Raw genomic sequence first — 288,358 nt, forward strand, 5'->3', positions numbered from 1 at the left:
GCAGTGGTTAAATGCAGCACTGCAGGCTACTGCTAGATCAGCAGGTCAGCGGTTCAAATCTCACCGGCTCAGGGTTGACTCAGCCTTCCATCCTTCCGAGGTGGGTAAAATGAGGACCCAGATTGTTGTTGGGGGCAATATGCTGACTCTCTGTAAACCGCTTAGAGAGGCCTGAAAGGCCTATGAAGCGGTATATAAGTCTACTGCTATTGCTATTGCTATTGCTATTGCCTCCTCCACTGCCAGGAGACGTAGTGCATTAATATGATGGTGGCCATTCATGTAGCTCCCTCTGTAAAGATGCTTTTGGCATAGGCAGAGTTTATGAAAAGCCCTCTCGTTCCTTTGGTTGGTTGCCTGTTCTGGATAATTCTGGGCATTATGGGAACAAAGCCAGCTAAATGATACAGAATAACAGAGTTGGAAGGGACCTTAGAGATCTTCTAGTCTAACCTCCTGCCAAGGTAGGAAACCCTTGTACCATTTTAGCTCAAATGATCGTCCAATTTCTTCTTGAAAACCTCCAGTGATGGAACATCCACAACCTCTGGAGCAGTGTTTCTCAACCTTGACAACTTGAAGTCCTGGGGACTTCAACTCCCAGAATCCCCAGCCAGCATAGCTGGCTGGGGAATTCTGGGAGTTGAAGTCCGCAGGACTTCAAGTTGCCAAGGTTGAGAAACACTGCTCTGGAGACAAGCCTTTCCACTGATTAATTGTCATCGCCATCCACTTCTCCTTAATTCTAAGGTTGCTTCTCACCTTGATTAGTTTCCATCTGTTGTTTCTTGTCCTGCCCTCAGGTGCTTTGGAGAGCAGGTTGACCCCCTCTTCTTTGGGGCAGCCCCTGAGATATTGGAAGACTGCTATCATGTCACCCCCTGGTCCTTCTTCCCATTACAATAGATTCGAGTGTCATGTCTAGTGACTGGACATACCCAATTCCAGCAACTGTTTTCCATATGTTTTAGCCTCCAGTCCCCTAACCATCCTTGTTGCTCTACTCTGCACTTTTTCTAGAGTCTCAACGTGTGTGTGTGTGTGTGTGTGTGTGTGTGTGTGTTATATTTGGATAGGAGACAACCAGAACTGTTAAAAGTTGTAGGATAAGCTGAGCAATTAAAAGAAGCTAACCCAAGAAGGCAACCATCCATCCTTGCTGCAGCCTTGGTGGGTGTGTTGGGTGAGGTCACCCAAAGTCAAGTATGACTAAGGAGAGAGTTTAACATGTTTATGTAAAGAAACACAACACAGTCCCTTCTTTACAGGCGGGCTGAGCAAAAGGTAGAATTTTCCCCAGGCTTTAGGAGAAAAAGCATCACTCTTTCTGGGTCTGAAATAGATGATAGTTTTATCACTGAGCTATAGGTCCATCCTGGCATCTTAGGGTCTGAGGGTCAGAAATCCTGTTTACTACATCACTGTTACTGTAAAAGAGTCACGGGAGAAGGAGTAAGAATCATCCAATACAGGAGTGTCTCCAACCTTGGTAAACTTTAAGGCTCGTGGACTTCAACTCCCAGAGTTCTAACCCAATTCTAACCCTAACCCAGAACTCTGGGAGTTGAAGTCCACGAGCCTTAAAGTTGCCAAGGTTGGAGGCCCTGATCCAATAGGAGTGATAAGTTCATCGTCAATACTTTTTGTTTTCTCTAAAGTGAAAAGGGAACTATTATATATTTGAGTGCCAAACGTATCAGCCATTTCCCTTCTCTTCCTCCTGGCTTAAAACAGGAATCAACATCTATTGGATTTTGCCTCCTATTCCTTTCCTTCCTCATCCCAATTCAAGGATTATTCACCCCACAGGATTCCTCCCCCCCCCTTATATCTGAGTTACCTTCACCTCCTGGAAACTTGCCAAACTGTCGCCTAAGGAGCCAAGGGCATTATTGCGTTGCATGATGAACAGTGAGCATCTATGCGGGGGAAATATTAAAAATATGCAATAATTATTTGCCAGGGCAACGTCCCTTTTATTGCTGATGAAGTTCAAATGAAGGAAAACAACACAGACAAATTCTTTCTGCCTTTTAAAAAAGTAACCAAGAATAAATCAGCCACATTGTGAGCAGCTGTTGATATATAAATTGGTCTGGATTCCAGGCAATGTTTGGGACAGGAGCAGCACCTCAAACGGGATCAGTGAAACTTAGAGCCAAATAATGTAATGCCAACTCTGGTGTAAATTCCATAGATTTCAGTGAGGCTCCTTCCTATTGTGGAGTCGCAGTGAACATAGTGACGGATCGAATCTGGTACCCAGAGCAAATGTAAAGTAGTGGATGGCTTCACTTGCTAATATTTATTTTATTTTTATTTATTTGCTTAAAAGATGTATATGACCAGATGTATATGGTCATCTTAAGCAACTCTGAATGGCTTAAGACAAACACAGATGTGGCGATATAAATGCCAGAAATAGGATTGGAATGCTATTGAGTACCCTCCTTGCTAGATTATTATTTTGCTGCCACCAGCAAAACTTTTCTACTTAAAAAGTCTTTATATATCTAAGATTATCAGAGAAGGAAGATTCAGGATGATTTTATTCGCTTAATTCTACCAAGGCTCTAAGTCCTAGATGGATCTCCTAGAGATCTGTCTGTCTGTCTGTCTGTCTGTCTGTCTGTCTGTCTGTCTGTCTGTCTGTCTATCTATCTATCTATCTATCTATCTATCTATCTATCTATCTATCTATCTATCTGTCAGCCTCTGCTTTGCTGCTGCTTCGGCTGCCATTGAAACGGGGAGGGGGGGCATGGTATTTGGGAAGGGAATCATTATGTGCTGAAGGAAGATTCTTGACCCTGGTCTGACCATCTCATTGTGCATGTGGAGGAAGGGAGTTTCCCGCCAAGGTTAACTGTCCAGCATTCCATCCTGGTGATGTTTTTTGAAGATATCTCCCACCTGATAGTTGGGTGAATTATAATTGGACTATGGACTGGGGTGCCAAGGGGAGGGGATTGAACTATACGTGATATTCTTTGCTTTTGCGCCTAATTAACCAGATTCAGCTTTGCTTCGCTACTTTTCATTTGTAATTAGTAAAAGTACACTTAATTTCAAGCAAATGGAGTTGAGTGGTTTCTTTCCTGATTATTAAATGAAGTAGTATCTGACTCTATCTATCTATCTATCTATCTATCTATCTATCTATCTATCTATCTATCTATCTATCTATTATCTGCCTGCCTGCCTGCCTGCCTGCCTGCCTGCCTGCCTGCCTGCCTGCCTACCTACCTACCTACCTACCTATCTACCTATCTATCTATCTATCTATCATCTGTCTGTCTCTTCAAACTTCTCTGGGTGTCTTTGGTGAATAATGTTTCCAACGCCTTCGGAAGGAGAGTCTGGTGGATTGGATTCCCATGGAGACCTTCTCTTGACTGCCTCTCAAAGAGAAGAAAGGGTTGAGATGAACATCAGCCAGCCATGGATGAAGCTCTTTGCCAGAGGTCCCAAAATGCTTTTACTGTTCCCTCACCCACCCACCCCCCACGTCTGTCATATAATATGGCTGACTTTTTCTCAGCGCTCCGGTTTGGGCAGCCCAGATGGTTTGTTAAATGCCTTTGGAAGGCACCATGAGTTTATGAAAACATGGAGGGAAAGGCTCTTGGCTTAAGAACTCTCTGGATATGTTTTTCCAACTGCTCAGGTTCAAGATAAAGAAGAGGAATGCAAGCAAGATTCAGTTGAGTGACTAATTTGGGGCCATGCAAAATATCCCACTTCACCTTATTCATTTGCATCTAGAGGCCTCCAAGAAAAGCAGAAAAGCAGGTATGAAGCAAAGTCATTTTCATGAATGGGGAAGAGAAAGTTAAAAGTCATTTTTTTGATCCAACTTTCATTTTAATGCTGCTGATTTTAGTTTTAATTTTAATTGCATTGATGTTTATAGTTTTATCTTACATTTGATGGTTTTTTTAAAAAAAATTATTGCAAGTGGCTTTAAGTGTTTATACAAAGAGAGAGATGTGATGTCTGCTTAGTAAGAAAAAGAAAGTAAAATGAAAAGTAAAACTTTTCAACAGACTGCTAAATATTTGCAGGAGCAAAAAGAAAGGGAGAAAATGAAGAAGAAGGAAGGAAGGAAGGAAGGGAGAAAGGAAGGGAGAAAGGAAAGAAGGGAGAAAGTTAAAGAGAAAGAGAGAGAAAGAGAAAAAAGGAAGAAAGAAAGAAAGAAAGAAAGAAAGGGAAGAAAAGAAAAGAAAGCTCCTGAGGTTTGGGGTATGACTTGTAAGCAAATAAAAAGAACTTCTCCCTCTTTTTTCTCTCTCTTTCCACCTCTTTAAATCCATTCAAAAACAATGAAAACTTTGACTTTAAAGGAGGGATTTCATTTCTAGGAAATTGTCAAAACAGTCGAGATAACCTTAGAAGTTTGATACTAAAATTGTGGTTTTAATCATGTATGTATGCATTTTATACAATCTTAAGCTCCTAACCACTTTCTTTGTTGTTTACATTAGATTTGCATACCTTTCCGGCTTCTAAGCTTCACTTCCATATCATCCAGACCCAATAAACTCCATTTTCCCTGTATCAGCGAAGAGGAATTCTGGGGATCGGCCCCAATTGGCTCAGGTTAGTAAGAAACCTGTCAAACGCTGCCTATAGTGTGAAGCCTGAGAAAACAGGGCCCTCCTTGTCTGAAAACGCCTTCAGTCAGGCTTTAGAATAATATTTATTCCTTTGGGTTATCTGATAAACATTCGGATTTGCTTTATTTGGTACATTTTTATTGGTACGATGGCATTAACAATCGCATTATGGATAGGTCTGGTTTTGAAGCCGGACTGAAAAAAAGACTTTACTAGTTATCAAGAAAGAAAGAAAAATTGAGCAGCAGAACCACTGCGGTTACTGATCCTGTAATCCAGTCCCTGGGTGGATCCGATTTTGCTGAATCACCTCATGGGATTCCAATAAAGAGCAGCAGGAGAGAGAGATCCTTTGGGCACAAATGCAAGATTGATGCTGGTGAGCATATTTTGGTGCATCCCCCCTGTCTTCAAGGTGAATGTACTCATCATTAGATTGACAGAGTTGGAAGGGACCTTGTAGGTCCTCCAGTCCAACCCCTCACCCAAGCAGGAGACCCTACACCATTTCTGACAGATGGCAGTCCAGTCTCTTCTTGAAAGCCTCCAGGGATGAAGCTCCCACAACTTCTGAAGGCAACTTTTGTTCCATGGGTTCTCACCGTCAGGAAATCCCTCCTTATTTCCAGGCTGAATCTCTCCTTGATCAGTTTCCATCCATTGTTCCTTGCTTGGTCTTCAGGTGCTTTGGAGAATAGCTTGACCCCCTCCTCTGTGGCAGCCCCTCAAATATTGGAACACTGTCATCTTGTCACCCCTGGTCCTCCTCTTCCCTAGACTAGCTATGCCCAGTTCCTGCAACCGTTCATTGTATGTTTGAGCCTCCAGTCCCCTCATCATCCTGGTTGCTCTTCTCTGCCCTCTTTCTAGAGTCTCAAAATCATTTGTATAGCGTGGTGACCAAAACTGGATGCCGTTTTCTATCTTCTGTGAATGTTTCAATTGATCTGTTTGGACATTTGAGAAAATGCTCTCTTCAGCATGAAAGTGAGCACACCTCTTAGATCCAGGTTTCTTAAACCAGAGGTAATTACCTCCAAGGGGGTTATTGGACATATCCTGGGGATAATGGAGCAATTTGTAATTGCTCTCTTGTGGGTGGAGCATCCAGCTCAGGACTTCCCCTGCTGAGACAGGGGAATGTTTTGCAGGGGATGTTTTGCGGGGTGGGGGGGGGAGTGATGACATTTTGCAAAACTGTGGAAAGGAATAGTTGGGTCAAAGAGTTTTAAGGCCCTCTCTCTTAGAGGAAGGTTGCACCAGTTTCATCAATGGGTGCTCTCAATTTCAATCACGTCTTATGGACAATAGAAGGAAAATAAATTGTATTTGCTACAGCAAAAAAGGACTTCCTCGAGTGAAGCCTGGTTCTTGGTGTGGTCATAGATGCCACCATGTAGGCGGCTGGGCAACCATGGAAGGGTTTTCTTTCATCGTTTACTTTTCAGCCAAGCCTACAACTAAATCTTCCTTTGGACATCCATCAAAGGCGCCCTGGGGAGAGTTAATCATTTCTCCCCAACCACGGTGACCAGAGAGCTTCTATTTGCCTTCAATGGAAAAGTTGGCTTGCCATTGATTGTCCTCCTTTTTCCCCCGCTTCCAGAAGGGTTGAATCACACATGGGCCTCCTGGAGAGGACCCGTTTCATTTGGGAGGTCCTGTCAGCAGTCAGCGTGACTTATGGAGGCTCAGAAGTGGCCCAGCTTTGTTTCACAATGTTTGCCCGCGTTGATTAGGGGCTCCCTGGTTCTTTTGTGTGTATTGTGTGGTGTTTCTCATCTGGTTGACAGAAGAAGAAGCCTCCGTTCCATTTGCAAGGGACGGGGGATCGTTCTCCATGTGTTTTGCTGTTGCTGCTGCTGCTGTTGTTGTTGTTGCTTTGCGTGGTTTGCTAATTAGGACCACTCCGTATAATCCGAAGAGAAACAGAGTGTTTTCCTCCTCTCCAAAGCTTTCTAAGCAAGCAGTCAGGGTGGCACAGCAAAACATCTGACACCACACACCAGGGTTCAGCCTGAAGACCCACAACTTCAGCCAAGAGGGTGTGTCTTGCTTCCAAATGAGCTGAATGGGAAAGAGGCAATTTGGTCAGCTGCCCCCAGGCTCCTGCCGGGGAAAAGACCATCCCTGAGGCATCTGGCAGTTGGCTGTGACTTCCTTGGAGGTCCAGACAAGTGTTTGCTTTCCCCCCTTTTCCCCCTTTCCACGAAAGGCCGAGAGGCAGCTTCCACCCTGCTCAAAAGTTCCAAAGTAGACAGCCAGAAAAAGGAGAGAGAGAGCCCTCCACTGTCCTGGGGCAAAGCGTTGGATCTCAGGGTTGGTCCCCCACATGCAAAGCTCCATGGAACGAGAAGGGCAGGAGGCCAGCCAGGAGGGGAGAAGGACCCCTCTACCCCTCGCAGGCTACTTTCCCACCAATCAGCATCTTAGAAAGGCTGGCAGGGAGGCAGCCACTGGCTTCACATTCTGTCTGTACAGGTTTTTTTATTTTAAAAAGGCGAAGCAAAAGACATTGAAAGAAAAAAAAGGAAAGGAAGGGAAGGGAAAGGAAAAGAGAATGGAAGGAAGGACGATAGGGAAAAAAAAGGGAGGGAAGGAAGGAAGGAAGGAAGAAGAAAGAGGGAGGAAGAAGAAGAAAGAGGAAGAAGGAAGGAGGGAAAAGGGGGAAGAAGGAAGGAAAAGAAGGAAGGATGGAAGGAGGGAAGGAAGGAGAAAGAATCCAAAGAAATATATTTCTCTTGGATACTAGCCATATTTGCATCCATATACCCACCACAATAAGCAGATAAATGAGAAGGTGAAAAGCTCCTGCTGGTGTGATTTTGAAGTCTGTGCCAGCTCTATGAGCCTCCGACTGCTGGACAATTGAAGCTGCCCTCTTGGGCCTTTGGACCTCCGTCCACGGACACCCCCGGGGCTTCTGCCAACTTCACATGGCCAAAGTGTGGCTTTCCTCATTTCAGGGCAACTGCAGAGGGCTTGAGTCCTATAGCAATAGCAGTTAGACTTATATACCGCTTCATAGGGCTTTCAGCCCTCTCTAAGCGGTTTACAGAGAGTCAGCATATCGCCCCCAACAATCCGGGTCCTCATTTTACCCACCTCGGAAGGATGGAAGGCTGAGTCAACCCTGAGCTGGTGAGATTTGAACAGCCGAACTGCAGATAACAGTCAGCTGAAGTGGCCTGCAGTGCTGCACCCTAACCACTGCGCCACCTCGGCTGCTTCCAAGATTCGACCTTTCTCTCCACTAGGATGCGAAACAATGAAACAGAGATTTTATTATTATTATTATTATTATAAAATACAATATATAAACACAGGTTCTTGCTGTCCCCGTACCTTCCGTAGGGAAGATAAATAAAGTGGAGGGAGAAAATTTGGATTGGGAAACGTGGTGGATTTTCTGTGCCTCTACTTGAAGCTCAGCAGACGGTAGTGGTGGACTCTGCAGGAGTTCAGCTCAGCCCCCCCCCCCCCCGGGGGATTTTTTAAAGAAACTTTAATGGTTCTATTTCAAATGGAGGAGGGGGTGCCCCCCGTCTTCCCTGCCTTTTCCTCTGGGACAGTTTTCTCTCTGGCAATTATTCCCCCGGGTTCTTGGAGACGGGACGAGACTAAAGCAGGGCTGGCAGGGCTTCTGAGTGGGTTGTCCTGGGGCTTTGGAGACCCTGATTCCTGGCTGGCTTGGATGGTCTGGGGTCTTCAATGCAATCAGCTGCAGGCCCCGAGGCAGGCGCTCAGCTGAGTCTTCCAGCCACCCACATCGACCCAAACCTTTGGGGAGGCTTCTTTGCCAGGAGTGGAGGAAACAGCCAATCCCATATCAGAGCTGCTTGACGGGAAGGAATAATTTAAGCCAACAGATGGTTTGCTCCAGGAAGTCAACCTGCAATAGGACAAAATGACACTTCACTAATGAATGGAGAGATAAGGCCCACGTTTCCCCCAACATCTTCTAACAAAGCCCCCTAATTTAGATTCAGACTCAGAGTTCAAAACGAATGTTCGTCATTTTAAGTCTTCAAGACCTAAAACTTAAGGCTCTTTTTAAACAAAGTTTTTAAACGTTTGGTTCCCTGGTGTTTCTAAGGTAGCGTCAAAGTCAATCTCAACTCTCAATGGCTTTGAGGAGAAATCAATGTGGGTTTTCTTGATGATCTCCTAGGGAAGCACTAAACACACCCGCTTAAGAGAATAACCAAAACTCAGAGCAAGAGAGTAGAAGGGTGAATAAAAATTAACGAAATAAATATAAGTCCCCCCCCGCCCCCGTTTGGAAGGCTGATAGAGAATGGCTCAGATGAAGACCACCTATGAAGTTTGGGATTTAAGTACCCCATGAATTGAAATCTTCCTTCCACACAACGGAACCACTATGCGCTTCGGTTATGGCCAACAGTTTTTACAAAACTTGACAACACATGGTGATCTCAGTTGGCATGCACGATACACGCTCCAATTTTTTTACAATGACTCAATTCACGATTCAGAGTGAATTTCCTAAAACAGGCATACTTTGGGAACAGTATATGTAACTTGTAAATGACTATTAAATCTCAATTCTGGACTTGGCGAAATCAAGGGAGAAAACAGTTGCCCTTTTTAAGGAATTAAATGCTGGGAAATGTTTTGTAGGGAATTGGAGCCCCTTGAATTACAATCTTGGGGGGGCAGAGGAAATCCCTACCTACAGCTTTGAGTAAATGTTCCCCGTGTTAAAATCACTTTGAGCAGTTAAGTCCTGTTCATTAATATTCCGAATAATGTAGAGCTAGGGATTTCCCAGTAACAGATGAAAGTGGGATCAGAGCTAATATATCAAAAGCCATCCTACTTTTCACATTCAGTCTTTGTCATCCTATAAAGGCAGCACATTTGGCAGTATTAATGGAGATCTTAATAAAAAAACTGCTTTGCACTGACAACTAATATTTCTTTGCTGAAATGCTACGTCTTGCAATGTATTAGGAGGGCGGGCCTCCAGCATTTCTCCTGGGCAGTTTTAGTTTCAAGATGAATTGCAGGTATCCTTACAAAGGATTACAGAGATACCGTTTCTGTACCATCCCTTTGATCAAAATTCATTTGAACGGGTTGAAATATTCGGTTATCTACAATTCTAGAAGGGAGGAAACCAACCCCCTTTACGTTATGCGGTCCTCTTGTAACTCTTCCCTGGAACACGTCTCATAAATGCCAACCTACAAGACGGATTCAAAGAGCCAAAAACCCGTTGATTGGGTCCTGTCTGTTGCCTCAACTTTCAGACTCGGGTATTCAACCGTGACTTGAATTAAGACCCAGTAAATCTCAATTGTCTAATCTGCCTCTCTATTTAATGAATGCCAACCGCAGAGCTCTGGCACACTCGTGCTTTTGAAAAGCTCTTTCTGCGTAATATCTGACAGAAATGCGAGAATAATTGGCCCGTTTGTTAGAAGCCTTCGCTCGCTTTGATCCAAGAGCTTCTTATTGCCAACCGCCTCCCCAGAAGCCTTCGCCAGTCCTGCCAGGCACCCTCTTGGGGGAAACGCAGCATTGTGTAAATGGGAGAAAAGGCCAGCTTGGCAAAGGCCAGCTTTTAATCATTATTCAGTGCCTGTGAACTTTTTCTGAACAAATGTTCTTCGTTTCCATTTGGGAAGTCAGGATTCTGATTGGAAAGATAGCTGTTGGCTCTTGGAAGGTTCAACCCTGGAAGGAGAACTTCATTAACCTGGGCATCCAAGAGAGCCCCCATGCAAGGAATGTAGTTTCACCCCAGGAAAGAAAAGAGAGAAATCCTGATGGCGTCTCCCTTTTCATCCCCCCCAGGCTGCCACAAACTCCCCCAGCTTCTTCTCCATCCTGTGGAGCCATTGTGGGAAGGGGAGCCACAAAGGGAGAGACGACTCCAGGAACATCGTGTATACAAAGTTAGTATACAAAGATGGTTTAGAAACGGAGCCATCCGGGTGATGAGAAGGGGGACCCCTAGGGAATGGTGGGGGGGGGGGTCCTAGCAATTTGGCGTTTGGCAATTGCAATAGGATTAACTCTTGGGCTGTCATTTTCCCCCTTTATTTCCCCAAGTTTTTCTAGCTTCCTAAGAGTGAGATGCTCCTGTCATCAGAGTGATGGGCCAGGAAGGACCAAAAATATAAATGCAGGATCCATAAATGTTGCGACTTTTTCAGATATGTCCACCAAGTAAGGTAATGTCACCTGGCTCTTACCGAATTATTATGTTTTTTAAAAAATGTTGCAGTTTGTTGGATCGTGATTCCCTTCTGTGTCAAAAATATGTACTTTGTTATCTGGCTCAGTTCAGTATTTCTTCTTTCGGTGGCTGCAATTACCATGCACCAGAAGTTTAATTTGACTCCTGTTTGGTCATGAAAAAAAAAAACTGTAATTCTGTAGCTCCCCAGGCTAAAAGAGAGTCAGTTTGCAATGGAATCTCAGAATGTTGTGCTTACTGGTAAATACGGGAGATAAGAAAACTCCTGGGAAGAAGAAGAATGAGAAATGTGGGGTTTGGTTTCCTTTCTCCCGAAGGCAACTTCACTTAAGCAGCTGCTAAAAGGCAACCAAACATGGAAAATAGGATGTTTGCAGGGGATTCCTGCAAAGGTGAATTAATTATGGCTTCTCAACCTGCTGCCAGGACTCTGTTCTCAAAACAGAAACAGAAAGCAGTTAGAGGATTCTGTAAGGCAAAGAACTAAGAGCTGATCAGGGTAAAGGAGTTTTCTTAATATGCCCTGAATCGTAAATTAGAGAAAGGTTGTCGTTTCTTTAAGAGGAAGGCCGTGGCTCACGTCTTTTGAGACTTTGCTAAAACCACCACCACCAACAACAACAACAACGACATGAGCTTGTTTACAAGTTATCAGTGATCAGGCTGGAGTCATTCTTAGAATAGGAAAGACCATTGCAAGAATCCAGGTTTTTTCTTAAAAACCCTCCCTAGCCAAAGAGAGACCAGAATTTCTCTGGGGCATTGGTCTGTTCTCCCAATTAAGAACTTTTCAGATGATATCTGGGTTCCGGTAACCTAAACCTCTTATTTTGTGCCTTGCCCTCTGCCGTGATAAGAGTGTGCAATTCTTCACTGTCACAGTGGCTCAAGTATTTAAGGAATGCCATCGTGCACCCAGCCAGCCAGCCTTTGATTAGCTGAACATTTCCGTCTCTTTCAACCTGCCTTGATAAGATGTTGATTCCTGGTCCTTCTCATTTCCCTTCCCTTAAGTGGTTGCCAGTTTGTCTAAATTCTTCTTAAAGCCCATGGACTCATGACTGAAACCAACAGTTGAGTTCTATCCCGTATTCTGTGTTGGCCAGGAATCCTTCCCTTTCTCCTTCCCTTCGCTTCCCTTCCCTTCTTTTCTCTTCCCTTCCTCTTTCCCTTTCCTTTCTCCTTCCCTTCCCTTTCTCCTTGCCTTCCCTTCCCTCTCCTCTCCTCTCCCTTCCCTTCCCTCCCCTCTTCTCTCCTTCCCTTCCCCTTTCCTTTCCTTCCCTTCCCTTCTTTTCTCTTCCATTCCTCCTTCCCTTCCCTTTCTCCTTCCCTTCCTTTCCCTTTCCTCTCCTCCTCTTTCCTTTCCTCCCCTTCCCTTCCTTTATCTTCCCTTCTTTTCTCTTCCCTTCCTTTTTCCCTTCCCTTTCTCTTTCCCTTCCCTTGGCTTCCCTTCCCTCTCCTCTCCTTTCCCTTCTCCTTCCCCTTCCTTCAGTGCTTCTCATCTTTTGCAAAAGCAGTTTTAATGGTTCTCACAGCAGCAGCAGCAGCATTTTATAGAATTTACAACAATATTTCTATTTTTAACTTAAAGCATGGATTTAATTTGAAATGCATGTGCTCAAGCCAAGAAATTGCCTGGCTTCCATTGTACAGATGCTTAATGAATTTCTCGAGTTTTCAACCCTGATTTTAATGAACGAGGGAGGGATTAGTTGGCCAAGTAAGGAACGGGATCAGGGTCACCCAAAGGCTAAAATAATCTGAGAAGCGGTGAAGTTTTGGAGATGCTGGTTTGCAGGACAATGGATGACATTTTTTTGCAATCTGTCTCTCAATATAAAAGGAAAATAATCCACCTGCCAACTCCCCAATATTAGCTCAGCTTATTCTGAGTAAACTGGAATAAACAAAGTTGTGCTTTACCAAGTTTATTAGCAGTCAACAGACTGAAAATTTATTCATTGTATATTGCACAGCAACAGGTGCAACTCCAGCACACACACACACAGCTCCTTGCAGAACAAAAACCCAAAGCCCTTATCAGCCTCCTCTGAGACTATAAATTAAAGGCTGAGCACATTCTTTGCATGTTGAAAGTCCAATATTTTATATAGCAGATATTCTGCCTCCCCTTTAGAACATGAAATATGGCTAAGCGAAATGAAGAATGCTTTCATTGCTTGCATTAGCACAAAAAGTTGGGAGCTATGATATTTGAAGGGATGCATCCTTCTGCATTGTCTGAACTGATCCAAGGAGTTTTTGCAAAGAGTTTGTATGCTCTTTTGCTGCTATACTGCAGAGTTTGGGATTGCATTTGACGGAGACCTTGATGAGCAAGACAGAATTGATTTTGATTTCCCTGAAGAAGACCCACTGGGGTATGAACCAAGCCCACCCCACTTCTGAGCCTCCACAAAGCTCATATCTGACTTGCTTTCTGGATCTTGGGTGGGCCACTCTGGGAAAGAAGGCAACAACTCAGGGAGAAAGTGGGTGAGAAGAAAAGAGACGAGGGATATGATATTCAATCAGCAACAGGTCTGCCTTAGCAATAGCAATAGCAATAGCAGTTAGACTTATATACCGCTTCATAGGGCTTTCAGCCCTCTCTAAGCGGTTTACAGAGTCAGCATATTGCCCCCAACAACAATCCGGGTCCTCATTTCACCCACCTCGGAAGGATGGAAGGCTGAGTCAACCTTGAGCCGGTGAGATTTGAACCACCGAACTGCAGATAGTAGTCAGCTGAAGTGGCCTGCAGTACTGCACCCTAACCACTGCGCCACCTCGGCTCTGCCTTAAAACTAAAAGGAACTTTGCCCTTGGACCAAAGTTGGCTTTTTAATTCCACTGGCTTATTGTGCATCTTCAGCCTTCCTAAGTTTGTTTTCTTTTTGTTAGGATTTATTAGTTAGCTTGTCAAGGAATTCATTTACTGTTTCAAAACCCATTTTTTATACATTGGATGCAACCTTAAGTGCACCACAATTGGGAAGGGTCCCTGTTATTATTTCTGAACACATTTCATTTTAGCATATCTTCTTTGTCTGGAATTATTCACAACCCCTGTTAAAATATCAAACATCACACTAAGGTTTCCAGTCAAATCTACGGGTACAAACCCGGTTTTAATTTAATGTAACTATTTGCCATGTTACATTTGTTGGAAATCTATCTTCTCTTCAATATCTCACCTGTCACAAAGTCCATTCTTTCTCTCTTTTTCTTCCTTAGTTATTGGAAAATATTTTGGATGTTGAGTGTAACAGGGCTGCTCATAAATCATCCATGTCAGGTTGGGTTATTTCTGGAATGATAAATTGGATATTCTCAGTACGTTTGATTTGGATAAGGGCAGTCAGGTCCAGCTCAAATTCTCCCAGTGTTTCTAGTCTACTTCTCTTGGCCAAAATGCAGATGTGGTTTGTCAATGGATTCTTCTGTTTTTTTTTTCAAATTCCCCATCTATTGAATGGCCCTAAAACATCCTCATGGCCTCCCATTCAAACAACAATCGTGTCCAATCCTGTTCAGCCTCTTCAGAGTTAGCCAAACTTGGAAGAGTTTAACACCTGTTGTTTCTAATTCAGTGTTTCTCAACCTTGGCAACTTGAAGATGTCCGGACTTCAACTCCCAGAATTCCCCAGCCAGCATTTGCTGGCTGGGGAATTCTGGGAGTTGAAGTCCGGACATCTTCAAGTTGCCAAAGTTGAAAAACACTGTTCTAATTGCTGTTACTGTTACAGAGAACTGGCACCTGTCGTGTTTTAGCTACGATTTTAGCTGAGGGATTCCACAGCAGTATCAGAAGATGGAGAGAATAATCCTCGCCTCTAAAGCACTTTGCAAGCAGGCCCATTAAAGCCTCTGGTTCATTTCTGCAAAGGGGAGGGGGATGTTCCAGGGGAATCAGAAGACTTGGGGGCACCTTGAAGGGGGGACCTGCAGCCGAGGGAAGCCAACCTGCCTTGAAGCTCCCTTGAAGGTCCTTGCAAGCTTTTCTCTGGAAGGAAGGCGGAGATGATAACATCCCAGTTCATTGGCTCGGCTTTCTTTTACCGTATTTTTCGGACTATAAGACTCACCAAGATTTCAAAGAGATAAGTAAGAAAAAAAAGGGTTTTGTCCTCTCCAGCCCCCAGGGACACTCTGCAGACTTCAGCAGGGCTGGGGGAAGGCAAAAATGCCCCTGTTTTTGTGAAAAGTGCATGGAAAACAGGCCATTTTTTGCAAAAACGGAGGCATTTTTGCCTCCCCCCAGCCCTGCTGAAGCCTGCAGAGTGCTGCTGGGGCATGGGGGAAGGCAAAAACACCTCCTTTTTTGCAAAAACCAGCCCATTTTTCACAAGAGTGGGATGTAGGGGCAGGGCTTCGGGAGGCCAGAAATGGCTGTATTCAGTGTATAAGACGCACCAACATTTCCATGCTCTTTTAGGGGGGGGAGGTGCGTCTTATACTCTGAAAAATGTGGTAAGTCTTGGAGTCTCACAGTATCACAAGACTCAAGACACAGACTGAAAAGGGATGCCTGAGCCCTGGCGTGTGGAAAGGCCCAATGCTCACACATCCGGCCACCTTCCCCGATTGCCTGATCCCTGGAATCCATGTGGTTCTTCTGGAGATGGAGCTCCCGTTTCTTCCAGACATTTGGCAGCTAAGTTAAGAATGGGAGGGGGGAACATTTCTCCCTTTTCCATCTGCCTGACTTTCATCGCATCACATTTATTCTCTCCGCCTTCCAGGTTGCTTTCAGGGCTGAAGGGTGGATGGATGGGGCCGATTTCAACATTTTGTAGGCTGCACTTCACCACGCATTTTGATGCTGTTGTGCAAGTATCACCTTGCACAAAAATCAAGAATTGTGTGTGAAGTCCATCTTGGAGATCTGCTGTAGTGAACCCTTCAATCCACCTGAGGCTGCTGCACTGTCCCGTTTTCTTTCCAAATCCATCAAGATCGAACTCCTGAGCCATCCCCACATAGAGACGGCTGGAGAACTAATCCAGCTTCGGGATTCTTTCCAATTTTTCCCTACAGCCAACAAGCTACCCAATACATCTCCATCCAACGCACCCAACTGTGCTTTGATTTCCCACCAATGTTTCGTCTACACAGGAACATCAGCAAAGGCGGTTTGGATTTCATTCACTCCAGAGCTAGGAAGCGTGAGGGCTCCTCGGGAAACATTCACTACTCTTACAGACAGGCTTCGAAAGTCTTTGAAACTGCTACCATACCTGAGCCAAGTTCTCCACATTCCTTGTAACTGCGGCTTTAGGCAATCAAGCAGCGACTGCAGTGAGGATGTGTGTGCCTGGTGCGATTGGCAATTGCCCCAAATGTGTGTAGGTATGTGCATGCCCACACATGTGTTTTCAGCTCACAGGAAAACAAGAATGCCAAAAACATAGCAACAGGAAGACCCCTCCTCAAAATTTCACCCAGCGTGCCAAGGCTGAGAGGGGCAGATGGTTGCATCCCAGGTCATAGGAAGATATGGATTTCCTTGGCAGGAGCATGGGATATTTTATTTGGCCAAGTGTAGACTTTTTTTAAAAAAAGCTTTTCTTTGCCTCAGTCTCCCAGGGCAGCCTCTCTTAGTATCCAGTCCAAAATCCTGACCTAAAGTGAGACAAGGTACATTAGCATCCATTCAAACACTCCAAAACAGATTATTTTTGCATTGTTCTTGTTGGTATTTCTACAATAAGAACATCTATTCCAAACTTCAGAATCCTTCAGGGGTAATAATCAAGTACAATGTAAAACAGAAAATGCACACGCATGAAACCTGCATGGGGGGAAGAGCTTAATAGGGAACAGGGAAGAGGTTTATGCCAAAGACTCTGCGCCTGGATCACTCGATTAAGATAGCAACAAATAGCAATAGCCTTTAGGCTTATATACGGCTTCATATTGCTTTTACAGCCCACTCTAAGGGGCTTACAGAGTCAGCCCCTTGCCCCCAACCATCTGGGCCCTCCTTTTACTGACCTCAGAGGGATGGAAGGCTGAGTCAGCGGGCAGAATTAGACTGCAATACCACATTCTAGCCACTGTGGCACCAGGCAGGAGAATGAGAAAGAGAGTAAGAGAGGCATTTCCTTCTGAGTAAGTGTGCATGGGACCACAGATACAAGCTGCAATGTTGTTCTGCAGAAGGGAAACTTAAGAGTTTGCAATATGTAACCACTACAAACTCTGGAAGTAATTGTCTAGAAACCATCTGGATACTTTCCAAACTTTTCGTTGTATTTTTTTCCTTTTTGTTAAAGGATGTGCTATTTGTTTGTTTGTTCTGAAAGCTGGACCATAAAAGGTCATCAGGCAAACATGGACCTTGTAATTTGCAACCAGAATATAGAGAATAGCATCATAACAGAGCTGGAAGAGACCTTGGAGGTCTTCTAGTCCAACCCCGGGCTCAAGCAGGAGAACCTATACCATTTCAGACAAGTGGCTATCCAGTCTCTTCTTGGAAACCTCCAGCGATGGAGCTTCAAGATTCATTGAGTTCTGAAGAGTGGTCCAAAACAATATGGAAGCAGATATAACTTTTATGAAAAAAAAAATCGGTGACTATCAGAAAAAGGAAGGAAGGAGCGAAAACATGGCATGGTATCCAGGTAGTTAGACTCATGTTTCAAAGTGTTTCCACATGTTGAATACTGCTGAATGGATGGACAATTGAACACCATCTCATAGCTCTTCTGAGGAGATCTCAGTAACCTTTTTCATCCTGTCTCTCCATCGTATTTATTGTCCTCTCATTCTACGTTCTCCAGTCTTCAGTTTTTCAAGTCCATACATCCAAGTATATGAACTTCTGTTTGTTGATAATCCCCTCAGCTGAACTGTCAGCCTCCATATGTCTCATAAGTGATTGGCTTGTTCTTCGTGCCTTCCATAACTCGACCAAGAGCCGAGGTGGCACAGTGATTAAATGCAGCACTGCAGGCCACTTCAGCTGACTGCAGTTCTGCAGTTCGGCTGTTCAAATCTCACCGGCTCAGGGTTGACTCAGCCTTCCATCCTTCTGAGGTGGGTAAAATGAGGATCCCGGATTGTTGTTGGGGGCGATATGCTGGCTCTGTAAACCGCTTAGAGAGGGTTGAAAGCCTTATGAAGTGGTATATAAGTCTAACTGCTATTGCTATAACTGTCTCCACAGCCATAATTCAAAGGCATCTATTCTCTTTTGTCTCTGATGAGAGAGGGAGGGAGGGTGGGAGGGAGAGGGAGAGGGAGAGGGAGGGAAGGAGAACCATGAAGAGGAGGGATATTTAATATTCCTATTTGATTTGCAAAGTCAGCAACCAGATGATTCCCTCGTGGGCCCTCTTCTGATCCATTCTTCAGCTAACCATCTCAACTTATTGCTCTTTGGAGGGAGAGATGAGATTACATTTCTTTATCTTCCTGATCACTCGCCATACCAAGCCACGAATCAGATGGGTTTTAGCTCAGTTGGACTAGAGGGCTGCGGCCTGGCTACTTTGCTGAAGCTAAATAACCTTCAGGGCCTTAAGACACAATGGCCTTTGTTTCCCTTTCCAGCAAGTCCTCGTTCTCAAGTAATACTATCCCTCGAGGTTTTTTTTTCCCCCCCCTAAGCAGCCAAGCTATCAATCGGCAGGCCTGTCAGCTCCGCTTGGCAAGGAGGAGCCATTTTATTGCCCGGGGTTTGCCAAAACGCAGAGAAATCAATATAATATTGCTTAGATAAGTGACATTGCACTACATCTAATAAAAGAATCACGGGGCATTTGACATTCTGTTACAATGAGCAGAGCTGTGTCTTCGCTAGAAAAAAAAGGGGAAAAAAAAGAATCCACAGTGGTGCGTTCGGATAGTTTTCAGCTGAATATTCTGCAACCGGATTGCCAGAATGGATGGACTGGACAAACTTTGCAGGCATCCAGGATAACTTCCTTTAATCAGTTTGGTGGGAGCCCACCTTGGTCATGTGGGGGGAGATCCGCGCCAGCTCTTTCGTTCTATAGAAGCCAGAATTACTCTTTTTATAAACAATTATATAGACCTGGATACTGTGCAGAGATAGATGGGAATCCATGATTCCATTGCTTGCATTTCAAATAAAAGCAAGGAAAAGAGAAGGATAACATGGTCACTGGCCTTTCTGGAAAGCTCTGTTATTATTATTCCTCTACAGCAGTGTTTCTCAACCTTGGCAACTTGAAGATGTCTGGACTTCAACTCCCAGAATTCCCCAGCCAGCATTCGCTGGCTGGGGAATTCTGGGAGTTGAAGTCCAGACATCTTCAAGTTGCTAAGGTTGAGAAACACTGATCTACAGCATCAAATCTAACCACAGCTACCACCACACCGGAAATGAGCCCAAGTCCTTTCCCCCTGGGGATGTCATCTCAAACATAAGCAAACACCTCCTTTAAATTTTGCTGAGAAGCTCGCCAAAGCTGAAGAGGGAACCAGGACAGACAATTCCTCCTTTAAAGGTGAACGTTTGCAGCTGAGGGTTGACCCGAGAGGACCTTGGTGCTCTCTGAGCTTGGAGGTTTTCTTGGAGACATTTCGTGACCCAAACTAGGTGACATCATCAGTGATAGTTCTCCTTTGTCTTGACTTGGGTCTCCACAAGAACTCACACGGATGACAAATCAAGTTGAAAGTTGAGATTTGTCCTTGCTGAAATGAAACGTTTCTAAAGGAAATGTAGGATACGACCAATGGCATCCTTGCACTCTCTATCACAGGGCCATCAAACTCCCCGCCCACGGGCAACATGCGTCACACACTGGCCACGCCCACGCCCAGTTTAGCGAAGGGGAAAAAGTGCCGAAATGTCATGTGACACCGGCATGATGATGTGAGTCTGACACTCCTGCTCTGTCGGATCAAACACGCTACATTTCAATCCTGAGATCAGGACCTACATTCTCACCCCTTCCTGAAGCTGTAGTCCCCAAAAATTAATCCTACTATATGAATCAGTAATACATCTGATCATAGGCAAATGCCAAGTATTATTTTTTTTATGTTCAGAGTTAAGGAAAACATTGTTCCAAAACATCCCAAGACTTATAAAGAGTTGCTCTTGTCAGGAGTTTGTGAGCAGTCAAAAAATGCAAGATGGCGGCTGCCATCACGTAGGTGAAGCTCCAAGCGGAATCATCATGGCCGCCATCTTGATGTTTTTGACCTCTGCGGGACTTGGAACTCACCAGCTGTGGACCTCAGGAGCCTTTCTTCCATGGGGGCCACGAAAGGAGCCCTCCCCGAAGAATGGGTGCCGTTCACCCATTCAGAGTCCCCTGGGCAAGAGCTTATGGCTGCTTGATCCCGTTAATGCAGAAGCATCTAAAGTGTGGTGTGGAGCTCACTTCCATCTCCAGGCGGCCAACGGGAAGGACGTTTAGACCCAGCGCAGGCTTTGGCTGAAAGTGGTGACCATCGGACTCCCGACGTGTGTGGGTAGTCTTTCTTACCTAGAACATGAAGGTGTGAAAGGAGGCTCAGATCCTCAGTTTTAGCTCGATGGATGGAATCTTCTTCCAAATTCTTCTCCCCATCTTCAGAATTAGCTTAATTTGTGTTATAATGGAATGTGGCCAGTAGGAAGACCTGACTTGTCTACGGATCAGGTTTGTGACTGGCTTATAGAAAGAAGTCCAGGGTTTCTCAAAAGATCATTAACTTCAAATGAGGGTAAATACAGGATAATCTCCCAGGATGATATTGCTAGAATTAATTCTCTTTGTCAATTTTGAAACCTGCAGGCATGCCAGGAAAATAAAATTCAGCACTTGGAGACCACAGTTGACGAGTCCAAAGGGCCTCGAGTAGACCAGATACCATTAACAGAGGTTGGAGAAAGGGAAACCCTGAAACTCACAGGTTTTCCAACAATATCTACTCTTCCCCATCGAAACGAAACACGGCTGGCTCATCTAATCCCATTATAACACAATGAGCAGCTATACTGATTTTGAATCAGTATCCAACCCTTCAGCTTGCCATGGATGGAGGATGCCAATGGATAGTTTAACAGGAATGCAGATGGTTTCCATGAAGCTGAACCCAATAAATTGTGCGTTTCCAAACCAGATTGCAAAAAGACTGAAAGGCAGCCAAGCGCTCGCTGGATTCTGGACATGTTGCTCAAGTAAATCACATTAAAGTGAGCAGACAACTACAAATAGCCTCGTGCTGCAAAAAGCAATTAAAAAACAACAACAGAATAACAGAGTCGGAAGGGACCTTCGAGGTCTTCTAGTCCAACCCCCTGCTCCAGCAGGAAACCCTACACCATTTCGGCCAAGGGGCTGTCCAAACAATCTCTCCTTAAAAGCCTCCAATGTTGGGGGCCCCCACAACTTCTGGAGGCAATTTTTGTTCTCAGCGGTTAATTGGTTAATTGTTCTCAGTGTTAAAAAGTTTCTCCTTAATTCCAGGTTGCTTCTCTCCTTGATTAGTTTCCACCCATTGCTTCTTGTCCTGCCTTCAGGGCCTTTGGAGAATAGCTTGACTGCCTCTTCTCTGGGGCAATCCCCTTAGGTATCGAAATGGTGCTATCTTGTCCCCACTAGTCTTTCTCTTCCTTAGACTGGACATCCCCAACTCCTGCAACTGTTCTTCATATGTTTTAGCTCCCAGGCTCCTAATCATCTCCGCTGCTCTTCTCTGCACTCTTTCTAGAGTTTTTCCTCTCCTTCTCCTCTCCTTTCCCCTCTCCTCTCCTTCCTCCTCTCCTCCCTCCTTCCTCTCCTATCTCCCTCCTCTCCTTCCCCCTCTCCTCTCCTCTCCTCTCCTCTCTTCTTGCCCTTCTCCTCTCCTTCCCCCTCTCCTCTCCTTCCCCCTCTCCTCTCTTCCCTCCTCTCCTCCCTCCCTCCTCTCCTATTCCTCTCCTTCCCCCTCTCCTCTCTTCTCCTCTCCTCTCCTCTTCTTGCCCTTCTCCTCTCCTTCCCCCTCTCCTCTCCTCCCTCCTCTCCTCCCTCCTTCCTCTCCTATCCCTCTCCTCTCCTTCCCTATCTCCTCTCCTCTCTCTTTTTTTCCTCATCTCCTCTCCCTTTCTCGTTTTTCCCCTCCCCTCTCCCCTCCCCTCTCCCCCTTTCCCTGCATTCTTTTCTCCTCCCCTCCTCTTCCCCCTTCCCCTTTTTTCCCCTTTCCCCTTTCTTCCAATCTTAACCAGCACCTGGGGTCCGTGCGTAACTCTGGATGAAACCTCCCCAAAACTGGATGGGATATTCCCAGTACAATGGGCACACAATCCTCTATACAGTAAGGGTGTTTGGCGTGCACTGAATTTACCGGACAATCTTTTGTGTGGCTCTTTTCTGCCTCCCCCCCCTCCACATCTTGTGAGAAAGGTTATTTAAACAAGAGGGATGGTCTATTTTTTTAAAACCACGTAGCAATTCGGGCAGTTTAAAAATTTCCAGCAGATATAAGCTGACTCTGCTATTTTAGGAAAGTTTGTTATTCTCAGCCTCATCCTTAGACCAATAAACCATGGCTGTCACTTTCTATTTTTAAACCAACCTTTTGGAATGCCCAGTGTGCCCCTTCAGGACTTCCCAAGAGATTGTTCACACGGGGAAGTTGTGGCGCAAAAGGCAGACGGATCGATCAGGGTAAAATGCAAATGGATATCCATAACTCTGTGGCACACTGTCATACGTGACTTTTTTTTATTTTCTTAGTCAGCATTGACTGAAAGGCACCAAAAATTACGAAATTAATTAATTCTTCAATGCACTTTAAGAAACAAAATAAGGTATTTCTTTTCATTCTTTAATAACCAGATATGCAGCAGGGAGAGAGGGAAGGAAGGAAGGAAGAAAGGAAGGAAGGAAGGACATGGATGGATGGTGGGATGGATAGAGGGAAGGAGACAGAAGGAAAAAAAGAAGGAAGGAAGAAGTAAGGGAAGAAGGGAAGAAAGAAGGAAGGAAGGAAGGACATGGATGGATGGCAGGATGGATAGAGGGAAGGAGAAATAAGGAAGGAAAGAAGGAAGGAAGGACATGGATGGATGGTGGGATGGATAGAGGGAAGGAGACAGAAGGAAAAAAAGAAGGAAGAAAGAAGTAAGGGAAGAAGGGAAGAAAGAAGGAAGAAAGGAAGGAAGGACATGGATGGATGGCGGGATGGATAGAGGGAAGGAGACAGAAGGAAAAAAGGAAGAAAGGAAAGAAGGAAGAAGGGAAGAAAGAAGGAAGGAAGGAAGAAGGAAGGATGTGGATGGATGGCGGGATGGATAGATGGAAGGAGAGAAGGAAAAAAGAAGGAAGGAAAGAAGGAAAGAAAGAAGGAAGGAAAGAAGGAAGGAAGGACATGGATGGATGGCGGGATGGATAGAGGGAAGGAGACAGAAGGAAGGGAGGGAGGGAGGGAGATTCAGAGAGGAGTAGAGTAAATTTTTCAGAGCTTCTCAACTGCTCTGAGCAGCTGAAATTGGCCTGCAGATGCTTTTGCGGAGACTCCGGTCCAGGCTGCCTTTGACTTCCCCCCATCCCTTCAGCCGCCAATCAAAGTGAGGAGTGCCCTGAAAAGAGCCACCTGCTTTTTTCTCCCCCTTACAACGCTGGCAGCCTCCGCACGGCCACCCGATCAGACTCCAGGCACCCGGCCACTGGCAGGGATTTGCTCAGTTGCAACCCCCCAGGGATACAGCAGCTCCATTTGCTGCCTCCCCAGCCGGCTTCTGACGAGCGAAGTCCAGAGGGGAGGCCGGTTTCATTTAACGCCTGCACGGTTCACTTAGCAACGGTTGTGTTTTGCTCAACCAAAAGGATCATAAAATCAAGCTCAGCTGACTTGGCAATGGGAATCCTTGCCCTGCTTGTATCTCTGCATCCCCAATGCCGCGTTTCCCATGGGGGCAGCCTGCAGTCTCATTCCTCAGATATTGAAAACAAATAGACATAAACTGTGAATGAAGACTGGAGGAAGTCAAGACAAGCTTTTCCCTCCAGTTGCTCAGGTGTTTGTTTGACTTAGCAATGTCTTCATATTTTTAATACGAAATAAGAGAGTTGTTTTTTTTAAAAAAAGAAAAGTTCTGCTTTACGACCGAAGGAAAACAATTTGTGTCTCTCTCTGCAGCCATTTCCTGTGGCCAATGTTTCTAATCCTTACGCTTCAACACTCTCTGTGGGAATCTTACTATATTTATGTTGCGTTGAACATCAACATTTGGATGATGGCGAAGTTTTCTCCCTTCTATTTGCCAACTTTTGAAGAGCTGCAGGAGACAAACCCTTCCGCTCCCTTGTTCTTTCCTTTCCCAGATCAAAACGCCTCTCCTTCCACTGGCCTTTTTTCTTCCACAAGGAAAATAGAAGCAGATGCCAGGCAGGTTGGATGGAGAGAATGGCCGAGGGCAGGAAGGTGAGATTCTCCGTCTCTTTCTCCCACTCTTCCCATCCAATTAACCATCTCCTCTCCCGCAGCCTTCCATGAGATGACAAACACCACAAACCAGGGAGACCAGCCTTCAATCAAATGTGCCACCATTGGCTCATGATCTGAATATCCCTGAGGACACATATCTAGCTTTGCTGGCATGCGTGTCTTTCTCCAAAGCAGGGAATAACCATGTGCCTTCTCAAATCCTTCTCTCACCTAACTTAATACCCTTCCCCCCAAAAAAATAAGCCCTCCCCGAAAATATTGCAACACAGCAGCAGCCATGAGGTGACCACGCTCGCCTCCTGCACCTCAAAAATAATAAGACCTCCCCAAAAATAAGGCCAAGTGTTTATTTCGGAGGGCGAAAAGAAAATAAGACCGTGTCTTATTTTCAGGGAAACCTGGTGCATGGAGGAATTTATGGCCTTCCTTGAATCTTTCCAAAAAATCTCTTTCGCTGAACCTTCTTCCTGACCACTCCTTGACTTCGTGGCCTCTTCTCCTCATCTTCCAAGCCCCCAATGTTGGCCAGGCTAGAAAAACCGAAGCCAACCCAGTTAGTGTGGGTGCCATGTTTAATGTCAGGCTTTCCTCCAGCAGGAAATTTTGACTCTCGTTTCAGGAATTGACTTGGCAGGAGGCTCACAGATACAGCTTGGCTAGATTAGATGTTTTATGGGGTAAATAATAAATATACTGTCTGCTGCAGCACACAGAAGTCAAGGCCCATGCTCTATATATGTTCCATATGTCCCAGGCTTTACGTCTCCTACCTTCCTTAAGACAACTGATCTCCGCTGCTGGGTTCAAGAACTGGGGAGGGGAGGGTGGGAAGGAGCTGCACCTGAGATCTGATGATGACGATGATGTCAGCTTAGTCCAAGAGCAACACAGAAGGATCTTGCCAGAATTCAGTTCTTTGTTTCTTACACACAATAGACAGAATCTTGCCAGGTTAAACCCTCACTACTCTCACCCTAATGTAGAATCCCTGGGAGATTTCTAGGCAGTGGCTGTGCTAAAACTCTCTTCCTCTGCCTCCTATTTAGCTCTGGTCTCTGCTGACTTCTTGTCTCATCCACCTTTCTGGAATTTATCCCTTCTTCCTGGGAAACTATTGCTTCACTGTAGCCCCCCCACCCTGGCTCCCTCCCTCACAGATAGCTCCTTCTAACAATCACCAGCTTCACTCTTAACAATGAAGGGGTTGAGTAAGCCTGAGAGTCCCAAACTGCCTTGTGCCGGCTGGGGAATTCTGGGAATTGAAGTCCTCGCATCTTAAAGTTGTCAAGGTTGAGAAACATTGATTACATGGCAGATTTCTTTCACCTCCTACCTAATACTCCATAAGCTACTATTCAGTGTAAACAAAAACCCCACAGCCAGCCACCAGGGGGCGTTTTTTTCAAGGATTTATTAGAATTACCTGGATTAATTTTAGCATCAACCCTGCTTTGGGGTTTATTCTATTTTGCTCAGCTATAATGAAGATGGAGAAATTCCTTCTTCTAGAACCTGTCAGATTCTGGCTGCATGGTTTGGCTTTGGGAGACTCTTCCGTTCTCTGCTATCTGAGCAGAGACAGAAATTGTTCTGCGGATATGAAATCTTCCTTCAGAACTTCAGAAATTGTTACCTAAAGCTTAAAAGAAGGGAAACTGGCAGATGAATAGTTGAATAGAGGAACTTAGTTATTTTTCTAAAATGGACTTTAAAAAAAATGAAAACAAAAATGGAACAAACAGAAGGAAACATCCAAAAGAAATTCAGATCCAGGGAAGGGGGGAAAAAGCCACTTTTTAAATATCTCAGATGTTGCCCCAAAGAAGAGGGGAGGGGAGGGTCAACTTATTTTCCAAAGCACCTGAAGGCAGGACGAGAAGCAATGGATGGAAACTAATCAAGGGGAGAAGCAACCTGGAATTAAGGAGAAACTTCCTGACAATTAGAACAATTAATCAGTGGAGCAACTGGCCTCCAGAGGATGTGGGTGCTCCAACACTGGAGGCTTTCAAGAGGAGACTGGACAACCATTTATCTGAAATGGAAGAGGCTCTCCTGCCTGAGCAGGGGGTTGGACTAGAAGGCCTCCGAGGTCCCTTGAACTCTTCTTCTGTGTGCCATGTGATTATCAAGGACTCTAATCTAGAAATGGAGACTCTCCAGCCCTTGGGAAGTGGAGTGCCAAGGCCAGAAGGGAGTCAAGTGGCTCTTGAACAATTCTATCCTAGCAATCAAAGGCGGAGGGTTACACCTGGGTAGGCCCTGTGACACACCTGCCCATTGAAGGCTGCTTCCCAGAGGAGATTCCTGGTTGGAGTAACATTGGCACCCATCTTATTCAGAAGACAATGCCAGAGAGGGATCCTGTGGGGATCGGGGGCAGAAATCCCGGTTCCCATTGACTTGAACCCAGCTGCCGCTTGGCCCTCTGCCACCCCCCTCCCGTTGCTGCCAAGGCGGCTTTGTGGCTCTGCAACCCAGCCTAATAGTAAGAACATTTGATTTATGGCCTCTTCCCTGCCAGAACCTTGTTGGTAGCTGGAAGAAGCTGTTTTGCAGCTGCACAACACACAAACACACACACACACCCAGAGACAACTCCCTTCCAGATGTTGAGCTTGTGGGGCTTTGAGTGACACAAAGATCATCCATGAGAAGAATGTCATGGTCTCTGTGGCATGAAGTCTTCCGCCCAGCCAGCAAAGGATAAATCACGGATGGTCGACTGAGAAGGAATGTTGTGGATGGAAATACTTCTGGACCATATTTGCAAGCTTCCTTCCCCACAACGTCTCCTCTGCTGAGACCCTGGTCGTCTTCAGCTTGGCCTCCTCCCCAAAGACAAAGGGTCCTTGTGTGGAGCCCCTTAATCAACTGCTGCTGTTAATACTTGGGGCCTTCTTCATAATATCGTTAGCAGCTCTTGCCAAGCGGTTCTCACAAGCGAGAAATGAGCCGGGAGTTACCGACACCTCTTTAATGTGCAATAAAGTGGATTTGCATGTGGGAGAAAGCGCAATTCAGCCTCCCCCCCCCCCCAATGGATACAGAACGACACAGAGGGAAGGAATTGGGCACCCAAGAAAAAGAAGTCCTCATTTTCCCCTCGATTTACAAAGGTTTTTCTTTCAAAAGGGGGAGCCTTGGTGGATTGTTGTGTTTGTGGAATGAGGGGTTGAATGAATAATGGAAGGAATTAAGAAATGTCCTACTTGTGAGAACAATCAATCTATGGAACAGCTTCCCTCCAGACGTTGTGGGCGCTCCAACACTGGAGGTTTTGAAGGAGAGAATGGACAGCCACTTGTCTGGAATGCTGCTCGTCTCCTGTTTGAGCAAGGGGTTGGACTAGAAGGCCTCCAAGGTCCCTTCTCTGTTATTCTAAATCTTAATTTGAGCTCGGTACGACCGAGGTGTTTTGGCCTCCAGCCTGCCTGGCCGTTCTTGACTGGCGTCTTCAGGCCAAGAACATCCGCAGCCTTCCTGCCCAGTGGAGGCCTTGATGACTCCTGGGGAAGGAGCACAAGTGCCCACCCACCCCTGGGGGGAGGGGGCTTTGGATCCATGAAAAGGATCTGGCTGTTTCCTCCCCTCTTCAGAGGGACACAAAGGAGGCACTTTTGTGGACGGCTCAGAGAGGGTGGCCCAACTCTGCATTGGCAGGAACTGTGGCACTCGGACAGATGTTCCCAGCTGCTTTGGGAAACCCAACCTAGTGACTCACTGAAGATGCCTAACAACAAGGACAGCTCTCTCTCTCTCTCTCTTGCTCTCCCAGTTTCTCTTCTCTCTCTCCTTTCTCTTTCCCCCTCCCCCTCTCTCCTTTCTCTTTCCCTCCCTCTCTCCTTCTTTCTCTCTCTTCTTCTTTCTCTGTCTCTCTCTCTCTTTTCTGTCTCTCTCTGTCTCCTTCTTTCAGTCTCTTTCTCTCTCTTTCTCTCCTTTCCCTTTCTCTCTCCCTCTCCCTCCCTTTTTTCCTCCTTCTCTCCTTCTTTCTTTCTGTTTCTCTGTCTCTCTCTGTCTGTCTCTCCTTCTTTCTGTCTCTCTCTGTCTCTCTCTTGCTCTCCTTTCTGTCTCACTCTCTCCTCTCTCTCTGTTTCTCTCTCTTTCTCCTCCTTTCTCTATCTCTTTCTTCTCCTTTCTCTGTCTTGCTGTCCTTTCTTTCTCTCCTTCTTTCTGTCTGTCTCTCTCTCCTTTCTCTTTCTCTCTCTGTCTCTCTTTCTCCTCCTGTCTCTGTCTCTCTCCCTCTCTCTATACAATCCCTAATCCGCAATCTGAAGGCCTCAGAGGCCCTGCGTGAATTGAGTGTTTCCTCTTTGGGCTCATGTCCATCCCAAGTGGAAGTACGAGGGGATTGTGAGGAGGCTTCCTACTGGCTTTCCCCCCCTGGACCTTCCATTCTGTAGGAGGACTCTGCTCACCGCCCCCATCTCCCCTCCTCCCCCGAAGGGTCAGAGAGAGGGTGGCAGGGCAGATTCACCTCCACTCCCAGACTGACCTCCCCGATTCCCAGATCCCTCCGGCTACTCAGGGGAGAGGAAGGGAGGAATCGGAGGCAGCCACTGGCCTCTTCCAGGCTTCGTCCTTTCTACTACTGCCAGTCCTCGACTTACAACCATCCACTCAGTGACCCTTTGAAGTTACCACAACACTGAAGCGTGACTTATGACGGGTTCTCACGCATATGACTGTTGCAGCATCCCCACGGCCACATGAAAAAATGAGGCACCTTGATTTTACGAGGGTTTCCCTGTCTCGGGGCGATGCCACCACTACTTGCAACCTTCCCAAGTGGCTCATGAGGGGCAAATGGGGGAAGCCAGGTTCACTTAACGACCATCAATCGTGGTTTCCCTGTTGGGGTGGGGTTTGTGCAACCTACAGAGCAACTTTGACCCCTTGACACAAAGTGCCCATTGATGGCATCCCTTGCTCTCCGTATCCCCACTGCCATCGCCATTCTGCCTCTTGTCTCTGGGCAGAAGGAGAGGGCACCTTTGGGAAAAACTCCTCCTTTCTTTCCCTCCCCTGAACAGAATTACCGGCCTCTCCCGAGAAAAGCTGCTGTGGCTGCCTCCTCCTCCTCCTCCTCTGCCGGCCAAGGTCTCCCTTCCATGGAATCTGAGTCTTCTTCCAAGTCAAGATTGGCAACCCTCTTTTTCTAAAGTTATAACCTGCCTGGACTTTTTATTCCTTAGCTTCGTTGTGGCAGAGAGCATCGTCTGGACTAGCTTATAGGGAAGGGCCGAGGTGGCGCAGTGGTTAGAGTGCAGTACTGCAGGCCACTTCAGCTGACTGCACTTCTGCAGTTCGGCTGTTCAAATCTCACCGGCTCAGGGTTGACTCAGCCTTCCATCCTTCCGAGGTGGGTGAAATGAGGACCCGGATTGTTGTTGGGGGCAATATGCTGACTCTCTGTAAACCGCTTAGAGAGGGCTGAAAGCCCTATGAAGCGGTATATAAGTCCCACTGCTATTGCTATTGCTATTGCTATAGAGCTGGTTGCATTAATGATAATGAAAACAGAAAATGCAGAGAGGGTATTTTAACTTATTGCATCCGTGTCTGGTTTGCCAATCGCACTGGGGCAGATAGGACAGCGCTCCAGAGGGTCATGGGCTGTCCCCCTCCCCTCCTTGGAAGAGCTTCCCAGCTCCCGCTGCCTTAAGAAAGTCCAGAACATTCTTAAAGAGCCCCTGGAGGGTGAATGGGGGGCCTTGGAGCCAGCCTTGATTCCTGGCATCCGTAGGAGCACGGGGTTCCCTCGGCAAGTTCTTCATAAACGGTCTGCCTTTGCCTTCTTCCTAGGGTTGAAAGAGAGGGGCTTCCCACGGCCACCCAGGTGGATTTCCACCTGGCAGGACTAGAACTCGGAGCCTGCTGGTATCTTCCCAGCACTTTTAATCACTACCCCAACCCAGCTTCTCTCTTATCCATTAATTATAAAGGGAGGCAAATACCTTCTTATTATTTCATTAGATCAAACAAAGGGGCATAGAACGGGCACGTCTCTTGTCTCTCCCCCACCTCCCTCTCTCTCTTTTCCCCTCTCTCCACCCTTCTCTCTCTCTCTGCTCTTCATTTCCATCACTTGTAAATCTTTTCCTGAGTTTCTAAGGTTTGGGGGGGGGGGAATGTAATCCTAACGGTGCCAAACCAAATGAATCAGCAACCCACTGGTGCGAATCCAAAATAGAGCCTGCCTTCCAGAGCTTGTAATAATTTGTTTTGACCCTTCCATGCATGAAAAGTCCCGGTGTTTAGATAGATGACCAAACCAAGGAAGGGAGCCTGGGCCTTCTTTTCATAGGAGTGACTAATCCCACCTTAGTAATCCTGTGCCAGTCCCAGACCGGGGGGGGGGGGGACTTAATATCCCAACTCCCCAATTTACTTATTTACTTAACTGTCTTTGTAGCCCTTTTCCCTGCCCCACAGGACGCTGGATGGCGCACCGCAGGACGGAAAGCTGCGAAGCGGAGTTTATTTTATTCATTCATTCAATTCCGGCAGCCGCCCAACTCAAACCAAGTGGCTCTTTTAATAATAAAAGCAACAAATGGAGTCACCTTACGGGAGTGACGACGAGCAGCCTCTAAAGTTAATAAATAAAAGAATCCATGGTCATAAAAATATTAATAATAACAGTCCTGCTCCCATTCTGCTGAACTGGGGCTGAAGGCTCAATTGGAGTCCAGGAGGGTTATTTTGGGGGGAAGGGAGGGGGCTTGTGGCATTTTAGGAGCCGGGTGAGTGTGGAGGCTCCTTCAGAGGAGGCTCTGTGGTCCTCAAGAGAAGACCAGCAGCCCCTCAGCCGGGAGGGGCTGGGAATTCCTGGCCTGGGCAGGGAGTTGGAAGAGGAGTCACCCAAGGTCTCTGGCCTCCTCATCTCTCTTTCATCCCAGGAGACGAATGGGGGGGGGGTCCTCTGGGGTGTTGGCAGGGGAGTCTCCCTCACTTCCACCTCTTTAGGCCCCTTAGCCATAGTTAACAGGGCTTCTTCCCTCCCACCACTGCAGCAGGCTGACTTGGCCCACTGGTACTCCAAAGCTGTGGTAAGCTCCAATGCCCAATCATTGCATGATGGGAGTTGTAGTCCAACCTCTTAGGGAGGCTCCAGGTTGACCACAAACGGTGTGATGGGCTTCTAAGGTGGGCCTTCCCAAAGACCCTTTCCCCAGCTGCAGCCCTCCTTCCGGGCCAGAAATGGGGCTCGTCAGCCACCCTCCTCCCGAGGCCGAGGACCTGAATCTTCTCCAGGGTGGCAGCAACGCCTAACAGACGCGAAGGCTGCCTTGGAGGTGGGAAGGGGGAAGAGGCAGGCTGGGGGGCCGTGTCTGTGGCACTGGGGGGGGGGGCAGGGGGAGACGGGGTCCCGGGCTCTTGGAGAGGAAGCCCAGGAGTTCAGCGCCTCCTCCTCCTCCTCCTCCTCCTCGCGAGGAATCCGCCTCCAGCCCTCCAGGAGGAGCCGTGGCGGCGGGGATCCCCCCGGGGCAGAGCGGAGACTTCCCGGGAAAAGCAGCAGCAGCGGCGGCGGAGACCCTCCCTCCCCTCCGGCTCCACCTTCGCAGCGGGCAGGTTGTAGGGGAAGCGGGCGGCGGGGGCTGCCGCTCTCCCTCCGGGCGCTTCTCCGCAGCCGCCTCCGACCCAGGCAGAGCCCGACAGGGAGCAGCTGCGCCCACCCGGCGGCCCCCGGCGGGCTGCCCGCGCCCAACTCTGCGCCCAGCCGCCTTGGGCAGCGCAGCTGGCAGCAGCCTCCGGGCCCCGCGGGGCGGCCGGGCGAGCGGAGCGGACGCTGCGCGGGGAACTTTTCTCCACTCCCGGACCCGCCCCGGCGGAGGAGCCGCCCGCCCCGCCCGGCCTCGGTCCTCCCCCCGCCGCCGCCGCCGGGCAGCGCAGCTCAGCGCAGGGCTCGCCCGCCGCCCAGAGGGAGATGCGCTCCGTGCCAGACGACGCCCGGCCCGGCCCTCGCCCGCTCCGAGGTGCGCCGGCTCTGCGTGTGCGCGTTGCCTTCTCCCTTCCTCCCTCTGCCCTCCCTCTCTCTGTGTCGCGGGGGCTTCTCCACCCTCGTCCCCGGCTCGCTCTCTCCGCTCCCGGCGGGCAGCGCCGGCCGAAGTCGACTCGGGTAAGAGTGGCGTGGGGATGCGCGGACGCGTGGAGTGGAGCCGCCCGCGACCTCGGGGAGGCTTTGGCTTCTCTGGCGAGGGTCGGAGCGCGGCTTTCTTGCGAAGGGGAAGCCGGGCTGCAACGGCCTCTCCGAGGGAAACTGAGGCAGCGCCAAGAGCGTGGGAATCAGGCGGGGCGGGGGGGGGAGACTCTTTTCTGCTCTTCTGCTTTGGCTCCTGCAGTTTTCTTTGGGGTGACTCTGACTGGGCGGGAAAAGCGCTCTGAATAATAATAATAATAACAGCAACAATAATCATAATATCCTCGTGTTGGTCGCCTTCAACGGGAGGGGTGAATAACGCACCGTTGGATGTAAGGAATCTGCCGGGGGAAACGTGTGAGTGCAGCCTAGAGCCTCAATTCTGCCCCCCTGGTTTGCTCCCATCCAACTGAAGCTTCCCAGCAGGTTCATTTCCTGCTAAGATCCAGCCCTGAGTTCTACTTCTGTATAAAGTGTGGGTGGATGCACTCACCCATGCCTGCCTGTGCCAGAGTTTCCCCCTCTCTGGGGATGCCAGAGGGTCTCCTTAAGGTTGGACTGATGGGCGAGGGCTGGTGCCCTCCTCCTTGATTATTGGGGATACCTGAGCTCCTGGTCCTCTCCTCCACAGTCACAGTGACATCACAATGTGGGGATGGCACTAAGTCAGTGTTTCTCAACCGTTGGCAACTTGAAGATGTCCGGACTTCAACTCCCAGAATTCCCCAGCCAGCAGATGCTGGCTGGGGAATTCTGGAGTTGAAGTCCGGACATCTTCAAGTTGCCAAGGTTGAGAAACACTGTCCTAGACACTGAATTGTTTATACGCGAATGCTGGCTGGGGAATTCTGGGAGTTGAAGTCCGGACATCTTCAAGTTGCCAACGGTTGAGAAACACTGCACTAAGTAGAGAGATGCAGGAAGGGAGACGGGAGCCCAGATGTGCCCTGGCAGGTCTTCAAGTCGTTGCCTTCACATCTGCAGAACGTTGCCTTGGCATCTTAAGTCAAGCTAAACTTCTTATCTGTATCAGCGTTACTGACCAGAAGGTTCTACCCTCTTTTGGCACGGCTCCAGAAGACCCACAAGAAGGCTGGCACAGAATTAGCTGGGAAGAACTTCAACTCTACCGTGGGGTGGGGGTGGGGAGGTCCTGATTCACACCCAACAGTGTTATTCCCACTTGTGTAGTAGGGCTGAGAGTGTTGGGCAGCTGCCATCAGCTCAGTGTGGAATTATTGGGCAGCAGTTCTGCCAATCTGACGCCCGGCTGAGCCGACTCTACGTAAAGCAAGGAAGGATGAAAAGGGGTTAGGATTCGGGTGGGCACAATTAGGGAAAAGGAATGGCATATTTGAGGAGGGGGACAAAGCAGCTCCATGCTGAAGATACTAAGAGATGGGGGAGCTTTTTTTTAAAAAAAAATGTTGTGTAAAGTTGTGGAAATAAGGTTGACTCAACCTTCCATCCTTCCGAGGTGGGTGAAATGAGGACCCGGATTGTTGTTGGGGGCAATGTGCTGACTCTGTAAACCGCTTAGAGAGGGCTGAAAGCCCTATGAAGCGGTATAGAAGTCTACCTGCTATGGCTATTGCTAAATAAACATCTTTGAAATTGGGATTGGACAGAAATACAGACTGATCACTAAGGTTTTCAAAAGCTTTTTTGGTAATATTTATTTTCAAATGGTGCTTGTTCAAGATTACCAGTGGAATGTGAGGGCTGTCGCAAAGATTATTTATTTGTTTGTTTGTTTATTTTTTGTTTGTTTATTTATGGAAAGGTTAGCTTGGCTACACCAGATTTTCCCCAATCTGAGCTCTCCTGCGTTTGTGAGCAAGAATGAGCCGCTCTTCTTCTTCCAGGAACTCCAGTTTCCCCATCAGGTTAAGCTTGGGTAAGAGTGAGTCAGTGGAGAAATCCTCCTTGGGCCAAAGCCACCCCGAGAGATCCCACCAGGGCTGCAAGAGATCTGGAGCTGGTCTTCTCCATCCAGGTCTCTAGCCCTCTTAACCACTAGGCCACGCTGCCTCTCCCTGGACAGCTGGATGGGAATTTGTGTCCATCCGGAGATGGTTTACACTGGAAAGGCTGTTGCAATGAACAGTTAATCTTCCCAGTCTTATTTTGCTTCTTTCCATTATAATAATATAATATAATTAATATAATATAATAAATATAATTAATATAATATAATATAATATAATTAATGTATATGTGTATGTGTATGTATGTATGTATGTGTGTATGTGTATGTGTATGTATATGTGTATGTATGTATGCATGCATGCATGCATACATACATACATACATATATATTATGTATGTATGTATGTATGTATGTATGTATGTATGTATGATAACGGATAAGAGCCTGTGGCCTAATGGCTAAGAAGTCTGCCTAGTATGTGATATAGCCCAGGTTCGAATCCCAGTAAGGGTATGGCTAGCTGATGAGAGCTAAATAGCTTGAAATAGATCTATACTAGTCTCCCTTTATTTATTTATCAGCACAAATACAACACACACACACACACACACACACACACACACACACACACACACACACACACATATATATATATATATATATATATATATATATATATATATATTCCCGTTCTCTCAAAATGAAAAGTGCAGCCACTTCTCAACCAAAGTTCAGTGGAGACAGAAAGAAAAATGGGGGCCCTAAAGCCAAGATGGTCCCTGTGACAATGAGATGAAAGGCCTGTCTTGTGCGCCTTGGTCCAGGCAGAGCATGGATCAGACCATGGCGCTCACCCTCTTGGCTTCTTGGGCCCTATTCTGTGGCCCAGGAGACACAGGTCAGAAAGCGAAGGCTTTGGGTACGTAGATTCGTTCACCTTTAAGTGAGATGCCCAAAGGACGCAGCACCTTTGCTTGAAAGGTGCCGTTATTGGCTCCACTTGGCGATTCTCATGAGGTTCTCCCACTCGAAAACCATTCTCAGCTGTGGGCATCTGAAGAGGGAGAGTCCTTGAAGTCTCTGGTGGAAGGGAGGACTTGGGCTGATTCACTGAGGCAATAAAGGTTGCATCAGGGCCAAGAGCCTCCACTGATGGGCAACTTAATGTCTTCTTTTCGTTGCATTTACGCCTCCTGCTTAATCTAGAACGGACGTCTTCAAACTTGGCAACTTTAAGACTTGTGGACTTCAACTCCCAGAATTCCCCAGCCAGCAGAAAGTATCACTGAGCTATAGGTTCACCCTGGCATCTCAGGGTCTGGGGGCTGGGAATCCTGTTTACCACTGTTACTGTAAAAGAGTCGTGTTTAACCCCAAGTTGGGACAAGGAGTGGGAATCATCCAATACAGGGGTCTCCAACCTTGGCAACTTTAAGACTTATGGACTTCAACTCCCAGAGTTCTAACCCAGTTCTGACTTTCAGAATTCTGGGAGTTTGAAGTCCACAAGTCTTAAAGTTGCCAAGGTTGGGGACTCCGATCTACAAATTGCAGCTCCAGAATCGGCTCTGTTTTATTAGCAAGCAGCCTTTAGTTCCGCTCTGCCTTGTGTCGCTTTCCTTTTTGAAATATGTGTGGCTCCCGTGTGTTGCGCAAACCCTGCTTCCGAGTCTGCTCCGTTTGTGGTTCAGTGCGTGGTGTGTAAAAAACATCCTGGAAGTCAACAAGGGCCGAAATGACTTCCAAAACTTGGTTGTGGTGCAGAGTAGAGCTTTACACGAGGAGTGCAAATCCAGAGCAGAGCGAGGGGGTCCCTGTGATTCTGTCATCAGGCTGAGGGTCTTTAATGCCTTGGCCAGTCTTTAGCACATGCCTCTTTCTTGGAGATGTTGGCTTAATCAACCCTCTCCCTGGCTTGTTTTTCTTCCGAGGTGGCTAGGGATATACCTGAGGGAGATTCATTCCAAGCAGCCTTTTAATAACAGTGATAAGCCAAACTTGAGTTCTGGCTTTGTGCAGGGAGGCAGATCAGTCCTGAAAATCCGCTCAGCCATCACATATGGCAGGAAAAAAAAAAACCTTTTTTATAGTGTTTGCAATTCTCTGATTAAAAGAATCTGAATATAGAACTAAACATACTCTGCATAGTGCAGGCACAATGTGGGGGGATTTATGTTTGAAAGTGTGTCTGCCAGGAAAATGTAGGCTAACCAACCAAGCATATGCCTCATAGACGTTTCCCCCCACTTAAAATAAAATTCAGAATGACAAAAAAAAGAATGCAGCATTTCCCAGGAGGCCAATCTGGTCTGTGTTTGCCTTTCAGCTTTCCAGGTATTAATCCAACATTTGAAAGTGATCTTAAACCTGTAAACCTCCGTCCAACCTCATTTTATTCTGATTTTGCCTGTCTGCTGTTCTGCTGCATTGCCAGTTGTACAGGGACAGGATTACGCCTCTTTCATTGAAATTTCCTGGGCTCTCTGATAAATTTTATTTGTGTTATTTGTTAAACAATCAAGATGAATGTGTTCCTCTAAAAGTGGCAACATTTTGCAGCATTATGTGTGAGCTTCGCCCAGTTCTCGTTGTTAGGGACAGTTTTGTGTTGTTTTTTTAATTGAATGGACTTTTATTTTATCAACAAAGTTTCTGTCGGTCTATTCGTCACATCTGCTTTGCACTGCAAGTTTAATCTGCAGCCTACGTCTTAGTTAATTGTTCCTGATTAAAGATGCTTTAGAAAGAAAGGCTAACTCATTGCTAGCTATTAAACACTTCTCCATGCTGCATTTATTTCCTACTTTATTCTTTGTCTGCCTCTCACTCCATCTGATCATCTATTTCTCTATCTCTCCATTTATCCATCTCTGCCTATCTCTCATCCATCTATCTACTGTAAATTATATGGATTAAAGTCTCTGTGGGCACAAAATGTTGGGGTTTCCTCCTCCCCTGGTTTTAGCAAAAATCTTGGACCGCCTTCTGTTCTTCAGAGATTTTTGTTTTGGTTGGAGATGACTGAAGAATTTAATCTTTACAAATGGCCTGATTTGCATCCCTTAGGACTCATATTCAGATTTGAACGCAACCATCCTCTGATTTCCCTGCTTTTCTGGATGTCACAATCCAGGTTTTTAATAATTGATGAGTGCATGTTAAGCCTCACGTTTTTAGGCAAAGAACCCATGGATTTGAAACATAGAATGGAAAAATATCAACTGGTATCGGAAAAACATGCAAAAAGTTACATGGATAAAAGATTTTGTTTCTACTAATAAAGAATATGTTCAAGGTCAATTAAAAATTAATTTTGATGATAAATTTGGTTTTAGGAAGAAATCCATTAACAGAATAATTGTTTTCCTCATCCTAGTATCTTGGCTTAAAAAAAAACATTCTGCTATGTTTTTTTTGGGGGGGGGGGTGTTTGTGTGTGCGTGCAAGTACCTTTTACATTCACTCTGAATTTCTGAGTGCAGGTGACATTTGGTAGCCCCTTTTATCACTGTTCTTCATAAGCAGGGAAACAGAGACACTATTGTGAAACCAGAGTTTGAACTCTCATCTAGGTTTACAGCTGTTTACAGTATGAAAGTAAGGATGCCCCTGTTCCCAGAACCTGATTTAGCTTGACAATGCTCAGATTTTCTTCCTGTCTGGTTGGCTGGATCAGGTGGATTTAGGGGGATTTAGTGGTGAAATCAAGACAGGTGTGGCTTTTCTTTTACCTTGCCTACCTGGAGAGCGAACGCATTGCGAAATAACAAAGCAAACCTTGAAATAGAAGCTGTCCATCTCTGAATACTCTGGCAAGAGGTTGAAGAAGACAATCATGGGGTTAGTTGGTTAGAAGGGACATTGGTGATCTAGTCCAAACCCTGCATAAGATCCACAGATCTCACCTCAGGCAAATGAATGTCTTGCCTTTTTTGCTGGAAAAACCCTCCCTTGATGGAGCACAAGTGACTTCAAGAGACAGGCTCTTCCACTGCTCAATGGGGCGTTTCTTAGCCTTGACCATGAGAAGATGAGTGGCCCTCAACTGCCAAAGGAAAGTTAGCTGGGGAATGCTGGGAGTTGAAGTCCACGCATCTTGAAACAGTCAAGGTTGAGAAAGACTGGCCAGTGGCTCTCGGAGAGGAAAATTTCAGCCTGGATCTCCCTGAGTAAATGCCTCCGCCCACTGCTTCCTCCCCTGCCCTGGGCAATATGGAGAAGGTATCCACTCTCCTCTTCCATGTGACAGGTCTTCAACATCAAAAGACTTCTGTCAGGGTTTTCCTCAGCCTCTTTTTCTTCTTTAGCCAAAGCATAGCTGGTTCCTTTAACCCAGAAGTCCCCAAACTTGTCAACTTTAAGACTTTTCCACAAATCTTAAAGTTGACAAGTTTGAAGACCCCTGATTTAACCCTTCTTCATAGGACCTAGCCTCTTGCCATCCTTGTCTTTCGAAGTGGCAACCCTCGTACAACTCCCAATGCATCTTCTGTTTCCAAAAATGGATCCATCTCCTCTTCAATTCCCAGTCTTCCCTCAACTTCCCCACCATTCTGGATGCTATTGTGGAGGCCCCAAGCCCTTCCATTCCACAGGATGGAATTTCTGGATCCAGAGCTATATGGTAATTGAGCCACACATTTCTGCTTTTTAGTGCTGCTAAAAAGAAACTTCTTTCTTCGTGGATTTGATGCTTTCCACCTGCAGGAAGTCTTTTTTTTTGCATTGACTAGAGTGCTGCTCTGAAAAATGCCTCTTTTCAAAATGCGTCTCTTCATTTTTTTTAAAAATAGTTTTTATTAAACATTTTAACCTTTAAAAACAACAACAAATACAGAAAAAACAAGACAAACGTAACACTATATATATAGTTTTACAACCTTCTGCATCGGCATACATGTTTAGCTTTTATAGTTCTCTATTCTAAAGGCCTCCCTATCGGGTTTAACGTCTGTAATAGTGTAATAACAGTTGTACTAACAATTGTAATAATATTAATTTGTTCATATCACCATTATAGTTACATTATGGTCAATACTTTAAGTTTGATAGTAATACTATTTCCTGTTTTGGCTTCTGTTTTCTAGCCACTTATAAATTCTGTTCCATGTTTTATAATAATCCGGTTCTTCTCTTTCTTTTAACTCCATGGTCATTTTGTCCATCTCTGCCCATTCAAGTACCTTTCTAATTTGCATCTGCAGGTGTATTGATTTGTTTCCAGTTTTGTGCAAAGGCAATCCTAGCTGCAGTGAGTATGTGTAGTGTTACGTATTGAGATTTATTGTCTGTTTTCGGGTCTAATATTCCTAATAAGAATGATTCCGGTTCTATCTTTTGCTCCGTCATTTCTTCCAATCATTTCTGAATTTTGCACCAGTACTTCCTTGTGATGTGGCACATCCACCACATATGGTAGAATGTTCCAGACTTGTGGCTACATCTCCAACATTTGGGGGATAGATTTGGATACATCAAAATGCGTCTCTTCAAGTGCACTAAGGATGCATCCTAAAATAATCCCAAAAAAACCCTTTGCAACAATCCATGCTGTGGGTGTTTGGTGGGCAAATTCCCCTTGAAGAAATCTGAATTTAAGTTTCAAATGCTGAATTCCACAGCTAAAGAAAGACTGTTTCTGTCCAAATGCTTGTATTTCCAGGGCTCAAAATCACCAGCAGTAGGATGGTTTCCAAGTCTCTTGGTAAATACAGGCACATGAGTTCAGGAAGCAGCTGCTTTGCCAAAACTGACCAGGATTTTAGAAGATTTATTTATCATCCGCTGAGGGTGGAGGAGAATGGAGGAGATGTGATTTATTCCGAAGAGGGGGAATTGTTGGATTTCCCCAGATATTTTAAGTCCGCTCTTCTGTTTTCTGTTTCAGACCGTGCAAACTGTATATTGGTTGCATCGAGTAAAGAAGAGGAAAGGGGGGAAGGAGGGGCTCTAGCTGAAAGGACATAAGCAATATGGTTTTACTCTGTCCCTGAATAACATTCCTCTGCCATGACCACAAACCCCGGCTGATAAATGTACATAAATGAATTGAGAAGAGGCCACTCTGTGGAACGGAAACGTTTCATGCTTTTCACTATTTTACACTCCCGTGTATCTGGCTTTTCATTTGAATCTGTCGATAACTGACAGCAAGAGGCGGTTTAAAAAAAAAGCAAAACCAAATTGGGCTGAGTGGGATTTCCCGGAATCTCCCGTGCAACTCTGGAGGGAGTGAAGGTGAAGAAATAGTGAATATTCCCTTGAAACTGAGCTCAAATTCTTGGTGGATTCAGGACTTGTGGATTTGTTTGAAGATTTTTTTTCTCCCTATTCTCCAGTGTGGCCTACAGCTCTGGGATTTCCTCTTGGTCTCCCATCCCAGGCTTTGCCAATAAGACCTTCTTTATCCTCCTGAGATCAGGTCAGGTCACGTTGGCCAACTTCTATGGGATAATCTGCTTGTTTGAAAGGCCAGGGGTGGGAAGATGGGGCTTTATCTGCTAGGAAGCACAAGCTGTCTTTGCGATGACATATTCACACATGGGAAGACCCTGCTGAGAGGTCTTCTTTTCCTCTTTCTTTTCCTCGCGTCCCGTCCTCTCCTGAACTCACCACCCAGCTCTCAAGCTGGACCTGTCCCGAGTCCAGGTTTCAAGGAAGCTGCATCTGGTGGAATAGCTCATGAGGTTGTCAGCCTCTTTGCTTGTTTTAATTCAGGGCTGGGTTTTTTTTTTAAGCACTCTTGAGTTTTAATTTTAGTTTTCCTGGCTTGTCTGGATTGGCTTTCAATGATGTTTGGGCAACCTTTTCCCCAAATGCAAAGAATCTGAACTCAGGACATTTTCTTCACTAAGCAAAATCGAGAGAGCGAGATGAGTTCTAAGTTAAGAAGATAAAGAGAAGATAGAGAGGATGATGATGATGATGATGATGATGATGATGATGATGATATTGATGTCATCATAAGCAGGTGTCCTTCTCATCTGGGCCGTGCAACTATACTAACGGAGAGCCTTGTTGGGTCTCTTTTGATTCAACTTAATCTCTCTCAGAAAACACCCCAAGAAAATCAGAACCACTTGTGCCTCGGGGGGGGGGGGGGACTTTCATCTCCCGGTGAATAACAGATGGGAGAGAAGGAATGGAGGACCAGGAAAAGGGAGGGAAGCAGGAGAGAAAAACTGCCAGAATAATCAGCTGCAATGCTGCCTGTGGCTTTGAGAGGGAACAAGGCATGGTCTGTGGGAGTTTTCTGGCACGTGAACAATGAACAATGGAAAGAGCTTTGTTAACACTCTTCCTAGGATTAATATGCCTGTTTTATGTTATCCCCGTCCCCTCTGCCAGGAAAGGTTCAGAAAACCTTTGCTGAAATCTTTATCTGCCGGGGCCTCCTGTTGCTTGGAGGCTGTCATCATCCCTGTTATTGCGACTATTGTAATAAAGTGAAATAAAGAATAATAAAGGTTCCCCTGGAAACCCAAAGGGGGTTGCTGAAAAGTTAATTTTAAACAGAACAGCGTTATTGTCTGTTCACGTTGATCGAATTTAAACAGCCATCCTAAATTTACCTCCTGCAAATTGGAATATGTGTGTGTGTGTCTATGTATTGCCTCACTTTTGAACAATTTTCTTGCACATTTCCCAAAGTTGGTCGTAGAACAATTCGCTCATTTATGGAGGACTTAGAATGTAGAACATTGTGTTCAGTTTGGGATGAACTGAATTTTCAGAAATTTTAAAGCCTACTCGTACAAATCCTCACCGTGATTCATGGCATGTAATGTGCACCTTCAACTGAATTGAAATGCATTGCGTTGTTTTTGAAATAACCATGAGTTCTGTGAAAAAGATAAACTTCTGAAGTTTTTTTTTTTTTCCTTACTGATTTCATTTATGTGGTTTCCCATCTTGTATAAGCAACTCTGGGCGGCTATTACAGTCCAAAACGTCAATATCATAGCATAACTTTTTTTAAAGAAATAGGAGTTTGATTTTTGATGTTTGCATCCATGCAGTTTTCCTAGTACCCGATTTTCCCGGAAATAAGACTTCCCTGGATAATAAGCCCAATCGGGCTTTTGAGTGCATGCGCTAAAATAAGTCCTTCCCGAAAATATTGCAATGCACATCAGCGGCCATGTGGTGACCACACTCGCCTCCTCCTGCACCTGAAAAATAATAAGCCCTCCCCGAAAATAAGACCAAGCACTGTCTTTTTTCTTGGGGGGGGGGAACATGGTAATACTCTGGAAATAGTTTCCTACTGTCTTCTAATGGGAGTGTATTTATCTTTTGCTTATTTCTTCCATTTTCTAATCAGCAGCCTTAAAATTCCCAGGTAGTTCTCTAGTACAATAGTAACCAGGACTGGTAGCGTTTAATTTCTAAGGTGTGCAAAACTTTATGAGGGCTGACTGTTCTGACCTTACAACACACACACACACACACACACACACACACACACACACACACACACACACACTCACTCAAAAGCCCCAGTTCAGTTTCACTCCAAATGTTCTGTGCTTGGAAGGGGCAGTTCTGATTTGATTGAATGGGGCCCCATTGAAAGAGGAGGTCGGGATGTTTCACTGGCAGGTTTGAGGCCTTTGGGAAGGACGCCGGAAGCTTTTGATGAAGCTGGGACGGCTTGTTCTCAGGTTGGGATGGTTTGGCCCCAAAATGCTTGGCTCGACTCGGCTGGCCAGAGAGACACGTCTGAAATAAGAGCAACGCATGGAAGCCATGGGCAGTGACAACGGCACTCAAGACAACTCAACAGGGCCTGTTGGGAAGAAGGAGCTGGCTGTCATGCAGCCATAGAAATTCTTGAATACACGTTGCACAGGATCCAGAGGCCGGCTGAACAAAGCGGGTGGCTTCTGCTCTTGGCAATTGTGGTGACCTGCGGACAACCACACACAAATGCACCTCCCCTTTTGTGTGAATCAGGGCATACTTGAAAACTTCCTGGCGGTGCGACAGAACACAATTAACGTTGCTAGTTTCTGGGCAAGGTCTGTTTAATTTGTCCATATTTTAATATTGCATTTTATATTTTAAATCGTATGTTGTATCGTATGCCTTACTTTTAATTGCGATGCTTTTGACACAATTAAATGGTTAACCCCCAGCTCTCTTATGCCACATCCTGGAACAGTTTCTGGAGAGGTTTTTTCTCAACCCTTTGCGTGTAATTAGTGTAGAGTCACTGCAGATGGCAAGAAGGATGGCATATATATTAAACAAATAAACTCGGGACTTGCTTCAATTTGACATTTTGAATGAATTAACCTGCACCTGTTTTCTAAACTCGGTTGCTCGTTTTGTAATGATAGGCCAGGTTACAACCCCAGCAGGACTTTGGAAGCACACACTTGCTCTCTTCCACAAGCTTAACCTGGTTAATGGAGCTTGGGGAGTTGTTTTTCAGACGGCTTTCTTGGGATGGTTAGAATAGATGGGAAGTTTCATTATAGGAAGGAAAGAAGGAAGGAAGGAAGGAAAACAGGAGGAGAAAGGGAACGAAGAAAGGAAGGAGAAAAATTGTGGATATTTAATATCTAAAATTATAAATATTAGAAAAAGATGAGGATTTAATATAATGAATCATGAGGATGGTTGGGATGAATAAGCAACTTGGATTTGGGAAAAGATCAGAGGAAAAGGAAAGATTAATAACCCATTTCAAAATATGCTCAAACTTGGAACTCAGGTTTTGCTGTTGGAGAAGAGAAGGTCCTGGATCGGTACGAAAGAGGTTGAGGGTTGATCATTTGGCCAAAGCTTCCTAAATCCCATTAGGTTGTCAGGACAAAGAAGCCTTAGGGATAAAATCTTTAAACTTCGATCCATCTTTTCTGAGATTTGGGGTTTTTCCCCCCTTGGTGGTGGGGGGGATTGTACATTTGAGTGCTTTGGTGTTTTCTAAGTATTTTGACCAAGTTCTTGGCTCAAGAGGGAGAAAAATAATGAATAAAAGTTGTTTTAAAATACATATTCCTTTGTGATGGATTCATACACAATGGCCCCCTCCCCCCCCCAGCCCCGCAGTTCTCTCTGCATTCAAGAACGTGGATGATGAAGATCTGGGTGGAATTGTGGGTGAAGACATCTGAAAGCAATCTAGAAATAGGCAGATTCTTTATAACCAGGATTTTGGGGGCCAAGAGGGATTAAGAAATGCGGGCTGGCCGGCCCTCCGCCTGTTACCCTGCCTGCATTCGAAAGATTTAAATCTCTTCCACGCTTCTGTTACCCTTCACTTTATTTAGCGCTACTGTTTCTGTGCTGCATGCAATCCTGTGGCTCTTTTATGCTTTCCCCATTTCTTTTGCTCCCTCCCTCCTCTCCCTCTCGGGCTGAAGGCCAGGTCAGGCGACAGATTCCCAGCATTACTAACTCCCAGGGCTAACTAGGTGGGGAAGCCTTTCTCCCTCTAGGATCCAGAGAGAGGGATTTGGGCTCTCTGCAAGGCAGATCCTGGGGTGGTTGGGTCTGATCTTGGAGGATCTGGTCTTCTTCCATCACCCTGCAGAGGCTCAGGAGGAAAGGAAATCACCCAATCAATCACCCAAAGCAGGTGATGGATACAAAGACCAACCTTTGTACATGGGAGGGCTTCAAAAAGGGTTTGAATTTTTTTTCCACCAAGGGCTTCTCTGCCAGGTTGCTCAGTGGGCGTGGGTGTGGCCTAGCCAGCCTCCTGACTAGGGGGCAGTTTTTGCCCTCCTGGGGCTCCGGAGGCCCTCTGGAGGCTGGAAACGGGCCCCTTTCTGGCCTTCCAAAACTTCCAGTAGGCTCGTTGTTTGCCCTCCCCGAACCTCTGCGTGCGCCCTGCACTTACTTGCATCCAAAGCGAGCCGTGTGGGGACTTCTGGGAGGTGCGGAGTGGGTGGTGTGGGGCCAGGCAGGAGTGGGATTTGTGGGATTCTCTGAACGGCACAGAATCTTAGCTACAGGTTCTCTGGAACCCCTGTGAGCCCCCAGCAGCCCAGCCCTGCCTCCAGGATGTGTCCGTAAGATTTTTAGTACTTGTTTTGTGCAACACACAAAGGCTACTGCTTGTAAAACTGGACACTCCCATCTATTTTTGGAGCGCAGTCCGTCCTGGCTACCTGGGTAGTCACTGCGCAGTTCTCGGTGTTCTGAAGGAGTAGAAATAGAAGGAGGAACCTGGGTTGAAAAATAGTTTTCCTAATGAGGGAATGCTCCACGAAGTTCATTCTCTGCGACGGTCCTTCTCTCTCCAAGTGTGGGAGAGCAGCTCCTTCCTCTGATGCCTCCGTCTTTGCAACTTTCCTTTTGCCTTTGACCTTGGCTCTTCCCCTTGCTGGCTTTCTGCTCATTAGCAACGTTGGGTTCCATGAAGGACACTGCTTGTCTCTCCCTTTTTCTAGGCTGCTGTTGACAAAATAAAAAAATAAATATGCGAATTGCCCCGTTTTCTCAATATCTGGGAGGTCCACGTGCATAGCAGCTGCAGGGCTCGGAGCCCTTTGAAGGTATGGGTAGTGAAGAAGAGGAAGAAGAGGAAGGCCTCATCCTCAAAGTGCAGAGGGCCAGGGGTGGCCTGGTAGAGAACCTTCTCTTGAAGTTCTCCCTTGGAGTCATTTAATGCCTCAAAAGGGATGGAAGCTGATTCTCATATCAATGGTTGGATAATGGAAATAATGTTCTTTTGTCATCTTTGGTATTTTTGCCCTGAAAACTATTTTTAGGTTGTCTTGGTTACAGTGGTAATCCCCAAACCATCTTCCAAAACCCCTCATTTCCCCAATAGGTCTTTATGCTACTAGGTCTTCTGCTCATATGGAGTTGCCATGATATATAAGAGCAGACTTTCTAACTCTTTCCTTCCTCCCTTCCTTCCCCATACTTTCTTTCTTGATGTATAGCACCTACATACAGCATTCTTCTTTCCAGTAATTAATTTTTTTTAATCATAACTAAGTTTTCGGAGGACATAAGTGAATCAACTTTATAGCATGAAGATTTCTTTAGGCTACTTAGAAGGATGGCATCAAGGAACTACCAACTAACCATATAACTATCTGACACAACACGTTCTCACAAGTCAGAGATAAATGTCTAATGATTGTGAGAGCCTGCATTCAGTAAAGATTCTCTGTTTGTAATGCTGAAGAAGGCATTTCCAGTAAAAATTGTGAAATTCATTTGTTGCTAAATTGGGCTGGCTTTGAGTGTTACACATTTTTGGATCTAGCTAAACACATAACATTGGGTAGTTTTGTGCTGATGTGTTCGGGTTTGTTGCTGGTTTGTTGACGCCGATCTTGTCGATCAGAAAGGTCAGCAGTTTGGCGGTTCGAATCCCTAGTGCTGCGTATTTGAGCTCCCATGACTTCTCCCAGCTTCTGCCAACCTAGCAGTTCGAAGAAAAAACAGGAAAAAATGCAAGTAGAAAAATAGGGACCGCCTTTGGTGGGAAGGTAGCAGCGCTCCATGCGCCTTCGGCATTGAGTCATGCTGGCCACATGACCCCGGAGACGTCTTCGGACAGCGCTGGCTCTTCGGCTTTGAAACAGAGATGAGCACTGCCCCCTAGAGTCGGGACTAGCACGCGTGCACATTTATGCACATTTTAAAACAGCTTTTATTCTAATATTTCAGAACTGAAAGTATTGTGAAATCTATGTCCCCCTTCGAGTTTATTAAAACAAACCCTAACCAACCCCCAAAGTCCTACAAAGAAATGAAACGCCATCCTTTCCTTCTTGTGCATGAGGTAGCCAACAATTGGTGGGACGTTGACTTCTTGGCCTTTGACGCTTCCGGTGTCCTTGCAAGGGCCCAAGTGTAGATTTGTCCATTCAGATCAACTCCCCTTAGTAGCAGATTGGAGGCGAGCGCAGCTTCTGCAGACCAGGGACAATATGTTTCTAATAAGCTGCCTCTGTTAGCCACACAAAAGAGACGAAGGCAAACATTAGTGTCCTAATTGCAAAGGCCGTCAAGATTTGGTTCTCCCCGCAGGCCTTGGGGCCAGGAGGTTAATCAAGCTCTGACGGATGGCCTTGTTTACTGTGAGCTGTTGGCAACCTCCGACATTTATTTTTTGGCTTGTTTTAATTATTTAAAAGTTGTATCCTATCCAGGAACACTGCTGTGAAAGAAGAGGCAATGTATACACACGGATATGCACATAACTGTCATGGAAGTTGGAGTTTATTAGCAATTGGACCATTTTGGCTGGACTTAAGGAACCAGTCAGAGCACAAACAATGCAACGTTTGCCATGGAAGCTGTTTGTGTCTCCACTGATGCTCCTAGAGCTTAAGCCATGCACCATCTCCTTCAAAGGGGGCGCATCTGCCTTCTTCTTCATCCAGTCTCCAACTACATCTGGAGACCCGATTTACAACTTGCATAACTTCCCCTGGCAAAAGGGATTAAAGCAAAAGAAAAATGGGTTGTTACTGGTTATATTTTATTCAGATCTCCTAATGATCGGGAGTTTCATCTACTGCAGGTAGTGAAGAGCTGGGATTCTCTAGAGGGCCACCTGTCCACGAATAAGAGGCTACCTCCAAAGTTGCCCTTGAACGGGAGATTTCAGGCGGGAACTCTTCCATTTAAGACCATTCCTGTAACTTCCTACTAGTAGAACTTTTCCAGAATTTGGAATTGCGAAGGGAAGGCTTCCATCTTGGTCACTCTTGAGTTCTCCAATTGCACTGCAGAAGTGTAGAAGACCGTCTCTTCAGTGCCACAGGAATTGGGCTGGCTGGTCCTTTTTTTCTCCATTGTTGGATTGAACTCTTGACGATATTGTCTGAAGAGGCGTTTTCATTTAGCCTGAAGGAAGGAATGGTTCTTTAATGCAGTGGTTCCCAAACTTGACAACTTTAAGACTTGTGGACTTCAACTCCCAGAATTCTCCAGCCAGCTCTGCTGGCTGGAGAATTCTGGGAGTTGAAGTCCACAAGTCTTAAAGTTGCTAAGTTTGGGAACCACTGCTTTAATGTATAGTATAGGGTAGCTGAGCCCTCGTAATTACTACTGGTTCGGCATGCAAAAAATGCTCTGCCTGCGCATTTGCACCTAAAAAGATTTGCACATGTGTGCAAAACATTAGAAAAGGGGGAAAATGCATTTTTTTCAATGAAGATTGTTCTGCGCATGTGCAGAAGAGAAAATCAAGATGGCGGCCCCGAGGACAGAACCGGTTCAGCCACGTGTCCAGCCGAGTTCCTAGCTACTCGGCTGAACCGGTGCGAACTGGTAGGAATCCACCTCTGGTTTGGATGTTTCAGTTGAAGATTATAGCAATAGCAGTAGCAATAGCAGTTAGACTTATATACCGCTTCATAGGGCTTTCAGCCCTCTCTAGGCGGTTTACAGAGTCAGCATATCGCCCCCACAGTCTGGGTCCTCATTTCACCCACCTCGGAAGGATGGAAGGCTGAGTCAACCTTGAGCTGGTGAGATTAGAACCGCCGAACTGCAGATAACAGTCAGCTGAAGTGGTCTGCAGTACTGCACTCTAACCACTGTGCCACCTCGGCTCTATTATCTGGTGACCATGGGAAGGAATGAGAAAGTTCCCAAAGTTAAGCAGGATTTAGATATATTATTATTGTTATTATTTAGATATTCTATTGAAAAACCCTTTTGCATGTTTTATGTTTGGGTGAGTGTGTGAACGTCCTTCCTCTCCTCCTCCCTACAATTTGTTCTCCATAGGGCTGGTCAATGAGAGCGGTTATCTTAGAATTGTCTTCTCTGACACAGGAAGACTGATATTCTTGGAAGGAAGCCTTTTGTTTTGTTTTTTAAAGAGAAGGGGTATACTACTTGACTATAAGTTCTGCAGTATGAACAGTGGATGCCACTAAACCAGACACCTATTTTTACGTATTAGTATTGATTGGAATGATCAAATTTTAACCTTTCCTTTATATTAACCTGGTATAAAAATACTACCTTGTGCGTGAATCTCTTGGAGTTTACGAAAATCTCTTGAATATTACGAGTGCTGATGAGAACGATCAGCTTTGAACTATTGTGGAATATCTCTTATTTATATTAATCTGGAATAAACGGATTAATCTGTGTGGCTCACTTGGTGTTTGCCAAATTAGTGTAAATCTCCTGCATGTTAACTCAACATCAGCAGTGCAATGGGGACAGTTTTTTGGGTTGTTTTTTTTTGCTGGCTGCTTGTATTCATGCGGGAGCCCAGTTCAGTTTGGTCAAAATGTGGATTGAGCAAAAATACTTGTGTGATTGATTTGCTCCAGCTGGGCTCAAGACCAGCACTGTATTTACTGTATTATTAAGAAGTGCCAAGATTGTGTAGACTTATTACCTGCGTTGACTATGCTTATAAACAACTTTGCCATTTGTCTTACACTTTGTTAATCTATTTAAGCCGTGCTCTCCAAATTCCAAGTTTGGGATATATGTTTTTTTTGAAGAGTTTGAAATGGCTATTTTTAAACAGCAATAAAACCAAATTTGCCATTAAGTGTTTGTTTAAATAGAAGGAAAGTGACACCTGCTTTTTCTGGTGGGTGCACACAAATGAAACTCAGTTATTGTAATTGCTCACTATAGGTTTCAGGTTTTATGTACACTTAATTTTTTTTAGCAATAGCGCTTAGATTTATATTCCACTTAATAGTGCTTCACAGCCCTCTCTAAGCAGTTTACAAGGCCAGCGTGTTGCCCCCAACCATCTACATCCTCATTTTACTGGCCTCAGAAGGCTGAGTCAACCTTGAGCCGGTCAGGATCGAACTCCTGGAAATGGGCAGAGTTAGCCTGCAATACTGCATTCTAACCACTGCGCCACACCGAGGCTCACACTTCCCTTATTATGTTTAAACCTATTGACAAAGGTATCCATGTCACAACGTTAACTATCAAGCAGATTCAAGACAGATTAAAATAAATGAAAAGAGGAGGAAGAACTGGAAAATTGCAATATAAACAAAACAGTTTCCCCAATTCCATTGTGTGTGTTAAACTGTGATGCGGGGAAGAGGCCCTCCCTCTTTCCCTCTTCAACCAGTGGAAATCATTCTGCACATATGCTGAACATACCATCTGTTGCCTGGCCCAGGCGCTCCAGATGGGCTCATCAATTCTTAATGTAGAAAGCTCACACGCGGAAGAGAATAAAGGCGCCTGCTTCCTTGGCTGACATCTTTGTCGCCGAGGTGAAGTCTGGAGCTGTGGAAAAGGCACAGGTTTCACTGAGGCCCTTTTCAGACACTGCCATTTAATTGCCAGAAATTGTTCCTATCAGCCATTAAAGATAATCTGGGTGCCAAAAGATACTCTAGGCTGCCCTGGAAGCAAATGTGAGGATGCAATTTTAAAATGGAGCAATTGGCAAAAGGGCCATCAGGATAAGCATCCAACTGTTATGGCCAAGGAATTCTTAGCAATTGTTCGCGCTGGAATAGAATTTGAGAATTCTGCTGCCCTGGTGGAAAAGGGAGGTTTTGCAAACTTGGGCGTGGTTGAAGGTTAAAGGAAGAATAAAGGAGAATATTCAGGGTTGACATGAGGGGTCCTTGGTGCTCTCTAAGCTTGGTGGTTTTCTCGCAGACATTTCATGACTCAACTAGGCAACATTGTCAGTGCTAGAAGGGAGTGAGTTTACAGGGAGGAGGAGGAGGAGGAGGAGGAGGAGGAGGAGGAAGAGGAGGAAGACAACAAATATGGGGTTCTTGGTGCTCTCTGAGCTTGGTGGTTTTCTTGCAGACATTTCGTGACCCAACTAGATAACATCATCAGTGCTAGTAAGGAGAGCTGTTTGCTGTCAGTTTATATCCTGGTGTCTTGCCTTTCTGTGTGGGTGAGTCAGTTTTGGTCTTAGAATTTCTGTTTATGGATGGTTCTTTGGCGGTTTCTTGCTTGCTTGACTGTTCGTCTGAAGTTAACCTTGGAGTTAATCTATGCTCACCTGGGTGCCGATTGCTGGTGTTGAGGAGCTGGAGTCCTTTTGTTCTCCTTTGGGCTGGTTGATTGTCTCTTTTGCATCATCTACAGGGGTTGTTGAAGTCTAGGTGTCTGTCAATGGCTCATTTGTCAGAGTGCCAGGCTTCTAAAAATTCCCTGGCATCTTGGGGCTTGGCCTGGTCTAGGAGGGTCACATTTCCCCAATTAAATCTGTCTATATGTTGTGAAATGAAAGAATTTCCGTCATGTCTTCTGACTGCCAGTTGGTGTTCAAGAATGTTTGTGGTCTTGAAATGGGTACGAGAGACTAAAGTGACAGAGGAACAGAGGAAGGTAAAGGCCACCTGTTGTCTCCACCACCACTGCTTCAGTAGGCAACATCTGGGCACTTGAAGTGGTCGTCTCAAAAGTAGCCCAAATCCTGGAGGATTGTGAATGATGACCTTCTGCTTTTATTGTATGAAGAGCTGATCAAAAGGTTTTAAGGAAACCTTTCTAGAGTCAGAGCCATCATGTATCCAGGTCCGCCATTGAAAAGCTGGCCAACTCATACCCTGAACGAAACTTCTGTTTCCCACAAACGTAATACTTAGCAATAGCAGTTAGCAGTTAGACTTATATACCGCTTCATGGGGCTTCCAGCCCTCTCTAAGCGGTTTACAGAGTCAGCATATCGCCCCCACAGTCTGGGTCCTCATTTCACCCACCTCGGAAGGATGGAAGGCTGAGTCAACCCTGAGCCGGTGAGATTTGAACCGCCGAACTGCAGATAGCAGTCAGCTGAAGTGGCCTGCAGTGCTGCACCCTAACCACTGCGCCACCTCGGCTGTGGTCTACAGCCCAATGTTGGGTTTTATTTTATACCTTGTGACTGAGCTATCTGTCTTGGAAAGACGGAGACGGACACTGAAGATGGCCCAAAGGTTTTGAAAAGGATAGTTGTCCGTGGTTAGCTGGATTGGCTGGTGGTTGAGATGATTGAGTGACCGAAGGACAAATGGGATTTTCACCCGCCCCAATAGTCCTGTAGCTACCTCTGAGATCTTTGTGGAAGTTCCTGAAGTGGAGAAGCTCCTCCTGGAGCACATGAGGTCCACCCCAAAGACTCTTTCCAGGCAGGTGGATCTATCCAGTTTTAAGTTAAATGCACATTTTCCATTTGACATGACCGAAGGAATGCTGAAGGGAGAAATGATTTTATTGGCAAACATTCATGCCATTTAATGCGTTACAAGGGGAGATTTGTTTCATATTAAGGCTATCGGCCAAATTGCATGCATTTTTACTGTGAACTCAGCCTAATAGAAGAAATCTTAATTCCTCTTTGCATTGTCCAGATGTTGGAGCATTACCTAGATAGTTTCCTTGGGGGTAGCTAGGCCAAGTTAGTAAGGCTTGAGCTAGTTGGAATCGGGGTGGAAATCCCTTTCTGAGAAGTGTGCTTAAATGGATGCACATTTTTGACTGAAATGGAAAGAAGATGCAGAGAGACTTGGTATATTAGTGGATCTTAAAGCAAATGTATGTATGGGAATAATTAAAGTACCGAGAGTCTACGCTGAATACTTGAACAAAGATATTTCCAGTTAAGCAAGAAGTATCTATATTGAAGCCTACTTGGATCATTTGCAGAGAAGTTACATTCCAATACCCTCAGAGATAATGCCATTAAGTCCAGTTTGACTTATTCCTACGTGCATAGAATTTCAGGTGTTTATGAGAAGAAGATAGCATGCCCAACGCTTGGAAAACACTATAAGAATTCATTTGGTGAAATATAATACAGTGAAGAATTATTCTGTTATAGGAGGGCCAGTTTTAGAAAAAGGCAGACAGGATTGTTAAATCATGTTGATACTATAGCTTTTTCTTTTTAAATTTTAAGCACAATTTATTGTAAAGTATAATTTTCTACTTGGCATTTTTGAACTTACAGCAATTGAGTGTTTAAAGAAACAGCATATCAAGGTATAAGGAAAGCCAAGCAGAATATAGCATGTACTGTTACACTTCTGATCCTTAAACTGCTGGATATGCTGGACTACAAATCTCATGGTTCCCAGATGCTGGTTAGAAATCATGGGATTCGCAGTCCAACGCCCCAAGTAAAGGATGGCTGTGTCAACTCTTTTTCATTCAGATAAAGACAAACACAGCTTTCAATGAACACTTATTGTGTCCCATAAGTAATATATTGTCAATGCTCCGTTATTTATATTTGCATTTGCCAAAACGCACGCAGGATAATGATAAAGGGCACAATTTAACCCCGGTTGACGGCCCACTTAAATAGGAAACCAAGAACTCTCGACAGGCGATTTCTGTGCTTGCTAGAAGAGAAAGTGCAGGGACGTCTTTGCCGAGGCCGGAATATCGAGAAGTGATCAGAAAAGTCAGGCCGTCCCCTTGGGCGGTGAGCTTCTGGCTGGAGGCAGATGGGAGAGGAGGACAGCTGGGGAGCATCTTCTGATTTTAAGCCGTTGTCTGAGATTCTGTGTTCTCACCAGCTCTTGAAACTGCAAAGTTGTAGCCGATGTCATTCTCTGCATATTTTGGAGCAAGTGTGAGGAGGAGGAGGAGGCAGGGAGAGGAATCCAAATGCCGAAGAGGAGGAAGTATTCCGGGGCTGGGCTGAAATCTGAGAGAGAGAACGCTTCTGTTTTGATACGATGACTGGGGTTTTATCGGCGTTTGCTTTGGAAGCGGTCCAGGATGGATGCTTAACAACAACAGCGAAGGGTTTTCCCAGGCAGCCAAATCGGAGGTAGCCATTTTTACGGCCTTTTTTGTTGTTACTGTTGAGTTTTGTTTTTCTTTTTTTGCAGGTTTTCCAGGCAGGTGGAATCTGAGAAAGACATTTAAGCTGCACTCCTGTATTTAGAGCTCCATTCAACGCAGTGGAGGCCTTTCCAAGCAGGCCTGCCAGATGTTTGCTAGCTGTGCAGTGGGATTATTCTCATCTGCACTGCAATGCACAGCATTAATGGTTGTTTATACTGGCGATAATAGCAAAAACAGCCTTCTGTACTATCATTTTAGCTTGTGCTTCATATCGCCTTTTTCTTTTAAAGAATTCACTCTTTGGTCCTGTAGTTCTATTTGTTCAGCTCTTGATTGATATAATCTTGGAGCTGAACTGTATAGCGTTAACCATCAATATTGTTCAATATAACTTTTCACTTGCTGGAGTAAATTGTGTAATTGTTAGCTCCCTTTTTCCAGTATGATTAACACGATTGGTCTGGTTTGGATAAATAACTCCGATTTTCTTTATGTCGAATTATATCTTATTTTCTAGGAAAGAAAATGTGTTATTGCTGACTTTCTGGTGGAGAATCTGTTGGTAGCAGTGGTTGGTTTATTTCTCATGTCTTTTTCATAATTGGTAGTCTTCACAGTGTTGATAATTTTTCCTATTCCATTTTGTTGGACATTCTTTCCAAGCCCTAAATCTGAGGAAATGTCTTACTGTAACAGACTATGTTTTCAGAGTTGAGCATTACAGAATCCCCATTCAACAAGTAATATTATCATGCCCACTTATTTTGGTTTTCTGCCAGAATGAGTCGGGGAGGATTAACCACGATTAGGTCAGTTATTTGGATTACTGGCAAAAGTATTTGTATGTTTAAGCATGCTGTGCGATCGTGATATTTGATGGTAGAAGAGGGAAGGAAAGGAAAGGAAAGGAAGGAAAGGAGAAGGGAAGGGAAGGAAGGAAAGGAAGGAGGAGGAGAAGAAGGAAAGGAGAGAAAGTAAAGGAGAAAGAAAGAAACTTTTTAAATTAGATATCTGAAGTATGTTTCTATTTCTTCTGGCTACGTTGTCTTAGTCTTTGTATTTGGTACACTGATGGTTAATGAACAACTGTTTATTGTTATATTTCAGAACTTGGATATTTACTTCTGAATTTTAGGTCGTATGTCTCTTTTTATTTATTTATTTCATCAGAATTTATTGGGTTTGACACACTGGAACAATTCTAGAGAATTGTGAGCAATATTCCCTTTTTAATCAAATCGTTTTATAAAATAGGGAAGGACAGTTGCCTATCTGTGATTGATCAGTTGTTGGAAAGAAAGTCACCAACAAAATGTGAGTTCAACAACGGAATCTCTTCAACAAGACGTTATTGCTGAATAATCTCTCCCGGCTTCTTTGTAAAACCCACAGTCGTAGGAAACCTTTTCCATGGACAGGGCATTGCCAGCCAGTCTTTGGAGTAGTTCACTTTCTCTGCATAAATTCCAAACTTAACAAAGTTGTGACAGCTGTTCGGCTGAAGGCTGTCAGATTCTTGTATCTATCATACTGCTGGTGTTACACCAAACACTCCCAAATACTTCTGATAAGGAAGACATTTCAGAAGGATATAAAAATCTTCCTTCTTCAGAGGAGTTCAGTCTGTCACTGAACCATCCAGACATGTTTTTTACATGCTCCATTGTGCAAACAAACAATACATAATAGGGAGCATTAATTTGTTTTCAAGAAAATTTGAAGAGAAAGCCAAGCAAATAGCGAGCCCTGTATCTGTGGGATACTTTATGTATCTCACTCTGCGTATTCCATCCTAGATAGAAAAGGGCTCTGGAGCACTGATGATGTTACCTAGTTGGGTCATGAAACATCTGCAAGAAAACAACCAAGCTCAGAGAGCACCAAGGACCCCACAATTCTCCTTCTCCTCCTCCCATCCTTCTCTCTTCTTTTTCTCCTCCTCCTCCTCCTCCTCCTCCTCCTCTTCCTCCTTGCAAATACCCCTCCCTTCTAAACTGATGATGTTACCTAGTTGGGTCATGAAACATCTGCAAGAAAACAACCAAGCTCAGAGAGCACCAAGGACCCCACAATTCTCCTTCTCCTCCTCCCATCCTTCTCTCTTCCTTTTTCTCCTCCTCCTCCTCCTCCTCCTCCTCCTCCTCTTCCTCCTCCTCCTCCTCCTCCCTGAAAACCCATTCCCTTCTAGCACTGATGATGTTACCTAGTTGGGTCATGAAACATCTGCAAGAAAACAACCAAGCTCTGAGAGCACCAAGGAACCCACAGTCGTCGTCCTCCTCCTCCTCCTCCTCCTCCTCCTCCTCCTCCTCCTCCTCCTCCTCCTCCTCCTCCTCCTCCTCCTCCCTTCTAGCACTGATGATGTTACCTAGTTGGGTAATGAAACATCTGCAAGAAAACAACCAAGCTCTGAGAGCACCAAGGACCCCTTGTTTCTACAATTATTCTCCTTTATCGCTAAAAGATACTGTTATATTCCCCAGTTATGGTGCCTCCCCAGAAGTTGAACTACTTGGAAACTTACAAAAAGTATGTAGATGGTGTATAGATTGTATTGAATTTCATAGGATGCAAAGGTTTAACACAGCAAGTGATAAAGAATATGAGAAGAATACAGATAAAGTCAGTTTGAAGTCAATTTTTATGCAGCGTGGCCCATGAAAATGGCTACCAACACATTTAAAAAAAAAAACATTTCAAAGGAAACCTAGGAGATCTTCCTCAAGATTATTAGTCAATAAGTGATCATTTCAGATTTAATTCCAGTTATAATTCATGCACCTTTGACAGTACGAAGTTTGTAGCAGAGGGAAGGCGGCCGTACATACGAGCGTTTTGAAAGGAGAGGAGAGGAGAAGAAAACGTGTCTCTCCCTGACCTTCTGTGCAGAGGGATTTCCTGGACAGGCCAAGGGAAGTGAGGACGGAGGCTTTTCCAGAGTGCAAGCGAGCGAGAGACATAACTCCAGCCCTCCTGATGCCATCATAAATAAAAGCTGGACAGTAACGGTGCTTCCCTGCACCAGCCTAAATTCCTCGAGGCCCTCTTTTAAAAACTTTTAAAGTTTAAAGGCATGATAAATGGGAGCCTAGGAGTGAAAGGTTAAAAAAATAATCAGTTTATCACATCTCAAGCCAGAGACAGATCAGCCAGTTTTCCTTCCTGGGCCCAACTGCAGCCGCCCACGAAGGAGTTGTATCTGCAACTGATGGGCTCCGTCTTGAGCAGTTGTTGCCTTGGTTGACGTAGACCCAACGTGGAGGTGAAAGGTCGGCCGAGGGGCCTTTGTTGGCAGGGGGCCACCTGCCAGTTGAGGTGGGTTTGAAGACCTGTCACCACATCCTGAGGTGGAATGATCGGGCGCAACAGAGTTTTTAGCCTCGGGGGTGACCTTTCCACACAAAACTGGAGATTTGGGAAGTTCTTTGGAGGCTTTATGAAGGGGTGCTTGAGACTGTCAATGATACCCCCCCCTTTTCCCCTAATTAGCATCTCTATTTCTATTTCTATTTATTAAATTTATAGGCCGCCCAATCTCGAAGGACTCCGGGCGGCTTACAGAAATAAAAATATTAAGAAAAGATTAAAAGTAAATAAAACAGACAGAAGAGAGGTTAAAAAACAGACAGAAGAGAGCAGATTAAAAGAAACACAACATGCACCCAATCTAAGCGGGGCTGGACCTCAATCCAGAGGTCAACAGCCCCAGGCCTGCCGGAAAAGCCAGGTTTTGATAGCCTTTCGGAAGGCCATGAGAGTGGGTAGGGTCCGGATCTCTGGGGGTAGCTCATTCCATAGGGCCGGAGCCGCAACAGAGAAGGCCCTCCTCCGAGGCATCGCCAGCCGACATTGTCCAGCCGACGGCACCCGGAGAAGGCCCACCCTGTGCGATCTTATCGGTCTTAGGGAGGTGTGCGGCAGAAGACGGTCTCGTAGATATCTCTTCAGTTTTATAGGGTTCTGCCAATACTACAGTTGTCATTCTTTCTCCCCCTTTGTGATGCCTAATCTCATTGTATTGATCATGAAAAGGTAAGGAGATTGCACCAGGATAGTATCTGGGTGGTAGGTTAAAGGCAAGATCAGGAAGTAGGCAAGAACAGAAAAAAACAAGGCAGAAGGACAGGGTTGGAAGGGACCTTAGAGGTCTTCTACTCCATCCCCCTCTTCAAGCAGGAAAGCCTGGGATGGCAAACCTGTGGCCCGTGTGCCAGGGGGTGGCATGCAGAGCCCTCTCTGTGGGCACGTGTGCTGTTGCCAGCTGCTCTTCTGGTTTACAGTGCACACACCCGTTTCCCAGGCTGTTTCAGAGCCAAAAATGGCCTGAAAGCAGCCTGAAAAACGGCCACAAAACAGGCATGCTCACCAGCCAACTGGTCTTGGGGTTTCCGCCACTCCAGCGCACGAGCGCATGCACACACGCACAGGTTTGGGCACTCGGTGTCGAAAAGGTTCACCATCCCTGCGCTAGACGATTGGAGGCAAAAGGCTGTCCAGCCTCTTCTTCAAAGCCTCCAGTGATGGAGCCCCCAGAACCACCGGAGGGGAAACCCTTTCACTGGTCAATTGTCCTCCCTGTCAGGAAATTCCTCCTTAGTTCCAGGTTCCTTCTCTCCTTGGTCAGTTTCCAGAAGGCCTCGGCACACAATCTACCTGTTGTTTACAATATGGAAGCTTCCACGGAAAATTAAAAAAGGTCCCTGGCTTCCTTGCCCTTCAAAGACAACTAGATTCTTCAAAGCTGGTCTATCTGTGATGGTCTCTCTCTTCTGCCTACATCATTTTGGGAGGGGAAGCAGCCGCCAATTACATTTCTGGGAAACAGCAGAGAGAAGAGGTTTCATGAGGATGATTCCTACCGTGCTACTCGGAGTAGAGCACACAGGCTTTTGGTTTGTTATAGCCCTGCTTTCACTGAATTTCAGTCATATCTGATCTGCTGCCATCAGCGGCTTCCTGATTCCATTGGGATTTATCCGTAAGTCGAGTTTTAATTTATCTAACACAGAAAAGTGGTTTTCCTCTATTTTGGGCTGATCTATGGTAGACAGATGAAGCAACAGGGATTCTTACGTTTCCTCTCCTGCTTCTCTTTTTGTCCTGCTGTCAGCTCAGACAAATGTTTTCTTAAGTTTCTACGAGGCTTCAGAGAATAGAAAGACAAACGAGAGACATACAAGGCTGAGTTGAGATACTCTCTCCTGTTGGAGCTGATTCTCTTCTGATTCGGTTTATTTTGCTTGCACTCCCAGGTGAAGGCCTGCATTTTTCCAAAATTCCCTCTGTAGAAAACACAGACCGAAAGGAAACGAGACCATCCCAGATGACAGAGAGCCAACTTTACTTTCCATCTCGATTTTTTTATTCTGCTTCATATCTAACAATACCGCAATCACAGCAGCTGCATGAGACTATTTGAGGAGCCTCTTGTGCCGCTTGGCGAGGTGGAATTCAGAGTGTGAATGTGTGATGGAAAAAGCCGGAGAGTGTGATTGCGACCCATTTAAATATACCTCGATCCGTGCAGCTTTCGGATCTGCGTTAGGGAAAGTGGGAAGTGAAATGCCGCATAGCTATTCCTGGAAGCCCATCTTTCGGAGTTCTTTGGTGCTTGGAGATGTTTAGATCTTCAGTGCTGGGCTGCCAATAATTTGATGGTTTCCCCTCCCAAAAAAATCCAATTGTGCCTCAGTTTTCTCTTCATGCAAGGTTTCTATTTTTTTTTTAAACCCACATGAATCATTTCTTTTACTGCCAACATTTTTAACCATCTGTTTGTCCTGCACTATGTTTAGGGATGCTTTGCAATGCAGAGGATTGTGGACACTGAAATGATTACATCATTTAAGTTCAAGTATTAACTGGAAAAATATGAACCCAGGTTTGTTTTGTTGCAGCAAAGCATGAACAAAAGAATGGAGTAACAGAACTGGAAGGGGCCTTGGAGGTCTTCTAGTCCAACCCCCTGCTCAAGCAGGAGACCCCCCATGCCATTTCAGACAAGTGTCTGTCTTGTCTCTTCTTGAAAACTTCCAGTGATGGAGAAGTTAGGAAGGAAGGAAGGAAGGAAGGAAGGAAGGAAGGAAGGAAGGAAGGAAGGAAGGAAGGGAAAAAGGAAGGAAGGAAGGAAGGAAGGAAGGAAGGAAGGGAAAAAGGAAGGAAGGAAGGAAGGGAAATAGCATAACAGAATTAGAAGGGACTTGGAGGTCTTCTAGTCCAACCCCTGCTCAAGCAGGAGACCCCCCCCATGCCATTTCAGACAAGTGTCTGTCCTGCCTCTTCTTGAAAACCTCCAGTGATGGAGCACCCACAATTTCTTTCTTTCTTTCAAGCCCTAAGACAAAAAGAGAGAAGGAGGGAAAAGGTCTGGGTGTTTCCTGAAGCGAAGAGGGCTGATGTGGGAATTATAACATCTTCCTCTCGGGACAAAAAGGGGCCCTTGAAAGAAAGGCTGTGAGGAGGAAGGCTTGTTACAAGCAGAAAGTATTTTTAAAAGCCAAGTTGGTCCCATTGGTGATGTTTCCAAAGCTTGGAGGCCTCTGGATCTCCCTCTGTCTCTCTCTCTCTCTGCCTCCCACGTGGCCTGCCTTTATTTTTGTGAGACTTGCCAATGCGCTTGTGTGTCTTCCCGGGGAGTTTTCTCGTGCGAAACACGTTTTGCATCTTCACAGCCTTAGCCAGGAAGAAGCTCCCCTCCCAAGAGCATGTCAGATAACAGGCACTTCCACCCAAGGAGAGTGTGCAGATAAGGGGAGATGTTTATGCAAAGGAGAAGGTGATTCTTCCTCCCTCCCTGCAGAGGCCTGGAAGGCAGGGACCCTTTTCCCCACGGCCCCTCGCCAAGTCGGGACGAAAACAAAGAAAGTTATCACGGGAGGAATTTGGTCAAGGCTCCAGGAAAACACAGATGGGCCTATAAGGTTCTTCCCAAGACTTTCAGAGATATCGAGGTTTATTTGCTGGGTGTTTGTTAATAACCTGAATAAAAACTCCGTGGAGGGAAAATGGCTTAATATTACATTTCTCTTCCAACATTGTTGTTGGTCTCTCCTCACAGTATTTTTTAAAATACTTTCTGAAATATCCCAGCCTAAAATGCACACAGTTTCTCCAAGCTGAACACGACAAAAGAGGGATTGCGGGTTCTCCTTGTTTAGTGACGACAATTGGGACAGGGAACTTGGTCACTAGGAAAAGCAGTCGCCAAGTGGAGAAGCTACGGCTGTCCTCATGATCTCACTTCAGCTTTCTTTTGCTCTGCAGTTCTGCAAAGGTTGTATATGTGAGGACTGGTCACCAAATTACTTCTTTGCCACCATTGAAACTGCAAGCGGGCGCTAAACGAAGCATTCACAGTCAAGATGTACGGCATGTGGATATCTGTCAATCTCCTTCCCTTATTAAAACCCCAGGCAAAAAACATGGGGTGGAGTTGCTGATAGGCCTCCATATCTGGCTGAGAGGCTCCGTTTGACTTCTGTTTGTTCCAAGGAAAAATCATATTCTTTGTTAATGCGTCCCGTGCACGATACTAAGGAACAAAGCGTCCTTCTCCATTCCAGATTTGGAAAATGTCCACAGCAACATGAAGTATGAAACTCTTGCCAAATGTATGAATGCCACCCTCCGAAGGCAGAGAGTAATTTCCCCATGCCTTGAAGTAAGAGCATTTATTTCCAGCCTCTGGAGATTCACATATCTACAGATAATGAAGCGATCAGCTTTGCTACGAAGTGGCTGTGAATAGGCGATTTATTTTTGAGATTTTGCTGGAGGAAATGTGCTTTGGATGATGAGAAACAAAATGGTTGGTCCTTGCTGCTCTCTTGGTGGTTTTTTTTGCAAACATTTCATTACCCAACTAGGTAACTCCATCAGTGCTACAAAAAGTGGGATGGGCACTCTTTTTAACTCTACTCCATTATATCACTGAAGATGTTATACCTAGTTGAGTTATAAAATGCCTGCAAGGAAACCACCAAGCTCAGAAAGCACTAAGGACCTCTCATTTCAACCCAGAGCTACAAATATTCTCTTCTATTGGACCATTTTGCCAAAAGAAATGCGGATCCATTATTATTAGAAGTTAATTATTCATCACCCCTCCTTAAGTGTCATTTCTGCTGACTATATTACAGTAGCTTTTCTAAGTCTCTACCAGAATGGATGCATTGCTCACTGGGAATGCTGGGAAATGGAATCCAAACTGGCAGGACACCAGTTTAAGAAGATGTCATTAATTCTAGTGTTCTAGAAGCCAAGAGGAAGTGGAGTCTATCAATTAAAAAGCCTCTATTTACCTCCGTAATAAGATCATTTATCTTTAACCAGATTATTTAAACTATAATCAGAAACTTTCCCCAACCGTTCTAATTGCTTTGCTGTCTCATTTCCAGAATTGCGGTCTTCTGTTTGGAAGATGGTAGCCAAGCCAAAATTAATAAGGAAAAATTGCCAAATCAGACCTGAACTTTCTATCCACTTTGTGAAATGATTATGTTGCACTGCTATTGAATCAATCACCACAAATAATAACAGCCACAAGGGAGCTGAATGTGACCATCAGTGCTCACCACAGAACATCATAAATGGAACATGAGAATCCTGCAGAAAAATAAATAGAGCATCTTTGAAGATAATTTTGATTGTGGAAAGGGCAAGTCTAACATGGAAATAAGATGTCATTTTACATCTAGATCTCTTAATACCAGTTTAGGCTTAGAGTAGGAGCTGGTTCCTTCAAAATGGAGCTTTAAAGAAGGTCCAAATCTAATGGAATTTCAGTATCATCCCTAACAAAACCCAAGAAAATCTTTCCCATTCCAATGATAATTCTCCCAATTAAGTTGGGAAATATTCCCCATGAGCACAGATGGATTCCACATTGGTCTCAATTCATGTAAAACCCGGCTGAACAAACCAATGATAGAAGATTGGAGAACGTCCCCCAACTCCTGAATTTTGGGGCCAGCCTGCCAAGAAGAAGAAGAAAACAGTATTAGCTTTTGTAATCAATCAGTTTTTGTAAGTGTGTTGTATTTCAAGACACCATGGAAGAAAGTCAACTTCTGGGGTTGTCACTTTTCCATAGTCTCGCTTCTTGTAGCTTCCAATCTAAGTGATTTTGAGAAAATACAGGATCTCAACACTGAAAAATGGCCTGTTTTGTGTTGTGAGCAATGTTGAAGTTTAGTTGGCCTCAACACGTAAGATAACAGAATAATTTCCATGCAGTCCCTGATAAAATGGAATGGTTCATTATTTGCTTATCAGCGACTACAATCTACTGGGTTAGGGAACCGTACAGAACTTTTTATACATTTTCTCATCAACATTGTGTAGTTACTCGAAGGAGTTTCTTGAAGGGGGAAAGTTCGAACATTTTGGGTAGCTCCTCTGTTTTCCAAACTTGTCATATTTGGATTTGCAACTGCGGTGAATGTTAATTTATATAACATGTCACAGTTTGCAAACATTGAAATAAACAATTTTCCATTTGACATAATATAACTTATTCGTGAATAAACTATACCAACTTCCAATATTGGTTCCTTTCCACCATTTTACATGAACATTTGGAAATCAAAGCGCATTAAAACTGACTGACGTAGAAGGCACTAACCTATGAATGAAACGCACCCTGTAGATTTACTCCCTTCTACACATTGTTTGGCTTGGTTACTTTGAAGTTTTCGAAGTATTTAATTTTCTGTCAACATTATTCAAAAGTTTTGCTTGGATAGAAGTTCTGCGGTGATATTTTATGGTGGTTTAGTTGTACATTATTTACACTAACAAAGCATTCGGTTCATTTGCTTGGAAGCTAGCTGCCTTTTGAAAATGGCATTCTTTGAATTTTGGGTGCTATTTCGACATGATTCCTCTCAAGCACCCTTTGTCCAGATCTGGATTTAGGAGTTTAATGAAGCTATTGTAGCAGGCTGTAAATTGTAATAGAAAGAAAGATCTATTCGATTCAGGTAAACGTAGGACCCAGGAAATGTGGAGGGCCAGTTTACTGTAAATCTGCGATCGGAAACAGACGTATCAGGGCGGAGGCCTTAGGGCTGAGTAATGCAGAGACATCTGGCTACTGTTAAATAAGCGCAGGGCTTCCTTTTCAGAAAGTTGTCAAGACAAATGCTCAAATTCCAGATATTTGCGAATTGAAGAGGGGAGGAGAAGGGCAGCCATCCCAAACTCTGAGAATTTGGATTGCAAGAAGTTTACCTTCCTGCAAGTTCCAGGGCTACTTCAAATATTTGGAGTTGAGGTCTCAGGTTAAAAGAGGCTCAAGAGCCACGCCCGGGAAACCATACATTCCATCCGAATGAGGGAGCAGGCCCCGAGGGGAAGGGCTCAGCGGGGGCCCTGGTGGAGTCAGAGTCCTGGCCGAACCCTCTGGAGGAAGCCTGGCTGCACACAGGCTGTCCGGGTGATGCCTTGCAGGGAAAACTAGAAAGGGCTTTTGGCTTTTGTACAGGTGGGACTCGAAAAATTGGAATATCGTGCAAAAGTTCATTTATTTCAGTAATGCAACTTAAAAGGTGCATATGCATGCTTATACTTTTCCTATTGTTCTATGTACAATCCTTGTTTTATTGATTGCATGTAATATTCTAATTTTCTGAGATGGTGGATTTGGGGTTTTCATGAGCTGCAAGCCATAATCATCACAATGATGACACATCCCGGCTTGGACTATCTTGCTTTGCGTGTAATGAGTCTATCTCATATATTAGTTTCACCTTTTAAGTTGCATTACTGAAATAAATGAACTTTTGCACGATATCCTAATTTTTCGAGTTCACCTGTAGGTAAATTCCCTGACTTGGTAAGGAGAGAGTAAGAGGGGGACATTTTGCTCATGGGGCTTTTCTATGGGGGAAATCAGGTCCCTTGATTTAATCAGTTGATGCAGTTGTCAGAAGAACATCTAAACAACCTTTATTTTATGTGTTTATTTCTTTTATCCCGCCTTCTTCCCATTGTACAATCTATGCAGTCACCAAATCTCTTAAAGTGGACTTGCAAAAAGTAATAGCAGAATGACAGAGCTGGAAGGAACCTTGGAGGTCTTCTAGTCCAACCGCCTACAGCACTTCAGAGAGATGGTTGTGCAATCCCGGTTCTTCTGCCAGGCTCCTCGCAACATGGTTGAAGGCCAGTAGCAAAGAAATGACTTCTTGGAGGGAAATGTATCCCTGCAGGCTTTAATAGCAGCTCATCTCTACCAATCCTTGAGAAAAACGGGTATCGAAAGGAGAGAGAGAGAGAGAGATTATGAAAAAGGGTGTTTAGTGTTAAGCATGTGGCTGGGGAATTCTGGGAGATGAAGTCCACATGCCTTAGAGCAGTGGTGAAATCTAAAAAAAATATATACTACCGGTTCTGTGGGTGTGGCTGTGGGCGTCGCTTGGTGGTGGTGGGTCATGTGACTGGCTGGGCGTGGCTAGGTCGTCATGTAACTGGGGGGGGGGTCAAAGGACAGAAACTCCCTTTAACAATGTCCTGCTGGAGCAGGGTTGGACTAGATGACCTCCAGGTCCCTTCCAGCCCTGGATTCTCCTCTGAACCTGTTTCTAGTGCCAGGTTTGTAGTCCGTCCTTCCTCTCCTTTTTTCCCTTCCTGCCTCCCTCCCTTTCTTTTTCTTTCTTTCTATTTCTTTCTCTTTCTTTCTCCCTTCTTTCTTTCCCTTCCTTCCTTCCTTCCTTCCTTCGTTTCTCTTTTTCTCTCTCTCTCTCCCTTCCTTCCTTTCCTCCTCCTTCCCTCCTTCCTTTCTTTCTCAGCACCCCACACACCCAGGGAAGCTACTGAACTGGTAGTGTTTCCCCCCTGCCTTAAAGCTTTTCAAAGTGAGCTGGCCTGTGAGAGAATGTGCCATTTTTTCCCCTCCACTAAGTACCGTCCAGATGTGTTGGGCTACCAATTTCCACTGTTCCTAGATAGTGTTGAATTTTGTTCAATGTAACCACGGTTGATTGCAGCCATGGCTCTGGAGGGAAGGGGCATTTTATAAGGCAGACCCTTTGAAAAAAAATAGCAAGCTCTTACGCAACATGGTAGAAAAATGCCAATAACCCATTAAAGAAAATACATGAAAACCCTGAATATTGTCAAATCTCAGTAAGCGTGGGTGAAAACGATTCTTTTGAGTTTTCTGGGACTCTGATGAAATTTGGAGACGGGCACCTGAAGTCTGGCGAGGTCTTGGGGGAGAAGACTGAAATCTCATGAAATGCGATGCTGTTACAAAAATGTCGCCACAACTATTCCCATGGCTGTGTGAGTGGAATGGAAAATATGGAATGGAGAAGAAGAGAAGAGGCCAAGTATGACTGGACCCACAAGGTATCACCTTGTGGTACACCTGCGCACACTCTTTTTAAAGTTGGATTGGAGAGGAGACAGGCTGTTCCTACCAAAGAACATGAATAACACTTATAATCCCTGCCATTAAGAAGAAAACGAGGCCTTGGCTAATGCTCAAGAGCTTCTGCTTTTGGAGGAAGGTCTTCTCCTCTCCTGAGAGCGGCCTGAACGAAGGAAGCGAAGGAACCGGCCGGCCTTGGCTGGCTGTCCAGCTGCCACAGGTAGAAAGAGGCCCTTTGTGGTTGCCTTCCATCCGAACGATATTTTGGGATAAATAGACTGAAGGAGACACAGAGCAAACACACATCTCCCCAGGAACCCCAAGTCACTGGCTGGGAGAGGAAACGGTTTTGTAGCCAGGTTCAGCGTGCGCTTTGTGGGCTCTTAGGGGTTCAGTTTTTCCTCTCTGTGTGCCAATCAGTGTCACTTCAGGTTTTGTCATGGATGAGGAGTCAGAAACTGTCGTGTGAGAGGACTGAAATCTTTGGAGACTTGAGTCTGGGCCCCTAGATTCTCACAAGGTCTCAGAGGAGAAGGCTGAAATCTCACGCCGGGTGGTATGTCACTAGGAATCAAGTCTGACCTGAAGCACTCATTACCCCCCCCCAAAAGAAAACCCCTCTTTGAGTGTGTGTCCTGTGAGTATGTGAGTAACTGACAGTGGGTTGAAGATGAGGTAGGATGCTGTTGAGGGCCAGCAGGAGCCGTTGGAGCTGCCACCAGACTCCATCAGTGAGGGGCCCTGTGAGTCGGCTCTGGAGGATGTGGAGGACCCTGGACAGGGTTCCGACTCTGAGCAGGGCACAGAGAGGCTAGTTGGCCACCAGGAGGCGCCTGAGCCTTGGACCAGTGGGGAGGAGACAAGGGAGTGTGATCCGGATGTCAGCAGTGGGGAGGAGACAAGGGAGTTGTTCCTGGATGCTTGGCACCGGAGAGCTAATAGGCGTAAGGAACAATTACGCAATTACAGGAGGTAATTGCACTCAGCTGGTGGTCATTAGGCTCCTCTCCAGACTATAAAAGGACTGCTTGTGCACATACCCCTTTTGCAGAAGTCAACACATTAACTAATGTTGGAGAACAGTATTGTGAGCTTGGCAGGCTGGATTGCTGCCAAGGCTTATCTGTGCTGGATTGCTGCCAAGGACCTGTCTGTCTATTAATAAATTCTGTAAAGTAACTTTGGCTCGGAGTGCTTTGGTGTGGAACGAGGGGGGGGGGTCAGAACAGGATGCTAATCCTGGCCTGCTGTCTCTAACCTCCATGGACTTCTTCAAGGAGATCTGAAATGGTACTTAAATGGATCTGACAGAGATTGCGCTTCTGAAGAGCTGAGATTTTATTTTATGAGAATCCCAGATTGTATGTAAAATTGTCCTCCCAGGAAGTATAGGTGCCAACTTATGGAAATCAGAGAGAGAGGGAGGGAGGGAGGGAATAGGGTGGTTTATGGGGCCATAAACTCTCCAATCCTTTTGGCTTCATCGTGAAAGAATATCTAGAGAGAAGGACAGTTCCAGGGTTCAAAGCTCTTCATGACTTCTCCTTCCAAGAAGCCTGAATCTGAAAAAAGAATTTCTGACGAAGCCTGCAGGATGTCAGCTTGCTTGGAAAATGCCAGATGTTTGGGGTCCTTCAACCTCTCTGTGCTTTATCTCCATCACCACTCCCTATCATATCTCACTTTCTATGTCTTCCCTGCTAATTGAGCAGAAAAATAATCAAAACCCCTTAAGCTCTTTTCCATTTATCTCAATTCCCTGGCCTGGGTCTCTGTTCTTCTGAAATGGGACACGTTTCTTCCTCAGACGCACCCCAATTTCTCTGGAAAAGCCATGACGGCTTTTCCAGAGAAATTACCCCAGAAATAACTGCAAGGAGGCAAACACGTTTTTCCAAAATTCAAAGATTTGATTCCTAATTTAATCTTTGCCAAATTTTATATCCTCTGAAGGTGAAGATCTATTTCTTCAAAGCTTCTGCACACACACACACACACACACAGAAGCATTTAACACATCTGCAACGCCTCCTCCTTTGTGATTGGTCGTCTTTTATACTTCGTAGGAACTTGTGGCATCTGCAAATGTACATTAGGTTTTGGCAAACAAAGCCTCTGTCATTGACCAGCAACAACGAACTGTAATCATAAAACATAAGAGCCCAATTTCTTCAGTATAGTTGAACTGGGCAGTTCCAGATCAGTCAATTGGAAACTAATAATATATTTTATGAATTGTCCAGTTTGGAACTGAACTTCATTTTGGGAATTTGTGCATCCCGAGAAAATGAATATTCCAGCCGTCTGAACTTTGGAACCAGGTTACAACTTTCTTTTTTCGGGGTCTGTGAAAATGTGCCAATAACTAGTGCAAATATGATCAATTTATCTCACGCCCCTGTTTTTATTTATTTATCCTTGGTGAAGTGGCGGGTGTATCGTTGATTTGTGGCCGTCATAAGTATTTTGAGCTTGTGAAATTTAATGCGTAGCCGTCGAACTGTTTACCCTTCTGCCAAAGTGTTTTCCGAGCTCTGTTTGCTAAAAAGATGATCTTTTATTTCTCTTTACAGACCTCTGTTGGATCAACTAAGGAAAGACAAGTTTTCTGCAATATGAACAGAAAGCACAACTGTGAAGGCATGAAGAGGGCGAGAATTTCCAAGCCACAAGTTCTGTGTCTCCTTCTATTTTGGGGGATTCTGCTCTTCTCGGCTGAGGGGACGTCAAAGCATCATGTTCCAAGACTGAAACTGTCTTACAAAGGTAAGAGAGGTTTTTTTTTAATGGCCCCCATTGACTCTTCCTAGGCTTTTCAATGCAATGTATGTTTATTTAACCAAACATAACAGAATAACAAGAGTTGGAAGGGACTTTAGAGGTCTTCTAGTCCAACCGCCTGCACGAGCAGGAGGCCCTATACAATTTGAGACAAGTGACTGTCCAGTCTCTTCTTAAAAGCCTCCAGTGACGGAGCACCCACAACCTCTGGTGGCAAGTTGTTCCACTGGTGAATTCTCCTCACTGTTAGGAAGTTTCTCCTTCGTTCTCGGTTGCTTCTCTCCTTGGTTATTTTCCATCTGTTGCTTTTTGTCTTGAATCTGGGTAAGGCTGGTAATTTTAAATTAGGTTAGTTCAATCAATTTGTATTAATTTACACATTTTACAGATTTATTTGATGATGATGTTATCCATTCAGTTGTGTCCAGCTCTTGGGCAATTCTAGAGCCATCCTCTTCACATCTTCTAGCGGATTTATTTGTAGCTGTATAAATGCTATTTTTATACTTTGTGCTGGTCAACAACCAAAGTTTTATTGAGTAAAATATGGCATAGAACAAGTGCCGTTAGATCCAATATGGTTGGGATTTGTGGTGTTTGTTCTGGCAGCCACTTTCCTATGGTATTTTTCAGGATATGTACGAGATAATTTATCTTATTAAATAAAAGCACGCAACACAAGTGTCACCAGACTTTCTGAAAATGGAATTTACTTGGCCAAACAAAACTTTTCAAGATAAATCTTTATTTGGTTTTGTTTAGGTTGGGTAGAAATATCTGGCAATAGAATTGAAGATTTGTGAAACTGGTTTTAGGAGTCCTTCGCTGATAATGTCACAATAAAACGCCATTAAAAATCAACACTGCTAAGAAAATAACTTAGGATGTTGCATAAAAGTGGTTTAATATAAAAGCCACAAACATAGGAAACGATACGAGATCCTTCCTTGTGGGTGGCATGAAAGGATCTCAAATTCTTGAAGTCTCTTTATGCTTTTGGCACTGAATAAGGAGACCTTAAGATAGGGCCTTTCTTTGGAGAAGGGGATGCAGCCCTTAAGTTCTCCAGTGAGGTCCGTGGCTGAATTAAATAAAGCATTTTCCAGTTTTCAGCCAACATGATTACCCGTTGCTGGTCTTTATGTGGTGGTGGTGGTGAATCTGCAGTCTTCCTAGTCAAAGAAGCATTTCCCCCCCACTCAGTTGAGAGATCTGAATTGTCCTGAAGAAAGTCAAATGTTTTGATGAAACATGTCTCCACCAACACAACTTCCAGAGGCTGGAAAAAAGTCCCAGTTATAATCTTGGAGAAGAGATGCCAGAGGGACTCAGCCTAAGTGGATAATAAGTACATTTTGTGATGCTTTTTCTCCCGGTTTTCGATGCTAAATATGGATGGCCGCCTTTCTAACTGTCTTCTGCATTTCCTCCCTGTTAATTATCCCTTCCGCCGTCCTGCAGCCCAGCCTCCCCTCGGTGACATCAGGGGTGGCTTATGCAGCGGCTGAACTAAGAATAACCTTTCAGAACTGACCCCTCTCAGTTTCGTGACAGTGTAAACAATTATGAACTTGCCCAGTTTTTTTGTTTTGGGGAACCACAAGAGGGTCTCCGTTGGAAGCAGGAGGGAGGGACGGGGAAGCCAATGTTTCTCCAAAAGATACAGCACCGTAATTCCCCAGGGGACGTGGCGGAGGCCCAGGAGATGAGATAGGAGGGAGGTGGGGAGGCGGTGGAGACAGTGCCAAAAGCTGGCTAGAAGGGTGGCTTCTCTCCTCCTTCTCCCCACGGCTGGATTTCCTTTCAACGGGAATATCTGGCTCCAGGTGACCCACTGCTTTCCTTCACAACTTGGCAAGGATGGCCAGGAAGCAACTTGTATCATATGATACGATATGCATAGAATTTCCCCTCCGACTGAAAGGGAGAGCCGGGAAGTAGCAAAGAGAAGGGTGAGGTGGAAAGTTGGATGCTGTAACAAGATGGCAGTGGTGACTTTCAAACCAGCTGATTAGTCAAAAGTCCAATCACAGAAAGAAATCGAACCTGGCCTGGGCTACTAGCTGGCTGCACCTCAGAGCTATGCACTTGCTCTGTTTCCCTGAGGAGGAATGGCTCTTTCTAAGCGCCACCTTGGAGACCCATGGGAGGCACAGGTTGAATTCAGCCAGGAGGGCGAAAGTGATGCCTCAAAGCCCAGGATGATTTTAGGGAATTCGTTGCTAAGCAGAGTGATGGCGTAGGAGGAAAAAAACTTGTCCTTGTGTCTATGCTGGCTGGGGGATTCTGGGAGTTGAAGTCCACAGGACTTAAAGTCACCAAGGTTGAGAAACACTGGTCTAGTTGTTCCGGAGTGCAATGCCCAATAGCATCGTTTGAAAGGAGTTGAAACAATTTGTGTCCAGGATGTGAAGGGTCTGTAAATATTTTCCCAGCCCTCTTTTTGACTCCTGCAGTGTTACAGGTCCTCAATGGAAGGCAGGTTGGTAGCCATTGTTTCTTCTGCAGTTCTGATTCTCCTCTGAAGTCCGTGTCTGTCCTGTTGGGTTGCAGAGCCAAACCAGACAGTGATGGAGGTGCAGATGACAAGACTCAATCCTTCCTCTCTGGAACTGAATCAGCAGCTTTTGGGGCAGTTTGAGCTTCCTGAGTTGGCTCAGAAAGAACATTCTTTGTTGTGCTTCTTTGATGACGTTTCTGATATTAAATGTCCATTTTAAGTCTTGAGATATGGTAGAACCTAGAATCCGAAGGTTTCTACTGCTGATCCTGTGTTGTCTAGTATTGTGAAAGTTGGTAGTATGGGAGGGTTTCTCCTAAAATCTACTATCATTTCTATCACAGTTTTGAGTGTGTTTAGTTCAAGATGACATTAAATCAAGCTCAATTTGTGGAATGCGGCTCTTGGATGCCATCAAGACTCAAGCGCACCATTCAGACGGGGAGAGAAATGTGCAGTCACATTCAGATGTTGGCTTAACTCCGTCATGGTCTCTTTCTACTATTTCTCTCCAGATTAGCTTCTCCTTAACATGATGAAGTCTCCTTCCTTTCTGGATTGATTCATAAAATTAGTTAAGAGCCCAGCTTCGAATTTAATTATCCCGACTCACAGTATCTTTTAAGCATCTCTGCCGTTCTTTTCTGGCAGCTGATGAATTGTAAGGTCATCAGTTTTCAGATAAACCTGAAAATCCAGGCTTATCCTTTTAAAAAAAACGTATAAGTGAAAGAGAAAGAGATTATGAATTATGCAGGCATAGGGGTACTGTAATTTCTAAGATTGCCCTGTGAGGAATGCCAGCGCTCTGCCCAACAGGCAGCATTCAGTGGAATTTGCCAGGGGCATAAAAAGTTTCATTTCTTCTTTTGAAGCGCAGCCCCAGAGCCCCCATTCAAATTAACTTTTGCGTATTTTCCCCAAGGGATCTACGTGCTGATTGCTTTAGCGATGAAGCTAGAAATCTAACAGACTTGCAAAAGATGGGGAGCAGAGATTGAAGTGACTGTTACGAATTAAAACCCGTTTGCCTCATTTCCAGTTAAGAGAGATAAGAGAGCAGTGGTGAAATCTAACTTTTTTGCCACTGCTTCTGTGGGCGTGGCTTGGAGGGTCATGTGACTGGGTGGGTGTGGCCAACTTTTTTTTCACTTTTTAAAGTATTTTATTTCCCTGCTGGTTCAGCTGAATAGGCAGGAAAAAGTGCTTTAAAAGTGAGGAAAAAAGCTTCCGAGGAGTGCGTGGATCAGCTGTGAGCTGCGAGATCATCGGAAGTTTCCTCCCCGACTTTTTAAAGCATTTTCTCCTACCTATCCGCCCAAACTGATGGAAAAAAAATGCTTTAAAAGATAGGGGGAAAGCTTCCGATGAACGCCTGGCTCCCAGCTGAGCCCCACAATCCTTGGAAGCTTTTTTTTTTTGACTACCGGTTCACAGAAGCAACAACAATCGTCCCTACTGTCCGAACTGAGCCGAACCGGGAGGATTTCATGCCTGTCACAAAGAGGGAATCGGATCCCTGAATGGCTGCCCGCTTAAGACCAGCGTTGACCAAATGGGGCGGCATTTAGCCATTTCCTGCTTCCTTTGTTCTTTTGCACAGTTGTGGGTCCAGTGGTGGCGTTTGGCTCTCGGGCTGCCCATTCTCTCCTGTCCTTGGGACGCTCGGAGCGCATGAGGAGACCCAAATGGGAGGCTCCCAGTGGCTTCTCTGTTTCTTGGCACACGCCTCTGAAGACGGCTGCTGTCTTTGGGAATGAACTCATCTTTCAATCAGCTCCTCTGTCCTCTCCATGCAGCAGACAAGGACACAAAGCACATCTTTCTTCCAAGCATCGATGGCCACACAGTCAGCCTTGGCACCATGCGCTCAGGGTCAGACGCGGTGCGCTCTATTGCACAAGGCGTCAAGCTGGGGTTTGTACAGGCACCTGCTCTCTGGCCTGTGCTGCAGAAAACCCCTCCGAAGGACCAGAGGAACAATTGCAGAGGAATAACAGAGCTGGAAGGGACCTTGGAGATCTTCTAGTCCACCCCATCCTCAAGTGGGAGACCCTGTATTATTTCAGACAAATGGTTGTCCATTCTCTTCTTAAAAACCTCCAGTGTTGGAGTAGCTATAAGTCCTGGAGGCAACTTCTGTTCCACTGGTTAATTGTCCTCACCGCCAGGACATTTCTCCTTAGTTCTAGGTAGTTCTAGGCAGTTCTAGGTAGCAAAACCTCCCAGTTGCTCTGATCTGGGAAGGAAGAGCTTTTCTTTATACCACAAAGCTACTTTGCTTGCGTGATTGGAGTGGATCTCTATCCCGTCACCAGTGGAAGCTTTGCAGAAGAATGGAATGAGAGTGTAAGTCCTCTAAATGTGTGTCTTTCTTCCTTTTATTTGTTGTGTCTCTCTCTCTCTCCTGCCTGCCTTCCAGAAGCTCAAGACAGATTACACGCAGTCCCCCTTCATTTTATCCCAACACAAACTCTGTGGAGGGAGGACAAGAAGCAACGGGTGGAAACCAATCAAGGAGTGAAGCAACCTAGAAATAAGGAGAAATTTGAGGAGAATTAACCAGTGGAAAAACTTTTCTCCAGAAGTTGTGGCTGCTCCAACAATGGAGGTTTTAAAAAAGAGATTGGACATCCACTTGTCTGAAACGGTAGAGGGTTTCCTGTCTGAGCAGGGGGGTGGACTAGAAGACCTCCAAGGTCCCTTCCAACTGTTATTCAGTTATTCTGAGAGGTAGGTTGGCCTGAGAAATTGGGACTGGCTTAAGAGCCTCCTGTGATTTAGAGTAGAGTTGAACGTGGTCCTTATCAGATACTTTTCTCACTAGGCAATCTGGACCACACGCAGCTTCCATCTCAAAACATATCACAGCCGCACCATCACAGAGAAAGTTGTAGCAGTTGACCCACCTTTGTGTATCTAGATCAGGCTTTCTCGGTCTCAGGCGTTTTGAGGCAGTTGGGGCTTCATCTCTGCTTCCACTGAGTCATTTGCTACAAGATGGAATGCAAATAAATCCAATAAACGAATAAATACCTTCATAAATGAGTGAATAAATAAAATTAATCTCCCAGAATTCCCCAGCCACATGCTCAACACTTAACACTTTCTGGAAATCCACTTTAAGGGACATAAATTTATCTAAACTGTCTTTCTCCCCACAAAGCTTGGTGTTTGTGAGATTAATAAACTGCTGTAAGTAGAAACAGTCCTTCACTTTTATTTTAAGATTAGGGGAAACAGGGAGGTCTTTTCCAGGCCTCAGATCAACAGCTAAGCATGTAGACAATTTCCACGTTCTTTTTTTCTCTCTCTCTCTCTCTTTTTTAAAAAGTACATTTTTAACTGCTTGAGTAACAAGATGACTGTGCTTTGCTTGGCAGTAGCAGAAGTAAGATAAGCCAGTTTATAAGAAGGGAACCTGCGCAGACTCCCAGGCCAAGGTCGCCTTGTAATGACAACTGTTTCAGATCGGACACATTTTCATTCCCAATGTTTATAAGCTCATTATTTGGACTGGCTACATTCTGGGAAGGGGGCTTCTTGTTCTGTCACCAACCATTTGAAGGCACAAAAGAGCGTTTCATCGTCTGGGTAATAATAATTATAAGAGCCACAATATTTTCAAAAGGCCTGTTTGTGCAGCTGTGCCTCCCGTCAAACTCTATTTGAAAATATTACATGCAATTATGCCTTCCGAGCCCTAACGGGGCTGCCTTGTGCCTTTCGCGATTACATTGATGGCTGAGCGAGTCCTAGGACAGAGAATAGGGGGGGCGTTTCAAGGAAATGTATTTATTTATCCAATGCGCAGGGCTTCCCCCACATGTCAGGCAACACAGTGCATGATTTTCTCTTTTGGGAGAAGTCTAAAGCCCTTCGCATCGATGCTGTTTGGCTTCAGTCAAAGGGGCTCATGATTGCAGTTGTAGCGAAAACCGGGAGGCCAATCAATAGGGCCATAACCGCTGCTCTCTGCCTCAAGGGGGCTTCTAAGTTTATTTATTTATTTATTAGATTTATAGGCCGCCCAATCCCAGAGTTAGAGGGCTTCAGATCAGGGGTGGGTTTCAAACTTTCTTACTACCGGTTCGGTGGGTGTGGCTAGATGGGGGGCCATGTGACTGAGTGGGTGTGGCCAACTTGGCATCACTCACGCACACTCAGTCACATGACTCCCTCACCAAGCCATGCCCACCGAAACGGCAAAAAGTTTTGATCGGAAGGGGGGGGGCTCTCCTGCCGTCGGAGCTAAGGGAGCGCCTGCAAACTGCTCAGTAAGAAAAAAAAGTTTTTGTCTTCCGCGGCCCCCCAGGAACACTCTGCAGGCTTCAGCAGGGCTGGGGGAAGGCAAAAATGCCCCCCTTTTTGCAAAAATGGGCAGAAAATGGGCGTTTTTGCCTTCCCCCAACTCTGCGGAATCCCACAGAGTCCTTCTGGGGCCTGGGGAAGGCAAAAGCACCTTCGTTTTTGCAAAAAACAGCCCATTTCTGGGACCTCTCTGGGACTGGCATGTGCACACCATTAAAGAAGGGGGGGAAATAACATTTTTTCAATGAAGATTGTTCTGAACATTGGCCCAGAGGTGTCAAACTCATGGTGTCACAGTGTCGTCATGTGATGTATTGGGACTTTCCCCCCCTTTGCTAGACCGGGCGGGGGCGGGGGCAGCACGTGGCGCATCTGGACTGCGGGCTGTGAGTTTGACACCCCTGGCCCAGATGTTTCCTGTAGTCTCAAGTCCACAGTTTGGTACTCTTTTGGTTCAAAGTGGAGGCAGTTCTGCCTTGATAGCCAAAATGACTATCTAGCCAAAGACTTCAGTAGCCTGAAGGTGGAAAGTTACGTATTTTGTACCAGATCTGTGAACATTTTTTTCCCCAAGCTTGAAAGTTCCAAATGCTTATAGAGGTGACATAATCTCAGTTTTGATAAATGTGGAGCTTATGCAGGGGAAAAAAAACCAGCAACTGCTGTGCTAGCCTTCCTCTGCCCTCCAGCAAGAGATCTTTGCTAACTAAACTGGCTTGTCTTAACCAAGATCCTGCTGGGTGCCTATATTTATAGACGACACTCGGGATCCACGTTTATACATTCCCACTTCCAAGGATTTTCTTCCTTCCCTCACAGACTTGCTGCTTTCGAACAGCTGCATCCCGTTCCTGGGCTCGGCGGAAGGGCTGGATTTTCGGACTTTGCTCCTTGATGAAGAAAGGGGTCATCTCCTGCTTGGCGCCAAGGACCACATATTCCTCCTCAGCTTGGTCGACTTAAACAAAAATGGGAAGAAGGTCAGTCGATCATTGTGCATCCGTATTTACAGAATCAACAGGTCTGCCTCTTAATCGATCTGCTTCCACCCCCTGGTTTTGTGGAAATATGGGATCATCTGTCCTGCGCCGCCCTGTGGGTTTAATCATCTAACCCCCCAGGGTTACGTAGCTTGCTTTTAATGAACTGAGTTTGTCATCCTGCAGACCCCGTGGAGTAGGAGAGCAATATAATAGCATAAATATCACCTGGACGTTTGCCCTCGATGGAGCTAGAATGTAAACAGTTGTAACATCTTTCTCTGTCTTTCCCCGGGTATTATGACAGCTCCATGCAAACAGGGTCAGTCTTCAGGCAGAAAGACTCCTATTTCCCTTCCCTTCAAGAGAAAGGACGGTTCTTATGGTTAGAAGTCATCGAAAACACCTGGGGCCCTTGGAGTTAACGGGGGAGGAAGGCATCACGTTTGATTTAGCTTCTTCTTTTCTTCCTGGACTGATTCTAGTTCCTTTCCAGAATTGGCTCTTTGCTCGGATGTTCTTTTAAAGAACAGCAGTGAAGCGCATATGTGCAGAGATGCTGAAGGCCCAACTGAGTGTTTATTGCTACCGTCTTTATTTGTCCGGGGGGCGAAATGCCTTTGGCTTTGCTGCCAGGAGTTCCAAGGATGTTAGATGGGAAGCAGAGGGGCTGAGCGATGATAATCCTATAAAATCTTAATAGGCATTTGGCGTAATCCAAAGTGGTTTGACTATAATCAAATACCTGTTTGAGATTTCATGGAAGAAGAGGTGTTGATACATTTAAGAAGAAAAACACGAGGACTTTTTTTATATTTTCCCTGGCTGTTCCAAATTGGGTACTTCAAAGAGGGAAAATGTGTGCGCTCAAATCACCCTCGGATTAGACTTTCAAAAGAAAAAAACCTCATTTAAGATGCAGTTACCCATTTTGGAGCACAATCGTTTCTTCCTTGTTCTGCTTCTGATGGGTTCTGATGATTTATGAGGGTGCAGTTCTCAGGAAACATGTTCCTTGCCGTCTTTTGCAACAGTTCTGTTAGATGGCAGCTCACCCTTTCCCTGTTGTACTGTAGCAGAGGCAGCAATCTCTCAAAAATGGTCCTACAAGGCAAAACCATAGAGGCATTTGGACTATGGAGTCCTTGCTGTCCCATGCGCCTGGTTCTATGCTTGCAGACATTCCATTACCCAAGTAGGTAACATCATCAGTGACTCTTCTCTTCAGACATTAGACCCGGCCCTGCTGGCTGAGGAATTCTGGGAGTTGAGAAATCCACTTAGCTTAAAGTTGACAAGGTTGGGAAACAAGGCATTAGACTGTAATGAAGTGAAGTAGGTCCACTTCAACATGAAGATAACATGGCTCCTTTCTGTAGCCAAGAAGCCGGGGTGTTCCACCTCAGCAATTCAGTCTGGGTGGACTGGAACCGCCTCAGGCAGATGCTGCGAGATACATGCCAGCCTTCTTCTCCTAGAACTTCCAGGCTGGACCTCAAGATGTGATGGAAATGCATCTCTCAAGAATTGTAGTTCCCAATCCATCTGAAGAACGCCTGGTTAGAGAAGCTTGGTTTATCCTATGGAGACTCTCTACTCCAGTTGAAAGGTTAAACCTAGCTATTATCTGCTTCACCGTTCAACCCTTGTTACCAACGCCAAGAGCCGAGGTGGCTGAGTGGTTAAATGCAGTACTGAAGGCCACTTCAGCTGACTGCTATCTGCAGTTCGGCGGTTCAAATCTCACCGGCTCAAGGTTGACTCAGCCTTCCATCCTTCCGAGGTGGGTGAAATGAGGACCCAGACTGTGGGGGGAATATGCTGACTCTGTAAACCGCTTAGAGAGGGCTGAAAGCCCTATGAAGCGGTATATAAGTCAAACTGCTATTGCTATTGCTAACGCAAGTTGAGCAGCACGCACCATCGTTCTTCCTGGGGATTTTCAGACTGCCAAAAGGTTTGCGGCCTCCTCTTCTGTAGGCCCTGCTTTTCCTTGGATGTGGTTAGTCAGGCTGCCCCATGGGCCTCTGTTTACAGCCGGCCTGTTTCTGATACGTTTCTCCCTGACCTTCATCGGGAGCCACTAGCACACAGCAGCATATCTTAAAGGTGAGCTCCTGTTCTGAATTATTCTCCCTAAATTGTGGTCTCAGGGAGATGCTGCGGTCTTTTGGCATCCAGCCTGCCTCTTAAAATATCTCTATATGGATTTATGCTTCTAGGACGAGACACTCCCCCTCCCCTCCCATCAATATCTCTTTTCTATTTTGTCCGTCAAAACCACGTGAAAGGCGACAGGCTCGAAAGATGCTTCCTGGTAGCAGATGAGTGTCGGAATGCAATGTTTGTGTTGTGCTGTGTTCGTCCAGCCAGGTTTGTGTTGGCTAGAGGCCACGTAGTCACTTGAGAGCTTCCTGTAGGTGAGGAAACTGCATCCTTTGGGAGAATCCGGCCCTTCGCGTGCCTTGAAATTGCGTCATCGGACAAAATCCCCTCCGTAGGGGTAAACCCCAGAGGGAAACATCATGAATTAAAAGGCTGTACAAAGTGCTTTTCCTGCAGCGAACGAGTGCAAAGGAAGAAAAGAGAAAAATCCTGGCCTTTAACATAACACGAGGAAATGGAGTGCTCTAGGGGGAGATTTGGGACCGTGGAATAAATACGGTCATTTTTTTTTATTAGTTAGGAAAGCGTCTGCATACATTCCCCCATAAATAAATGCTGTTGTACCTTATAAATCTCCAGAAAATGGATGCTCTCCGAAAGGAACCAGTCAGCCTGAGGGATTCCCTGGAGAAGCCCAGCTACATGACGCAATGCCGAGACTTGGAGCTTTAATTGCCTCTTCTGAGCATCAGGACAGATATCTGGTTACAACCATGTGCCCCCGATAGATTCTTCTCAGTTTCCACTTTTCCCATAATATGACTCTCCAACTCAGGGATTTCACCACAATGACAGAGGATAATTCGGTAAAAGTCCTCCCTAAATACAGCGTGGAAGACTCATTTAAAATATTTATTTATCTTGACGTGTTTGTTGCATGTTTTTTAAGATGTTTTGTTACTTGGGAATGTAAATAGGGATTCAGCACTCCAGACACAGCGGAGCTGACATGGACATTCACCCTGGTTTTGCTACGATGTGTTGCTATCGAAGAACAACAAAATGTTGACGAGCTGCCAACATGAAAGGCCTGTGAAGGCCAGATGTAGTTGACGTACATCTGGGCAAAGAGATAAATAGATGGAGCTCTCTTATTTTGAGCCAGCTGGCTTGGAGAAGGCTAAAGGCTGTGGATGCCACCTTTGCTTGACAGATTCAAGGCATTGGACTTCTTCCTCTGCCTTAAGTGAGGACCTGAAGTGAGGTTAGCTCCATCCTTTTCAACATCCAGGAAGCCACTCAAGAGCGGGCTTTGTCATCCGGGCCTGGGGCTCCAGGGCTCTGGTGGCAACCTAAAACAGCTCCATGGCTCAATGGACAATTCGGAGCCCTGGTGGCACAGTGGTTAAAGTGCAGTATTTCAGGCAAATTCTGTCCACTGCCCGCAGTTCGATCCTGACCGGCTCAAAGTTGACTCAGCCTTCTGTCCTTATGAGGTGGGTAAAATGAGGACCCAGATTGTTGGGGGCAAGAGGCTGACTCTGCAAATGGCTTAGAGAGAGTTGTAAAAGCACTGGGAAGTGGGATATAAGTCTGAGTGCTATTGTTATTGCTATTCACTCTCTGCTGTTTGTGATTTGCCCATTTCAATGTCAATAATGATCCTTGATATTTTTATAGTGAATGCTTTTATATATTTCTTTTACTCAATTGTTGTACGCTACCCAGAGTCACTTTTGAAATATGGGTGGCCATATAAACCTAAAAAATAAATAAATAGAAATATTCAGTGCCACATTTTCCATTGGAATTGTCCATGAGCCGTGAAAACCTCTTATGAAGATTCAGGAGGAATCTGAATAGCTAGCAATTTTACTGAAAGGGTTTAGTAAACCCTTTGGTGAGCTGAACTCTTAGTAAACCCTTTGGTGAGCTGGACATTAAGAGCTGAACCTCTTAATGCCTCTTAATAACATATGTCAGTCAGTAAAATTGCTGGCCAGGTGTCTTCTCATTTCTGGATGTCACGGACTAACATGGCTTAGAGTTGGTCCTGGGAAAAATGCTATTCCCCTGGAAATTCCCTGCCTAAAGGAATAAAGACAAGTGAGCCATACAAGTGAGAGAATAACTTCATTTTTCAAGCACATTTCAGCCCCTGTACAGATAGCTGGAGAATCTCAGCACTAAGGAGGGAGAGTCGCGCCTGTTCTCTGAGTCCTGCCTTGCCCCCCCCCCCACATCTGATTTCCATCCTCCTCTTCCTTCGCCATCTGACATTTTCATTCCACCCATGTGGACAGTGGTAAATCCATCACTAGGCCAGCTACCCGTTTTCTGTCACTCTACATATTGTGAGTTGCTGTCTCCCTTCTAAGTTGAGTTGCAATCTCAGTATTAAAGCAGCGACTATATTTTTTTTTTAACATAACAGGAACAATCTGAGCCATCCTTCACTTTCTCCGCTTTGCTTTTGAAAAGGACTCGTAAATCAGCCCCATGAAAATATTCCCTGCTCCTATCACGTGTGGCTCATTAGCTCCAGATTTATGGGACGCCTGGTGTTTCCCCTTCCATCTGGAGGATCCTGTTCCTCCTGCAGGGGAGTCCCGCAGAGGAGAAGCTTATCAGTGGCCATGGGTCACCAGGGGGGCTCAGCTACGGATTGATCCCGGTGTCAAAGGCCACGGGCTGTCAAGCGTGAGTGGAAGGAGCCACAGCTTCGTCTCCTACAGTCACGGAATGGGAAGGAGTTGTTGAGTTGTCAAGTCTGCTTAATGACCATCTAGTTTCCTTCCTTGGTAAGGAAATCTACCCTCCTTCTGAACTGGCCGTACAATTAGAAAGTTTGTTATTCCCTGTCCTGCCATCGAGAACAAAAGAGAACCAGCCTTCAGCTGCTTCTGTCTGATGTGCTTTCAACAATTTCAAAAAGGGATTGATGACGTAGTTGACTTAATTTCTAAAGGCTGATCCAATCCGAGTCGGTCCCTGGGACTGAAGGTTTATTCTTCCAAACTTCTCCCTCTCTCTTTCTCTTTCTCTTTCTCTTTCTCTCTCTCTCTCTCTCTCTCTCTCCCTCTCTCCAGAATTATGCCCTGCCTTTTTGTTTACACCAGCTTTGAAGGTAGTTTGCAGCAGTTAAAAGAAGAACATAAATTATAACAATGAAACGATGCAGTTTAAATCAAAGCCAACATTTAAAATCCATGTCATTGAAAGACGGTTATAAACTTGGCCCAGTTTTTCTGGGGATAGCAAAAATGTTCATGCTTAGGGTTCAAACTCCATTCACATGGAGCCTTAATAGGGATTGCACGCTAAAGCTGTATACATTTACAAATAAGTACTGTTATAAGTGAATGTCAATAACAGATCTCAAAGTTTATTCTAAGTGTTTTTTATCTTTACGATTGTTAATTATCAAGGCATGTTTTTATGCAGGCATAAAATCTAAATGCAAATGTAATGTGTGAACAGTGTGCTTAACAAAAACGAAGGCTTAAATGAAACTACCTAATAAAAGAAATAAAACTCAAAATAAAAAAAGGAAGGGAAAATAATAATAATCCGAGGCAGTTGGGTGAGGAATGGAAGGAGGACATTGAAGAAATGGAAGACAAAATGTAATTTTTTAAAGGTTTTCAGGGATTTTATTTACCCACAATTACATATGTTTTGAAATATAGATAGTTCACCCAACGAATGGATGCTTCTCCATGAGGCATTTTAAATGCAATCAGGATTTTTTTAAAGTGTTTTTTATTTGACATTTTCCAAACATTAAAATCCCAATTACACTTTTACAACTTTCCATTATCGGTATTTCTTTTTTTCTGATTTCAGGTTTTCCATTTTATGTATAATAAGATAATAGAATGGGAAATGGAAAACGCAATCAGGACTTTTCATGCGTTCTATCTGAATTTTAATTTTAAAGGTAGCTGCTGATTGCATATTTTATTTTACTGAATGTGCTTAGTGCTTGTTAAATATTTTACACATTCAGATTTTAGTATATTGAGAGCCAGGAAAACCTTGTTCTTTGAAAGGTGACGATCAGCGTTTTAAAAAAACAAACGCATCGTCCATGCCGTTCTTGTCCAGACCTGAAATTATTGCAAAATTGTTATTTTTTTCATGGGACTGCTGTTGGGGGGGGGGGAGGAAGTGACACCTTTCAGGCAGACGAGGGTCCTCTCTCCCTGTTGAATGCCAGCTCCGTCCTGAGCGTGAGGGTTGGGCCTGCACAGAGGGAGGTAGAGATTTACTCATAGCCTGCCTCATGCTTGCATTGAGGTCTTCGGATGCTGATGTAATAGAGAAGTGAATGTATAAATATAATTTAAGTCAAGAATAACAAAATCATCTGATCCTAAGACCCGTTTCTAAATGAATTGCAGATATTTTGGCCCGCAGCAAAGGAAAAAGTGGATTTATGTAAACTAGCCGGGAAAGATGCCCATGTAAGTATGTTGCTTTTTCTTCTTATACGATTGCAATCTCTGCACTGGGGGAATCGGGTGGCCTGAAATGCGTGCGGCTCTCAACGTCTCCCTTATTTGATCTCTAGCAAAGCCTCGGCTGAGGAGCTCATGGCAGTGTTGGCACGGCACTGTCCCCGAGGGTTATATCTGGTTTACTCATGGTTTACTCAGCCTGGTTTACACCCACCCTGAGTCAGAAGGGGCTCTCTGGCTGCACTTAATAGGGCTGTGCGTGTCCTTCGCCGCAAAGAGAGGCCCGTTAATTTCTCCTGCAGCCATAAATAAAACGATTAGTCAAAAATGTTGCCACCGTCAAAGCAGGAGCCATTTTGGTTGGGATTAATGCTCCACTGAAGATTTCCTCTGCGTTTTTCCGGTGTTTTCCGATCTCTTTGCTCCTGACGCCCACGGGGCCTATAAAGAGAGGTTGCATTCAGACGTTGGTTTGGCCAAGAAGTCCACCTCATCCGTCATCTCATGGCAGCTCAACCACGCAAATGAAGATCAGATAGGAAGGGGGGAAAGCATTGCTGCCATTTTTCATGGAAAGCCCCCTTGAATATATTATTTCATCCCTCCAAGATTTGTTATTTCACAGAATCAGAGTGGATAACTTGAAAAGGGTCTTGGAGGTCATCTAGTCCAGGAAATACGAAATGAACTATAAAGGCTCTCGTTGTGCTCCAAAAAGAGGCCCTCACCTCCTGAGGAAATCTATTGTTGAACAGCTTTTTTCGTAGGACTTTTTTTCTTGATATCTAACCAGAGTCTAATGCAGTGTTTCTCAACCTTGGCAACTTGAAGATGTCCGGACTTCAACTCCCAGAATTCCCCAGCCAGCATTCGCTGGCTGGGGAATTCTGGGAGTTGAAGTCCTGGACATCTTCAAGTTGCTAAGGTTGAGAAACACTGGTCTAATGGTTTAAACCAGGGATGTCCAACCTTAGCAACTTTAAGACTTGAGGACTTCAACTCCCAGAATTCCCAGATAACAAGACTGGCTGGAGAATTCTGGGAGTCGAAGCCCACAGGTCTTAAAGAGGCCGAGTTTGGACATCTTTGGTTTAAACCCACATTGTTGTTGTTTTGTCTTGTGGGGAAAACAACCGGAATAATTCTGTCCTATCTTCTACATGACCCTTGACAAAGTTATCATGGCATCTTGTAGGGTTCTCTTCTTTGCAGCTCAACGACATTCAACCCTCCAATTCTTTAGAAAGAAATATCTGACCAAGCTGCAGTTCATCGCTGTCCTTCCTAAAATGGGATGGCCACAATTAGACACAAGGTTTGGGGTGCATCATGAAGAGGAATCAGAATGCTTTTTTTTAAAAACTTCAATGCTTTGATTTCACTCCACTTTCTCTTTTTATGTTTCCATCTGGTAGTCTGAATATTTGTTTCTTTTTGCTAAAAAAAACCCAAAACCCCTTTCACCATTATTCCCCTAATGACATTGCAATATGTGGCTTAACGTTGTACTGGAAATGTTATGAAGATGTGATTTGCTGCAAGAGGCCACTTCAGGATGATCAGGAAGAAAGAAAGGAAGTTGGAATTGGATACACAGCAACCTGTTTCTTCTCATACATCACCTGGACATGTTTTCCCCCCTTTTTCTTCTAGCTTACCTTGTCCCTCTTCAAAGTCAATACTGAAAATTCTTCAGTAACGTCAACCGTCTTTTCCCAGACTCCCACTCCATAAATGACATAAATTGATTTTCCAGCCGATCGTCCCTCCTTGGAGGGCAATCTAGCTGTCGAGAATACATTGTAGACTAATTATCATTATGATGTATGTGTTTGATGCAGCTCCCGAATGCCGCTCTCTTCCTGTTGCGTCTGAACTGCGTCCACCTCTTCCCTCTTGTCCTCTCCCTTTCTCTCCATCCCTTCCCAGGGCAGATGGTGGAGATGAACTTCCCCTGACATCTGCAGGTGCCGTTTTGATTCCGAGACTGCAAGAAACTTCATATCATCTCAAGGCAAAGGAAGGGTGGGGGAGGAAGCCTCAACCTCTCCCCACTCCTGCAGGGACATTGCTTTAGTTCACCCTTGTAGGCCTAGCCAGATAAGGGTTGCAGGAAGCCTTTTCTCCTCGGGCCTCCGCATCTCTTCTAGACCACATCCTTTGGAAGGAGCAGGCGGCCGGCCAAAGAGCCCTCCGGCTTTTCCTCAGCTACGAAGCCAGGCTGATATAGGACCCCTCCTGTTCAGCTAATCACGGGGATTTTGTCCAGCTGCTAAAAGTCAACCCAGCCAGTTCTGGCCACTCCACCCACCACCTCCTGCATGGATCCATCTAACTGGACTTTTCTTCCAAGCTTCCATGGGTCCAGCTTTTACAACCAGCTTTGGCTCGTTAAAGTCATGCTTTTGATTTCTACTTGAGGCCAGCGACACATGGACCTGGAGTTCACATGGATGTTCCCTGTTGCCGGCCACTCCAGAAGGAATGTGGATAAAATGGGCTGTAAAATGAATTCAGGGCGGCTTGCTGGGGCTTTTGCACTGTCCTTTTTGACCAACTGGGCTGTTTTTGAGAAAAAGAGAGGGGAAAGTGCCCGAGGATAGTCAAGCCAAAGAGTTCTGGCCATGAAGTAGAACTTTGCTTTTTAAGAAAAAAAATTAGTATCTCTATCCATCTTTCTTGCAGAATAAGGGATTTGCTGCACAGCAGGCTGCAAAATACACCCAACACTCCAATGAAAGTTATTAAAAGAGAAAGCAGAGGATGGTGGGCTGATGTGGGCTGCTGGGCCTGGAAATGCCCCCCCCCCCCGTGTGATGAATGTAGGGAAGCAAAACCTCTGATAAGACATTCCCCTTCTTCCAAATACTTTGGCCCAGCAGCCATTGGGGAGGCCGCGTGAGGAGGGCCACAATCAGGCAGAAAGGTTGGCAAAGACCCTGGGCTTAGTGGGGAAAGGGCAGCCTTCACTCCAGGGTAAGCGGGCTCCCCATTCCCACGACCCGCCCTCTGAAGTCAACAGGAGTTGGGACAGACCCAGGCACCGCCTGTCCCTCAACTCTTTTTGATTTCTGTGGAAATTGAGCAAGACCCGAGCACAGGGGGTGGACAGGAGAAGACTTCCAGAGGGACACGACAGCCATTTTTGCAGCCCTCCGTGACTGACTTAAAGAGAGCGGCTCTGAAGATGAAACCTACTCTAGACCAGGGGTGGTGAGTTGCTGCCGGCATTACTGCCAGTTTGGCGCACAAAAAATTCCACGTGCACATTTGCACCTCAAAAGGGAGAGGAGAATTACATGTCTGCAATGAAAATAGTTCTGTGCATGCGCAGAACCGAAAATCAAAATGGCGGCGCTGGAGGAGAACCAGTCCGGGGGCGTGGCTGGCCTGGGCCGCTGCCGGTTCTAGCAACCCAGGCAGCCAAGTTACTACCAGTTCGGCTGAACCTGTCCGATCTAGTAGGGACCCACCTCTGCCCCAGACCCCTTTTAATTCAAGAAGGTGGGGGACGAAAGGAACCCCAAATGTTAAAGGCAGCCTGACGAGCGATATCCTTGTAACCCTTCTGAGATGAAGCTGCTTCGTATCCCTTTTCCCCCTGCTGCTATTGTCTGCTCCTATCACCTCTTGCTGCCCGTGGCCCCCTTCCCTACCCAAGACATTCGGCCGGTTCGGTTTGACCTGGTTACAATAAGCAAGTGGGTGTTCAAAGAGATGCATCAGCTTTTGTTCTCCTGCCCATCCCCTTGTAAGCCCCCTTTCTTGGGAGAAAAGCTTTATTGATTCAGGCAACACACACAAAAAAAACCCAAGCAGAGTTTGAAAGCCAGGGGTTATTTTTAAGTATAATGAACCCTCTTCCCGAGCTGGCAGCCTTGCAAGAGAAATGCAACTGCTCCCGTTCTCGGTGCCTTCCCTGATTGTTGTGTGGCAGCATATTGAAGTGCCCTCTGGGTGTTAATAGCCGTTGATGTGGCCTGTCCTTCTTTTCACAACAGGCGGAATGTGCCAACTTCATCAGGGTCCTTCAGCCGTACAACAAGACTCATGTTTACGTCTGCGGTACAGGAGCATTTCACCCGGTCTGCGGCTACATCGATCTTGGGACGCACAAAGAGGTAATTTCATCCTTCCTCAAATGGACCATGACTTTTCCTAGCACCCGTCATTTCCATGGAAATTAAAAAGAAGAAGAGGAAGAAAGAGAGAGAGACAGAGACAGAGAGAGAGAGACAGAGAGAGAGTGTGCAGGGTCTTATAAAAATGATCGGAACAGATGCTGCCGTCAACCAGGCAGGGCGAGGGTTTTTACCAAATCGTGTAAGAATTTATGTTCTCCCATTTTTGAATATTGGTATGTTGGCCAAACCTGAGATGAGGTGATTGATGTGGTTGGGTACAGACTTGGCTTTTATCTGGTGATTAATGGTCTCGGGGGCACCTTTTAGCCCCTCAGATGCCTTTTGCTAGCAGGGGGTGGCAGTCAATGAAAGGAATCCCTTTGAATAGGCCGTGGGCAGAGTCTCCCCTCCGAAGCTCCGTCATTCCGCTTCTGGTGCCTGCTGAGCCAAGGTTCCCCTTGAAGATTTTGTCCGTCTCTCAGCATTACGGATGAGAGGTGAAATTAGATTTACAGAGTTCCTATTCAGTGATGGAGGAAGAGGAGGAGGAGGAAGGTTATGGTACCAAATATCTGCTCTGAAATTGAAACGTGGTCATCACCCAACAAAACCAACACGGAAAGTAGAAATACTTTATCTGTGTTGTCTTAAAACTTTTTTCTCTCTGCATAAATTTTTTTAAAAATATACAGTAGCATCATTTTTTTCTATTTTGTTCTGTATCTCGGAAAGGCCGGATAACTGCGATATTAATTCTGTTAATTATCAAGAAATATGACCACATTTCCTTGGCGATGTCTAGACTCTAATCTCGCGGCTGTCCTTCCCTCTGTAGCTGCCAGTCAGCCTTGGGGATACCTGCCGATAAGGTTCCCTAGGAAAAATAAATGTCTGGCTCGACAGCAGATTCCTTTCGACCTGATTTCAAGCTTTCTAGATCCTTTTCCAAGAAGTTTGCATATTTTTGTACAACGAGATTATGAGTCTAGGCCAGCTGCCACTAAAGACCATGCCAAATTTAAATCTAAATTCCGTAGAAGTCTCTTGGCCGTACCTATAACGAACACATCGAGGTAAGTGCAGATGGGATGGAAGCTTTCACCGTCCTGTCCACTTTGCTAAGTTTCCCAGAGAAATCTGGCCAGCTGAGAGCTCTCTGAGAGGGCAGAATTCTGCGAGAGTTTTAGCCATCTGAGTATGAAGGTCTTTCTCTGGCCTTTGTTCTGAGCAGCGTTAAAGAGATGCCATCTTGGAGATTCCAGGTGGCAAAGGCTATTCATAGCCCTGGATACTTTCCCCTCCGTCTGACCTGGGAAGGGCACCGTTTAGAACAGTGTTTCTCAACCTTGGCAACTTGAAGATGTCCGGACTTCAACTCCCAGAATTCCCCAGCCAGCGAACGCTGGCTGGGGAATTTTGGGAGTTGAAGTCCGGACATCTTCAAGTTGCCAAGGTTGAGAAACACTGGTTTAGAATGATGAATTTGGACCGAATGCCTTATAAATGAGTTGGGCCAATTGGAAACTGGAAGGATCGCAGCTCCAACATTGCTGGAGGTTGTTAGGTTGTGTAACTTGGCTCTGTTGCCCATGAAGTGTAACCGAATTGCTCTGGCACCCTCTGTCCTTTCTGAAAACCAAAAACTACTTTTTCTGGGAAACGTCTCAAAGCCTGTTTTCTTTTGCAGTATTTCTTTTACTCTGTCCCTGCTGGACAGGTAGGTTATACTTGAGGCTGCCTTGATGTAGCCAGAAATCACGCAGGGGAAGTGCTAAGAAGCCTAGCTTTGGTTCTAAAATATATATAATTATGTGTTTGGTTATAGCAATAGTTAGACTATTAGAATAGTAGAATAGTTAGGTTATAATTATATCATCCGTGTAGTCAATGGATGTGCACACAAACCTAATTAATCATGTCTCCACTTGCAGCCAATGGGCAACCCGAACCGTAACCCCTTGAGAGACTCTTGCATTCGGTTCTTTCCTGGCCCAGTGATAGAAGAGAATATTCTTTCAGCAGCAAATGCATCTGTAGAGCTTTGTGTCGGATCAGGGAAGGGCGAAGAGCATTTGAACAAGGGCTCTTAGAGTGGAGCTTCTGCAAACGGAGACCTCCACGCAAGCCATTCCTTAATTACAGACATCTGCAGAGCAGATTGAAGCTCATAATCCACTTCTTCTTCACTTCTTTATCTTGCTTTCAATCCAAGAGGAAGCGCATAACACTCTTCCCTCCAATACCCTCTCCCAATAGAGGGAGGGGGGGGAAGGTAAGGGTGGGCTTGAGTGTCTGATCCAAATCAGCTCCAGGACCTCCATGGCTGAGGTGTCTCCTGGGACTCCTCAGTCCTACGTAGTTCAACAGTATTACGGCCGACTGCCTTTACATCTAGACTTCCTCCCACCCGAAGCAATGAATTAATGGATGTGTCTCCTTTCTGTGCAGGACATCATGTTCAGATTTAATGCTCACAACTTGGAATCCGGCAGGCTAAAATGCCCCTTTGATCCCCAGCAGCCTTTTGCATCGGTCATGGCGGGTAAGAACTCCTCTCCTCCCAGGAGGCGATTTTTCTGTGGCTAAGACGGAGTTTTTCTTTTCTTTCAATTCCTTTCTGCTGAATCTGGATGCCTATGGAGGCTCTCAGTCATCCAGTCGTGGTTCTCCCAAAGGTGCTTTTTCAAGAGGCAACTGGACTTTCTTTTTCCCTTGAAGACCTTTCGCTTCTCATCCAAGAAGTTTCATCGCTTCTGGAGACAAAACAAGAAAACAAGCACCTTTGGGACAACTAGAGTGGACTGTTCACCGTTAGTCTTGGCTAAACTGCACCCCAGCTTCCCAGGGAGAAGGAAGGCGAGTGCTGGAGCAGAGGTCTTCTCTCTCTAGAGCAGCTGTTCTCAACCTGGGGGTCGAACGACCCTTTCACAGGGGTCACCTAAGACCATCGGAAAACACATATATTCGATGGTCTTAGGAACCGAGAGACCTGCCTGCCAGTGTTTGGAGCCAGGGGAGCAGCAGCGGCAGCGGTGGTGGGGGCGGGCACTGCCTTGCAAAAGGGAGGGGCTACCAGACAAGAGCAGTGGTGTGAGGACAGCCGGCGCCCAGCCAATTGCGACATGAGAGGCACCGGCGGGCGGATTGGACGGCTGCGCTTGATGAGGGGAGGGGTAGGGGGAGAATGTAGCGCTTGAGCACTGGCAAGGCAGCACCCTGAGAGGTGGCTGGTCCGAGCTCAGTCTCCCAGTGGGGAGGGGATGCCGGGAAGAAGGAGCCGAGAACCGAGGCGGGAAGGATGGGGACGATGTCCCTTCAGTCCACAGCCGCCGCCTCCTCCTCGGAGACTCGGAAGTTCACGCGGGTGCTCTGCAGCAGCTAGCTCCAGATGTTTGGGTTTTCCCTTTTCTGTAAAAACCTCTGTCCATTCACAAGGAGACCCACTTTCGTTTCCTTCCCTTGATGATAAATCATAAGGAACCAGTAGGAAAAGATGAAAAATAGGAGGGGAAATCCAACCTAGTACTGAATTTCTCTTTGTCCCATTTTATTTTAGAGTCTGTCTTCTCTGTTTTATTTTTATTTTGTTACCAACTGAAATGTTTCATGGACTTTTTGTAATAAGGTTAGAGATTATATATATATTATTTTCATTAGCAAACCATTTCACAATATATAATTACATATTGTTTTTGTGATTAATCGCTATGCTTTAATTATGTTCAATTTGTAATAATGAAAATACATCCTGCATATCAGATATTTACATTACGATTCATAGCAGTAGCAAAATGACAGTTATGAAGTAGCAACGAAATTAATTTTATGGTTGGGGGTCACCACAACATGAGGAACTGTATTAAAGGGTCGCAGCATTGGGAAGGTTGAGAACCCCTGGGCTAGAAGTTCTTCATCCTTTGGGCCAAGATTCTTACCTGCTCAGATTGAGGACTGTTAATCATGGTGCCTTGTGGTAGCTGGAGCAGGGTGTCTTCCTTGGAAATATATTAGGGGGCAGAGGGGCAAGGAAGGTTCTGGAAGCATTGCAGGGCTGGAACTAAGTCAGTCTTCCTTCTGGTGGGTCTGCACATTATAATCAATAAAACATCAATATCGTGTCATCACTGTAAGATCATATTGTTTAGTTATGATGAAGTGAAAACTTTGGAGCAAGGCCAGGGTTTCCTGGTGCACAAACCTCACAGATGTGTTTAGTAATTCATATTCCTGAGAAGCTTCGTGAGCGAGCAGCAGACTCCTTCCATTGCACTGCGTATAAAAATAATCAGAAGAACAGATGCTTTTTGTAGCTAGAAAACATTTGCAAGCTCAGTAGATTTTTTTCTGGTTTTTAGGGCAGCTTGGAAAAACACCTGCTTGGCTGATCTCTTAGATTCTCTTGGAAGATACATCTTGCTACGCTCTGCCTGCCAATTTCTGTTACTGAACCCATCTTGAGCCCCTAAAATAATCATGTTATAAACCTCTCCAATTAACAAATAAATAACCAGGCATGGAATAGAAAGCAGGAAACAATTTGTGCTTATCTGTAAGGACTTGGGGGAGAGAGAGATGCTTTTAGCTTCTGCTTCAAATGTTCAGATTTTCAAACTATATTTCCACCTAACAATCTAGATTGCATATAAACAAATGTTTCTTTAAAATAGACTCTATTTTAAGGAGATTATTATAAATGGTTGATTAAGAATATTCATGTGCACATAACTTCTGTAGGAATAGGAAACGGGTACCACTCACATTTAGAGATTAGCATCATTGAAGTGTCATAAATCTGTTGCTTAAGCATAGCAACAGAAGTGAAATTGATGTGTTATGTTCTACAAGAATTTAATATTAAGATTTTGATTGTGAGGGCATAAATACTAAAACTGACCTTCATTCTAGCCTTAAAGTTACTTTCTGACAAACGGCGTCATTGATCAATGATGGAACAAAGCCTTTTCAACCATCTAAAAAAAAAATGAAATTCAATAGTGAAAAGAGTCAGGTTCTACATTTAGGCAAGAAAAACAGAATGGACAAGTACAGCATAAGTGATACCTTGCTCAATAGGAGTAACTGTGAAAGGGATCTTGGAGTCCTAGTGGACGACCATTTAAATAGGAGCCAGCCGTGGGCAGCAGCTGCCAAAAAAGCCAACACAGTTCTAGGCTGCATCAACAGAGGGAGAGAATCAAGATCCCGTGAAGGGTTAATACCACTTTATAAGGCCTTGGTGAGGCCACACTTGGAATCTGGCATCCAGTTTTGGTCGCCATGTTGTAGAAAAGATATGGAGACTGTGGAAAGAGTGCAGAGAAGAGCAACAAAGAGGATTAGGGGACTGGAGGCTGAAACATATATGAAGAACGGTTGCAGGAACTGGGTATGTCTAGTTGAATGGAAAGAAGGACCAAGGGAAACATGATAGCTTCTGAGCAATTCCAGGGAAATTTGTCCAACCCTTCAATTAGGAATGGCTGAATCATTTCCCGCAGAGTGTTAGCTTTGCCTCATTTTTGTGTGTCTGCTTGAACGTCTTAAAACCCTGCCTGAAGATCTACTGTGGCTCCGGTTTCAACACCAATTTGTCTACATTTTCCAATCTATACATTTTTGTCTGGGCTGCCCCCCTCCCCCCCAATGTGTGAATGTCAGCGTGTTTGTTTGTTTTTTTAATCAGAGAACTACACTGCAAAATTCAGAGAAATGCAGATATCCCAATGCAAATCAGAGAAGTTTGCAGAACCCCCCCCCCCCCCGCAAGTCTGGAGTTTCTTTGGCCAAATCCTGGCTTTGATGTAGTCTGCATTTGTACATGCCTTCCAAAGTGACCCCTGATGTCTCCGTGCTTAAGTGCATTTCTTCATGTGGAAGAAAATCCTGCCCTTATTGTATTGCTAAAATCCTAGCCTCAAGCGCCCTGTCAAAGTACAATATCACTCTGTCTTCTTCCTGTCCTAGAATCATATTTGGTGGAGTCAGGTATCTGCCATCCTGGAATGCTAGATTAATCTCTTCACTTCAACACGACCAAGAATTCCCTTTGACAGGCTGCCTCTCTTCTCCTTTTTTCTTTTCCTTTTGGCTCGCTTCCATTTAACTTGTCCATCAAGTTATAATGTCTTGTTGTAAGATAAGAAGACTGTACCTGACCTTTTTCCCCCTGTTTAATTTATGGCAGAAGAGATGTTATAGTCTGTTTCTTTGAAGGATTGGTCACAGTTCAAAAAGAGAATATGATAAATATTCTTCCTTTATTCTCAGATAATGAGGTGGATAATTCCGAGTCCTGACCTTGCTAAGATCTAAGCCATCCGTTATGTAAAAAATAAAATAAAGAACCCAGAACAGTAGGGATTGTCTGTCTTGAAATGCTTTACATTTTCAAAGTGGTAATAAAAGATTAAAAAAAAAAGATTATTGGGAGGCTTTCTAGTCTTCTTTCCTTAAAGACAGAGATTCCAGTGGATAGTAAATTTCTCAACGTATCTAGTCCTCCTTGGAAATGTCACAGGGCAGACGACACTTTTAAGAGTTGAATTAGTAGACGCTTAAGATAACCAAGGCCAAATCTATAAAGTTGAATTCTGATTCACTTACTTCCTACAGTGTGCTTCTAATACTAGAGATTTGGAAAACTGAACTGAAAATCCCCTTATCTGAGAATGAGTCTCGGCCAATTAAGTGTAATCACTTTTCTCCGGTCTCAAAACTGTTAGACATCCACTAAAAAGCTTCAAAACTAAATCAAGCATGACGAAAGCAGAGGAAATTGATGGATCACGGGATGGAATTGAATTCTTATCATATCTTGCAAGCTGCACCCCGATGGGCTTATAGTAATATATCTCCTCACCACAGAACAGATTATAGCAGCATTTGGTAAACAAAACCACGTAAAAAGTTTGTCAGAAGCAACCAGATCTACTTATATATTGCAGTTTAATTTGTATTGTGGAGGCCTAGCTGTATATATCATTAAGTCAATGCTAGCCAGCCGGATACTTAGATAGCCGTTTACGAGCTCTCTAAAGGCTGATTATTTTGTAGTTAGGACACCGTGTGTCTTAGAGATACACAATTTGCCCATTAGGTTACCAGCCATTGTGACACTGGGCACAATACTGATGATTTGCAAATCATAATCAATAAATCCTGGTTTTTATACTCACTCTCTGGAAGGAGCCCGAATTCCTCCTCGGAATGGGCTGCAGATGTAACATTAGCCTCTTTTTCCACATTTGGGACACAGCTGGCACCTCTGGATTTCCTGGCCAAAGCCAGGAATCTGAATTGGTGGCTGGGCATTACATCAGTATGGATCTAATTAGATCACTATAACAATATCAATTAACAGTGGTTGAAGCCACCAGGCGAGCAAGACCCTAATCGATAAAAGAGGAGGAGGAGGAGAAAGAAGGAGAAGAGGAAGATTGCCTCTCCAATTCAGGGCTCATTTCTAAGTCAACTGAAACCTCCAGTTTTAATTCAAGAAGCCGTGGGAAATCTGGATTGGATGATATCCGTCCTATATTGCAATGCAGAGACAGGTTGTTTGTGACTTTAGCTTGACCCTGACACTCCTTATCTGGGGCCAACTCAAATTAAAGGCCTCCACACTCCGCCCTGTTATAATGAGCTGTTTTTAAGCTGGGGTGGGGGGCTCCTCTCGTGGCCTGCATCACCACAGACGTCTGGTTTGGGAACCTCTCGTGCTTCCCACCAAAGCTGCAGTAGGGGAAATTTCCACCCCCGTCAGAGCTGGTGCAGCTCGAAGAGGTAGAATATAAACCAAGCCCTTAATCTTCCCTTTTTTATATGTGGGCAGAGCGACCACAGAAGCGCCAGGGGAAAAACCCAAATCCCTCGTCGAAAAGCTTTTCACTTTCCTGGAGAACTTTTTTCCAATTCCTTCCCATGTGGACGTTTCCTGTGAGAGCTGCTCCTGAAAAGGGACAAGCAACAATTGAACGATGCCAAATTACACCACAGTCTCTCTTTTTTAAAAGCCGACTCTTGTGTGTGTGTGTCAGATGCAGCCCTCCGGATGGCTTTTTTCCCCCCTACCTGGAGTTTACTTTTTAATCGCAAGCTTCTCCCGAGGGATCCACCCGAAACAACAGGCCAGCCGCAGAACAAAGACGGCGGCTGGTGCTGAAAGGACGTTGTCATCAAAGGCTGAAGGAAGGGTGGGTTGCTCCTTTCAGCCCCTCGGCTTCTCCGTCATTTAGCCTTGTCTGTCAATAGGCAGACTTTCATTACACAACCCATTCTTCTTCCTTGGGGATTCTTACCTGACAGAATGTCCTTTTGGTTACTGCAAGAGAGAGGGAGAGGGAGGGAGGGAGGGAGGGAGAGAGAAGGAAGGAAGGAAGAAAAAGAAAGGAAGGAAGGAAAAGAAAGAAAGAAAAGGGGACCTGTTCAAGCACCTTGAACAGGAAGAAAATCATTGTTGAATACCCCTTCTCTTCTATCCCATCCCATCCCATGCATGTGAGATATAAATTTATTGAAATCAATCCTCTGGAAACCACTAGGTTTAACAACAGTTCCTTGCTTTATCTTGCTGAAGTAGCTTCTTTTGGAACCTGATCTTCTGCATTTCTTCTTCCTTCCTATCATCCACAACCACTGATAGAAGAAAAAAAGACAAAGCGTATTAAGAAAGTCTGGGAAACTGAATCTCCCTCTTGATGCTTCAAGATATAAGTTGCATAAATGCCTCTGAAGACCCGGCCTGATCTGATGATGCCCTCCAGATATTTTGCTTCCTCTCCAAACTGTCATCCAAAACTCTGCAGGAGATCAGTTTGGAGCAGGTTGATGTGGTAGAACCAACAATGCACCTGAAGACGTACACAGATGTTAAACAGATTAAGAGAGTTGGAAGGGACCTTGCAGGTCATCTAGTCCAACCCCCTGCCCAAGCAGGAGACCCCACAAGACACCCATTGTGGCGTTTCTTTCGGGTAAGCAACGGTTTGCAAGAAGCAGAGGGGAGAAAAAGAGCTGGAAGAAATAGTGGGAGAAATTAAAAACAGGAGAGAAGGAAAATAAACCCAGGTCCATTTTACTTCCACGCTGTGGATTCCACCTCTCTATCACTTCTCTTGTTGCAAACATTCCTTCCTTCCCTCGTTTCTGGGCAGGCTTTTGTGCATTTTTGTCTTGTAAACTTTTCACCTCTCTCTCTCCTTGAGGCTCGTGATTGCTGCCTCCCAGCACAGTTTGTCTTCCTCTCGACTCTTTTGCTCAGACTGAACCATCATGGCATTAATTTTGGAAATTTATCCTGGATAAAAATGGCTCGTTTTACCATTAGACGACTGCAGAAAAGCAAATTATCCACAAATACCAGCCAGGAAATGTTTTGATAAATTGAAGTCAAGTGTGTGTAAAAATCAGCAGAGGCAATTTTGCTTACGCGGGTGATTTTCCTCCTCAAGATTGTTGAACGTGTGTCTGATATTTCAATGGGCGTAGAATTGAGGGAGGGATATCTGCAGGAGTTCCTTTCTCACTCTGTCCAGACTCCGAGATCACGAAGAAGCCTCCAAGCACCCAAAGTCACCTTTGACACAATTGGCGAGACACATTTCTGCCATTTTGCTGTGTTTAATGTGTTTGTGTGTTTGTGCCCAATTGACTCCTGGTGATTGCCTGGAGAAGTCCCTGCAGCTTTTTTTTTTGAAGATTTTTCAGGTGTGTTTTTTCCTTGCCTCTTTTCTAGGGCTGAGAGAAAGTGACTGGCCCAAGGTTATTACCTGTCTGGTTTTGTGCCTAAGGCAGGACTAGAACTCACAATCGCCCGGCTTCTAGGCTGATGCCTTAACCATGATGTGGTTGTGTGATCATAGGCACAAGCTTAGCCCTATTTTATCTACACCTCTGGATATCCCAAAGGTGCTTTTTCCAAAGGCAACTGGGCTTTCTCTGTTTCTCCTTGAAGGCGTTCTGCTTCTCCCCTAAGAAGCTTCTTCATTTCTGAAGGAAGAAGAATTGAATACTTCTGAACATTCAGAACTGAAGAAGCTCCTTGGAGGAGAAGCAAAACGCCTTCAAGGAGAAACAAAGTCCGGTTGCCTTTGGAAAAACCACAAACCAGATGACGGAGAACCTCCGTAGACGACACGCACCTCTGGATAACCCTTTTCTTCATATTGACTGAAAGGAGCCGATGGAAATTCCAAATATGGAGCTGTTTTGCCTCTGAATCCTTACGAGGCTGCTGTGAGCTTTCCGGAGACAGCTGGCTGGCCTGCGTTTTCTGACTCCCAAACGCTGGAGCGGTTTTTCCAGGGTTCATGAATCAAAGGTTTTATGTATCTTTTGAGTCTGTATTGATCATTATTCATGAACCAAGAATGTTAGGTTGCCATGTATGTAATGCTATAAAAAAGGCTGCACTAGCCCAGCGACAAAGTTATGAAGTGAGCAGCACGGAGACTAATTCATTGAGCACAATGCTCAGTTACATTAAATGATTAATTGCTTGGGGAGAGGGGGGAACCCCACACAATGTGATTTTTCTCTGAAAAGAAAGCAAATTCCCATCTCCTGGGAAGAGAAGGAGAAGGACGGTTGTTTGGGAAACGCACAGAACACTTCCGCCTTTGGCAATTAAGGGCCAAGATGTGCTACTCTGGGAAAACAAGGCCGATATCCCTGCTCTGTGGTCTTAAATAATATATATATATATATTTTCCCCCTTCCCACCCCCTGTTTACAGATGGGTATCTTTACTCTGGAACTGCCTCAGACTTCCTTGGCAAAGACACGGCGCTCACCCGATCTCTAGGCGCATCGCAAGACCAGCATTACATCAGGACGGATATGTCCGAGCACTACTGGCTAAACGGTAAGAGGCCTCGCGGGTGGCTGTGGGTGACGCTGCTTCAGAACCTGTTTTGCTTGATGGCGCCACAAACAGATCGGTAGACAGAGGATTCTTCGTGCGATACTCAAGGTGGTTTCTGCAGATATCTTGACAGAACCCAACATTAACGGGCCCTTCAGTTCCACGTTAGGAGCACATACAGCTGCATGTTGAGACACGTATGCGTAGAAGCGCCACCAGCACCTCAGATTTAGATTGATTTTAGGTTGTGTATTCATCGAGGGGAAGCAGAGGGAAGGAGCGAATTCTCCAAGTGGCCTCAAGGACCCTCTAAAAAGGATGCAAATGACCAGTTCTGTCTGCAAGGAGTATAAATCCTTCCCTTCCCCACCATCCAGTCAGAGCCGAAGAAGCTCCTTGGATGAGAAGCAAAATGTCTTCAAAGAAAAACCTGAAAGTCTAATTCCCTCTTGGAAAAAGCACCCTTGAATAAGTAGAATAAGAATAAGGATTCTTTATTTGCCAAATGTGATTGGACACACAAGGGATTTGTCTTCAGTGCAGAAGCTCTCAGTGCACACAAGAAATACATCCACCAAGAATCTAACTATATAACACTTAGTGAGAGTCCTAGGATACTAAATAAGCAATCAAAATCATACTAGGAAGGTAAATAAAGCAATGTAAATAATAAAGATAGCAATAGCAATAGCAATAGCAGTTAGACTTATATACCGCTTCATAGGGCTTTCAGCCCCCTCTAAGCAGTTTACAGAGTCGGCATATCGCCCCCACAGTCTGGGTCCTCATTTCACCCACCTCGGAAGGATGGAAGGCTGAGTCAACCTTTGAGCCGGTGAGATTTGAACCACTGAACTGCAGATAGCAGTCAGCTGAAGTGGCCTGCAGTACTGCACCCTAACCCCTGCGCCACCTCGGCTCTAAGATACAAGAAACAAGTTTATAGTCATAAGTAGAAAGGGATATAAGTAATAGGAATGAGAAGAATAGCAGTAAGGCAGTCTTAATAAATAGTTTGGGGCATCCGTGGCCTGGATGACTGAGAATCTCCATAGACATTGAGTAAAGCTATAATGAATGGCTTGTAGAGCAAATAATTGTATTCTATGTCCCATCCTCGGACTCCTGCCATTTTGTTATGCTGCTGGTACTGAGAATCATACCTGATTTTCAATATTGAAATAATGTTTCAGAACTGTGGTGGCGCAGTGGTGAGAATGCAGTATTGCAGGCTGACTCACTGCCGACTGCCAGCAGTTCGATCCTGACCAGCTCAAGGTTGACTCAGCCTTCCATCCTTCCGAGGTCGGTAAAATGTGGAGCCAGATTGTTGTTGGCGATGGGCCAATTCCGTAAACTGCTCAGTGAGAGCACTAGACCAGTGTTTCTCAACCTTGGCAACTTGAAGATGTCCAGGACTTCAACTCCCAGAATTCCCCAGCCAGCATTCGCTGGGTTGCCAAGTTGCCAAGGTTGAGAAACACTGCACTAGACATTAAAGTAAGTTTACTCAGATTTTAATCACATGGTGGTAGGTTATACAATGCTCATAAGTGGGGTGGTGTTGGTGATCATAAGTCCCTTTTTTCACTCGTGTTGAGATTCCAAACAATGATTAAACAAATGTTTGTAAATCGCCTATTTTATGAGTACTAAATTCTAGAGAAAAATTCACTTAGGAGGAAGAGGAAGTGAAGAAATATATCACCTTAAAGCCGCTTTGCCAAAGTCTCGACGGGTTTAAAAGCATGAGGAAATGCAATGAAGTGGCCTTACCCTTCTTCCTATTATTATTTTTTTAATTTCTTTCAGGAGCAAAGTTTATTGGAATCTTTCCTATCCCAGACACCTATAACCCGGACGATGACAAAATCTATTTCTTTTTCCGAGAAGTTTCGCAAGAGAGCAGCACCTCCGACAGGGCCATCCTCTCCTACGTCGGGCGCGTCTGTCAGGTGAGCAATATGGATTTTGTAAAAATAAACCCACCGTACTGTTTCTTCAATAAATAGAAATCGCCCCAGCGAGGGGATTAATCCCCCCCTTAAGTGGTGTCTGGCCCACACATCACAATATGGGTTAATAAATACAGTCTAGAATCCCTCCAGCTCTTCTTGTGATAAGCCCAGTTGTATTTGGGGCACTGAAGTATTTTCGTAGCTGATAATGAAATTAAATATCAGCCAGTTTAATTACCAGCCACTGAGCCACAGAGAGTCTCTTTTGATTCATTTCCACCCGTTGCTTCTTTGATTCAAGGGGTGCTGTTGCCTTTTCAGATAACACTTTTGCCAATATACCATGTTTTCCACAATATACCATGTTTGACATACACGCACACACCCAAATAACTGCTTGGCCTTATTTTCGGGGAGGTCTTATTATTTTCGAGGTGTAGGAGTTGGCGAGCGTGGTCACCTCATGGCTGCTGCTGTGTTGCAATATTTTCGGGGAAGGTTTATTTTCAGGGGAGGGATTATTTTAGCGCATGCGCTCAAAAGCCCGATTGGCCTTATTATCCGGGGAGGTCTTATTTTCGGGGAAACAGGGTATTTATCCTCCCTGACCAGTCAGAGGTTCCAGATTTCTGCTTCCTTGCTTTTTCCTCCTCTCAGCTTTCTAGGTTTTCTATTGTTCCCTATTTCCGTTTTAATGTGCATTTCACACACACACACACACACACACAAACACACACACACACACACACACAGATGGACACACACAAACTCCATGCGCTCAAACACAAATCCTAAATTGGCTTTACGTCATTTTTCATTTGGCACATCACCCGGGGGAGAGTGTTATAAATTGAGAGGAAATGCTTTCAGTGCATTCACAATCAGGCTGAAATGCATAATTTGTCATGACGAATGGCATTTTTTGATATTTTGCTTTTTTTAAAAAAGAAAGTAGCAATTATCAGCAGTTTATCTGCAGTAGTTGACATTTCTTGTTTTGCTTGGGAAACACTGGAAGGTTCCCACAAATATCAAGTGAAATGCAGTTTAAACCTTTGTTTTTGCATATTATTTAAATATATCGTGGAGGAATAAGCTTACAAAGTTGAAAATCAGTGGGGTTTTCTGTGCAAAAGGCTCAGATATATAAATGACAAATATGCATATACATTATATCATAAGGTACCATTGAATGGTGAATGTCTAAAATAATGAAATATTAGATTATTAGCTCATGACACATTTTCATTTCATTATTCTGATGGCCATTCTGCCCAGTGGCTATGTAAATTTGAGATTAAAACAACAACAACCCAATAAATCTGCTTAAATATTCTCATTTTAAATTCTACTTTTTTCCACAAATGAAAGTAACCTCAATGGGAGCGGAGGTTCCTTTTAATTTAACCCTGAGCTGTCCTTTCTGCCGGCCTTCTAATGATAATGACCTTGATAACAAAGTCACAAACAATGTGAGAATCCATTGTTTTGTCTCGAATATTGCACTGATAAATTCTTACTTAGTTTCTAGGGGTTTTTTTTTTAACTGAGATTTACACTGACTATCTTCGTCTTTTGTGACCTCCAGAAGTGCTGAGATGATTCCTGCCAGAATTCCCAGGAAGGATGCTCTCTAGAGTTTCAGAGTGCCTTGATTTGTGAGGCCTCCTCTGATATCGCCAGTTTCCTGAGATAATGAGGGGTCCTTGGTGCTCTCTGAGCTTGGTGGTTTTCTTGCAGACATTTCATGACCCAAAGAAGGGGACCTCATCAGTGCTAGAATGGAGGAGGAGGAGGAGGAGGAGGAGGAGGAGGAAGAAGAAGAAAAGAAGGAGGAGGAGGACTGTGGGGTCCCTGGTGCTCTCTGAGCTTGGTGGTTTTCTTGCAGACGTTTCATGACCCAAAGTAGATGACATCATCAGTGTTAGATATGTAGAGTGTTGATGATGTCATCTAGTTTGTGTCAACCCTGAGCCAATCTTCAATGGATTTCTGAGACAGCATTGATTTTTGAAGGAGTCATAAATAAACAAATAATAAATTGTTCCTTCCCAAAGGTTGGGCTAACAATTTGGAGGGGAAGGTCAGTTGAGCCGGGCGTGTTCAGAGAGGCAGAAAGAAAGGGAATTCTCATATATCTAAAGAGTTGTCATTTAGAGGAGGGAATGGACTTACTCTGGGCTATCTCAGAGGGCAAGGCTAGAATCCAGGTTGATATTCAAAGGAAGTAGATTCGGGTTAGATAGTAGAAGGCCAGAAGGAAGTAGGAGTTGGAAGGAAATAGATACAGGCAGTGGCGGGATTCAAATAACAACCGGTTCTCTGCCCTAATGACCAGCTGGGTAGGTGGAGCTCGGTGGTCTTGTGACTGGGTGGCCGTGAACAAGTCAACCTCAGTCAGGTCGATTGGCGCTGTGACAATGTAATGAGGGTTAACCGGAGAGGCAGTTTCTGTAAGCAGGGCAAAAAAGATGAGGCTAGAAACAACACCAGAATGTTTCCTTCCTGCCTTCCTTACAGGATTAGCCCTGCAAAGTGGAAGAAAAAGAAAATGAGATTTCTTCCAATAACCGGTTCTCTGAACTGCTTAAAAAGTTAACAACTGGCTGTGAACGGTGTGTGAACTGGCTGAATTCCACCACTGGATACAGGCTAGATAGTAGAATCCCGATGATAAAGAGTTGTAGCTCCAATGTGGCAGGTGTTGGAGGAAGTGGCTGTGTGTCACCCTTCACTGAGGGTCTTCAGAGATGGACAGCCATCCCACCTGCTCCAAGCAGGATAGCAATTCCTCTGACTCTCAGGGGTGGGGGAACTATGGCCCTTCTAGGACCTGTGAACTTCAACTCCCAGAATTCCAGAATCAGCAGGGCAGCTCAGGGGGGATTCTGGGAGTTGAAGTCCACAAGTCATAAAGAGGCCACAGTTCCCCACCTCCGCTCTAACTGAACTGTGGGGTTGGATTAGGTGTCCTCTGAGGAAGCGATTCCCACCCTTTTGTGCCACAGGGACCGGTTTCACGGAAGGTCATTTTCCTACGGACCGGGGGAGAGGGGAGGAGGAGACCCCTGCTCTGAGGAACTTCCCAGTGGGCCAGCAAGGACATCTGGTTTCTTCCTGTCCTTATCCTAGCAGCATCAACTGAAGACATTTTTTAAATTCAACTTTTGAAGAGTTTTTCCTCTTTCCTATGATATCTCCAAACCTTAGCTATTTAGAATTTTGCAGTGCGCTTTTTCCCCAATTGTCCCAAAGGAATTTTTTTCAAGATGCAACTGGACTTTCTGGTTTTTCTCTGAAGACATTTCGCTTCTCATCCAAGGAGCTTCTTCAGTTCTGAAAAAAAAAAACATCTTTGGAACAATCATGACCTGGATGACTGAGAATCTCCATAGACTTTTCCCCCTAATCCTAATTTCCCTCTCAAGGACACACAAACTGTTTGAAACTAAAACTGATTTTTTTTTTTAGCTCTGTCTCTTTCTCTTTCTCTCTCTGATTCTTTCTCTTCCTCTCTCCCCCCTCTCTCATTTCCATTTACCTCCCCACCCTCCAACAAAGCTTTAGTCTTTTCGTGTCATGAACATTTAAGATTTTTATTTTTTAAAAAATAATATTCTCCAATGGATACAAACGTGTATCTTTTGGTCCCTCTGGCTCTTACGCTGTTTATCAAACTGATGGATCCTGGCCTAGTTGCGTTTATTTGGCAAGGGAATTGTGTATGATTAACTACTGTGACTCATGGAAGAGTTATGCCATTTAAACTCATCTCGAGGGCACTCAGGGAAAACATTGGCTCTTCTGGCTAGAAATTGTGCGGATGAATTATATCCAGTAGTACGTAGCTGTCATACCTTTGCTCCATGTATACGTTCTTATTTTCAAGATCTAAGAGGCTATTTACCTAGATGAAATGTAGGCTTCGTTTCACAACACGCTTAATCCCTCCTTTCATTTATCCATGTCTGCCTTCATGGCTCACTCATCAAGGGAGCATCCATCACATTTGGTCTCACAAAGCTGCTTTTAAGCCAGGCTGGAGTCCTGAGGATTTCACAGACGTGTCCGTGCAATGTTCTTGGCAACGGTGGTTCCACTGTCTTCTTCTGGGGTGTGTTTTGACGGCCTGGGCTAACGTTCAACTCTGGATTTAGAGAGGAGCTTCTGAATGTAAACAGGATCACCTGAGTGCTGTTACCTGTTCAGGTCTCAAGAACCATCTGTCTTTTCTTGAAGGAAAGAGGAAGGAGGAGAAAATGGGTGCGGGTGAGCTTCTCATGGAAAACGTGGCAGACCGAACAGAAAAACAGAGAGCTTCATACTTGAAACGTGTTTGCAGGCTTAGGAGATGTCCAGGCATTTGGTTTTCCCCCAGAATGTTCCATCTGATTGACCATTCCCCATATTTCCTTGGTATTTGTGGTGGAGAAATTTTAGCAAGGGCTAAGAAAATTTTGTGAAAGTTCGTTGCAAAAATCAAATCCAGAAAGCACAGACAGATAACTGATTCAGCGGGATTCATTAACTTCTTTATATACATAATAACACATGAATAAATGTACAATAGCAAAGCAGATTCTTCCAAGGTGGCAGAGAGGAAAGATTGTTTCAGTTCAGAGTTCAGAGGAGACGAAGTCCAGGCTAGTTTTCGCTTCTCAGCACAGACTCAGAACTGTAAGAATTGTAAGCCACCCTGAGTCCCCTCAGGGAAAAGGGCGGCCTATAAATAATAAATAAAATCTAAAAATCTAAAATCTAAATCTGTAGCCACGCCCAGGGCCCTTGCTGTCTCCAGCAAATGCTGTTTCAGTTTCTCAACAGCCCTCACAGGCTGACCTTGTTGCCACGCCCTATTCCAGTCACTTCCCAATGGCTGACCTGTTGCTCTGTCCTATTCCAGTTCATGAATATTCTGACAAATTTATAAAAGATACGGATGCCCAGATAGAAGTATCCAGCACATGAAATGCATTGTCTCCACTTGGACACAACCATAAAGAGAAAAAAGGCTTCTATTCACACTGTTTTTGCAGGGTGGCAAAAAAACCCAAAAAATCCCAACCACCAACACCGCCCCCTTCTTGACTAGATTGATCAAAATGAGTGTTTTGCAGAATATAGGATGTACGCTTTTCGAATCATGAAAAAAAAGCAAAGAAAGATCTCAAAATAAAATCTAACAGCACATCTGCAGCTTGCAGCAGGCTAAATCTTGCTATGAATAAAGATGACTTGTATCCAGAAAAAAAAGCAGCCTAAAGCAGAACTTTTGGACATGGTTTGGGGTGGAGGACACGGGGCAAAATGCAAATGACCTACACTTGAAAAGGAGTGATTGCGCTGAGCAGCTGTGTAAGTCTGCCCAGATTACAAGCTGAGTTTGAGGAAGTTTCTTATTAATCAGTGCCAGGGCATGTGAGGAGCATCAATCACAGTGAGGTCCTGGCAGGAGAAGCAGGATGTAAGTGGAAATCAAAAGGAAAAGAAAAGAAATTGCCACATAAATATCCCTCAACTTTGCTCTGCATAGCTAACTTGATTGGGGATACCAATAAAAATAAATAAAAGGGATATGAAATATACTGAGTGGATTTGGTAAGCCCACAATTAAAGAACACAAAAAGAGGCTTTAATTTTATCAACCACCATAAAACGGTTGACTTTGAATGCACCATTGCTTTTATAGGTCCTCGGCAACATTTTTGGCTTTGATGAATTAATCATTGTTTGTAAAGTTTCCAATCAAGAAACATTTGAAATTCCTGTCCAAAGATGGTCAGAGGTGAACTGAGTTTTGTTCAGAGGATTTATCATGGTTTCTCTTGTGAATTCCTAGTGCACTCTTTGTTTTCAATATAGGAGAATATTTGTAGCTCAAGGTTGAACTGAGGGATTCACAATTAATACCAAGACTGAAAGAGGGATCCCAAGTTTGGGAAATTAGTTACGTAAATCTCTTCAGCTAGGAAAAATCTCCTTAGCTGGACGATCTGTTCGACATTATCATTATTGTTGGTTCCTGCTCCAGTCAAGTTTAATGTTTCTGTGGGATCCACCTTGGTGGAGCTTAAGTATGGACAGATCCCTTTGCCACCCTGTAGATCATGGTCAACGAGGGGCTGAATCCAAATCCCTCTACAATTTAAACACTCTACGACATTAAAGCCAAGAAATCACACGTCACATGATCTGTGATTTCTTTGATATAATATAGGGGAGGGTTTAAATTATAGAAGAATTCAGATTCAACCCATCTTTGACTATGGGTTTTGTGCCAGTTGACCCAATGACTTTACATGGTTCTGGATAAAATAAGTGAACATTTCCCATGTATGCCACCTTTCACATGCACAGGGGGGAAAAGAATAACAAAGGGCCAATGAAAAAGAATAAAATAATACTGTTGATGTGGGGTACAAAGAGCTGAAGGTGTTTTGCTATCATATCGTCTTGTAGCAGGAAAATGGTAAAGCATGCAATGATCACGAGCAACAGCTTATCTTTGAGTATCTCTTTTCTTTGTGCCCAAGGATATTCAGACTTTCCCAAAGAGGAAAATAATTGTTTGTTTTTAAAAAGCATACAATGCAGTGCTTTCAATATAGCATAAGTAATGTTGGATTCCAGACTTGAGCTGCGCAGGAATCTGTTCCTGAAGTTTTGGGTGAATATAAAGCATATGAAACATTAAATAAAACTATAAAAAATACCCTTGAAACATATTTTCTGTAGGAAGTTAGCAAGATTTCCTGCAGCTGTTTTCTGCTAATTTATAACACAAGCAAAGAGATTGTTGCAGTTGATACTTGGTGGTCCACAATATAATTACATGTATTTCTAGAACAATACTTTTGAGAGCTCTCCTATGGAAACAGATTCTAGAATGATAATAGATAACCATTTTACTTGCGGCAGCAAAAACCTGGAGTCTGGTTAGTCAAATTGTATTTAATCTTAAAAAGGTTCCACGGGAGCCTTTTGTTGTGTGTCCCTCGGAGATAGAATTGCCCTGGGTTGCTTCTTCTTCTCTTCTTGGTTTGGGAAGAGAAGCCTCCAGTTTTCTGTGTGATTATTCGTTGACTGTAAACAATCTCTCTCAAGGTAAATGATCTACCTCCCATTTGACAATCTTTATGTAGGTTTCTAAGATCCAAGTGCAGAGATAAGCAGAGATTTTATAGCTATTTCCTTGTGCTGCCGAGCAAGGCACTTCAAGGCAAAGTTTTCTCTTACAGGGTAAGAGTTTAATAAGCGGTGGGTGCTAATAAAATGGTTATTTGTAGTGAAAAGAAGGTTCCAGAAATGCAGCAAAAGCAGATGGAAAAGACTTTGAGGCCTAAAAGGATAACAAATCCATTGTGGGCATCATTGATCCGGTTTCAGAAGGAGGGTAAACAGAGAGCCGAGATCTTGAGCTGCTCTGTCTCGGCTAAAGGAACGACTTCTTACACTTTATGAAAGGGGCACAAAGGAAGTTTTATCGCTTCATCAGCCAAATGATACCCTGTCGTTCCAAGTGGGCTCAGTCAGGACTTTTGGATTCCCCTCAACCGCCCGCGGCACGAATGCAGTTTTAAAAAGGGGAGGAAGCCATTGAAAAAGGGAACGTGGGAATCGAATAGCCCAGTTGGCTCTTCATTACTAATGGGCTGTTCTTTAGAATAGGTGAAGAGATAAGAGCTTCCGGGTCACCGGGAATAGCTGTGCCCAGATTTATATGGATTATTGCATCACCAGTGGAGAACTTTCCAGATGTTTCCCAAGGCCCACCTGCATGTCAACATAACCAGAGGTTCCAGAGTAGTCCAACAGCATCTAAGAATCCACAGCTCCTGAACTGGGAGTGTTTATTTGTAAGCCCTCATGGACACGGGCCTTTCAATAACAACTCCAAAACCTTTTGGGATATTTAAAAATGACATTGCTGAATTTTGAGGCCAAAGTGCCAAGAAATAAAGTCGTGGTCTTTTGTTGATTGTTGGAACTGGAAAATGGCTAACGAGTAGAAGGTGGTGGCAGAACAGTTGAGGACATAAGACAGGAAATGATGACTTTAAATCCCAAGGAAGATTTTGGTTGGACGTCAGGAAGGGCTAGTCAACCATGGAATGTAGACTGCAATGTTTCTCAGCTTTAGCAACTTTAAGATGCATGGACTTCAACTCCCAGAATTCCCCAGACAGCATAGCTAAAATCCACAGATCTAAAAATTGGGGGTTGAAATCCACAGATCTAAAAATTACAGAGGATAAAAACTCTGCTGTGGAAGCTGGATACTTTACTGTAAACCAGGCTGGGGAACCAGGCATGGCTGGCTGTGGAATTCTGGGAGTTGAAGTCCACAAGTTTTAAAGTTCCCAAGTTTGGACACCCCTGCTGTAAACTTTAGATGGGCTGGATAACCATTTCCAAATTTGCTCCTCTCTTTACATGACTTAAGCCTTCCTATTAACCAGCAACTTTAAAAAACCCAATTAAAATTGCTATTGTCGTTTGTTAGAATGACATTGGAGGTCAACGCAGTCTGATCAACAAGTGGACGACATTCCTGAAAGCTCGGCTGGTTTGCTCCATCCCAGGTCCAGAAGGAGCTGACACACATTTTGATGAACTCCGTAAGTGAATTTCGGTCGTAGGTGATTCCTTTCCTCCATCGTGAAATTATAATAGAGTACACAGTTCAGTGATGCCAGCAGTGTGAATTTGGAAAAACCCGATTCCTTGGAAGAGATATTTGTATATTTAGATGCTTTTTTGGGAGGAGTGGGGAGAATGAAACATAGAGTTTATAGAATAATCTTCTTGAATAGAACTTACCTGAAAGCTTCTTCTACCCTGTTTCCCTGAAAATAAGACCTCCCCAGATAATAAGCCCAATTGGACTTTTGAGTGCATGCGCTAAAATAAGCCCCCCCCCCGAAAATATTGCAACACAGCCGCAGCCATGAGGTGACCACGCTCGCCACCTCCTGCATTTCAAAAATAATAAGACCTCCTCAAAAAGAAAGTCAAGCGCTTATTTCGGGAGTCAAAAGAAAATAAGACCCTGTCTTATTTTTGGGAAAACACAATAATTGAGTAGTAGACTGCTTATCTGGCCTGAAAAATGACTATAGAATTAACATTTCTTTATTAATAGGAAAAGTAGCAATAATTGTTGTGATTTTTATTATTGTGGTAGCTCCCAAAATTAAGTTGCTTATAAAGAGTAGAGATTTTTAAAACAGAATACCGATTAAGAATTCTTGAATTCCTTTATACATTCTTGATCTTGACAAATGAAACATATGATTTGACTTTGTACTGCAAAGTAATCATGAAAAATATACTTTAGATTGTTTCTTATGAATGTGTGTAGTGTTTTATTTCACTTCCGAGTAGAAAATCAGATAAGATTTTTCGAGGAAAAAAGAGAATATGAAGAAAAATGATATATAACTTCATTTTTTCCCCCCTCTGTTAAAGGTTAGAAACAGCCAGTTTGAGACAGATCTGTGGCTAAGTTAGTGAATCCAGTTTCATGGGTTAATCAGGTAGAGGGAAAAAAAGAAAAAAATAGGTTGTGATATGTTACATCATTGTGTTTAATTGCTAAATTGCATCTTTTTCAGTCCTGGGAAAAAAAAAAGGATTTCAAGATTAAAGAAACGATGAATCATGAAATATCATTTCAGAGCACAACAATTAAAATGCTGGAAGTTTAGATTAACTCTTTGAAATTTTATACTTTGATCTACAGTATCTTTAAACATAAAAAAGTAGCACTTTTAGAGTTTGTGCAGACAAACACTTTTTTTTTACCATGTGCAAAGCAGAGATAATTATCAGTTTCTGGGGCAGTTACCATCGAGGTGATCTAGTAAATTTAAACAGAGATGTTGTTCACTATGTGAATAAAAAATATCATATAAACTAAAATATGGATGTTGTGTATATTGTGTGCCTGCCTGCCTGCTTTTTTTCTGAAATATTAACACCACACGGCATGATGTAAAATTAAATGCGTATAATCTGAACTCTAAAATAACGTTGTCCCTTGCAGAAGACACTTTCCTGCTTTCCACCAGGGACGAAAGGAACCCCATGGTCTATGGGGTTTTCACCACCACAAGGTATGTTTCATCCAGAGCTACATAAGAATTTTTTTTTAAACTTCAGAGTTCCCTTGATGGATTATGCTAGATATTAGGCTGTTGGTTGAATCACAATAAACTTTTTTTTGCTTTTCACAAGAGCTCTGGAAGGAGGGGTGGGGCAGGAAACGGGGGGTTTAAAGGAGAATATTTGTAGTTCAGCGTTGAAAAGAGGGGTCCCTTGGTGCTCTCTGAGCTGGGTGGTTTTCTTGCAGATGTTTCATGACCCATCTAGGTAACATCATCAGTCTAGAATGGAATGGATTTGCAGGGAGGAAGACGACTTTTTAGCAAATTAAAACAAAAGTGACATGTATCGTATGCCACAGGGGTGGATTCTGGCTGGCGTTACTGCCAGTTCACTTGTGTGCATGCTTGATGCGCAGTTCAATGGAAATGGTTCCGTGCATGCACAGAACTTAAAAACAAGATGGCAGCAGTGACGGTGGGTACCAGGAACCGGTTTGGAGGCATATCCAGCCTGGGTCACTGCCGGTTCTGTGACCCAGGCCGGCATGCCACTACCGATTCGGCTGAACCGGGCCAAACCGATAGGAACCCACCTCTGGTATGCCAGTTGTGTTTCAAGGGAGGTGGGCTTTCAGGCCTCTGTTGAAGCTGACTAATGACATGCCTGTGTCCTCCCCAGTTCTGTCTTCAAGGGCTCAGCGGTTTGCGTCTACAGCATGGCCGACATCCGAGCAGTCTTCAGCGGCTATTATTCCCACAAAGAAAGCGTGGATCACCGCTGGGTTCAGTACGATGGGCGAATTCCCTACCCAAGGCCTGGCACCGTAAGTATCTCTCTCCGAATCGACCTCCTTGCTATGAAAACTCTTCCCTTATGGGGCTCCCTCGAATGGATGCTCATTTCCATCCAGAATATTTTAAGAATCTGTTTTTATTCCTTCTTCAACTTGACAACTCGGTTCTGTTCTGTTTTTTTTTTAAAGTTTCTTCCCTTCTTGGAGGTTGCATTGATCAGAATGCCTGTTTCCTGATTGTCTCTCTTTGCATTTTGTCTGATTTCCTGGGGGGAGTAAGTGGAGCCGAACTCCTGGGGCAGCAGCATCTCATCCATGGAACATTCTACTTTGTCAAATGCTAAAGCACAAGCACGCCTGGCTTGCCTCTTGCAATTTCCTTCTGTTCTTACTGCCTCTTCACCATGCTTTTTTTTTTAAAATAAAGCAACTAAAATGTGACCTCTCGGTGACATGCATTTCTGGCTGGCATTTTTAAAAGATATAGTAATGAGCATAAGAGCCGAGGTGGCGCAGTGGTTAAATGCAGCACTGCAGGCTACTTCAGCTGACTGCAGTTCAGCAGTTCGGCTGTTCAAATCTCACCGGCTCAGGGTTGACTCAGCCTTCCATCCTTCCGAGGTGGGTGAAATGAGGACCCGGATTGTTGTTGGGGGCGATATGCTGACTCTGTAAACCGCTTAGAGAGGGCTGAAAGCCCTAGGAAGCGGTATATAAGTCTAACTGCTATTGCTATTGCTATGATTTATGGCAATACAGGAATATATAAAAACCTTTATTTACCCACCTGGTAAATAACACTTTTGAGGCAGTCCTATCCATTCTTATCTCAGATATATGAAGATTCTCTTTCAGAAGAACAGTTTCAAAATATATTTAATTAAAAGTTTTAAGAACAATAGTAAAAACTGCGACAAACTAAATTAGAACAGAAAAAAATGAAAAAAGTGAAAAAGAAAGAAGGGTAGCATTTGATTTCTATATATCAGACAATGTCCCATGTTTCCTATTAAAATGATTTACCTATTTTATATTTAAATGATTTAAATGGGAAACACGGGAAATCACCTGGTATGTAGAAATGAAATGCTACTCTTCTTCTTTCTTGTTTCACCTTTTCATTTTTTTTTCTGCTCTAATTTAGTTTGCTGTGGTTCGTTGTTTGCTGATTTATAATGAATGTTTGTAGCAAAAGCAGGGAAATCAATGAAATACGAGGATCCAGGGAAGTAGCAGGCGGGCGTTTAAAATTTTGATTATGCTCGGAGTGCATGGAGGAAATGTGCTGTGAACCATATTCGTTCGAGACTAATTGCAAGTGAAGGACTTCGCTTATTGAGGACAAGTCTTGGCGTCTTTTAAGTGTGAAATGTCATCTTCTGTTTGGTGTGTTTTCTGCCTTCGGAGCGCTGAGAGATAGGCAGACTTTGAGCAAACTCTTTCTCCTGCTGCTCCTTTTTTTCCGAACGTGGCCTGGATGGATGGGAAAAGATGCTCCTGTCCTCAGAAAGCTCCTTGACTGCCCTCTGCTGTTAACTCCAGCCGGTAATTTTGCTGTAGGAGGAGGCAGGGGCACCAGCTCCAAACGCACATTGCAAAGTTGCATTTCACACTCCGTGTGTCAGGAGGTCAGGAGCAAAATCTGTTGTGGTTTTATTTCCCACTTCGGTGAAGTAGAGAAATAAGCACAGTCACGCGTGCGTGTGTGTGTTGCACTTTGGCGTGAGCTTTTCCTAAACCTTGTATTTACTCGGGAAAGTTTCGGAATGTTGCATCTTGGGTTGTTCGTTTTTTCCCAATTTTATCCGTGTTACTCTCTCTTCTGGGGTACAAAAAACCTCCGTGCAAAGAGAGAGAGTGGATTGAACCTGATTCTCATCCAGATGTGGGGAACAGCTGGGCAGCCCTTCTGATGTACCCACTTCAGAACTATGGGGGTGGGGGAGGGCAGTCCCAGGGCTGTCTTCTGCCACATACCTCCCTTAGACCAACAAGATCGCACAGGATGGGCCTTCTCCGGGTGCCTTCAGCGGGACAATGCCAGCTGGCAACGCCTCGGAGTAGGGCCTTCTCTGTTGCCGCTCCGGCCCTATGGAATGAGCTGCCCACAGAGATCCAGGCCCTTCCCACTCTCATGGCTTTCCGCAAAGCCATTAAAACCTGGCTTTTCCGGCAGGCCCGGGGCTGTTGATCCCTTGACTGAGGTCCAGCCCCCTCCTGATTGGGTGTTTGTTGTGTTTCTTTTTTAACTTTGTTGTGTCCCAGTGTTTTTAATAATTCTTTTTAATATTTTCATTTCTGTAAGCCGCCCGGAGTCCTTCGGGATTGGGCGGCATAGAAATTCAATAAATGAAATGAAATATTTTAGCCTGGTTCTTTGCCTCTACCAAGGAATCCCCTTGGTTCCTTTTAAGCCAAAAGAGGCAATTAAAAAAGAAAAACGAAATAAAAAGCACGGGGCATTTTCCCCCTTGCATTGTTTTCTCCTAAGTCTTCCTGTAACCTTCACAGCTCTTTCTTCCTCATTATCCAACAGGTCAGCTTTTACCCCTACCCCTCCTACATGGGGCAGCCCTTGAAGAGCATTCGGCGACTCCAGCTGGTCCAGAATGCAGCTGCGCGAGCAATTGTGGGTGCACCTCGGTTCACCCACGTAACACCTATCCTCTGCGAGCTGCACTGGCTGCCTGTTGGTCTCCGGATACGCTTCAAGGTGCTAGTCGTCACTTATAAAGCCCTTCATGGTATTGGACCTGGGTACTTGAGAGACCGCCTGCTGCCAATCACCTCCAATAGACCGATTAGATCCCACAGATTAGGCCTCCTCCGAATTCCATCCGCCGGCCAGTGTCGACTGGCGACTACCCGGAGGAGGGCCTTCTCTGTGGCTGCTCCGACCCGCTGGAACGAACTCCCCGTGGAGATTCGAACCCTCACCACCCTCCAGGCCTTCCGCAAAGCCCTTAAAACCTGGCTGTTCCGACAGGCCTGGGGCTAAAGAGCTTTTGCCCCCCTCCTCGAATGGTGTGACTCTTGTGTGTTTTAAATTATGTACTGTTGCGTGTCATTTTAATTTTTGTCTGCATCCCTCTCCCTTGGTTGAGTTGTGAGCCGCCCTGAGTCCCCTTCGGGGGAAAAGGGCGGCATATAAATAAAATAAACATTCAAACATTCAGCTTGCTCTATTTAGCACAATCCCTGTCCCTTCCGTTTCACTTCCAGTTCTTAGCGCCTCCGTCCCTCTCAAAGGACTTCTTATCAATGTTCTTTTTCCCTCTTCGCTCACCGCCAAAATCCGATCACAGATTCAATCCCAATAGTCCGCCTGATGGGTGATTTTCTCCCCAAAGACAACATGGCAGCTTCAATCCCGCTCCTTCTGCCTTAGCATGTTAAGTTCCGTATTGCTTTGATGCTTGGATAGCAATAGCAGTAGACTTATATACCGCTTCATAGGCCTATCAGCCCTCTCTAAGCGGTTTACAGAGTCAGCATATTGCCCCCAACAATCTGGGTCCTCATTTTACCCACCTCGGAAGGATGGAAGGCTGAGTCAACCCTGAGCTGGTGAGATTTGAACCGCTGACCTGCTGATCTAGCAGTAGCCTGCAGTGCTGCATTTAACCACTGCGCCACCTTGGCTCTTATTGAGTTGTGGATTGTCTGCATCTCCAACTTAGAGGCTGTTTGGTTTTCTTTTTTAAAAGAGAACGTTCACTTGTTTTTCTTCTGCAAATTTTCTTCTCTTCATCCACCCTTAATATGTTCTGGAGTTTTTTTTCCCCTCCCAAATGAATCATGGCTGATTAAATAATAGGTTCCCCTCCCTGAATCTTGTAAATCTCGTCTATTTCATGGTTTTGCTAGGTCTTTTTAACAGACAAAGCCAACTCAAGGTTGTTTTCTTCTTCTTTTGGATGGGAGGTGGGGGGGGGGAGATTTTTGCATTTATCCAAAGGGAAAAAAATAAATAACCCAAACCCTCTTTCCAAATTTTCCCTCATTTTAACAGCTTAAAGGATGTTTTGGAGAGAAATATGATACTAAATGTCGAAGGAGAAACCCTAGGCTAGGAGAGCAGAGCCAACGCTTAGCAGGGTAGGAGCCGATTCCAGATGCCACCTGAACTAACAGTTTGATTTGATGCAGAATGAAGCATTAGCTGGAGTCGGCCCAGCCTCCTTCTGCAAAAATATTTTCCTTGGGAAAAAGAAAAACATAGATTTTACCTTGACTTTCTTGCTTCCTGACCATTTTCTTTGCATGTTAAGTCCTCTCAAAACTAATCAGGTGAGTTAGTGGAAGTTCGACTTTCTTTACATTACCTTAAAACAGTGTTTTTCCAACTTGGCTACTTTAAGATGCCTGAGCTTCAACTCCCAGACTTCTCCAGGCAGCTGCAGTATTTAGTATTTGTTGTCTGCTGGCATTTTAAGAACTAGTATTTCGGAGAAAATCCCACAAGCTTTTTTCTATAAGGGGTATTGGTTCTTTTGGGCAAAGATAGGTTACCCAAAGTCACCAGAATAAGGAAAGAATCCCCAGGATCTGCCTGCTATTTTATTCCCTCTGGAATGAGGGTCCCTCTGAAATCCAAACCAGGGGGATTTTTAAGGGCCCAGACTTTGGCCCTTGGTGCCTTTTTCTTCCTTTCTTTTCTCCTCTGACATCAGGCTCCGTTTAGTGTGTTCTGTATTGTTCTGGTTTTTTAAAATGTTTTAATGATCTGGAGTCGCTGGGAGCTGAATGGCAAAAAAAATATCATTGTTATAATGAACTAATTCAAGGCAATGTCTTGGGTAAAAGAAAAAAAATCTGATTAGTATACTTCAATGTGTCCAATGCATCAGACTTCGCTACCAGCTGTTTCAGCCTGCAGAGATGCCCAGAACTCTTCGAATTCATTGTTGGAATTCATTGTTGGAATATATTTCTATGAAACAACTACAGTAGTATTCAGCCAGTAGATGGCAATATTTACAAGTTTGAATCTATAGTACAGTGTTTCTCAACCTTGGCAACTTGAAGATGTCCGGACTTCAACTCCCAGAGTTCCCCAGCCAGCATCCGCTCTGGGAGTTGAAGTCCGGACATCTTCAAGTTGCCAAGGTTGAGAAACACTGCTATAGTATATACTCTGCTGTTGTTTTTTTTCTGAGTAGTTGCTTGTTTCCTGTTACAGCAAAATAGATGCGCAGTAAAGCACATGGTGACTGTGCTCTTTGTTCGCTCTGTGTGGTGCTTTATATAAACAGAATTTCTAACAACTGCAGTAGACGGAAATCGCAAGGCTGCTTCATAAGGAAACAAGTGATTCACTCATGGAGTTGCTGCTGATAAGTTCACTGCTGATGTCCAGAAGAGAATCTCTTTCAAACTGGACACGAGTCCCATTGCATGAAAATCGTTTCCCATAGAGACGTACAACACAATCCATAATTTAATTATGGAATTTACTGTGTCAAAATGTGATGACAGGGAGTGTCTGCAGTGGCTATTAATAGTGTAGAAATTGAAATTCCTACTTTAAAGCCAAAATTCCTCTGAGAAGCAAATAGTAAAGAAGGGGTTTCTTCCACGCCTACTTGTGGCTGTCTGGCTGGCCACTGGAGGCACAAAGCATGACTCAGAAGAGAGAAGTATGTATGCGCAGCAGATAAGATACGATTCAGAACTCACCTCGGAGAGAATCTGAACTACTAATTCAGACTGCTTTGCAGACTAAACCGGCATCTTGCTTGAGAAAAATCCACCGTTTCATATTTCCCACTTGAGTGCCAAAAAGAAATCAACAAACGTCCATTAGCAAATTGAAGGAATTAAATGTAATTTGTAGGCATGAAGTCTATAGAAATTCAAACAAACTCTGCCTGGGTTTCTTTGGAGGGAAAATATTGGAAGGGTGTTGTTTTTTAAAAAGGAATCCGTGTAATGTATTTTATTTCATGGCAAAATTTGGATGACATTTCGGGGTCATTCTGTACCTTGAGATTTTCTGCATGAGGGTTTTGGTGAAGGAATTTACTGCTCAAGGTACTAAAATTACTTTTTCATTGTTTATGTGAATGTGCCATGCATAATGAAAACCCTTCCAATAATCCCAAACAATAGGTGAACTCCCAGGCTAGAATTTGGAAGCTTCTTTTATCTCGGGCTTCAACTGGGAACTCAGATTACAGCCAAGATGCCATAAAATTGAGCAATTCTATTTCGCTGAAAGACTGAGGACAGAATTTCCCTCTTCCTGTTCTGGGGGCTTTGCTAAATCCTTTGTTGCGTGGGAGGACCGTGTCAGAGGAGGGGGCTTTGTTCAGATACAAGTCTCTTCCTGCCCAGGGGCTCATGCACAGGGGTTGCGTATCGCAACTGCACGGTGAAAGCCTTGCCTGAGTGTGGGCCAAAAACGAATCAGGCTGCCATCTCTCAGGAAGCCCCTCCCTCCTTGGTTTTGATTGACATGCAAGGAATCCTAAAGGAGTTTTTTATCAATCACAATTTTTGTGACAATATCACCATATTGATCTGTTTGGCATTTTATTTATGCGCTTGTTTCTGTCTTGCCTTTATTACTTTTTACAAATAAAAAATAAAAATAGGTTGAGCTGCCCAACCCATCTGATGCAATGAAGCAGGTTGGGCTGAGAGAAAGGGGGGGGGGACTGGCCCCAAAACACCCAGCTGGCTTTCATGGCTAAGGCAGGACTAGAACTCCCGGCCTCCCTCTTTCTAGCCTGGTGCCTTCACCGCTAGAACAGACTGGCTCTCTCTAGTGCAGTGTTTCTCAACCTTGGCTACTTGAAGATGTCTGGACTTCAACTCCCAGAATTCCCCCAGCCAGCGAATGCTGGCTGGGGAATTCTGGGAGTTGAAGTCCAGACATCTTCAAGTGACCAAGGTTGAGAAACACTGATCTAGTGCCTAAGAGGCCGTATGATGGGTGAGTTCTTGAAATCTAAATGCTTTTGCACAACTGGGCATTTGCAAGAAATAGCAATAGCAATAGCAGTTAGACTTATATACCGCTTCATAGGGCTTTCAGCCCTCTCTAAGCGGTTTACAGAGCCAGCATATCATCCCCAACAACAATCCGGGTCCTCATTTTACCCACCTCGGAAGGATGGAAGGCTGAGTCAACCCTGAGCCGGTGAGATTTGAACAGCCGAACTGCAGTCAGCTGAAGTAGCCTGCAGTGCTGCACCCTAACCACTGCGCCACCTCGGCTGGTTTAAATCCTGGTTTAAAATCGCCAGATCCCACTCTGCTCTCGCAACTAGCCCAGGTACAAGCATGGCCTGCGACCTCCCCTCCTGCCTCGCTTCCTCTGCCCTCATCCTGCCCCCCTTATGCGGGTGAAGGAAGCAGCTTAGGCCACCCGTAGCTGATGCTGAGTTAGCCTTCCCCTCCTATTCTGACACAGGAGAAGGGAGCTGGAAGGCAGGTTGGTGGGGTGGGGAGGGAAAGGGGGTGTTGCTGTGTCCTTCCCCTGCCACGCCCACCAAGCCACACCCACAGAACCGGTTAGTAAAAAAGTTTGAATCCCACCACGGAGTCCTCAACTCCCAGAATCCCCAATTCCGGGAACTTCAATTCCCAGAAGTCCAGACCCAGGAGGTTGAGATACACTCCGTTAGCCCAGTTGTTGCAGCTGTTAAGAGCTTCATCTGATTTCTCAATCCCTATCAGGAAAACACGTTCCCCACCTCCCAAAGTTCAAATCATTTGCAACAATTGGGGGTATTTAAAAAAAATGGACACAAACAACTCAGAAGAAGATTCAGTCCAGGTTTTTTGGATAGTTTCAGCATGCATCATGTTCTCTAAGCGATGCCAAATCTTAAGCGCTCGAGCGCGACCCGAAACCACCCATTCCATCTGCCTTTCAGCCACATGGTGTGCTTGGCCCAAGCGATGGCAGCTTGGACTTGCTTGAAAGGTCTGTGTCAAAACTGCAAAGCCTTCAAGCCCAACTTTTCATAAAGCGTCCATCCGCTTCGTGTGAGAGGCCTCTCGCATGTAATCGTGGGAGCCCTGGGAGAAAACATGGGGCCTTCCCCATTTAATAGGAGAGGATAATGGAGGGTTAATATCCGTTGGGGCCACAGATAAGCAGGCCAGCCATCCGAGGCTCCATCTGCTTGAAAGATGGGTGGACTTGGCGGGGGGATTCTGGGAGTTGAAGTCCGCCCGTCTTCAACCTGCCGAGATTGATGATCACTGCCTTAAAGCTCTGGTCCTCCTCATCTTACTGGTGTTGAATTTCTGGTTGAAGTGTTGTGGAAGGATTCTGGAAACCAGAGCAATGTTAACTGAAAACTTTCACCCCTCCTACCTGGCATGCACACACACTCACACACACACACCAAACTGCACAACAAAGCAACTAGATTAATTAAGAGCCATGGTGGCCCATTGGTCAGAACATGGTATTGCAGGCTGACTCTGCCCCCTGCCAGCAGTTCGATCCTGACCGGCTCAAGATCAACTCAACCTTCCACCCTTCCAAGGTCGGGAAAATGAGGGCCCAGATTGTTCAGGGGTTTGGGGGGGATATCCTGACTCTGTAAACTGCTTAGAGAGGGCTGTAAAATAGCTGTCCAGTAGTACATAGCAAGTACTGTCAGCATTGCTATTAATGCTGCTCTGTCATAAGTTGCCTTTTAATAGTCTTGCACTGCCTTCCCTTCACCACCAACAGCACCGGTTGGGTGGTAACCTTGATCCAGAATAGGAATAAGGACCAGGGAGACCAATCTTCCCTTAATATTTTGAAAGAGTGCCATTGCTTATTTCTGGCGCGTGGATAATTTATTTAGTTATTATTTATATTATTATAAGGTTGATGATACCATCTCTGCAGGGCCTCTGTTACAGACCAATGTTGTGTCAGAAACACAAATATCAGGATTCAAGACAGCCTGTCTATAGACGTAGTGATACTGTATTGTTTTCCAAGGCAGTAGCCACAGTGGAGACTACTGTAAGAAAAGCACCTGTAAGGCTTTGAGGCGTGAATATTACTATTAGGCGTATCAATCTTTTTGAATACAGTTCGTCAGGATCCAAGTGCTTTTCCAACAGCAGCCAGAAGAGGGCGATATTGATTAACTGTTGAAAGATAGCTAATGAAGACATCGGGGCCATCCGCTTAGATTTCAACTACATGGAATTAAACGTTTGCTGTTGGCAGTGCCAGGGTCCCCCTTTGAGCGTGCCTGGCCTAGGCAGTGCCGTGGTGAAAACTGAGTCCGGATGAGTCAGCGTCGTTGTTTATCCCTCTGGTGGCGACTACAGGAACAGGGACTTCCATATTAATATTATTATTGCTCCCGACAGCCTCCAAATCCTTCCCGGCTGGTTTCTAGCCTTCCTTTCGCCCCCTGACAGTATCAGAAAGTAAAATACGGCGTCTCTTCAAAAGACGAAGCGGAGGAATATCTTTCGCCAACCCTCAAGAGCCCGGCATTTTCAGATATGAGAGGCGATTTTAATGTTTTGCCTCATAGCAGCAACAAAGGCCATTTAGCTGTTCAGATTTAGAGGAAGAAATATTTCTCACCACCAAGACAGATTCCCAAATGGCAGCAGTTAAACCGCAGAAGATTTTCTGTTTTCTGCATGTGTTCTCCAACCCTTTGGGGGATGGGCACACAAGATGCAGGTTGTATGAATAGGCCGGAGGTGTTCAGAAACAAGGCAAATGAAAGGGAATTTACTGGAGAGCAGGACGGAATACAATTAGTAATGAATGTGTTTGAACTTGGCAGAGGCTGCAGTGTCAGGCCTGCAGCCATCTTTTCTTCTGGATCTCAGGCCTGCCACCCTTTCTATTATTCTACTGTGCATTTTCTACGGTGGGAAAATGGGAGGGGGGATTGTACGGAGTTAGATGCAATGTAGCCATAACAACATTCTTCCTAGAAAGTCAAGGTCATCCTTTGTCTCTGCACCTGATTGGAACTGGATGGGTGGAAGCTGCCAGCGTGGCAGTGGGAGATTGGACCATGTAATGGACTTGTGGGTGTGGGGGAAAGATCTTGAACTTTCAACTGGGTGGGGAGAACCGGGAAGCCTTCAGATTCAGGTTTTCCCAGATGTGCCAACATGGCTCTCTTCCATCAATGGGAACTTTGAGCAATCCTGGGTCTTGGACACTGATTTACTTTTGGAGGCTATTTGGAACCCCGACATGCAAATCCTCTCGATGGTCCAACCCCTGGTAGCTGTTTTTACTCTCTTGGTCTCCTCCTCCTCCTTCCCCTGCTTTCCTCCTCCCTCTTCCCCCTCCTCCTCTGGAAGTGGGGCTTCTGAAAGAAGAGAGGCTCCTGAGAATGTGAGGGGTGGGTGTGCCCCACAAGGGCAGGGCGGTCATAATACAAGTAATCCTCCACCTACGGCCACAACTGACCCCCAAACTTCTGTTGTTACGTGAAACACTTGTTAAGTGATTATTTCCCATTTTACAACCTTTCTTGCCACAGTTGTTAAGTGAATCACTGTGGTTGTAAAGCCAGTAACATGGTGGTTAAGTGAATCTGGCTTGACAGAAGGTGGCAAAAATCACAGGACAATCGTCATGAATACGAGTCAGTGGACAAGCATCCGAATTTTGATCCCGTCATCCTGGGGAAGCTGCAATAAGTGTGGGAAAGGGTCACAAGTCAACTTCTTTTAGTGATGTTGAACGGTCGCCAAATGAATTGTTGTAAGTTCGAGGACTACTTGTCATCCTAGTGCAACTAGCATTGATGACCGCTTCTCTTCACTCCTTGTGGCCAACTGGGGCCAAACTCACCCCCCCCACACACACACACACACATACTAAATGCGCTGCCTCTTCTCTCCCGTCTCCCCCAGTGTCCGAGCCGAACCTACGACCCCTCGGTCAAGACCACCCGGGATTTCCCCGATGACGTCATCAGCTTCATCAAGCGCCACCCCCTGATGCACAGAGCGGTTGACCCGGTGGGAGGGGCCCCGGTCTTCACTCAGGTCAACGTGGATCACCGACTGACTCAGGTGGTGGTGGATCGGGTCACGGCCGAAGACGGACAGTACGACGTCCTGTTCCTAGGCACAGGTGAGCCTCGGACAAAGAGAACCGTGTTCTCGTTTCCAAATCAGTAAAAGGCAAGCTTTGTATCTCGTTTCCCCCAAGGATTTCTTGGGATGGGCTGAAAGACAAGGAGGGGATGTGTCACAATTTGATGGGTGGATGGATGGATGGATGGATGGATGGATGGATGGATGGATGGATGGGTGGGTGGATGGATGGGTGGATGGGTGGGTGGATGGATGGATTGATTAGCCCTTGAGCCATATCAAAAGCCTGAGTTCCAGAAAAAAATTATTAGTGGAATTTGATAAAAGCAATTTAAAATGAAATTGGAATCAAACACAATCTAAGATGAAAATGGAATAAAATACGATTTAAAATGAAATTGGAATCAAACACAATCTAAGATGAAAATGGAATAAAATACAATATTTTTAGGCATAGATAAAATGTGTTAAAATTATATTTTGGTGTCACCCCTACAATCTACCCCAACGATGTCTCACTTAATAACAAGCAATACGATAACTAGAGCAGAACATTTGCATCATTCACTATCCCAAGGTCCAGTTCGCCTCTGGCCCTGATGACAACATTATTTATATTTGTTTGTGTGTGTGTGTGTGTGTGTGTGTGGTGTGTGTGTGTGATAGATAGATAGATAGAGAGAGAGAGAGAGAGACAGAGACAGAGACAGAGAGAGAGACATAGATAGATAGATAGATAGATAGATAGATAGATAGATAGATAGATAGATAGATAGATAGATAGATAGATAGATATATTTTCATGGAAGGGCTTTTGTAAGCACATGGAAGCAGATGGTTGCTCTTCTTTGCTTATTTATTTATTTTTACTTCTCAGCTTCAGAAAGGCCCCGGTTGCATTTCTATACTGCACACAAAGAGTTAAGAGCCCTCTAGTTTTTTTGACTTGCAAGGTGACAAACCGATCGGCTTGTCATCTCCAATAGAATGGAAGTCTCACATGAAGCAGCTTTGTTGATCCTGGTTTACCAACATTGTATTTCTATGCCACTATTCCCCCGGAATGCAAAGTATCCGTACAGCATTTCCTCTCAAAGAAAAATCTCTATGTTAGAATTAGATAATAGTTCAATGCTTGGGACATTAAAGTTTCTTTCAAAGAGACAGACAGACAGACAGAGAGACAGACATAGATGATATAGATATAGATATAGATCTTTTGCCAACCTAGCAGTTCGAAAGCATGTAAAAAATGCAAGTAGAAAAATAGGGACCACCTTTGGTGGGAAGGGAACAGCGTTCCATGCGCCTTCAGTTTTTAGTCATGCCGGCCACATGACCACGGAGACGTCTTCGGACAGCGCTGGCTCTTCGGCTTTGAAACAGAGATTAGCACTGCCCCCTAGAGTCGGGGACGACTAGGACGTATGTCCGAGGGGAACCTTTACCTTTATAGATATAGATATGTAGATGTAGATGTAGATAATCAGGCAAACTTGCATACAATTTTTAAGAGGGACTTTTAGACCCATATGTTGAACAGAGATAGAAAAAACTTATTTTGGGTATGGAGGAAATTGTGGAAAGCTAAAATTCTAGTGGAAGAGAATTTCCAAATGAGAAATACCAAGACTTTCTCATATCTGATCTGATGCTAAGATTAAAGGTATTTATGGCCTGGCATTATTTTGGCACCAGGCCTATTTAAACTGGCTCTAATCAGTCAGCTTTGCTCTTCCATATAATGGATGCCTGCAGGTTTAAAATAGTCAGCAGGTGGCAGTCCAGAATTTTAGCAGGGAAGATTCATCCAGACGATGGAAAAATAAGATTCTTCTGACATGTTGAGAAACTAGAAACTTGCTCCCTACTAAATCAACCTAATGGCAGTTTTCTCAGCAATTAAACATAATAGCATGGAAGACTGAACAACGGTGTTTTTTGTGGTGGGTTCTGAAAGGAAGCTGAAACAAGCACTCAATTAATAAGCTTGCAAAGTGAATACACAGAGCCCATTTTTAGCCTCATCTCACCCACCAAATTGCCATGAAAATTTGACCCTCAATTCTTTGTCAGACGAATAAAAGCCTCCAAACATAAGAACTTAACAGATAAACAAAAACGTTAGAAAGAAGCAGAGAAGGTAGAGAAGGGATTCTGAAGATCGGGTGTAAGTTTTCCGTTAATTCAAATTGGGATCATGTTTAGAAAAACTTATTTTTTTCCCCAAAAAAGCTCATCAGAATCTTGAACTGGATACTTATTTCTCAGCCGTGTCAAGATTCTCAATGGGCACCAAAAATACATTTTTTTTCCAAGTAGTAGTAGAGATACCCTTTAATGTTTATCCGCCAATTGCAAATTCCAGGTGAGCAGCTATGAATAATATCTGTTCCAATCTGGGAACGTTTTGTAAATGTTGTCAGGCAATCAGGGCTGTTGGAAGGGAAGAAGCGGGAGGCAGAAGCTGGAGGGGGGCTGAGAGGGTCATATAAAGCCAGAGAAGGCCTTGGACGCCTCCGGCCACCCTCTGCTCTGGCTTGTAACGTTCCCGTGGTTCGTCCATGAGGCCAATGTGGAGAAAAGACAGGACACGATCATCTTTCTCGGGATGGAGCGACGACCCAGATTGGGGGTCTGAGAGCCCCTTTTATTGAGATAGGACAAAGGCAGGAGGAGCAATAGCATGTGCTTAAAAATAGCCTGTAAAAGTACAATTTCTAATCTACTGCTCAGGGAAGTTCTGTCTGTATATGGTCAAATCCTGGGCGTCATTGGTAGGGCACATCTCAGGATGTTATGTTATGAACTATCAGGATGTTATGGAGTTTTAGGAGTTTGTTTTCTCCTGTGTGGTTCAGCAATGGCCGGGGGGGGGGGAGCCCCTCCTGGTTCCAGCCTCAGACTCTGCTGGGTTTTAGGAAGGGTTCCCTGGCAGTCATCAAGCACAGGGCGGAGGCTCACATCCTCTGGCTGCCTAGTGAAAAGGAAGCCTCCTTTGGGGGAGCAGAAAAGGAAAATCGGCCTTCTGTCTGGGTGGCCGGAGTCATTCGAGAACTTGGAAAAACCAGGTAGGTTTTGCAATTTGTGCACTGGATACTTCAGTGGAGTAGCTGTGCACCACTCCAGAGTGTGAGGGTGGCTGCTTGTTTCTTTGCATAATCTTGAAGTCCTCTTAACAGCTGTGTGAAGATTCTCCCCTTTTCTTTACGTATCAAACAAAGAGTGAAAAGCAAGCAAGTTAAACGTCTCTGGGGATTCTCAGCCATCCAGGTCATGGTTGTCCCAAAGGTGGCTTTTCAAGAGGCAACCGGACCTTCTCCGTTTCTCATTTAAGACGTTTCCCTTGTCACCCAAGAAGCTTCTTCAGCTCTGAAGAAGCTCAGCTCAAGAGCTGAAGAAACTTCTTGGATGAGAAGTGGAAGGTCTTCAGAGAAAAACCAGAAGGTCCAGTTGCCTCTTGAAAAAGCACCTTTGGGACAAGCAAGTTAAACGTTATCAGAACCCAGAATTAACTCTACACCTCTAGAATCTTCATAATATGAAGGAGAAGTCAAGAGGCGTCACTCTGCTCCTCAAAATACAGCAATCTCTTGCAATGCCACCACACCGTGTGGCATCAGGAATTGAGATTAATTTTAGAGCTGCATTGTAGGCCTCAATTCACATTTGGGACCTTCCACCTTTCTCCCAGCATGGCATCTTTCAAGAGCTCCTATTCAGTCTTCTTCAGGCTGTACGTAACCAAACATTCCCTCCACCTCCAAAATGTGGTGAATAGACCAGACGCAGCTTTATTTTTTCAACCTTCAGGATTTGGTTCCCTCCTAGAAGAGCCGCCTTCCCCTCCTTCAGATTAAGCGATACTGCATGACATCTTAGCACGTTGGAAGGAATTTGACCAAAGTAGGAAATTGAATGTGGTCAGTTTACTGGAAACTATTTATCTCTCAATCATTCTCCTCTTAACAGAGATTAATACTAACGGTATAATTACCTTCATCATGAGGTTTGAATTTAGTGGAATTAGCATATGGGGCAGTCAGCGTAATCAAAGGAGAAGGTTGAAGCAGCGTCTGCAGTTAAGTTCAAAGATGCTTCTTTCCTTCAACTTTGCTCTTCGGTTATTTTAATTTCAGGATCCTTTGTTTGTTCAATCACTGCCATATGAAAAGATCCAGGCGGCAGACACGGTTCAGGCCAGGGGGAAATATAGGAAATAATTCACAATTGATTGCCGGAGGGGGGGGGGGGTAGAGTTGGCCTTGTTGTTGCTTGTGGCTCATTTGCATAATCCACTCACAATGTACCTGGGGGGCTTTTGGGGTGCATGGGAACCATTTTTGAATGATCAGGAAAAGTTTCTAGGGCTTAGTCCGTGCGGAAAGCCATTGTCCGTGGTGGGAAACGGCTTGAGCTCTGAAGGCAGCACATGAAAAGTTTGCTTTGCAGTCATCCTTCTACACAACATTACGTAGCATTTTAGGGGAGAATTTGTGATCATTTATTAATTTCTTCCATATGTAGGAGAATAGGACGGTAATAAAATGCCAGCCCTCCCAGTTAAACCAGACAGGAAACGTCGCCAGGTGGTCTAATTCTACTTTATTGTCAGGCTACATTAGCAGAATCTTGCAAGTCTGAGAATACCAGTCTCCCACCGTCACTTTTCATAGTCTGATACGTTAGGCTGGGTCCTTCCTAACTTTCTTTCTTTGCCTGTTAAGCCTCTGTGGGCTCCCCGCCCTTTTCTCTGCTCCCTCCCTAGGCAGCATCTCTTCCTCTCCCTGGATGAATGGATGGGTATGATGGATGGATGGATGGATGGATGGATGGATGGGCTGTTGATAAATATAGGATCACCAACATGATCGCCAACGCCCGATGACAGATACGGCCCAAGAAAAAGAAGGATGGGTGGAGTTTGAAGAAATGAACAGCATACAACTGTTATATTGTCCATGAGGCCACCTGGAGACTGGCTCAGAGATGTGACTTGTTTAGAGTTCAGCCATGATTAAAATGTCTTATACTTTATTTATTTAAATAACTTATATGGTCACCTATGTCACCTGGTCTTTTTTTTTTGAAGATTTTTTTTTAAATGAACACAAACAGACAAAAACAAAAAAACACAAAACCATCTTCCATCACAAATTGTAGAAAATGTGACGGTTGGTTACAAAAACTTCCGTGCGTCCCTTCCACAGTCATCACCTACAATTCATACCGAATCACATATTTTTAAATCAAGTATGCAGTATTCATATACATTGCTTTCATCATACCTCTGAACTTCATTTGACTGTAATTGTTTTTACATCCTTTTATATGAAACATTCCAATTTAGAGCAAAACCACATAATGGCATTCCATTAACGTCCCCCAACATGCTACAATAAAATTGCATCTTTATAACATGTTCTAAATTAAAAAAAATCATCCATTGTAAAAAACCAGCATTGTAAAAATAAAGGAAAAAATTCTTAATCCATTGGTATATAAAAAGAAATAAAAGTAGAAGAAGAAAAACTAATCCATTCAGTTTAAAAAATAGGAAACATTTGCAAAAGTTCCATCCATAAAAAAAGACTTTTTAAAAAACAAGGATAACACACTGTCTAATGTAGCTTAATTTTGCCGCTTACTTTCTTCTGTTTTCAAATTTAATTTAACTTTGATTTTTTTTGGGTAGTCTCTTGTCTAATAATAAAATTTCCTCACCAATCGACACACTTTCTCTTTCCGCTTTCCTCCCATTCTGGAGCTGTCCCAACTTCAGCAGCTTCAGTGGCTGTGCTTCTAGCTCTAGCAAGAAGAGGTTCTCCTGGATCAATCAAGGACTTTGTGATGTCCCTGAGATCAGCAGGATGTACTCTTCCCTGTCACTGTCTCTGCAGGACAGTTTAGGTCCAAAGCCACCGTCCAGCGACAAAAGTATTGACTGCGATCCTGGAGCTCCAAGATTGCACGTCATGTCGTCGCGATACTAGCCCCTCCTTGATCTATCTCACCTGGTCTTATTAGGCAGCTCACAACAACAAATACAAACAACCCTGCCTCTTAACCCAAGACCAACCAGCTGTCACTCGGATGAAGGTCTTCCTCTCTTCCCTTGACAGGATCCATCCCTGTGGGCGTACGTAAGCCACAAATTAGATCTATCCATTGGCCTCACAAAATGTCCTCTTCTCCTTGGTATTAAACAGCGGCAACCAGTAATCAGAGAAGGAATAAAGAAGGGATATTTATAGGATGGGGATTTAACTAAAAAGTACTGGGAGAAGAATGGAGATACAAGACTTCTGTTGACAGGAAAGTGCTGACAAGAGAAGAGTTTCCGGAGTGGGAAACATCATGATAGATTTATTTTTTCAGCAGAATCTTTTCCTTTTCAGACACCGGAACCGTGCTGAAAGTTTTGAGCATCACCAAAGAAAAATGGGACATGGAAGAGGTGATCCTGGAAGAACTACAAGTATTCAAGGTAAGCCTCCAAAAAGCAAACTATTTTTTTACAAAGGATTGTAAATAGATAGTCAGATATTTGCTTTTTTATTTTATTATGAGATTTATTTGCCATCCAATGACTCTGGGCAGCTAAGAAAGATTTGGGCCCAGAGGAAAGACTTCAGTAACAGCAACCTAAACAGGGTGTTGGCTTTTTTGTGTACGGAGAGGGAGAAAAAGAGTGAAATTGGAGATCAGCCCTGGCGGAGTCAAAGTCTGCAGTCAATTTCAAGGGTAGGAAAAGCCTCCTTATCACCTTGCTGGGGTGCTGCGTCCCCTGTTCCAAATCACGTCATTTTCTCCAGGCCGCTGATTAAGCAGCTCTCCTGCCAATAGCGGTGATGTAATGAGCTGTTTCGGGGTTTGGTTCGCACGCATTAGTGGTGCCGCCCCTCAGAATCCAGTCTTCTTCCAGGCAAGCGCGCTGGTTGTCTTCATGAACACCTTCAGGGTGTGCAGATATTGCAAAATGATCATTTCACACAGGGGAAAAAACTTTTTTTTTTAAAAAAGAAATTAATCTCCCTGTATGCTTTTTTGTGACGTTAAGTAGATGTGATGATTCTTGTTTTAAGCCCCCTTCCCATATCATCTTTTGGCTGCCAGAGACACCAATTACAACTACATCAAGTTGGGAAAAAAAAATCAAGAATCGCCAATCAGCTGCCAAGTAATCTGGAAGGATTAAGCATGTACCAATTTGTTGCATATTTGTAGTATCGGATTTAATACCAAAGAGAGATATTAGCTCAGCAGATGTTCTTCTTCTACCCTGTGCACTTCGTTACTTTTCCTTTTTTTTTTCTCCTTACAGACAAAAATTAGAAGGGGAAAATCACCGTAGGCTCTGTATATTTTTATTAACCCATCTGAGGGTTATTTAGTTTGATGTAGGTATTTCCAAGAACCTCGTGATTGACAGCAGCGAGGGCTTTCCTCACTCAAGGAATATTGTAGCCCACGTTGCTTGCTTCCACCAAAAGATTTATTTGACCACCCAGAGATGGTTCAATTCGAATGGAAGCAATTAATACGTTCTTCCTGAAATCTCTCGGGAAGAGTTCTTTGGCAAAATCAAATCCAGGAAGCAACTTCGAAAACTCAAGACTGCTCTGGGGCGTTTCCCCCCCCCCCATCAAATCACCTTCATTTACACAGATTATATCTGGAATTCCATTCTGATATTCCAAGTTAGACCCCAAAGATAATGGATTTCTCAAAAAGGCTTTGATGCAACTGGGTTTTTTTGGGTGATGTGAGAAATATATCACTCCCTGATAACATCTTTTCCTCTCAATGAAGGCAAGCAATGTTGACCTTGTCTTCACTGTCGTTTTTTAATTTGCTTTGCAGCACCCATCACCTATCTTGACTATGGAAATGTCTCCAAAGCAGGTAATTCACAAGTAGTAATTTTAGCCCTTGATAAATGGCTTTTTTAAAGCCCATGTCTTAATATTTTATGATGTAATATTTGCTCAGGGTTCTCCCCCTCCCCCAATCTTACCCTTTCTGGTCCTTCCTGCCAAAATTACTCCTTTTGATTTGAAATCCATTGCCACATTCCACATGAACACTCTAAGTTCATTGCATATTAACAGAAAAAACAGCAAAAGTGGGAAGCAATAAAGAAGATGTTGCATGCATACATATTACTTTGATTCTTCCTTGATGATAGCTTTTATGCAGAACCTATTTGTCACATTGATACATCAGTAACTGTATTATGCCAATCCAATCATGTGCGCTCAGAAGTTAGTCTTAGTGGCTTCAGCAGGATTTATGCTATCATAAACAAATTTAGGGTTCCATCTTCAATTGGAGCAATTGTTTTTATCTCTCTAGACTTGGTCATTTGCCAAGATTACAGGGAACTTCGTACCTTTGTCAACATTTAAATCAGAGTTTCTTAACTTTAGCCACTTTACGATGGATGGACTTCAACTCCCAGAATTCCCCAGCCAGCATGCTGGGAGTTGAAATCCATACACTTTCAATTTCAACACTTGAAGAGCCATGAAAAGCTTGGATAATCTCAACCCTTTTAGAAACTCAGGTTCATTAATTAGAAGATAGAGAGGCCTGGAGTTTGCTACTTAATCAGTTTGGGTCTCTGTTTGCAGCTCCTTTAGATTTCTGTCAGTGTTGTATTTTTTTACTATGTTATTGGTCCTGCATTTTCCAACAGACTTGAGGCCAAATCTAAATAATTGGAAGTGATGCCATGATGTTAAACAGGTGAACTGTTTAAGTTCACTGTTTAAGAAAGACTTGAAAGTCTCTGGGGGGAAAATACCACGGTTTTCTGCTTATCTTTATAACAAAATCGTTGCAGAAAATATTGTGTATTGTGAGCCAATGAAGCCAGTTAAAGCAAATTGATTTAACTATGTGGAAAGAGGCCACTTCATGGATTCTGTTCCCTGCTCTATAAACCATAATATTGGTGGACATATTTCTACAATAGCAGATTTTTTTAAAAGTACTTTAATGCTATAAATCAAGTTGTTTCTCATTTGTTTGCCTTGTCTGATTTGTAGCAACAATTGTACATTGGTTCCAGAGATGGGCTAGCTCAGCTTTCCTTGCACAGATGTCACACGTATGGGAAGGCGTGTGCTGACTGCTGCCTTGCCAGAGACCCCTATTGTGCTTGGGATGGAAATTCCTGCTCCAGGTACACCCCAACCTCCAAAAGGTAAGGCACCTACCCTTCTGAACTGCCAATGGCGGCTTGTTCCTTGAACCAGAGTCAGGATGAAGCCCATTTCCCGAGGCTCATGAATTAATTAGGGCACCTTTCGGAAACCTGACACCTTAGCAATTAGATAGAAAGGGTCATTTTTGATCCCTTATTTGATGTAATCTCAGGTTCCATGGCAAGATCTCTTGGCAACTCTTTCTTTGCTTGAAAGAAATCCTGGGATTGAAGAGACAAGAAAGTTGGAAGGGGGATGAGTTGAAAGATCTTCTTAAAGTACCAAGTGCTTTATAATCTTCTTCAGGGTCATTATTTGCATCTTAGACCCTTCCTCAGCATGCACAGCCAATCAACCTCCATACTTTGGTTCAGTTCATGAATTGTCTTCCTGAAATATAATATACATACCAAGCAGGAACATGAGAATTTCATCTTAAATGCATTTGAGCAGTGATTTGTTCATAAGCAACTTACTTGTTCATTTTCTAGGCGTGCAAGGAGGCAAGATGTGAAATACGGAGACCCGATTACCCAGTGCTGGGATGTTGAAGACAGTAAGTATTGGGTCGATGTTCTTGTTTCCAACATCTCTCGCTTCAGTTGAGAAGATGGCAACCTTCATTAATCCAACCAAAAGTGATGGCTGTTTTTTGGTTGTTTTGTTTTAAAAACTTAGGGTGTTCCTTTCTGTCTCAGAGGGATGCCTCGGTCTCTTCTGGATGCTGAGAATTGTATTCTTGACTCTTGTTATTCTGTGATGAGCTAATGAGGTTGTCCATTCTGAAGAATACAGTTGAATAAAGAAGAATATTTGTAGCCAGGATTGAATAGAGTAGAGTAGAACAGAACAGAACAGAACTTCTTTATTGGCTGAGTGTGATCAGATACACAAGACATTTGCCTCCTGGGCATAAGCTTAAGTGTACAAATTGGTGCCCATATTCCATAACCAAAGGTGGCTGGTGTACCGTTACGCTTTCTGAATATTGGAACCTACTCTTTAGCTATCAGCAGCAGCCATCAAGAGGTGGGAAAAAAGTCCTTCTGGAACCCAAATGGGAAAATATTGTGTCTACAAGAATGCGGGAAGACTTGTGGTGAGGCAGCCAAATGAGGAGAGTTTCCTGAAGCAAAATCATCAAATACACTTCTTACATTTTCTTACTTAATTCCGCACAGCGACTCTTGGATCGAAATGTGCAATCTTAGTTCCAATTAGCCAGCAATCCAGGATTCCTTCTCATTCTTCCCTGCTAATTGAGCCATCTCCTCCTCAACAAGAGCTTAGTGTCTCCCAGAAATCTCGCAGCTGATGCTCCTTCCAGACGGACCGGCTCCCTGGGAACAGGTCCTGGCTCTGGGCATTATCTAGAGTCAGCCTTGTGGTTAGGCTGAGATTTCTGTAACAACATAACATAACATTTAAAATGTTCAGTTCAGAATATTTATTTTCCTTTCTTAGAGGAGTTTGGGGGAGGGGGGGGTGAAACCACTGAAGCAAAACAGTATTTTTTCCTTAAAAGAAATGAGTATCTAATTCAGGGTTTCAATTACCGCACAGTTCTTTTCATATTAATCCTGTTGCGTGTGTGATTCAAAAGCCGTGTGCAGCCAGGGATGGAGTGCGGTCAGCATTAAAGCAAACGAGAGTTTCTCTGACTTTGTTTCTGTTGGGGAGGGGGGAGAAGAGCTGCCCCAGCGAAGATGTCAAAATGAAATTTCCGGAAGGAACAGATTTTATTTGTCTTGCAAGGAAGCAGAGACGGAGGCTGATGGAGACGACACAAAATAAATCTTGGGAAAAAAATGAATTTCCAGCATGTGAGCTAGGGAAAAATACAGGACAATTTCTTTTTTTAAAGTTTCCTGTTGCACCGAACTTCAGTTTAGTTTCCCCATACCACAAAAGTGACCGTTCATTGTGCCCATTGTTTCTATCCTGTCCTTGAAAATATTCAGACTGTTCAAATTGTTCCCAAAATCATGTAGATGTCTTCATAGCAGAATTATTCCAGTACTTTTGAATGCTCAGAAGGTCCAATCGATTAAAGGTTACTCTATAACTCAAAAGGTCTTTCCATGAATTCCCTTTTTTCTCTCTCTAATGTCTTGAGAGCTGAGGTGGCGCAGTGGTTAAATGCAGCACTGCAGGCTACTTCAGCTGACTGCAGTTCTGCAGTTCGGCTGTTCAAATCTCACCGGCTCAAGGTCGACTCAGCCCTCCATCCTTCCGAGGTGGGTGAAATGAGGACCCAGACTGTTGGGGGCAATATGCTGACTCTGTAAACCGCTTAGAGAGGGCTGAAAGCGGTATATAAGTCTAACTGCTATTGCTATTGCTATTCTTCTTTCCCAGAACATTTAATTTTCTCAAACTTTTTGGCTAGTGTATTAATTTTTGTATGGGGGTCATCATGAGCCACGGTGGCGCAGTGGTTAGAGTGCAGTACTGCAGGCGGCTACTGCTGATCACCAACTGCCAGCAGTTTGACAGATCGATTCTTACTGGCTCCAGGTTGATTCCCGTCCTTCCAAAGTGGGTAAAATGAGGACCCAGATTGTTGGGGGTAAGAGGCTGACTCTGTAAACCACTTAGAGAGGGCTGTGAAAGCACAGGGAAGCGGAATATAAGTCTAAGTGCTTTCCTTTCCTTTCCTTCCCTTTCCTTCCCTCCCTCCCATGGTGGCACAGTGGTTAGACTGCAGCATTGTAGGCTAACTCTGCCCGCTGCCAGCAGTTCGATCCTGACCAGCTCCAGGTTGACTCAGCCTTCCCTTCTTCTGAGGAGGGTAAAACGAGGACCCAGATTGTTGGGGGCAAGAGGCTGACTCTGTAAACCACTTAGAGAGGGCTATGAAAGCACAGGGAAGCGGAATATAAGTCTAAGTGCTATGGCTAAGTGCTATCATGGTGATGTGCACTCCATGAATTGGAAAATATAATAATGAAATAATAATTGGGTTCTGATTCCAGGAAGAATGAATTAAAGACTTGGGAGGGTGACGTTGCTGTCCTTGTCTTAAGCCTCATTGAAAGCAATTCCTGAACAGAAGAATATCCATCACATCCTTCTTTCCCAGTGAGGGAGACCACAGGAAGTGACCAAGTCAGAGATGAGGGGCATTGTTAGAAATGGCTTATATTAATTTGAATGTTTGCGTGCCATTCTGCACCATTTGCTTTATTTAGCGGCTTATGCGCTGTTCTGCCATCTGCTCCACATCAGCCGTGTTTCCCTCACTCTTAAAGGCATCAGGGCAGGGTTAATCCCCTCTCCCGTGTTTGCTTTTCAGGCCTTAGTCTTGAAACCGTGGACGAAAAGGTGATTTTCGGCATTGAATTCAACTCAACGTTTCTGGAATGTGTCCCAAAGTCCCAGCAAGCTTCCATCAGGTGGTTCATTCAGCGTTCTGGAGAAGAGTCCCGAGAAGAGGTGAGGCTGCCTTTCCCTTCAGAGGAAAACTGCATGTTCATTGGTCAAAAAACTGGGGATGATAGACTTTGTCAGTATTAGATTCAGCATAACTGATTTAGCCCATGAAATAGGTAGGGATAGAGATAGATAGAGATAGAGACAGACAGACAGACAGACGACAGACATGTATGGATGAATAATGGATGGATAGATAATGGATGAATGGATAGGTGGATGATAGATGATAGATAGATAGATAGATAGATAGATAGATAGATAGATAGATAGATAGATAGATAGATAGATAGATAGATGTGGATGAATGATGGATGGGTAGATAATACATAAGTGGGTGGGTGGGTGGGTGGGTGGGTGGGTGGGTGGGTGGATGGATGGATGGATGGATGGATGGATGGATACATACATACATACATACATATATACATACATATGGATGAATAATGGATGGGTAGATAATGGATGAATGGATGGATGGATGGATAGATAGATAAATAGATATGGATGGATGATGGATGGGTAGATAATAGGTAGATAATAGATGAATGGATGGGTGGATGGATGGATGGATGGATAGATAAGATAGATGTTGCTTATTTGGTCAGAAATTAGTTGGCCACAGCCAAACATCCTTCAATTTAATAAACTTTTCTCCGTGCTTCTTTTCAACTTTTCCCTTTCCTCCGAAAGAGTAGGGAGTGTAGCTTTTCCGTTTGCCTCTTACTCCCAGCCTCGATCCCAGCACTGTTGGGTAACGCCGGGTGAATCACATTTTGCAAGTGACACAATGTTGTTCCTGGAATTCCAGCACGGAAACCTTTTCCCAGGCCTTCCGTGCCTCCCTCCAGAAAGGGCTCGGAGTGTCTCATCAGGGGGCAAAACCTGCTTTCCTAAGAGGAAGGAGAGGGCAGCTTCCAGATTGGCCCTTTGGCCCTGCAGGGTCTTTCCGCCCCTTCGCCCCTAAGGTCAGGCTTTGGATGGTCATTTCCAGGCAGAGCTGGGCGTGGAAGTAAACAGGATCTCCGGTGATCCGGTATGTCATTCAGTTGTGTGTGTGTGTGTGTGTGTGTGTGTGTGTGTGTGTGTGTAGGACATCTCCCTGCGGTGAGAAGGAGCCACTTTTATTTCAGAGATATTCAAGCCAAGGAGCAGTTTTGTCTCCTGGTTTTGAGGCTGTTCTCTTGCTTGCACCAAAGTCACGGAGGAGGAGGAGGAGGAGGAGGAGGAGGAGGAGGAGGAGGAGGAGGAGGAGGAGGAGGAGGAGGAGGAGGAGGAGGAGGAGGGTATCAGCCTAACATCAGTCGCTCGTGAAGATCTCAAGGGCCCCCATCCAATTATTTCGTCATCCTAAAGTTCCTTTCTGCAGTGAATTGCAATGGGAACCAACTTCGGCTCAGTTCTTGGGAAAGGCCGTTTGCCACTTTTAAGAAATATTAGATGCAGTTTAAGTTACCTTAAGTTACTTAATTTCATTACATTAAGTCCAATTTGTCCCAAGATTCAGCTTTAACGAACTGCCATGTGTGCCATAAATATAAAACCATTGTTTTTTTATTTAATGTTTTATTGGATTGTCGTATCCTGCCCAGAGCCCCTTCCCATGAGATGGGCGGATGTATAAATTTTATTAATAAAATAAAATGTATACTTTCATAGAAATTATACAAACAGGCCCTCTACACCTAAAGTGGCAACGTGTGTAATCTTGTTTTTCCTTATTCTTCTCTGATGACTTTTTCCCCCTCGGGTGGTTTCCTCAGTAATCAGTTAAGTCTTCTTCCCCCCCCCCCTCCGTCCGTCCAGCCGATATCGAGTTTCCTGAGAGTCAGACGGTGTTTCCATAGTGTGCAATTTGATATCTGTCAGTTGTTGTTCTGTTGAACTTCAAAGATTTTTCTCGATGAAAAAAATTATGAAAACGGTTCAGAAACAGACAAAATTAAAGAGAAGGATCTCGCAAGAGTCTGGAGTGAGTGAAATGCCACGGGAAAATTGTAAAAGTGATAAAATCTCCCAGCCCAGAATTATAGTATTATTTAGGATCTCCTAAATATTTGGGGGTCACCGAATATTTTAGAACAGTGTTTCTCAACCTTGGCGACTTTAAGTCCGGTGGACTTCAATTCCCAGAATTCCCCAGCCAGCTCTGCTGGCTGGGGGATTCTGGGAGTTGAAGTCCACCGGACTTAAAGTTGCCAAGGTTGAGAAACACTGTTTTAGAATATGGAGAGCATGTAATTAGTACTCCCATGAATTGGTTCCCGGTCATGGTGGATGCAACCAGAAAGAAAACAGGCACACTTGCAGAGATAACTTTGCTTGTGTCAGAGTTCCATATGGATTATGCTTCCGTAGCAGTAATAAGTCATCGGCATCATCACCATCATGGGTGGAACAAGCCCTGTAGTTGAAGACATAATGACAACTAGTCAACAGATGAGTTGGGTTAACGAAGCGCATCTCTACAGACTTTGGACAAAATAACCCAATTAAAAGCATGAGATCTCAAATCAATATGATTACAGATTAACAGAGTTGGAAGGGACCTTGTCCACCCCCCCTGCCCAAGCAGGAGACCCTACACCTGACATATGGCAGTCCAATCTCTTCTTGAAAGCCTCCAGTGATGAAGCTCCCACAACTTCCAAAGGCAACTTCTGTTCCATTGGTTGATTGTTCTCACTGTCAGGAAATTCATCCTTATTTCCAGGTTGAATCTCTCTTTTTTCACTTTCCATCTATTATTCCTTCCCTGGCCTTCAGGTGCCTTGGAGAATAGCTTGACTCCTTCCTCTCTGTGGTAGCCCCTAAAATATTAGAAGAGTTGTCTCCCCTGGTCCTTCTCTTCGCTAGACTAGCCAGGCCCAGTTCCAGTAACTGTTCATTGTATGTTTTAGTGTACAGTCCCCTAATCATCCTGGTTGCTCTTCTCTGCACTTTACCTAGAGTCCCACGGGTGCTTTTTCCAAAAGGCAATTGACTTTCTTGGTTTTTCATTGAAGATGTTTTCATTTCTCATCCAAGAAGCTTCTTCATTTGAAACTGAATTGTGGAGGATGGAAGGATTTATATTCCTTGCAGTCATCTGGTTGTTAGCACTCCCTCTGAGAGTCACTGAGACTCAATCAGAACTGAAGAAGCTGCTTGGATGAGAAGCGAATCGTCTTCAGGGTAAGACCAAAGACCAGCTTCCTTTTGAAAAGCAGCTTTGGGGTCACCTGGATGGCTCAGAATCCCCACAGTCAAAGCAAAAGGAACATCAGCAGGTACTCAAAGCATAGAAACAGCTGAACTCCCAGGGAAAAGGTGTGCAAGAAGATTAGCAATTAGATTGTACAAATAATGAATAGAAAAGGGATTCATTCAAAAGCAAATCTAAATATTTTTCCTCCCTTTGGTTCTTAGTTTTGATAAATGTCCAGAATGAGTAAAAGATACCCTGACTTAAAAACACCAGCCACATTTGAGTCCTGGTTAACTAGACTGTCTTACGAATTAATGGTGATAAGAAGATTTAATGCAAAGAATAAGGAAATCTCTTAATGGTTTGGAAGCTCAGGCTATAAATTAAGGACTTCCTTATCCAGGTGTCATTTCTGCCAACAGCTCCCCAGGCAGCCTTTGGCAACTCCCCATTTCTAAACCTTTCTATATTTCATTTAAAATGTGGGAATAAACTACATTCCAGGCTTCCTTAATTGCTTCCTGAGATTCTATTTTCTCTTTTCCTCCAAGGAACACAAAGTGGCATAAGTATTATTTCTGTATCTCCCCCCCCCCCCCATGATTTAAATAGACTGAGGTTATCATTAGTTACCGCATGAGATTTGAGGTTGAGTATGGAAAATTTGCCTTGTTGAGTCCTAAATCAACAATGTTTTAAGTTACATAAGTTGCTGTACAAATGTTACCTATTTATATTGTCATTAGGAAAGGAAATATTTATCTATTGTTTGGATTATTTTGACTTAGGACAAATATTTATATATATAATTTTATTCTGGCCCATTTCTTCATCAGTATATGAAATTCAGAAAATAAAATACAAGGGAAACGTGTATATCCTGTTTTGACATTTCCACACAATATAACCTTTTTAGCATTTTACCTCAAAATAGATAAGAGAATGGAGTTCATAGTCTGATTTCTTTCTGTATAACCTTCAGCAGTGCTCCATAGGAAAAACGCAAAAAAAGCAAGAGATAATAACTATTACATTCTAATTCTCAGATTTGCCCAAATATGAACATAACGGCTAGACAATAAATGAAATCCTGAAGTTTTTCCAATAATGGGAGACAAAGAGATTAGAAAGACAGAAATATTTTCTGAATAAACCATTCACAAAGGCGAGTGACGATGCCAGCCTTTAGTGCACTTTTAATCTGTTTCTTTCTGTCTTTTTTTAACACTCTCTTAACACTTTCTTCCTAATATGCAATCCCCTTGAATAGTTCTTTGATTTGCATTGAAAGAAGGAATGGCTCTAAATGGATATCCCAGTCATTATTATGAGGCCGAGCTTGGAAAATACAAGGCTCCCTAGCTCATTTGCTATGAAGATGAAGAAAATGAAGATGATTGATTGACGCCAGTGGAATTTAAAGTCAAGAGAGGATCAGCTTCTGTCAGTAGAGACCACAAGGCATTTCTCAAGGCAAGAAGACATGATGTCATCCTCCGTCGATCGGGCCACCTACATGAAACATCAGGATATCACTGTGGCCAAAACAGAGGATTGACCAGGAAATGGATTTTTTTAGAGCTGATCTATTGATGGGAGTCCATCACCAGAATTGAAGGCTCCAGATCATGGCTGACTCTTTCTCATTGGTTTCAGCGGGATCAAGCTTTAGTTAGAAGTGGATTCAGTCCTGTATGTAGGAGTGCGAGAGAGAGATCTGCAGCTCCTTTCACATACAGTTAGCTATAATTAAGTCTCACTGAAAATGTATGGCATTTTTCAGTTAGAGTGAAGTATTTCAGCAGAAATGGTGAGAGTTATTTAATGCATTATCTTGTCTCTGTCGAATATTCCCCGAGGATTCTGTAATTTGTAGGAAGCTGATCCATCACTGTTACAACTGACACTTCTCCATAGTGATTCTCGTGACCTCCACCCAAAATACTTTCATTCCCAGATCTTTTGTTTTGTAAAAGAAAATTTCTCTTGCAGCTACATGGGGGAGAATTCTGGTTTCAAAAATGGGCATCTTCACCTTCGTAAGTTCTGAAGAGTGTCCTCAATCATAAGTACCTTAAAGTGTCTGGGCTAAGTTTCCCAGGTGAGCTTCCATAGCTAAGGGTGGCCTTGACCTAAGTTCTCCCCATCTTCATCCAACACTAACCATGCTACCACATTGGCTCATGTGTAGAACTGAACTCGGGCCTAAGCATGCTTTCAATGTTCACTTTTTAGAGCCAAGTTCAACAAAACCACGGTGTTCATTAGGCATAGATAATACAGACTTCAAAATAGTCCACAACTGGATGAAATATAGATACTCTGAGTGAATGGCCTCCTGCAGCTCTCTTTCTGGGCCAGCAGAAGTTGGTTTGGCTTTGCTTTGGAGAGACTCTGCATATGCCACAGAAGTGATGCAATTCTCTCCTAAAGACACAGCACAGTTTGACTCAAGGTTAGATGGCTGAAAGGAAGCCTTCCTCACCAGGAATTTCTGCCACTGGAGGAGCCTTTGAACATCTGCTTCTTTTGGCCGGACAGAAGACTGGCAGGGCGTTCTTGGCATAGACAGGACTTCTTGCTGTAGTTAGAACCGTGGGAGGTGTAAGTAATACCTCTGTTTTACTTCACTAAGAGTGAAGGTTTTGGGTGAGAGCAATGGCTTTTTTAAGGCTGCATCTCCTCAAAATTTTGCAGTTATTCCTGAATCTTATCTACTACCCACAATGTTTGTTTAATTTACATCTTTGTAGAGTTTGTCTGTGTGCCTTGGTGTTTTTTCCCCACTGTTTGGAATTTAATCAAAGTTTTTTTTTTAGTATATCTAGTTCCACCAAACCTGTTATAAATTAAGCATCTGAATGAAAGATTGAAGACCTGGTAGCAAGAAATGAAATCCCTGCTGTTTATGAAACTCCAGAGGCCTGAGGACAGGGAAGAAAGAATTCTAAACTTCTGGGCAAGCAAAAATGCCAAAGGAAATAAGGAAGACAGAAATATTGAACAGCTCTGCGAGATGTGATAGGGGTGGAGGCCTCATTTTTTTCATGTCATTGAAGATGATAGATGACAGTCAGACACTAAATCCAGGTTCCCTCCTTTCTTGAGATGTATTTCTGAAAACCTCAAATTTGAATACAACTCATGGTTTCCTTATAAGGAACACAGAATACAATAACCTTTATCAATGCTGTATTTGCTTTATCAGTTAGAAATATTTCTATCACAGTGACTTGAGAAAAAATAAGTTCTGGAGTAAAAAAAAAAAGTCACTACAATGATAAACAGACCATCCTGGCATCTTGTTATCTCAGAATGAATCTCAATTCTCACAATTCCCAGCTAATGTTGCAAAAGAAAATTAATGATAACAAGCTCAGTCCATCTGGAAAGTATTAGTTTTAGAACGAGGGAGAAAGAATCAGAAGTGGGAGCTCAAGATAATCATAGTGAAAAAGCCGTTTTTACCACCTTAATCTGGCCTGTTTTTCTTTCATAAGAAGTGTTCAAGGGTTCAATCGGGAGATTCAGTTCCAAGATAATTTGATGGAAGGTCAAAATTAAACTTTTCAATCGGTGTGGTTATTTGAGCAAAATCACTGATACTTGGAGATCTACCCCTTGATTGGGTCTAAAAAGAGCTTTGATACTGAATCAAGAAGGATCAGATCTGAATGATGGTCAAAGGCAGAAGATCAACCATTAAAAGTGCCGGCCAATTAGAAAGTGAGCCATTCAGAAGAATCTGTTTGGAGCCACCTGTAGGACCTAATTATTAAGAGAATCTAATAATCCCTGCAGAAAAAAGAATACCAAGTTCAATGGGTGATGGCCTATGTTCTTGTGTCAGCTGTTTCTCACTTTCCATCCTACAGGTGCTTAGCAAATGCCTTCCCACTGCAGATTTAGAGAAGGCATTCCTTTACCTCCTCCAGATTCTTCTTTAGACCTTCCCCTTCCACACCATATCTCTGGATCTGTTTTCCTTAGCTAAGTACTTGCAAATATTGGCTGAGATAACACCGTAGTTCTACTTAATCTTGACATTCATGGCTTTTTCTTTGCAGTTGTCAGTCAAATATGTTTTATTCAAATAATTGTAGGGCTGTTAATCAATGAAAACACAGCGTGTTTTCTTTCTCTGAATGGAATGATTGGGCTGAAAGGGGGGAATGTTCTCTAGAAGATAATGCATGCCTGGGTCACAATGAACACTTTAGAAATAAAATCATCCTCAAGGTGGGAGGAAAAAGATATAACTTTTCCAGCAAAATAGCTGCAGTAGGTAGAACTCCTCAATTTAAAAGAAGTCACGTTTTTAAATGAGCTGGTTATTTTAAAGTGGTTTATCTAACTGATAATAAAGAGGTTTATTCTAGAATAAGTTTTTGTTATGGCCCAAGGCTAGTTGTCATTCATTTTTCCCCAGAAGCAACAGATTTAAAAATGCAGTAGAAATATCTTAAAATATAATATTCCATTTGGTGTTTTTTTTTAAAGTCGATGTATTGATATGGATGTCCAGCTCAGCAGCTAAGTGACTTTGAGGAGCATAGAAAAAGTTTTTTAAAAAAGAAAACCATAAATAATTAATATAAAATAATAGAGTTTATTAAAATATCCTTAGCAATATAATGGCAATCTGAAGCAGCCCCTCCTGCAACTCATTCATTGGGGGCTTCACTCTGATTTAAAGTAAATGACGAATGTCCCATTCACAACAAAGTCATCTCTTTGACTTAACCTCTCACATGTTTCTTCAAAGGAAATAGGACACATTATGATGGAAAGTGGCTTTAAATCTCCAGTTCCAACTTCAAAGTTTCTTTGTCACCACCAAAAGGGCCCCCTCATTTCTGCCAATTTGCTAACGGACTGGATGATCCTGATGGCCGTGTGCTGGTAGTTTTATAGGTGTGGACTTCACGGTACAAAAGCATATTACAAATGAGAAGGCGGAGCAATCAAAACCTTGAAGTCTTCCCTGCTAGTTATGTCTCGCTTGGTATTTGGTCATAATCTCTCTTTCTTAAAACATCTGTATTAAAGTGTATGATGCAATCAGTGGTTCAGTTGCTTGCATCTGCCTTGCTATTCGGTTTTCAGGGAATGTGTGAGTGTGAGAGAGAGAATGAACGATGAGGGAAAGGGGGAATTGTGTCCACATTTTTTTCACGTAAAGGAGCAGCATCCGATCTGCCCTCTGTGAATACATTCAATTCAGTCATCCTCCTCGCTTTGTAAATCTGTCCCTCCGGAGGTTTGCTGGAAAGGCCCACAGACCAAGTGAGCAGTGTTCCATTTTCCCTTCTGCTTTGCTCATCTGATCCCTCTTCTTACCCCGCTAAAGAAATTTTTGAAAGCTAATATTTTAACAAAGTGTATTTTGTATTATAAGCGCAATGCTCAGACTTCCCAGTATTCCTGCGACACGCTGTTTGGTCAAACTCAATCTCCCACCGTTTCTGCTTTTCATTCTGCAGACCTCAGTGTGGCAGTAGAAGAACATGGTGTGGCTTTCTCACGCCAGGGAATGCTTTCAGATTTATCCCCACTTCAGTGAAAACGTCTTTTAGAAAGCCTGCCTGGGATGCAATGGCTGAATGCACGAACCGTGAGCCAGGAAGTCCCAAGACCCAGAGATCCCAAAGATCAGGAGATCCTGACTGACAAGCCTAGACCTCACGCTTAGCTTTTCATCGGCAGTGGCCGGTGGCCAGAAGGACTTAGGAAACTTCTGAGTGTGGAGTGCATGTAGCAACCTGTTGGAGCATTTGAGAAAAACACAAACATGTCCCACAGATGAGATTATCAGATATTAAGATCTGCTCTACGGAGGGGAAATTTGGGGGCAGCCATTTTGAATGTCATGGTAGCCTTTTTTTGGCTGACCATCACTGCTGGTCCAGTTCCAAGATTACTTTCAGAAACTTAAGAGCTCCTGGATGGGGCTTCCTCCAACGGTTACTCTGGAATAAAAGAAGATAGCAATAGCAATAGCAGTTAGACTTATATACCGCTTCATAGGGCATGAAAGCCCTCTCAAAGCGGTTTACAGAATCAGCATATCGCCCCCAACAATCCGGGTCCTCATTTCACCCACCTCAGAAGGATGGAAGGCTGAGTCAACCCTGAGCCGGTGAGATTTGAACAGCCGAACTGCAGAACTGCAGTCAGCTGAAGTAGCCTGCAGTACTGCACCCTAACCACTGCGCCACCTCGGCTCAAGCTCCAGGAGTATTTCCACAGGATATTTCTGGCCACATTAGCAAATCTCTCACATCCTGGGGTGGAGGCAGTGCAGAAAAAGGAATGTACACTTGCCCTCATCGGAGGAGGAGAGAATATAAAGCTGTATTGGGGAAAACGGTTGAACCAACTGTTAGGTTAAAGTGAGAAAGTTGTCTCAACTACGCACATGAAAGAAAAAGACACACATTTGCCCCATGGGGATAGTTGTCAGTTAGGAAAAAAATGTCCATTTTAAATCCTTAATCTTTCTTTTGTTCTTGTTTTTAAATAAAGTAATTAAAGTCATTTTCATTGAAAGTCATTGAAAGAAATCTTCTGAGCCAAGAGGAAGACATTTTTTGGGGTAATCTGATTCAATCCAGAATGAGCAAAGAGGAAAGATATTTTTAATGGGAGTTGCACAAGGAATAAAATGGCATGGAATCATAAGCAGGGGAAAGATACCCCCAAAAAAGGGGGCACAGTGCAGAGAAATAAATAGGGAAATTATTTTCTTCCTCACTTATAAAACTGGGACCGGACTCACTCAGGGAAGCTGAAAGGTAAAAGAGGCTCAGGATAAACCAAAATGCAGACGTCAACCATGGGATCCATATTGTCCAATAAAGGGGTGAGTCACAACGAAGGAAGAAATGGGCTTCTGCTGGGCTTGTATTTAGCCACTGTGGAATAAATTGCTAGGGATGATTGATGCCATCCATGATGTTCCACTTGGGTCAGAGCCACAGATTGGAACTGGGCCGTGCGCATGAACCAGTCCGATAGTTTTAAGCCACAGGGCTCCATTGTCCTTTTCATCAGCAGCGAAGGACTTTAAAAAAAAAGTAATGCAAACAGTGGTTATTTGTAATAGAGCCCATAATTATTAATTGCATGTGAAAATGCCTGAAAACCAATACTGGCTTCAACATCAGGAAATGTTTATTGTACTCCATTGATTGCAAGATCTGGAGAAGATGGCTGCGGTTTACCCTTTAATGCCACGTAGCCTCTGTTGCTGACAGATTGGAGAATACAACCCGCTCAGTGGCGTAGAGACAAGCACACGCCCAGAGCAGCTGAGGAAACCCCCTTTGGTTTTCTTCAGGGGAAGAGAAAAAAGGGGAAAAATGCATTTTGACCTGTTCGATATTTAAATATAAGTCTAGGGCAGTGGTTCCCAAACTTGGCAACTTTAAGACTTGTGGACTTCAACTCCCAGAGTTCTCCAGCCAGAAGAGCTGGCTGGAGAATTCTGGGAGTTGAAGTTCACAAGTCTTAAAGTTGCCAAGTTTGGGAACCACTGGTCTAGGGCATGCTTTTAGAATGGTGCATTTAACAAAAGAACAACAACAAAAAGCCTAGAATTGCCTCTATGGAAGTTGGGAGTATCTGCCTCCCTTCATAGGCTGCCCCTTCTAAGAGTCTCGGTTGTTAGAAAGCATTTCTGCCCTCTTGACTCAGTTGCACCAATGTGGTCTTCCTTGAAAACCAAGGATCTGCCCTGTTGGGACCCTGCACAAAGGCCGTCTTGGCCCAGGAGTTTCATCCATACGCCGAATCAAATAGATGTTTTTTTTTCAGTTCTACCACTGCAGACGTTAAGAGTTTTCTACCATCTAATTTTTCTGCTATCTAAATTTTCTACCATCTATTTTTTTCTCCAAAGCTTCCTATATCAAAACCTTACTCCATCTGTTTTGGAATGACTGCTTCCAAGCCACGTGGCCTGCGTTGATTGGTATTTTTGACTTAATTTCACCCCATCCTTTTTAGTTCTAGGCAGGCTACCCATCTAGCCATGTTCCTGGTCGTAGGAAATGTAAGGAAAATGTAAAAACTGTCAACGTCCTCCAGATGTTGCTTGCCTACAACTCCAAGCAGCCATAGCCCACCTGGGCAATTATGAGGGATGGTAGGTTAAGAAACATCTGGAATACCAGAATGACTGGTGGCATTCGTGCATGAAATGAGATATCTAGAAATAAAGAATCTAAAAAAAGTTTATATGCATTAACATGGAACATGCAGCTCTTCCAGAATGACTTCCCATTATTGTCCAAGAAGATACCATGAAGATTGTTCCTCTACTTTATATGTCCACCGTTTATGGGTATCTAGCAATTACATTTTCTTTTTCATTTTGCAGTTGAGAATTCTGCTTCTTTCCCGATGTATCATGTGAATAAGTACAGACTTTGTAACACAGGAGTCATGTTGGAACATCCAGATGTGGGGTTGTTTTTTTTAGAATCATGTCATGTTTATATAGAGAGCCGAGGTGGCGCAGTGGTTAGGGTGCAGTACAGCAGGCCACTTCAGCTGACTGTTATCTGCAGTTCAGCGGTTCTAATCTCACCGGCTCAAAGGTTGACTCAGCCTTCCATCCTTCCGAGGTGGGTGAAATGAGGACCCAGACTGTGGGGGCGATATGCTGACTCTGTAAACCGCTTAGAGAGGGCTGAAAGCCCTATGAAGTGGAATATAAGTCTAACTGCTATTGCTATATCTATCTTACTTGAGCTTGAAACTGGACAGATGAGGGCTGCAGAATCATCACAATCACAAACTTTGTTTGTGAAATAATGACAAATAACACATGGAAGCTACCAAATAATATGGACTAAGTCTGAGTAGAAAGGAGCTTCACAGAGGGGTCTTGTGTTAGATTTTGTTGAAAAACCTCTTCCTTTTTTCCTGGGTTCAATGTTCATGTAAGATATGCTGCTCTTCTATAAAATATAAAATAAACATTGATAGTGTTTCTTCTTTTCCTGCCCAACAGCTGAAACCAGACGAAAGAGCCTTCAAGACAGAATATGGGCTGCTCATCCGTAGCTTGCAGAAGAAGGACGCTGGGACGTATTACTGCAAGGCGCAGGAACACACGTTTGTCCACACCATCGTGAAGTTAAACTTGAACGTCATCGAGAATGGACAGATGGAGAACAGCCACAGAGCGGAAGAAGAACCAAGCCGGACGCGAGATCTCCAAGCCGAGTCCCGGCTGAGGTACAAAGATTATCTCCAGCTGCTTAGCAGCCCCAGCTTCAACCTGGACGAGTACTGTGAGCAGATGTGGCACCGGGAAAAGAAACGGCAGCGTAACAAAGGAGGCCCCAAGTGGAAGCATGTTCAAGAGATGAAGAAGAAACGGAACCGGAGGCATCACCAGCCCTCATCCACATAGTCCCCAGGCCTTATTTAAGAGACAGTTGTGCCGGGGAACGTACTTTTCTTGTTCTGGTGATGCTCTTCTCTCCAGCAGTTTTGCTTCTGAAAGAGACCTGATGGCACATAATCGCTGAGGTATTTGAGACCTTTGGACAAATACGCCATTAATGGGGGGAAACCTTTGGGATTTGTATGTTCCTCAGTTCTGAACTGACATAAAACAATGCTCTGTAAAGTTCCATGATGAAGGAGATCCAGTGGCTGTTTCCTTCCTTCCCCAAAGTTGAACAAAAGACCCGTAGGGTGATTGAACTATTCAGTCCAAGGAAACTAAAAAACATGTGTGGCTGTCAGACTGTCAGATTTCTTCTAGCCATCCATGGATCCTTATCCAGACACACTTTGGGTTCACTCAGCTGCAGCCACAAATGTCCTGGCTTGAATGGACAGGTGAGAAAGGCTTTGTATAATGGAAGAAGAGTGATGCCTTCGTATATAAATCCAGTGTAACCTTAGCTTCATAGAAAGAAGGTGGACATGAGTGGCAACCAGTTGGACCGCTGTCTGTTGAAAGGATACGCCGACACAGATGGGAACTGGCAACAGAGAATACAATTGAGCAGAAGGTTGGACTAGAAGACCTCCAAGGTCCCTTCCAACCCTATTGTTCTATGTTCTCATATCCAGGAGGCAAGTGGGTGGCCAGTGCAGAATTTCGGGCAACACCTGTTTTCTTTGGAAGGTATTTTTTTGTCCCTCTTCTCCACGTCTCTCTCGCCTTACCATGTTTTGACTCTTCTGCTGCTTTTCAGGTGTTTCTCTGACATGAAATCTGGACCGATTAAATCTACCAGCAAAAGGAGGGAAGCAGCGTTGTTGAGAAGGTGTGGGAAAACAGCCTTTTCCCCAGTGTGTTAGGAGGCGGTAGCGCATTGGCGGAAATTGTGTTTTATATTTTTACTAAAATAAAATGAAGACAAAGTCCATGTGTAAATAATGCGCACAAAAGAGATGGGCAGCTTCAAAAAAATTGTAAAATGTTCTCCTTTTTTTAAAAAAAAAACTTTTTAACTTTTCGCTGCTTAAATGACGGATACGTTTTTGCAAAAGGACGCCTCATTTTCAGCGGGTTGTCCCTCTCAAGCAGACAAATGAAACAGGCCAGGCAAAGTTAGAATCCTGGATTCACAGAAGTTGGTTTGTAGCCTCAGAAGCCAGACCACGGAGAGCCTGGCTTGATGGTTTTTTTCAGGCTGTTTTTGCACAAGCATTGTCTTCTTGACGCCAGTTCTCCAACCGTTGCCCTGACCTCACCCAGCGTCCTTCTGCTCCATGCCTTTTGTCAGTGTGAAATGATGAATTAGCCATTTTCCTTACATGAAGGAAGGTTTGGATTGATACCAAAAACGACAGGTTTTTCTTATTTCTCATGCGTTCTCTTTCATCTTGGGAGTAAATTTTGTGGGAAACCCATGTAATTGGCGTGGCACTCAATAAAATAGAGACTGGTTTTGATTCCAGCTTTGAGGGGGGAAATAGATGTTTCTTTACGTACTTTTTTTTACGTATTTGTGTGTAAATTTTTTGAGTTAATAATTGTGTGGCCATATTCTGCCTTGGAAGTTGGGTGAAGGGCTGCACCTTTGTGGGGGGAGGAATACATGCGCTCGTGAGCCATTTGGCCTCGCCTTTATTCAAGTATCTAATATTTAAGCATTGCTGGAGCCAAAATCAAATTGAGCAAAATTTGTTACAGGAATAAAATGCCGCTAAACCTCTCCATCAAGAAGGTCAACTGTCCAACCCAGTGTAATTTGGAAGAGTAGGGATTTCGTTTGTTTGTTTGTAAAACAGGAAATTTTATAAAAGAGAAGAGAAAAAAGCATTGAGGTCAGATGAGGATTTAATTAAAACACGTTGGGGGTGGGTAGGATGAAATCAGTGCATCTAAATAGCTCAGTGGCTCCTGCATAACACACTGAAACTCTCGTGCAAATCCTATTTTAAAAAGTAAACGGAGGTTAACCTTTCCAGTGGTGTTCAGATGTTGCAGTCCAGGTTACTGGGTAAAAAGCATCAATGAATACAAATACAACATCACAGGCTCTCTTCGTTGCTTTCGTATAGATAAAGAAAATTCTTAGTGTCATTTTATCTCAGTGGGAGGAAACTGATTTTAATAGTATGCACAGTATAGCTGGGATGTCATTGACCCAAATTGTATGGGCCATTTTACAAAGAATGGATTTTTAAAGACAATGAAAATGAGCGTGAAATTGATATATCACAGAGGGTTTTTTTAAGGCTAGATCCTTCTAGCCTTCTTCCTAAAACTCTTGGACTGGCCTACAAATAAGCCTTCCTATTTTCCTGCACAGAAAATCAATTCTGCTGTGAATCCCCCTTGTTCTTCCCTCCATCCCCAAGCACAAAATTACAACGCACATGTATGGCATCACCACAGCCCTTTCATCCGTCTGTTACAAGGGGGACACCTGCTTAACTCTTTGGGGTGAGCCAAAGTCACTGAGGGCCTCCCACCTCGATGGGCATGAAAAGAAGTAAAAATAAAACAAAGGACATTTTGTTGGCTGAAATGATGCAGGAATTTAAAAAAAAAAAACCTTTAAAGTAAGTTTAAGTTATAAAATAATTGGAAGTGTTGAGACAATGTGTTGCCAGATTGAACACAGCCCAAGGAGGGAAATATTCTGCTAGGAGACAAGGGCTCAGAATGAGAGACTACAAAAAGCCATTGGACCATTTGGAGACCCAAGAAGGAATTGACACCATGACTGGTGTGTTCTGTTCACAGGTCATTAGTTTTGCTTCAAATACATGCTTTGAGCATAATCATATGCACACTGGGGCAAGGAATGAATGTAGAAGCATGTTAGATGTGACCCTTTTTGATGTTTGGAGAGGATTCGTGAAGGATGCTGGAGGTTCTGAATATGGGAAGAGTTTGTACCAAAAGTGAAGAAGAAGAAGAATGGATGAGGAAAAAGAAAAGAAGGAAAAGGGACAGTAGAAGGAAGAAAAAGTATGAGGTCCTATTTGTAAGTTAATTCTCCATCGTAACGACTGGAAAATGAGCAAAAGCAAGAAGGATTGGTTTGGAACAAGGTGAAAAGAATGTATCCTTCTGGGAAAAGTGAAAAGGGGGCGATTTCTAGAATGCTGAATTGAAAAGAAAAGATAAAGAAAAATACATAAAAGAGTGATTGTTTGCAAAAATAATACGTAGGTAAAATAGCTGCATTGTCACTGAAAGCAAGGAATCAAAACAGATTCTCCCACTTTAAAAAACGGGTTAAAAGTGGGAGAAACAAAATCCACTGCTATTTATAGAAAAGTTCTCAGGAAGTCCAGTTAAACCTGGGTCAGATGTTCCATGGAGACAAAGACTTTAAAAAAGATTCAGGCTCAGCCACTGCTCCTCATCCTTTATAGATGGACACGAGAGATAACAGGCCCATGAATGCAAAACGTATCCTTCAACAAGTTGTAACTTTGGGAGTGGAGGTCAAGGGGCAACAGTTGGAAACTAATCAAGGAGAGAAGCAACCTAGAACTAAGGATAAATTCCCTGACAATGAGAAGAATTCACCAGTGGAACAGCTTGCACCAGAGGTTGTGGGTGCGCCATCCCTTGAGGTTTTTAAGAAGAGACTGAACAGCCATTTGTCTAGAATGGAATAGGGACTCCTGACTGAGCAGAGGGTTAGACTAGAAGACCTCCAAGGTCCCTTCCAACTCTGGTATTCTGGTATTCTGTTAAGGACAAAGAGTAATAAACGTTTTGTTGAAGAACTGAGGAATTCAAGATTCAGCCTTGGAGCTGCAGGTGGATACTGCAGCAGGCTGGCCAAAAATTGTTGAATTCAAACAAGAATAATTGTGGAATGAATCAAGGACTTCGTGAATGAAAAGAAGCCACAATCCTGTCTTAAAAAATAACTCATTTTGCAAACAATCATCCAGAAAAACTTTCCTGTTGCTTCACCATCTGAATGTGGAAGGCATGAAGTTTGAAAAGTGAAAAACTCTGAGCGAGAGAGGGAAAAAAATATCTAAGAGAATAAACAGAGAGATTTCAAATTGCTTTCTGGCACCAGTTTTGCAATATGTTTCACAAACATCCACTGAGGGGGGAGCCAATTAAGCTGAATTTTTTCATTCTGTCACGAAAGGTTTAAAGGGGTCAAACATTATAGATAATTAGTGAAATATCTGATGCTCCGGGTTGTTTCTAATTATCAACCTGTCTGCAGAACTAAATGAATTCTCCTATATTAAGAAAATTAAGACAACTGTGTCCTTGGTCAGCTGGTGATGAATTGGCCTCCAGATTTTATGAGGCTTCACAGCTGCAGTTAATTCAGATGGTATACGATAGTCTAATATATAATAAACCCTCTTTCGCCTTCTGAATACAGTTTTACAGGTAGTCCTTAATTTACAACCTGTTGCTTAGCAACTGTTCAATGTTATGACAGACCTCCCAAGAGCTACTTATGACCGACTATCAAAGATCCAGTGGCTGTCCCCCATAAACACATAATCTCCCCCAAAGTAGCTTACAAAATATAATCACTACCACAATTAAACCTGCTGGAGGTGACTGTTTTGGGTGGGGACTCCAGAAGGACTGAACTCGGGAAGCTTATCCAAGCAACCATTAGCAAATCGGGTTTTACAACTACAACAGAGTTGAGGCTAACTTCTTGAAATACATTGTGAGGATGAGCAAAACAGCCAGCTAACTATAGTGCACCCAACCAGAAGAAGTGCTCAAAAGCATCTACTCTAAGCTTAGGTAGAAGAGCCAAAGGAATCGACTTCAGATTTGCCATCTCTTAGACCCCAATGTTGGAAAAGATGTAGGGGTGGGTTGCTCCCCGCATTACCCGGCCGAGGTGGCGCAGTGGTTAAATGCAGCACTGCAGGCTACTTCAGCTGACTGCAGTTCTGCAGTTCGGCTGTTCAAATCTCACCGGCTCAGGGTTGACTCAGCCTTCCATCCTTCCGAGGTGGGTGAAATGAGGACCCAGACTGTGGGGGCGATATGCTGACTCTGTAAACCGCTTAGAGAGGGCTGAAAGCCCTATGAAAGCGGTATATAAGTCTAACTCCTATTGCTATTGCTATTACTGCAAGTCAGGTGTGCAATTACATTTGTGCAATTACAATCGTTCTGCGCATGCACAGAACCAAAAATCAAGATGGTGGCCCCGTAGGGAGAACCCGTTCTGGGGCGTGGCAGGCCTGGGTCACTGCCAGTTCTAGCGACCCAGGCTTCCCAACCACTACCAGTTCAGCTGAAGCAGTCCGAACCAGTAGAAGCCCACCTCTGGAAAGTGGGGAGGCCAAAGGAGGAGGGGGAGGCAGAGGAGGAGATGGTTATTAGGGTCATTTGGGGAAACCCCCAGAGACCATGGAGGATAGAGGTGGGGGGAGGAATGACCTGCCCTGGTCCACAGGACTTCGAAGGGTCAGGCACAACTTGGCAACTAAGCGAGATGAAAAGTGAGGGGGTGACCAGAATGAGTGCTTAGCTCTCCAGCTGCACCCCACAGCCTCCCCTCGGTCAGTGGGTCAGGAGGGGCAATGAAGCCGGCCTTCCCAACAAACCCAGCATTGGGGGGGGGAGCCCCAGCATCACCAGGGGAGTCTTCCGCTTCAGAGTAAGCGGGGAGGCCTCTGCCGCCACAACCTCCCAGCGGGAGAGCCCGGCGGGAGAGGAAGCGCCCCAGCAAGGAGGCCGCTGGCTGGGCTGTAATTATCTGCCATTATCCAAGAGTGCAGCTCGAGAGCAATAATGTGGAATGTATGGGGGTGTTTAATTTGGCATGAAAAATATAGGGTTTTTTTTCTTTTTTAAATGGAATTAGGGGCAAGGAAGGTGACTGTTACCAATGCCAGGTGCTTTAGACATTTTTTTTTCAGACATTTTTACGATTTATAGGCCGCCCTTCTCCCTGAGGGGACTCAGGGCGGCTTACAATCACGGGAAGGGGGTGCAATAATACAAGACAAACAGTGAGTAAACAAGATAGATAATAAAACACCAACTTGCATTCAACAGTCAACCAACACTCGGGCGGGTAATTTAAAAACTTATCCCCAGGCCTGCTGGAGAGCCAGGTCTTAAGGGCCGTGCGGAGGGTCTGGATGGTGGTGAGGGTACGAATCTCCACGGGGAGATCGTTCCACAGGGTCGGAGCTGCAACAGAAAAGGCTCTCCTCCGTGTGGTCGCCAGTCGGCATTGACTGGCAGATGGGATTCGGAGGAGGCCCAGTCTGTGCGATCTAATTGGTCGAAGGGAGGTAATCGGCAGAAGGCGGTCTCTCAAGTACCCAGATCCACTACCATGGAGTGCTTTAAAGGTGGTCATCAATACCCTGAAGCGCACCCGGAGACCGACAGGTAGCCAGTGCAGCTCGCGGAGGATGAGTGTAACAGCTTTAGCTCTTAAAGGTACACAATGATATGACAGAATAAAAATTGTCACAAACACAGGTGATTTTGGTTGTTTTCCCTGCCTGGTTTGCATTTTTTGAAGTGTACAGTGTAATGGGAGGGGGCTTTAGTGCTTATCTTGGAGCTGCTAAAACACAGATTCAGTCAAAATTTGAGCCGAAATACAAGTGGGGGTCAATACGGAGGGAAACGCCAGGCTTCTACCCACCTGCTCTCGTTTTTTTTTTCCAATTAGGAAAATGTTTACAGAATCCTACAAACTCCCACACTTTTACAGACGGATCAATTGGAGTTTGGAGTTTATTCAATTTGTAGGCCGCCCTATTCCCCGAAGGGACTCAGGGCGGCTGAACAAAGCCAAGGGAGGGGAAATTACAAAAAGTAAGACAAAGACAATCAGACAATACGAACAATTTAAAAGCACAACAGACACAGCAAATTTGAGTAGGGGGGGGAAACTCAACCCCAGGCTTGCTGGGACAGCCAGGTCTTCACGGCCGTCCGGAAGGCCTGAAGGGTGGAGAGGGTCCGAATCTCCACGGGGAGCTCGTTCCAAAGGGCCGGGGCAGCCACAGAGAAGTCCCTCCTCCAAGTAGTCGCCAGCCGACATTGGCTGGCAGATGGAATTCGGAGGAGGCCTAATCTGTGGGATCGAATGGGTCTGAGGGAGGTGATTGGCAGAAGGCGGTCTCTCAAGTACCCAGGTCCAATACCATGTAGGGCTTTATAAGTAATAACTAGCACCCTGGAGCGTATCAGGAGACCAATAGGTAGCCAGTGCAGCTCGCGGAGGATAGGTGTAACGTGGGTGTACCGGGGTGCAACCACAATCACTCGCGCGCTGCATTCTGGACCAGCTGGAGTCTCCGAACACTCTTCAAGGGCTGCCCCATGTAGAGCGCATTGCAGTAGTCCAGTCTTGAGGTCACGAGGGGCATGAGTGACTGTTATAAGATCCTCCCGGTTCAGGTAGAGATGCAAATTGGTGCACCAGGCAGACCTGGCAAACGCCCCCCTGGTCACAGCCGACAAAATGGTGATCTAAAGTCACTGTGGGTCCAGGAGGACTCCCAAATTGCAAACCCTGTCTGAGGGGCATATAATTTACCCCCCAGCCTGAGAGATGGATAATAAGGCCAATTTGTGGGAGGAAAAAACACAAGCCACTCGGTCTTGTCAGGATTGAGAGCCAGTCTGTTCACCCCATCCAGACCCTCACATCCTCCAGGCACTGGTACAGCACGTCAACTGCTTGACCGGAATGTTGCAAATGGACGTTAAAGCAACATTGAAATACACTCTAAGGGTGTGGCTGATGTTTTATTTGAAAAGGAAAGGATGGGGAAATAGTTAGACTGGTTCTCACAAGGTTTTCCTCCATGGGGTTGCAGCAATTAAATAACTCTGGACAAGGAAAGTGTAAACCAAAAAAAAATAACTTTTACGAGCATTGGGGTGGGGGGGAAGCACTTTATGCAAAAAAACAACCCTCACCACCCAGATCTTTAAAATATAGTCAAAGTCTTGATGCCCCCAGTTCAAAATATTAGAGAACTTGATATCTATTTTGTCAGAATAGAAAACAAAACTACCATGAATTGCCTAAAGGCTCCCAGTCCAGCAGTGGAGAGAATAAATCTCTTTACCATAGACGTATGTTTTGGATCATCAGATTTGGCACTTCAAAGGTGTTTCTCAATATACAGTCTATTGATATTAAGTTACACACAGTGGTTTTTTATTGTGCATATGGTCTTACACACACACACACACACATACACACACACACACAGAGAGAGAGAGAGAGAGAGAGAGAGAGAATCCTATATAGCAAATTACATCAATATCTGGATCCCTGTTGCTTGAAGGATTATTTTCAACTGGTATATAGTAACCAGCTGCCCAAAAAACAGGATCTTTTCTTTAGATTCCTTGTAATGGAAATCTTTTCGCTCTTTTGAATAGTCCAGAAATGCAGAGATTGATCATCTAAAAGCAAAGAATTGTAAAAGAGGAAACACGTTTGTGGAAACAAAATTACATTTCTGACATTTGAATAAGTTATGCAAATTAAAATGTTTGATTTATGACATTTATCATGTCAGGTAAAATGAAGCAGTCATAAATTATTATGAAAAGAGTAATCAGACTAACTCTTCACAAACTGTGATATCAGAAAGGAAGAAAGGAGAAGATGCAGGTGACTTTGAGGCTTTGGCCAGATTCTGGTCACAACAACTATCAAGATGTCCCCTGTCACAATTATTAAAGCAATTTTCAAGTGATATTTGAAGTCATGCAGACAATAGATGGATGGATGGAGGATGGATGGATGGATGGATGGATGGATGGATGGATGGATATGGGAGAGAGAGAGAGGCCTCTGGCTTGTGGCATGTCCATCTGTCAATCAAAGATAAGTTGAGCCTTCGAATATGTTCCCCATGTGTTTCTACTTTAAACCCCTCATTTTAGACCAAGCCATCCTAAATTTCTTCTGGTTTTAACATTAGAAAAAGACAATTAGAAGCTGATGGAAATTGTGTTTCTTTTGTTTCAAGAGCCAACATATTGGACCAATTCCAAAGCAGACATGACGCATTTAGCACATCTACAGATCCAGGTTAATAACAGGTGATAGTCCAAAACGTTGCTTAATAACAGATTTGTTAATAAAAGAACCTTCTAAGCATGGAAAGGAAGGTTTGAAGATATTTCTTCCCTCTCCTTCCCCTCCACAAAGCCCAGCTACGAGATGGCAGTGAGGCTCAGGCGTCTTGTGGAAACAGATGGTTTGTGGTAACAGAAGAACCTCGTGGCCTACAGAATATTCATTTCTTTTATTAGATATCATTGCTGGTCCTTTTTTGCCAACTGTTCTGTATTATGGTAATTTGTGTGCGTCTCTTCAGCAGCGGCTCCTTAGGAAAACAGAAGTGAGATCTTGAAAGGCCGTGTGCCTCTGTGTTAAATCACATCAGACCTCGGATCACAGGAGGGCCCCTTCTTCGCTTCTGGAACATTCCTTCTGCCACCCTCTCCTGATCCCACAGCAGCCCCGGAGTTAAGCCTCCTCATGCGGGTTTCATTCACGCGTTTAACCTTTCCAAAGGTAAAGCTAATAAAGATTATATCCAACTGTCTCGGGTTGGATCACATCCTCGGGGTGAACATGTGTGATATTAGGACCTCGAGTTATATCCTTCAAAGCTTGAGTCTGTGGTGAGGATTCCCCCCTTGAAGTTGTGGGAAGGAAGAAGAGGAAGAAAGTCCCAGCATCAATGATTCTGGTAGAATTATAACTGCCCATAAGTATTACAAGGTCAAAATGTCAGAATTACTATTTTGAACAATGAATCCAGTCCAAATCTCTAAAAAAAAATAATATTCTAGTCTCTAATGATAATAATGTATAATATGTAATATCCTCTATTACATGGTGAAATTCAAATTTTTTACTACCAGTTCTGTGGGTGTGGCTTGGTGGGCGTGGCATGGCTTGGTGGGCGTGGCAGGGGAAGGATACTGCAAAATCCCCACTCCCTCCCGATCAGCTGGGACTCAGGAGGCAGAGAATAGAAGGGGGCGGGGCCAGCCAGAAGTTGTATTCGCCGGTTCTCCAAACTGCTCAAAATTTCTGCTACCGGTTCTCCAGAACCGGTCTGAACCTGCTGGATTTCACCCCTGCTCTATTATAGAAAACAGAATGTCAGATCAATCTAACTTCTAATAATGTTCTAGTATTAGAATTCCAAGTCCCCTCTGAATCTCTGTCACAAATGACAAATATTTGCTTTAGTTTCTGCACCAAAGAGTAGAGCTTTAAGCAGAGCATATTTATGCTTTCTGCAAGTTATTTCAAGTTAAAGGGGAGTGAAATTACATCATTAGGAAATGAACTGTTTATAAAATAAATATGTAAAATAAAAACCAAGAGTTAATCTCCATAAATAAACCAGAATTCCTAAAATTGTGGCTTTCAGTGCAGGAAACTGTAACTTCCTGTAACATTAATCCATAATTCCATAAGGATGAGTTTGGTCTCAATCTTCTTTTGTCTGATGAACTTTCAAGACTTTGAAAAATGCTATTAGGTTCCGTCCGTCTTTTTCTTCCTTCAAGGCTAAAATATTCTATTCCTTCAATCCGTCTTTATAGGGATGAATTTCTATGTTTTACTGTTTACAGTTATCTGAAAGCAGATAAAATATTTTATGGTTTTGAACCATTTAAGAGTGAATTTGAAACAGAACTATGTACAAACGATGCACATGTGATGGCTAAAGTATAAGCTTTTATTGAAATATAAATCAGAAGAAGGACGAGCGGCAGAACAAATGATAGTGAGCTAAAAACTTTGGTTATTTTATACAGATGGAAGGATGGGAAAATATGGGGTTGAAATTTACCCTGTTATAACCTGAAAGGGAACTTTTATAAAATGATGTACAGAGCCATTAAAAATAAATGCTCCCACTTTCTCTAAGAGTCTTTTGAAGTGTGAGGTCACAAAGGCTTCGGTGCTTGAGATGAAGCCTGACCAATATAGAATTCAGTGAACAATACTTCATGGGTGGAAAATGTGTTCTTGTTGATGGAATATGAAATGTGGTTGCTTTTTCACAGACATTTCTTGGGGCTGACACATACTGAGTTGGGAACACAGGCTGTTTAATCCCTAGCCCTTTTCATGCATTATTTTTTATTCTTTGGTGTATTTGATATACAAATCAGCGGGTCAAACTCAAGGCTGTGGGGCCACATCCGGCCCGCGGGGTCCTTTGAGCCTGTCTGCAAGGACTCTTCTGCCACCAAAAATGGGCTCCTGAGCTCTGTTTTCACTAGCAGAGGGTTGCAGGAGGCCGTGCCAGCCAAAAATGGAGTTCAGGAATCCATTTTCACTGGCAGAACACTTGGGTCACCACAGACGCCCCCAACAGGAGTGACATCAAGCTGGCCACACCCACCCCAGCCACGCCCGGCCCCCTGAGATCAAACACACCCCGATGCAGCCCTCAATGAAGTCGAGTTTGACACCCCTGATATAGATGTTTCCATATCTGTCCTGCTTAGAAAGAGTCACAGGGGTTCAAACTGAAAGAAAAGAACACAGAACAATTCATAAAATAACCACTGCTGAGGTCCATCATCCACCAGAAAACCATTCCTGAACAGAAGGATCAACACCGCTTCTCAAAAGGCAAGTAAGATGGAATCTCTCACATCTGAGGGGAAACATACTCCATAGTTTGAGCCTTTTCAGGCCTATTTCAGCTCTCTTGGATTGGAGACCCTCAACGTCTCCTCTTGAGATGACTCGAGATCAGACCAAAAAGTAGGGCACACATAGATAAAGGAAGCAAATGGTGATTTGGAGATGGCTTGCAAGGTGTATGTGAAAGGAGACCAGGGATGGGGAGTCCTGCTCCTCTTGCAATTATAAAAAAGACCCAAGTGAGCAATTGAATATCAGGAGCAGATCTGACTTGAAGAATGTCAACCTTTCACTCATGAAATTTAAGAGGCCTGGGGAAGAGGCACAAACAAGTCTGGCTTTTCTCTTTATTCATACTTTTGTTCACTTTTCAGTACATTGTGCCATTCACAATTCATTTCCCAGATGCATTAACTAAATAAATCAGAAAATATCAGTTGACAGGATCTCCTGAAGGTTTGCCAAATTATACACCAATGAGCAGTTTGCCAGTGCAACGCAAGACACTTTTTAACAAAGAAGTTAACACCTCAACATTGTTCATTGTAGTGTGAAATTAGACTGAAACAGGAAACTGTTCCTTTAACCTTAATTAACTGGGCCGGCTTTTCCTTTCAGAGAAATCTTCTGAACCCATCAAAAGTTAAATGAAACTCATCGTGGTTTCCATCACACAAATTAACCCACAGTTAGAGATGAACCAATCAATGTCCACACCAGATACTGGAGCCCCGGAGAAGCAAACGGGGGGGGGGGGGGGAAGCACGCTGGGAGAATCCTTTGTTGCTAAAGAATAAAGTGTTTTGCAGCCAGGTCCTTGATCTGTTTAAAGACTTGGCTTTAATCTACTTGATCAATGCTGATAGCTGGGATGCATCTCTGGCCATTGTTTCTGGTCTTTTCTATCAGGGTTTATTGTACTTGATGCCAACTCAGTTCTTGCTCCTTTGTTCCACCTTGGCTCTTTCAGCTACACGTCCGACCACTATCAGTTGCTCTTGAATAGTATTTTATTGGAGATTGATTTTTGAGAGGGTGTTTATGATTTTATTGGCATCCTAGTCTTTCTTTCAGCTACCTGTAATTGGTTTAGCATCTGGTTGCCTAACAATGAAAGGGACAATTTGTGTTCCCTTTTTCTTATTCTTGGTTACTTTGATTTGGAAAGCATCTATTGTACTTTTGATCCAACTCCTGTGAAAGAAGGGGAGGGATTCACAACTAGAGGCCCCCTGGTGTTAAAAGAAAAAGACATCGGTCTGAGATGCTCCCCTAGAAGGGGGGTGGGTGGAGGCAGAGGAGTGTGTGTGTGAGAGAGAGAGGGGGGGAGAGAGGGAGAAGGAGGAAAAAGAAAGAAAGGAAGGAAAAGAAAGAAGAAAGAAAGAAAGAAAGAAAGAGAAAGAAAGTGGACCTGTTCAAGCACTTGAATAGGAAGAAAATCATTGCACCTAGAGTTCTAGAATAACAGAAGGGACCTTGAAGGTCTTCTAGTCCAACCCCCTGCTTAGGCAGGAAACCCTGCACCTATTTTAAAAATTTGCACCGTGTCTTTTTACAGAAATGCATACATTGCAAAAGGTTCTTTATGTACCTCAAAGTCTGTGAAAAGAGATAGATAATATAGAAGCCCATTCTAGGATATCTGAACATCTGGATAATGGCATTGAAGATGAGTTTATTTTGAGAAGTGTGCATGAGATGTCAGCCCATATTAGAGGGTTAGTTAAAAAATAACTAGAAATTGAGTTTGGGCTGAATTTTTCAAGTGTGCGTTTTGGTATGAATGTAACATAAATACATATTGAAGATCACCAAAACCGCTTTAACGGTCTCAGGCCAGCCTTTTAATAAATTGGGGAAAGTATCTCTTTTCCCCACTGGAATCATCTTTCCATCAGGGTGGAAAGTTAATATCAGTCAACCAAATGAATGCCAAGGAATCTTTGCTGCTGCTGCTTCTCAAAATAAAGGGGGGGGGGAAGAGAGTTGGAGGCTTGTTTGATTTATGCTCGTGAGGTTTGATCTCAGGTCTCTGCAGGTTTTCCAAAGCTTTGGGTTTGAGAGTTCATCCATCACGTTCCCTGGAGAAGAGACTGGGGGTGACGTAGAGGTGGGAGGCGTGGATGGCTTTGGCCCTGTTGGAAACAACCAGAGAATGCCATGTCTTCTAATCAGAAGCCTTGGTGCACAAGAACTGACGCATGGCGGTAACCGTAGATCGGAGATCAAGGTTAATTCATCAAAAATTGCATTTCACCAAGGAACGTATCTGAAAGGATGGACAACAAGGGTTGTTTCTTTTAATGCTGGAGGTGTAAGAAATGTAAGCGCTGACTGAGCAGGCAATATTGTCTGCTAATCAAAGGAGGCAGAAATCTCCCCCATAGTTTCTGTGATGTCTTACAATAGCATCTTACATTGTTCACATAGTAGTGAACTCATTAACGAGCCGATGTATGGTATAAAAGGTAGATTTTTTTTTCTTTCCAAAAGGCAGGAAGACGGAGAGGGAGGTGAAGAGGGTGGTAAGCAGAATTAAGAAAGAGAGAGAGAGGGAGGGAGGAGGGAGGAGGGAAGGAAGGAAGGACCTGTGCAAACATTATCCGAAAGATAGGAAGGCAGGAGAAAAGCAATCGGTCTCTACCACCAGAGTCTCAGAAAGCAGGGATGATCATGGATCTGAGAAACCAGGGTCTATTCCAGCAGAATAACTAGGCAGCCCTTGATGGAGATGCTCAGCTTCAGGGGACTTAAGCTTCCCCTCTGATTTCTCCTGGTATTGTCCACACCTGCATTTCTTTCTGGTGCATCTTGCTTGCATCTACCGCAGCCTCTGAACTGACCCTCCAGCTGACCCGAAACGGCCACCCGAGACCCCTCTTTGGACAGGACTGCTGCCCCAAAGCAGAGGAGGAGCTGGTTGCAAACCACAGGTGGCACATTCAGTAGAGCTTTGAATGTCTCTCTGAAATCTGCTTTGCTTTCCAAGCCTCTCCCTCAGCACTAAATGAGCATTTGTTTCATGTGCTCGTTCATCACAGGCCTAGTGGCTGTAAAATCAGAGGTCAACAAGACACCTGGGATGATCCAAAATGAAGAGGGGGGGGGAATCCTGTTCCTTGAGCCTTCTTCAGTTCTTTTTAGAACATCCAAAGAAACATCCACAGTGCTAATGATCCAGCCTGCCCCTCCCCCTCCCTGGATGCTGAGTGTAACCCCCAAGAATTCCCCAGGCATCCTGGCCACAGCCGAACATTCGGGGTTCTGATCTCCAGATGAATCTGTTGGAGAAAGCTGAAATAGTTCTTTGTTTCAAATGAATCCCTCTCATCACTGTGGACAGGTTGTCTTTTTACCTGGGACCTTATCATTCTATTTGTTTTTGCTAATTAGGGACTGTCAGATCTGCTCTGCCGATAACACGAAGTGGCAGGCTGGGAATTTCCAAAGGTTTGTTTTAGGTGTTAGATTTCCAGATAGGGTGTGGACAATGCTAAGCTCCAACACTGGGTTATGTCATTGTTTTCACTTGCTTTCCCCTAAATGACAGGAAATCCATTTCTAGGCTGGGCTGCGACTCCAGTGGCTTCACATAAAAACAGACAAATGTCAGGATTCCAAATAGCCTCTAAGGCAAAGGATTCCTCAAAGTTCCAATTGATGAAGAGAGCCACGTTGGCACATCTGGGAAAACCCGAATCTGAAAGCTTCCCTGTTTTCCCCACCCAGTTGATAGTTCAAGATCTTTTCCCACACCCACAGTCCATCACATGGTCCAATCTCCACTGCCATGCTGGCAGTTCCACTCATCCAGTTCCGGTCAGGTGCGGAGGTGCAGAGACAAAGGATGACCTTGGCTTTCTAGGAAGAATGTTGTTATGGCTACATAGCATCTCACTCCATACAATCCCCCCCCTCCCATTTTCCCACCATAGAAAATGAAATAGAAGAATAATAGAAAGTGTGGCAGGCCAGAGATCCAAAAGAAAAGATGGCTACAGGCCTGACAAGAAAACTCCAACAAACCCCCCCCCCCGCAAAGATGGTGTCATGAGAAGGGAAGACGAGTCAAACCCCTCCCCCATCCAGAGAAATAATAATAATAATAATACAGAGAAAAGGCTCTCCAGTTGTCAGGTGCAAAAGGCTACCTGGGAAGCACCAATTAAACTTCTGAAAATGCGAGATTTGCACCAGCAGGTCAAAGTTCCAAATCCCTTGGGGCACAAGACCTCCGGGGTGATTCTGAACCTGACCTACCGCTGGGGAGAAAAAGGAGCAGTTTCTGTGTACATGACTTGAATTCCTAAGAAGAAGCTCATTATAGAAAAGCAACTAACAAACAAGCATTTATTGATGCATCCCAACATCCCCTCATAGTCGATTTGCAGGAACAATTTAGGTCACTACCAGCATTGCAAGCCGAAAACGGAAAGGACCCTTGATGGATTTCAACCAAAGGATGAGGCCCCCCCCTGCAGAGTTTACACTGCTCTGAGACGCTGCCAATTTCAACTGGGAGAGACGTGGATCTGGATTCAATGTCTAACTTGACTTGGCTTTGATGGCTCCCAAATCCTTCTTTCTCTCAAATAAAGGTATAATTTACAAGCCCACGTCTGGTTTCATCACTGTGGCAGATTCAACTCAGATGCTGTTGCATTTTTTTAAATCATCTTGTCAAATAATTTAATCATCTTGTATGATTTGATTGCTTATTAGTAACCTATAACTTTCATTAAGTGTTGTATCTTGCGATTCTTGATGAATGCATTCTATTTTATTTTTCTTTATGTACCCTGAGAGCATCTGCACCAAAGGCTAATTCTTTGTGTGTCCAATCACGCTTGAGCAATAAATAATTGTATTCTAAAATAAAAAAATAAAATAGAAGTTGGAATGTAAGAATTATGGAGAGAAGGAAGGAAGGAAGGAAGGAAGGAAGGAAAGAAAGAGGAAGGGAGGGAAGGTGTGAGGAAGGGAGGAAAGGAAGGAGGAAAGGAAGGAAGGATGGGAGGAAGGGAGGAAGGAAAGGAGGAAGGAAAAAGAAAGGGGGAGGAAGGGAAAGAAGAAAGAGGAAGGGAGGAAAAGAAGGAGGAAAGGAAGGAAGGATGGGAGGAAGGGAGGAAGGAAGGAAGGAAAAGAAAGAGAGAAGGGAGGGAAGGTGTGAGGAAGGGAGGAAAGGAAGGAGGAAAGGAAGAAGGATGGGAGGAAGGGGAAGAAAAGGAGGAAGGAAAAAGAAAGGAAGGGAGGAAGAAAGAAAGAGGAAGGGAGGAAGAAGGAGGAAAGGAAGGAAGGATGGAGGAAAAAAAGAAAAGGAGGAAAAAAAGGAGGGAAGGAAGGAAGGAAGGAAAAAAAGAGGAAGGGAGGGAAGGTGTGAGGAAGGGAGGAAAGGAAGGAGGAAAGGAAGGAAGGATGGGAGGAAGGGAGGAAAGAAAAGGAGGAAGGAAAAAAGAAAGGAAGGGAGGAAGAGAAAGAAAGAGGAAGGGAGGAAAGGAAGGAGGAAAGGAAGGAAGGATGGGAGGAAGGGAGAAGAAAAGGAGGAAGGAAAAAAGAAAGGAAGGGAGGAAGGGAAAGAAAGAGAGGGAGGGAGGGAGGCTCTGACTGAGCACTGATCTGAACGTTGTCCTGTTACACCTTCTTGGAAGAAAAAAACACAGCTCTTCTGTCTAAATTAAACAGAGCAAAATAAAGGGGGCTCCTGAAAGGAAAACCCACCCACATTGCCTGGTTAGCATGCCAAGCTTTGTGGGGACAATCCGAGGGCTGTGGGAATGGAAGTCCATGAAATCTGGTTCCAACGCTTTTACATTGGAAGTCTGGGGGGTGCAGCAGAAGGGGCGTTCCTTTGGCACAAAGTGTGTTTATTTTCTTCCGTGGAAAGGAGGAAGATTATTGTGCCCTCGAGTTCACACTGGCAGATGGGTTTATGGGTCATTGTTTTCCCTTTCCCAACACCTCCTGCTGGCATCTCGGAACGGAGGAGGCAGTTCCAGAGAGAGCCAAGGAAGCCAAGGAATGGTCTGCTTACAAGGAGCTTCTCTGGAGCATATTTATGATTTGCAACAAGGGTTCATTGCTTTCCCGTAAGGCAGCTCTTGGCTGCCAGTGAAAAGCAGAGGCACGGTGCTCCTCCTGAGAGCCAGGAGGGGAAGAGGCGGCTGGAGAGCTGCTTCAGCCTGCGGAAACTGCACCCAACCCTAAACATAGATGGATCGGTGCAGAAAGATGGATGGAAGAGATCCATTTTACGGGGTTTAACAGGGATTTCATAATTTTATTGGTGCCTTTTGGCCTGCCAGCTGGCACGCTCAAGGGTGCAGGAAACACAACCACACATTCAGCAGCACCGGCACAGATGAAAATAACAAAGTCACCTAAAAGCTTTACAACTTGATGAAGTTGTGAAAGTGTTTAAAAGTAAGTCTGAACATGTGGAGTTGATCTTTTGTAGATAGTACAAATGACGAGGTGTGCTTCAAGAAGGACAAGGCCTTTACAAGAGGGATGTTGTACAAGTAAAACAATAATATAGGTGTGTGTGTGTGTGTGTGTGTGTGTAAGTCGTTCAAGGTGTACCAGAAACAGAGACCCCATGAAGGACTGGAATTCTACTTTATGGCTCATAATAACAGAGTTTGGGAAGCCTTGCAGATTTTCTGAAGAATAACAAATGTTCTGAACTGCAACAGCTTTTTTTTTAACTTCCTAATATTTATCCAGATAACGGAGAGACTACCTTGAGGATGGATAGACACTATTTTGATGAACAGGAGAAAATACAAGTTCAGAAGTTTCCTGTGATTTTACATGGGACCGAATCAAAATCTCGGTTTGGAAATCAGAATCCCTGAATCTCTTGCCAGCTATAAAAATCCCACAAAGGCCTAAAGCTTTATTCCACTTGGCACATCGGATGAAATGCCAGAGAATGCCTCTTTGTTATGAGGAAAGCAGAGGAGCAGGACGAACTGAAGGCCAGTTAAATTAGCCATCCTATCAACGTATTGAGAACCAGACATGACAGCTTAATGATGATTACCCTTTTCCAAGGAAACTCAAGGAAATAAAGCGTGTCGAAAATCGCCTAGATCCAATCCCAATCACAACTAGGTTGGTTGTGCCTTCAGAGGAAGGAAAGCTGACAAAAACATTTAACTTTATCATATATTGACTGGTTTGCCTTGGAAGAGGAGCGGCTGATCATAGACAGCCCATCAGTCATCCTTGTCATCCACTCCCCGTTCCCCACCGTGCATGAACCAAACAGAACAGCTTAAAGGTACCGTTAAAGTGGAAGCCAACTAGTCTCCTTCTCCGTCCTCCTGGCACCCATCAGCCCTGTCTCCCGACAGAAGGATTCAAACGGAGGCTTAAAAATCTGCTTTGTTCATCTTTCGAAAGATTCTGTGCCTGCTGGAGCCTCTTTGTGCAGCTAATGTTCTCAGAACTCTGCTTATCAAAGCTGCCCCATAGGAAGACTTAAAACCTCTCTCATAACAATACATGAATCACCTGGACTGCCTCAGATACCTGCGTCAGGTTTGTTTGGCCTGCTTGAAAAGACCATCGCTCACACTCCTACAGGTAGAAGACTTCATTAGCAATAGCAGTTAGCAATAGAGTTAGACTTATATACCGCTTCATAGCTTTCAGCCCTCTCTAAGCGGTTTACAGAGTCACATATGCCCCCAGTCTGGGTCCTCATTTACCCACCTCGGAAGGATGGAAGGCTGAGTCAACCTGAGCCGGTAAGATTTGAACAGCCGAACTGCGAACTAGCAGTCAGCTGAAGTAGCCTGCAGTGCTGCATTTAACCACTGCGCCACCTCGGCTCTTTCCAACATGGTGCAATCCCGTCTTCTAATAGAGATGATATGGATCAGTTTTAACTGATCTATCATCACGGAGTGGCCTGATAACTTAATGAAAAGTAACTTGTTATCTCATTCATGGATCCAAGCTCCAATCATTCTATAATTTTAGGGAGACAAGGCAAATGTGTACACATTTTTTTCATGCCTGTACGTAACTCTCCCTTATCCATTTTGGTGAACAATGCTTTAAATGTATTAAATGTTTCCAAACATTCAATCAATTAATCAACCTTTGCTTCAGAAAATGACCATAATAAGGAATGAGGCCCACAAAAAAATGAAAAATGAAAAATGCAGAAATAAAAATGACATAAAAAGCGAAAACAATATTTGAACATATTTTAAAAGTATTTTTTAAAAGAAACGAACGGTAATTAAAAAAGCATAAATCTAGTCATTGCACATAACAGTTTATATAATTTAAATACTCATTAGACGTAATACTGTCACGGGTCAACTTGTGATGTATCTTCCAAAGAGAAATGTTCTCTGGATTAAAAAAAAAATGGACTGACATGGATTAAATAAATATTTATCAACACAAAATGTCTTATTTCTGCATGCCACTTTCCAAAGGACGCCGATTTCAAGTTTTCCGAACCGTATGCTCTTTGGCCACTAATTAGCTGGAAAGGTATAATGGAGTCACCTTGATTTTACCTGCAGAGGAAGACCAGAAGGAAATCTTCTGTGAGAGATTGGCCTGAAGAATAGTGAGTAAGAAGAGTGAGATTCATGCCACCGTTAACATTTGAGCTTCGATATCCATAGTCCAACATGCTCACCACTGTGTGTGCCATTCTCAACCATCAACCATTTTGCTATTCGCTATAAAGTTTATTAAAACCTTTGTAACATAGTGGAATGATAGAATAACAAGGAATTATGCCCTTCCCAAACAGGCCAATGGATGTTTGGAAAAGCTCCACTTCTATGGAACCTCATTCCAAGGAATTAGAGGTTTCCCCCTAGTGTGTTTTTTGATTGCTCTCAAAGGGACTTGGGAAATGCAGCTTTGCTCAGCTGCACCATTTCCCCTGGGACTTGTGCAGGCCTTCCGATGGGATGAGATCCTCGTTGCCAGGAAAACTTCTGATCTGGAAGTCTGCTGGGGCTGGGAAGAGAATCACTTCAGGGAGTAAGAACAAAGTCGGGGCTCACAAACGGAGTCACCTGGCTGAGTGATTTTGATTCATTCCCCACTCCAAAAAATAACCTTCAAAAATAAACACTTACATTAGAGATAATCCTTTAGCATTTAGTGGCTGTAGAATCCATGGGGGGGGGGGAATTCGGCTGCCTGTTACTAATATCCAATCCTCCTTTCAGGAAACAAGGCCTGCCTTGGGCAGAGTAAAGTTTTGGCTAAGGTTGCACCTTCTCCCAATTTCTGTCATTGATGTATAGATTGCTCATAGTCTCGCTTGAAATGAACGTATTAGCAAATTATGCCCAATGCAGATCAGGCCTTCTTGCTGATGGATGGAGTCTTAAAATGCTTAAAGGAAAGCGAGAAAGCCAAATGTTGGAGATCGGAAATAAATCCTTTCTCAGAAAGTCCCGCTGCCTGCCAAGATCTTGGTCTCTCGGCGTTATCCTCTCTGCAGCCACTAGGAGAGGCAACCCAACGCCAAAATCAAATGAAGAACAGGCCTTCTGGGCTCCCAACCAAATGGAGCAAAGCGAGCAACACTTAAACAAAGGGACATTTATGATTATAAAAGGATTAGTTGCCTTAGTACAAATGAACAGGAGATTTACACCGCAGAGGTCCTGGGTGTATTTCCCAATTCTTTCACTTCCAGAGCCAAAGCGACGCGGGAGGCACTTGGGTGCCAGAGGCTGCAGAGAGCCAGCCAAGAGTCTCACGGCTCCGATACCATTTCACTTATTCCCCCACCCCCCCGGTTGGTCCCTGCCTCTGCTTACAAGAGGACCTGCTGGTTGGTGAGGTCTCCCGAACTATTCTTGATGTGGAGCAGAGGAGCCAAGCTTGTGTTGAACCAGCCCCCCCCCCCTTTGATTCTTTTGGAAGGGCCGATGGTTGGAATGGGGGAGACGGAGCCCTTTGAGCACCATCCAGTTTGGGATAGTGAGAGGGGCCTACTCAGAGTTTACATTGCAGTTTCATCACAGTTTCCTCCTAAAGGTGGTGCCTTTGGTTCTCCCGGTCCTAGTCTGAAGGCCACCCTGTGGGATTTGTAGAGACACATGGGAGGCACACAGGAGCCCCAGAGGTTCCTCATGGTTTGCAGGGGCTACCGCATTTGAACTCTGTCCTTAAGGATGTTCATTCTGGGTAGGATGAAGGAGCTCCTGTTGACCCTGGCTGAATATAAATATCAAGGCTATAAAGCCAACCGTATGGATAACATCAGTCTGCGTCCTCCACTACAAAGCCAGTTCCATGCAGTGGTGAAGGCACAAGGGTAGAGCCCAGGAGGCCAGTTCAAGTCCCACCTTAGGGATGAACCCAATTGAGCCAGTCATTCTCTCTCAGCCTTAGGAAGCAGGCAATGGCGAGGCTCTTCTGAAATCCTCACAAGAAACGGCAGGGGGTTTTCCAAGCAATCGCCAGAGAGCCCATCCTGTCCAGATGGCAGATGGCTCCTGCAGTTTCTGACATAAGGATTAAGCTGTGTGTTCAGGTATTGTTCTGGATATGTAACTGATGATGTCACTTGAAGGATGCAGTTTCCAAAATCTGGCAAACAGAATTATTTTTGCGACCTTACCCCTGATTAAAAAAATGGAATTTCGACCCTAACCTGGCCCTCAGGAGTAAGAAAAATACTTTTTCACGTCTGTCATTCACATTTGCGAAAGAACATATGTTGCTGTCTGGGAAACATATTTTGATCGCAACAAGAACCCGAGCATCGTCCCTTTTCTTGGGAAAATCACCAGGCAAAATATATCGTGGCACATTTATTGGACAGGTGCAGAGCATGTGAAATGCGGAGCTGCATCTTTCCCCCAACTGAGGGGGGGGGATTATTCAGATTTGTTTTTCTGTTGGGAGACTCCTGGCTGCCTTAACCTTCCACCTGAGGCACAGACACATTCTTCTTGGGCAGATAAAGTTTCACTTCCTCGTCTGCTAATTTAGGCCCTTGCCAGACACTAAATTTTGGTAATTAGTCCATAATTATTTTAACATCTTTGCTCCTGGTGTATAATGGAAGAATGGGAGAGGGATGCAGTAGTAGATGGTCAACTGTGATGGAAACTTGAAGCTCCCATCTAAAGAAACCAAAGCGTGAAGCAACTCGCTCAAAGTTGGATTCTATGGGTGCCTTTGAGTTGAACTCAGTAGTGGCTTTATGGACACCCCACGTAATTTTCTGGGCAACCATGTGGAAGAGGTTTGCTGTCGGGAATTTTGGGAATTGAAGTCCACATTTCTTACAGTCGCGAAGGTTGAGAAACACTGATATGCTTATCCAGACATATCTTCTTACATTCTGTATTGGTCTGGTATTCCTCCATCACAACCATCTCCTGGATGCTCTGAAGAATCCTCTTTTCATTTACTTTGTCCAGGTTTGTACAATAAATAGTTAATTCTCGAGGTGGCAAAATTAAAGCCAACACTCCTGTCTCACCTCTCTCATAGTCAAGGCAGAGATTGAAGAGACTGTGGGTGATAAAATGCAACAGACATTCCTATAAATATGGCATTAAGTTACTTTTTTCTAAACTATTAGCAATATAAAATCCAAGTTAGGGAAGTCTTTATGAAAGAGTCTTTACTTTATCCAAAACATATGTCTCATTGAAATTTCTTCTCTCTCTCTCTCTCTCTCTCTCCTCCCTCCTCCCTCCCTCCCTCCCCCGCTCTCTCATATGTTTTCAGAACTTGAAGAGAGTGTCATTTATCAGACACTTAATTCATCACCTGGTTTTTGTTAATAAAAGTAAGAGATACCTATCGTGTTTGGACAGCCACTGTATGGAGGATTTGAGAGATTATGCTCCACTCTCTGCAATTGTTATTGTTAGAGGTGATACAGGCAGCATAACGTCACTCCTGGCAATCCACTGTCCACATGAGAAGAATAAAAACCTACCTATATCTTAAAATAATAATAATAATGAAGAAGAAGACCACAAAGAGTTTAGCGAAGTCAATTTTCAGCCCTACGGTGCTTTGACCTCTCTGGTAAAAATCGTTTGCAGCCCTTGACTGGAGAATGGGCAATCTTTTTAGCTACCTGTAACATACATTTAATTTCTTTTTCTGGTTTCTGAGAATCGCAGGGAGTTGCAGACTTTGGTGGAGGGAGGAGACGGAGGGAAGGGTTCAGTGGAAGTAACCAAAATGGGTCACAAGGGAGATTCCAGACCCTAGAAAACAACATTTCCCCATCCGTGAAAATGCCGGGACTTGCGCTCCAACGAGGAGAGAGTCTTTATCTTCCTGGCCACACAATATTGGCATATTATTCATGCATTTCAAAGAGCGAAAGAGCAGAGCCTCCATCTCCATCAATGATTCTGGGAAGCTAGCAATTCAAAAAATTGGTTGACGGTTGATTCTTCAATTGCTTTTCAGTTTTTCTTATTTATGACATAGTCTACAGTGGAAATACATTGAGAGGTGAAACAGGAGAGAAAGCGGTAGGAATAGAACTTGTGTCGCTGACGTCATGGAAATAGTTGTTGCTGTTTTTTTAACTTTCAATTGCTGATGAAAAGCCTCTCTGTGGGGGTGGAAACTCCCTTCCCCCCCCTTGCAATAGTTTTATATCGACCCAGCCTTCACCAGGAAGGGGAACTCGCTGATGAGCTGGTCCTCTCTCCTTTTCTTTCTCAGGTAATCCATTAAACAAAACAAAACTTCTGACTCTGCATGATGAATCACCTGGAAAAATCCAATCCTGACATTAAAATTAATGAGGTGATCTGACCGATCTCGTTCGGTGTTCAGTAAATACGAAGCCCTTGAGGAACCTTGGCGAAATTAATCACAAATCAGGGAAATTCCCCCAATGCCCCTCGACATTCCCGAAGTTTTGGTTTAGGACGAGTTTGGATTTTAAACTGCAGTGATTAAGTCGAAAGAAAATGTAAAAGATAGAAGACAAATTTCAGAGAAATGCAAAGAGGAAGTGAAAAACGAAGCCATTTTGTGTCTCTGCGGAGATTCTCAGTCGTCCAGGCCAAAGGTGCTTTTCTCCAAAGGCCACGGGCTTTTCTTGAAGACGTTTTGCTTCTCATCCAAGAAGCTTCTTCAGTTCAGCTTCTTCTTGTTGGATGAGAACCTCGATGTCTTCAAGGAAAACCAGTCTGAAAGAAGAAGCACCTTTGGGAGAAGCAACTCTATGTGGCTAAAACCAAATTCTCCTGCCTGCCTGCCTGCCTGTCTGTCTGTCTGTCTGTCACCTTCAACTGAGGGGAACAGTGTGCCAAAGGGCAACCCTTTTTGAATCAACGTAGCTCCAATGAATTGACCAACAGAATGGGTCCAAAATCCATAAGCCATGACCCAAGGGCCTGGGCAATCCATCAATCCTAGCACAATTCAGTGTATTAGGATAAATAAGAACTTTTTTAAAAAAGAAAATGGAACAATGGAGTGCAGATAAATACTAATTTTAAAGAAACATCCTCATTTCAAGGACAGTTTGACGACAGAAGGGAATGCTTCCTAAATTAAGCAACCTCCAGATGTGTGGTCTCCAATTCTGACAATTCCTTTGCTAGGCATGAGAACCCTGGGAGAATTCTGGGAGGCCTAAGTCCACACATCTGGAATCTGCCTCAGTTAAGCAACCCGGGTGTACAGTAAAATGACGGAACCGTCTATTATAATCATACTAATTGTTATTAATTGTATCTGGGCTGCTGTTCTGACGGTGGCTTTTGTTGCGATGCCATTCCCTTTGTATTAAAAGAATGTAGCCTTTAAGGGTAAATGACTCAGATATATCAGTAGGTCCTGCAGGAAGGGTCAAGGGCTATAACATGGTAGTTTTGTAAGTAGCAAAATAACCATCACTTTTCTTGGAAAATGAGATTGAAAAGCAAGTAGATAATAGCACAAAATAGTAAGGCAATATCAACAACTTCCAGAATCTAAATTAAACTGTGGCTAGTTAAACTTGATTTACACATGTTTATGTGGGGCTCTGACACAACATCTGTGTTGCCAGGGACAGAGACGCTCCGAAGGTTTGCAAGGAAGAATGGAACTATCTATGAATAGAAACAAGGGGGGGAAAAGGAATTTAACTATCAAGAGCAACTTGGGATTAAGCCATTACAGATTTATAACGATTTGACTTCTGATTTATTTGGTTTGGCTTCTGAATTGAGTAAATGGTACACGCTGGCTGTGACTGGGAGTTGTTGAGCCTCCCTTCGGGAGTATTTCTTTCTTTCGTGTATTCCAAATACATTTTTTTATAAATAGCCAGCATTGGTCATGCTTCATTCCACCGCACTTCTGTGGAAGGAAATAATAAGGTTCAGCAGAATCGTTAGAAAGTCCGGGTGCTTCTTAATTTTCCAATTGTTCTACTTCCTGGTGGGGTCTGCCCATAAATTATACAGCATTTCTGATGTTTGATTCCTTAATTCTCAGAAGCCTCTTAGCAATTGAATAATTAATGGCAAGTCCACCATTCAATATTTACCACATGGCGACTCAGCCAGCACCCCTGCTATTCAATTTCCAACCTGATCCTTACCCTGAGCCCCATTTACGCTTCAACATAAGCCGCTTCGTGTCTCGTGGGAGGGATTATATGGGGCCTGGGTCGCCCTCCTGCCGCACGGGGAGCAGGAGCCCCAATTCAAACCAGAGCCTCCATTGACATAAGGCCATGTGCATAAACAATAAATACCATATGGGATTATCCAACTTCGGCTCACGCAGGACCAACAGAAACCATTGTTTTCTTACTCAGTGAAACCAGTAAGGCAGCCGACTGGATGTTTGTGGAAGTGAGAGGAGATGTCCAGGAGGAGTAAGATCTCGGTGGTTTGTACTAGCCAAAAGCAGCTCCCATAAATCTCTGCTGCTGGGAAGGATAATCACTAGTAGCCCCCACTCCCCCACCTACCCCACTGGAATAAGGACCCAGAACAGGGAAGGCAGACCTTTCAGGCACAGGGGGCCCAAAGTGGAAGGCGCACGAGCACCAGAGTGCAGGAAGCCCAATGAACAGCTGGCTGTTGTGCATGCGCGCATCGGAAACCCGACAACCAGCTGGCTGAGCTGGGGCGATGGCACATGTGCTCACGGAGATGGCTCTGTGTGCCACCTCTGGCAAACGTGCCATAGATTCCCCATCACAGACCTAGAACTAAGGAGAAATTTCCTGATAGTGAGTAAAACTTCCCTCCAGATGTTCTGGGTGCCCCGTCACTGGAGGTTTTTAAGAAGAGACAGGACAGCTGTTTGTCTGAACCCTGGTGGGGTTTCCTGCTTGGACAGGGAGTTAGTCTAGAAGACCTCCAACCTTCCAAATATGTTAGTAAATAGATTAAGAAAGAATGTCATGGATAGGCTACTCTTATGGTAAAGGTTTAGTAACAGGAACTTGCAAATTGAAATGTTTATCCCTCCTTCACTTTATCTCACTGTGAACTAAGGAGATGCCCATTCTGAGATGTTCCTTCAAACTAGTTCTTGGAATCGGCTTAAGGCCCACTTGACAGAATAGGAGAGTTGGAAGGGACCTTGGAGGTCTTCTAGTCCAATCCCCTGTTCCAGCTGTTCTGGACAAATGGCTGTCCAGTCTCTTCTTGTCCGAGGGAGCCATGCAAGATGGTCACATGATCTCGAAACACTACAAGCATTTAAGGAGCGCTGCAGTGGAAGAGCAGACCTAAACCCAATCCAGGATAAGTCAGGCAACAGCTTTATTTCTGTTTCTAAAAGCAGTTTTAAAATGCCATCAGTTGTATGCCTGGTGCTCCCTTTATCACTTCTTCGGCTTCTATAATTGCGGCCTTCCCCTCTGAGATGAACTCAAGGAAACGCCTTCAAATGCCAACCGTGCAATTTGAAGGAAGAAGAAAAGTGGGTGGAATGAATTGGGGGAAAAAACTTCCTTCCCTCTCACTAGGTGTTAACTCCTCCCTCTGCTTTAGATGTTTATTCCCAAATCATCTTGTCTTAAATGCACTCCTGAATCGTGTTTGGTCCCCTCCCCTCTGTGTCGCTTCCTTTCATTTATTGTGTAATTGAAGGGAAAGCATCTGCCGCCCCTTTGTCTCCACAAAAGATGGCTCCACTCAGCAAGGCAGGTGTGAGGGCTTTTATCTGCCTTTTTTCCCCCGTTTTCATAGCTGGAGAATTCAGTAGAGCCTTGCAGGCGAAGTGGTTGGCGAGAAAGCCTCTTGGAGTGGTCGGGAAAATTGTGATCCCCAAAACATTGTTGCTTTTTCAAACATTGCTTTGGACAGTTGTGGCTATAACAGTCAAACATCTTCCAGCATTAACACAGAATTTTCTGGACCTGGTGGAAGGATCTGAGAAGTGGCAACGAGTTATAGATCTCCCAATTCCCAAAGATACAAACCGTGTAGATTTGATTGCGGGCCCTAAAAACAAACATGATAACCCAATCATGATCACAGTATCTCCCCTACCAATGAGAGAGAGTTCAGTATCTTGGATTACAATTAGGCCAACAGCCTATTGGTATCCATGCATTAAAACAAGTGCAGTCAGAACCCAAATATTAAATGCAACACAAACTTTTATTTAAAAAAAAAATCCCAGTACAAGTGGATATGATGGTAAGTCTTTTTAGTTCTTTTACTTTATTTTGTTACATAACATCTTATTATTGATCTGCCTTATGGTTAATGAATAAGGTATATTAACACACCCAATCCTAAGAATTTCCATGTTGGGTATTATACATAAGTATAAACGTTCCTTGTTTTCTTATTCAAGCAGTTTTGCTGATTTGATGAGATCACTAATAAACTAGCTGCGAATATCATCTGGCTGTTAACATCTGCCAAACCCTGCTTTCCTGGACTTGCAAAGGGGTTTATTGTTGTGATATTCCCAGATTTTCTCATTGTCATAAAATCAGTTTCTCTGCTGAGTCTGGGGCTGGATCACTTTGCTGGAAGCAGGAAGGACTGGATTTCTGTCTCACGAAGCCTCCCAAGGCTTCTTCTTCAATGGAACTCGCTTCTTGTGACAGAATTTTCCATTTTGGACAGGCAGTATTTCAAATTTTATATTTTTCTCTGGAAGACTCATGGATTTTGCACATATTGGTGTTTTTTTTTTCAATTTCAATACATTGAAATGTAACCAATGAATTTGGAATGGAATAATATGCACTTTTATGCAAATAAAATAAATACAGACCTTTCAAGCCATTTCTTTTCATTTGATATCACAAAGTGGATATCAAAAGTGGAAGATGGTTTAGAAGCGTGACCTACACACTCTCACCTGTACATCTGATTTTCCATTGTTTTCCCCATTGTTGTTTGATTGGCTTTAGTTGGATGACATGAATACCTATGCAAGACTTTTTTTGATTATTACACGAGAACCATAAGCCTGATCTAACGGTCTGCAAGAGCTACTTGGAAAACACAAAGTTATAATAAAATTACAGAGGATTCGGGATACAAGGCCATCAATTGAGATCACCCACACAAACTGATTAAAAAACAGTAATAGATGTAAAAAAATATGTAACCTGGCTACAATAATGCAGCAAAAAGCCATTTATTGCTTCTATCTTAAAAGTTCTCCAGAAATGTACCTTACAATCTTCTAGTTTGCTCATGTGCCAAGGATTTATATGACAGTTTTATTATTAGCTGTGTTGAAGAGAAGGAAAATAGATCAAAAGCCAATTCCTGATTAATCGGAAAGTATGGTGTTCCTCAAAACACAGAGAGACACAGAGTCATGCAGATCTCAGTAACAGCCTTTGGATATCAATTTGTTCCGTTGTGATTGAGGACACAGGATATTTAATAAGGAGGCCCATCCTCAATTGCTCATTTGATCCGGTACTGTACCTATCATATCTGCCTCCCACAAAGCTCCCTGAACCCCCTTCTCGGTCTGGCTCTTGCGTTTTCTCAAGATTGCCCAGAATTAGCGTAATGATCCGTTCAACTAATGATGATGAGTGGAAGAAACATAGAGCCTTCACTGATGAGACGGTGAAACCTACTCTTCTCAAATGAAACGGTTCATCGGATGGCATTCTGCTTTAGAGGACCGAAAGATGCATGGTTTGAATTAAACCGGGTGGAGCTGAAGAAAGAGTTTCAAATTAAAGAGGGAACTGAACTCAGGTAGCCCAGATGGAGTAAAGCTCTTTAGAGAAGGGTTTGAGCAGAGACACCAAGACTTCACCCTCAAAGCTGTGCAGACATTGTCCTCTCTGAAGCCAATCTCTTTTGTGCTCATTCCTTCCCCAGGTCTTCTGCCTGGATGATCACCATCGTATCTTGATGATGCTATTTTCCACTGTGTAGTTTTTAATTTATTTCTTGCTTATTTTCTATACCTTCCATGCTCCATATAAACTCATGGCAGCATACAGTTAAAAAAAAAACCAAAGTGATTGTAACAGAAAAGTAGAATAACATAGAAACAATGAAACTGTCAAAACTTTATTTCATAAAGTATTGTAAAAGTAACAGATGTGCAGTGAGGAATTTTAAATAAATGCCACTTTTTATGACTTGCTTTTTTCGGTCCCTGATTTCATCTACATCTAATCATCTAATATTCTGCAGCAATTTATCATCTCTACAATATTACATTCCATAAAATTGAATGAGCAAAGGAGATGGCAATGAGGCTCAGTCTTTTGGGCAAAACGGCAGAAAATAATTTCAAGCGCTGATTTAATAAACAAGCAATAAACAAGAACAGGGACCCAGGAGTAGCATTCCGATATTGCATTTCAACATACAAAGTTTAGTAATATCAGGAATGTAAAAAAGGGCATAAATTAGCATCGTTGAAACATTGGAAATTATGGAAAAATCTATTTGTACTGAGTATTACTCGAAAAGTTTCCAGCCGGATTTTCTTCATATGTTTTTTTAAACTTTTTTTTTTTTTAAGGGAGGAAATTTGTTTCAACAATTCATGTTCTGTACTTTTCCTCTTTTGAACTTTCCACTTCCAGTTCATTTTGTTTTATTTTATTTTAATGGTTCCTTCCTTCAGTCAAGGACATCAGGTCTCCAGAGATGTCTGCTCAATTCTCCAAATTCCTTCTGAAATAGGTGGGGCTTTCTTTCCCAATGATTCCTCTGCACGGGAATTGCTGGCAATGTTGTGTCCTGCTTCCAGGGTTTAGTGACAAACAGAGAGTTTGAAGGGAAACTGTAAAAGGCGATGATGAAATGAGGCCCCGTTTCAATACAGCCCCTCCCGAAGAAGACAAAGGACCAGGGACCTTCACAGCCTTCCTAATGAAGAAGGGCCTCCTGATTGGAGCAGCACGGATTTGGGTGCCAAAAGGTGAGCTAGATTGTCCATGGCTTGGGATGCAGTCAGGAATTTGACCTCTTACTCCTCCTGACAATCGTGATGACGACTACAATGATCCTAATAGCCTGCAATTCTGCCGGTGGTCGTAATAATGGTGAAAATACAGTATTGCCAGTAAGAGTTCCTGCAGCAATGATAGAGAAATGAAGACAATAATGAGGGTTAATAGCTGTAATTGTAAAAATAATGGTAAACTGACCCGGCTGTCTTTATGGAAAATGTGTGTCGTTTTCTTGCAGCACTAGGAAAATGCCACCTGATCAGACATTCTTTCTTTACTTTCTTTATTCTTTATTGGCCAAGTGTGATTGGACACCCAAGGAATTTGTCTTTGCTTCAGATGCTCTCAGTGTACACAAAAAGAAAAGATACATTCGTCAAGAATCATCAGGTACAGCATTTAATCATAGTCATAGGGTTACACATAAGCAATCAGGAAACGATCAATATCAATATCAATCGTAAGGATGCAAGCAGCAAAGTTACAGTCCTGCAGTCATAAGTGGGAGGAGATGGGTGATAAAAACGATGAGAAGACTAATAGTAATGCGGCCTCAGTGAATACTTTGACCGTGGTGAGTGGATTATTTGTTTAGCAAAGTGATGGCGTTTGGAAAAAAACTTTCCTTGTGTCCAGTTGTTCTGGTGTGCAGTGCTCTGTAGCGTCATTTTGAGGGTAGGAGTTGGAACAATTGATGTTCAGGATGCGAGGGGTCTGTAGATATTTTCACAGCCCTCTTTTTGACTCCTGCAGCGTACAGGTCCTCAGTGGAAGGCAGGTTGGCAGCCATTGTTTCTTCTGCAATTCTAATTAGCCATTGAAGTCCGTGTCTGTCTTGTTGGGTTGCAGAACCAAACCAGTTATAGAGGTGCAGATGACAGATTCAATCATTCCTCTGTAGAATTCCCTGAGAGTTCTTGTTCGCATCCTAAACAAGACCACAAATAGGATTAAAACAATAGGATTCAATTATAGAGATTATAGAATTAGAATTATTGTAGATCCTGTAATGGTTAGAGAATTGAAACATGGAATTGTGGGCACCATAGAATCAGAGAAACATACCTAGTCAGTTACTGTTGGAACCAAATAGAGCTCCAATTTTGGTCAGAGAAATAAAAGCCCAAATTATCATATTTTCTGGCGACTGGAAAAGAGATCTAAAGTGAAAAGCAGTCCATGATTCATGGTTAGTCCACGAACCGGACACATGAGGTTACGGGGGGGCTTGTGTCACGTGAGGAAATCAAAATATGCAAAGCATTGACTGATGGTTGTGTTCCTGTCAGCGTGCATATAATAGTACTAGAGCTTGTTCCATGCTTGCTGTGTTAGAAATTTTACACCATCCTTTTTAGTATTTTGACTTGACTTTGTGTTTATCAGAGACAATAAGAACAGAAGAACTTCCGTGAAAGTCTGGTATTAGTAGATAAAAGCCATTACAGTGCGTACTCCTTAGCCGATTGCACACTCGAGTTTTAAGTGTGCCCAAACGATCTGAAACGTGTTTATATCCCATTTCCATTAAAGTTGTCTTCACAGATCATTAAAGTAGCATTTATCTTGCTCAACCAGCTGTTGTGCACACCTGAAGCATCGAAAAAGCAGTGAGAGTTTTCCTAGTTACATTTCTTCCTTTGGGTTGGTTTGTCTTTCTTTCTTTCTTTCTTTCTTTCTTTCTTTCTTTCTCTCTCTCTCTCTTTCTTTCTTTCCTTTTTTCCTTTTCCTTCTGACAAACAAGACTCTTACAAATGAATGTCGCTGTGGCACATTGGGTCCCCTTGGTGTTTGAGGGTGATGCTTGACTATGGTTTTGCCACTTTGGTATCCCAAATATTTATTGCCAACATCTGTCTGGGGAAATGAAGGCCTAGGCTTCATCCAACCCTACAGTAGAGTAAGCTGACAGGTAAAGGAAAAGACTAATAGCTAAGTTTTCAGCCTGGGGAGATGGGAACAAATTTCCAATTATCCGCTTTGCTAGCAATCTTCTTGAATGACCTTTCGCAAAACCACTTATGACTTCAGCTGGTTGGAAAAATGGAAATAATAACGCTTCTATCCCTCACAAGGGGGAGCTGTCAAGGAAGGCCTGTTAAGTGATGTGGGCCTTGGACATTAGGATAATAGCCATCAGGGTGAGTTCTCTGAAGCTATTTGATCTCAAACTACTTTTCCAAAGTTTTTGACACCCTGAAATCTGAGTTGTCTAGATTGATCCATGGGGGGAGAATGGTAGATGGATAAAGGCCCTTGATAGATATTTTTTATATATATAATCAAAGGCTTATGGTGAAATGAAACAGGGGGTAACATTTTTTAAAAAAGAAAAGAGTTTAATTCAGACATTTGCAAGCTTCCCGGAGCACAAAGGAGGCTGCCATTAACAAAGCATGGCTCCATTTGAAAGAGGGCGATTTCACAAGTGGCTGGTTTGAAAGACACAGAAGACTATGATCTAAAGGGGAAAAAAATCCCTGTTAAGGAAAACCTAGCACAGTTCTTCACAACTCAACTACAGATTGTCATTTGGTTCTTAATATGAATGGAAGAGTTGAATCACCATCTTTGATGCACTGTTGCAATAGCTTAAGTTTCGTGGAACATGCACATTAGATAGTATGATTACTCCCAGTGAAATGACCCCTGGGGGTAACCTGTTAATCACGATTAAAATAATTATTACATGTTATTGCAATTATTTCAGTGAAATAACGTAGAAGAATGTCTACATCAGTCACAAAAAACCCCTGGTTCATTTCTGTTGCTGTGTATGGGGCTGCAAATTTTACCAAAGCATATTTTCTTACTGCGCTTCTTTTAAATAAAATCAATCATGTTATCTCCCAAGGCTAGCATTTTAAGAGCTGGCAGGAGAAGTGCTATTCTTAGCACCTTCTTAAGCTTAAAACATTTGTCAGCTAGAGCAGATTAAACCGGAGTTTCTCAACCTCAGCAATTTTGAGATGTGTGGACTTCAACTCCCAGAATTCCCCAGCCTTCATGCTCTCTATTGATCGGTTCCCGCAAAGTTTCCAGAAGTCTATTCTTCAGAGTTTTGTTGTTGAGCAGCCAAACGGCAAGACCTTATAGTCTTGCCTAGGATATTTTCATTCACAGGGGGGGGAAAGGCTCCAAACTCCCAAGACTCAAGGATAGGTCTAAAAAAAACATCTTTAGAATATCATGAACTTCCTTCATGGAGGTGAAACTTGGCTTTGTTCTAGCCATCTCACAATAGATCCACAACATAGTCAGAACAATAACCAGTAATTTTCTAAATTATTGCAAATAGCAAATACATGGGGTCATTAAACATTTTAGCATCAAAACAGAGTGGGGTTTGTTTCCTACTTACAGAACATCATATTTGAGGGATATTTGACATCATATTTGACATCATATTCTCCAAAGTTTCTTTTTATTGCATTCTGTAGGTGGAAAATAGTCTTGTATCCTTCTTTTATTTTTGGTTTGAATTAAAGGGTCATGTAATCTGAATTGTTCATTTGACTCCGCTTCCTATTCGTGGTTCAATGTTTAACTGACTTTTAAGAGGGATTTGGACCCTGGAGAAATAATGTGGGTTGTCCAGTGGCTGCTCTTCCTTCTCCTCTTTCGATGTCCCAGTAATTGATGGGCAGCTGAAGGTTTCTTCTCAAATATGCAGATACTGATGTTAACTGGCTTTTCACCTACTAATTGCAAGCAGTTTTTCTTTTCAAACAATTTTGCTTAAGAAAAACCCCTTGTATTTAATTCTGCTTATAGAACCTTTGAGAACCTTTGTGGAGCTTTTGTCTCAGGTTGGAATAGCATCCGTCCTCTACAATATCCTTTCACAACCTGATTGGTAAAGGAGCTGGGCCTGCTTTTAATTACTGTATAATGCACTTGATAAAGGTTAACATTTTGCATCAGGAAAGACATCAGAATATAATTTCTCCGGCTCAGCAAGAGGAGGGTGTGGAAGGCAGTTTTTTCGGTTGACTGCACCTTTCAACATTACAGAGAAGGGAGACTTTTAAAGCAAGAAAAATGGCAGGCTGGCTTGCTTGAGAAATGCAGAAAGATCTATGGCCTCCCCCCCCCACCACCACCATGATTGATCAATAAATACGTTTCTTGAGTCAGAGGTATTCAGTGTTTTGTACATGAAGATGAATAAGTAAAGCTAAACTTAGCTTTGCTTGTTTTATAAACATTTGTGTGGTTGCCAACATATTGTTCTTATTTCTTTCAAATTAACTGTATATGTAAGTGAGCATTGTCTGGAATAGCAATGTAGTTAGAAAAACCTAGTTCTGGAATGAATGATCTTCTCTCTCCTCAGAACTTTAGATCGTAATATGGATTTACTTCAAAATGTGGTAATCCACCCGCATGATGAGTTTGGAGCCCTTGCTATCATTCTCCTCAGTTTTTCAAAGAACTAGGAAATCTTATTTAGAACTAAGGAAATGGATAAAACAAGGAAGTTTTCAAGAAGAGAGTGGACAACCATTTGCTTGAAATGGTATAGGCTTACTGCCTGAGCAGGGGGTTGGACTAGAAGACCTCCAAGGTCCCTTCCAGCTCTGTTATTCTGTTAAGTTGAAAAGGAAACTCAAGAAATCTGAATCTCAAAACACTCAAAATGATAACAGTGGAAGTTCAGATAGAGCATAAATAAAAGTTTAATCCAGCCTGTGCCAAATTCCAGATTATGGAATGAAGTTTATATGAGCAGAGTCTCAGGAAACCTTTTTAATACAGTATATTTTATTTTAAATATGTGTAGATTTTTTTTTCTTCTATTTGCAAAGACCAGATTCTACACTGTGAATATGATAACTATCAGCCATACTGGAAATACAGGAAATTGTTTAATTTGAGTGATTGTAAAAACTGCCCCTCCATGGAGAGTCTTCAGCAATGAATTAGATCTCATTCTTCCTGCTTCGGTATCAATTCTCATGAAGATTGCTAAGATTATTTGCTGCAAAGAAAACGAGGTTATTTTGGAAACAAGCTTAGTTCTTGATGGAAATCAGAGGTTTTACTGCATAAAGAAGTAAAAACAAAATACCCCCATCGAGATTCCAATAGTCATTAAAAATCTCACATTGGATTTGTCCCTGGTTAGCTAGTGCCTTCCTGTCTAAATTCTGTTTATGGGGATAAATAACAATCATGCAAAATTGTTCAGAGCTCAATTTATCTCTGCTCAAAATCCAATGAATAACAAGCAAGGAAGCCTTCCATAGAAATCTACCCCCACAGGCTAAGAATCTGGGAGGTTCTCTCCCCCCGCCAGTCTTTCATAAACAGCATAAAGTAGGTCCAACAATATTAACTGAAGCATGGTGCTGATGACAAGGATTTTATATATATATATGACCATGTGGGAGATTATTTTATACTTAAAATTCCTGCCGTAAGGTTAATTTTTTTAAAAATGCACTGAGAAAGACTCTCATTTGGTTTCTGGAGCTTGGGGGAAAATGTATCTACACTTTCCCCATACTGAATTTGTAAACCTTTTAACCAAAATACACCAGCAAATTTTGTCTTAGATGTTTGCTTTCTCCAAATACAGGAATCCATCTGATCTGCATATGGTCTTTTTTAAGATCCTCATAATGCAGCCAGTATTTATTAAATTGTTTATATTGCAGTAGATGGTACCACTCTCTAATCGCCCTTCGTATAAACAGCGGCATTGTTTGAGCCCAGGAGCAAGAGCCGTGTTTATGGACTTTGGCAAAGGTTTCACATTCTACAACTTGAAAAGGTTTTCACAGGGATTGAATGCTCTTGTGTTTCTCCAGCACAACCAGCTAAATCATTAAAATATATGGAGCCACAATAAGATTCTCCAGTCCCTTTTTATGGCCGTTCAATTAGATTAAGGACTCCTGGGATGCACCAGGATGAGGAAGGCTGTTCAACATTCTCCTTCCATCCCATGAAAGGTCTCGAGATCATCCTTCAGTGGAGACACTCGCTCTTAGAGAGCCGAGGTGGCGCAGTGGTTAGAATGCAGCACTGCAGGCTACTTCAGCTGACTGCAGTTCTTCAGTTCGGCTGTTCAAATCTCACCGGCTCAGGGTTGACTCAGCCTTCCATCCTTCCAAGGTGGGTAAAATGAGGACCCAGATTGTTGGGGGCAATATGCTGACTCTGTAAACCGCTTAAAGAGGGCTGAAAGCCCTATGAAGAGGTATATAAGTCTAACTGCTATTGCTATTGCTATTATTACCTGTAGACCAAAGGAGACTATAAGGTAGCATGGAGAAGCTGTAGAAATTGTATCAGAAAGACTCAACCTCAAAAGGGGCTGAACCAAGGGTGACATCTACTTACCTTCGCTAATGGTTTGCAAATGTGAGCGCTCGCATGCACCACCTCCACACATGCGCAGAGCATCAAAAACGGACGTGATGACGTCTGGGCAGGTGTGCAGAGACTGCTACCAGGCACACCTGCAAAGGTAAGTAGAACAGTGAGTAGGGGGAAATCTGTTGTCCATGCAATTCAGATTCGCTAGATAGGAAATCCTGCTTTCTTGCAAATATAAATCACGTGTCAACAGCTAATCGTCAGAAATACAGCAGATCGCAAGAAACGGTAGCATTGTTTAACTTTTTTTTGCTACTGGTTCGGGCAAATCAGTAGCATTTCCCGCCTGAAGTGAACCCTTTGGGAGGGACCAAAAGCAACAAGGGAAGTGATCTTCTGTAGCTCTGTCAAGAGAAGGAAGGCAATTGCAGATAGGTGACAGTGAGAAGGCATCCTTACTTTGTCTTCTTCAAGAAGGGAAATGAAATCTTAGATCTTCCTCATGATTATGCAAATGAAAAGGGGAACTCAAGTTTAGAATAGACCAGGAAATAGAAAAGAGAATCTAGTTTCATTAAAAAATGGAAAATCACCAATGTGAAAAAGTTAACCACATGATTGAATTAATCAAAATTAGCATTAACATTAGCCTTACTAGATCCCCCCCCCCCGGTGATTTGCAGCCTATGGGGCAGCAAGGGATCTGCAGAATTTTTGGTTGGGGGAAGATATGCCAGCGTCTCCCCATGGGATGGTTAGAGTCTTTAAGTTGCCTGTGAACATTCCTCACCATCTCTCCCCAGATAAAAATGCAGAGTATAAATTGTGCTGTACAGCATGTAGAAAGGTTAAAAAAAATAATGTAAAGAAAGAGAAAACATGTCAGAACAGATTCCTGTACAAGCAGTTTCTTTTTTTTTATCTGTAGCCAGAAGACTATGAAGAAGGATGGTAGACTGACAGACCTATAGGTAGAGCTTTGAAAATTCAGGCATCATAATCCGTATTTTATCTTACATATACACCTATGTGCATCTCCAGAGTTGATCCTAATGCTTAAGAAAACAGTCTTTACATGCATTCCATATAATAACATGCATTCCTTGTGGGCCTAAGAGAAGTGGGTCTCTCAAGCATTTGCAGCTTCTTCAGTTCAGCTGCTTGGAGATTCCTTCAGAAGGAAATGGGAGAAAACAGATGGTTGAATGAATGTGGAAGGGAAGAGAGACAGAGGCCGGCTGGAAACAGAATTTGGAGACTCACAACAGGAACCAGGCCAGGGAATCAGGTTGTGGTTGAATAGATGGCACCGTTGCGTTGGGATTTGGCCTGGCAACTGTATCATGGAAGGCCGTTAAAGTTTTTCTGGCTTTTCATTCTTACGATGTGCGCAGCGGCTGCTGGAATTATGTTTATGGGAGAAGGGATATTTTCTAAGGTGCAGAAATTAATAGCATCCCCTGCTGAAGTGCAAACCACTGTATGTACTGTAGTAATTAATTAATGAAGTGATCAAGTAGGGCTTAATTCTTGGGATTTCAGTGTACTGGTTCGAATACCCTAACATTTTGGAAATGGTAAATATTAGTCACAAAATGTCAGTGGCAACCGTGCAATTAAAGACGTGAAAAGGGACAGGACTTGATCGCAAAGCTTGAATCTGGATTTTTGCCTTTATCTCTGATTTTTAGCCCAAGTTATTTCTAGTGTCTGGAGAATTTTCTGGGAAGGATCTCCTGCAGGAGACCAGCATTGAAACAGAAAATAATTGTGCTCCTATAAAAAGCTAATTCCAAGCACACTCGGACTTCTGAGCTTTACAAAGTTACGACAGCAACAAAAAAAAACCCCATTCAGGTTTCTGCAGACGGGCACTAAGAATAAATCTGCCTCTGGGTAGCTGTGCTAGAGAGTCCTATTTTTCTAGACTTTCGGAGTAAGAGCTTCTGTAATATTTTAGCTAACTGAGAGTTGACAGTGACATACAATATAGCCGAGGATCAACTTATCATTATTCCTGAAGGATTTATTATTATTATTTTTACTCTCTCTCTCGTCTCAGATTTGGATGGAGGACAAATGGCCCGGTGGTCTCTCTTCGTAGAAATATTTATCATCAGCCTAATGCTGTCTGGGCTGCAGACCGACTGTATTTATCTGTGGCTTTGCCAGCAAGTATCAACTTTAAAATATCCACACACACCCTCCCCAAAAGGGAAGCCCCTTGAGTGTTTGGCAAGGGTGTGCATGGGACACATAGAATGTGTGTTCATCCTCCTACCCAGAAACTGCCTCCCCCCCCAAAAAAAAAAGGTAACGCCTTTAAAGCAAGGAGTTTCCAACTTTGTAGTTCCACAACCTCCTAAAAATCCCCCATAAGTAGAACTCATGATTTCACTATTGATACACCTGGGTCAGAAATCCATTTCTGGATTGTCACAGCAACATCTGCAGGCAAAGTGGTCCCACCCCAAAGTTGCTTCTGAGCTTTGCAGTCGGTCAGAACTGTGGGCACAGTTGCCTGAAGTGAAGGACAAGTTCTACAAGCATCTTTCATGGAGAAACTCATCCTTGACTTGGGGTGGGGGAAGAACGTATTTTAGAGGAGGTAGAAGCTGATGAGAGAGTTGGGGTGAAGGGAATTGTCTCCCTTTGTTCTAGAAGGAAAACCCAGTACAGACCAGGGGTGCTGATAGCAGGGATGAGTGCCAAAAAAGAAAATCAAAGTGCCAACTATGACTGCCTGATGAAGTCATACTCATGACTCCATGATGAAGGCTCCACTCCTTTTCCATGTGTGGCAATGAACATAGAAAGTTGCTGGTCTTTAATCATGTGATCAAGGCCCCTTGCTCTCTTTTCATCCCCCCTCCTTTGACAGTCCTCATTTTCTAAACTTCTCTTCATTCTTTTTTCTTCTTGTCGCCATTTTCCTTCCTTTTTCTTCTCCCGTTTTCTGTTCCTATTTTCCCTTTCCTCTCCTTCTGCCTCTCATCCTCCCTTTTCCTTCAACCATCTAATTCTTACCTTTTCCTCTTCCTCTTCTTTACACGTTTTCCTGTAAAAATGCCAGGAAGACTTCCGTTTCTCCTCCCATCTTTCCACCACATGGAAAACATTCACAAAACCAGTGATTCCTCTTCTGTGGGCCCCAACCAACTTGGTAATTCCCTGAGACCTGCATCCCCCCACAAGGAGAAAGATCTTTCTCCTGGATGAGAAGGCTGTGCTTGAGAGCAGGGCGCTGGGAGTGGGAGCCCTCCAGTTCATGGGGAATTATCCCCATTTTTAGATGCCCTCAGGAAAGTGTCAGTTCCCAAAAGAAGAGGGGGAACACAAACGAATAACGGGGAAGAAAGCTGGACTTTCTTCACTTAATGGCCTGGAAGGCAATTGTCTTGAGCTGCTTTTCCAAGGAGATTAAGCCGTAGCATCTGTAGTTGATCAAGACCAAAGCTCTCCTTCCATCTCCTTTCCCCTGGCCTAGAAAATGTCTCAGATGTTAAAAGCTACAACTCAAAAGGGCTATAAAGACAGATAATAGTTTGTGTATCCTACAGAGTTCATTTAGTGTCATTCTTCCATTCTCAAAAATTATTAACATTTATTTCAGCTGGCAATATGGCCTTTAAAATGGCCCTTAATCTATAACAGTCCTCTTCTGAAACGTTAAGGGAATAAGAGAGATATTAAATTTAAGGAGAAAAATCTGGGGCCTGTGTGGAAAAAGTTTGAAATGTTTGATGTTTCATAGCTCCAGACAGTTTCTAACAATGGATGGCACCTCCCGAGGGAACGGGCCAATTTACTTACGGTAGATGGGTTATTTCTGATGGTTTTAAGCTTTTCTTTGATCTGAGCTATAGAAGGTGATTTTGTTACAGGGAATGCTTGCTAAATACAATTACCAAGCTCTTTACCAATATAATTACCCACAGAATCACACATAGTACTACTTTCAGATGTTGCAAAAATATGTAATTTGAACGTGTAAGGAAAGAAGGACAAATGCACCCCACACTCATTTTCCACTAAGCTAGGGAATGAAAAACCTCCAGTGGATACCCTTTGCTTTCCATAAATAGGTCCCCTAATTCTATCTAGTCTAGGGATGACACGATAGCAGTATTCCAGTATTTGAGGGGCTGCCATAAAGAAGAGGGGTCAGCTTGTTTTCCAAAGCACCTGAAGGCAGGACAAGAAGCAATGGATGGAGACTCATCAAGGACAGAAGCAACTTAGAACCAAGGAGAAATTTCCTGACAGAACAACTAATCAGTGGAACAACTAACACTCAGAAGTTGTGGATACTTAATCACTGGTTATTTTTAAGAAAAACTGGACAGCTATCAGTGTGAAATGGCATAGGGTCTCCTGCTTGAGCAGGGGGTTGGACTAGAAGACCTCCAAGATCCCTTCCAACTCTGTTCTGTTATTCAGCCACTCTATAATTATCTGCTTGCAAAGTATTGAGGTTTTGGGCTTGGACAACCTAAAACTACTCTACCTATGGTCTGATCTAAGTGTAGCACACAAATTATCTGCTACAATGTCCTACCTGTCAATGACTTCTTCAGCTTCAACCACAATAATACACAGGCAAACAATAAATACAAACTCAAGGTCAACCGCTCCAAACTCGATTGCGGAAAATAGGACTTCAGCAACAGAGGGGTCAACGCCTGGAATGCTCTACCTGACTCCGTTGTTACTTCCTCAAACCCCCATAACTTTAACCTTAGACTGTCTACTGTGGAGCTCACCCCATTCCTCTGTAAAGGGGGCGTGCATAAGTGAGCCAGCGTGCCTAACATCCCTGTCCTACTGTCCCCGTTTATTTGTCCCCATATCCTGTGTTCTTATTCCTGTTATCTTGTACCTGAGTGACAAACTAACTAACTAAAATAAACTCAGCAGAGGGACTCAGTTATCTTGTTACTCTGAAGGGCTCAGCTGTTCTTCCACCCATGTTCAACCAGCCTCCAGTAACTGGAGCAGACGGAAAGCTTCCCTTTCAGCTCCGAGAGGTCTTCCCGTAGCCTTCAGAATGAATGGTAGGGAGGAGGATAATCGTTGGCACCAACAGAAACCACGACTATCCTTCAATGATGGTTCCTGTGATCATGTAGCAAACTTGTAACATGAGGTTTTTCTTAGCCTTTTGTGGTAGAGTTGGAGAGGCCAGAAATCCTGTTTTTCTTTCTCCTACTGCCAAGAATTAAAGCACGGAAAGATTGTAGTATGTTGCCTTCCTGGGCTGTTCCTTCCTGCTTCAATCTCCTTTTCAAAGAACTAAGGCAAATAGAGGGAGGGAGAAAGGAAAAGGGAACCCTATCAGTGTCATGACTTTTAAAGCATTCTATACCCTTTTATTATGCACAAGATTTACGTTATCTAAAGAGAAACCAGATTATGCTTCACATCCCTTACAGGGTTCCAAAACTGCTCTTCCTTCCCCAGAGGCAGACGTGAACATTCGCCAGTGGTCGTATTATCTGAAATTAATGGTATGAAAGACCCACTTGCACTTTGGATTCTCACAGAGAAGTCCACTTCCTTTATTACCCTTTAGGATAGTATGGCAGAGTGTCATAAGGTTTGCTTGTGTGCTACGCTATGGGATGCTTGGGGGAAAGTGAAAGTACTGTATCTCCCTGAGACACTGCTTCAAGGTCACTCGGCTGACAGAAGAAGGCAGCTATATGCCAATCTTGAAGTGACCATTCTGAAAACATCTGGCTTGAACCTGATAGGTCATGGGTGTGTGTGTGCGTGCGTGTGTGCGTGTGCCTGCGCATGTGCATGTATGTGTGTATCACTGATGGGGAGAAGCAACGGAAAAGTTTAACTTATGGATTTTGCCATGTTATTCTCAATTCTGACTTTGCATTGCTGCAATACACTTAACTTCTAATAAAATTACACTTTTCTCAACAAATGGAGCCAAGGATCTTTTCTGTTTAAAGGTTTAAGTTGCAGCTGGTCTAAAAACAGAGCATTTGACCGAGAGATCGAAGTCTAGCCACCCTGCCTTCAAAATGGCAACCCTTTCTAACTTAGTGCCTTTCCCCTGAACCTTTAGTGCAATTTCATTTGCTGTAAGTCAAAGACTCTGGGACATTCTGGCTGAGCAACAAATTGCAACAACTCTGTAGAGACCAAAAAGAGATCAAATGCTTTTTTTTATTTGTATTTTTATTTATTCTGAATTCACCCATCCTTGTCATGGTAGAAAAGGCTGACCAGAAAAAAATAAAACCAGCCAAGTCACCAGAATTGTGCTTCACCCTGAAGGAAACTTTTCTGAAGGCAACTAACTGCCCAATGAGTAGTTTCCACCCCCTCTGTCCCACCCCTCCCCCCAGTGAAATCCACAAGAGTTGCAATAGGGTGTGTGTAAGCTGGGTTTATGTCATGATTTATGTTTCCAGTAATTCCATTTCCACGAATAGCATGTTTCTTATGGAAACCAGTGCAAATGGGAGGGGGGGAAACAGTTGCATTTTTAATAAACCGCAGCTCCTGGGGGTGGGAACCAGGCGGCCATCTGTACATTTCACTCGTTGTTAGAAAGAAGAGAAAAGAAAGCTACGAGGGACGCCGTATTTGGCAGTGCAGCCTCTGCTGGTGTCATTCTGGGAAGTGGAAATCGGAATGAACCTGTTGTTGGAAGAAAGAGATTTCTGGAAACATTTTCAATGAGTGACAGCAAACAAAGTTATACGAATGACTATTATTAGCAGTTTTCAGTGACTGCCTAATCTGGAAACTTACGGTACATCATCAGAATATTTATGAACTTTGGAGAAAAAGTGAAAAAAGAGGAAGTGAAAAGGTTATCCCCAAAGCAGATGGTGTTAAAGTGAACCAGATTTTGCTCCTGTTCGGGTTTTTTTTCTTTTCATAACGTTGAACATTATTTATTGCAAGCAAAGGAGCAAACATGGAGATTTATATCTATTTTAATGAATAGATAATTTGTGTACATACTTAACACAATAAATACACAATTAATGACCTATTAATACAATTTGCTGACTGAGTTTGAAGTTGCTGATGACTATTTGTTAATGTGGTGGTTATTATTGATGTCAATGACATATTAAATGCTGAAATTTAATTGGCTAAAACTGCACGGAAATGATCCTTCTGAATACTTTAGAGGATATGGAGCAATTAAGCTATGGGAATTCTGTATATGAAACCCTTCAGCTAGAGCTTGGGGGCGCAGTGGTTAGAGTGAAGTACTACAGGCTACTTCTGCTGCCTGCCAGCTGCCTCTCAGTTTGGCAGTTCGAATCTCACCAGGCTCCAGGTTGACTCAGCCTTCCGTCCTTCCAATGTGGGTAAAATGAGGACTCAGATTGTTGGGGACAATAGGCTGACCCTGTAAACCACTTAGAGAGGCTGGAAAGCCCTGTGAAGTGATATATAAGTCTAAGTGCTATGGCTATGGCTAAAAGGCCAGCCCTCAAAATGAAGGCAGATGGGCTAACTAAAGAGAACGAGGAGGAAGAGGTGGGCAGGTTCCCTCTGGTTCCTATAGCTTCCAGACATTATTCCATTTCCTGAATGAACAACCTTGTCATATGGATCACCTCCCAACCACATATTGGAAGGCTGTGATCTCCCTCCGTATCGCCTTCACTCAGCAAATTCAGTTCTTTTAAAGCTTATCCCAGAATGTAGTACCTAGTTAGTGGTTTCCCCTTTTTGAAGCTGTTCTGGTTCCTCTGAATCTTATTTATGAAGTTTAGCTCCCAGAACCGGACCTGGTAAACACGACTGAATCCACATGGAATTTTTGCTTCCTAAGATACATTTGTTAATGCAGCCTAAAGTTGCACATGCTTTCTACGCAGCCGTAACTCACAGGTGGCTCTTATTTAGCGTGCAATCAGTTTGCAATCAGTTTGATCCAAGATCTCATGGAACATTCTGAGCTTTTTCATCTAACTAGGAAGATCTAGATAATGCCAATCGTTTCCTGTTTTTTTGTGTCTCTTTTTCTTCCTGCTTTTGTGTCCTCGTTCTTCTTTATCAGTTTGGGTGAGGTTTGCTGAGGTTAATAAGTAAAAAAAAAATTTTTTTTTAAAGACCTGAACTGACTGGTATACAGTGTATTCTTGCTCTGATCTGGACACCGGGATAAACTGGGAATGGGTCCAACCCAAACTGGAAATTGTCCCAGTAATGGGCAACTAGAATGCCAAAAATATTTCCCCCATAGAAAGTAGAAGAGCATGGAAAAGATTTTCAGGGGGAACCTTCCTTGTTTTACTGAAATGGAAAGGAAAGGAGGGAAGAAATGCTTCCACTCTTGCAATGTTCTGTTGATCATCTTACTATCATAAAACAATAAAGATACATCTGTCCTTTTTAGCGAGACTACCTCACAGGACTAACAGCCACTAAGCTAGATAGCAGGACCACCAGAGCATAAATGGGGAGAAACCGATGGAAGGCTTGGGGTCCCAGTTTTACTCGTAAGTTGAATTATGTCAGCCATCTTTTCTTTTGGATCTTTGGCCTGCCACACTTTCTATTATTCTACTATGCAATTTCTATTGTGGGAAAATGGGAGGGGGGATTGTACGGAGTGAGATGCTATGTAGCCATAACAATATTCTTCCTAAAAAGCCAAGCTCATCCTTTGTCTCTGGACCTCTGCACCTGACCGGAACTGGATGGGTGGAAGCTGTCAGCATGGCAGTGGGAGATTGGACCATGGGATGGACTTGTGGGTGTTGGGGGGAAAGATCTTGGACTTTCATCTGGGTGGGAGAAACCATGAAGCTTTCAGATTCAGGTTTTCCCAGATGTGCCAACATGGCTCTCTTCATAAATTGGAACTTTGAGCAATGCTTTGCCTCGGACTCTGAGTTACTTTTGGATGCTATTTGGAACCCTGACAGATCATGTATTGATTAATTCCCTGGGAGGATCGTATGTTGGAGGGGTTTGGATTGTAACAGGTTTCCTCTGACCACATTGGAATATTTTGACACAGGTTCCAAAAGAGCTTGAGAGGAGACATCAAAGCTCTGTCTACTTTTATGGGAAGGTAATCTTGCTAATGGAGGCGTAAACCAAGAATCAAGATGCAGAAACAGCCCTTTCTTCTTCTTCTTCTTCTTCTTCTTCAAATGCCCCGTCCAGAGGCCACCCCATGGCTCTACGTTTCCAGGGGTCTGTTGTAGAAGCAAGATGAAAGCTTTGCTGCCTTTAGAGTTAAGCTACTCTTTCATCAAGTGAAACATTAGATTGTATCACCAGGAGTTAAAATAATGATTAATGGGAATACAAAAGGAAAAAAAAATAAGGGCCGTACGAAACAAAACAGTCTCTTCTTAGGGAGACAGACACTTTCTCTTTTTCTGTGGTTTTGTTTTGCAAAGGCAGAAGAAAGAATGTGTGGTTTTGGACTGGCTCGGCACCGTAAATCTGGGAAGGTGAACGCTCTGCCTGGCTTCAGAGAACTTTCCATCATTCTTCCTTCCACCTTTTTTGCAAGGGGTGACATTTCATTACTAGAAACCTGTTTGGTTTCCCCCTTTTGCCTCATAATTCACCTTCTTGGCAAAGCTTGCTGGATTTTATGGACAAGGCTAGAACAAATAATTCACCCCAGACTCTTGATTATGTGGGGTGTGTGTGTGTTTTTCAGGTGCAAAAGCAGGCAAACAAATGTTGCTTCAGTCTGCAGAAGCTGCGGTTTTGGCCTAGTCGTGTCGGGCTTTAAAGCCAAATAATCCGGATTGTTCCTCCAGTTAAAACAAATATGGGGGTTGACTCACCCCAGGTGCTCTTGACTGCAAAACCAGACATAAAATCACAGGAGTGAAAGGGACCTCAGAGGTCTTCTAGTCCTAACCCTTGCTCAAGGCAGGGGACTTTAGACCTTTTGGTCAAATGTCCAGTCTACTTTTGAAAAATCACCTGCAACTCCAGGGGACAAACTATTGCATGGATTACATTCTGTCATTAACATTGTCGTTGTTATGCTGATTTGATTTTTAAATTGAATTCTGCACTCATGTGGAAGAGAAATAGGATTGTGGTTTGTCTTCACTATTTTTCCCTATGCCAAAATACTGAATTCTGTGGCTAGAATTTTCTCCATCTGCACTTCCCTGGTCTAGGCAGAGCTTAAAGAATAAATTTACCCATTTTCTTTGCTAAGCAGGTATCTTTCATCCTCTCACCCTTTATCTGCAGCAAAATATCATTTCCACTTAGGATAATATTGGTATCAAAATCTAAAACAACGTAAGAGTCAATGCAAGGTTTTTTTTTTTTTTTAAAGATCCTGAATATTGATAACCCAACAGGAAAATTTCATACAATAAATGCTAAGTTTGTTTGGTAAGGAATCCACTTCCCCCCTAGTACTTATGGGCATTCTTATTTTTGTTTACTAACTGGATGAAACAATGCCCTAACCAGTACCTACTCATGGTACCTATACAAGGGAAACAGTCACCTGGGCCAGAATCAAGCACATCATCTATGCGCACCACACATTGCACAATGATATAAATGGCACATTGTTCTATATACATTCTGAATCCTAAAATATTGCTTACTACTGCGCTGTGCTAGGAGGATGGTAGAATTCTCCATTCATTGAGAGGTTAGTTCAGTCAGGATGGAATTCAAGGACATACAGACTCATGGGATAGGGAGGGATCAGAAACAATTGGAATTGAACAAATTATGATATACACTGCATCTAAGTCAAAGCTATTATGTGTTTCTCCAGAAAATGAGTACAAAGACATTAAGTTCTAAACCAACCAGCCTTTAATGCACAAATTAGATACAGATGTAAGAAAGAAATCATTTCTGTTCTCGTTCCTTAATCACTGCTGAGATTGTGTCAAAGAAAATCTAGATAGCTGGGTTCTACTCAAAATTGTCCGTGTAATTAATTTGAACGTGCAACTGAGATGCCTTCAGTCTCAGCACTCAGAATCAACTCTTTTTCCTCCAAGGATTGGCAAATGTTCACTGCTTTATTACGAAACTCACAACAAGATACGGTTGGTAGAGAAATCAATCTGTGGATCAATCTGACCTTTAAACTGATGTTAGCAGAAATGGGTGTCTCTCTGATTTTCTCAAAGAGAAGAGAGAGAGAGAGAAATCTTTCTAATGCACCAGAACTGATGCTTACTGGCAATTGCTGAAACCGTAAAAATCAGGTTTCCATGCCATTCAAGGCATCTTATGTTTAACGATTCCAAGAGGTTGAAAGGTATAACTCACTTTTAGTGAGTTTATGTACGCCTCATAATTCTGCCAGGTGCATCTTTTAGCCACCAATTTTCTACAGGGAATCCTGTTATAAAAACAATCACATATTGGCCGGGAATGTTCAAGGCTTCGGGTGAAAGTTGGATTCTTAACTTCAGTCACTGAAATGCTCCCAAAACGTTTCCAGTATTTGTTTTTCTTGTTGACACCTGTCGTGATTGAGAAAGTCACTCTTTTTCTCCCTTTCTCTTTTGTCTTTCTCCAAAAGCGTATTTCCGATTTGTTGTGCTCCACAAGCTACTTAAAGAAGGGACTGACACTCTTACTCTTTGTTCCTAATAAACTATTTGCCTCTTACTGTCTGATGTGCAGCCTCGGTTTCGTGGCTTAAGTCCTGATGGTTCCAGACAGATGGATCCAGATTCCGAAACCTCCTCCATCCGAGTAGCCTTTCTCTAATGGTTCCTGATCTTGTCTATAATTTCACAAGGAGAATGAGGACGGTGTTATTCATTGACTGGAAAATAGAACTTTGGGACGATCGCAGTGTATTAGAAAGCAGGATGAATAATGTCGCTTGGAGATGTATAAACAATGGCAGGAGACGAGAACAATGACATTTAGCGGAGGCAAAAGCAGAATACCTGCTGTGTGCAACTGATTCCTCATTAGTTTCAGTATTGTTGTGATTGTCTGAATCCCTCGTTTTTGAAGAATGGATATGACAAGAAAGCTCTTACACCCACATATCAGATACCGTACATGTGGAGGTAATTTAATAATGAGCACCCAAAAGGACAGGGTGAAATTTCGTAATAAATTCATGGGGATTTACTTGGTATGAATGGTTGATGTCCTTATTCAATTAGGGAAAGAAGAAGGATTTTAGGCTTGGTTTGCTATGGGAAAAGGCCTCATTCAGAGAGGCGGGTACACAAAGTAATGCTTCTCTCCATATGCTGTCATGTTGAGAGTAATCATCGTCTCTCTGTCAACTCCACCGACCATATGCAAGGAAATAAAAATGCAAAGGGGGGGGAAGCACAGTGAATATTTAGAAATTAGGTCTCCTTCCTTTCCAGCATTTTGAAAGGTGGTGAAATCAATTCTGTTCTATCAGGCATTCAATGTGAGCTGTTTTGTGTCAGGTAGTCGGCTGTGTTTTCTATTACAATTTTAGGAGTGCCTTTTCCCCGTTTGTATAATTATCATTCTATTTATACCTGCCAGAGCCTACAGGGAAGGGCTGGCTACAGAAATATAAGCCAATAAGCAAAAGGTTTTGTTCCAAGTTGCTTCTTGAATAGATTGTGGCTTCAAACCTGCTGTGGCAACGGAACAAGTAGTTATTTTGGTTTTGTACCTAATAATGGCCAGTTGGTCTAGTGGTTAAGGCACCAGGCTAGGAACCTGGAGGTGGTGAGTTCTAGTCCCATTGTAGGCATGAGAAACTCACTGGCTGACTTTGGGCCAGTAAATTCTCTCCCAGCCCAGCCCACCTTGCAGGATTGTCATTGTGGAGAAAACGGGAAGAGAAAGGAGTACTTGGTCTGTTCACCACCTTGAATTATTTATCAAAATAAAAAGGTGGGATTAAAAAAAAACCTTTTAAAATGAGATAATAAATCTGTATTTAAATACCCCAAAAGTTATTTGGGAAAATTCAAGAGTGCTATCTATATCTTTAAAAAAAGACAAGCTTTCTAGAGATATTGCAGCAATTCATAACTGAATCCCAAACCCAAATAATGTATTTGTAATAAAAAAGCTTTATCCTAAACTCTTTGGTGTCCTTGTTATGCCTCAATAACAGAAACCTCAACGTTGACTTTGTCAGAAGAAAAAGTTGGCTCCTTGTTGTCTTGACAACAATAGAGAGAAGAGATCTGCAGTGTCCTTCCCAGATATCTTCCCTCCGTCTTTCTCTGCCTGGATGAGGCCCAGCGTGGTCACCCGCTTGATCCCCGGTGCCATTGCAGACACATCCATTAGGTTCTTCCAGGATGTTATTTCAACTCCTCAACCCATCCTACCGACCCTTGAGGTCGCGTATCCAAATATTTTCCAGAATTGACGGGCCTGTTTAGCTGCTGAGTCAAACAGGAAAAGGGGGACTTCCTGTGGCCACATTAAACTGCAAGGCTCCCATCTTTGAGTCGGCAACATAAATTGTGGGGGGGGGGCACAGCTAAGGGGCTGTTCTTGAAATCTTAATCCAGGGATCTTCTTTTCCTTCCAGTTCAAAAATAGCCCCAATTCCTCACCACAGCCCGCCAAGGAATGGGGTGGAGGACTTCAGATGCTCTCTCACCGGTCAGCCTGAATGAATGATGTGAGTACCCACACACTGTAGGGTTACAATGGCAATGAATACAACAACTTTAAGTTGGGATGGTGCGCTTCAACAGTGTTCTCTCTCACCCCCTCTGCCTCCCAGGTCCTTCCTATGTCCTTCCAAGGTCAAGTGGGAAATTCATTTATTTATTTATTTATTTTATTAAACACATGTATATGCCGCCCAATCCCGAAGGACTCCGGGTGGTTTCCCATAGACCCATTGGGCAGTTGATTTATGGGAGATCAATAATTCTACGGCGAAGAGAGAAAGAGGGAGAGAAGAAGATGAAGATGAAGAAGAAGAAGAAGATGAAGAAGAAGAAGAAGAAGAAGAAGAAGAAGAAGAAGAAGAAGAAGAAGAAGAAGAAGAAGAAGAAGAAGAAGGAGAATTCCCATGGATGACTCTGCTGCACCACAGAATGGCAGCCTAAACCAAAATGGAGGTGAAGAGAGTCCTCACGACAATCCAGATGATGATGGAAGGGCAGCTAAGAGTATTTTCTATACCCATTTTCTGTGTCTAATAATCCAGATTAATGGAACCAGGTATTGTATTCTTCATCGTGGACAAAACTCTGGATCTCTCCTCTGCAAACCTATTAATACAACTCTGTTGATGTTCAGAAATTTTAATTTAAAAATATTTTATTAGTGTCAGAGAAAACCAAAGAACAACCTGAAGTAGCCTGAATCCCTAAAACTGTTCTTCTGAAAAAATGAAAGACATGTTCTGTCTTTCCTAAGCACGTACTTAAATATCCTTACTTACTTCTAAATAAATATGGGATGGGATGAGATCTCCTTTCCAGAAAAGCAAAATCAGCACGATGGTTGCTCAACTTTGTTTGGATTATTTCCCCTCTGTGGCAATGTTCGAATGAAAATTACTAATGGTAAATTGCAGTCTTAGTAAGTATGACAATGCAGATCAAAAGTTAAATGCCAGGAGGTCATTAAGTCACCAGCGGCTGCCTTCTGTCCTTGGACTTGTGGTCAGGTCTGTCTGGGGCATCAGGTCAACACCCCCAGCATCTGACAAGTTCAAAGAGAAAACGAGGAGCATCTATATTGCCCTATAAATACAAAAGGCATTCCTAGCGTTTCATACAAGTGGTGATTAAGCGCCATTCCTGACCACAACATACAAGTGTGTGGCCTCCAGTGATAGTCTTAAGTAAGCAAGCTTAAGTTAGAAATTGTAGATCAAATGTAAGGCAGAAAATAGTGTCTCAGTCCCAAAGTGAGTTGGCAACATATCATCCCACATCTGCAGGCATGAAAATGCCAAGCAAACTGTTTTTAAGAGACATGTCCTCCTGATGTCACCTCCACCTCACCTTCACACATGTCCATTTTAGTTATCCCATTGTTAAACATTGTAAGTAAATCAAACTGTGATAGTAAACCAGGGGAGACAGCGACAAGATTGTTGCATAAAAGTTTGTTGAATCCAGAGGAATGAGGAAGCGAGGGACAGAAAGAGACTCAGAGTAACTCCACCTTGATTCTACTAGGTATAAAGTGAGATGTGTAGGAGAATTCCTTTAGTAGACTTTGTTATTCTATTGCTGTATTGACCTGGCAATAATGATCTCTTCAAAAATCTAGGTGGTTCTTGTTTCTTGAGCTTCTCAGGTCTGTTTGAACAATCCATGATATCCTGTTTGATGGGGCTGGTTCTGTGCACGGATTGGCACCCTCCAACTGGACTCTAAAGCCTGCTGCAGATTTCCTCCCAAGCCAGTTACCGAACGCAAAGGACAATCTAGCTGGACTGTGAAAGATCAGACAATAATGGTTCACCGTCTTCCCTTGGTGCTTTGGATCTTGGGGGATATACTGTAGCATGCATGTTTAGCTAAACAAATTGACATTGAGAACTTGCAAATTCAACTCTGAGCAAGACTTTCTAGTCCAGATTAAGCGAAGGTTGTTCAAATACTGTGATACTTCATTTATAACAACCATCAAAGTAAAATGCCTGTTTAAGAAGTAATTTTTTAACCCCCTGATCAGATTCCAGGGATGTGAGAAAAAAAATAAAAACTGGAGGCTGAGATGGTAACCCATTTGGAATTCAGGTACTTTCCAGCCTGTGATCCACCATCTGATGTGAGTTAGTTTATAGTTCATGGTGGATTACATCGTCAGCTGATGGATTTCAGCCGCCCTGCTTCAAATTTAAACCGGTATGACTCATAGGGCAAATGGGCTCCATTGCACCTGTCAATCTCCTGGATGTCTCTTTGACAGCTTTGTTTCCAGTAAGTCATTAAAAGTATTTAATCGACATCAAGGAACTCTGAATATTATTTTAAAGTTGTGGTGAACGATTGACTGAATAAAATCATATAAAGATAACTGCTCTCTTGAGAGCTACGTAATGCTGAGAAGGGTGGAAGGGAAGAGGATAACCAGTAGTGAAGTTGATGGACCATCGCAATGAAGGCACCATTGGGAGTTGGGGCAGACCATCCTGAAGAAAATCTATTTCAAGGGTTTCTAACTTTGGCATCTTTAAGACTTGTGGACTTTTAACTCCCAAAATTCCATGGCTGGCTGAGGAATTCTGAAGTCCACAAGTCTTAAAGTTGCCAAGGTTGGAAAACCCCTGGTCTGTGTGATGATCATTAAAAGTTGACCCTGACTTGATGATGCATAATTAAAGAGGACATCCAAGCTTGATTGAGCTACAGTGGAGCAACATTTCTGTGGTTGGTAATAAAGTTTGCTTGGTGCTGTCTTACAATAATTGTATGCATCTAACCATGGTCATTTATAAACCACAATCTGTGACATCGTGTTTTGTTTGAACAAAGCCAGGTGTGTTTTATCTAAGAAGTCATAATAAAATGAATCATAGTTTAGCATAATATGGGAACTCAACAATATTTAGTCCTGGCTCAAAATTTAAATCTGTTGATTTCAAATAGAAGAAAATGGTCTTTATTAAGCAGAAAAGACATGATTTATTTTCTTATGCTAATTAAGAGAAGTATTTACTTGGAAGAAAGAAGATTGCCATTCCCTTTGAAGGAAACCAATCTCAAAAAAAAAAAGCATTTGTTTACTGATGAGAGAAAAGACCCCTAGAAAACGGACATATGAAACATAACAGTTAAGTAGAAAACATAAACAAGTCGCTATTTGCTAGGTCTGAACTCTGCAAAGAGATCTCGAATTGTAATCAAACCGTTGTACCGTTTGGAAACTGGGTTTCTAAAACTGTGATTTGTTCATTTATCTTTCATAAGCCTAAAGTAAGCAGACCACACTGAGGCTCAGTATGATGTGTGGCTTAAGCTGGATATTCTTATTTTAGATATTCCTGGTTCAGTAAACAAACCAAGGCCCGAAGGAATATTTTATAAAGAAGCATACTCCTGGTTATTTGTCCTCCTATACTTTCATCTCCATTTTGTTGGATTTTGGTAGTCTTCATTGAAGTTAAAAATTACGTACAGTTTGAATTTCTTCTTCTTTATCTCAGCTGAGGATTTCCTTCAATGGGTCCTCCTCACGCGCTGTTATTTTTAGGAGCGGTGCAACAAGAGGCTTCATGGACAACAGATGCGCAGGATCATCACTTGGCAATCGTAAGTGTCGGCCACTGTTTTGCAGCAAAGTGAAGAGCTTTGATGGAAGAAATTGTGTTGGCTCCATACCTCATTGAACTGATCTTGGGATTTATGACATCATCTTAGTAGAGCTCCCAGTAAGATCTGAAGGGGGTGTGTCAGATAATGGGGCTTTTTAAAAAGTTGCTAAAGCAAACTCAAGCGAGGCAGTTTGGGATGAAGACCCTCGGAATGGTGCAGGAGTAGGAATGGATTTCCAGAAGAAAAATTGCAGACTACAGGAACCATATGCACCACTCAGGTGACCCTTCAATGTGCTTCAATGACCCTCTCAAAGGATGCAAATGACCAGCTCTCTGCAAGGAATATAAATATAAATCCTTCCACTCCCCACCGTCCAGTCAGAGCTGAAGAAGCTTCTTGGATGAGAAGCGAAATGTCTTCAAAAGAAAAAAACCCCAGAAAGTCCAGTTGCCGCCTGAAAAAAGGACCTTTGGGACAACCCTGACCAGGATGACCGAGAATCTCTACAGACTTTTTGCTAAACTAAAATTACCCACTACTGAAACTCCTTGACTTCACTTCAGTACTTTGACCGTCAGTGATAAGGTCAGTGTCTACTCACAGCGACCCATCAGTCACTGCCCTGCATCAATGCCTTCTGGCTTTGGAAGAGCAACATGGAAAGGCCGCTGCAGTGTTTTCATTGAGGAGATAACGCATTTGAACAGGGTTCATAAAAGGGGCCGGTTGGATGTATTGATTCTTGAATAAACAATGACATTTAGCGTCATCATTAGCATTTCTTGTAATAGACTCTACAGCAAAAGGTTACCCTTCGCTGCAGATTGAACGGGCTGCTTAAGGAATGCATCAAGTTACGATCGAACACAACTGAATTGTCAAGGCCAGGTGGCAATTAATTTTCATCGGGCAGGGAAGGCAGGAATGGAAGCTTCTGGGAGGAAATGACGATAAAGTCAGAGAGACAAGGTTCGATCTTCCTTTTAACAGCCAAAATAAATTGATGTGATCCTTCCAGGGGTGCAGGAAGCAGTGACGGTGGGATCAGAGAGATGGTGGCCTTGGCTACCCCTAGCTCCTCCATGCAGACTGAAATATTCAACAAAATCCTGTCTTCTGAACTTTGCATAAAGGTAGCGTTTGAAGGAGAGGTCTCTGCAACAGCAGCATGGCTCAACCCGACCTCAATTTTACCACTTCTCTTAGAAATGGTTCTGGTTTAACTCTGAATATGCACCAGATTTATTTTTTCAATCTATAAATGTGTTCGGTTGCAAATTGTATTGGAATATTCAGAAAAGTATCCGTCTCTATAATCCTATTCCATCTCATTTAGAGGAAAACAGACATCTGTCTCCTTCTTCGCTCATCAAATTCCACGCGGCTTCATACATTTTTCTTTGCTTCCATCTAAAATCACCTTCCACAGTTGCAATTTTTCCCCTTGGAGTGAAAGGCAACATGGATTAGCTTTCTGCAGAAATCACTTTCCAGAAACCAAACGCTCCAAGGAATTCTGGAATGTTCTTTTCTTCAAGAGAATACCGTTTCTGACCTTTATGAGGGTGTTCTTCCAGATCTCCCCGAAATAAATCTCCTGGAATCTCCTGTGGTATCTCCACATGTGTTCTGGGCTCCCAGATTTCCCATCTTAGGACTTGAAGCATCTTATTTACCTAATAGCTGGTTCCTAATAGCTTGTGATTTTATACCTTATATTTATTTGCCTTTTTTGTTAATTTCTTTTTTTAAAATAATATTTTTCTCATTTTTTTCTCAGTTTTATAACACAATTGTCATCTTTGCAACATTTTAGCATCGGTATACATCCCTTATACCATTTTCCCCTTTATATCAATATATGTGTACATATACTTCTTTTATACAATATTAATCTACTAGTGTACTAATTTATGTACAATACATCTTACATTTTGTATCATGTCTATTTATACAGCTTTGTAACCATTTTCTAATTCCTTAATCTTTCTTCCCTTGATGCTTTCCCAATCTTTACATCTTTCCTCTAGCCATTTATACCACATATTCCATACCAAGTACTATTCAGATTCTCCTTCATCTTTTATTTCTTTTGTAAGTCTATCCATCTCAGCGCATTCTAACAATTTTCTAACCACATTTTTGTTAATTTCTAAAGGATAGTTAGAATCCTTTCCTATTTAAGCATGAATTCATCCTTTCTAGTCAGTCTGTCTTTTTTTAACTCAGGCAAAAGCATTTCAAGTGTTTTCTTAGCCAGAATAGACAACTGGCAGCTTTTATTGGTTACATGCCCAAATGAAGACTCTACCTGAAAATAATGTGTCTGTTTAGAAACAGAATGTTTTAAATATATTGTCAAATAATTAAAAATCATGTTCAGATTTAGCCATCAGCTCACTTCTAACAAATTTCAGAAAATAAAATGAATTATTTGAATTCTGTAGATTTAAATAAAGTGTATAATAGAATGTTATGTCTTGCAGAAAGAGTGTTTATGCTGGCATTATGTCATTTAGCATTTAAATTATGTACCACAGGAGTATAAATGCAAATATTGTTCCCTTTTAGATTCAAATAAATTAATTCCAACTTTAGAGCAAAGGCTTAAAAGAAACATTTATAATCACTGTTTGTCTTGATAATTCCTGTCTTTTGTGGCAATGTCTGAAAAAAAAAAGGTTTTGTTTTTATAATAGGAGCAATGATTCCATATGCTGGACAATTATCTACAGCAGATTATCTTTCACAGAACTTACTTACTTCAGAGTTTCCTATTATCCTATTTAGGAACACGGTGGCTCAGTGACTAAGATGCTGAGCTTGTTGATTCAGTGGTTCGAATCCCTAGCACCGCGTAACAGAGTGAGCTCCTGTGACTCGTCCCAGCTTCTGCCAACCTAGCAGTTCGAAAGCACGTAAAAAATGCAAGTAGAAAAATTGGAACCACCTTTGGTGGGAAGGGAACAGCGTTCCATGCGCCTTCACCATTGGGTCATGGTGGCCACATGATCACGGAGACAGTTTGGGACAGCGCTGGCTCTTGGGCTTTGAAACGGAGATTAGCACCGCCCCCTAGATTAGCACATATGTGCGAGGGGAACCTTTACCTTTACATTAATATCCTATTTTAACTGTCTCTTAGTTTATAGAAATACAGCACTTCTTCAAGTCAAGGCAATGTTTATTACAAGGGTCAGAGCAAATTAAAAAGACTCCAGGAATATCCAGTTAAAAATTCTATGTTAAAATCGAATAAGAAATATAATCTATATTACAATCACAGTTTGGGATCCAATCTGTCAATTACACACAAACCAAACACAGCATGACCTACCTCCAATATAATATCAATCCTTAACCTAGTCATTAAATACTAAAATGTAAGAGAGTGATTAGGCAAAAGGTTTTGGTGCATTAATTGTGTAAAATAGATATTGAAGGAGTATCTGTCTAATGGTCTCCACCTCTCCAGAGCCACAAGGACAGAGTCTTTCAATCAATGGTGTCTTCTTACATTTGGTGTGCAGAATGGAAGCGCATGGCCCCATGCAAGTGAAAACACACTTCTTAAATTTTGCCACCTGTGAGTAAAGATGATTATTTCTAAGAAGATACAAAAGAAATTGTTCTGAAGATAAGAGATGGTTCCCATGTGAACTGGTAGAGAGGAAGGCATTCAGATGGGGGGGGGGGGAAACACCAGGAAGCATGAGAGGAACTCAGAGCTAGGACGAGCCAAGACTTGTCAGAAATTATCAAAGGAAAGAAGAAATGTGCAAATTTTGAGTCTAATGAAGAATCCCGCCTCAGGAGGGAGGAGGAAGGAAGTAGAGAAGGGAGGGAAGAAGGAAGGGAAAGGAGAGGAGGGTGGAAAGGAGAGAAAGAGGAGGAGAGATAGTAGGAAAGGAAGAGAAAGAGTGGAGGAGAGGTAAGGGAAGAAGAAAGAGGTAAGGAGAGGTGGGTGGAAGGGAGAGAAAGAGAAGGAGAGGAGGGAGGATGGGAGAGAAAGAGAAGGAGAGAGGGTAGGAAGGGGAAGAGAGAGGGTAAGAGTAGGGGAGAGGTAAGGGAAGAAAGAAGAGGAAGGAGAGGAGGGAGGAAGGAAGTAGAGAAGTAAACATCCAGGTGGCCTTAATGACCCTCTAAAAGGATGCAGTTGTCTGCCAGGAGTGTAAATTCTTCCATTCCCCACCATCCAGTCAGAGCTGAAGAATCTTCTTGGATGAGAAGTGAAACGTCTTCAAGGGAAAAACAAAGAAAGTCCAGTTGCCTCTTGAAAAAAAAAGCACCTTTGTGACAACTGGGTGACTAAGAATCTCCCTAGACGTTAAGCCCATAAATGCAGTTGCTCAGCAGAAACACTCGGGCAACACTAGAAAAATAACACTTGAGTCTACGCCACAGTATTTCTCAACACAAAGAAAGTGAAGATCACCAAGTGGCTAATGGAAAGCGAACCCGGCCCCATTGGAGAAGATCTGATTGATACCAGGACGTAATGGTGTTTCAACTTGAAAAGCCAAAGCAATTTATTTTAATACTAAGGGTTTATCCAGTCAAACCTCTGCAGATGGCAGCTCTGACCACAGTTCCTTTTGATTACAATGGGATATTTGGCCAGTAATGGGTTCCATACAAGGCATGGCACGAAGCTGTCAAACTTCATCTTCCCAGTTTTATTTCCAAACCACAAACATGTTGAAGCAAACCATGCATGCTTACGGGAGGATTTATTCCCGCGGTAACTCCGAAAGCTTCAGGCTGGAAAAAGCCGCCATCCTCGGGGCTGCGGTGGAAGCAAATTCATTGGCATAACCCATCGCTACTTCCTGATCTAACAATGGAAGTCATCAAGCACAGCTGCCAAGGTTGGCACGCAACTTATCAACCAAGAACCAACTTCCGCTTAGTTGGAGATCTACGGTCTTTAGCAGAAAGGACTCCTCTCACCGAATATAGCCTGGATTTAGAACTGTCCTGCTAAAATTAGCCCAAACCATGAACAATCATGGCTAGTTCATGGTTTTACTCTTGCCCCGAGCCATTGGTCATCACAACAATGATGACCAAATATAAATATCACCCGATATTGACCAAATATATCCCCAATACTCTTTGGAGGTTATTCTAAACAAAATGTCAACTACTGCTTTTCACAAAATCTCTTCAGAAAATTATATAAACTTTTATTGTGTTTCTTATTAGTATGACCACTACTTATAGTGACGAAGCAACATAAATGTTCATTTTCTTCCAACAAACTATTTACTACATAATCCACAAATAATAGTTCTAACAGTGATGCCAAAGAGAAGATGGGTTAGCCCATAACCAGTCATGAAGCATTCAGTGGGTAATTGAATAGTGGGAAAGAAATTGATTATCCTACAAAAGTGAATTATCTAAATCTGGAGAAGAAGGTATAATGGCCTGTACCGTTTAAATTGGCAAGATATTTGACTCTGAAAGCCACATGGCAAGAGAACATGTATTTCAGAATGTGGTTTGCAACATGGAATTAATTTTGCAAAAATTCTGATTTATCTGAGGAATTCATTTTTTGTGGATGTCAAAATTAGAGTAAGACTTGGAGATCGCCAACACTGGTGTATCTCTTTTGATTTTGTCAACAGACAGTTCTAGTGGGTCTTTCTCATATTTACTTAGCTATATTAGTTTGCTTATACTTTCAATACTTGGCATTTTCATTTCCTTCAGTGTCATATCTGTGGTCTCAGTCCATGACTAAAGTCTGCCTTAAGAGAAAAGCAATCTGTGAATTTTCCCTGGATTCAGAAGCAAAGTGCTAAATCTGCCTCCAGGACTTAGAATAGATCAGAGCACAAATTTTAACAAAATCATTTTAGCCCGCCAGACTGGACGAGGCTGAATTCCCTCTCTATGAGCTAAATCCCCAATGGCTTTTCAGGATGCTGTTAAAAAACAAACAAACAAAAAAATTGCCCTCCCCTGTTTTTTCCCCCATTTTGGTTGCTTCCAATTTGTTGTTTATTCATCAATATCTGTCACACCAACCGGCTGTTGTCACATCGTCAGATATGTAAAGAGCAATTAAGTTTTTAATTAAATATGAATATAGATTTTTGCATCCGTTGTAACACCTGCAAATAATGTAAGCATTTAATCATCACATTTTCTGACTCCATTTCTCAGCTGTGAAGGAGGTTAGCTCATAATCCAATCTTGGTTTTCTAATGGGGCAAAAAAAGGAATTCAGTCCAGAGAAACTTGAAGTTGTTAATGGAAGCTGACCTGACCATCAATTTATGGTTTGGGAAAGAATGCTGGTGAAACAGGTTAGGGAAAGTAGTTAGCAATACAAAAGCATTTGAGCTTCAAACAGTTAAAAAAAACACCCAGTTAGATGCCCCCAGCCCATGTTAGGAGAAAAAAAATCATACAGTAATTGCTGAATAATGCCAATTTCTCATGGGTACCCAACATTTGACATCAGGCTACAAGTCTTCATCACCTTATGACCAGAAGTAAAACTGCTCCTGATGCCAGTCAGTAAATCTTTTTTAATCATGAGCCTCAGTAAGGCCACACTTGGAATATTGCATCCAGTTCTGGTCATCACAATATAAAAAAGACGTTGAGACTCTAGAAAGAGTGCAGAGAAGAGCAACCAAGTGTGATTTGGGAGGGTGAAGATTAAAACATATGAAAAACGGTTACAGGGATTGGGTAGATGTAGTCCAATGAAAGGAAGGACTAGGGGAGACAGGATAGCAGTCTTCCAATATTTGAGAGGCTGCCACAAAGAAGAGGGAGTCACACTTGTTTTCCAAAGTGCCAAAAGACAAGACGAGAAACAATGGATGGAAACTCCTCAAGGAGAGAAGCAAACTAGAACTAAGGAGAAACTTCCTAACAGTGAGGACAATCAACCAGTGGAACGGCTTAGCTTCAGAAGTTGTGAGTGTTCCATTAGTGGAGGTTTTAGAGAGTGGACAACCATTTGTCTGAAATGGTAGACGGTCTCCTGCTTGAGAAGGGGCTTGGACTAGGAGACCCATGAGGTTCCTTACAATTCTATTATTCTATGTTCTGTGATGCCATGACTCAAAATTCAATCTGTGTTTAACCCTTAAGCTTTGTAATAAATTTCCCACAGTTTTCCTAACTACCAGTGATCCAGAAGATAATCATTGGAAACAGGTATGATTATTCATGGTTTAGAGAATGTATAAACTATATTAGCAAAGTATCCATGGAATGGAACTTGAGTGCAGATTTAACAATGAAGATGCCAGATATTAATGATTGTCATCTTCATTCTGATTCAGAGGAGGGCTGAAAGGTCTTTCTTTTCTCCCCCCCCCTCCTTTATGAAGTTGGATATTTTTAAATTGCTGTCTGGGGTTGTATTGGTATGTCATTTTGTTATAACGTCTTGGAATAAATCTTTAGCTTCTCTTACTAGGTTATTGCTTCCAAATCCAAACTGTTGAGGAGAGGGCAAGAGAGAGATTCTTCAAATGGTTTGGTCTGCAGTTCTGGCTGATGTGTCAGACAAAATACCTTGACAGAAGACAAGGACGGTTGAGGAAGGCTGATTAAGTGGCATGACCAGGTGTTGCATCCATCAGAGGAAGAGGAGGATTGAGCAAGGAAGGCTGGTGACCTTTAGGCAGAAGGAAATAAGCAAGGTCCATACCCTGAAGAGGGAAGTACTTGACCCTCGCTAGCTGATTGACCCAGCTTGTCCTACGCTCTGGTGTCTCGATTCTTGAGTAAGCCAAGAATTTCTGTATGGCCTCACATGATGTCTTGGCTACAGTGGGTGCCATCCATTTGATTGAAGCCTGAACCTTGCTGGACTCCTGCCTCCCTTCCCCTGCCTTTGGCTGAAACTATTTCTTTTCTGTAAGATTCTCGACTGATTTATGACTACGCAATTAACTTCCTGTGAATGTTTTCATGCTAGCTTTAGGCCACGGGCAGGGGAATGGATAATTAAGCCATTAATCACCTATATTAAATCGTATGTCAGAACTGAAGATGGTATCGCAGTCTTTCCACTTATTCCTCGTTAACTTTCCTTCTATTACCTTCACTTGTATCTGAGCGTGATGTAATACAGGGAGCTGGATGAGGGTGAATTAAGCCACCTCTCATGTGCATAAAATAATCAACGCTACAACTACTAGACGTAAAATAGGTGTGAAGAGGAAGGCATCTGCTGATAGGTTTGGGGAAAACGCTTGTTTGCTTCCACACCCCAAAGTTTTTTAGCCTGTTCAAAGTTGTTTAACCTTTTCATAATGCAAGATGCTGCAAGGAATCTACCCAGGAGTAGCTGCGGTTGCTGCACCTCGGAACTACTCAGTACTCTGATTGTCCACATGAGAGTTGGATGGTTTTTTTTTTGTGACCGCTAAGGTTTACAATCCCACTGTAGAAGTTCTGGTTTGCAAAGCTACATAAAAGATGGTTTCCCAACCATTCCAAATGTTCTATAAAGCTTTCCTGTCCTTTAATAAAAGGAAACCATTAAAGTTGCACAAAGCTCATCTGGAGATTGGCTGCTTCCTGGCAAGGGGCTGATCGTAACAGATCTTTGGCGTGGAGCTTTCGTTCTCCGAACTGGGAAGCTCCTCCTAAACCAAGGAAGGGATTCCTGACAGAGAGCCACCATCCTGGGTAGTAACAGATGTGCAAGGTGTGCTTTATTGGCCAGGAATGGAGCTTTTCCAAAGAGCTGGCCCAGGTAGTAACGCAGCAATTCCCTTTTTGACGAGATACACGTCTTCTTAATGCAGCCTCATTTGCCAAGGCCCATTTTTGTAGGCCTGAGACTCCTGCAATCTGTTTCCTTGAGTTTATGGCTTGTTCCTGCCTGATAACAGAGTCCATATGGTTCCCCGTTTGAAGTGTGCTTAGTATTCCATTAGGGATTTTTGATTTCTTTTTCTTTTTTTTTCAACTTCTCAATCTGATTTTGATAAGGCCTCGGTTTCCCTGACCAGCTGAGCTGGTGCAAATGCAGAGCAGAGTAATTCTCTAATAAATTAACTTGGCAGTAAAGCTTTACCAGAGGAGTTTTGGCTTATTGGAGCAACATTTTCTTTTATGTTAGCTTGTAAAGCTAAAGTGGGGCAGAAGTAAGTATGCTGTGATAGGAGCACTAAACAAAATACAGAGTCAGCCAAACGCATTCTGATGAAGTGTGTTGATTGTGTTCCCAGGATTAGGTAACAGTAGACATACTTTGGGAATCAGAATCTTCTGAGAACGCTTTGCTAAAGTGATGAATATCTGCAGATTTCCAACTGTTTTCCCTTTCTTGTCATGTAATAATTCCATCACACATAAGCTCACCTACACCATAAGTTGTGGGGCATATATAACATTAATGGCCACTTTGTAGTATTACTTGAGTTTCCTTTTATCAGCTTCCTTTCCAATTTATAATTCCATATTCAAGTGCAATTTGTTACACTTGGCAAACTTCCCACACTAAGTAACACTCGGATCTCCCTTACAGTCACGGAGAGGCTAAACATCTCTGTTCAAAAATGAAATTATCACACATTTTAGACCCAGGTGCAGATGCAGAACGTCTCCAGGGGCTGCTTAAGCAAAATTGATCAAGGTGACACCATTGAAAGCCCAGGATCTTTATGTGCATTGCATTGGGAGGGGGGGGGGGATGGAGTTTCCAAGGCACAAAAATGATTGTGACAAAACACACAATGGACCTTCCAGTGAAAATAATTTTATTTATAGTGGGTAGCTTCACTATTTTAATCTATTGCTTGAGAACTTTATTTTATTTGTAAACTTTCTCTGAATTTTCTGTTCAGAGTGGCAAACAAGAATACGAAAGCTTTACCTTCCAATTAATTTTTCTTTCTCTCAACATTGAAAACTATTCTGGGGTCAGGCCCAGTGGTGGGATTCAGCCAGTTCACACCTATCTGGGAGAACCGGTTGTTGGAAGAAATCCCCTTTCGTTTGACATTCCTGCTTCCAAAGCAGTTTGCCATAGACGTCTTCCAGGACAAAATCTTCACCTTCTAGTATGGACGCCTGAGATTCCTTGCCGGTGTCCCCTTCCAACTGCTAGTCAGGGCCAACTCAGCTCAACTTCTTGAGATCAGCCAAGGTCAGCTGAGGGCTGCTATCTGCCAGGTCTAGATTGTTTACCTTTGTTGAAAAGTTCAAAGATAAATGGTAGCACAAGGTTATTAAAGCCAAGCTAATTATCACTTGAAGTTAATAACCATAATAGGATAAGTGAGGTTTATGCTTGTCATAAAAGTTTACTTCTAGTCCTTCATGCTTCTAGGTCTTGGTCTGGGGTTGAACTAAAGAAATACTCTTCTGTTGATTCCATATCCAAAATCATGGACATGAGCACAGCTTCCCACAGAATCTGATATGTTAGCTTGAATTCTTTCCCCCCACTTTTTCGGTCGTGTGTGTGTGTGTGTGTGTGTGTGTGTGTGTTTTGACGCAACAATGATTTAAGGAGGATTTTCTTTGATATGAAGAGACATTATTCATGATTTCATGGAATTTCTTCCTATAAATAAAATATCTCTGCCAGATGAAAGACCCCATAATACAGAGAGAATTGGACACCATTAAATATTTAACATACATCTTGCAAATATGATGTAGAATGTTGTCTTTGGAGGAAAATTAGCAAATTGCTTCAAACAAAGAGTTCTTCTTCTGTTGCATGAGAAATACCATGAGAAAGTCATTCGGGATGAGGAATAATTCTAGCTTCTGGTCGTAGAAAATAATAAGTTGTGCCATAGGCTTGGCAGGAAGCCAAATGATTGGGACACCAACAGAGAACACCAAGCAGGTACATAAGGCAGAAAACCTGGAAAAGGAAGGAAATGGCAAACGATTTGTGTACTGCTGCCAAGGAAGTGTCATGCTGATGGGCTCGTGATCACCAAGAGCGGAGCACATCTGGAGGCAGCCATTCTTCATTATATAATAGTAAAAATGAGCTACTTCCAGTCTGCTGAAAGCAGCATCACAACTTTCAACAAATTACAAAATCTGCTAGCAGGCTAAAAATTCTGTGCTCTGCCTTAGGCTGAAAGGCCCATGTAAGGTCGTTTGTCTAAAAATGCTGAGAGATTGAATTAGCAATAGCAATAGCAATAGCAATAGCAATAGAATTGGTCAAGAGCAGGATAAATGTTTAATTGATAGTATTTCGGTCGCAATCTATTGTTAGGTAATAAATGGTTGCATATTTCTGAACATTTCTAGACTCTCGCTCAAGCAAGAATTCTTTATCTCTTTGGTGCATTTACTCACCATTTGTCAAGAAATTCATGTTCCCTGATAATGATTGCACGCCTCTGTATGCACTGACTCAGCTACAGACTCATTTAAATTCCGACGATGGGTTGGAATTCAATGTTAAATATTCACTCATTGTTAACAGTAAAATGAGCATACATGAATCCAGGAAGCTCTTGAATCGGTAGAGTTTTTAGAGGATGTGGACTGAAGCTGTAAGCTGGCCTCCCCACTGGTCCCTCCCAAGGATGCCTCCCGGTTCTTCTAAAAGGCATCCTTAAACTTAGCCAAAGTTGTGGAAGTGTCTTCTTTGAGAAGTGTGGTCCTCACATTCGCATTCTCCCTTTCTATATGTGGTAGTACTTGGCTCTCCTTGACTTATTCCAAAAAGATAAGTAGGATCAGGACGTTCATCACACTGAGTTGTAGACTAGAATCAGAATAAAAGGATACCCTGGAATAAGGCAATGGAAGCCAGTTTCATATTTATGGTTGACAAATCCATGTAGTAGCCAAGAGTTGATCTTAATAACAATATCATCACACAGATTTAATGTATTCAATTTATTTGAAGAAATACAGGACATATTTCCTGTCTCTCTTCGGGGCTGCAATTAATTCTTTTTCTTACTTTTACTGTATCTATATCTCGAATCTGTATTGAAAGCAGACATCAACAACCTTCAAACGCTGCAACATCTTTTTCAAATCCTTATATGAAAGCAAAAGGCATAAGGGGAAAGAAGAAAATATTATGGAAATAGGAAAGATCATTTGCAGCACAGGGCAATATCTTTGTAATATTTTTCAGTCTTCTTACAATTAGGTTTTCCAGTCTGGTTCCTTTCAAACAGACCCCACGCATCATCAGATTATCTTGTCTGGGTGTAATCAAAGGCCCAAATTCAAAAGTAAGTCTGGCTGGATTCAATAAAAATATGCTGCACCCCCAGATCCACCTCCCCCCCCTCAAAAAAAATATTGCATCCTTAGTAAGTTTGACAATGTTATTGGCGTAGCCAAGGATGTTCCACAAGTTATGGTTAAAAAAGTCAAGGATATGGTCACAATTGTGTAACTAAAGCTCTACCTATTTCTTACATGCAACACAACTCACATAAAAATCAGGTGGAGCTTTGATCACCTCATTGGGTGTACCGTTTTGAACCATAATTTGCACCACGGTGTACACCTGTTTTTATAGGACTCCTGATCAAGTGGATTTTCTCAGATTTCCATTTTCAGGATCCTTGTAGTAGAACGTTAAGTCCTGACACGGGGATGCCAGGGAGAAGGATTCTTAGGCCGAACAGAAATCATCATGACCTAAAGATGGGCCAAAATGTCCAGAGACTCAGGGCCAGACAAGAATGGCCAAAGGTCCATCGACAGAAAATCCTGGGATTGAAACCCTGAGGTTGACAGGCAAATCAGCCAACAGAGGACTTCTCTCCTTTCTACAGTAAAACAACTTATCTATCAGGTAAGTTTTGAGTCCGTGACAATTAGTTGCTCATTAGCTATAAAAACTAGCAAATTTTATTGAGGTTGAGATTGGTTGTCATTGGCATTCTCAGTTTTGCCCCGGTTCAAATGTGAGAAATAGGTGGCAGCTGGCATTCATCCTGCTGGAAGGAGGGGTTGTGAAATGAGGGGGTTAGATCTTGCTTTGGTGCCCTCCCAGCGCCTTCTCCCTTCCAACCGTTATAGGGCCCAAGAGAGTTGAATGAAGTCCTGCCATGAGTTAAACCGGTCGCTCTCCTTTGTTATTTGGCCTCTGGGGGGTCACAGGGAGTCAGATGACCACCTGATTCTGCTCCAGAGAGAGAGAAGGTCCATTGGTCAAAAGCAGCTGGCTTCTTTGCCCTGTAAACAGGGGGGGGGGGCTTCAGAAAATTAGCAATGGGTTCTCTGTCTGGTTGCTGGGTGGGTGTACCCATGGTGAGCATGGCCTAGTCGGCCTCCTGCATTGTGGGGGCTTTCCTCGAGCCACCAAGATGGTGAAAACCATCTTCACAGGCTCCGGAGGCCCTCAGGAAGCTGGAAACGGGCCCATTTCCAGCCTTCTGGAACTTCCGGGAGGACTGTTTTTCCTCAGCCTCCACATGGGACCTGTACTTACCTGGCATCCCAAACAGGCCATGTGTGGACTCCTGGGAGGGCAGGGGAGGGCAGGGCCAGCCATGGGTGGGATTTGCGGTTTCTCCAAACTGGGCAGATTCTTAGCTAGAGGTTCCCTTGATCCCGTGAAAACCCGCAGCAGCTGACCTGTGCCTATCAACTCTTGTGGTCTTTTAGGGCAGGGGTGCTGATTCAGGAAAGGGCTTCTCTCTTGCCATATACTTCATATTGAACCTGGGATCTAAAGCCTACACCACACCAACTCACTTTGCATGCAACAATATGTGTTATTCAACTGTCACAAGGATTGGAGGGGAACGGAAGAGCTGCAAAATCAGCTCTCCCGATTCTGCAGCTCAGCCTAAACTTCTGGGGTTTTCTTGGTGCCCTTCCAATACATTTCATTTCTCTCCTCCTGACAACATGCCCAAAGGCAAAACATCCACTCTAACATGGGGCTTCCTTGTTGCTGTTCAGCAGGAGCCTTCCAACCTTTTCCCTCCAGTTTACATGCTTTGGTGTTTGTTTTGGATGGGATCCCTGTGCAAAAACATACAAAGCATGTAAAAACAAACACCCCTTCAGGACCAAACAATGCCTCGACTACAAAGAACACGAAACCCTTCATGGGAAGCGGGGGGGGGAGGCTTATTGGCTCCAGATGCATCCAGACCATCCCGCCATTTAGAACAAGCCCTCCGAGGACCACAAGGGGATATTTATGGCAAAATAAAATATACGAGGGGGGAAATGGGGATAATTCAGAAGCAGCATCACTTTGGGTTGTGCCTGATATATTTCAAGTCTTTAAATATTTGTGGAATTATTATTATTATTATTATTATTATTATTATTATTATTATTATTATTATTATTATTATTTTAATTGTTATATTATCCATAGGCCTCCAGCCGGTCTTTGTCCCATCTGCCAGCTTAATAGAAGTTTTCCAAGTGAGGAAGCCAATGGCTCCTGGGAATAGACAGTTGGACTTAAAACACGGACAATATCCTGTAGCCCGTTCAAATGGAGTGAAATTGCCTTTGATGTTAACCCTCCCACTTCCTTCTAAACTGCTGGTTTGAAGAACATCTGAAAGGCTCTGCTATTTATTCCCCAAACAAGATGACTGTCAACAGCCCAACCAAAGAAGCTCTAAGATGATGATGGGACAAGCCACCAGAACATAAACAGACAGCAAACCCCACTCCTTTCTAGCACTGATGATGTTCCCTAGTTTGGTAATGAAACATCTGCAAGAAAACACACTCAGAGGTCACCAAGGACGCCACAGTTCAACCCTGAGCTACAAATATTCTCTTTTACTTACCTGATAGCATTAAATTTATCCTGATGCCATCCTTCCTTGTTCTTTTAGCTCACAAGTTAGTGATCCCCTGGATCACTAGAAAAGAGGTCCATTCCTTCTTCTCCATTTGGACATTTTTTCTTTAAACCAAACCTATCCAGATTCTTTAACTGTTCCTCTCCAGGGTGCGCAAAGGATAATTGACGCGCAAAATATAGCCTCTCATTATCAAGACAACCCCTGCCTTCTCGAGGTGCCCACCGTTTTCCAACAGAAGGGGCTCTGTCGACTCTTGGGCCCGGCGAGCTCAAGTAGTACTCAGCCTAGAATCATGGATCCCGTTGATTCGGGATGCATGCGACTCTACAGCGAAGGGATTGGCGATGCCGTACCGACGCTAAAGACTTAAGTCAAGTCAAGTCTCCAGGGTTGGTTATCAGACTCTTCATCATAATTGCCCTGCTGAACTTGTTCCCAAATGTCACGACAGCAATAGCAATAGCACTTGGACTTATAGATCACTTCATGGTGCTTTTACAGCCCTCTCTAAGCAGCCTCTAGAGTCAGCCTCTTGCCCCAAACAATCTGGGGGCAATAAATCCTTGACCCCTTTTGAATTGTGTCCCCCTGTTCAATTCAGTGTTGATCTTGCCAGAACTGCTGCCTCTTCTCTCTCACATCTTTTAGTCTACTTTTAGAGGCAGATAAAATTAACTTCTGGCTCCGTTGTTCAAAAATATCCTTCAATATGCCCATTTCAAAAATACATTTTTAAAATAAATTTGCTTTTAAAATAACAACAGAAAATATTTAAAAGGAACAAACACAAAAAAATACCTATGTAATAAAAAAAATACGTAAGTGCTCAAAAATAAGTGGAAAAGCGCGACAGAAAAACAAAATCCAAGGTATATTATGTCATTAGAGTAATATATTTTATGTCGAGGCACGTAAATTTCCCTCAACAATGAAACTATTATGTAGAGCGTATGGTAGCTGAATTCTGTAGGCTTGCAACGAATAGCAAATGCAAGTCTAAACACGGAGTTCTGTAGAAATATATGTTTTTATGTAATCTGGTGATTGAGATCCAATGTTGATAGACTGAGTCATTCAGCCATTAGTGTTGCATTTTTGTCTTCCAAGCCAGATAACAGCGGAATATTTTCTCTTTTTCATCTGTCTCCAATCTCATCTCTTGCTTGGCTTCATTTATAATGCTGGCAATCTCTCTTCCTCTGTATATACATATTTCCCTTGAGCACTCTGAGTTTAATCCTGGCCCCATAACGTAGTTTACCTTTCTACTCTCATACTTTCCCCCCTTGTTTTAGGAACATTTCCAACAAAATGTCAATTTTTCTCCAGAACCCAATCATATTCAGACAATACATTTAGTCTGGCTGCTGAATTAACTTGTTTTCTGGATTCGCACAATACCTTAGGCCATGAAACAGCTGAGGTTCGTGTATAATATTCTCACTGGCAAAACTGGCGAATATGAAGGCTAACTAAATGGGCCCTGATTTGGCTGATGCCCTGGCCTGGTGGAGTGTGCCCTGTGAACCCAACTCCTGCGGTGTTCAGTGGGGCAAGCACTGCTAAGCCACAAGGGGCAGATAACTATGGGGAGGGAGGCTCCGTGTTTTGAAGACCAAGGTCTGAAGGATGCAGTGCCGTTCCTTCAACGGGCCTTCCTTTGTTTCCAAGAGCCGAGGTGGCGCAGTGGTTAAATGCAGCACTGCAGGCTACTTCAGCTGACTGCAGTTCAGCAGTTCGGCTGTTCAAATCTCACCGGCTCAGGGTTGACTCAGCCTTCCATCCTTCCGAGGTGGGTGAAATGAGGACCCGGATTGTTGTTGGGGGCGATATGCTGACTCTGTAAACCGCTTAGAGAGGGCTGAAAGCCCTATGAAGCGATATATAAGTCTAACAGCTATTGCTATTGCTATTTCCCTTGGAAAGGAGAAGAACCCTTGTTTCCTCTGAAACTTCCTGGCCACCATGGAAAGGGAAGATCCAGGATGCAAGCATGAAAAATGAATGAAAGAGGAGGAAGGTCAGGGATATTCCCTCCCATCCTTCCTCCTCTGAAGAAGACACTCCGTTTTACCTCAGCAGCACTTCTTAGGTAAAAAAAAGCCAGTCAGCAGTTAAATGAATTCCCTGGAACTACTAAAAGGCTCCGATTAAGTTTCAGCAACCAAAGATGCTTTTCCTGTCCAAGTGTCAGGCTCTGCTAGGTTGGTAGATCTGGCAAAAGTGCTCCGGGCCTTCCTTGCCAACCCTTTGAGTGAGGACATGATGGCCCAGGCCTCCTAGGGAGCGGTTTCCTCCATCTGCCATTGGACATTCAGGGTGTTGGTCAAGAGGAAGAAGACGGCTGTGTCACTGCAGACGCCATCTCTTAAAATGAGAAGAATTGCCTGTTCATGGGGTGGGGGCTTTGACCACATTGCCACACTCCCATCTGTCGCCAGCCACAGACACAATTGCTGCCAACACAATCATGTATCATAGAAAATGGAAACCGTGCACAAATATTATCAATGGAAGAGGAACTAAGTAGAAAAACAGAGAGTTGGATGACAGATGACCGAAAGTCAGATTAAATGCATTCAGTAAAACATAGAAAGAAGCATTGGTCGTTGTTGTTGTTTTTTTAAAAAAAAGAAATGTCACAGAGTGATGCAAAAGCCAAATGGAGCTTTTCTAAGGGTTAGAAAAAGGAAAAGTGGCAATTCTTACACATTGCACGAATTAAAGAGAGTAAATTAATGCATCAGATCCAAACAATTGAAAATAAATTAACAGCAGAATAAAACGTTAGGAATGGAGTCATATAGAGATTGCTTTGATCCTTCTGTCCACGTATTGTATAAGGAATACCTATTGTTTGTTTGTTTGTTTTGAAATCCTTGTGATATGCAAGTTGGAAGATATACTTTCTAGACATGAGTGAGGAGATGCATATGGCCAGTGATTTAGAACGAAGGCTGGGCTATTTTCACCTGAATATCTTCCGTAGAGTTCAGAGTCCTGGTGAATAAAATGTCTTTAAGGTTTCTTTCCAACCCTTGAAATATGGCCACAGGTCACCTGGAGGGCATCATCTTCACATCTTCAGCCCTGGGAAGGGGAAACGTCAGCAGGTGCCTCCTGGTCAGGAGGGGAAAGACTTTCGGGAAGATGCCCGGAGGGTTTGACTAAGAAGAGAGCTTCAGATGGAAAGATTCCTCTGGAGAAGCTTCAGATGACAACCCCTGTCATCAACCACCATAATTAAGATATTGCTCTGACATTGATGATTAAAATGCACAAGGGTGCAAGGCTTTTTTTTCCCTTTCGAAAGTCTGCACGCATTGTTTTTGAAGCATCCCGTCCAGCTGAGCCAAATTACCCTCCTCTGAGGAGAAAGAACTGCTGTTAAATGGGATCTGATGGGAAATAAAATCACAGGAAAGAATCCATTAAACAAGGCAGTTTTGGGCCACAGTTTTTGAATGCAGAGCCTGTGGTGGGAACGGAGGAAAATCTAAAGCTCAGCTGGGCCTTCAGGAGGCTGTGATGATAACACCCAGAGAGGCATCTCCAAATATTCTGCTTTAGTTGCCTTATGATTTAGTGGCCCAAAGTAGAATGTGGAGTTTAAATATTTTGAGCCTTACAAGGTAGACCAGATAGGAAACATGAACAGATTGAACTAATTTGTCCAGCCATTTGTCCAGAATGATGGAGGATGCCTGAGCAGGGGGTTGGACCAGAAGACCTCCAAGGCCCCTTCGAAGTCTGTTATTCTATTATTCTGTTCATTGTGCTTTTTTTTATATAAATCTACATTAATAGAATCTTGCAAGTCTGAAATCACAGCTCTTCCTGCCCCACCACCTTTACAGCCCAAAAACCTAGGGAGGGAAGATCTCTTCTGAGCCTCTTGGCCCTTCCTTCTACCTCCTGGGGGCTCACCTGCCCTTCATCTGTCCATCCCTTAGTTGAATCTCTCTGCCCTGCCTCCCAAGGTCATTTCCAACTTGCTGTTCTACTCCCTTTGACCCCGTTGCAAGCCATGGAAACAGGTTCCTCCTGAGCTGTAATTTCCCACTGTTAACGGGGCTGGATTGTGCCATCCCAAATCTGTCATTTTTCCATCCAGGATTCTGGGCAGAAATATTCCCTGGATGGCTCATCTTAATTTACGCTCTCAGGTAAGGGAACGAGACAGAAGCTCAGGTCACTGAAATGTAGAATCGGGGGAGGGGGGGCATGACTGAGCTTTTGATTTCCTTTGAGGTTTTACTGTAGCATCTCATCCACCTACTTCAGCTGACACTAATATTAGCACGGATTCCGATTAGGCCGGAATTGCAGTAACGGATGGATGACACCCGGGCTCCCATTCAGCTGACATCTCAATAGCTTGACATCTGCCTACATCTCTATTCCCCTGGAATCTCAATGGGGCTTTATGAAGCTGCCTTTCATGGTCCTCTCAGCTGTTAATCAGCGTCAGGGTGACCCTGGCTGAGCGGTTGGCAGCTGCCATGATCTGCCTCTCCAGGAATAGCGCCCGTCCGTCCATCCGTGGCTCTGCTCAGACTTGTGTGAGTAAATGCCCGCAAAACCTACATTGTGTGAAAGGCTCCGAAGGGACTTTGTTCAACTTCAGCATCATTTGCCCTTGGTTAATTAGCAGGAGAGGATGACGAGGAAGCGTCTTCCCCTGTCTCATCGGCCATCAAAGCACCCCGATGTAGTTCAGGGTGCTAAAGAAATAATTTTGAATTTATATTATGTATTTGTGAATTCATCCCAAAAAGAGTTTGTCGCAGAAGCGACTCCCCGCGGAGGCTCCTGGATTGGGGCTGAAAGGCGAAAGCTGTAGGCTCCATCCCATAATTGGGTAGGCCAGGTTTCCCTCAGCAGGGGGAAGAAAACACTGAAGAAATAATATAGAGAAAAAGACCATCTATTCACCCTTGTCCATGGGCTAAACCTTAGCAATGAGAAAACTGTTCTGAAGTTCAAAATTCGGTCCCTGGATTTCTAAATGCCAGGATCCATTCCAGGGGTGTATCAGTCATAAATATACACGTTTACACGCATGCACTTCGATTCACTGTATTAGAGTGCTTTATAATTTGACAAATATAGTCTTTTCATTTATTCATTTACAGTATTTATATTCCAGCTTTATTATTTTTGTAAGTAGCTCAAGGCAACAAACACGCACAACGACTCCTATTTCCCCCATAACAGCAATCCTAAAGGGCCAAGGGAGACGGCCTGGCCCAGAGCTCCAGACGCTGACTACTAAATATGAATTTCATCTAATGTGGTGGGGAAAGTGCCCATTGTCCCTCAGCCTGTGACATCTTGCAGACAAGCAGCTATTTTAAGGGACATGGCTAGTTTAGACCCAGTATGAGGAAGCTCCGGAACAGCAGGATTTTCCAGCATGCCTAATCTTATCAAAAATTAAAGCAATAAAAACAAAATATAATTCCAAGGAAGCCACGTTTTCCTTCTAACGGGTGATGAAGATAAAATCTCCTCCAAGTTGAGGTCATCTCCTGGTGACCTTGTGGACGCTTCCACAAAGTTATCCTGGTGATAGCTGTGTCTTTTTTCCTCCTTTCAACTTCTTATGGAATATGTTTTAACTTTCCAGTCCAACAGTATTGAGTGCTAAGCAGGCACCGTTTTTCTATTTTGCAACCATCTTTTATCACAAAAGGTACCAGCACTGACTCAGTGGAACGCAGTCCCTCTTAAATGCAGTTTTTCAGAAATATTTCCACAATTAACTTCAGACAGATTGCCTGTGGGATGTATTTGCCAGCCATCCTTGCTATACAAAACCATTTGCAAAAAGCAACAAGAGTTAAATTAAAATGCTAAGGGTCTTTTTATCCTGAAGTGTTAAACAAATTAAAGTATCAGATTTCTTTTTCACAGCAAGTCCAATTTTAAACACCATTCCTAAATTACATCCAGACTCCTCAGCTAGGACCATCCCAACAGAATCAAAGATGGAAATATATTAATGCAATGGTTAAATTTTGCAGAGCCGCCCAACTCAATCAACCCAGCACGGAGAAGGCCATCTGAATGGCCGGGGGAGGGGAGGGGAGGAGGAAATGCCCTTGCAGGCAACAAGTGTCACACTTTTCAAGGACCCATTCAGTGACTTTAGAGGTCACAACCAGCACCTGTAACCAAGTAAATGCAAACTCTGAAGCGATCTGCGTGGCGTGTGATTTGCAAAGCTCAGCAGTCCCACCAAAGGAAGTTACTTTTGAGTGCCTGCTATGAAAAGCTACACGTTTGGCAAACACTCAGAGAGTCACTCAGGGCTGACAAAAGCAATGGCTTAATCTAAATCAACAACATGGGCTGGGCCACTTTGGAGCAGACTTTGGGGAGGGGGGGTGGAGCAGTCTCCGATATAAATCTGGAATATTCCCCTTGTATAGTCGACTAAATAAATCAACCCCAGTTATTGCTAGGTAGCACACGTTCATGAGAACAGTAGCAGGGAAGGTGACTGATAAGATTTATATGCTTAGCTCTCTCTTCCATTCTGCTGTTTCTTTGAGTGCCGCTTAGCTAAACAGGTGTTTTGCACTCATTTAAAAGAAGTCTTTAATGAAATGCAGAAGGGCCCAAACTTAATGGGTTGATGCCTTCCGGGGACAGGAGATAAATGGAGGGGAAAAGAGATCTTTCACTTGTATCTTGATCACTGCTGATTATTTCCCCTCCAGGGGCTGACAGATGACCATGAGTCCATTGGAAAAATAACAAACAAGGTCATCTTGGTCATCAGAATATGAGGCAGGCCCTTATTTGACTCTCAGGTTGATGGGATGGGGTTTAAAGCAAACAGTTGGATAATTTGTTTGTTTATATACCAGTTTGTATTCCATTTTTCCAGTACTTACCTATTATTAAGGTTAGATCACAACATTAAAAAAATATATCATGCCACGCACATGGACCTGTCTTTTCTAGGGAACTAACGTAAAGCAATAAGTGAAAAAAGACAGAAAAGGGGGGGAGGGGAGGGAGGGGGGAGGGAGGGAGAGTAGAGGAGAAAAGGGAAGGGATGGAAGGGAAGGGAAGGGAAGAGGAGAGGAGAAGAGAAAAAGAGAAGAGAAGGGGAGGGAAGGGAAGGGAAGAGATGGAAGGGATGAGGAGAGGAGAAGAGAAAAGAGAAGGGAAGGGGAGAGAAGGGAAGAATGGAAGGGATGAGGAGAGGAGAAGAGAAGAGAAAAGAGAAGGGGAGAGAAGGGAAGGGAAGAGATGGAAGGAAAGGGAAGAGAGGAAGAGAAGGAAGAGAAGGGAAGAGGAGAGGAGAGAAGAGAAGGGAATGGAAGAGATGGAAGGGAAGAAGAGAAGAGACGCTTCTTAATTTAATAGCAGTTACAAGTACCTTTATATTTTACAACATATTTTCCTTTTTCCTATAGTCCACTCTTTCTAATAATCAGACCCATTAATAATATCACTTTTTTTCAGGAAAAGGTTCATAAGGGATTCCTAGTCAGTAACCAACACTGCCAAGTTAATCTTGCTGTCTGTGGGAGAGTCCTGTCCTCTCCACCTGCCGTTCCTCTGAAGCGGCTATTTCAGGGTCTTTCCATTAATGATCTCTCAGCCGTTACCATACGCAAAAATATCCTCCGTAACTCCTTCCTAATTTCTATCCATTAGCCCCAGCAAAAGAAAAGAAACTCTGCTTTCCATTGAGTATCAATCTTCAACTACATTCTTTGTACCACTAGTAAATTAATTCTTTCTTTATTAAATTATAGCCCTTCGCGGAGTCCATGGCTGCAATTGAGCACCAGAACAATCTGGTGGGAGACATTAGAGTGAGATCACAGTTGGCTGAAGGGGGTCCTAACTCCTGGCATGTGGCTTCTTTTCCCGTGTGAGCAAAATGTAATGCAACCATTCATTTCTTTTTAAAAAATCATGTAAAGCATGTAAAATAACTGTTTCCTCTCAAAACTTTGGGAAAACTATTGTTAAGTCTGCAGCCTCACAAAAATTAGGCACTGAATTGTCAACGTGTAGTACAGAGATTTGACCTTTTTCACTGAATTCGTGTTATTGAGGCAATCAGTTCTTATGTATCTTTAGGTCAGAGTGAATTCCATACTTCAATGAATTCAACAGCTCTTCAGATTAAATACATTAGCAGTAGCTCTATAGCACTTATATACCGCTTCCCAGTGCTTTTTCAGCCCTCTCTAAGCGGTTTACAGAGTCACCCTCTTGCCCTCAACAATTGGGTCCTCATTTTACCCATCTCGGAAGGACGGAAGGCTGAGTCAACCTTGAGCTGGTCAGGATTGAACTGCAGGCGGTGGGAATGCGGAGTCAGCCTGCAATGCTGCATTCTCACCACCGGGCAGCACCACGGCTCTTCACGTAAGAGTGATGGGGATGTTCAAACTCACCAAGGCAATTTGCTATATGCCTTCAAAGCCTTGCAAAATCCCCTTTTGTTCCTCTGGTCAGATAAAGTGATTGACTTTGCCCATCAAATGTGTTGATTCCTGCTTCTACCTCTGGGAAAAAGCATGAGCTTTGCAAGGTAGCCACTGAATTAGACATTTAAGTTTACCCAGAAGAGAGACAGCACCTTTAGGGCCAAACTGGGATTCAGTAGTAGTATTTGTGATATACTGTTCAAAATGTCCCTGTGGACCTTAGTACTACTAGCATTCCACTTCCACGCAGCGCAGAACAAGGGAGGCCAGAAGCATGGTCTACTCATTCTCTGTCTTACGCAAAAGCTTTAGATGGGGGCCTCAGTTGACCAAAGCCATGATGAGAATTAACATTGACATTCATGGCCTTTTGTGTAATGACCTAAACTAGATTTTGATTTCCTGTCTTTTGCTTCATTGCCTCTTTTCAATTCTTTTGCTTTTTCATTCTTTTTCTGTGCTTTGTATAGTATCGCTTAGCTACATACAGAGATGTATGTGTGCATTTTGCTAGTCTGACCTGATTTTATGTTTATGGCACCTCTATTAGTGGGGTGCTATCTCTTTGTGGGTTAAAATCCAAGGGCCTCTGCAGTGCACCCCGTTAACCTAACAAGCATATTCCCATTTATTTCTCAAGGCGCCTTGTTGAAATTGGAAAACAATCCGTGTTATGGTGGAAAACAGCACGAAAAGCACCAGCAGGACCCCCCAAATCCCCTGTCACTTCACGGCTGGATAATTTGGGCCCTGCTGTGCCAGCCAAGCCCTTGCCCGTCCCCTTCCTCCGGTGGGTGGGCCTTTCTTGGCATCCAGCCATTGGGAGTGGGAGGGGGAAGGGCTGAAAATACACACGAAACTTCAGTCAAACAGAGAAGGGAAGCAAAAGCAGCCATCGGTTGGGAAAGGGAGCCCGAAAAACCCCCCTTCGCCTAATTGCCTTGTTGCACTGAACTGCAGCTGTTGCATCGACCACCTTGTTGCAGGCGAGATGGGAAGCTATATAAATTATATGTTAGGTTAGATTAGACAGACACATACATACATGCATACATGCATGCATACATACATACGTGTGTGTGTGAGAGAGAGGGAGGGAGGGAGGGAGAGAGGATAAGCAATAGATGGATGGATAGATACTCCATTGAAGGCCTTATTGTTGACTGGAGTTGTGAGAAGTCATTGCCAAGTCATCCCAACCTGGAAAGAATTTTCTTAAACCATTATAAATCCACCTGGCAAGCAGCACAGGCTGGACGTTGCTTAAGGGGTGCTGTGGAGGTATGCGTTAAATGGTGTTGCTCACCGCTCGGCTCTTTAGGCCAGAGAAAATGAATTCAAGGTAGCCCAGCTGGAACTTAGGAACTCTCTCCTCCGTGGGAAGCTGCATGGGACTATCATGATTTGGCATCTCTGCTAATCCAAACCTTGCGTAGCCTCATTAAGGCCCGGGACCAGAGGGAGGGAGACGGGGCAGAGACAGAGGGGCAAAATATCTATGTGGGGCTGAGGCTGGAAAGCTGAAGCTCAGGCCCTTGTTGTCAGTGTGTGTGTGAGAGAGAGACGCCTGCAACACAGGAGGGAGCCTCTGATTGCAGGGAGGACCTCCCTCTTGAAAGTGTCTGATTGCCCCTCCAGGCCCCTGGGAAGAGGAGTTCCCACCGCAGCCCCTTCCAATCACCCAGACCTCCTCTTGACGAAGGCCTCCTTGGGATCCAGGTTCTCTCGTGAGGTCATGCGTGTCCGACATTTTGCCCTGGGAAAAGTCGAGCCAACATGCCAGGCTCTGCGAAGCCAACACTGGCGACTGAAGAGAATCCCAAGGAAACCCCCCTCCCCTCCAAGGATTGGCTCAGGTTCTCAGTCTCTCGTTGGGTCTGCTGTATTCAAGTCAACTGCTCCTTCAAACGGCTTTGTTGAGATAATCTCCTCCTCCTCCTCCTCCTCATGCAGTTTGTCATGAGAGACAACTTGTCCTTCTGGCTTATTGTGTCCCATTGATTTTTCCTGGCGCTCCTGAGTAAGACAAATACATTTCACTTAGAGGCAGCAGAAGACAAATGCAACCTTCTCCCCTTCCTGGTTCCTCTTTATTAGTCTGTGGGACACGCCAAGGGCCTTGGAAGCCGTTCTGCAGCAACAGAGCATCGAAGGAAGAAATGGAAGAGACTGGAATGTGGGGAGCCCCAGTGGCTCAACACACTAGGAATTTCCACTTGGCAGGTCGGATATCCAGGAGGGAAGCTCAGTTATTGCCTACCAAAGTGGGATGCAGGTAGAAAGAATAGATGGTGACTCTTTATGACAGCCCATTGCAGCTTAAGCCCCCCCCCCCACTCCATCCTCACCGGGAATGCTGCTTAAAAAATGGGGTGGGTGGAAACAGAAATCTCGAACACCCCCCAACATACTGAATCCACCCAAAATGATCTCACCTCCCGATGATTTCATGGACAATTTTCTGTAGGCGTTTTGGCCACCACAAGTGGAGAAGTGGTTTGCCGTGTCCTTCTGCGAATCTCCAACACAGTTGCCATTCCTGAAAATCCATCCTAGCTTAGTAACAGCTTTTGCTCCTTGTCTTAATGTTTCAGAAAATCCCTGTGTTGGTGTGTCCTGTGTATGTGCCACAAATGTACCACACAGACTTGTAGAAAAAGGACTTTGGAGGCTGTAATTGCATCAACTGACAGCTTCAGCACAAAGTGACTGGCCACGTCCTTCGCCAGAAATATTTATGCTGAGGGTGGAACAGGATCAGGTTGAACACATTAGATAAAGGCACTGACATTTACATTTCCTCCACACCATTGCGGGATGCGTTGTGTAATTCTTCTGCTGTGTATCCAGTTGCTCTAGTTATCTTAGGTTTAGGGTGCGATGGTTTGGTGAGACTGCTGCTTGTTTTACAGTTACATTTTTGCATTTTCCATGCTGCATTAGCACAGCTATATATAAGGTGGTGGTGGTGATGATGATATGAAGCGTTTGGTTGTTTCTGGCAACATTGTAAAGATTTGAGGGCAAGTAAAAATTACCAGGTAATTTATGAAGATTCTCAACCATCCAGGTCATAGCTGTCTCAAAGGTGCTATTTTTTTTCTCTTCAAAAGGAGGAGGAGGAGAAGGAGGAGGAGGAGGAGGATGAAGAAGCAGAGGAGAAGAAGGAGGAGGAAAAGAAAAAGAAGAGGAGGAGGAGGAGGAGGAGGAGGAGGAGGAGGAGGAAGTCCATTCAGTCGTATCCAACTCTCTTGATGATCCTTTGGGCCAGTTGTTTTGCTTCTCATCTAAGAAGCTGCATCAGTTCAGATGGTGGGGGGATGGAAGATGGTCCTGACAGTTGAGTCTGGGTGGAAGGACAGGTTCTGATAGGATGGCAGGTGGGATGGAAGGCTTGTATTTCTTTGAAGCCATCCAGTCCTTAGCTTGTGGGGTTCATCTGTGGCCTCAGAGTCACCTGAATCAGGACACAAGTGGTTGTGGAATCTTCTTGGAGGGGCTGCAAAGGCTGCAGGTGAAGACTGGAGATCAGTGGTGTCTGATTCCTCAACCTCTGTTGTGGCGTCCAATTCTAACCAAGGTACCAGGCAATTTCTATGGGCAGCAACGATTGGACCTTCCTTCCCTCCTCCTTCCAGCTCCTGCGTCCATTGCGAGTGGTGAGAGATTCTTTATTGCCAATCCCAGCAGCCATTTCACTCCTTCACTGGTGAAGTTGCCCTCCGAGGGGAGGAGGGGTTGGAGGAAAAAAGGAGATGGTGGGAATCACTTCAGTCTCTTTGGCTTCCAGCTTAAAGTCTTGACCCACCAGCTGTTCATTTGTGGAGGCTTTCTTCAACGTTTTAACGTTTTAAAGACGGCATTCAGCAGGCTGGAGATCAAACCAGCATTGGCATTAACTGTGTGAATGTGGAAAGACAACTTACACATATGAGGCATAATTGTGTCCGTTCCCCTTCCCTGTCCTGGGTCTGACATTAGCCTCAATGGAGGCTTCTCTGGAAATGGAAGCCGCAGCTCCTGGGGAAGTAATTTATGTTTTGGGTGGTGGGAATGAATGAAACTCCCGATTGTCGCTCCCTAGATGGGCTTCCAAAGGCTGCGCTTTATTTCTACCACCATCTCCATATAAATCACTTCTCAGAAGACACGATTTGCATTTCAAGGCAAGGCCGGGACTGATTTCTCTTGAAATGCAAATGGAAGTTTGGGAAGGGAAATTTTGCCAGGAAGTTAGGAGGGAGAGAATGAGTTAAAACTTCCATCTCTTTCATCTTCCTTTTGGAATCACTCGCTGTATTCTGGCTTTTATCAGTCTGAGAAACAGCCGTTTCTTCTGTCTCTTCTGCTTTTTAATTAGTCTTCTACCTGGATCTATTCATAGTCATCAGTGCTCCTGGCCTCCTGATGTTCTGGCGGAAGGCTGAGCCTCTCTCTTAAATCCCTCCACCTGGACACACAGCACCAGCCATGAAAGGAACTGGCATCTTCTCAGGAACGAGGGATGGAAGGATGGAAGTTGCACGGCTTCCTTGACAATTCAAGGAAAAGCGTGGAGCGACTCACACCGGAGTATTTGACTTTTCTCTTCCGGAAGGCTACCGCCAACTGGAGGCCAATGGCAGAGGGCCAGGCAGACACCAGGCAGCTGTGCGGTGTTAGTGTCTGCCTCCCAACAGAGGCGCCTGCTACTCGGTTGTTTAGTCATGTCGTTTTTGGTAAATAAGAACAGACATGACTAAGTTGCAAAAGGGAGGTGATTGGGGAGCCGGTCTAGGCAGACCTGTGGCCCAGGCTGCGTAAAATCCATCAGCCACGTCCACAGGTGGTTCTCAGCAAGGAACCTGCCCTTCAGGTCAGCAGAATCTGCACGGACCAAATGTGCTTCCTAAGCGCAGCCAAAGATTGCCAAGATTATGGCCAAATTCTTCTGTGTGGCAGGGATTAAATACACTTTGACCTCAATTATTATATTATTACATGCCTTTGTATTTTAGTTATTTATTAATTTATTGTTTTTTTATAAACAATTCAACAAACATAACTCATTGAATTAAGTTTCTCCTTAATTCAAGGAGAGAAGCAACCATGAACTGAGAAGAAATGTCCTAACAGTGAGTGGAACAACTTGCATTCAGAAATTGCAGGTGCTCCATTACTGGAGGCTTTTGAGAAGAGCCTGGACAGTCACTTGTCTGGAATGGCACAGGATCTCCTGCTTGAGCAGAGGGTTGGACTAGAAGACCTCCAAGGTCCCTTCTCTCTCAGTTTTTCTCATGTTGGTAATAAAGTAGGTGTTGATACAGCAGATGGTTGATGTTTCTATAAAATAATGCAGATGCAGAAGTCTCATCCACCAGAAAGAGAAGGGGCCCTTCCTCTGATTTGCCTGCGGTCAAGACAATGAACCGAACAACAGCCGACACCAAGGAATTGTCCTTAAAAGTTATTCTCCTCTCTCTCATTTAGGGCAGCCCCAGCAGACTCTCCTCCCAGGTTCTGAGTCACTGAGCCGGATCATTTGAGAGAACCTCTGACTTTCATGTGCAGCACATCAGGTGGGATCCTGTAACTGCACACCCTGAGAAAGTCCCCCCCCCACTCCCATCTATGCTGCAGGGGGCTTTGAGCAGCATAAAACACGCTCTGATTCAGTGCAGTGCAGTGAAGTCTGGCTCAGCTCTTTGGGGAAGGGTCTTAGCGCTGCTCCAACACGGCATGGAAGTAACTTTTGGCTTTTGGAGACAGCCTAATGGGAGCTGCCTCTTTAGCGGAGTGATTCCCCTCTGCTCCATCTGACTGAGTGGGGTCCAGCTTTGCCTATTCGGTCCTCCCTCCCTTGACAGCCGTTTCCCAATCTTTGAATCTCCCAGGACAAGGGGGTCCCAGTTATGCCTTCCTTGTTCAATCATTGAGAGGGTAACCTTAGAGAGACCAATTGACAGGCAAATCTCTCCAAGCTTTCCTATTTTTTCCCCAATTTTACAGATTGCAAGGCAGCAATTTTCTATTTTCTGCAAACACCAGAAAATTTAAAGGGGAAATAATGCACCCAAGGTGAACCAAGAGGTGGATACCAATCACAGTATAGATTCGGGGTAGTACGCACCAACAACCCTGCCTCCGGTAGCTTTGCCGTCTCCATTTCATCAAGAAGGGCTAGGAAGAGAGACAAGCAGGGAATAAGTAAGGAAATCAGGAGACAGACGTAGTTTTGCCCTGATGGAGATCACACCAGAAGGAAGGGCAGATCTGGCTTTCCTGTCTCTTCCACAGGCCCTCCAAGCCAACTGGGGCCACCAAAGAAACCTCTTTCTCTGCAGAAAGGGGAAAAGTGGGCAACGTTGCTTGCAATATATCAGTTTTGTTGGCATTGCAGGGAACTGGGGAGGAGAGACGTTTATATATGGGCGAGGCAACCTAGAACCAGGGTGAGCCACATCTGCAGGCTCAAAGGCTTCAGCCCAGGCCTCATGGTCAATGGGCGGCTGCAGGAGGCCATTCGGGGGTGAGATGACCTCAACGGGAGGGATGCAATTTAAAAAAAATCTTTATTTTTTTTAGGGTTTGAATAGAGGAAATGAGAGCCGAGAAGAAAACCGCCCCTCTTCTCCCTTCCAAATACCGTCGAAATTCTGAACAATATCCTTCACGGATGGCCTCATTGAAATTTAGCTGTCTTGCAGCAACTTTCAGGAGCATTTATGTTATTGAGTGCCATAAATCAAATCTAATGCCTTTTAATACAATTCATTAATTGGAAGAGATTGCTTATAGGTTTTTGCCACTAACATGGATCTCCTCCTACAATGTCTACAGAGACCCTCCTGACCGCATCCTTATGAGTTGCCTTTACGTACCTGGTGTTACTCACCTTCTTCCTTTAGAACAAGACCGAGTTTTGCATATTTTGGCTGTAGATGTTTCTATTTCTATTGTACTGTTAGGAATGTAAGATATTTTTTAAAAATCCCTCCTATGTCTTTTTTTTCACCATCGGATAATCAGAATTTAAAAGATGAGAATTGGGGGAAAAGGAAGCAACTGAAGAGCTCGAAGGAGAATATTGTGCCTGAAATTGCCTAGTTTCTCTTGGCAATGCCTAGAGGAGCCCTGGGGAAACAGAGGCCATGTAAACAGAGAGTCCACTCTGCAATCTTGCACATCATTCTTTGGCTCCTTAATAAACTAGACAGAAACAGATGGGTGAACCTCTGGGAGTTTCTTCCCTGTTTAGCATATTTTCCTTTTCCTTAGTCCAACGCCCAGGCCTGGTTTTCAGGTGGCAAAGAAAGGCTTCCATCTGCCGTTTTATCGCTCCTGGGCGGCTTACAGACAAGACAAAGGGGCATATAAAATAAAAAATAAAAATACAATTTTTAAAAATTACCACAACATGCATACAGTTGGAGTGGGGCTGGATACTAATCAACAGCCCCAGGCCTGCCGGAACAGCCAGGTCTTCGTAGCTTTATGGAAGGCCGGAAGAGTGGTGAGGGTCCGGATCTCTATGGGGAGATCGTTCCATAGGGCCGGCGCAGCAACAGAGAAGGCCCTCCCCCGGGGACCCGCCAACCGACATTGACCGGCCGATGGCACCCGGAGGAGGCCCAATCTGTGCGATCTTATCGGTCTTTGGGAGGTAAATGGCAGGAGGCAGTCTCTCAAGTAGCCAGGTCCTAAACCATGTAGGGCTTTAAAAGTAACAACTAGCACCTTGAAGCGCGTCCGGAGACCAATGGGGAGCCAGTGCAGCTCACGGAGGATAGGTGTAACATGGGTGTATCTAGGTACACCCATTATCGCTCGCGCGGCTGCATTCTGGACCAACTGCAGTCTTCGAGCACTCTTCAGGGGCATCCCCATGTAGAGCGCGTTATAGTAATCCAGTCTTGAGGTGACGAGGGCGTGAGTGACCATCTGAAGGGCCTCCCGGTCCAGGTAGGGCCGCAACTGGTGCACCAGGCGAACCTGGGCAAAGGCCCCCCTGGTCACAGCCGACAGATGATGTTCTAACGTCAGCTGCGGATCCAGGAGGACCCCCAAATTGCGGACCCTCTCTGAGGGGCGTATAATTTCACCCTCCAGGCTAAGAGATGGAATGTTTGGACCATCCTTGGGAGGGAGCTTTGAAAGATGCTCTGGAAAGGAGAGAGCAGATCACCAGTTTAACCCAAAAGAACCTGGTGGCCATCAACCTCTTTTGGACGCCCACAGAGCCACACGTAGATTTTACACCACCAAGCGATCCCAGCAGAGGAAAATGCCACTTGCGTATCTATCTCCTCTGTGAAGATGAAACAGGAGAAGGAAACCACGAAGCTCTGCATCTGATTATCGTGGAGTTTATGGCATTGAAATGAATGGGGTTGACAGAGTAATTGTAGAGGAAGAGACAAAGCTTCCTTCTGTCATTTGTCAGAGTCCTTCAGTTGAAAGGCATTTTTCTTTTTGCATTTTAAAATCTATAATTTTGGGAGTCCATCTGCAGTTCTCTTGGCTCTAGAGCCTCAGGCACCAAGGGACTCATTGCTATCCGAAATATTCCTATTTTATTCCTATTGTTTGACTAAAATTGGAGGCAAAGCTTTGGCTGAATGCCTGTCTCCTTCTTTGCAGCACAGAGAAGCCCCTTCACACAGCCAAGGAGGCAAACTGGGTTTTGTGCGGCATCCCAAGGGCCCCATTTGTTAGGCAGGCAGCTCCGGGTTGTATGTAAGGATTAGCAACAAAGGTTGAGATGGTTTCAGCCAATGGCATTGACATGGTTTTTAATTATGACTGTGCTTATGTATTTCCTGCTCTTTCCTTTTCACTCACTGTGGTTCTCCACCCAGAGTCAGGTTTTTGTGAGAGATGTGGCCATATAAAGGTGATCGATAAATGAATGAATGAAAAAAGAATGAATGAATGAATGAATGAATGAATGAACAAGGATGTGTGAAGATTTCATAAAAGTTCACAGATCATTGAAATTTTACTGGCTATCATGATTAATAATTCTCAGTGTTCTCAATTTTCTATACTCATATATCCAAGTGCTACACAATCCAACTATGATAAAATTAGCATTTATGATCAGGAGTGAAACTAACCTTTGTAGATACTTTTCTAAAGTGTTACCTTTATTCTTGTTGTTGTTCTACTGTGTTTAGATGAGGTGCCAGTATTTTTCCTTTGTTCGCTGTGTTGCCTTTTCTTTGTCTTTCTGATCAAATGTACTTTCTAAAGAAGATGGTTAACGCAGACTCTCCCCACACACACACACTTTCAGGATTCTGTTTCTGTTAACAAGCGGTTTGATTTGTGTCATTTCTGACACTGAGAAGGTGGTTTTTCTCCTATGCAAATCAGCAGAGTGAATGCGCTACATCTTGTTTTTTATTACCACATTCAAACGGTGGTTTAGGTGTAGTGTCTACACTTGGCTCTTCCAGGACATCCAAAGTCAGAAAACACAAAATGAGATTTCTTTTTTTTTTTTTCAAAAAAGCACAAAGCAATACATTGTAAATGCAGCAGTTTTCTTTCTCCAACAGGTGTGAATTGACTGCTCTCCACTGAGACACTGTGTGTGTGTGTGTGTGTGTGTGTGTGTGCGTGCAAAATGAAAAAAACAACAACCACCTTGAGACACTATTCTCTGCAGTTCCTGCATTTCAGATTATGCTTTAAATCACTTTTTGACATATAAAAAAAAGGGTGAGAGGCCAGAGGAAGGCGAGGAAGAGCCTCAGATTGATGTGTTTTATACTCCACAGATTCATTTGCAGGCCTAAGATGCTGCCGGCTGTGTTAAAAGACCCTTCAGCAGGACTTCAAAGGGGCTGCTCCCTCCACAGCCCTGCCCTGCCTATCCAGGGCCACTTCCGGGATGGCATCTGGAAATGATGTGATTAGGTGAAAGCGATAATAGTCCTTTGCTTTTCTCCGCCTTCCTTCCCTCCATCATCTCCTTTTGCAACGTTGGAGTCAGGGTGGGTTCCTGCTGGCATTACTACCAGTTCAGCACCGGAAGATTTTGTGCTCAGAGCACGTGTGCATTTGAACTGGCACTTTAAAAAGTCTGTGCATGAACACAACATTAAAAAGAGGGGAAATACATTTTTTTCCATGAAGATTGTTCTGCGCATGTACAGAACAGAAAATCAAGGTGGTGGCTCCAAGGATAGAACTGGTTCGGTCATGTGTCCAGCCAAGTGACTACCTATTTGGCCAAACTGGGCCGAACCAGTAGGAACCCACCTCTGATTGGGATGAAAGTAATCTTTTAGGTTAGTTATTAAGTTCTCTGTACAGAAACACATACATCCTGTTAAGGACAAAATTTGCCCACCTCAATACACTCCGAGTGAATGAAATGCTCATTTCTAAACCTGAGACTAAGGTGTCTTATATTTTGGACACATTCATCATTACTTTCTGGGACCAAGGAGACTTCTAAAGGCTGATTTAGGCATGATTTAAATCAGGGGTCTCCAACTTGGCAGCTTTAAGACTTGTGGACTTCATCTCCCAGAATTCCTCAGCCAATGAAGCTGCGCAGAACGTTTTGGACTATTTAATGGTTTTTTGACATCCCTTTGTGTAACGTAATTATACCTTGGAACTATGATTTATTGGCAGATGGATATGTCAATAGCGTCACTGATCAGCCTTAACCACACATGCTGATGAAAAACCAGGTAAAGATAAAACAAAGTTCAAAAATAAGGCCAAGAAAGCTACCTGAACTGATTTATTACTTGATTTATTAGGGAAGACTTTGCACCCGGTCTAAACACTTCTTTCAACAAAAGTGGTCTTTGCAAAGAAAGATCTCGTGATGTTTATCCCAACCCAACCAGCATTTTCATTCAAAGGAGAGAAGGAAGTGAAATGGGCATCTCAATCAATCAGAACAGAGCTGGAAGGGACCTTGGAGGTCTTCTAGTCTAACCTATTTAACCTCTACTATTAACCTAGACTATTTCAGCCCCTTTTTCTCTTAAAAGTCTCCAGTGGGGGAGCACCCACCACTTCTGGAAGCAAGTCGTTCCACTGATTAATTGGTCTCGTTATTTGAAAATTTCTCCTTATTTGTAGGTCCAATCTCTCTTTGATAATAGCATAGCACCTAGACTTATACAGTGCTTTACAGCCCTCTGTAAGTGGTTTGCAGAGTCAGCCTCTTGTTCCCCCCAACAATCTGGGTCCTCACTTTGCCGACCAAGGAAGAATGAAGGATCCTTGAGCCAGTCAGGATCAAACTTCTTCAATAAGCTTCCCTCTGCTACTTCTTGCCTTGCCTCCAGGTGCTCTGGAGAATAGGGGGATCCCTTCTTCTTCTTTGGGGCAACCACTCAAATATTGAAACGCTGCCATCATGTCATCCCTGGTCCTTCTTTTCTCTAGACTGGCCACGCCCAGTTCCTGCAACTCTCTGTGGAAGAGCGAAGTCCCCTGCCTTTTCTTCTTCCAGTTCACATGGACAAACCAGTTCACCTTACATCTCTCTCCCTTCCCTCCCTCTGTGTGTGTGTCTGTGTGTGTGTGTCTCTGTGTGTGTGTGTATCCAGCTCCATCTTTTTTTCTTCCTTACAGTTTCTCTCTCCTCTACCTTGTTTCCGGTTTGGCTTTCATGCTTCAGCAACCGCCTTATAAATCTCTGACAGCCCCACTCGAGGACTCTAGTGGGGCCGTTGGTGGAAGCATTGTGTAGAGAACACAAGGATTAGAGGAAGTCTGTTGCAACTGACCTCTGAGATTAACACTGACATGCAGGATAAAGTTAATGCTGACCAAGCCCTGAGGCCCCATTGATTTTCCACAATGGATGTGCTGTTCAATAGACGGCCTTGCTGAACGAGGGAATAGCTGACATTTGACAACTCTATTCATCACCTGAGACCATTTCATTGGACCTTGCAGTAATAAGGATTTTATGCCCCTAGGTGGTGAGGTCGTCCACGCATTAACATGCAGAATGATGCCTCCTATTTGTGCATCGGTTTCCAAACCAAGAAAGGGTTAAATGGGGGCCTCCTGTATCCCTGATTGGAGAGAAGGATCAAGTGGCAGCAGCCTAGAACCTTTGCAAGCGAAACCTTCTTCCGTGTGCCAACCTTCTTGGAAGAAACATCTGTCTGTGCCAGGGCCTCTGGCAACCCTTCTTTCTAAGGAAACCAGGTATCTTGTCCCCAGGTGCTGAGGTGGAGCCCTTCCAAAAACCATCCTCCACTTCTGCCATCAGCCACCCGAGTTAACCACAGTCAAAATCAATTGAATGTTAAAGTTCTTCGGCCAAAGGGATCTTGACTGACAGACCGAGTTGGATGCCGGAGAAGATTTAAGACAAAATATCCAAGGAGAAGCTCTAACGTTAAAAACAAAAAAGACCCTCACTTCACTCAAAGCACTATCAGAAGCGGAAACAATCGTGATGACACCCACATAATCCACAGTTTGATTAGATTATTTTGTAACTCCAGGCAGATGTTCTCTCTTGGGTGTGTGTGTGTATATATATAAATTGGTAGTGAAAATGTTGTCCAATGTTTCCAGAAACAGATGGTGAACCAAAAGGGAGGCAGAGGTGGAGTCGGGGGTTTTGTCAGGCACATAATCCACCCTGAATCAGATGGAATAGGACACTCTAGAAAGCCTGAAAATGAAATCATATAAACCCAAATTAAGGTCCTCACCTCACTCTCCCAAATACGACTGTATCTCAGTGACGTCCAGTGAGGTCAGGACTTTAACTTGCCTTTATGTTGATGTCATTCAACATGATTCAATGGCCATCATGTCCCTTGTCAAGACAGGAGTGCTGAGATTCCTGGTGCCCAGGAGATCCCTGATGAGAGAAAGTTCTAGACCAGTGGTTCCCTGCTGGCTGGAGAATTCTGGGAGTTGAAGTCCACAAGTCTTAAAGTTGCCAAGTTTGGGGACCACTGTTCTAGGCCAAAGAAACTGCTGCACCTTCCCCTTCATTGTGGCCGTCTTCTTTGTGAAGAGAGCCTTAGGACAGAATAGGAAGGTCAAGGAAGGTCAGTGTGTTTCAGAAGCCCAGTTATCTCCCTCGGGATGAAGAAATCCCCGCTTTTTCCTTTTTAAGCAACTGGTTTTTAGATGCATCCAAGGTGGTGGTGAAATATCTGTCTGTAGCTTTAGCTTATGAAAATTGAACTGTGCCTTTGTTGCAGATTTTGGACATTTTTGGTTTGTAGGTATTTCTATGCATATATAGAGCCAAGGTGGCGCAGTGGTTAAATGCAGCACTGCAGGCTACTGCTAGATCAGCAGTTCAGTGGTTCAAATCTCACCGGCTCAGGGTTGACTCAGCCTTCCATCCTTCCGAGGTGGGTAAAATGAGGACCCAGATTGTTGGGGGCAATATGCTGACTCTCTGTAAACCGCTTAGAGAGGGCTGAAAGCCCTATGAAGCGCTATATAAGTCTACTGCTATTGCTATTGCTATATATTTTATGCACACATTTAATTTATGTACATGTTTTAAGGTGTATTGATTTTGTCTTGGACTATAAATTAATTTTAAAAAATCACAGAAAGTTCCAAAACTTTCAAACCCACATTAAGCTAATTACTACTGCTTTCAATAAGGCCTCCCTCCCTCTTTTTCCTTCCTTCCTTCCTTCCTTCCTTCCTTCCTTCCTTCCTTCCTTCTTTCCTTCCTCCATCCCTTTTTTCCTCATGCCTTTACAAAATGCGACCTAAGCTCTGAAGCATCTGTATGTATACCAGATGCAACACAAATATTCATAAGTTTGTACCCTTCAGACTCGGCATCTGAATTCAATCCGGGAACAAATATTCTTTCTCATCTTCAGCAGACAGAAACTAGCAAGGGAAGTTGAACTGAAATGTGTAACGTTAATGAAAAACCTGTCAGTGATTTCATGAATCAATGAGTCAGATTTCAGCCGCTTGGAACTGTCGTTAGTTCGCACATTTGATACTGCAGCAAGTGAGTCCTGTGCTTCTTTTTAAAAATCTAATTCCAGTTTTATTCAAAAAAACGGGGTCATCAAAAGAGACCTATGCTGTACTGATGCTGTGTCTTCTTCTTCTGCAATGCAATAAGTCAATTCACACTGTGGCTGAAAGCGCCATGAGGAAACGCCCATAGAACAACGGAGCCGGAAGGGACCTTGGAGCTCAAAGAGGAGATCCTGGGCCATTTCAGACACGTGGCTGTCCAATCTCTTCTTGAAAGCCTCCAGTGTTGGAGCACCCACAACTTCTGAAGGCAACTTCTGTCCCACTGGTTAATTGTTCTCACTGCTAGGAAGTTTCTCCTCAGTTCCAGGTTGCTGCTCTCCTTGATTAGTTTCCATCCACTGTTTCTTGTCCTGCCTTTGGTGCTTTGCCCCCCCTCAGCTTTATAGGAGCCCCTCAAATATTGGAAGGCTGCTATCATGTCTACTTTAGTCCTTCTTTTCACAAGACCAGACACGCCCAGTTCCTGTAATCATTCTTCATATATTTTAGCCTCCGGTCCAATCCCCAAATCCAGCTGGTCACCACGAATCAAGCTTAGAATGGAAGGTGTGTTTTATATAACCAGAACTCCTTACAGGGGAGGCCAAAGAGTAGATCAAGTGTAATTATAGGGGAGAATTAGGAAAATGGCTCAGCACATGAAGATGAATAGATCTTGCTTTCATCAAGCACATAATTGTACCCGTATAACTGATTATCAATATAATGCTTTTTTTTCCTGTTTAAACCGTAGAATCTATTAAACTATATCATAACTGACTTCTCAGAGATGCTTCTGAAGAAGACTATTTTTTCCACTCTCTGATTTAATACTCTTCCAAAGAAAATGTTGCACATGAATGCAATATCGGGTTTTCCATTCAATTGTATAAGACGTGAGGGACGTGTGTGTGTATTTTATTTTTATAGTTATAATATACACGGGAGATGGTATTTAATTTCATTGTACGAGGTGCAATGACAACAAAGCAAATGAACTAACGAACTCATTAGAAGTGTGTTGATCCTCTGTAGTTGATTCTTCCGCCACAAAATCCCCTCCTGCCCAAGGATCTTTTATCGCAAGTCTCAACATGTTTGCTCTTGTCCAATGACCTTCCAAACCCTTTGAACTCCCCAGTAATTCAGGCTGATTGGTGCCAAGCAGAAGTTCACATTAGAGTGTTTTCTGTAAGCTGGGAAAAAATAGACCAGGGTTACTGAAAGACTCGAGTTAAGTGGGCAGGAGAAACTGGAGAAGGGGACAGACAGAGAGACCAAAATAGGCATTTACAGGATGCGAGAAGTGTTGCGTGGGGATCATCTTTTAAGCCTCTCTTGAGAAACCATGATGCCAAGCTTCCAATTTTGTCCTGGCTTAGCTTAGTCCCTACAGGACTGCCTTTGAGGGGGGGAGGGTTGTATTTATTTTTGTTTATCAACAAGAATAAAATACAAAACAAAAGAACAGAAGAACAAGCATCCAACGTTAACAAAAAAGAATAAGAGGAAAAAAACTTTGTGTACAAAAAAATGAGGAAAGCCCTCGAATGTCAAATATATCTAAGATCTGCACATAAAGGATCCACCCTGGCTGGATGCTGAAAAATAAATATTTTTTTAAAAAAACAGATAGGTTCTCTTCCCATTATATAATGGATCTACAAATAATTATGGAATTTTCCATCCTTATTCAACAAAAATACTATATTAAATAAAGAGATATTCTAGATGGGAGAATCTATCTATCCTATAATCAAATTGACCCAACATCTAGGCGTAATATATCAATGTTGCTTTGTTTTATGCTAGTGTTGATGTTTCTCTGAAAAACTTGCATAAAATGAGACATTGAGCCAGTGCAAAATAAGGAGTTATATGATATGGTGTCAAATGTTTGTCACCCCAATGTTCATAACAAACGTCCCCTTAATTTTTCAGAACCTTTTAAGAAAATCTCTGCTTGTCTCCGACATCTTTTCTACTTGGTTTTGTGTTTGGTGTAGAGCAAAAACCATTTCTTCTCTTTCCAACAGCTGGATGTCTAAAGTGCCTGGTTATCATGGCTGTGACAGAGGAAAAATCACAGAGCTATTCATTTTACTGGTGTTCTTCATTATGCTGCGTAACATATTTGCCTGGGCGAAAACATGTCCTACAAGAACCTTCACCAGCTGAGCCACCACAAAATCAGCCCAACGTGATTTCTAGAATTAGCCGAGTCCTTTTGCTTTTCATTTTGATTAAGAGACTCAGACAAGGTGCTGGTGGCCATAATGACAGGACCCCCCATTAAAAACAGGCGTGGCTATTGCAGGTATGGAGGTTACTGGGAGACAACATGCACAATTAAAATGGCCCCACAACATGATGGTAAATGCATGAGTAAAGGGAAGAAAAGGATTTGGATGGGGAAATGTTCAAGTGAATTGTCTTGGTATTTTTCCAAATTGCTAGCACAAATTGTGCCGGTAAAAATCTCATAATAGCGTTTTTCTTTTTGCCAAAATTGTGAATTCTTGTATGAAAATGATCCATTGCATAATTGTGAAACTGGCATACAGCAAGTGAAACCTGATTAGGGGTACGTACAATATTTGAAATGTGCTATCAGTTCTCACACAAATGAATTGAGCAGTGACTGGATTTCCTTTGGCTTAAAGGGGGGGGCGGATAATTAGAATTTTAGAAATGGGGAAGTTGAGCAAGACGGAGCACATCTAACCCTCCTTCAAAAGACGCCCCAAACTCCTGAAGAAAATAGGGAGGGATTTTTCCCCCCTTTCATTTTGCTCAAACTTTATCTTGAACTGACAACTGAGGTCAAGTGTCCTTCAGCTGAAATGCAGCACCTGCCGGTTGGTATGGCCCTAAGCCTCTGGGCAGCAACAGGGAAGTGATTTGTCTTTGTGATTCCTGGGTTTTCATTAAGCTTCCTTGGGTTGCCTCCAGCTCTGAGAGTCCCTGCTAATCTTCTGCCTAACTTCTGAAGAGCCTTGACCTGCTGGGCACCTCAGCCTGGAGGAGGCCAGCCAAGAGCAGAGGGCTTTAGAAACTCTGGGAAGCCGTTTCTAAGCCTGCTCAAGGATGTATAATGAAACACATCCTGGAGACCTCGTGTGGCATTCTGGAGAACCTATATGAAATCTGGCCGTTCTGGCCCTCAAAGACACAGACGGGATTCACGTACGTGATATTAAGTCACAGTAGTCACCCATCATTCTGGGACAACACCAATCAATCAATCAAAATAGAGCTGGAAGGGACCTTGGAGGTGCTCTAGTCTAACCCCCTGGAGACCCTGTGCCATTTCAGACAGTTGGCTGCCCAGGCTCTTCTTGAAAGCCTCCAGTGATGAAGCACACACCCAACGTCCGAAAGCAAGTTGTTCCACTGGTTAATTGTCCTCACTGTTAGGAAGTCTCTCCTTAATTCCTGCTTTTTGGTGCTTTGGAAAATAGTTTGACCCACTGAGCTTTATAGGATCCCCTCAAATATTGGAAGACTGCTATCACGTCTCAATTCCAGGCTGCTTCTCAAGCCACATGACAGCTCGTACAGACTAGGTGACTGGGTGCCTTTGAAACTGGAGCTCAAGGATGCCGTTCTGAGCGTGCTGGATAATGTTCCAGGCATCATAGTCCATGGTTCCCTAAGGTTCCTAATACCTGGTTGCTCATTTAGTAGTGATTAAGGACCCAGGATGGGATACTGTGAGTTCTAGTTCTGTGACTTAGGCATGGACACACAGCTGACCTAGTTGCTGTCTCTTAGCCCTAGGAAGGAAGTGAGGGCAAATAGTTATAAAAAGCCTGACCAAGAAAACTGCAGTCCGGGCATCACCAGGAATCACTTCTGACTCCCAAACAAACCATTTGCAGAGCTGCTCCGTTTAACGTCCAGGTCTGAGATGTTAGAGACAGGACGTTCTCTTTATGAAGCAGATGAACGCTATCAAATGAAGATTCATATTAAAAGAAGATATATATTTTATTTTATAATGTTTTATAGTGAAACTTTCAAGAATAGAATGCTTTTTTTAAAAAAAGCATTTCGCAGTCATTTTATTATACTACATAATAAATAGAGAGACTTAGTCTCATGCTTGATGAAGGAATTTCCCTGCTGTCTTTGCTCTGTAGAAATGCTATGCTTGATCTTAATTTTTAGTTACCACCATTAACCACATTTGTAAGTTTGTACCAAGTGAGCCAATTCTATGAAAACTGAGACTTCTTTAAAACGGATTACTTAGCTCCAGTTTTCTCTACTTTTGGGAAAAAAACATTTTCCATTATTAGATGTTTCTACTTTACTTATGCTGAAGTCATCAATTTAATTCTTGTATAACCTGAATATAATTTTCCTATTCAAGTATTTTGAGGCATGTATATTATTTTTCTGCCTCTCTAAATGAGTGGCAAATTAAAACAATCGCTGTGTGTGACTCCAGGTACGTCCATGTCAGACTACTTTGGAAGGTGGAGATCCTTGGTGGTGGATTTCCTCTCCGAAGACCTTGGATCTCGCCTTATGTGGAAAGTCTAACAAAAGTAGAAATCCTTGTTTAACACAATTATTTTCAGCACCTCTCTGGAAAGTTGTGATGGGGTAATTTTAAATCATTTTTGTAAATGTTTATATTATTTATTGAAGAAATAAATCTGCATCCACAGCAGAAGTCCAGAGTGCATGTTCTCCATATTAATCATGCTGCGTTCATAATAGAAACTGTCAGGTGTTAAGACTTATTGTTTAAGTTAAAATGTGGGCATATGCTTGACATTTTCAGAACTTGGCAAGGATAATGGGAGAAATAAACTATGGAATTCTATTTATATGCATTAAGGGAACCTGATGTAATGCTGTTTTAGGAGGTGAAGACTCCGCTAAATAAACAATTATATGTTTTGATGGATTCAATACACACAAATGTGGGAACTCTTTTTTCAACTGATAAATCTAAGAAAATCCCTAAAATATATTGCAAATTGCATATAGATAAATGTTGCAAGCAACCCAAACTTTGCAATAAATTAAGAGAGAAAAACAGGGAAATCTGTTAGGTGTTTTAAGGAAATCTTTCTTGGGTTGGGTCTTCTTTTTCCCTCCATAGGCAGAGCGTAGGAGTTGTTGCAGCTGCTGTGCTTTAAGCAATCTCTGTATTTCAATCAGACCAAAGGCATAAATGGCAATAAAGATTGTGAAAAGCAGAAACTAAACATAAAGGAAATAAAACAGTTTTCAGAAATTTATGGGAAACTCAAAAAGACATTGATAAAAATACTGGATGATTTTTTTTTAAAAAAAAAATGAAAATGGATTTAATAAAAATCCAACCGTCCAGTAGATTACCCCCCCAAAAAAGCCCTCCCCAACCATCAATCTTTTGTTTTACATTTCACAACATTTCAAGTCCTTTTGAACAAAAAGTCTAGAAATGATTTCCAAGAAGAAACAAAACTAGATAAATTCCTCTCCTTAATAAAATAGTCAATTTCACCTGGACAGCCCACACTTCCATTGGGGGAATTCACCTCTCTTTCCATCTTTGTGTATGTAAGATTCTCAGCCTTGTCAACATAATCATGACGTTCCTAATTTTCTGGCATTATCATCTCGCCTTTTTTGACTTGTTAAGTCATGCTAACCTTTCAGATCCTTTATATGGAAAAGTGTATAGAATGAGAGCTATATTTATCAGCATAGCAAGGACTAAACCCAGTGGATGACCTCTTCATCTCTCAGCCCATGTACTACAGAAATCCTCTGTGCTTACATGCACAGTATAATCATATTTTTAACCATGGAATCAGTCCCAGAGAGTGCTTGGTGGAATCCATTGTATCCTTTCCTTCTGACTTTGGTGGATGAATGAGCTTAGCAATCCCCGGTGCTGGGCTGTGTAGCAAAGCTTCAGGAATTATGACTTCTGGTATCAAAGGACAGGATATTTATGAGCTGAACTCAACGCAGACACACAACTTCCTTGCTCACTTTTGACACTTCCTATTGTAACCAGGATAATTAGTGCCACACCACGGAATCTTGTTGAAGTAAATTTCCTCTTGCTGAATATAATGTAGTTAGCAGATTGGCTGCAGGCTCTATCCTTGGAGTCAAAGGATTGCTTTTTACAAGTTGCAAATAATTTTTTTCCTGAACTTGTTAGAATATTAGGAGATTTGCCAGATGCTTCAGGCCAAGAGGGAAATTGCCTCGATGTGTTGAGAAATGTAACATTTGAGTTTTAAATTTAACTTCAAATAACACTGCCTTTTTTAATGCAATGGCTGTTATAATGATGATAGTGAAAGAGTCACAGGAAGGAACAGCACCTGGCTGGGTTTGGTTTTGTTCAGTGTCCAGGCAGAGCTGCACATTTGGTGAGCACATGGAGCGGGACCAAGAGCAAGTCCCAAGGCTGTAGACTGAATTGAAAGTGGCTGCCTCCGATGACTAAACTTGGTCAGATTGATGGATACTATGGAAAACACCTTAAGCCATATCAATAAGATAGAGATGGAGATAGAAGGAGGTTGGTTTTTTCCTTGGATCAAGTTCACATAACTCTTCTCCAGGAACAGAAACCAGATTCTCATGGCATTTTGAAGGCTTCTAACTGAGCATCATATGATGTTGATCCCGAGGTGCAAGTCCAGGCCCAGCTGGATTGGAAGGTGCTTGAGAAGCAGCTGGCAGCTGGCGTGTGTTGGGGAGTCCACACACTACGTATAGAAAAGGAGCCGGGCTTTGGTGGCATGGTTGAGGCTGGCATCTTGACATCGTTAAGACATCATCAGTTCAGATAAATAACAAGGTCCCCAGTTCGACATTCATCTGCCTGACCTCTCCACTGCAAATGACAGAGAGGATGAGTATCTAATACTGATGGAGTCCTCATAAGTTCACCCCATCCTTCAGTTGAAGCAGCACCCATCGCTTCAAGGCCGGATGGAGAATAAATGAGAAGGGACCTCAAATGCCACCCACACGCAGAAGTGGACAGAAGGGGGGGAAAGGGAAAGACAAAGGAAAAAAATAAAGCCCAAACTTAGACCTTTAGGCTGCCGAAAAGTTCTCATCACAATCAGGTGAGGAACGAGGGGATACATTTTCCCGCCCAACCTCCAGAGGGAAGATTATATGACAGGTGACAGAGAGATTCCTTTCTCTGTGAAATAATGTCACCTATTGAAGCAAGAGATTCCAGGGGCTGAAAGCAATGGACCAGTTGTGGATGGATGAGCTGCATTAAACCGCTCAGCCAACGATCCCGAAGAGCTTCAGAAAGTAATTTGCTTCATATGTGCAGCTTTACCAGACCGAAGAGACTGCCGATTTGCTCTGGTTAATCATGATCCTTTCAGCTGCTGGAAAAATCTTGGCTTGCAACTAAAAGATAGGAAGACGGTTATTAAAAACAAGACAACTTTTTTAACAAATAGGGGCTGTGGAGTTGAAAACACAAAGGGCTTGATGTTAAAAATACTTACAGGCAGACAGGATGCAAATAAGGGGAAAGGCAATGTTTTATGTCTGCATCCTGGTATCTGGAATTACTTATGATCCACACTCATTGTCACTGTTTTTATTTATACAGAAAAGATACTGAGTGGAAATGAAACTTAAGAACAGAGGACACCTATGGGGAATCCAATGAATCACGAAAGGCAAGTTCTGAAACAGTTTAAACTGTTCTTGGCAGCATATCTCACCTTAAATGATGCAACAACATGTCCTATTGCAACCCCTGAGTCCAAATACTTAAAGGATATTTTAGTGACTTTCTTCTTTAGCGACAATGGGATGCCAACATCCTTCACTGAATGATTGGCAGGTCCATTATGGAAGTTTTTGTCAAGGTAGAGGCATTTCTGTCAACCACAACAGGAAATTGTATTATTAAGCCCAATTATATGATTTTTTAAAAATTGATTTTCTATTAAATACATTTCTTAGCGCTTAATAAACATTGTGTTGTCTGGGTATTTAATTTTCTTCACAATACAAATTCTTAATCTCCACCCCTTTTTTCCAACCATTTGTAAATAGATTCCATGTTTGATAATGTTCTACATCTTCTTCCAGTTTAATTTTCAGTGTCAATCTATCCATTTCTGCACAGTCTAGTATCTTTATGAATGCAGGATTGCAGGTTAACTCTGCCAATTGTCAGAAGTTCGATCCTGACTGGCTCAAGGTTAACTCGGCCTTCTGTCCTTCCGAGATGGGTAAAATGAGGACCCAGATTTTGGGGGACAAGAGGCTGACTCTGTAAACAGCTCAGAGAGGGCTCTGGTGCACTGTGAAAGTGTGATTGCTATTGCTTTTCCTAATGATGCATTGTGTGCCACAATATCACATAGAAGCTCTCATTTGTCACCTTGCAACTGTCTGGTGGTGTATCCTATGCAGATGCACACAACTGAATGGATGGGAAGATTTTTCAACCCCAGCTGATGTTAAGACTTTCCAAACTTTGAATTGTGGCTCTATAAACTACAGAATTCCAGCTATACTGTTGCCAGAGACAGTCCTCCGTCAAATACATGGCTGGACAGGGAATAAATTGCCTCACTCAAAAGAAAGAAAATGAATCTAATATATGATGGCCTGTATTTTTCTACCGGCTCTGTTTATATTTCGTAATTTATTGGTAGTGCGTGTTTCTTTAACAGAACATTGGCTAATTCATGAGAGGCCTTTTTACATCCTTATACCGACTTGCACTCAGAGAAGGGGGGGGGGGACACATGTCAATGAGTGGGGGTTTCAACCAAATGGCCATGGTCAGCCTCTTGCCTTTTTAAACCTTCACTGTGAAGCTTCCTTACCCAAATATCCATTCTAGGTATGAGTATTTATACTCATTTATGCAATTCAAACATAAAAGCTTCTAGTCATGAATTGAGCAGTTCTTTTGTAAGCTAAATGGATCTGCTACTGAAAAATAGGTGGGAAATCAATCCGTGTTGTTTGTATGGAACTTGGCTTTGCTCTTGAAGTTGATTTCCTGTCTTCTCACCTTCTCCTACTCCAGTCAGCCCTCACCTCCCCACTGAATGTGAAGTGCAAGAAGCAGAAATTAGGATTTGGAGCATCAGGCATTCTATGCCGTGGCCTTTGGAAGGACTCAGCAAATTGAAATGGACACGTGACGTGGATGTATAGTGGTTTTGGCAAGATAAGTGAAAGAAATGTGGAGCAATTCAAAACACAGTTGTCCGGATTCTGCAGGGTGACCCTTCGGGCCTGTGAAGGAATTCATGGAAGGCTGAGAAACATGTTTTCTTTCTCTGATTTTGACCCTTAATGGCGCCAATTGATGCGGAGAAGTGAAGGGTTACCCCAAAGTGCTGGTGGAGGGATTCCCACCGCAAGCTCAGGTCAGTCTCCCTTCCTTGACTCCGACATCCCATCTGTCAAACAACAATTTCACATTATAACTGACAACTTTACTTTCAGTCAAGTGCGAGATCACCACACTTCTGAACAAGCATGTCCAAGAGATGCGGCTGCAGGTCTGGTATGAGTTTGTACAAGCTCTTGCTATTTGTACAACAATTCTCAAGAGGTTGGGAATCTGCTATCCCCTTGAAATGGGTTTGAGCTGGTATAGAGCAGCGATTAAAGTGTCCATCTACGTCAAGGGAGGGGAAGGATTTTATGGTTCTTCAAGTCAGCCTTTCCTTGTCTGTTTTGCACTCTGATTTAATTTAAGTTAGATGCAATTTACACGGGTAGAATATTACTCCTCCTCTTATTATATAAATTACCATTTGGTGACAACTTTTGAAGGCTTCTGGAAGCTGCATATGGATCTAGTTGGGTGTCTTTGTTCTCACAGGAACTAGTCTGGATAAGGACATCTGCCATAGTCATTGTGGGGAAAATGGAAAGCTTTTCCATGGGAACTTTTTCTCCTTAGGCAAACTGCACATGTGGGGTGGGGGGGGGCTTTATCTGAACTGTGACTTCAATAGGAGCAAAGAATTATAGCCCCTGGGTCTCAGAAGAGGATCTAATGGGCATGTTCGATGGCCTTGACCCCAAGCGTTAGGAGTTACATAGATTTCATCATGCGCTTCTAGGAAGATTGAAAACATAGCTACATTATAAGCAAAGTAATTTGAGAGTTGTAACTCAGCTGCTCATCACAAACATTCCATTAACAAATAATACATCTGTCCTGGTCTAATAGGAAATGTCACTTAATTTTAAAAAACCCGATTCAATGGGGATTCAGGTGAATTGTCTTTAGAATAGAATTGTTAAATTAATTTCATACACATCTGGTTGAATGTCTTCAAATCAACATGGAGATTTAATGGGTTTCTGTGCACGGCAGAATCAAATCAAAGTCATTTGATGATCTGAATATATGATTTAAATCAAATTGATTCTTTGTGGACAATTCAGGGTTTCAGGCCTTCCAGCTAACAAAAATTAGAAAGATGGAAGAGAATAACCCAGTGCTTGTTTGAATGACAATTACTGACACTTGTTCTAAAACAAACTTTGCACAGCATTTTAAGGAGGAAAACTTCCCTATTAAGGAGGATAGATGGCAAATGGCCCCCGAAAGAGGAGGAAATGCTTTGTGTTGGTAGCCTGTCGATCTCTGGCACAACTTCTCTGAATGCGCTTTTGTCCATGGGTTCCATTTTATGGTTCTTCAGTGCATTTAGAAAGGTCTCCGGCGTAACTTTCACAAGGGGGGAGGCAGGCGATGAAGTAATTTGGAAGCACAAAAGAACCTCTCCAATCTCTCTTTGCTTCTGCAGCTGAATTTCTGTTTATGGCCACGGCAGCAAATAAAAATGAAAGGAAGCTTTAAAATCCTCTGCCCAAACCATTCATGGCAAGGACAGGAAGCCATCCATCCCTTCCCCTTTTGCTCCCCAGGGATCAGCACTTACAAATGCATCGGGTGGGCAGGTGTTATGGATGCCGAAATCCATCGGATTGATTGTGTGTCATTCTGTGGACATTAGAAGTAAGGAAGTTATGTCCTCAGTCCATTATTTCTCTCTGCTGGAATGCGGCAAGATCTAGAGAAGGAAGACTTGTTAATCTCCTGTCCTGAAATTTTATTTTGGTTTTTCTTTTCAGTTCCTATTAGTGAGAACCAGAGGTGGAATTCAGCAGGTTCTGACCAGTTCTGGAGAAACTGTAGCATAAATTTTGAGTAGTTTGGAGAACCGGCAAATACCACCTCTGGCTGGCCCCGCCCCCATCTATTCTCTGCCTCCCGAGTCCCAGCTGATCGGGAGGAAATGGGGATTTTGCAGTATCCTTCCCCTGCCACGCCCACCAAGCCACGCCCACCAAGCCACGCCCACCCACCACTGGTCCCCACATGGTGAGAACAATTGATCAGTGGAATGGCTTGCCTCCAAAAGTTGTGGATGCTCCATCACTGGAGGCTTTGAAGAAGAGATTGAACAACCACTGGTTGTCTGGAATGGTAGAGGGTTTCCTGCTTGAGCAAGGGGGCTGGACTAGAAGACCTCCGAGGTCTCTCTTATTTTGTTCTGCTCTTTCCACCCAACTGCTTTCCTTCACATAGAAGAACAATCTTTTTTTCCAAAGGAGAAGGAAATGTTGGAGAGCAGCAGGGCTCATTACAACCTAGCCAAGGGAGGTATCTGCAGGCCCAGCCTTTCGTCCTGTTAATCCTTTTAATCCACATTGGAATCAGATCCCGAGGGAGAAGACCATGAAGCAGCCAGTCCCATGTTTGTTTGATTCCTGATCAGGAAATGTGAACATCTCGAGAGACTGCAGAGAAGTTCTTGTGAGGCAACGTAAGAGCAGCAGCTTTGGCTGACTTACAACCATAAAGTAAACTTTAAAAGGCCTCTCAAAATATATCTAAATAAATGCATATCCTGAGAATGAAGTACAAAGAAAAGACAGCTTTCCAGAAAATTGGAAGTGAGAGTTCAGCATGGTATTGGCAAAAGGCCTAAAAGTGTTCTGGAAACAGTGCTGCTATCTATGGAATCCAGCAGATCTGGGCAATTTTCATCCAGTCTCCAACCTTCTTTTTTAGGGAAAGTTCAGAAGGTGGGCAGCTGTGGGACCAGAGGGTCCTGGAAGAAGGGCATTATCTGAACCTCTTCCACTCAAGATTCAAGCCTGACCATAAGAAAGCCTAGATTGCATCTATCTGTCTCTCTCTCTCTGCCTGCCTGCCTGCCTGTCTCTGCCTGTCTCTCTCTGTCCATCCATCCATCCATCCATCCATCCATCCATCCATCCATCCATCCACCCATCTATCCATTCTTCCACCCACCCATCCATCCATCCATCCATCCATCCATCCATCCATCCATCATCTATCTATGTCTATGTATCTGCCTGCCTGCCTGCCTGCCTGCCTGCCTGCCTGCCTGCCTGCCTGCCTGCCTGCCTGCCTGCCTGCCTGCCTGCCTGCCTGCCTGCCTACCTACCTACCTACCTACCTACCTACCTACCTACCTATCTATCTATCTATCTATCTATCTATCTATCTATCTATCTATCTATCATCTCAAGTTTCTATCCCCTGCTCCATCTGTCAAAAGAAACACTGAATGGCAATCAACCAGTTAGTTGGCCACAGAAATTAAGTCCAGATAGGGATCTTACATTTGGCAAATCATTTCACAAAGTCTTCCATAAGATCCAGATAGAGAAGAGGGAAATTTTGGGTTATGTTACCACAAGATAAAGACGGATTGCATTGAACCATCTTAATGAGTTCACATCACTGCCTTTATTCATTCATTAATTTGTTCGTTTGTTCAATGGATTGATCAATCAATTTTCGTCTCATCTTTTTTGTGGCCAACTCAAAGCAGCAGGCCTACCCTAACCCTTTCAAACTGGAAGGAGGTGATGAGTGGCATAATGCAATCCTTGCCTGCATCATCAGAAGTATTTGGGCAACTTTATAATCCCTCTCTTTTCTGGATGGCTCAGACCACACAATGGCCTCCTGTGGACAGTTCTGATTATCACAGTTCTGGAAGGACGTTGACCAACTGGAGCTTGCCAAATGGCAGCTGGAAATCTAAGAAGCTTAGAAAGGAAAACTTTCAGGGAATGATTAGAAGCAATGAGCATGTTTATTCTAAAGAAAAGGAGACTAGGAGAGACAGAATAGCTTGAAGAGTTGAAGTGTTGTCATGTAGAAGATGGAGAACATTGTTCAAAGTTGCTCCAAAGGACACAACAAGGAGGACTTAAATCATAAGGATGCAGAATTCATTTGGAATCTGGAAAAAAGGATAATGGTTTCCCACTTCAGATAACCCTGTTTCAAGAAGGACTCTTTTTTCTCTGATGATGTGAGGCAGGATACAGTAGAGCATCTCCCCAATCCCTTCTCTCAATCATATTTTTGATTTGTACGCTGCCAAAATGATTGATGGAAGTGTGGCTCAGGAAAAAACGGATGGGGGAAATGAATATTTCATCAACATCAGTAAAACAAGAATTATGTTTCTTTGGTTCCCTATTCGGTTCTGCTAACCCATACCTGGGATGATTGAATGCCAGTTTTATCTGTCTGTTCTTCTCTGACTCACACACAAAATGCATGGAGATTTTTCTTTGGCTTCTGATGGACAATTAAAAATCACCCATCATTGCCAATTTGGGAGAAAGTCACAAACAGAGAAAGGATGTACGTGAAGCCACCCTCTTCTTTTTTGCTTTAAGATAACTTGAGATAATACGTTTTATCTCCGTTGTTATAGATTTGTCACTCAGCATGTATACCTCACTCAAGCCAAGAGTCTTATTTATAACTTTGGGTTGTTATTTCTAGTTGAAAACCATTCTCTCTCTCTCTCTCTCTCTCTCTCTCTCCTCTCGTCTCTCTCCTCTCTCTCTCTCTCTCTCTCTCCCTCCCTCCCTCCCTCCCTCCCTCCCTCTCTCTCTCTCTCTTGCTTTTAACAGTGCTGGCAGCCAAGAAATTGAAGCAGACAAAGCTTTTCTTGGCATTGAGCTGAAGAAAGAGGAGAGTCTGGTCTGTTTCATTCTGCATGTTGGGCTGTGTAGAGAAGGACCAGGGCAAATGTTACAGAGATGGAAGAGGGAGAAGGAAACTCAGAGGTAGATGTAAAGGGTTTTATTCCTCTAGTCATTCCAATCCTAGGGGGCGCTGCTCATCTCTGTTTCAAGACCATTGAGCTGGTGTTGTCCCAAGACAATTCTGAGGTCATGTGGCCAGCATGCAGCCATGGGACACTGTTACCTTCCCACCAAAGTGGTACCTATTTATCTATTTCGCATTTCCATGCTTTGAACTGCTGGATTGGCAGGAGCTGGGACAAGGATGGGACCTGTTCCAGGTAGGTGGGTGGCTGCCAGTTCACCCTGGATCGGGTGAGCTGGTAGGTGGCAGCACCTCCATCCCCCCCCCCCCCTGCCTGGGCACTTCTGCAAATGCGCAGAAGCGTCACATGTGTGCGCACGAGGCAAACTGGTAGTAAAATAAATTGCAACCCACCACTGGACCTCACCCCAACACGTGGTACTGAGGTCTTGAACCCAGACTACTGACTTTCCCAGCCGACAAGCCCAGCATCTTAACCACTGAACAAGGATCGCTATACAGCTATTTTGTTTACACCATTGTAACTTCAAAACTGTTCTTAAACAAAGTGTTTGGTAAGCAAAGATGAATGAACCTCCCTCTTCTCTCCCCATGTATTTTCAGGCCACGTTCAAAGAAGGTCCCCTTCCCTTGAGGAACACACCTACTCCTTCTGAGTTGTGGAGAATGAGTGGGGTTTTTTTAAAACACACACACACACACACAGAGTGAGACACAGACACAGGCTAGGGAATATCTCTTTTCTCTGACTGAGAGGATATCTCGAAGTATGAGTCACTCTTAGTTCTTCTACTTCTGGAGACCCTCCAAGGCTGTCCTGAAGGGAAATCTAATTGCCGAAATTTATTCATTATTCAGTGAAAAGCCAGACTGAAAGTAGTGTGATGGCAGCCAGACAACGGGGGTTTACCGGGGGTCGAAAGGCAGAGCAGCTAGAACTGGTTTATTTTTTCTTTATATATCTGATTTTTAAACATTTTCATTTTTCTTTGAGGGAACAAATAAAAATCAAACAAGCATTTTCAATTCAGGCCTGATTCAAATTGGGTGACATTCATCTATCCAAGTAAGAGTTGGACTCTTTGTGGCTTAAACTAAACCTTGAGGTCTGAAATATCCACAATCTCCAGATGGTGACACTTTTTTTGGGTCACCTGTGGACACCTCAGTAGCTCTGAGATGACACACTGTCATGTGCCCCGATGCTCTCTCAAAGAATGTCTCCTTGAACTGAAAGCAGAACTACTAAAAGGATGCTCTTCTTTTGATTGACACTCCTTTTCTTGACTGACAACTTTCCACCATATGCCCTTTGTAATAAAGTGTGTGTATAGTCTCTGTCTCTATCTATCTATCTATCTATCTATCTATCTATCTATCTATCTATCTATCTATCTATCTATCTATCTATCTATACCAATTGTATATACTATATTTATCTATCTATCTATCTAACCATCCATCCATCCATCCATCCATCATCTATCTATCTATCTATCTATCGATCTATCTATCTATCTATCTATCTATCTATCTTATCTATCTATCTCATATCTATATCTATTCTATATCTATATGTATATCTATAGGTATATCTATATGTATATCTATATCTATCTATTTATCTGAATGTCTATCTATCTATCTATCATCTATCTATCTATCTATCTATCTATCTATCTATCTATCTATCTATCTATCATCTATCTATCTATCTATCTATCTATCTATCTATCTATCTACCTCAATATCTATATCTATTCTATATCTATAGTATATCTTAAGGTATATCTATATGTATATCGATATCTATCTATCTATCTGTATATCTAGTCTATCTATCTATCTATCTATCTATCTATCATCTATCTATCTATCTATCTATCTATCTATCTATCATCTATCTATCTATCTATCTATCTATCTATCTATCTATCTATCTATCTATCTATCTATCTATCTATCTATCTTTGTTAAATAGGAGTGGAGCAAGTCATCTAGCTGAAATTTCCTTGAATGGTAATATACCCCAAGGTAGGGTAGTAAGGAGAGACACTTGTCTTGAATTAGAAACCTGGGTATATGCAAGGAATTAGCCAAGATATTAAGCAGAAAAGTGGTGAACAATAGATCATCACAGAAGTGAAAGCAAACATTTTGGAATGCACCGATTGAGATAGTGGTGACATGGAGGGACAAAATGCGAAGGACAACCGTATTAAAGCCACACAGAAAAGTAGGTTGCTTTTTCATGTCGTTTCATAGCTGAGAGCAGCAGCCCAAATGCCAGTGGACAAGACTTCTGGGCATGGAGAGAACTCTGACCTTAGGCTGATCCCATCCGCAGGAAGGACCATGGGTGGCCCTAACAGGGAGGGGAAGGAAAACAGCATTGGCACTTGCTTCTTAGGACTGAGGGAGCTGCTGTCCGCACAACTCTGGAAGAAGAGAGTTGGTCTCTTTGGGTGTCTGTGGAGTATTCTCCGTCATCTGGGTCATGGTTGTCCCAAAGGTGCTTTTCAAAAGGCAACTGGACTTGCTTTCCCTAGAAAGAGCCAATGGGTGGCACAGTGGTTAAATGCAGTACTGCAGGCTACTTCAGCTGACTGCAGTTCTGCAGTTTGGCTGTTCAAATCTCACCGGCTCAGGGTTGACTCAGCCTTCCATCCTTCCGAGGTGGGTGAAATGAGGACCCGGATTGTTGTTGGGGGCGATATGCTGACTCTGTAACCGCTTAGAGAGGCTGAAAGCCCTATGAAGCGGTATATAAGTCTAACTTTCCTAGTTCCTAGTTTTCCCTACAAGCCAGTTTGCCTTTTGAAAAAGCACCTTTGGATTCTGTTATAAACAGTTATATACTGTTAGAGGCTGATAGTATATAGAAGAAACAACACTCAATGTCTGTTTGAATTAACCAAAATAGGCATCTGGGCAACCGGACCTCGCAGAAATGTTTTTGCACTTGATTGAATTCCCCCCCCCCCCCGGCTCAACCCCTGAGGTCCAATCAAACTCTATTATAATTAAAGTGAGTTTGGCTATTGACCTCATGTTTGGTTGAACCCTGTTTGAGGTTAAATTCAGTATTAATGCACTGCAAAAGTTTACATTTTCTTTCTGCAGCAGCTCCAAGCCTATTACGACTCCAGAAGACCAGATCAGATCTCCTTGGGTTTCCGTTATGGAGTGACGTCTCCCTGGGACGCACATTAACACTCGAGAAAACCGATGAAGGGTGATGTGAGGGTTTCCTAGATTCTCCACGCAGAGCGCAAGATCCATTACAAAGTAGCACGAACAGCAACGAAGACTGGAGCTCTCTGTGGGCGTCCACATGGACGTCGCTCCATGCTACAGTAGTGCACCTCAAACATGACCCCTTCTTCGGTGAGAGAAGGGTTAATCTTCTGCCATGTTTATTTTAGCCCGTGCTCCCATTTTGAAAGGGAAACGTTCAACCGTGCTAAAGAGTTGCAAGTTAAAGGTAACAGATGTGTGAAGTGACTTGCCTCCTGGAAGCAGCTCTAGCTAACAGCTTCCCTTTTGTCCAGCTTTGTGGCGTGCAGATGTTTGTGCAATAAAAACAGTTTAACTGAACCTAGGGTCTGCTGGGTATGTTTGATTCTAAACCATCAGCAACACTGGAAGTTTTTAAGAAGAGATTGGCAACCATTTTGTCTGAAACGATACACGGTTTCCTGCTTGAGAGGTGGCTTGGACTACGAAAACCTCCCAAGGTCCCTTCCAACTCTGTGTTCTGTTATATTACTATATTTTCCCCATTTTCTGCCCTTGACCTAACCATATGGTACAAAAAATGGCCACCGTTGAAGCCTTCTAAGATGTTAATTGTTGATTGATGAGGTGGTCCAGACCAAAGTGAAAGCTGCAAGATCTATGGAGCATCCTCAAATGCTCCTTCCAGATTTCCTGGTAGGTGTAAAGGCTGTTATATTCATCAAGCTCTTTGCAACAAGCAAACAGAAAACAACAACCCCCCTGTGTTGATCTAAAAGCCATCGTGGGAAGCTTAAGAAGTTTTCCTGGGAGTCTGATGCTTAAGCATTTGCACACCCTGCGTGACCCTGTATACTTTTAGCAACACACTTTCAAATAACGATCAGTGGGCCACTTAGCTTCATGCTGCTTTTCCCATCTCTGGCTAATTCTGTTGTTTTGGGGAAACTTCCGTGTCTCTTGGCCCACAGATGGCTTTTCCACTTAGGGCTACAGATGGTGGAGCGATGTCCTGATAAAACATGAAGCACTCTCGCTTGTAATTCTCTGGCTATTCCTTCTGTTCACCTACGGCTAAGAAGGTGACCGAAGAATCCGCCTGGTATTTCGATCAGTGCAAAGATGAACTCTCCAAGAAGAACTGTTTCTGAGGGCAGATACCAGATGTAATATGTGTGAATCCACCTGGACATGCTGATAACCTTAACAAATATTTTTTGCCGTCCTGTCAGATACATTATGTGCTTTATTTGACAAAGAGCACCATTCTTAAATTCTCTTTGGATGTTGCTTATCATAAAAATGTTTATCAAATTTCACAGTCTAAGGAACACGGCTGTTTTACAGGTCACAATCTATGATGAGAATGGAAGACTCAGCTGGATTCATGATCTGTACCATCATTGCCACAGAGAAGGCAGAAAAAGTTAAATCCGAAACAAATGTAATAAACTGGTTTCCCCAATGATCCAACATCCTTGTTAAAGAGGCAGCAATATTGTCAACCCATGAACTGATTTAGGATAAGCAAAAAGGCATTGGGTTGAATCAGAGAAGTTTAATTGAGCTTGGAGCCCATTGAAAGCAATTAGCCAAGCTAACTAATTCATCCCTACCTTCCCCAAATGGAAGGTAACCAGTCTCATGCTGGCACAGTCAGGAAGTGTGGATCAGGTCTTGGACTCTGACGGAACCCCCCCCCCCAATGGAAGATCTGCTCCCAAAGGCTCCCAGAAGGCTCACTTGGGGTTCCCTAATAATTTGAACCCTGATCTTTCCATTTTCACCCCTCATCTTTAAGGGAAACTCAGGCAACAGCTCCGCTTCTGACCATGATCTTATTGATGGGTGGTTGGGTTTGGGTGGATGGAATTTGGGGGGGGGGTGGTGGTTAAGAATGAGAGATGTCACAGGAGATTTCCTCCAGCTTCAACCCATCCCAGATTCCAGAAAGGGGGCTGAAATTCCACGGCTGAGATTTGGCCTGCCAGCTGTGGTTTGCTCACTCCTACTCTAAGGCAATGAGGTAAGGAGAATGTCATAAGACATCCAGATGTTGGACTAAACAACCTTTACTGTGATGTCAAAGCTGAACATCTGTCCTCTTCAGATCTCATCTCTTCTTTTTAGAAAGAGTCAATTGGGAAGAAATAACATTGTTTGACTTGTAAAATGGAATTTGAATTAATATAAAAACGTACTGTTAGATACTCAGCAAAGGTTCATGATCCCACTGAAACAGGTCCAAGTTTTAAAATGCCTCATAAATGTAGATAGAAGGAGATAATTCAAATACTTGGACGGAAGGACTGCAGAAACTGACAGTAATGTTAATTCTGCTGTCATGAGGGATGGAACGAAATACCTTAACATCTTAATAAAAATTAGCCTAATCCAAATCCCAGATCCAGACTAAAAAAATTGTCTTAAATTTCATATTGTCCAGCTAAAAAGTTCCTAAGATTTTGCTCCTTTATTTTTTTTCTGGAGAACAGCAAGAAAAGAAGAATGGCTATTTTAACATTATTGTTTGCAGGATTTGTTTTTGTTTTGGCTGTTTTTGGTTAAGAGTCTGAAATAGAGAGAGGGAAAAAATGGAGGGCAGTTCCAGATGGAGCTGAGGAAAATTAGTTTCTTGCTTTTTCCGTTACGAATTGCAAAAGTTGTTGGTTTGCTTGGGCTGAGGCATGAATGACCTGGAGTACAACCTCACAATCTAGATGAGAGTGTAGCTATCACATCAGCTGTAACTATACAAAAGCTCTCCTGGCCACAGTCACTCCTGGTCTTTGAGTAGAAGCTCAACTCCAGAAAGGTTTTCAATGCATCATCCAGTTCTATATTTGGAAGAACAATGAAAGAGAGGGAGAAGGTTCCACAGAGATCTTTTTAGGAAAGAAATATCAAAACATTTTAGAGATACTTATGCATGTTTAGCATAGGATGCACAAGCTTACGAGAAAAACTGCATGCTTGTAAAAGCTACTTATTGGGTGTTTGGGGTAATCAGCTGGAAGATGAGGAATGGGTCCGCCAATCAGAGTCAGTTTAGGAAGGACAACTAAAGGCTTCCATTAAGGTTGTTAGAAAGTCATTCTTCGTTTCCTACTAAAACTATAAACAGACGTATGAGGAAAGTGTTATCTTTTGCTAAGTTTACATTACTGCGAAAAATTGTTCTTGCAGAAGAGACTTTCATCCATCAAAATCGCCCAGCTTTCTTATCTGTCCTCCTGCCGCTTCTCCCCTGTTTCCCTTAAGGGGAGAAAGGTTAATACCTGACTTAAAACTGGGAAAGCAGAAGCGCCACAAGGGAAGGCAGGGATCGAGGCGGGGAGAAAAAGATGGCGCCTTGCAGGTCTAACTCTTCAATGGGAAACCATCATTCTTCCCCAGAGTTTGTTATAATACAGCCTAGACAGACTGAGCATTCCTCTTATGGATTTGGCATGGGGTGCTTTGTGTGTGTGTGTGTGTGTGCGCGCGCGCGAGCAAGCAGAACAAATTTTAGATGAGCTCTAAAGGGCCTTTGTGGTGCATTCGTGATTTGCTGCCGTTTGTCAGTCACGCAGCTGATGTCAAAGATTTGCTGTGTATCAACAGAGCGGATCACTTCGGTTGGTGGACAGAAAGCGGCTTTTGTGAACCGGGCTGGAGCTGTGCCAGAAAGAGTCCCTCGTGTCATTTTCCGCCCTGATCCTAACGCCCTTCCCTAAATCATCTTTAGCAAACCTTTCAGCCTCTAAAAACAACAGGTCTGTAAAACAGAATAATGGGCTGTTTCTCAACAGAAGACAACAAGGGTTTGGGGTTCGTAACTCATTCGGTTACAGGAGTGGGAAGGCAGCCAAGGTCTGTATATCGGATTAAAAAGCTGGAGAGAGAAACGAAAGAGAAAAATGCTGGATTGCTTTGCCACTTTGGCTTCTGCTGTTCCTGACCTGACACACGGGGCAAAAACTATGAATGGTGGGTCGTTTAGGCTTTTTCCCCAATGCCTGCAAAATGGCTACCAGGAACAGTCCTGCGCTGCTCTTCCTGAGAGTGAAAGATTTCAATGCATGATATTAGGAAGCCCTAATGCTGTGGAAAGATTTGACGCTTTAAATGGAATAAATATGGACTGTTTCGGACTATCAAAATACACACCTGTGTGTATGCAGCATTCAAGGCCCAACTGAAGAGGGTTGAGTTCCTTTGGCTCAAGGTTCCAAGCTGATTCTGGGAAGAATCCACAGGCATATTAGGTTTATACAAATGAATAGGAATTACTTTGTCCCCTTTAAGGAACTGAATATATTTCAGTATGGGTAGAAACTGGGAAGGGATGTGGTGGCTCGGTGGCTAAGACGCTGAGCTTGTCGATCAGAAATGTCAGCAGTTTGGCAGTTTGAATCCCCAGCGCTGCATAATACAGTGAGCTCCCGTTACTTGTCCCAGCTTCTGCCAACCTAGCAGTTCAAAAGCACGTAAAAATGCAAGTAGAAAAATAGGGACCACCTTTGGTGGGAAGGTAGCAGCGTTCCATGCGCCTTCGGTATTTAGTCATGCTGGCCACATGACCATGGAGACGTCTTCAGACAGTGCTGGCTCTTCGGCTTTGAAACAGAAATGAGCACCACCCCTCCTAGAGTCAGGAACGACTAGCACACATGAGCTGGGGAACCTTTACCTTAGAAACTGGGTGAAATATAGGGAAAATAAGAGAGCCGAGGTGGTGCAGTGGTTAAATGCAGCACTGCAGGCTACTTCAGCTGACTGCAGTTCTGCAGTTCGGCTGTTCAAATCTCAGCGGCTCAGGGTTGACTCAGCCTTCCATCCTTCCGAGGTGGGGGTGAAATGAGGACCCGGATTGTTAACTCTGTTAACCGCTTAGAGAGGGCTGAAAGCCCTATGAAGCGGTATATAAGTCTAACTGCTATTGCTATTGCTAAATAATTTCAAATCCTTTACTATCCAAGAAGTCTTTATATTTCCTCATTTTTCTAGTTTTTTTCCCCTTATTGTTGCTTCAGTCTTCAATACTTGTTTCTTTTTAACAGCAATCATGCCTGGTTTATTGTGTGATCCATGATTATCAGGATGTAGTTGGAAGCCCCCTAAGAGCTTAACGTTTTCATTGCCCCCTCCTCCTCCTCCTCCTCCTCCTCCTCCTCCTCCTCCTCCTCCTCTCCTCCTGTGTTTATTCAAACCACCCCACACCAAGGGGCTTGAAGGAAAAGCCCGCTAACAGTAATTAAATAATAAAGCCACCCTTGAGCCACCTGGACTCTTGGCAATGGCCAGGCTCTTATTATTTCAGGGAGTTTTATTGCCGTCCCCTTCTCCCAACCTCTGCCTCTCCTCCTCCACAGCTATGGGGTTTTGCAATATTCTCCCAGTCAAGGACTAATCCTGCTCGGCTTCTGCAGGGTTTACACCCACCCATTAACTGTAACCAGCACAAAACACCCTCCGAGGACCATGCGGAGTAAAGTTCACGGAAGCATCGGCTCTTTTTCACGTTTCCAGATGAGGCTGAAAAGGAGATCCCGCTGCTTTAGGAATCTCCTTATTGAAATGGATCTCTCAAGGCAGCCAAATATATATTTTTTCCCCAAGCTTATTGAAAGCCTGGAGAGAGAGAGAGGGAGGGAGGGAGGGAGGGAGGGAGGGAGAGAGAGAGAGAGAGAGAGAGAGAGAGAGAGAGAGAGAGAGAGAGAGAGAGAGGATTAAAAGAAAGAAAGAAATTAAAAGGCTTTAACAAATAGCCTTGGAAGTTAGAAGGCTTTGTGCCTCTTTGCTGCCCACTTGTGGCCATCTGGATTTTTCAGCCCCAATTTGGTAGATTGGCAGGGTGTACATTAGTCTGAATTGCCTGTTTGTTTATAAAGTGTATTGGCTACCCATCTTCCCTTAGGGTAAATCTGGGTGGCTTAGAGCCGTTATTATGACTGCAATAAGGACCTATTTCTATTTAAATATTTAATGTTTTAATGATTTATTCTATTATCTCTGCATTTTAATGTAACAACTTTATATCTGTTCCTTTACTTACACAGGATAATGTTTTATATTATTTAATAAATATTATTTATTCAATATTTAATATTTTTATTTCAAGACTGCCAGCTGATCGTGGTCAAGAAACTGAATGAAATATTTTTCTCTGCGATACTCTGAGGATGGAAAGTCTTCCATTTTCAAATTTTTATTAGTTTATCAGAATATAAAATGCAAAAGAAATGAAAACAATGGGAAACTAAGGGAGGAAAAAGGGAAGAGGGGAAATGGTAAGGTAGAAGGCAAAAAGAGAAAAAAAAAGCATTGACTTTTGACTCTTTAGCACAGTAGAAGATGATAGCATTGCAGTCTCAATTTTTTACTTTTACATAATAATGTGTCCTAGCCTTTCTATAACAACCAACCTATCTAATCAGCAGACCCAAAATCAAAGTTTTGCCTTTTCTGACACAAGCACCAATCCAGAAGTTGTGGAAAGATCTTTCCAGAAAAGGCTTAAAGGAAGTGAACAGCAACAGTCATTGTATAGTTGATGAGCATCAAAAGACAAAAGGAGAAAGGTTGGAATTGGGGGATGTTCTCTACTTCTCAAAAAATGTAACGCCGAAATTAAGAAAATTTCCTGTTTCCTGTTTATCCAAGCCCACATGAGAAAGAACTACTCACATGGTTCTTTATTAAAGGAGGGAATTTCATAAAATGACCCAACAATGGAGAATGGCCAGTTCTTGGCCTCCCCTGCCCCGTCCGTCATTACGCAACCGTATATCACCAAGTGAGGAAAAACAAGAGCTTCTGACGACCATGGGGAGCTCCACCGATGGTCAACAGTTTGGCCTGTGAGGTTTCAGAGGAGTCCCCAAAATTAATGAGCTCCACATCTGGCCTTAACTCATCTTTCATTTGTTGTAATGTGAATAAATGAAGATTCATCACAAAGCAGGCAATAGAAACCGTGTTCTCCTATTGATATAATTAAATACTCATTGAGGGCTAAAGGCCTAATGGCTTCCAGACACTTTTATTCCATGCCAAAATCCAGGGACTCTGCAGTCATATGTTCCTAGTCAGGAGCATCGTGAATCTTCTCCAATTTCCAAACATTTATTGCTGGTGCAGTAATAATAAACATCTTGCATTTATAAAACGTAATGTTGCCTCGCATTTTTCATTTTCCAAGAATGTGGGTCACATTGCCTAATGGCTCTCACATGTCCAGGGCACCCACAAATAATTTGTCTCCAGAGCAGAGTGTTTAATATGACACCTCAAGGACAGACCAGACCCTTTCGAGATGCCAGAAGATTCGGAGCAAAGTTTGAAAAGCTTTGTGTAGCGCAGCAACTTACTGAATGGAGCAGCAGACCCAGCTGAGATTCTGGGTTGCATTACCCCTTTTTTCATAACTTCTTAAATGACAATGATGGAAGGGGTGCCAACACACACACACACACACCACACAACACACGGCTCTTTCCCCTGAGGTATTTGCACGTGGTCCTACTTCCTTTAAAACTGGTTGTTGATGACGTTTATTGCTTCAAGTCAACCTTAGTTGCCACATTCTTTCCTTAATAGTAACTTTCTATATTTGCCTTGGTAAATCGACAAACTAAAGGAAGAAAGCTACCATTGTCTATAAATCTAAAGCTACTTTCTTGTAACAGTTTTATTTCCATGCAGAAGAGGTATTTAAAAAAAAATATCTTTGGAATATGAATATCTGTGTGCTTTATTCTACAAATGAGGATATTTTTAAGTGATTTGAAGAAAACAGCCAGGTGCCTCAGTCCATCAGACACAGAATAAAGTATGCAAAGTATGTTTTTAAAAATAATCCGTGGTACAGTCAAATGTATATTGGGGTGTGTGGCTAATCCTCTTCCATGTACTATAAAAGAGCCTCCCCCCCCCTCTTTTAAATGTGACCATTTAGACTAACTTTGTTTAGGAAAACTGAGTCCTGGTCGCCTCTTCCTCTGCTGAGATTCTTTCCTAGGAAAAGACAGGAAGCGTCAGGTTTTGTGGCGTTGAGCAGCCGTGATCTATTCTATTACATCCATGAATTGTCCAAAACTCACTTGCAGGAATTAGCGGCAAACCATTTTTATTTCCCCTCCTCTAAATCATTAAATATTAGCCGCTCACTTGGAGCCTGGAGTCCTGCACACCATTTAAAGGAAAACTCTGAGTTGGATACGACTTATTATTTTAAAAATTGAGGAAAGTCGTTCTAAAATATTAGCAGGGTTTTTCTGGCAAGAGATTGTGAGGGCAGAGACTATTATTAGCCCGTTCTTAGTGCGTGCCTCGCTGTTTATTTTATATCCATTTCCTTCCCTTTCTTGAGGGTCTCTCCTTCCCATGAAAGGCTCACTGGAGTTCACAACGTCATTGTCCTCACCTTTAAATAAACAATGCACACCGATGCTTACAGTTCCAGGAGCCTCTCCTCCAACATTGGACTTCAGATATGAGTGTCCATGTTTCAGTTGGACTTTTATCTGGTAAATCAAAGTTTCATTGCAAATGATGTGAATTTGTTTCATTAGGTAATTATACAAATAATGTAAGTAATGTACACTGAGGCAAGATACATAAATCTGAATTCCTCTCCCCTATATACTATTTGTTAAGTCAAAGTTTAGAGAACCAGATTGGTGATATATAAAAAAACACTGGGCAGAATTCAGGAATCTGTGGGTTTTAGTGCAGTCCTGGGCCCAAGCCAAGAGGGTGACCTTGAGCCAGTCCCTCTCCCTCAACCCTAAGAAGGAGGCAATGGTAAGCCACTTCTGAAAAGTCTTGCCAAGAAGACAACGGGATCTAGTGTAGGTGGTCACACCACTTCTGAAATCTTGCCAAGAAAACTGCAAGGACTTGTTAGTCTCAGGAATCAACCACTGACTCAAAGGCACAACATTAGTTGTGAATGAAATCAAGCTTTTATCACATTCACCTAATAATTGGTACGTCTGGTATTCCACGGTTTCTTCGCTCTCCACCTACCCCCTCCATGAATATATTTCTACTGCAATGAATTCCTGAAAAACAAAGACAAAGTAAATAAATAAATCTGCCAGAAATCCTAGAATATCCTCAAAGACATTGAGCTGGAGTAGATGGGCTTTAAAGGGAAGCTTAGACGAAGGAATCAAGGGGTTTAGCTGTTTGCCCTCTAAAGTCCCTGAATTACTGAAGTGTAACGTTATATCTCTTGATTATCTTTTCCACGATTGATGAAACAGACCCATTCCTCACTGTTTTGAATTTAGGAAGCGCCTGAAAACCTGTGGAACAAGCCTCAAAAAGGGGGCCTGACTGTGACGAACTGGGGTGGGGGGGGAATCACATCCTTTCCCTTCGTGTGCAAAACAGTTTTTGGTCAGGAGCCCATGCAGAGCCTCACCTGGTGAGTCTTGGTTGAAGGGCCATTGTGCAGAGGTAGACACAATGCTCAGATTGATGTATCCGAATGTAAGGTAAATCGAATGTCCCATCCAATCAGAAATGATTCCATCAATTTTAAAGTTTAAATAAGTTACAGCGCAATACCATGTAGTATATCCCTCTATCAAAGTTAATCTTAAATCTCTATTTGGTAGATTCCCCCATAGAACATGTGCTGCAGGAAACGCTATTATACAGCGCCAGTCTACTTTGTGGGTAAGGGGTTAATTTTTATATAGAAATCTGGTATATTCTAGGTAAAAAAGGGGAAGTCTTTTGCATCCAGCTCAGCTTCTAAGGACTTTGTATGCCTGCAGTTTTCTTGGCATCTAAAGGAAAGTAGTTTGCCATTATCCTTTTCAGGTAGGACCAAATCTTTATTGCTCAATTTTCCTCTGCAACCACTTGAGGTTTTTCGGTGCAATGCTCCTCTTTAAGAAATGTCTTTCTGGGTTTATGCTAAGGGGTTCCGATATGAAAGTTGTGGGCTTAACAAAGTAATGTGGAAATTGTCCAGATCTCAAGCTTTAGTTTAGAATCCCTGTTATTATCAATAAGGTGTAGAAAATGAAGAGGTTTATTGTTCCCTTTATTTTTGGTCTCCCAATTTTGGGAGCGTTTGCATGGAAAAGAGTTGATTGAGCAAGTTTAGTGAAATGCTATTAAAAGCAAGATGAACTAAAATAGCAAATAGCAAATAAGATGCTGAAAATGAAAAGCTTCCTGGGTTTCCCCCACCTAGTTGAAAGTTGAAGATCTTGCCCCCCCACACCCACAAGTCCATCACAGGGTCCAATCTCCCAGCTGCCACGAAGACAGATTCCTCCCATCCAGTTCCGATCAGGCTCAGAAGGTGTAGAGAAGAAAAGATGACCTTGGGTTTCTAGAAAGGAATTTTTTATTTGACAACAACCATTCTACTCCTTACTATTCCCCCTCCCAGTTTCCCACTATGAAACAGCGTAGTAATTTAATAGAGAGTGTAAGCAGGCCAAAGGAACCAGCTGCAGGCCTGACAGGCGGCCTCTCCTCAGAAGAAAAGCATTTCCTGAAAGAGAATAACATAGGGGTTAATGTAACACTTTTCTTTTGGACGTCAGGCCTGACACACTTCCTACTGTCTATTTTCTATTGTGGGAAATGGGAGGGGGATTATATGGAGTTGGGTGATATGTAGCCATAACAACATTCTTCTTAGAAACTCAAGGTCATCCTGGCCGGAACTGGATGGGAGGAATCTGTCTTTGTGGCAGTGGGAGATTGGACCATGTGATGGACTTGTGGGTGTGGGGGGGGACAGGATTTTGAACTTTCAACTGGGTGGGGAAAACCGGGAAGCTTTCAGATTCGTGTTTTCCCAGGTGTGCCAACGTGGCTCTCTTCATAAATTGGAACTCTGAGGAATGTTTTCCCCGGACTCTGATTTACTTTTGGATGCTATTTGTAACCCTGACATTATCCCAAATCTCCCTTAAAATACTTGACAATACACTGACAACAGTATTTTGTTAATATTAAAGGTGTTTAATTGAGAACGTAAAGGCCTTTTTGGTATATAAGGGTTCTACTTTAAGAAATGTTCCTTTTCTTGAACATTCAAGAATTCAAGAAGCAAGAATTACACAGATTTCAGTTAAGTGTTCTTTAATGCTGGTTTTAGAGTTAAATATAGAATCTGCACGATGGATTTCATTTGAGAAAAATCTTTCAGAAACCTTGAAGTAATACTGCTCCGGTTTCTGGCTACTCTCACTTGAGTTGCCGTATAAGAGGTGATAGATGTACCAATCTGGTTCTCCTCTCTTTAGGGTGTTTATGATTCACATTCCTTCCATTCTCCTCCTGGCCTTCACACAATTTGGTGGGAGGATGAAAGACATGAGGGAACCTACTAATCAGAGGTCCCACTCTCTGCCGTCCACTGGAATCTGGACTTCTTAAACCAGCTTCATGTCAAGCCAGTTTCGACATGGGAGACCATTGCTAACATCACCATCATTCAGAAAGTTCTCCTCTCTACACATTCAGGTCATCACAAACTTGAAAAGGAGTTCATTCCACCGTTAATGAAATTCAAATTCATAGTGAGTCCATCTCTCTATTTTATGCCTGAAATATAGAATAAATTCTGATCTTGCTTATCTATACAAACCCCAGTATTTCAGAACAATGAAGGCATGTGGTTTAGATAAAATCTTAAACTGCATTTAAGGTAGATATCTGGTTTATAAATAAATTCCCATTCCTCTAAATATGGGTTAATTTGATGGTGGCAGAGCTAATAAAACTTTTCAGTTGAGTATCTTCTGATTCGCTATGTTGCGATGGGGAATTTCAAGGGATTTTATGGGTTATAAAAAGCAACTTTTTGTGCAGAATGAGGAGGAACATTTTCTGGGTTTTGTAGTAACTTGAAAGTGCTCGTTCCCAAAACAATCCACTAAATAACTGAGATCAGTAGAGGCTGAATTCCACCAGTATTAAAATTCCACGGATTGCTCAAGAGTACAACTGGGACATTATTTGGAGCCTGGACAGTGTTTATTGTGGCTGAGCCAAGAGGTAGCTTTGATGGACACGTATCCCTTTATGCATATTCTCCCCCTTCCATTCATAAACATCTCATCAATCTTCTTCTCTCATCACAGGACTGGTGGTGGGAAGACCGAGGTGACAACACTTCCTGCTTTCTCTCGGAAACTGTGAAGTTCACTTATTTCTCAAAGCCAGTAACTGAGGGTCAGAAGCTTAGCTAGGCAGCTGGGAGGAGGCATCTAACGTCCGTGCCACCAAAGGCACCAGCAGTGAATTCCTGCTGGCCGGCTGATCTTGCAACATGGAAGTGAACTTTAGCATTTCATGCTGTCATTAATGGCAGGAAATCAAACTACCCTGTTCCTGTTTATCTAACTGAACATGTTGATCTTCTAGGTGGGAAAACCGTGTGAGTTCCCAGCTATTTCGCTTGAGAGCTGTTTCGTGATCTTTGGGCTACAGGTAACCCTCCCATCCTCTGTAAGTAACTTCCCAACGTATAAATATCAAGGCTGAAACAGCAACCCTCCTAATATATTTTTTTCTCCCTAGTTCTTCAAAGTTAGTTCTCATTTCTTCTCAGGTATTCATATTTTTCACACAACTGCCATGACCTCAGGGCCTTTGCAGAGTGCATTAAATGCCTATTTATTCTAGGAAAATGCTAAGCATTAACCCTCAACAGATATTGCTAGGTTCATTCCTGGTTGATTTGGGACAGTTTTATATGGTCTGAAGCGAATCGGGTCAGATATGGAGACCTGAATTCATCAATTCTTGGTGAGTTTTTGGAAACAAAGAGAGGTTGTTTTTTCCTAGCATTTTTATTGACAGAGATAATAAGATATAAATCTACCTGTCAAACACAGTGAAGATGCAGATCAGCTCTGATCTGATTCAAATGTTTGAGGCATTTAAATTATCCAACCAACCTGATGCAACAACAGAATCAGTTTGAAAAATTAATTCAAGATTTGATGGAATAATTTTTGCACACCCCTAATCACGTAACCCTGTCCCACTTCTAAATTGTGAGAGGACACAATTTTGGGTTTTATGCCTGCTCTCCCCTCTGATTCTCATCATAAGAATCTTTCAGAAGTAAGAATTTCAGTAATTTTTGGAAACTTGTTTCCAAAATAAAATCTGAATAAAACAATGTATTTCCCTTCTGTTTTTACTGTAGTTATTAGGTTTAGGACCATTTCTAATAAGCAAATTTGTTTTATATCTTAACATATAGCATTGCTAAAAAAATGAGATGGAAAATTGTGGCCCCTGAATGTTGACCTTCTGGCATATTTGGTAGGATTGCAAGGGGCAAAACTGTTCCAAAATGTGACTGAAAGCAGGGCAGAAAACTATTATAATACAGCAGGGTTTGGGCTGAATGACAGGAAGTTCAACCGAGAGCCGAGGTGGCGCAGTGGTTAATGCAGCACTGCAGGCTACTTCAGCTGACTGCAGTTCTGCAGTTCGGCTGTTCAAATCTCACCAGCTCAGGGTTGACTCAGCCTTCCATCCTTCCGAGGTGGGTGAAATGAGGACCCGGATTGTTGTTGGGGGCAATATACTGACTCTGTAAACCGCTTAGAGAGGGCTGAAAGCCCTATGAAGCGGTATATAAGTCTACTGCTATTGCTATTGCTATTGCTATATAAGTCTAACTGCTATTGCTAACCATTCAAAAGTGGGACAGACTGGAGATGTTTAAGCAGAAAGCTGGATGGCCCTCGGTCAGGAATGTGGGAGAAGCGGGTTACTGTCCTGAGAAGAAGGCTGAATCAAATGATCTCCATGGTCCCTTCCAACCGTAACTCCCATGATTTAAAGTTATGGCACATCACAAATAGGATATGAGGTTAAAACCAAATCCTTGCAGGTAAGGGAAAGGTAAGACCTGACAGGAATTTGCATGGATGTGAAAGTAAATGGAGACGGTTGCAAATATTGATCTGACGGTGTCAATGAATTAATCATCCCAAGGACCTTGGCGGGGCCTCTACTCAGCTTACCTGAATGGTCTCCAACGAAGAAAGACACATTTGCAGCAGGTCCAGGTGCAGAGAATGACCATCACAGGCAGAAGATTTGGGTTTCCAAGAACAGACTCCCCTCCTTCCAAAGGCCTCCTGGCTGCCTCACCCATCAGACGATCCGATCCGCGAAACTAAGTCTCTATTTTTGTCATTCTACTGGTTGTATGTAAATATAGAGTTTTGGGGGTCTCTTTTTCTTTCTTAATTGAGCTGTCTTTGCTCGTTTCCCCCTTTCTAAACCCTCTTAAACATACATTATGCTGTCCAAACAAATTGGAACCTCCTGCTTTAGTTTCTCTTGGCAAATTGTTCCTTTCCTGGAGTGAATCTGGGAGTTTCTTGGCCTGCCATCTGACGGCCTGGTGTCTGTGGTGAATTTTACGTTGCATTTTATTACCGCTGTTCTTTTTAAGAAGCCTTTTTATTGATTATTTTCCTGACATCCATAGAGGGAAACTTTCCTGACTGTGATTTGAGAGGGCTCTGTGTGGCTTATGCCCGACCTTCCAGTCACTGATTTCCTGCTTCCGTCTCAAGTATCTGGGCTCACAAGCACCGTCTTTGTGAGGTGTTTCCTTCCTTTGATGAAGAAGGAAGAAGGAGCAAAGGGACATTATTATTTGGGCTTCAGGCTGCACCACTTGCCGGGCAAATTCTCCTGGATTTGCAAAAGTGCCTACGTACTTACAGGAATAAAAATATTGGAGAACCCATTGATGGGTGCTTTCCATGTCCATGCTTTGTCTTCATGCATTCAATGATGAGTGAGAAAGACCTTAAAAGACGCTGAGAGGAAATGGGGATGGTCAGATAAGAGACGTCACAGCCTTCGGCTGCATAATGGCTGGGAAAAAGAGGCTCAGATGTGACCCTCCCTGGTTTCGCAAGCTGTAAAGGAAACAGAGCAGGGATGGATTCCTACCAGTTCGGACCGGTTCAGCCCAACCGGTAGTGGTTTTGATGGCCTGGGTCCTTGGAACCAGCAGCGACGCAGGCCTCCCCCACCCCCTGGACCAGTTCCCCAGTCGCTGCTGTTGCCGCCAGCATCTTGTTTTTCAGTTCTGTGCATGCGCAGAAACAATTTCTATTGCAGTGTGCATGCATGCACATCAAGCGCACTCATGAGCGAACCAGCAGTAGTGCCGGCCAGAACCCACCCCTGAAAGAGAGGGCAGGATTGCAGACTTTCAGCCTTGCAAGACTCTGTGAATGGAGCTTCACGACAAAGTCCAGTTAACTCATCAGGTCATGTTTCCTGCCTGCTCTACCTTCGAAAGCGCACAACACCCTTTGAAAAGGAGTTCCAGATAAGCTGCATGGTGAACTACAGAGTTTTTCTTTTTAAAAAGAGTGGTGGGGGGGGGGGACTGAAAATAAGGATCCTTGTATATTTTAACCTTGGCTATGGAAGAGGTTGAAGAAACCAGCAGCTGGTGTGCCTAAATGAATGGTGGGGAGTTTTGAAAGGACATTTATGCTCTTTTCAGATGATTGGTAGTGGTTGGAAAAATGCTGTTTCACTCTGACAGTTGCATTCGGAATCTGGGAACTATTTCCAGGCTTAAGGTCAATACCTGGCTGTGTAATTTACACACCTTGGCTAAAACCCAGGCAAGGAGCCGAGGTGGCGCAGTGGTTAGGGTGCAGTACTGCAGACACTTCAGCTGACTGTTAGTTCTGCAGTTCAGCGGTTCAAATCTCACTGGCTCAGGGTTGACTCAGCCTTCCATCCTTCCGAGGTGGGTGAAATGAGGACCCAGACTGTGGGGGCGATATGCTGACTCTGTAAACCGCTTAGAGAGGGCTGAAAGCCCTATGAAGCGGTATAGAAGTCTAACTGCTATTGCTATTGCTAGGACGGAAAGGAGGATGGGGATGGTCATGTCTGAATGATTATCAACTCCAGTGATTATCTTTTGAAGTCTTGGACCCATCAAGTAAAGAGATGAGAGGAGGATGCCGCCCAGTTGGGCAAATGCCCCTTTCCCTGCCTGTGGTGCTGATGTGCCACACGTCAACTGATGTGAGAACGGATTAAGCAGGTTGTCTGGTGTCTCTGTGTGAACCATGAAACGTCCGAGTGGGCCAGACAGACAGAAATGCCACCAGGACCGTGGAGCGTAGTCTCCCCACCCTGGAATCCACGAGTAAGTAGGCGGAGCCTCTTCCACACTCCTTTTGCTTCTCCGTGTCTCCTATTCACCTCCGTTCAGAAACAGACCTCGGAGAATTAAGGAAAGCGTTCACCTCCATAACTGTGGCTCAGATGTTATCGGTCCTTTCAGTAGCTGCTGGGTTCTAAGAAAGACTGTTTGCACAACTCTGAGAATGGATTCTTCTGCTTCTGAATCTGCAGACTTGATTGATGTAGACCAGGGAGGCTTCCGGATGAGGTCACCATTAACGTGGGAAATAACAGTAACCAACTTTACCCATGGGCTAGCTTTTACTTCATGTACTCCCAAGAATACATTGGGAATATAATATTACATTTCTCCTCTGCCCCTCTCGGTTTGACATGAAGAAGTGGGCTCCTACTCTGCTTTCAATAACTGGAGAGGTTGGGAAGGGCCTCCTTACCTGGAAACATTTATCAACTCTGGCTAGCATTATGGACTTCATTGCAAAGAACCGTCCTTTTCTACAAGTTTTAAAAATTTAACGCAAGGTTGGAAATGTCATGGCTTTTCATGCGTCCCTGCCTCTGATCTTTCTCAGTGGGGCTGATATACCAGTAGTAGGTTTCACACTGTATCTTCCTTTTGGGGAGGTTTTGAAATAGTTTAGGTAAATCTACACATGGCAGCCTGTGGTTGCACAGCAGTGAAATATTAGGCAGATCCTCTGGGATTTCGAGAGCACCTTTTATAGTCCTAGGTAACCTCTTCAAAATGTTGTTCTTTCTTGACCTTTGCTAAGCATTTCATGAATTGCAAATATACAAATCCCAACGGTATTCTAAACCATTCTAAACACAAAAGTCATCCTTGAAGTTTCTTGATCTTTAGCTTCTTGGAAAACGCAGTGAGGAGAACAAGGCTGCGTTTCTTGCTTCTGTTCTTCCAAAGTTCAGAAAACAGGGACACGGTGATGGTCACAGGGATATAATCAGCAGATTTTCCAAATTCTGAAATAAGCCTAATACAAGACAGGAGGTTCCCACAGGATTTTTTTCCCCAAAGTTTGAAATTTTGCTGTGACAAACCAGAGACTTGTAAGAATAGTTATTCAAGAATTATCACAATTGTTACTTTGGGTGCATTGAGAAAAATAAAGCCGAACCCTGAACTTTGTCATTTAGGCAGAAATCAACTGTCAGAAGCATTTCACCCCTTCCCCAAATCACTTTAGGTGGAGGGCTTCGGTTGGCTTGGTTTAATTACAGAGGAAAGGAAGCTACGGAGTCCATGAAAGAACAAGCATTGGGTAGCAATTATGGCAAAGACTGATGGAGATATTTTTTTCTCGTTCTTGAGAGCCACTGGGTCTAGTAGTTAAGGCCCCAGGCTAGAAAATGGTAGACCATGAGTTCAAGCCCCAGGTGAGCCAAGAAAGCTGGTTGGTGACTTTGGGGCCAATCACCAGGAGATCATGAATTCTAGTTCCACCTCAGACATGAAAGCCAATTGGCTGACTTTGGGCCAATCCCTAGGAGACAGTGAGTTCTAGTCCCACTTTAGGCATGAAAGCCAGCTGGGTGACTTTGGGCTGGTCTCTCTCTCTCTCTCTCTTTCCCTCAGTCCAACTCCCTTCACAATATTGTTGTTGCGGGGAAACTTGGAGAAGGAAGGTGCGCTGGATATGTTCACTATCTTGAGTTATTTGTAAAACAATAAAAGGTGGGATACAAATAAACGAATAGATAAATAAATATGTTGGCACCATGCCACTCCTGTTTTTGTCACAGCCAGGATTGCCATTTCATTCTTTTATCTACCTCGCCTTCACTTTGTGATTGAGAGGTGAACGTGCGCACGCCGGATATGGGTAACTTGGCTGAAGAGCTTTCTTTGGCCTTACGGATCCCATGTGAGGCAGACAAGTCCATTGGTCCGTAATAAAAATGGCTTTATTGAAGGGAAGGGATGATGCCCAGCAATGTTGAGCTTTGGGCTCTTGCTTTTTCCGCAAACAATGGCATCACATGCTTCCGTCAGGAGCCAGAGATGACCTCGGTGAAACAATTTGGAGATGTTTACAGCAACCTGAGCAAAAAGACGCCAAGGAGGGTATCTGGAAGAGCCTCAAACGGACCATTGCTAGTCTCCTGGGATAGAGATAGGTGAGGAGAGTAAATGTAGTCAAGCTTGTAAGGTTCTATTACAACAGCCTATTTGTATATTTGCTCTTTCTCATGAATTCTGCTTCCTGATTTTGTCAACCTCCAAAGGCTCAGATGGGGAACGGGCACCTCTTTAGTTCCTCAGCTACACAGCTCAACATCTTTCATTGCCCAAAGGATCATGGGTTGCCCCTCCCTCCTAGGAAGAGCTTCTCCCGCTGCCTTAAGAAAGTTCAAAACATTCTTAAAGCTCCATCTCATCATGGGCACCCCCCTTTTTTGGAACTATTACCCTCTGGCAGCTGGTACAGAACAATAGAAACAAGGACAAATAGGCAGAAAAGCAGCTTCTGTCCCAGGGCAGTAACTGTATTGAATTCTACGGTATAGAGCAATATTAATGCAGCATCAGGGGTTTTCAATTCCATTGCAGAGAATGTGAAGGACGTGTGTTTTTGTTTTATTTTTATAGTTTTCTTATGTTGTACACTGAAGATAGCATTTGATTTCATTGTACGAGGTGCAATGACAATAAGGAACTACTACTACTACTACTACTACTACTACTACTACTACTACTACTACTACTACAAATACTTCATCATTGGCCATGATGATCAGAGGGCCAAGAGTTGGACTTCAATAGTAACTGGAAGACCACAAGTTTTCCATTTGTGGCTTAGCAGGGGTTTCCCCCCTCCCCTCTGGCTACTCCTCAGGGTCCACCATGAATAGCAGCTACTATGAATTGAACCAATCTCTGTGTTAGACGCTGTGCCAAAATTAAACATTCCTTTGCTCTCCAGATTCTTTGCTTGTTTTTCTGACCTAAGCACTTTTCAACGTCACACGAGCCATTGACAAAGTGACGCTTACAGAAAAGGCTCCCAGCGTGCTCTATTTCTCCCACCCACCCACCCCCCTCTAGTTCACTTGCAGAGAAATTCCAAAAAGGGCCTTCGGTGCAGTTAGAAATGTGTGTGTTGGGGCTGCTGTCGGGGCTGCTGTAGTGGCTCCACACTTTCCTCCCGTGATGCAGTGACTGTTTCATGAGAAGTGAAAGAGGAGGCTCCGCAGGGACCCCCAGTGATTGGCTAATTGGGAATTGATGGGCTATAAAGAGCTGCAACCTTGGACGGTCAAAGGATGATGAATGGCAGCGTGTCAGAAGTGAATGGGACTCAATAATTATAAATCAGGACTGGGCTCACTTTGAAAGTTATTTGTGGGGAAAAGGGCTTCAGGCATCCTGTGGACACAGCACTTCTCTGTTGTTCATTGCAGCAACTTGACTTCTGCTTCTGCTCTGAAAGTTGCGCTAAACTTGGGTTTCTTTTAAGGATTTTTATTAAAGGAATTGTGTCTTATTTTTATGTTCACACGGAAGCCTGAGAAAGACGTGTGTGCTTCAATGTGAAGTCCTGTGCTTGTGTGAGGTCGCCAACATGACTTCAAAATAGCCTTCAAAGGGAATAGAGTTCTGATGCACGACTCCTATCATTGGGAGGGCCTGAGGGAGGAGTTCCTTACCTCTCCTTGTGTGTGTGTTTACTCTTCAGGCCAGCTTTTACACATCACAATTAGGGGAAAGCTTTGGGAGAATGGGGAATGACAGATAATGATGCTGTTGCTGATTTCCCTGTTTGGCAAGATAAATACTGTATGTAATTGATGGGGTGTTCGCATGCATACATTAGAAGGATAAACTCATCTGTAAAATGAATTGCATTCTTCTTTGGTTAGACTGAAACACTTAGGCTCTAGATGGATTTGAGAAAGCTAAGGGTGGAAGGGACCTTGGGGGTCTTCTAGTCCAACCCCCTGTCCAAGGCAGCAATCCTTATACCATCCTGGACGAATGAAATACATGTAACCAATGTTCATATGTTTTCTTGACCTATTGTTGACTGGGGCATCCTTCCCCAGCCTTCATCCATTCAAATACGCATGTCAGAGACTGTCTCACATAATGTCAAACATAGAGTCCATTTTGGAAAATACTCTAAGTGCTTCTGGTTTTCTTGGAGGAGTTTTTAAAATGGAGATCGTTGGAGGTCAGGGACATTGAAATGTGGTTTCTCTCAACCTCTATATCGCTTCCTTGCTATCAGCTGCCATAGAAACGGGGAGGGAAGGTGCTACTGGTGTTTGGGAGGGGAAGCCTGCTGGTGGAGATGTCTTGGAAGGGGGAGTTTTGTCCTCACCATCTTCTGCACATGCTGAGGCATGTCTTTGGGTTTGGTCAAGGCCAACCGTCTCTGCATACCAGCTGGATGAGGCCACCTGAAGATGCACCCCACATGACACCCTTGGGGGTTGGATATTGGACATCGGGTTGGAGTAACTCCGGGGAGAGATTTGGGTAAACGTTCGATACACATTCGTGCCTTTTTGCCCCAGATCTTGCTTCACTTTCACTGATTTAATTTCATATCCAGTAAAAGCACCTTTTCTCTAAATAAATGGAGTTGGGGGGTTTCCTTTCTTGGGTGTTGGATGAGGCCTGGCAGTTGCAGTCACCGGACTTGACTCAATTCTATGGAACTCACTGAAAGTTACAGGAGTTTTTTTCTTCCCACATCATGGTTTTATGCGAGATGAAACCAATGACAGCACAGGGACAAAAGTTGAAGTTGGAGGGCAGAAGAAAGCAAAACTTCCCAGGACAACGAAGGTCAACGAAGTAAACGACAGTCGGATGGATGCAGCTGCTATGAAGTACTAACAGGGGACATAAATATGGGTGACTTGTAGAGGTAGAGTATTGTGCTAAAGAACGTCCTCTACTTTTAAATTGCATAGCCAGCTAAATCTGGACCTCCTAAATGAGTTAGGTTTGTCTTGTAAGGCTGCAGGGCATCAATGGAAAGGGACAAGCAAAAGGCTGCTGGGAAGCACGGAGTTCCTGGAGGATGAAAAGGTGGAGGATAAGAAACAGCTTCTAGACTCGTGAGGGCTTCCTGCTGGGAACTGGATGAACATTTGCTTTCGGTTTTTGCTGCCTTGCTTCAGGCAGTGGAGGGAACAGTTGCCAACTGGTCGCAATCAGAGGTCTCTGGGGTAGCTTTTGGTGCTGGTGAAAGTTCAGAGAGTTGTAGTTCAAAGCCTGGCAGGATAGAAATCAGATACGGGTGTTTCCGACACAAGGAAGCTGTTTGATGGGACTACAAGCGATCCTGAAGAAAGAGAATCCAGAGAATGAAAACTGGTCACTCTGAGTCAGAATGAGATTCCAGTTTGTGACTATCGACCGTTAAAATCAATAGGAGTTTGAGAAGATGGAGAGCCATATGTCCAGTTTAATTAAAAGGAGGGGGAGACAGGAGAGCAGTCTTCCAATATCTCAGGGGCTGCGCCAAAGAAGAGGGAGTCAAGCTATTCTCCAGGGCACCTGAGGTGTAGAACAAGAGGCAATGGGTGGAAACTAATCAAGGAGAGAAGCAACTTAGATCTAGGGAGAAATTTCCTGACAGTTAAGACAATTAATCAATGGATGAACTTGCCTCCAGAAGTTGTGAATGCTCCAACACTGGAAGTCTTTAAGAAGATGTTGGAGAGCCATTTGTCTGAATGGTGTAGGGTTTCCTTAGGCAAGTGGTTGGACTAGAAGACCTCCAAGGTCCCTTCCAACTCTGTTATTCTATTCTATTCTGTGTTGATGGAATTTCATAAAATATCAACTATTCCTACCAAATGGGTCTTTTTGGGTTCATTTCATCTAGGATGGCCAGTCCAAGTTCTGGCACAAAGTATACAGAACAACAGAACAACAACCTGATGACTTTAAACAGGACACGGTTCATAGGTTGTGATCAAAAATGTCGGGATGGCAGTTGAGTCTCTGTTTGGTGCAAGGCATGAAAAACCCAGAGGGAGCTTTGACTGGAGACAAACTGGCCGGATCCCACCCAGGGAATGCCTGGCTGAGAAGTTTAAAAAATAACCCTGAGGAATTATTGTATCTTGCCAAGAAAACCCCGTGCACAAGCGCAACTCTAAGCCATCGGTAGCTGAGTTCCGCTTGAGGGAATCTTAATTTCACGTATAGACATTTGGTTACAGGAACTGAGTCAATTGCGGGATTCAGGGATGGGCTTCCAATTTCCATTCAGGATTTCCTCCAGCTTATGCCCAGCCCAGCTTTCAGGTAGCAGCCAGGCCCAGAATAAGCCACCCGAGAGACAGATATAAAATATTTTCCTCTGCGGATAAAACGTAAGCCCTGGAATGCCAGAATGCTAAAATATTAAGCAATCACTAAAGCCTCAAATCAAGTCAGGTTTTCTTTTAAGGATGGAAAAATAACTTTGCCAGATTTCTCTGTCTCTCTCTCTCTCTCTCTCTCTCTCTCTCTCTCTCTCTCTCTCTCTCTCTCTCTCTCTCCGTCTCTCTCTCCCTCCTTCCCCCCCTCTCTCTCGAGTCATAGTACACTTTGAAAAAAAATAGCTGCTGGTGAATGTGAGGAGGTAGTTTTATGGAAGTTTTATTGTGTAACGTGCCCTCCATGATGTAATTCCCTCAGGTGTAATCCCAGGAAGGGACAGTAGTAAAAATTAATGAAAATGTTTTCTCATCTTGCACAACTCTTCTGTTCTCCTTCCAGCGTTGCTGCAAAACACATTACTTTTCATTGACAAATTTTCCAACCAAGTAGTAATTTTATATATCAACCGGGGCCGTTAAGCATGTTGTTCCCATCAGGGGCTCTGAGCTATATTTGTCCATATGTGGGCAGGTTTTTCATTTTGCAAAACACTTAAAAACTTGGGGCTGAGACAGCAGAGTATTGATGCTCATCATGCTTTCCCCCAGCATAAAAATATGGGGGGAAGGGCGTCAGCACCCTTCCCTTCCAAATAGATTTGGGAGAAACCCCAGGGCTTCCCCTGAATCCAATTTCTGCTCACCTCTCTAGAGGTTCAGAATGGAAGAAAAACACCAGCACCTGGATGGTGACTTGAAGAGGGTGACTTGATTCATTGACTCTGTCCCATCCCCCCCCCCCGCCCCCCAGTTCATTAGTCTTGTATGATTCCAGGCAGGAATACCCAGAAAACTATACATTGATGATCAGAGCAGGTATTAATCTGCAGCTAAATATCAAATAATCAATATAAATTGACATGCAGGAGATGGGGGGAAAGAGCTGTGTTGATGACCTACATCAGTAGATCTTCTTTGCAAGCTTCTCAGGTGCAGTGAATATTCTACAAATCTATAGACAAAGGCCATGATGGCTTGGTTTAATTCTTCCTTCACAATCCTCTTAGGCAAATCAAGAGGGCAGCCCCAACTCATGACTGAAACCCTGCCTTGGTGTGGGTTTGTGACATAGGGACAAGCTTTGATTGCACAGTGGTGGCTTCACTGTTGTATCCCCCACATGTGGGCCCTGCTGTCTTTCATGTTTGTGGTTGCCTATCTGAAGGATGGAGAGCCTTCTGATTTATTTTCTAAGATGGTTTTCAGATGGATTTATTTATTTTTATTTCACTTGTTTAAAAGAGGTTATTGAGCCAAGTGTAAGTTAAGTCCTAGTGGCTTTATGGATATTTCCTTGGGGTTCCTTTGGGAGTTGTGTGGAAGTGATTTGCCGGCACAATTAATGATTTACGGAACTATTAAACTGTTTCCAAAATGATTCCAAAAGTTCTATGATAAGAATCTCTTCCAGCAAGTACCGACAGAAACGTTCACACTTCCTCTCTCTGATACCCTCAGTTCCAACACACATATTGTGCATCATGAGATACAATGCAGAGTTTTAAAGTAGATCTAAATTATGAGCCTTCCTTTTTCTGACACGTAATATTGTTGTGGGTTTCTTAGATACTGAAACACAACTGATTTTCATCTTCCCCGCTGGTCTTTCGATTTAAGATTGAGCTGATTTTTTAAAAATAAAAACGCAGGCAAGAAGCCCACAGTAGGAACTACAATGAGGTGAGAGGCAGAGAGTTGAGGCTTATTTGAAGATCTCTGGGTTTTTTCTTGTCTTTCCCCTCTTTTTTCCAACAATAAATAAAATGCTGCCTGTTAGTTAAAGAGATGCGTGCCTGTTCTAAATGCATTCACCACATTCCCCTGTGCCCTACCTGGATGGCATTCCAAAACCTGAGAGGTTAAGGGAGCTCTTGTAACCCTTAAGGGAGTCGCCCTTCGGCTCCATTGCTCTTGTTGCTCTTTTTACTTCCGGCAAATGCCTGGAGGGTCCCTGCAGTTTTTCTTCACAAGGTTTTTCCGTAAGTGGCTTCCCACTCTTTGCTTCTTAGGGCTGAGAGAAGGGGACTGGCCCAAGGGCACCAGCGGGCCTCGTGCCCGAGGCAGGACTAGAACTCCCAGCCTCCTGGTTTCTAGCGTGATAGCAATGGCAATAGCAGTTAGACTTATATACCGCTTCATAGGGCTTTCAGTCCTCTCTAAGCGGTTTACAGAGTCAGCATATCGCCCCCACAGTCTGGGTCCTCATTTCACCCACCTCGGAAGGATGGAAGGCTGAGTCAACCTTGAGCCTGTGAGATTAGAACCGCCAAACTGCAGATAACAGTCAGCTAAAGTGGCCTGCAGTACTGCACCCCTAACCACTGCGCCACCTCAGCTCATATTGCCTTCAACTCTATAACCAAACTGGCTCCCTTCTTATAATCAAATCTGCCATTATTTTTATTACCTTTAATTTTTAATGAAAAAATTATACTGCCACATTGATTGACTCAAGCGCTTAATAATTAAAAACCTAAAATTAACCGCAAATTTAAAAAATCCAATTCCCCTCGAATCAGCATAACCTGATTAAAAATATTGACCCCCATCATCAATTTAAATGAAATCCCTTCTAAAAAATTAAAGTCTTCATTATAACATATTAGATTATAAGAATTTCACGTATCTCTTTCTTTGCCATTAACTATAAGAATAATCCATTATGTCCACTTTTGTGCACAACGTTTGAACCGCAAGATTTGAGACAAAGGCTAACCCCAAAACAGGGGTGTTTTTGTACAAAATGTTGGCTCAAGTTCGCTCTTGCTTCATCTAATAAGTAGTAGAAGAGGAGAACAGTAAGCAAAATGCAGAAAAGGAAGAAAGGAATTGAGGCAAATGTAAATAAATAAGAAACTTATTCCAGGCTCTACATGTTTTCTGCCTGAAGGTCCGAACAACCTAAGTTAACGCTTCTCACAAATATCTAAGTTCAAGTGTGGGTCTCCAGCAGGGGAGGAAAACAGCTGGGGGGGGGCAGGTTCCATCTCCCCCCCCCCCCCGGGGCAGGAGGAAGGCGGAGACCATTTGTCAGGTCTGAAGTCCAATAAATTCTTCGCCTGACCTTGCTCATTAATTCTGCAATAGAATGTCACTGGGCAATTTGGCTTGGCGTGCCCTCACCTGCAGCACAGGAGGCTCCCTTGGTCACCTGCCTCATAAATAACAGGGAAGTCATGGAAAGAATGCCAGGAAAGGTGTGGAAAAAGTCATCAAGGAGACTCTGTAACTCTCCTCCAAGCCAAGCTGTAAATCTCTGGCTTGGGGAGTGATCAAAGAATTGTGGTTTACAGCCTCATGCAATCATGGAGATGATTATCAAAGGGTATCCGCTGACTTCCGTGGGACTTGGGCTAGAGTAAAATCAGAATAGAGCTGGAAGGGATCTCGGAGGTCTTCTAGTCCAGCCCCCTGCTCAAGCAGGAGACTCTCTACCATTCCAGACAAGGGGCTGTCCAAACTCTTCTTAAAAACCTCCAGGGATGAAGCACCCAGAACCTCTGGAGGCAATTTCTGTTCCACTGGTTAATTGTTCTCAGTGTTAGGAACTTTCTCCTTAATTCCAGATTGCTTCTCTCCTTGATTAGTTTCCATCCATTGTTTCTTGTCTTGCCTTCAGGTGCGTTGGAGAACAGGTTGACCCCCTCTTCTTTGTGGCAGCCTCTCAACTGCTGGAAAACTGCTATCATGTCCCCCCCGGTCCTTCTTTTCTCTAGACTGGCCATCCCAAAACCCTGCGACTGTTCTTCATACGTTTTTGCCTCCAGGCCTTTAATCAACTTAATTCCTCTTCCTTGCACTTTTTCTCTTTGGCTGCAAAGAATAGCAATAGCAATAGCAGTTAGACTTATATACCACTTCATAGGGCTTTCAGCCCTCTCTAAGTGGTTTACAGAGTCAGCATATTGCCCCCACAGTCTGGGTCCTCATTTCACCCACCTCGGAAGGATGGAAGGCTGAGTCAACCCTGAGCCGGTGAGATTTGAACTGCTGAACTGCAGATAACAGTCAGCTGAAGTGGCCTGCAGTACTGCACCCTAACCACTGCCCCACCTCGGCTCTTAGAAGCTACAAGAAGCTCAAGTAAACAAACAGGTGAAATTATGAATGTGTGAACTTTCGTTGTGAGTTCATTGGAGTCTATCCTGCCTTTGCTCTGACAACAGAAGGTGATGTTCTCTTCACTCTAGCTCCTATTTTTCTCTCTCTACAGCAACCACGGTTGTGAGGTCAGGGGAGGTGGGCTGAGAGAGAAGGGCTGCTCCAGAGGCCCCCCCCCCCCGAGAGCATCTGTGGCTGAGGGGGATTAGGGTCTCCACAGATTGCCAGTCCAGGGCCTTCCCCACCACACCACAATGGCGCTTGAATGGAAAGGCCCAAAGTCATCATCCATCCATGAGAGGCTGGTATCTTCTTCCTAGTTTGGTACTTTTGCCACTCCACCACCCATTCGGCATAGGTTTTTTTAAGAGCCACATCAACAACTGATGCAATCCTGTTGTGTGGAAGGATCAGGAGGCAGCCATCTTTTGTCTTTGCAACACAATAATCTCTCCCCCCACCCCCCCAAGGACCCGACGTGGCCTCCATTTTCAGTCTCTGTAACTTGGAATAATGATCCCAGCACATTGGAGGCAGCCATTACTCATATTTCTATTATAATTTGAAGGTGCTTATTCATTTGTTCATACAGTATGGCATATCATGCACAGGCTAGCAATATATATTAACATTTCACCCAGATTAGTAAAACACAATAAAATATAAGTGTTAAAAAGATCTATGTTCAAATAACAATGTCACTGAATCACAGCATCCTTTATATTTGAAAAAAAATCAGATATTGGATCGGTAGATGCCCTCAGCTTCCAGCTGGTCATGATGCGATGGATGCCTTGAGGTGGGACCCTGCAGTCACGCTGAGGGGGAGGAGGATCCAGCGCCCCACTTAGACAGAGAGCGATGCCCCGTGAGGGGTGGATCCAGTTCAGGATTGTCCATTGCTGGCACTTTAAAGCCTGGCCCCCTTTTTTTCCCCGGAGGGTTTTGTTTATTTTCTTCCTGAAAAAGAGCCGGGCAGGGCAAGCGTTGTCCTCAAGAGCAGGGCACCTTCGGAAGATACCAGCTTGAAATGAGGAAACTAATTGCATGCATAGCGTCTGTTGAAGTCCTTGTGTTGGAGCCACAAGGCTGCAGTTGCAAAATGTCCTCCTGAACAGATCCCGGGAGACAATCGTGGCTCCTTTCGACAGGACGTTCTCTGGCTGTTTTCCAGGGAGTGTAAGCAGAAGAGCAAGGCTGTCTTTCTTCCCACTTTGGCCTTTCCTGCAGACGGCTGGAGTGGAAGATGTTGAAAACCAATCCACCAACAACTGTTTTCTCTTTTCATAGGGCTGGTTATTGTTGCCAAGTATAACAATGGACACTGAGCAAATATATCAAAACACATTTGGAGGAAGTAGTTACATAATCAGATTTGCTTGCCATCAGTGCTTCCATCACTTTTTTCCTCTCTTAGAGACTGCATTCATTAATTTGCATAATTTTGAGGTGGAAACAATTCTTCGGCCAGCAGAGAAACTATTCCTTCTTTCTTCTCTGCCTCTGTCTATCTGTGTAGCGTGTTTCCCCGAAAATAAGACAGGGTCTTATTTTCTTTTGATCAGCCCCCCAAAAATAAGTGTTTGGCCTTATTTTTAAGGAGGTCTTATTACTTTTAAGGTGCAGGAAGCGGTGAGCATGGTCACCTCATGGCTGCTGCTGTGTTGCAATATTTTCAGGGAGGGCTTATTTCAGCGCATGGGCTCAAAAGCCCAATTGGGCTTATTATCCGGGGAGGTCTTATTTTCGGGGAACAGGGTAGCTTTAAGTGAAGTCAGTGAGCTGTAGTTTCTGGCCCATGGAGGTGGGAGATTGAATTGAGTGCCTTATGAGTGGACTTAAGTTTTGGTTTTGCCTTTCAACCTTTGGCTCAAGAGGGGAAAACTAGCCCAAAGATCTTAGAAGTTACCATGAGTGCCCCTGTAAGGTTCAAGGCATGCATTCCACCCCTTACCCCACCCCTATTCCCCATACAAAGAAGAAGAGAGACAAAACCCTGAGACCTCCAATCATGGATGGAAAGAACTTCAGAGCAATCAGTCGAGAAGTTTTAACTTGACCCTAAACAACCTGTGAATGGGGTCTTCCCCCACCCCACAACCTTTCTTGCCCTCTGGATTTCATTTGCATCAATATTTTTTTTAGTAAGCAGCACATTCACCAAAGAGGAAGGGAGGGGGATTTTATTTCCAGGGCTTTAATAAGAACTTTTCATTTCCAGCTGTTCAATTTCAAAATTCTTATCCAATTCCTTAAAGGACTTTAGCCAATGAGGAATAATAATTTTAAAAACCCCTTGATAATGTTACTATATTGACAATAGAAAAAAAAAAACCAAGGATGGCATTTCCTGTATTATTCCTGTTTAGCGTTACTCTGGATAACTTGCCAAGAGCCCAGTGTTTAATGGCCCTCAATGTTCTAGAGTAACGTCATAGTAAAACAGGGCTGCATATGGCAGCCAGTGTTTGAGACGGAGGGCGTGGACGTTGCCCAGGGGACAGTCAGACAGGAGAAGGAGGCGCCCACAGTCACTTCATGGTCAAAGAAGGAAGCTGGGAAGATCGAAGTCCGCTCTCCTGGGTGAACTAGACAGGGACCACAACAAGATGAGCTAAGTCTACTTTATTGTGAGTCCACACAGACAGAATCTTTTAGTTTCCCAGTGAAACAGGTCCACTCATGGAGACACCTCCACATAATGGACGTTCCGGTGCCACTCCCCAGCGGTTAGTGGCCCAATTTCAGCCGTGGTTCCTTTGGGAGATTCCACATGGATGGTGCACAGTTTAAAACAGATGCCTCTTTGCAAGGAAATTCCAGGGAAGGGAAAGATTTATTGGCAATAACGATTGCACTGAGGATCCCCAGATTGCTTCAGCTGATCAACATGATCATCCCCTGGTTATTTATCGCCTTCTCCTCCCCACCCAGATTGGTAACCGTCCTACTTTCCCAGGAATTCCAGGGTGACCCCGGGATAAACCAGCAGGCCTGCTCTTCTAATCGCATCAGCCTCCCTGCCATTTTTACTTGTGCCTTGCTACAAGCCATCTGCCTTGAATCTACTGCGCTCCACCGGGGCTCCACACATCTGCGAGCCAGACTACTTCCGTACACAATTACACAATGTAGTGTAAGCTCCTAAATGGGAAACAAGTGTGGTCACGGCCTCCCAGAGTCCAGGGCCTGGGAGGGGAGTTTGTGCATGACTGTCCCTTAAACCTGAAGTTTGGCATCTGTCTGGAATGCTTGTCTAGCATCCTCAGTTTCTTGCCACACCATAAAAAAGCAGGGAAAAAAGGACCAATAAGATTTTTCTGGCTGTAACTAATTTGGAATGCAACCTGGCTCTAAGGTAGAACTATAGGAGACCATTTTTCCTCCTAACTCAATGTACTGTAAGTTTTATATATATATATATATATCTTTTTCTCTTTCTCTCTCTTTTTCTTGGGAGTTAATTGAAGGTGTTTGTACCTGAAGGGGACCATTGGAGACCATTGCCCAATGGGGTGGAGCAACAGTTGCTCTGCAGATCCTTGGGGATTTTCTGTCCCTTCGTTGACGTGGCTGTTTGTCATGACTGTTGCAGCTGAAAACAGGGTGGATTTTTTTAAAAAAAAGAATCTTCCTGGACCAAATGTAGCAGCAATTGTAATAAAGCGTGGTGACTTTCCATAACTAATTATTCCTCTCTTCCATCATTTTTACAAGTAACCAGAATTAAGAAAGAAATCATTTATTTAGTGTTATTACTCTAACTACTATTCCCACCACCGCCACCATTTGTGATGGGAGAACATATTTTTTGACTTTTGTAGAAGCAGAGAATAACTTTGTAGCTGTGGTTTCTATTTAAAAAAAATTACCTCTTTGATATTAAATGGAATACCTCAAATTCTGAATGGGGAGGGTTTTCGTTTTAGAAAGTATACGATCATGAATTGTAAAAATGCACCCAATAACAAAGTCACTTGTCCAACTAGAGAAAATACATATTGAAACCAGATGGATGGAATCTCAACTTTGACTTCTTGGTCCTTCATGCTTGGTTTAAGCTGCTTTTAAATTGCATTTACTTTGCATTTACAATTGGGGAATCGCGGTTAAACTATGTTTGAACTTGACTGTAAGATCTCAGCTAAGCCCCGCATATCCTTTAAGGCTTCTGGTTCAATTTAATTCTGCAAAAATGGGGGAGGGGAGCGAAGTGGTGATTATCCCATCAAACTAAAGCAAGAACACGCTGGGTGCATTTAATGAGCTGCCTATTTGTGTGTCCCTCCAGTAAACATATTTTGTGTGACTGAATCCAGAGGCCTGATGGGGCTTCCACGCCATCAGCATCCATAGAAGCATACAAAATGGCACCCTAAGAATGGAATAGAAAGAATGGGATGGGATGGGATGGAATGGAATGGAATACAAATAATGGAATGGAATGGAATGGAATGGAATGGAACGGAACGGAACGGAACAGAACAGAATACAAATAATGGAATGGAACGGAACGGAACGGAACAGAACAGAACAGAACAGAACAGAACAGAACAGAACAGAACAGAACAGAACAGAATAGAATAGAATAGAATAGAATAGAATAGAATAGAATATTCTTTATTGGCCAAGTGTGATTGGAGCCACAAGGAATTTGTTTCTAGTACATAAACTCTCAGTATACATACTGACAACAAAGTGATATGTCATATATCATAAATCATAAGCTACAAACAAGTGTTAAATCATAAGATGCCAATGGGACAAGATAGTAGGTAAAAGGAGAAGATGAGAAGGACTATAGCAATACAGCCCTGCTACATGGGTAAATTGGCATTGGCATGAGCAAATAAAAGTCTGGAAAGGTTAGATGAGATG

The 288,358-nt window shown here is 43.5% G+C and overlaps 1 protein-coding gene across 3 annotated transcripts; it reads left to right on the forward strand.

Annotated features, from left to right (window-relative positions):
• The first annotated feature begins 32,095 nt into the window (after positions 1-32,095).
• Positions 32,096-150,919, forward strand: SEMA3D (semaphorin 3D). Of its 3 annotated transcripts, none has more exons than XM_032221385.1 (18): positions 32,096-32,363; positions 68,977-69,169; positions 76,815-76,975; positions 83,485-83,547; positions 87,543-87,662; positions 90,114-90,207; positions 98,398-98,526; positions 100,339-100,481; positions 108,988-109,102; positions 110,530-110,599; positions 111,270-111,414; positions 122,239-122,461; positions 128,823-128,911; positions 130,288-130,329; positions 131,475-131,632; positions 132,125-132,189; positions 134,929-135,068; positions 147,269-150,919. In XM_032221385.1, exons 1-18 carry the CDS (start codon positions 32,172-32,174, stop codon positions 147,671-147,673), a joined length of 2,547 nt encoding a protein of 848 aa, XP_032077276.1. In that variant the 5' UTR covers positions 32,096-32,171; the 3' UTR covers positions 147,674-150,919. The 3 variants fall into 3 exon arrangements, with proteins under 3 accessions (XP_032077276.1, XP_032077277.1, XP_032077278.1); XM_032221386.1 differs by lacking the exon at positions 32,096-32,363 and adding an exon at positions 53,816-54,013; XM_032221387.1 differs by lacking the exon at positions 32,096-32,363 and adding an exon at positions 68,496-68,724.
• Positions 150,920-288,358: the final 137,439 nt, after the last annotated feature.

Source organism: Thamnophis elegans, chromosome 7 (assembly GCF_009769535.1).
Source record: "Thamnophis elegans isolate rThaEle1 chromosome 7, rThaEle1.pri, whole genome shotgun sequence".
Taxonomy (NCBI): Eukaryota; Metazoa; Chordata; class Lepidosauria; order Squamata; family Colubridae; genus Thamnophis; species Thamnophis elegans.

Bases quoted from the DNA above. Each gene is read 5' to 3' on its own strand.
- SEMA3D (XM_032221385.1), top strand. From the start codon at position 32,172: ATGCGCTCCGTGCCAGACGACGCCCGGCCCGGCCCTCGCCCGCTCCGA. The intron at 109,103-110,529 runs GTAAGTGAATTT...TGTCCCTTGCAG, and splicing joins CACACATTTTGATGAACTCC to AAGACACTTTCCTGCTTTCC. The intron at 130,330-131,474 runs GTAATTCACAAG...TCTGATTTGTAG, and splicing joins TGGAAATGTCTCCAAAGCAG to CAACAATTGTACATTGGTTC.